Source organism: Orbicella faveolata, unplaced genomic scaffold (assembly GCF_042242905.1).
Source record: "Orbicella faveolata isolate gen_17 unplaced genomic scaffold, um_ofav_v1 contig_2, whole genome shotgun sequence".
Taxonomy (NCBI): Eukaryota; Metazoa; Cnidaria; class Anthozoa; order Scleractinia; family Merulinidae; genus Orbicella; species Orbicella faveolata.
Genome location: NW_028301547.1, coordinates 26,118,424 through 26,406,781, shown reverse-complemented (window position 1 = coordinate 26,406,781; position 288,358 = coordinate 26,118,424). Strand labels below are relative to the sequence as shown.

Sequence of the window (288,358 nt, the reverse complement as noted above, 5' to 3'; positions counted from 1 at the left end):
TTTCGGGCTTCTGATTGATACGCGCTCCATGGCGGACCAAGAAATGCACGGAAGTGGCAAGCGCCTTGTGAACAGTACAGACGGTGTCCAGCTGGAAATCGAGCGGAAAGCCGAAGGCTCAGGCAACGTTAACTGCCACGTATTCGTCATCGCCGACTCCCAGTTCAACATTATTGACAGACAACTAGAATGTGTGCAGAATTGAATATGAACATGGACCCAAACAAGATACCCTTCAACGCTCTCATCTTGGGACCGACCAATTCAGGTAAATCAAGGTTTATGGTGGACCAGATCTACGGCACTTTCCGCTTCAAGTTCGACTACACTGTGCTCATCTGCCCGACATTCGCACACAACAAGACCTACCACCGGATTGGTGAAAATGATCCAAGAATGGATGTGATAGTATGCGAGCAGCACGACGTGGAAAAGTGGTTGAAGCTAGTGAGATGGCTTTTCGAGGGCACCAACACGCTCATAATACTCGATGACTGTGCAGCCTCCAAAGATGTGAAAGGACGTACCGGCGAGCTGGTGAATCTCGCCTTTTCTGCCCGGCATATGGGCATCAGCATTTGGGTGCTGACCCAGAAGATAACCGGCATAACAGCTTCCTTCCGGGAGAACGTGGCGGCGATCGTTCTCTTTTACACCCCCTCGGCCAAGATGATTACGCCGGCGAACTCTCCCTGGATGAGTACAAAGGTCTGGTTTCAAAGTTGAAAGAGCGAAAGTTCTCTTATCTTGTGTTCTCGCTTCGCCACCCCTACGGGATAAGACATTTTGAATAAAAAAATGGAAGCTGTATATAGCCTTGCACAATGGCTGAAGAAGAGGCCGCGTTAGCAGAAGTTATGAACCTACTTCAAACCGAGCCCGAGCCGCCGAGTGGTCCAGCAGGTGGCATAGTTCCAACCGCCCCCGGACCTGACATTCCTGCTCTTCGCGAGCAGCTGGCCGTGCTGGTGTCTACAGGAAAAGCCAAAGAGGCCATCGGAGTGCAGTTAACCCACGAGTAGGTGAAGCGCCTGAGCGACAAAGAGGTCGAGAAATACACCAGACGCTACGAGACATACGTGGGCTCAGAGACAACAGAAAGTCTGATCGACAGCTTTATTTTTCTTGTATCCAAAGCTGTCGGAATGACCCTTAACATCAAAGACATCGATGCTTACCAAAAAGAGCTCCGAAACGACTACATCATAAACAAAGAGCTCTCCAATCTGGCCGGCAACCTTGCTTTGAAGTGCGGCCGGTTTCTTGCTGCGGCCAACGCGGCGCTGATCACCACGAAACATATTGATTTTAACTCGCATTTGGAGAGAAAGGGCGAAGTAAAATTGGACGAAAGTCCTCAACAGCAATCCTCAACGCCCGCTGAGTGATTGCAGAATGACCGCAGAGTAATTTCTGAGCATTATTATATTTGCTCAGCATACGCATTTGTTCCAGAATGTCTACCGAACAATCCGAAAGCGCACCTCAGGGTGAGACCCAGACAGCACCTGCCGTCGATATCACGCAGCAAGCGACAACTCCAACTGCAACTACTCGCGTAAAAAATCCCAAGCGTGTGGCTGCTGGAAAAATGGTTGCTGAAAGAACGCGGCAGGCCCGGGAACAACAGAAAAAAGCCGCTGAGGCTTATATCGCAAGCAACAAGGCAAAAGCCACCACCGCGGCTCCTGAGCCAGCCCCGACAACAGAAGGCGAAAGCCCAAAGTGCAGCGGAGAAAAAATTAGCGGCCTCAGCACCACCCAATGGCTTGCAGTTGCCAGCATAGCCGTTTCACTGGTCGGGATTTATTACAAACGTGAAGAGCTCAAGGATGCATTCGCCAAAAAAACGCCTGAGCCCGCACCTGAACCCGCGCGTGTTGAGCCAGAACCTGCTCGCGCGACACAGCCAAAACGTTTAAAAAAAATGATTTAAACTTTCGAGTGTAAAGTATATCACTATGCCAAAAGTTGACGTTCCGCAGATTCTCATCTCTTCAGCCGCAATTTTTGGTATAGGGCTGTTATGGTACGACTTCAACAAAAAGGTTTATGAAACAGTCTTCGATCTTCTCGAGGTAACACTGTGTGAAACGGCCGAAGAAAAGGCAAGAAGAATAAAAGAAATAGAGGAAGAAATAAGAAGAAAAGAAGAAGAAAAAGAAGCCTTGGAAAAGACAGATGAATTTATTTTAAACTTTTGTTTTTACTTATATCAACCGCTATCATGTCAGACAACAGGCTTGTTAAGACCATCGTGGACGCCGCTACTCTCACTGGCTTAGCCGCTGGCATCGGCTGGGCCGCAAAAAAGGTTGTAAAAGAGAATTTTACTTCTGATCCCAGCAGCAGTGCGATGAATTACGTGAAGTTCACCGCCGTCATGGCGGGCAGCATTGCGCTCAAACAGTACCTCGAGGACCAAAAAATCCTTCCCACCAGCGTCTGAAATTAATGATTTAAAAAAAGACTCTGATATATAACAACATGGCGAGCATCGCGATTATGGTTGGCGGGGCTGTGTTGAACGCCACGGCTTTTATCGGTGGAAATTATCTGGCGAGGGCGCTTGGCGGGGTGACAAAGCTGCACTTGAAGAAAAAAAGCGCCATGACAAAGCTCTCGAGGCTTACCAAGCAGCTTACGCCAAATACACTCGCGACCGAACACAACTTCTCGACTGGATTGCGACAAACGCGCAAATAAAGGCGGAGGCCAAGCAGAACTTCACCAACACCGACTATGCCTTCAAACTCTACAACCAGGCGCTTCCTGACGAACGAATGATACCCCCCAAAGAGCCCAAGTTCTCAGATTTCTATCAGCCAAGCGAGCAGCAGAAAAATGGTGAACTCATGTTCGTGGGCGCCAGGGTGCCCGCTCTGGGCTACGCAGCCTTCCGGTTCCTTTGAACTTTTTTTACTCCTTCGTATAGTGTAACGCTATGGACGCCAAACTCGCAAAGATATCCTACAGCCCCGGGGGCTACTGGAAAGGTATCGCCGCGATCAAAAAATTAGCCGAGGCCGCCAAGGTACCTGAAGAAGCCGCAAAAAAGTGGCTGATCAAGCAAGCGCTCTGGCAGATATTTCTCCCCGCGCCGAGGCAAATTCCTCGGCCGAAATTCGACGTTCCCACACCCAACGCGGTCCACCAGGCGGACCTTCTTTTTCTGCCGCACGACAAACTGCCCCGCGGGCGCAAAGTTTTCAAATACGCGCTGACCGTTGTCGACGTTGCCAGCCGCTACAAAGAGGCCGAACCCCTGACTTCGAAAAATTCTGATGAGGTCGCCCAGGCCTTTCAGAAGATTTACAAGCGCGCGCCTCTGAAATGGCCTCAAACGCTGCAGGTTGACCCCGGGTTCGAATTCATGGGCGCTGTCACACAAGAGATGGACAAGCACAAAACATATATCCGGCGTGGGCACGTTGACATTCACCGCGACCAGGCCATTGTTGAACGTTTCAACCGCACCCTGGCTGAGCGCTTGTTCGGGCACCAGTACGCCGTGGAAATGCGACTCCCTGAGGGGCCACGGTCCACTGCCTGGGTGAAAAGACTTCCAGAAGTTGTTTCGGCTTTGAACGAGGTAACAAGCCTTATCGGCAAGAAACCCGTCGTTGCCATCAAAGAAAAAGCTGTTTATGCAAGGCCGTCGACACCTTATTCAAGGCCTGTTGGAAAAAACGAAAAAATACTCCCCTCTCTTGTACAAGTTTGTTATCTCTACCAGCCCGGAGAGCTTGAAGGCGGTGTAAAAAGAGCAACAGACCCAATCTGGTCTTTGAAAGTTTACAGCATTGAAAGATCTTTTACCAAACCGGATCAACCCGTTCTCTACTTTTTGCGTGACGGTCCCAAGCACGGCTTCGTGCGTGAAGAACTGCTCATTGTCCCCCAAACACACAATTACCCCCAGAGCAACTTTGAAACTTCGGCTTCCAACTCTCTAAGTTCATCATCTGTGAATGCTGGCAATATATCCATGTTTGTGTACCCGTAAGCTTTTGTATGTATACCATCGTCACCTATCCATCGCTTCAAATCAAATGGCAAAAGCAAAATTTTGTTTAGTGTCCCTCGCTTCGAAGAATATTCATTCCATGCCATTGCTGCTTCGTACCGAAAAGCGTTTCCTTGTACTTTTCATGCGTTATTTGTTTCTTGACAACGCTCTTTTTTACGCCCTTCGCTTTTTTTATATTTTTTTCGTCTGCCTTTAAGGTAGAGTACATTTTCGGTCTCAGACACACGCACTCTGCTATGGGGGTTCCGGCACATTCGTCTTTCATTTTGCCCAATACCTTTTTGTTGGTGTTTGAGTGGAGAGGATACTCCTTCGGGTAGTCGCTCATATCATACAGATTTTTGTTCGTTTTGATGTCTTTGTAGACGTCATCCGTTTCGATCTCAAGCAGAAGGCTGTCGGTGTCTGTGTACAAGAGCTCGCACCTTGAGCCATATTGTTTTTTTAGCTCGTTGTAAAAGAAGTCATACATCAGGATCTTGCTGTTGTCAAGGATCGTCATCCCCGTGTAGACCGGCTTGTTGAGAAGCAGCTTGCTTTTTCGCATGTCGATTCCGACCAAGTCTTTTGAAAATATAACATGCCTTTAGTACAAAGGGCTGGCAACCAATTTCCTTATTTTGTCCGTCTCATTGCTGCGCACTATTTTTATGTCAACGCGGTTACGTAGGTTTTCCATGGTTTTGCCGAAAAACTGAGTTATTCATGAGCTTGTAAAAGTTCTTTTCAAAGTCGCTCTTTGCCTTTTCCTGAATTCTGTGTTCATCAGGATGTACGGCTCCATCCAGCATTCTTGTTCGAACTCTAACACTCTGCGTACGCGCTTTAGTTTCATGCCCTGCTTCAGATAAAACTGCAAGTTTCTGTAATGCACGACATAGTTCTTTTTGTCCTCAAGCGTCAGCAGCAGCTTCTTGCTGTCCGGGGGTTTCAGCTCCAGGTCTTTCATCAACCTCTTTTGGTATTCCGACATACATTCTTTTTCCACGACCTTTTTCTCCGGCGCCAGGGGATAGCTGTTGTGCTCCTCATGCAGTTCTGCTGGATATTCAAGATCAACCTCAAGAATCCAACCATTCTTTGCATTTTCTTTTTTCTTCAGGATCTCCTCCTCTGTGGGCACGACACGTTTCCATTTGAAATCTCTTTTCGGGAGGGGCTTGCTCATTGCCCATCCGTAAAGGTTGTTTGCGTCGAGATACATGATGTATTTTTTTGGCTTGCTGGGGTCATAGTCTGGTACTTGCGGGTTGTTTGCTTTGGCGTACCTCTTGCTGACCATGGAGATTCCGCCCCGCATTCCCCTTTCCACGAAGAGATGCATTTCAAGGTCTGTGAATAGCTCAAGCTCGACCCCCGTCTTTTTCAGGAACGCGTCCCAGGAGAGGCCTGGCGACGTGTAATAATGCGCCGGATCTAGTCCGTACTGCCCTTGGCAAAGGTTTTGGAAGTTCTCAAAAACATCCGCCAGCAGCGCGACATTTGTTTTCACGTAAAGATCGTGATAATCACCCAACATTTTGCATTCAAAAGCCTCCCAGACAGCCTGCGCGTGCGCGTACTCTTCGTCTGTTATGTGCTCGTCGTTCAGCTTGCTGTAAAACTTCTCTTTGTCCGGAAGCCTTGTCTCACAAAATCTTTCCCATGAGTCCATGTACTTGTAAGGGTAGATCCCTTTTTGGTAAAGCAGGTCGCTGCCTTTTTAAATCGATGTTATTTTCAATGACTCCTTCGGTGTTGCGCTAACAAGTGAATCAAGGCTTTCTTGCAAAAAGTTCAAGCTGTCGATGAAATGCAGACCTCCGACTGAAAATGTGATGTATTTCTCCATGTTGCTGGCGACGCATTTCACCTCTTTCTGCAGCTGCGACATCGCTTGCATTAAATGGTGTGCGTCGTAGCCCCTCAGGTTGTGGAATACAACTGGTATTTGGTCCGTCTTGGGATTTATTCGCAATTTCTTATTGCATTCGCTGTGCGCGGCTCAGCGGTACCTGCCCGTTATGTGGCAATGGTCCTTTACTGCGTCTCTGAAGTTTTTCTGAAGTAAAGGGTTTCCACAGTACTTACAATTTTCCTGTGATTTTGCTTCCAACTGGTCTTTTTTGTCTGTCAGTCTTTTTAGCCTTTGAACACCCCATTTCTGCTCTTTCTGTGCCATGTAAAAAAATTTTTCGTGGCCTTGGCCCCAATAACTGCATTTTTCACTGGCTTCTTCACCGGCTTCTTCAATGTTCCAAACAGGTAAAGAATCTAAGAATTCGTCTTTTATCAGACTTTTGTTACAAATGTGGCAATCAGTTGCTTTTTTGAATTTTCCCCAGTCTTCAGTCGTCATCACAATCGGATTTGGTGCGGCCAAACTCCCTTATTTTCTCCTCTTCCTGTAGAATGTCACTTAGAAATGTTCCCACCGCGTTTTCACCCCTGTAAACCTTTGACCCTGAAACTTCACCGTCGCTTCTCACAACTATGTAAGAATACCCGTATGCCTCGTGCCTTTCGGTCTTCTCTGTGTAGCTTTTTTGATTGTTCTCTGGCCCACGCTCACAGCCCGGAATCTTTCTGACTAAAGCCTCGAAGTCCGCATAAATCACGTAGGGCATCTTCATCTGTTTGTGATGGTTTTGGAAGGAAAGGGTGTTTTTCCCCTCCTCTGGCATCTCAATCCTTGTCGGCCTGCCGTTCACACCATTGCAATATTTTTTGTGACTTTCCAGCAAGTCTGCTCTTGAGAAACCAGTTAAGCACAACATACAATAGTGCTTTGCATTTCTGTTCTTGCTCTGATCGAAGAGCAAAGCGCTTTCTCTTTTTACGTAACAATAGTGCTGAATTTCCCCTGACTCAATTAACATCAAGTTTATCCGCGGCACATTCGCTTCTTTTTTGCTTATCTGGTGCACAATCACACAATTGTTTTCCCAGCCAAATACGTTTATTGCGAGGTTTGCGTTTTGTGCCTCGAGCTTTTCTATCTGTTTTACCGGTGTTGGGAAATCGATGCCTCCGTAGTTAATACCGTCGTTAACCGGATATTTGCTTAGTCTTTGCGGGTCTTTCCCGTCTTTTGGAGGGAATAAAACGGCTCTGAGTGCCCATTTCACACATTCGTTATCCCTGTTTTGCTCATCATTCCTTTTAAAAACGTGCGGTTTGTCGTCTTTAAAATAATGCTCCATGTATTGCGTTTCACCGTTTCTTTCTATTGAAAACTTTACTTTACCCAAAGCTTACTTTTACGCATTTTAACTTTTGGATTTCTTGTTCAACCAAATCAGTTATCTTTTCTTTATTTTCTCTTGCAAACATTAAAAGATCTTTATTGTTTGGATTTCTTTCGGATACATCCATTCTCCACACACGAAGCCATTCTTGGAGATATTTGGGATATTTGAAACCCGCCATATAATACGGTAAAATCTGGTTTTAACGGTTCGGGTAGGTTTATTTTTTCCTCCCTCGGTATTGGGCCGTAAAACATTTGCAGAACATCGGATGAATATCTTGCGGCAGCCATCTCGGCGTATATACTTGTGCATATAATTCTTCAATAGGAAAAAATTCTGGCGCATTTTTTGTATATAATCAGTGCAGGCATTTCTTCAAGAAAAAGTATTTGTGTGCCACATCTGCTTATATTGGTTACAGACATTACAGCTTCGCTGGACCGCTCGCGCGATTTTATTATATTGCGACACACACATGTAAGATGAGGGTTCTGGTCGCAGAGGTTCTTGTTGTCTTTTCCCCGAATCCCGCCACCCCCACCACCCGGGATTCGGGGAAAACCCACAAGAACAGCTGCGCCAGAACCCTCATCTTACATGTGTGTGTATGATAAGTGATTTTAAGCATAATTTAAGAATAGTTAGGAGGAAAACCGGTAGTAAAATAAACTATTTCAATAACGTGAAAATAGAGATAATATATCCAAAGTAACAACAGTAATAAAAGTTATCCTTCATTTAAAAGGCTACAGTATATTGAACAAATTCCTTCATGGAATATTGTAACGAGCGCGACGACACTGAACTTTCACTCCAACAGTTCAACTGCCAACGGTTTAATCAATCGGCTCAGTTCAGGCACCTTTTGTTAGCTTGTGCAATCATTACATCTGTTCAATGTAGAACCTGTTTGCAGCGTGTATTGGCCTGGACAAAACATGATATTACACATTTGTTTTATCTTTTCTTTAAATCATCTCCAAGGATTTTCATTAACACATATATTATTAACACATACATTTATACTGAATAAAGTCTGTAAATAGCTCAAGGTTGTTTTATGCAGGGCCTTTGCCAGACTTCAGAACAAGATAAGGCAAGTTTCGAGTGCCGAAGGCGCGAGCCGCTAAGGGGATCTGGGGGTATGCCCCCCCAGAAAATTTTGAAATCTAGAGGCTCAGAAATGCTCTTTTAAGCATTTTCCGTGGCGGTTTTCTTCAGAAAAGTCAATCTAAGGCAAGTGTAACCAATCCAATTTTTTTATAGGGATTATTTTCTCAATTAAACGTTTCTTCAAAAAAAAAAAAAGCCAAACTCAAGACGAGGCAATTGCCTCGTCTTGCCTCATGCTAGCTATGGCCCTGTTATGGTGCATGCTTTCCAACACACTTGCCCAACTGACGAGTTAGAAAAAAAAACACTAAAACAGCTCACAATATTAAATATATAATCCATTAACACATATCCAGGTACCTGAATCAGAGCTGATATCATATCCTCCTTTCAAAAATCTTTTTCCAGTGAACTGGATTGTATTTTCCAGAGATAAAGATTCAGCTTCAGTTGCCAACTGATCTATAAAAATAAAGAGAGACTCACTACTAAGATACTACAATTATCAGTTGAGTAAGGTGTGACGGAAGTTTGGTAACCAGGTTTTAACATTAAAATCGTGTTGGTGTCACGGGCAACTGGCACCTTTTCCAGTGTTTACTTGTCATTCTTCCCACGTACCACCCCAGGGTGGAACCATCTACCCTGGTATATTCAGAATGCGTACTTCTGCTGGTCGAGTGCTTCAAAGCCTCCCTTATGCGGGACATAGACACGAATGACTTAATATATAAACATCACCACTACATGTATATATGGGTTATTGACCAAGTGTGAGGTCAAGATGGCTGGATATTGGCCAAGTTCTTTTTTTTTTGCGAGTTTATGGATCGAGACGGAGTCGAGGTCCATAAACTCACAAAAAAAGAACGAGGCCAATATCTAGCCATCTTGGCCAAACAAGCTTGGTCAACAAAGGATTTATTATATTGCTTTCGGGGAAATTTTTCTTGTGGGACACGGCGGGTAGTCCCGAGCGGGCAAGATAGCTCCATCTTGCCCGCTCGGGTAGCCAATCACAGCGCAGGATTTGATTCATCTTGCCCGCTCGCGGAGCTAGCTATATAATAAGATAAGCAACTGCTGGCCATGTCTCCGTGCCAATATATATTGCTTAGAGAGTTTCGTATTCAGTATACATTTGGATTTCGATACAATGCCTTTGTAATAAGGGTCAAAGGTCATCTAAAATAATATTTATATATATAACTATATCATTTCGGCCCAGGTTGTTTCATCTGTTGTTTCCATCGTGTGTCATGACAAGTCGAATTGTATTTGAGGCCGCTACTTTAATTTCATAGGGTCATCACTTTTTGGAAATTTGCTGCTTGCATTATTTGCTATGAAATGTATTACTTAATTTCCACTTTCAGAGGATCGCTAATCAAAGGGTTGTGACTTTCGGAACTTTATAGTATGTCTCTTTTCCAAGAAATGAATGACAAAAAAAAATTCAAGTGAGAGAAGCTCTATTACTAGAGCTTGTGGTACACACTGTTTTTGCTGGTTTGCCAAAATGATCTACATGTACCTTCATCGTCTGATACTGAAGAACCTTTATCAGTTCCAGTTTTCAGTTTTTCCTCAACTGTTTCTGTTTGTAAATCACTTTCTTCATCCCGTTGAGATAAATTCTCGTCATCAGGGAAATGCACATGGATTGGTTGTTCCAGAGGTACAGCGACATTTCCACATTGATCTTCAAAGATAAAGGGAGACTCACTAATGAGTTGAGCATCGTGATGTAATTGATGTACATGTTATCATACAATGATGGCAAAAAGACAATACAGTACTGGACAGAAGTAAGCTAAGATAACGCGAAGCTGACAGCTTCCTTTCAGTGCTCCATTTCGCGTTAGCTTTCCCCTCCCATTCTGGAACACAATGGACCGTTCATTCCAGAATGCAGAGAACGAGTCAGATTTTTTTGTTAAACACATTCTTATATCTTCTGTACAGTAGAATCCTCACAAAATCTTGCTTGCATGGAGTTGGCAAAAACATCATAATGGGGTCTACTGTGGCCGCTGACAGAAAGAGTTTCTGTTTTTGAGCACACAATCTGCGAAAGAAATGGCCCTATATAAAGAATACTCAACCATGTAAAAAGCGGAAATTGAGGTCTTAAAAGTGATGCACCAATCTGTCAAATTTGCAGTTCTTCAATTCTTAAAAGGTACTGTATATATTACGCTAATTTATGACCCGCAAAAGCTTATTGAAATGAGTTTTTATGCACTTACAATAACATAGTCCAGTATTGATTTGTTTGATAACAATTGTTTAACAGATCCTACAAGTCTAAAACAAGTAATAATAAGTAAGTAATAATATTTGACAAGGAGCTTTTCTTTTTCTTTCCAAAATATCTTTTTATACATTCAGCAAGAAGTTCTTTATGGGAGCCAATGGTGTGTATTTGTTAACTGAGTATCGTATAGTTTCTTGTTCACGCCAATACGATATCCTGAAATTTACGATCTGTCAGTAATGTACTGTAACAATACATCATGTTTGTAACCAGTGGAAGCACAGACGATAATCAGATGCTGGCCTAAGATGTCTGCTTCAAAATAACTGGGAAGTTCCAGGCTGTGACATAGTAGACAAAGTTGTGTCCACATGTTGTAAGCTTTTAAAGGGAATCTTGGTTAAAAGCAGTATTGTAAGTAATACATCAAACACTCAAGACTGTGTTTGACCACATTTCCAAACACCAAGAAGAGGGTTGAAAATACGACGCGCAGCGGAGTATTTTTGACGAAGTTTAAGGTGTTTGGAAATGTGGTCAAACACTGTCTTGAGTGTTTGATATATCTTCTCAATCAAAAATAAACAGAGTTAAAAACGGAGAAAAAAATCGCAAAACTCTATGCTAATCAAGATCAGATATCCAAACGCTCGAAAACAATAAAACCACTCGGCCTGCGGCCTCGTGGTTTCAAATGTTTCTCGAGTTTGATGAAACCCTCGCACTCGTTTTTGAAATGGTGCTTAATAATCCAAATCAAAAGTTGGTGTTTGTAACAAACTGAGAGGTTTAAAGTTGATAATTCTTCACCCGTTATGAAAATCAAAATGGAAAGGAATGACCCTAAAGAACCTTTACTGAACGTTAAGGTCTTAAAGCCGCTAAACCACTCTTTAAAGTTGCAGTCCTTCGATTCTCTAACTAAAGACAAGATACACTGATGCTGCTTAACAGAATATTTAAAATACATTACATGAAATTTTCGCGACACGTTTATTTGGTGATTTTCAAGTGCGCATATTTCACGACACTAAAATTCTTCGATATTGCGAAAATTTTGTATTTTGAATCACTTTAACTTCACGTTTTCGAGTACATACAATTTGTTTCCTTGGCAATGTTACCAAAACATTACCTTGGATTAAGTAAACCGACTTTATGAAAGGTACAATGATGTCAAAAGTAACAAAAACTCAGCGGCGGGACTATATGTTAACAGTAACTAATGTGAATCACTTAATTTTCGCATCATGTTATGTTCGCGGCACTTATTGTTCGCAACACTTTAATTTCGTGATTTCTTAAATCGCAAAATTCGCGAAATTGACGTGTCGCGAAAATTTCATGTAATAAGGTAGAGGATACTACATCACTGCGCACATTTACAGTGCCCTCTAATCCCAAACAGTAACAGTTGTAAGTTTTACTCCAAAGTTTAACTTCCTCGGCTTATTTTAGGTGGGGCTTCATATCAAGAGAGGGTGGTTGTGCATTTGGAAGGCATTAAGATGATTTCCGCTGTACATTCGAGCAATAATGGCAAAAATAAAGTTACCAAAAAAACCCTCATAGTAAGGCAATATTTTGAATACAGTTCAGAAGAACTTATCAACACTGAAGCTCTCGAGCTGACCCCACGAGAGAAAATTAAATTTGAAGTTATCCATAATTTAATAAAAACGCACATTTCACGTCAGTTCAAAACATAATAATGAACGCTTCAAGCATCCTTACAAGGTTTGACATTAACTCTCTCGGGAATGCTTCAAAATTTAATCGTGGGGTCACTTACACAAATGAATCAAAGTGAGATGTTTCAAACAACATTCAAAAAGTTACCATGCTGAGCAGATTTTTAGTAAATAATTTTTGCACTTATTGCTCGAACTTTGAGCATAATCCGTCTTAACCAAGTCTTTCTGAATCCACGTGTTAAAATAATATATTTAGCTCTTATTAACCGAGCTTAGTCAGTCTGTGTGGGAGAATCTTAACTGAGGTCGTGAGTACAGACCGAACGCAGTGAGGTCTGTACACACGACCGAGGTCAGGATTCTCCCATACAGACCGACTAAGCTCGGTTAATAAGTTGTTTATTATATGGCAAAAAAGAACAGTTTAATTCATTAATGTAACTGGTTTGTACTAGCTGAGCTTACTTCTGCCAAAGTTTGCTCGTATTCTTTACATTTTCTTTCTCATCAGCCTTTTTGGCACTTCCATAAATAAATGTTGTTAGAAGAAAATAGTCAATATTTTTGCATTTCAGTTTGCAACTTTTTCACCACAAAACATTACCGGTCTAGATGCCAGTCTAGATGGGAAAATCTAGGCCACTTTCAATATCGATTTCAGCCAATCAAATTCGTAAATATTTGGTATTTTCCAGTCCTTCTGAGACACAGCCATATAATAAGATGTAGATATTATCACATAAAGCACTTATTAATATACTATCTAAGTATAAAGCAAGCCTTATGTCAAGGTAATGTTGACTTGAAAAGAAATTCCAGCTGTAGAAATATTTATTTATATCAGGCAGCTCGCAATAGGTAAAAGCACACATTGTGTACCTATTTTCCCCTTGCTTGAAAGATGATTTCGTCAAGAGGACAAGAAACACTTTAAAAAGGGGTCAATAGGTTAAGAAAGCATTCTCTTTACGTTGGTAATTGCATGTCGCTTACGAAATGCAATCTTTTGCAGTTCACCAGAAGTTTAGGCCTGCCATTCTCTCATTACAAGTAGCATTATTTGGTGTTCCCTTAGCATTCCATTTGTGTTCAAGAAATGGATTTCCAGTTAGATCATTTCTGTCTGTTACTGTATGTCTGTGTATTTGCAAAGCAAAACATGGCAAAGGAAACTTATTTGTGAAAAGCTGATTATATATTAGAACTTATTAGAAGCTGGTCAGTGTATAATTTACACAATGAAATATGTCATGTACCTTCATCATCTGATGCTGAATCATCACCATCATATGTGTCATCTGCTTCTGTTGGTAAAAAAGACATTTTAACCAGGAGAAGCCATTAAATTTTAAAACCTACCAGCGTCCCATATTGATTCTACATGTGGGTAAATTGAAAAAGGGCACAGTTTCAAAGTAGAGAAAGAATATAATTACGGTACCAGTATTTTTTCTGCTTCCACTATAATTTTTCAGAGTTTGAACTCTTTGTAAGAATGCTCAGTAAATTTCAAATTACAGCCGGAATTACCTCCAAATCACACACAACTAAGCAAACGTTGAAAAATTCATCCACTCCAAATAACTATCAAGTTTTTTGGTCACTGTCAAATTGAAAACGTTACCATTCCATTCACACCTGTTGAATAAGACAGTATAAAATGCATCCTTAATTTTGTCGATTTGTGGCTATAACTGATGTAAATGAATCAGTGTATTCCTCGAAAACTGATGTGAGCTGTCAAAATGCATTTCCATCATTCACCAAATTAAAGAAAAATACATGTAAGATTGACCTTAGGTTAAAATTTCTTTCCAGAAAGCCTACATTAATTCTTGCCGTATTATATTTTTCATTTATTATACGATAAGCAATTATAATGTATCACAAAAGGTTGCTTGTAAGTAATTTCACTGATTAGTACACTGACAAAACTGAAAAATGGTCTTCATAGTGAACACTTTACTATTTACTACACTTTACTATTTATCCCAGTTACGAAATTTTCAGAATTTTTGGTTTAATGGAAAGCGTCCTTAGTTTAATATTTACTGGAAATCAGAGTTCTGCCTGGGGCCCATTTCTCGAAAGCCCTGGAAACTTTTCGGGCCTGCAAAACCATTTTTAATTAATCTGTATCTAAAAACAGAGAGGTGCATATGCCTGAAACTTTTTGTATGAAGTGAACCTCACTTAATATTTAAAATTTGGAAATTACAACAGCTCTGTAATCTTAAGGTTTGATATTTTGCTACGGCTTTCTGGGTGCAAAAATTTTTGGGACCTTCAAGAAATGGGCCCCTGATCAGAGGAATTGCATGACTTACTAATTGTTGAGAATCAAAGCAGAATCAATTAATACCAAATTGGTCAGTGTAAAATGATGACTGCAGACTGCACACTGGGGGTAAAATGTAGACTGAGGGTAAAATGCAGAATGCAGACTGTGGATTTCTTAACTGAATTGGGTTACCGTTTCAATCACTGAGAGTTAACAGCAAACAGGGTAACCAAAGCGTTATTTAGGCTAACCTAAGTGATGTTCAGGCTAACCAGACTGATATTCAGGCTAACCAGACTGATATTCAGGCTAACCAGACTGATATTCAATCTAACCAGAGTAATATTCAGTCTAACCAGAGTGAAATTCAGGCTAACTGGAGTGCAGACTTTCACTGCAATTAGCCTGAATAACTCTGTTTACGGTCAAAAGTCAATAATGGAAATAACATGATATATACTTAAGGCATCTGTAGTCTGCAGTCTGCATTACATTTTTACTCTCAGTCTGCATTTTACCCACTATTTTATACTGACCGCATACCAAATGAATTTTGAACAGTAAGGTTGTCCATGGGAAAGAAGTTTTTCAGTTCCACTATTTCTCAATGGCACGGTACTGGAAACAATCGTTATCAAGAAACCTTAGGGCTTGTCTTAAAACTTACCTCCTGCTGGATCTTTCCCAAAGTACATTTTGCATGCTTTGTACTCCTCCTCTGAGATTGTGGTTTTAAGCTTCAACTCTGCTAGGCTCAGTTCTGTCAAGATCTCTTCTGTAACAAAACATCTTTGAACCACTTCACCAAGATGACCAGATGAATAATCTTCCCACAATCTCTCCAGGATCTGAAGTGAATTGCACTTCACAGTTATCAGCAAACTTCCAGTCCTAACACCTGTAATATAGAGTCGCATTTCTTTCAAGTATGCCGCAAATTCATCGTGGTCAGCCTTACACCTTGGTGGTGTAGTCTACAGATAGTTTTTAGCAATTAAAACCAAGACTTCTTCTGTTGTACAAATGCGATTGGGAGCTTGGAGAGCTTCAGCCCCTGCACCTGAAGGCTGGGTATGTCCTGTTGACACAGGCACTGCAGATGCCACCTGGTGCTCACCATCTTGAGATCCTTCTGATTCTATTGCTGAAACAGTTCTTTCCTGTGTGTTGTGTTCTGCAGGTTTTGTGGTATCCACATCAACCCTTATATTGATTGAAGCTGTTGATTTGGAGCCATATTCAAAGTCCATAGTCAGTTTAAAACTTTTATCAATCTCATCCCCATGCAGACTCCACTTGTTGTTTGGTCAGCACCAGAAATAGAGACTCTGGCCAAGCCTAATGTGAAGGTCTGTGCTGTCCAAGCATTTCAGCTGAAAGCTGATTGGCTGAGAATCAATCATAAGCAGTCTCTGTCTGCACATGCCAAAGCCCACAGACCTGGTCAGAGTCCATGTTCCTTTGCTGACCAAAGATAAGCAAGCCCTGGGGACAGGGCTGAACCTTTATTGCTTTGTTCAAATATAATTTTCTCAAGTCTTAAATTCAGCTTCTACAGAACTGCCAAGGAAAGAACTAAGTGGCCACTAATTTCACACAGCTGAAATATGATTGATCTCAAAATATTTGCTTGACATTTTATTCATCTTTTTTATTTGCACCTTTCATCTTCCTTTTGTTGTGCCTTTTTATTAATTTTCGTCATGCAGTCAAGAAATTATTTGATTTTTTGTTTTCAAATTGGTTTTTACATGTGTCTTTTACTTTTATTTTGTTGTTTTCTCAAATGTTAGTCTTTATAGTACAAGAATGGAAATTCTGTAGGTTGTATTTATTTTTGTTTAGTCTTCCCAAGTCAATAATTAACTCATTTATTAAATTTTCTCAGCTTCTGTTGAGCATTTTCTTGCGCAGCAAGAAATATTTTAATTTCCTGTTTTCTTATCAGTTTTACACATCCATTCGAGTTCTTTTTGTTGCTAGTTTTTAATATTTTGGCCCTAATCATTTATTCAACTTGAAATAAATGATATCTTGCAATCTGATCTTTTGTAGACCTGTGGTTACTGCATAACTATATGGTTTATTTTTCTGCCTACACTCACTCTAAACTATTTAAAAGAACAAAACAACAGGAAACTAGGGCTAGGTCGCATGCAATTTTATGTAGGCGTCAATGGATTAAACCTCACAAAAAAAAATACTGCCCATTAGTGTGGACATTTTATATATTACCTGCAGTGCTGGTTACTTGTGATCCATCAGTTGAAGTGGCATTAGTAGCAGGAGGCTGCTTCTCAGAAACATGGTACTCATTGCCATCAGGAACAGATTCAGATGTTTCTACAAAAAGGTGGATTGTATTCTTCACTCTTAATTAAATACAATGTTAACAATATTTTGTATATCAACACCGAGGAAAATAAGCATGTAAGAAAAGAAACAAACTGTTTAATTTGCATAAGACAAACTGGTTTTGTTGTGAATGACAACAAACTAACTCATCATGTGCCCCACAACCAATTTGCCTTGATATCTCTTAAAGTGCTACCATGACAAAATTCGAATCTTTCCTATCTCAGCCATTTTAAAACATAAACAAGTACTCTGTACAAAAAGAAAAAGACTGTTTACTATTTTCAAATATCTCTTCTTGTTCCCGAGATATTCAAGTAGTTTTAAATGAGCAAATTGGCCAAATGTTGACATCATAAACTCAACCAAATTTCAATCAAATATGATGAAGAAAATTATCTCAGCCAACAGTAATGTGTCAGAAATGTTTGACACTTTGCAGTAAGATTCTACTAGATGTGCTCTACAATTTGAGCTGAACAGTTTTGTTACCACGGCAACATACTGGGTTCTAGGACCAAGTAAAGTGGCCTTGGATTTCTGTAGTTGTATTTTTATAAGAGAGAGCTAGAACTCAAAAAGTTGAATTGTGCACTTCTCTCAGAAATTGATTACTCAATAATTAAATTACAACAGAATCCAAATTTTCCCAGCCTCCACGGGAAACAAGAATTGGTTTGAAAAATCAGGTAGTTCCAGAAATCACGGGTTAAAGAATATAAAGAATATAAAGAATTGGGAGTTAGGAAAAACTGAGTATTTGAAAAGTCGGGATTCCACTTAATATCTGTTTTGTTTTTTTTCCTTTAACAAACATTATTATGACATGGACAGATATAGGCACACTGGTATATCTGAATCTTTTCAACAAATGGAGGAAAAAATAGAATCTTCTTGAACCTCCTTATCATCCATTTGGTTTGAAATGTTTGTGATCTTTTGTTATTGAATCCACATTTTGTTGTTAATAATGTTCCAAAACCACCCTAGAAACAATAGCATGTGTGATGAAAACAGTTCATCAAGTACTCCAGGTGAGTCTGGAGTCACATGGCAAAAAAGAAATCAAAATGGCATCTTAAAATACGAATCAGGTCAGAGTTGTTTATGGCTTAGATCCCCTTGGAATTTTCCACATACAAACTAAACATTTACAGAAGTTGGTGAGATTAGAGTTGGGTAAAAGAAAGGAAAGTTAGTCCAATTAAACTGCCAGCTATTTCATTTTTATTTTAACTCCATACTTCACAATACATCACACTCAGTATTTTGCATCATAAAAAAAACTTGCTGTATTCTTGCAAAGTCTGTCATGATCTGACTTGCAGCTAACTTCCAATGTAACCTTATTTCAGCAAGTGAGCGCATTTACAGGTGTGCATGAGGCAGCTTGGCGACAGAGGAATTAAAGATCCCAGGGAGTAGGACTTATGCAAGATGGCTGCCAAGACAAACAAGCTTATCTGATGCTCACCAAGCAAAAATGCCCACAGTGCAGTGAGTTATGGTTAGACAAGCCAACTCAGCACAGGTGTATTTACACAGCCACCCTTAAAGTATCATTGTGCAGTCTCGAATTTAATCCAGTTATGGCTGGCAACAAACAAATTAACTCTAAATGTCAAGAAAACTAAGTATATGCTCATAGGGAGTAAATTCAAGTTATCCCAAATACATACACTGGTAATGATTTATAATTACAGTCAAAGTCCATGATACACCACTAGATTGGGTAAGCAAACAAAAATCTCTTGGAGTTCACATTGCTGAATCTCTCAATTGGCGCCCACACATAAATGCTACCTCAAAGAAAATTTCTGCTGGTGTTGCAATCTTAAAGTGTGTAAGCACTACTATACCATACTAGAATGAACATGTATAATACACTTGTGATGCCTTATTTCAATTACTGTAGCACTATGTGGGGCAATATCAGCAAGGAACTATTAGACAAAATTCAAAACCTGCAAAAATGGGCTGCTAGAATTCTCACCTTTTTAAATTACAAAACTCGCCCAAGTGTTTTATTGGATGAACTTGGCTGGGAAGGTTGGAAAACAAAAGATTTTTAAAAACAACTGGCCAAGATTATGTATAAAATCCATAAAAATCTTTCCCCATCGTACCCGAAGTGGATTTTTACCAACACCTCAAATGTACACACACGCAATCTTAGAAACTCTGAGATAAATTGCTATGTCCCCAGACCAAGAACTGAATATGGACAAGGAAGCCTGCACTACAGAGGATCTGGTCTGTGGAACAAGATTCCCTCAGAAATCAGACACACGTCAAGTTTAAAAGTGTTTAAAACCTCACTGAATAGGAAAGATTATTTCTAGTGCACTATAAATTAACCAAAGTTTTACTTTATAGGTTTTTATTGTATACTCACAATGTAACAATAAGTCCCTTTTCTACGATCGGAAAATACTTCTCGGGGGTGACACGCAAATTATGTCATGGTTTTCTGACGCTAAGTGGCTGAATTTGCGAACAGTTCTCAGATAAACAAAACGCCAATTGGCTGAAAATGAGAACAATTCTGGGAATGTTTGAACAGAAGGCTATGCAGCACAGGAAATCGTTCAGCGAAAATTCAATGCTCAGCCACCCTTGCAGAGCGCGATAAGATGCGAAATTTTATTATTCGGTTTGCCGTAAATATATTATTTTATGGAAGGCCACCGAGACAGAAAAACCAAGACAACAGATTTTCAGGTTACAGTCTTCCCATAAATGTAATGAACGGAGATGAGTGACATGACGTCAAAACAACACGCAACACTCATGATCTCGTAACATGACACCTCGAAAGCCCTAGTCGCGTTTCGTCATTTCGTGGTTTTGAGAAAACACGAATTATTGCTTTCTAAGCGTTAGATTTCAGCAGAATATTTACTTGCTCTGTAGTCCAAAGAATTACTGATCATCCGTCCAGGAAAATAATCAGTTTATAAAGCTGTTTCAAGCGAATATACAAGCAATATAAACGATGTCGATTGGTAGAAAACGAGAACAGTTCTCAATTCTAAAAATATCTTGACCTAAATCGCCCGCCGGTGACCTTTCAATGTATGATATGTTCTGATAAAGTAGCCATAAATCGGAAATATCGTCCAGCGTGGCGGGTTGGCGCGCGCTAAGGGTAGATTTCAGAGAAAGGAGTTTGGAGTTGCGCCGAAGAACGAATCAAAATGATTGCACCAAACGGTAAATTATCAGAAGTGACAAGGTATCCTCCAAGCTGCCGAGGAAATACTCAGAGATCGTAATGAAACAGTGGCTAAACAAGTGTGGGAAAATTATGGCGCGAATTTCAGGGAAAACGATCTCTCGCTTTCTAGATTTATGGACCCAGGAAAAAGTTAATGAAATTTGCATTTGGACGACGGATCGACACACTGTTGGTAAGTTGCCACCTTCCTTGATATGCTTGTTAGAAAAGAAAAATGGAAAAGCAGAATTTCACGTTGTATTTTCCGCACCGCAATTATGTGGACTTGTGCGGCTGAACTAGAAAGTTTTCAGTTTAATATCCCGAGTACATTTTTTGTTGTTGTTGTTGATAAGCTTAGTTAAAGAGCCACGTAAACACCATTTTTGTGGATAGTCGAAATTCGCAAAGATTCAACTCGACTATTATTGATAAAAGACCATTGTGTAAACTCATTCATGTGTGGTTAATAGATGATGACAAACAAACGTTCGAGAATAATTACTTATCGGTGATTCATGACAGATGCTTACCAGACATTTTGTTTTCGATGAAAAATTCACCCGTTCTCATTGGTGGATACTGAGAACTGTTTCTCGTTTATGAATGAATGTGATTTCATGCTCCCTTATTGGCTAAGACTGGGAACAGTTCTCAGAGCTGCAAAACATTCTCAGTTTCCAGTTGAAAAGTGCATTTTCCACTTTGACATTGCACTGTGTTACTAGTTATTTTACTTAGTTTGTTAGTTGATGTAATGTAATGTTAGTTAATGTATTCCTGTTAATATCATTAATTTATTCTTTGTAATTTTTCACACGACTCCTAGGAAGACCATTTTTATGATAAGATTTTGTGTTTTAAATTAAGATTGATTGATTGATTGACTGACTGATTGATTGATTGATTGATTGATTGATTGACTGATTGAAAATGAATGAGTTGCCATGATAACAGAATTTTTTATAACTGTAGGTGTTTTCCCTGTAGAACTATTAGCCTACCAAGTTTCAGTGGTCTGTGCTGTAAATATTGACCAAGATAGCTCTATTTATATACATGTACTTGATATAATATTGGGCTGCGTGTATGACATCATCAGTCATCTCATTTGCATATTTTACACATTTTTCAAACTTAAATATCTCCGGAACTTATGCAGATCTTTGCAAACACTGTAAATAGCATTTATATTCTTTTGTGGAATTCTGTGCAATACACTTGAAAAATCAAGAGGTAAAAATTTCATCATAGTACCACTTTAAGTGAAAGAAATACATTAGTGTGGATAGTGTATTCATTACCTCTACTTGCCACTCCAGGTGACTCAGCTTCAGTTGAAGGGGCATTATCACCAGAAGCTTGCTGCTCAGAAATCGGGACTGGGGACTCATTACGATCAGAAAAAGGTCCAGATGTTTCTACAAAAAAAGACGGAATTGCATAAAATTAGTTATTGTTGAGAATGCATTTTAATAATTAACATATAATTTGCATAACTCAGCTACTATGACATAGGCGTGCAAGGCATGCTAAAGAAATCTTTTTGAGGCTGATTAAAATAATTTTTAGACCGTCGGATATAATGTGCTCCCTCACCCAGTATACATGTACATACTCCCAGCTACCAACTCACTCACTCAGTCATAACTGTGATAAGTCCATTGCCATTAGTAAGAAGTATTTCTTTGACCAAAAAAGATAACTCAATGAAGAAAAAGACAAGGGGATTCCCAGCTGTTTGAAATATTAAGGGTACAGTCACCTAACATAATAATTATGGCCACTAGTACACAATCCTGAAATACTCTGTTAGAATGTACACAAACTGTCTCATGACTGACAATAGAGTGAATTCATATAATCTGTTATTTATATGCCAATCAGAATCAGTAAATGGTAAAGAGGAAAACAAAAAACCATGCACCAAACTGAAACTAATGGCACTTTTTATTCAATGAAAAATTCTGGCTTGAATTTCCGGGAATTTCCATTGACGAATGGAACAGCATTTTCCGGAATTTACACACACAAGTACAATCTCACAAAGGTGTATACAAATTTTCAGAAATTTTATTACCGGGAATTGTCATTCAAATTTGATTTTCCTTCCAGTATTTTTGGTTGAATGGTTCGCTTTGCGAAAATCAATAATTTCCAGATTATTTGGAAAATTTCCCAGGAAATTTCCATACCATTTTTCCCCATTTCTAAGTTTTGGAAATTTAAGGTTGAATGGAAAACTCTCCTAGTGCTCCAAATTCCTTATTGTGGACGTTTATTCAAAATAACAAGCCTTTTAAATGAGATATAAACAGTCCAATACATTCCAGCGGCAAAATGATGTTGTGCATACCCAAACTGGTCATTAGAAGAACATTACACACCTGATTAGCATATAACAAACAGGTTATATGAATTCACTTTATTAATAAATGAACACAAATAAAGAAACAGACTTTGCCTGCAGGCTAATCGAAAGTACACACAAGTGACCAAGAGTGACAATACACAACATAAGTAGCTACACCCATTAATTATTTCTACCATTCTGGCTATCCGCCTTCCAAGTTTCAGTTTAATTGACCATAGTACCACTTTAAGTGAAAGAAATACAAATAGTGTGGATATTGTATTCATTACCTGTACTTGCCACTCCAGGTGACTCAACTTCAATTGAAGGGGCATCATCAACAGAAGCTTGCTGCTCAGAAACCAGGACTGGGGACTCATTGCAATCGGAAAAAGATTCAGATGTTTCTACAAAAAAAAGATGGAATTACATAGTATGCATTAGCTATTGTTGACCCATGTAATAATTAACATATGATTTGCATAACTCAGCTACTATGACATAGACGTGCAAGGCATGCTAAAGAAATTTTTTTGAGGCTGATTAAAATAATTTTTAGACTGTCGGATATAATGTGCTCCCTCACCCAGTATATATGTACATACTCCCAGCTACCAACGATTAGAAAGGCCAACTATGCGATGAATAATGTAAATTATGCAATTCTTTTCTGAGCAATTTTAAGCTTGTTTTATAAGGTTTGAGGATAAGAAAAACACTTTTTTGCTGCCCTAAAGACATTTTGAACACAAACGATTAGCTTCTTACGCTTTGTTTTTATGTGCAGTATTATATTTCTGAACACAACAACCAACTTTTTAAAATTTATTTTGCAAGGATCATCAACAAAACCACCATTGAATTTTCAGTTTTTAAACACTTCATTCTGCTTCATAATAATATTATTCAATCCATAATTAAGCAGGCAGATCATAAACTTCTATAAAACCCCACAGTACATGTAGGTTAATTTATAACATATGCCAGTCTGTCAAACTCACATCTGATCTCATAATAGTATTGTATAACAAAACTAGCTTGAACATAACAAAACAGTCTTTCTCCCTGTAGGCAGTAGTTGATAATCAAAGGGGACTCTTCGAGTCACGACTGAAATGTTTTGGTCAAATCCAGGGGAAATTGGAGTAAACCAACTCGAGTTAGCAGGGTTCTACTGTACAAGTTGACTGCAGGAAATTTTGTCATGAACAAAATTTTCTTCATCACGTTTCAAAAATCTCACTGGTTAAAGTTTGCAAGGTGACGAAAACATACCACGACCAAACATCTACACAGATGAATGTAGCCCGTAAAACAAGCCATTTGGTTAAAAATGTCGAACCATTTCCACAATCCCGGTCAAAAGTAGTTGGGACACTTGAGTTGTATCACGTATCCCCCTTCCCCCCTAATCAACGTTGGAAAATATCGCGTTTTCCCCAACAAAAAAGGGAAAAATCACCTGATTATCAACATTGAAAGTGGGGGGAGGGGAGAACTTGGTTCGTGTCCCAACTCTTTTGTCTGGGATTGCAGCTAAACAACAAACCATATTTCCAATTGAACGTATAAACTCCATCGGGTCCGAACGTGTATATATCAGCCATTCAGATTGGGTAATCTGAACAAAGCACATGTTTGTGTTTCACCAATAGACGACTCTTTAAGAATAAGACTCACACCAGGTCCCCGACATGCAAAATAACGCCTTGCAGCTTCGAATGTTTACAAAATCGAAGGTGACAAAGGTTTCTTAGGCTTTTTCCAGGGTAAATCATCTTAAAAATGGCGTATCCATGCAGGAATTCCTAAGAAACTTGTTGATTTATGTTTTATTTTATGAATGTTGTGGGTTCTTTTGTGAATTATGCGATTTTTCGTGAATTGTGCGATCGGATGCGATTTGAGGTCGATTGTGCGAAATCGCAATATCAGGCCTGCCTAGTGCTTCAAATTCCTTATTGTGGACATTCAAAATAACAAGCCTTCTAAATGAGATATAAACAGTCCAATACATTCCAGCGGCAAAACGATGTTGTGCGTACCCAAACTGGTCAGTACAATCATTACAATATTATGCGCGTCATTAGCATATAACAAACGGGTTATACGAATTCACTCTATTATTAATAAAGCAACACAAATAAACAAACAGACCTTTGCCTGGCTAATTGAAAGTACACACAAGTGACCAAGAGTGACAATACACAACAAAAGTATCTACACCCGTTAATTATTTCCACCATTCTGGCTATCCGCCTTCCAGGTTTAAGTTTATGTTTACCGCAGTTGTTTTCTGCTAAACTGAACAGATGCAACAATTTTGACACAGTCGTGTTTGGTACTTACGTTTGACTAGATGGAGTGGAAAAAACGCGGAAGTTATGTTTCTGCATTCGTTATCTGTAAAGGTTAGGGCTCCAACAGCCAGAAATTCGTTGTTTCTACGCTTCTTCAAGATGACAGCACCATAGGGTTTACGATTCCCCTGACGAGTAAGTTCATCATACGTTGTGTAAGGACGTTCAAGGGCTTCATGAATTTGATACTGCGTTGAAACGGTCTCTGATCGTTTCAGCTCTAGCGCTATCACCGAAAACTTTCTTTGCCCAGGACCATCATCTACAAAATAACACTTTAAGTCCGCACCAGATGCGATTTCTGCGTTGGCAACTATAAATGGTCGATAATCAAAAATGCTTTCGCCTTCGTGGCATTCCTTGGATGGCTTGATGGGAATTACAACCAAGCCGGAAGTTCGGACAAAGTTGGCTGGATTGTCAGCGACGTCCTTTAACTTAATTGTTTTCAAGTCACTTGAATCCAACTTTTTAAAGTCCAAGTAATAACTTTCTATGGTACAGTCATCCCTAGGGAAGACTTTGTCGCTGGATATAAGACAGTAAAAGAAATCAAGATTTGGAGAAATCTGCAGATCCTTAACGACGAAGCCAGAACCAAGAGTTTGTGAGCGTTGATCTCCTGTAGTCCGTCTGATTCGACACACTCCTAGCTCATCTTGTTTTTCCTTTCTTTTTAACCTCTTAGATTCTGCCCTGGTTGTATTTCCTTTAAATACTGCTGCAGCCATGGTTCACCTCAGCGCTTTCAAGCGCTGTTCAAGCGCCTCAACTTCAACTCAGAGTGTTGTCGAGGAACTACCATCCCACAATGCACTTTGACAGTGGTCACGCACCCAACTAATAATTTATGACAATCTCGTTCCCAGAGTCTTCGTTCCCCTTGACCAGCGGTCGGAAAAAGAGAGCTCTGGGATCAACCCAGGAGGGAGAGGTGAACACGTCAGATTTGGCTGACCCTATGATCATGGCCATTATGACGTCACGGCGAAAGAAGCGCGCAAATGCACAAAATTTTCGAAAATGGCGTCCGTCGCCTCTCGCTGATACAACTTTTTGAGGCAGATTTCTCCGATCATTCCAGCTTCAAATGGTATTGTATTTGGATCTCAAGGAGTAACTATCATTTTTCTTTCTTGAGAGGTAAGTAGATTTTAATTATGACCGAAAAATCTCGCATAAAGTGCATTTAAAGAGTTACAGTCATCGCTCTGCGGTGGAAATATGTGGGGCAAAATTTTGACTGTTCGCCCTGTAAAATTGCGTTTTTTACGTGATCGGTAGCCAAAAGAAACGTGTAACTTGGTCACAGAATAGTTTATATGTATAGGAAAGCATTGTAATTGAAGATAATTTTGAAGAGTGAGCAGTAAAAATGATCAGTCCATTTGAGTATGAAATATCTGCGATATCGAGCTCGGAGTGTTCTTTCAGAAAACTAAAACCTTTCCACATTTTCTACAACAGGCCTAGCAAACAGAAATATTATCCACAATGACGGAAATGAGAATTTTCACAAACAAGAACTTAACTTTAATTATTTAAATAAGACTTAAAGCCTACCTACTGCACAACGTTGGTTAAAATGCAGACAGAGGATAAAAATGAAGACTGCAGACTTTTTTAGAATATTGTATTCCCATTTCCTTTATAGAGAGTTTAGTTCTCCTGTTAGCCTGAAGTATACGGCTCAGATTAGCCAGTGTATGGTTAGCTCGATCTCTCTATAAATGAAAATGGGAATATGATATTCTTAAAAAGCCTGTAGTCTACATTTTACCCATGGTTTGTAGTCTAGTCTTGTAAGACTTTTCTTTAAACATAATGACATACAAGGCCCTCTCTCCTCTGCATAGGCCTCTCTTGTGCTGCTTGACCTTAGGCTGGTAGTTCAGAGTATATTCAATTTCCCTTAGGGAACCTCTACGGAGGAGAGTACAAGGCCCCATTTATATGGTCTTGGGTACTGGAGACAACACTATCAGACCCTTCTGAGGCAACTTTATCAAGTGTTTATATGAAATGAAGTTGTCCCTCCAGGACTACTTAAGCCTTTTTTCATATTCTAATGCTCAGTTGTCCTTCTTCCTTTGACTTCCTTTCAGCCATTTGATCACTGTGGGGTTTTGTGAGTTAATTTTGATTTCTTCATACCAAGAGTTGTCCCAGGTAGGCCAGTATTTTGACGAAAACAGGTTATCAGGCCTACCCTGGTTATGTTGCTAATGGTGTGAAAGTTAACTCGTCTAGGGTCACTGGGGGGAGGGCTTTCTTTGTTACCTATGACCAAATAAGGGGCCTCACTGTCAGCTGTAATCATGTATGCTTATATAACAATGGAAATGAGCTATATAATGTTTTATAAATTATGATATTAGCTCCATGTACATTACTGCATTGTATCTGCTTGGACTTAAAAGGTGGATGGGGTTGGATCATTTAATTGTGAGAATTAGTTTTTTTAATGGTAAATACATATTGAGTTCCTGGTGCCAGATCTCATTAGGAAATCTATCTTTTAGTTTACATTTTGTGTTGAAAAGAGTTAGGGGCAAAATAAAAACCAAAGAGGGAAGGGAGGTCACGTCACGTCAACATTTATTTCAATTTTCAACTGGTGAATATTAAGGGGAGTTTTATTTGATCGTAGGTTATCATCTTCCACTACCTTTGCAAGACCATCCAAGCAGGCCCGTTTTCTGATCATATAAAGCTATCTATTTATTGTCAATGTACTGTCAATTAAACATTTAAAACCCAATCTTGTGTGGTTTTTTTTTGTTATTTGTGGAAAATGTATGCTTATCACTTGCATGATGCATTCTTTTGAAGCCAAAAATAAAGTCATCAGTGCAAAAAGCAACAGGGAACCTGGGATGGATGGAGCTGGGGAGAAATCAGGCTTGGGGTTCATGTTTAAAAGTACAACCTCTGTGACACTCTTCTCTACAATATTTCTTTGTAGGTCAGTTTAAACTTAATGTAAAATAACTGTTGAAGCTATCTTTATTTACATACGATTTACTGTGATGAAAATTAAAAGCATAAAGTATAAAGAAAAGAATTGATTATCATTTCAAACTTAGAGGCAGTAAAGCTTTCACGGTGTCTCAAAACAGATACTATTAGAAAACAAGGGGTTTGGTTACAATAAGAGATCACCTTTGTCACAACCTTCCTCAGTGTACTGAACTCTTTGTTTTGGCGATAAGTCATTTTGGCTCAACAGGTTTCTCCTGGATAAGTTAACTCTTATTGCCAATGGCTTAGCATAAGAAGTGTCCCAGTTCATATTTTCTTTCCTCTTCAATTCACTTGCTGCTTGGAACCAGATTCTCTATTTTTTAGTTCTTTACATGTAACATCCTACACAGTTTTCTTTTACAGTCTATACAGGTTTAAGTGAACTCACTGAGAAATTAGCAAAAAAAATTAAAACCCAAAGCAACAGTTTAGGATGTCTTGCTTGTCAGAAGTTCAGAAGAAGCTGCGAGACAAGAAACAGCTTTGCACTGCATGCGGACGCCCGAGGAAACAGATCCTGCTCCGATCTCATATTTGACGAACATTTTCACATGAAATGAAGCACCTTTCTGTTAAGGTCTCGTCCATGTTATTCTGAATATCATCTGTTTCATCTAGGTCTCCCATACAATGATTTTGTATCATTTTACCATCTAAAATATCCACACGTCTGCTCGGAAGCTTGCGTCAGTTGGTTGGCCTCGCAGAAGAAAATGTTATCTTCAACGGTTTTGCGGATAATTTAGGGCAGAAAAATAATTCTTTGGGGCATTATGTACTTTCCAACTCAGCATATGACTTGATAGCTTAAATATCTTTGTAAGGGAACATTTTCCATCGAATACTTTCTCATATTTCGAGGGTTTCGAGTATTGATCAGCAGGTCCTCCACGCTATCGTCTACAGAATAATGGGTTTAAACCCACTGATCATTTTTATGCATATGTTAAATGATTCGTTTTCATCACCATTCAAACGTTTTAGACCATATCAAGATCATATTTTTGTGTTCGTGTTGTTCATCGTTGGGTTCTCCAGATATCGCCCATGAAACGAGCACAAAGTTTCACTTTAAAATCACGTTTTCAATTAAGCGATCTCGAAATTTTGCGTGTTTTTGATCCTTTTGACATCTAGTTTTTGAAAACCAAAGTATTTTTGGACAAAATATTAACAGGTTATCTTATTCCTGTGGTCTGTTGATCGCTTTCTTTCAAATTCTTTGAGCAATCATCGGATGAAAAACTTTTCTGGTGTCATTATTTTAGCGGCCATTGAAACTTCACGGGCCGGCTTACGAGTGACGTCATAATGGCCAAGATCATCGAGCGCGCAATCGCATGGCTACGCAAGCGAAGTTGACCTCTCCCTCCTGGATCAACCATTTTGAAATAACCGAATTCTGCCCATCCGGTTTCACTACGCAGTCTGCATCTATGCGCGCCGGCCATGCGCGCCTGAAATGGTTGCTCCCAGAGCTCTCGTTTTCCGACCGCTGGTCAAGGGGTCAAGGGAACGGAGACTCTGGGAACGAGATTGAATTCATGACAACTACGTAATATCCAGATAACACGCGCGTTGATTGGCTGAAACAGCGTGCTTAATTCTCACATTTTGATTCGTTCTCACTATGTAGAGGACAGACGCATAGATGACATCATTATTATTAACATTTTCCCACTGTTTTTGTGGGCTTAGCATGCATAAATATATGAAAGAGCATATATTTGAACTATGGAGAAAGATATGAAGACATGATTGATCACAAAAGTTATGCACTCAACTTATGGCAGCTGTGAAATTAAGCCTGAAAATAATTCAGCCCTAAACGGGATTCGAACCCATGAACTGCGCTATTAAGCCAACTGAGAGCTGGCCCCTTTATGAGTTCGTAACATACCCGTAGATGGTGGGTGCTTTCCATTATGCCAAACCGACCGGTCAGAAACCAGTGGGGATACCCAAGGAAAATGGAATGACATTTTCCGATTTTTTATTCCTTTTCCGAATTCTCAACATAAGTGAAGAGAAATAGGGCGATGAAGCGGTTTGTCAAAATGGAACTGCAAATTTCGGTCGGAATATTCCGACCGAAATAAATGGACCACCTCCAGAGGTGATCCCGAATATTCCGGTCGGAACGAACCGAAATAGTTTTTTCTATTTGGCTTCTTACCGAAATTTCCGGAACCTTTGGCATAATGAAAAGCACCCACGGCGCGATCCATTCAACCAAAATTTCCTGAAATTTCGGTCTAAAACTGAATGGATCGGTTCCGTCCAACCGTAAAAGTTTCGAAAAAGTCAGTCCACCTTTCGAGGTGGACCACTTTTCTCGGCTGGATTGGTCCGATCGAAAATTTGAACATTCCGACTCATTCTCAATCCCAGTACCTCGCTGTTCAGTATTTTCCATATACAACATGGAAGAAAACACTTATCATTGCAGCTTTTGGATTTTTAACAGCGGATGTATCGGTGTTACTCGTACATCCATGTGCACTTACAACAGGTCTGTAGCTGCTTCGCAAGCCAAGTGTATGTTTTGACTGTTTAAAAACGGTCTATTTCCCGAGAGAATTTGGAATGTTCTTTTCGTCATTCGAAAGTGGTGTTTGAACTCATACGGCAAATAACTGGGAACGGCCTGCTCAAAATAGCCCATTATACAGGTTAAAATTACTACGCATGAAACAGCTCACACAATACCATTGATATCACCGTCGAAATCGTCATCTAGCTCTGATACGAGCAACAGTGATCCAACATCCTCTATTTTAAATTAGCGCGAAACTCATTTTATGAGTGGCATGGAACGAGACCGTCCGGCCCGTCGCGATTCATTCCCACCAAGAAATTTTTAAACCTCGGCCCGGAAATTTTGGTTGAATGGATCGCGCCCCGGTGTGTTATCGATTAGTTTGAGGACGTGATGTCACGTGACAGACCTTGGGAGCATGAGTAGTCTGAGAGGTAGATTGGGTACTAGTATTTCAAGTGATTGTTTTCGAGTAACGGCGGGCCATTGCTACATTTGTAGTACGTAGTTGTCGCTGGTTCTAGTCATATTGCGTTTACCGTAACTTATAAAGACTATTTGGTATGCAACAAAAGGGGTTGTATAATTCGATTCATCGATAGCTTTGTCAGCGGCTTTTAACGAGACTTTGCAAAAATCATGTGCGGGGGTTTCACTCGAGAAGTGTTTTTCTTCCGCGAAGAATTATTTCAAATTTCCATGTTGTCTCCTCTTTTTATACAATTACTTTACTTTTATTGCTTGAACATTTTTATTTGTAGCTCGGAGTCGGAGTCGGAGTAAACCAGTGCAAATTACAATTCTTACACAATGTAATTTGTAAAAGGTAGGATTTTACACCGATGAATTAAGTGTTTGTTTGTCCTAAGTAATTAGAAAATATAACAATATACCTAAAATACTCTGAAAGATTTATTTCTTGTAGAACACTAGATATGTGCCAATTCGAGACTAAACTAGAATTTAAGTAGAACTTGATTTTTTTCTTTTCACATAAGGTTATATAATAATAATAAATTCTTACCGGGGGCCCTCACTCCCAAACGCCCCAGGCAAGAATAAGTTATGGGAAGAAGCGAGCCCGGAGGCGGAAGGAGTGGGAGCTAGGATGAAAACAATCCTGGCTTTGATCTGCTAAGAAAAGACCGTCAAGCAGGCTCCGGCGGAGGCATCGCTGTCTACATCAACACTGAGCTAAATATTTCACATCGTACTGACCTTGAAGAAATCGACCTAGAAGTTCTCTGGTTCCAAGTCTGTCCCTTCAAATCTAAACGGCCGCTACTTATGGCAGGTATTTATCGTCCCCCTAACGCGAAGGTCGATCTTGACCATAGACTCGCCGAAAACATCGAACGCGCTTGTTCACTAAATATGGAGACAATTCTGCTAGGAGACATGAACTTGGATTACCTCCAAAAAGAGTTTAATAGCCATCGACTGACCAAGGGGTTGAAAGATTCTAAATTTACACAACTCGTATCGGCTGTTACGCGTCCCATCAGTAATGCATGCCTTGATCATATCTGGAGCAACAAACCAGACCGGATTGTAAACATCAAATGTCCGGATATTTGCATTTCTGATCACCTTCCGGTTTTGGCTGTGCGTTTGTACAACCATTATTCTCCTGACAACACAAAGAACCATAAATATATCACCTATCGGAATCTCAAATCCTTAGACCATGAAAGGTTTATCAAGACATTATATGAGACCTCATGGGACATAATCTTTGTTTTTGATGAAGTAGATGACATGGTAAATGGCTGGTATTCTCTTCTTAATGAAGCCATTGATGCAAATGCGCCGCTCAAACGAAAGCGTATCCGACACGAAACAAAACCGAAATGGTTATCACCTGAGATCCTAAAGCTGATGAAAAAACGTGATCGTCTCCTCAAAAAAGCCAAACGCTCAAACGTTCCTGATGACTGGTTAGCCTTGAGGAGCGCCAAAAACAAAGTCACCGAGGCGATTAGAACTGCCAAGAGAAATTTCTTCCATGAATCATTTAGGGAAAACCAAAACAATCCAAAGAAAATCTGGTCCGCGCTCAAGGATCTTTCTGGACAACTTAACACTAGAGGTGTGACCTATTTAGAAGAGAACAAGACCACGGGCTTAGGAAACACCACTCGACTGAGACAGCCTTAATAGACATTGTCGACCGAATGCTGTTAAATCTTGATGACAACCGGATAAATGGCGTAGTTTTCGCCGACTTCCAGAAGGCCTTCGATCTTGTTATTTATGGTCTAGAGGACAACAGCCTGGTCCTTGTGCGTTCATTCCTTCAAAACCGAACGCAGCGCACGGTTATCCGGAGTGCACAATCCTCGCCCCAGGCTTTGATGTACGGAGTACCACAGGGATCCGTACTCTCTCCTCTTCTTTTCCTAGTGCATATAAACGACCTCCCGGAGGCAGTATCGCAGCCCACTACTGTGGACATCTTCGCAGATGACACGACTCTGAGCTCACACTCACCTTACACAAATACCCCTGGACTTTGTTCCAGACTATGTCAAAGTACTGTAGAACTGGAAAAATGGACAGGCAATAACCGGTTTAAGCTGAACATGGCCAAAACAAAATCCATGTTCGTAACCGGTACTAGACTGCGTGCAAAGATGGACCACTGCGACCAGATGGAAATCCGTTCCAGCACGGGAGATGTATTGGAAACTACTACAAGCTATAAACTACTCGGAGTATATATTGACCCGGACCTTTCTTTTAATGAGCATGTTGAACATTTATGTAAGAAACTTACTAAGCGCATCGGTATCTTGAGATCAATTAGGCATTATTTACCTTTAAATGAGCGTATACTCTTCTACAATGCAACCATAAAGCCCCTTTTTCTGTATGGCGGAGCAGTCTGGAGTATAACATCTAAAGCAAATATCAGACGAGTCTTTCGACTGCAAAAGAGAGCGGCCAGGGTAATATTGGATGTTGAAACAGCAAGGGATGAACGAACTGTTGACTTATTTAACAAGTTGGACTGGTTGCCCTTCTATGAAGAAATCAATGTTAATAAGCTATGCCTTATCTTTAAATGTCTACATGGTCAATGCCCAGAATACATATCTAGTAAGTTGATACGTGTGAGTGACATATCGGTAAGATCCTCGCGTTATAGTCACATCACGCTACGATACCCTAAGAGCAACAGAGCGACAGAAGGAGGAAAAACCTTTGCTACTACATCAACTTCACTATGGAATTCCCTACCTCCTAACATAAGATCCTGTGATAGCATTAATGTTTTTAAAGAGAAATGCGTCAAGCTTATAAAGAAGGGGTATACAAATATTGAACATTTCACAATTTCTTAGTGTCCTTTAACTCTTTGTATCGCATGCACCAACAAGATTTTAGTCCATTTTATTGATGTTAGTAATTTTACCAGTTTTATACTTATTATTATTCATAGTTAGATATTTTTAAAATCATTGTGATTTATATTTTAATTGTTTAAGGGAGGGCCACGAGTTTATCAGTCAATGACTGTAAAGTGTTTTTACCCTCATTAAATAAAGTTACTTACTTACTTACTTACTTACTTACTTATTGCATCGGGGGGGAGGGAGGGGCACTGAGAGCAAAACTGGCGTACGTTTTAACGAAAAGAGAAATAAACTGAATAAAACAGACCAATTTATACTAAATCTAAGCAAAGCGCACTCTTCCAAGGGTTTACGAGGGCACGGGAGTTTTCACCTTGAATCCCAAAGGAATTTGGGGCGTTTGTGCGAGATGGCCTCAATGAGAATAGTAAAGTACTATAATATAAAATAAAATAATATAATAGTGCGATAGTAAATCTGGCAGAATTAAAGACAGAATTGAAGGCAGCATATTTCTTTTTAATCCTACTCCAAAGCTACGTTGTAAAGTAGAAAGTACTTCAAACAGACCCTCCTAAGGACAGTCAATGAGATCCTAATTGTAATTAAACTGATGCTTTGAAAACGCCTACCACAAACAAATAACTCTTCATTAAAATTCAGAGAACAAAATTTTATTTTGTTCCTTTGTCACGACTGGCTAATAAGTAATGTTAATTATTTGAAAGAGAAGAGTAATCAAGACTCCTTATCCAATGCTGTATTGGATAACAGAGCGCATTTTAATATACCACTCTGTAATATGATGTCTTGTTCCAGCTGTTTTTGTATAAATGAAATGTAAAACCTTAAATAATTCGTAAAAAAAATGTACTTGTGTGGTAGTTTGCGGAGAATGGCATCTCTTAGTCTGAATCAGTACAGAAACTTCTTTTCACTCGCTACAGTTGCTGATATTAGAACTTTTTTTGATTTGGTTGTCTTATCATGTAAGTAAATTTTTATTTAGCATTGTATTACTGCGCTTAGTGATTGGTTTAGACGTATAATTGTTTAAATTTGAGTGTGGAGAGTAAATTTGCATGTGCTTATGTATTGGTGTTGCATTACAGCGATTAGTCGTTGGTGAAGAAAACAACACTTTGTCAACCATTCAGAATTAAACTCCAAACAAATCAGGACTCGCCTACACACATTTTCCGGCCCTTTACATTAACTAAAATGTACATGAATTTGCTGTGAGGTTTGAATGGTTTGCTGGATTCTCTGTGTTCTTCATGCTTACGATAGCAACTTTGGTTTAATCTTGTGTCACATTTACCACTATCAGTCCATGGATCAAAGCTGTTAAACACACCTTTGTACCATTATCTTAATCTCAAACAATTCAATAGCTTGACTATATTTTTCCTGCTTCAAGCTAAGATGTGTGATGTCAAAGCCTGCCACAAGCCCTTAGGTAACAAACAAAGTGACTTGATAATGATATTTGTTAAAATGGCGCTGACTCAGATTTTGATTTCATTCCCTGCAATTTATTCAGGGGCCGAAGGTTTGGATAAGTATTGCATTACATAAGTGAAATGAAGGATTAATTTTATCCCTAACCAAGACTCTCTTTGCTTACCTTCATAACTGAGTCACATTTGTTTGAGGGACATATTGGGTTAGAAAGATGTGATTTATAAAGGTTAGTGTGGGAACATCGTGGCTTTGTTTTTTTGTATAGTGCAAATAAAATTGCATGGTATTGAATTTTATACAATAATTAAATGAATGCGAGCGCTCTGATGGGTCAATCAGCTCTGGTTTATTTTGCCAGTAAGCTCATGGAAATTTCGCGTGGCTTCTGAATTATGATATAAAGGCAATAGACCATAAGCTTCTATAGTTTAGAGGCATGATAAACCACTTGGGATGTTGGAAGAACACTCGAAGAATTCGTAAATCACTCGCCTGCGGCTCGTGACTTACGAATTCTTCTAGTGTTTTTCCAACATCCCGCGTGGTTTATTAGCCTATGAACCATGAAAACTTGTGGTCTATTGCTTAAATATCTTCGCTATGTTGTATTTGTTGGCTGTTTGCCCATTTCTGAGGTTGGGCTGAAGTGGTGTACAAACAAAACAAGAATCAATTCTGAAGTTAAACTTTTGCATTCCTTAATAATTCAAATATTTCTAACAATGCCTCTAAGGAGAGTTGCTTTAGAGGGACCTTTAGCTGCCTGTTGAAAGAGAGACAAGGTTGTGCTTTTCATATTTAAGAAATGAATTGAAAAATGTAAAATATACAAAAATAGTAGCTGACAATGTATAAAATTATGCACACTGTTGCTGCAAATGTTGTTTGAGATTTGCAGCGATGTGGCTAGTTGAGTTGGGTTTTTTAAAATATTGCTTCTTGTATGGTAACGTATTGTGTTCTCCCCCCATAAATAGCAAATTTTCGGAAAGCAGAATTGTGAGAATTTGCTGCAAGATAGATTTGTTTTGCTTTGATTGTTTACTTATTGTTCAAAAACTGTCACACAAAGCTACATGTAAGCTGATGTACTAGTTTAAACAACTGTAAAAATTCCAAATTATTGCAATGAAAAAAGCATATTTTTAGCGCTTTTGAACTTGTCTACATTGTCCTCATTGTGCGACTTCGTGCTGTGTAGTATTTATTAAAACGATAAATGAATTATTGCCTGAGGAGAGAGTGAACAACCGAGGAAATCAGAGTGGAAATCTGAGTGGAAATGTAGTGGACATTTGGGTGATACAGAGGAACTCCTCCTTACGGTCAGCTCGTTAATACGCTCACCTCGTTATCACGTCCAAATTTTGCCCCGACGAGACGGCCATACATTTTCATACAAGAAAACCCCGCTAATACGGCCAACGGCCACATTCTCAAATCCCAACCTGTATAATCCTTTATGATTCTTCCCCATTAATACGGCCACTCAACCAGTTAATGTTCATCTTTCCATTATTAATATTTCATGTAGTTATTCAATATTTTACAAAAAATTTTAACTGCATCCGGAGCTTATTAAAGAATTATAGTAGTTCAGAAATACATTGTGATATATTTGTGAAGACGCCACCCAATTAGACCACTCATGAAATTTGGCCTTGCCCCATTAATACGGCCAAGTTTTCATGGCCCGTTAGCGTTCAGAACCAACTTAAAGTTTTGAAAATTTAAGGTGGCTCTGGACCCTATGTACAGAATTTTTTTGACACTTTACCAGGAAAGTTGCGTCCTATCCTGCTTATCAAAACATAATATAAACAACATTTCACCATGCCGTTTTGAATTGTAAGCGCGTAAAGCTGTAATTAAGGGTGTTCTTTAAGTAGGTCATACTGTTGCAATGGTAACCTATTGTGTCACGAAAAACATAACTTGATAAAGAGTGGTTATAATGACCCATCAAAACCTAACTGCTGGAAATTGTTTTGACCCACCTTAAATCTATTCTGGCAATCAATACGAGGCACTGATTGAGTATGTACCTAATAATAGCTGTAGCAATTATGAGAGGAGGATGCCTAAACCGTACAGACCACGGAGGGCAAGCAGCGAGGCCTGGAACCGAGTTTCCATGATCGCCCCAGTTAAGAAATTTGGCCGAGCGAGACTAAGTACTGGTTTGTGATAAGTTAATAAAGATGGTGAATTTTAAGCTCGGTAATGAAATGTGAAGGTGAATTAATCAACATGACACGAGTGTGGGACAAAGAAAAAAAAATGACCTTGTTCTCCATGAATTCTCGTAGCTCAGTGGATAGAGCGCCCACCCGGTGTTCGGGAGGTTCAGGGTTCGATTCCTGTCGGGGACTCAGAATTTTTCTTTGTCCCACGCTCGTGTCCTGTTGATTAACTTCACCTTCACATAAGTACTGGTTTGTGGAAAACAAACATGGCGGACTTCCGTGAGCGGGATGCGTTTGTAAAGTTTTGTAAACGTCGCCCATATTTCATGTTCAAACATCTAAAAAAAGTTCCAGTTGCCCTACATCTAAATCTTGGACATTTTGATCGAGGCATCGGGGATAAATATTCCAAAGAAACCTGCGAGCGGGAACTCCACAGTGTGAGCTAGGTCTGATTTGCAGGCATGAATATTTCATTCGAGCATTTTTTTTGTAGCGGTGGCCTATTAACTGGATAAACTGAAATATTTCTATATTTCCGGACTCCCTGATGGTAAGGGTTGCTTTTTTTGAACAGCTTAACAGCTTCGTGACCCTTTTTGTTTGCACTGAGCTGACAGAGTTAAAGCGGGTTTCATAGTGAGTGCAGTGGGTATGGCGCTTTTCTGTTATCACGTTACTACAAGAGGTCTGTTTTAACTTCAGGCAAAGCATCTGGCATCATGTTATTTATGAAAGTGAATACTGGATAGGTCCCTCGGCAGAATTGAGAATTCATCACCATCTCTTTGGTTACAACACAATAGTTGTGTCGTTGATTGTTTTTGTTTCTTCATAATCATCCTTAGACTTTTGTTTTGATATTCTTGACTTTACGGCTTAAATAATGGGTCCAATCAGGTCGTTGAGATGGAGAGTGTGTAGGAAGTTTGACTTTACCACCTCATTTTGTTGCCCTTTCTGTAGCCTTTTCCCTGGCACTAACTTTTTATGCCACCTCTCAATCAGTTTTTAAAGGGTTCATGCTCCTCTCTTGCACTAAGACTTGTCATTTGAGACAAGTACTATTAAAGACTTCATTCATCTGACTTTATATTAGTCTTCCTTATTGTCTTATTTAGCTCTCCTTCCATTAAAAGAACAAGCCACTGATAATCAACACTTAGGCCACATTTGATATATTAACATCCTTACTCATCTTTTAGCCTTAGAGGAATAAAACAAACCTGATTCTTTGGTTACCGGTCATTTGATTAGCCCCTAGCCGGTTAGTCCCCAACCACAAGTCGATTAGCCGCTTACTCATGCATGAGAAATATACGTTTTTTTTTATTCCTGGTTGGGGGCTTATCGACTTCTGGTTGGGCTTTAAATGGTTAGGGGCCAATGGACTTGGGGCCTAAATGACTGTTACCGATCCCTGCGCTTGATGTCTTTTCTTGTTATTCTCGAAAGCCTTAATATAATGTATAGTTCCTTTTGTTGAGATTTCTAAAAACAGACAAAAAACACGTTACAACCTCAAAGATCGATCGTGAACATGTACCGTAATTGTTTGTGAAAACACGGCCTCCTTTATACTTAGACAATGTTTTGTAAACATAATTACAAACTTCCAGCCATTGAATAAAATAGTTTTGGTAGCAACTGTCAATCTAACGCGAATATTTGTCCGCGGACGTTATCTGTTCCGAGAAGCAAACAGTTTTCCGAGAACGTAGCTGGAGGAAAACTGTGAGCTTTGAGGAACAGATAATGTACAAGGACAAATATCCGAGCATATTTTCGCGCCAAATGGAGGCTATCGTGTTTATTGTCCTCCAAATATTTTTCGCAACACGCGCGAAAAATTGGGAAATATCACTCGGATAGTCCCACGTTTTAGCTGGGGAGATATTCAGTAATGTGACATGTTAAGACCAATCGCACACGAGCAAAAATATTTGATGGATTATAAATAAACAATAGCCTCCATTTGGCGCGGAAACATGCTGGGATATTTGTCCGCGGACATTATCTGTTCCAAGAAGCGAACAGTTTTCCGAGAGCGGGGCTCGAGGAAAACTGAGCTTCGAGGATAGCAGCATTCGTGATAGAACGCTAATAGAATTATACTAAAACTCGATAGAAACACGGTACATGTTTTCTAATTCTTAATTAGAATCACAATAGCTGTAAATTGATTGGATTCCTAAGAAAGCCAATTGTTTAACAGCACAAGAAGAACGTTTGAAACTCTGAACAACAGCTTTAATTCGATTTAATGCGAAGCGATCCTAACCGTCGAGTACATCTCACAGCTGACAACTGACGTATAAATTATGACATTCTTATACATTCACTGTACGTTCGGATGTATGCTATTGTAAGAGTTCCTAAGCTGCAACAGTTCACGGCTTAGGCACTTAAGCTAAAACATGGTCCTCAAGATGTTTCGGGCTCTGCGGACGTACTGTGTAGCTGGTGGAGGTACTTCCGTCGTCACTTCAACCGCAGATTGAGACGGCAACTCATAGGTTTCAGTCACAGGCTCTTGCGGCTGTGGCTGGTTACACCGCTCATGTTGAGTGTCATCGGTTGTAGCAGGAGGCTCGTTAGTCTTCCTAAGATGAACTTGTGGAAGTTCCACTTCGCAGGATCTTTCACTCAAACGATTCTTAACAACTCCTTTCGCCATTCCTTCTCTCCAACCTGCCATGGCTCAAATCTTACAGCATCGCCTTTCTCCAAACGGTCTAAGTCACGGGCGCCTCTGTTGTAATAACGAGCTTGCTGTTGCTGGCGCAGGCGAAGCTTGGTGTGGGTTGTATCTTCATCAGCTACAGACGGTTTATAAAGTAAACAAGTAGACGTGGGTAGGAGATCATACTTCTTGTTCTTCTATTAAGAAGGCGCTGAGCTGGGCTGATTTGAATTCCCGAAGGCGGTGTATTCCTGTGGTCAAGCAGAGCAAGAAAAGCATCTGTACCAGCCTTCTTGCATCTCAAGAGAATCTTCCTGGCCTCTTTCACAGCACTTTCTGCTTTGCCATTGGACTGACTATGACAGGGACTGCTTGTACGGTGATCAGAGTCCCACTCATTTGAGAATTTCAGGAAATCGTTAGAAGAAAACTGCACCCGTTGTCGGTAACTAGCTGTTCTCGTGTGCCTTGCGAAATGCGCTTTGAGCTTTCTGATTACGTACATCGACGTTGTAGGTAGTCAAGTTCAAACAAGTCATAGAAATAATCAGACGTCACTACTTTCCCTCTAACTCGAAAAGGTCAGCTAAAACGTACTGCCGGGTGGACCGGGCGTTTGGCGACTCTTGAGTGTTTCCTTGGTCTAGTTTCGCTCGTATTCTCTACAGGCTTCACATGTAGATATGTTATTCTTAATGTCCCAGTCATGCAAGGCCAATAAAGACGCTCACGTGCTCTGTTAAGCCAACCATTAACTCCCATGTGAGAGTTTTCCTGAGCAGATCACCTCTAGCAGCTTTTAGGACTACCACTCTCTCTCCTTTGAAAATAAGCCCATCTTAAACGGACATTTCGTCTCTCATGTCGAAATACGGAGAGGCAACAGGAAGCAGGGCACTCTTGTCATCAGGCCGGCCCTGCTGAATAACGGCCTTTAAGATTTGAAGGGACTCGCCCTTCTCTGTCTCACGGTGAATTTGCAAAGCCTTCCTTGAGAAAGTTCGTCACATTGATAGTTTCAAATTCCAACTCAACTTATATACGCGAGGGAAGATACGCTCTAAAGGCTTGTGGTCAGTGTGGGCAATGGTCGTTCGAGCGAACGTCTCATCATTGAACTTCTCCACTGAGAGAATAATTGCTAACATCCCCTTCTTAATTTGGGCTTAACGAGACTCAGTTATTGTCAAGGCTCTACTGGAGTAAGCAATGGGGTGCAAATTTTGCATAAGAGCTGCTCCAAGACCACCTGAATGCTGTCACACTGGATTTTAAGAACTTCAGTGGACTTGTAGTACGCCAAAACGGGTGCAGACACAATCCGATTCTTAACATCATACCAAGCTTTTTCTGCAGGTCGTCCCAGCATCATACCGCATCTTTGTGGGTAAGATCTCGGAGAGGCCTCATGACATCAGACAGATGAGGGAGAAAACGACCGGCTTAGGTAGTTAACCGTTCCATTAAGCCGATAGTATGTCGTCTCGTCCCTCTGGATGTGGCATCTCTATGATCGTCCCACTTTCTCGAGATGTAGCTTTAGACCCGCTGTGGTAAGCAGGTGTCCATGGAATGGAACTTCCTTAACTTTCAACTCTAGCTTCTGACTGTTAACCTTGATACCTTTCTGCTGACATGTGCTCATAAACCCCTCTACATTGCTGTCATGATCACCCTCATTTGTTCCATTGATCAGAACATCGTCTGCAATACACTTTACACCGGGAAGCCCATGTAATTCTTGATGGAGATGTTTCTGAAATATTTCACTCGAAACGCTGGGACCAAAAGGTTAACGGAACCAGCGATGTCACCCATATGGCGTAGCGAATGTTGTGAGCATGCTAGATTCATGATCCATCTCCAGATGCCAAAGCGCTGACGCTAAATCGACTTTAGTAAACACACGTGTATCTGTCAGGTCAGGTGACAAATCCTCCGTCGACAGCTGCAATTTGGTAATGACCCCTCTTCAAAGCGGCACTGAGAGGATTGGGATCTATGCAAACTGACTACTTGACAGCTACCACAACCTGACTGACCCACTCGGTCCGTTGGTCAACAGGAGCAATAACCTTGGTGCTTTCCAGCCTAGGAATGGACACAGGTATTTTCCGCGCTGAGAGGACAACAGACTTAGTGTCAGGATCAACTTGGAGATGTACTTTCCCAGGGAGTGTTTCACGACTCCTGTTGAAAACATCTGAGTACTTATCTATCAGGTCACTGCTCTCTACAACATTCACGAAATGTTCTTTGTGAAAATTCAACAGCTTCATCTTCTCCGTCGTATTTAAACCAAACAAAGGTGTCATGCTCTCATTAACAATGAAAAATCTGGCCTTCAACTTCTCATTGGTTCTGGGGCTCACGACCTTTTAAGCACAGGTACCAACGGGCTTCACTTTAGTGCCAATCCACATTTCACCAATGTTTGCGAACACAGATCGAGTTCCTCGTCTCGTTAGATGTTCGCACTCGACTGCAATCAATTTGGAATCGGATTGGTTGCTGTTTAACTAACATCGTCGCAAAAACAGCGCTCTCTTCTGCGGCTTGTATCCTCTCGACTCTCATGATCTCTTTAAACCCTTCTTTTCCTTTCAATATTGTAAACTGTCGTTCTCCTAGAACATTTCTTGGTAAAATGGTTCTTCTCTTTACACGTTTTGCACGTGTTACCCCACGCTGGACTCTTCTTTTTAACCTGCGAAACTTAGAGGAGATCTTCTAAGATTGCCCGTTTAACTTTCCATCTGAAGCCCTATCTAATTTTTTCTTCTTCGAATCAGTTGACTTGATGAATGCTGTCAACGGGCACGGATAACAACTTTATTTGCATTGAAGTAACTTCTTCGCTGCAACACACATCAATACATCGGTTCAAGGCGAGAACTCTCGTCCTGGGGAGCATTTTAGTGGTTTGCTCTTTCTTGATTCTCCAAAAATTGCAGGTTTTGGTCAAGGTCTTCAACCCAGCGACGAAATTGCCAACCATTTTCGTAGCGGGAAGCTTGTCCCTTTTGGTGAAACAATATCTTTCATAAGTTTCGTTTACTTCACCGATGGAATGCTTCATCTTGCCCATAACTATACGCCAGTCGTTTGAGCTCTCTCGCACGGAATAACTGAAAGATTTGATCACCTTGAGTGCTAATCGCCGAACGCATGTTTAAACATGACTGGCTGAAATTTGGGGCTTTCCTTAATTGAGAAATGACAAAATAACGATTGTACTTCTTTTTCCGCAACTTCCAGTGCTCAGCGATTTCTCCTGTGGTCTTCAAATCTAAACACTGTAGATTTCTATCGCTTTCCTATCACCCTATGTGCCACGCGGCACGAAGGGGACAGTTAGTTACCATCACGCATAGAAATCGAGAGCGAATAAGCTAACGAATAAGCTAATTGTTTTAGTATAAATCTACTAGTCGTACAAACTTTAACTAAATCCTCTTTACAGACATTTCGAAAACGCAAAGAAGCGGCCGCCAGTTCGTTAACAAGTGCACACTGCTACAACAGAATAGATAGTGAGTAGCGTAGCCAAATTTACAAGGAGCCGCTCCTGGATGAAATTATGTTATCCGACGTTACCCTTAGCTTTACACTTTCAATACCCTCCATACTCTAGATACTCTAGATACCCTTGATACCCTACACCCTAGATACCAACCATACCCTTAATATTCTAGATACCCTCGATACCCTCGATACCCACGATACTCTAGTTACTGTAGATGCCTTCGATACCCTCGATACCCTTGATACCCACAATACTCAAATTACTCTAGATACCCTTGATACCCTTGATACCCTCAATACCCTTGATACTCTCGATACCCTTGATACCTACGATACCCTTGATACTCTCGATACCCTTGATACCCTCGATACCCTTGATACCCACGACCCCTTGATACTCTTGATACCCTTGATACTCTCGATACCCTTGATACCTTTGATACTCTTGATACCCTCAATACCCTTGATACCCTTGATACCCACGATACCCTTGATACCCTCGATACCCTTGATACCCACGATACCCTTGATACCCACGATACCCTTGATACTCTCGATACCCTTGATACCCTCGATACCCTCGATACTCTCGATACCCTTGATACCCTCGATACCCTTGATACTCTCGATACCCTTGATACCCTCGATACTCTCGATACCCTTGATACTCTCGATACCCTTGATACCCTCGATACTCTTGATACCCTTGATACCCTCGATACCCTCGATACTCTCGATACCCTTGATACCCTCGATACCCTCGATACTCTCGATACCCTTGATACCCTTGATACCCACGATACTCTTGATACCCTCGATACCCTTGATACTCTTGATACCCACGATACCCTTGATACCCTCGATACCCTCGATACCCTTGATACTCTCGATACCCTTGATACCCTCGATACCCTTGATACTCTCGATACCCTTGATACTCTCGATACCCTTGATACCCTCGATACCCTCGATACTCTCGATACCCTTGATACCCTCGATACCCTTGATACCCACGATACCCTTGATACCCACGATACCCTTGATACCCACGATACCCTTCATACCGTCGATACCCTTGATACTCTCGATACCCTTGATACCCTCGATACCCTCGATACTCTCGATACCCTTGATACCCTCGATACCCTTGATACCCTCGATACCCTCGATACTCTCGATACCCACGATACTCTTGATATCCTCGATACCCTCGATACTCTCGATACCCTCGATACCCACGATACCCTCGATACCCTTGATACTCTCGATACCCTCGATACTCTCGATACCCTCGATACCCTTGATACCCACGATACCCTTGATACCCACGATACCCTTGATACCCACGATACCCTTGATACCCACGATACCCTTGATACCCTCGATACCCTTGATACCCTTGATACCCTCGATACCCTTGATACTCTCGATACCCTCGATACTCTCGATACCCACGATACTCTTGATATCCTCGATACCCTCGATACTCTCGATACCCTCGATACCCACGATACCCTTGATACCCACGATACCCTCGATACCCACGATACCCTTGATACCCTCGATACCCACGATACCCTTGATACCCTCGATACCCTTGATACCCTTGATACCCTCGATACCCTTGATACCCACGATACCCTTGATACCCACGATACCCTTGATACCCACGATACCCTCGATACCCACGATACTCTTGATACTCTCGATACCCTCAATACCCACGATACCCTTGATACCCTCGATACCCACGATACCCTTGATACCCTCGATACCCTTGATACCCTTGATACCCTCGATACCCTTGATACTCTCGATACCCTCGATACTCTCGATACCCTCGATACCCTTGATACCCACGATACCCTTGATACCCACGATACCCTTGATACCCACGATACCCTTGATACCCACGATACCCTTGATACCCTCGATACCCTTGATACCCACGATACCCTCGATACCCTTGATACTCTCGATACCCTCGATACTCTCGATACCCTCGATACCCTTGATACCCACGATACCCTTGATACCCACGATACCCTTGATACCCACGATACCCTTGATACCCTCGATACCCTTGATACCCTCGATACCCTTGATACCCTCGATACTCTTGATACCCACGATACCCTTGATACCCACGATACCCTTGATACCCTCGATACCCTTGATACCCTCGATACCCCTGATACCCACGATACCCTTGATACCCACGATACCCTTGATACCCACGATACCCTTGATACCTTCGATACCCTTGATACCCACGATACCCTTGATACCCACGATACCCTTGATACCCACGATACCCTTGATACCCACGATACCCTTGATACCCTCGATACCCTTGATACCCTCGATACCCTTGATACCCTCGATACTCTTGATACCCACGATACCCTTGATACCCACGATACCCTTGATACCCTCGATACCCTTGATACCCTCGATACCCTTGATACCCTCGATACCCTTGATACCCACGATACCCTTGATACCCACGATACCCTTGATACCCTTGATATCCTCGATACCCTTGATACCCACGATACCCTTGATACCCTCGATACCCTTGATACTCTCGATACCCACGATACTCTCGATACCCTTGATACTCTTGATACCCACGATACTCTCGATACCCTCGATACCCACGATACCCTCGATACCCTTGATATTCTCGATACCCTCGATACTCTCGATACCCTCGATACCCTTGATACCCACGATACCCTTGATACCCACGATACCCTCGATACCCTGGATACTCTCGATACCCTTGATACTCTCGATACCCTTCATACTCTCGATACCCTTGATACCCTCGATACCCTCGATACTCTCGATACCCTTCATACTCTCGATACCCTTGATACCCTCGATACCCTCGATACTCTCGATACCCTTGATACCCTTGATACCCTCGATACCCTCGATACTCTCGATACCCTTCATACTCTCGATACCCTTGATACCCTCGATACCCTCGATACTCTCGATACCCTTGATACCCACGATACTCTTGATACCCTCGATACCCTTGATACCCTCGATACCCTCGATACCCTTGATACTCTCGATACCCTTGATACTCTCGATACCCTTGATACCCTCGATACCCTCGATACTCTCGATACCCTTGATACTCTTGATACCCTTGATACCCTCGATACCCTCGATACCCTCGATACCCTTGATACTCTCGATACCCTTGATACTCTCGATACCCTTGATATCCTCGATACCCTTGATACTCTCGATACCCTTGATACTCTCGATACCCTTGATACCCTCGATACCCTCGATACTCTCGATACCCTTGATACTCTTGATACCCTTGATACCCTCGATACCCTCGATACCCTCGATACCCTTGATACTCTCGATACCCTTGATACTCTCGATACCCTTGATACCCTTGATACCCTCGATACCCTCGATACCCTTGATACTCTCGATACCCTTGATACTCTCGATACCCTTGATATCCTCGATACCCTTGATACTCTCGATACCCTTGATACTCTCGATACCCTTGATACCCTCGATACCCTCGATACTCTCGATACCCTTGATACTCTTGATACCCACGATACTCTTGATATCCTCGATACCCTCGATACTCTCGATACCCTTGATACTCTTGATACTCACGATACTCTTGATACCCTCGATACCCTCGATACTCTCGATACCCTTGATACTCTTGATACCCACGATACTCTTGATACCCTCGATACCCTCGATACTCTCGATACCCTTGATACTCTTGATACCCACGATACTCTTGATACCCTCGATACCCTCGATACTCTCGATACCCTTGATACTCTTGATACCCACGATACTCTTGATACCCTCGATACCCTCGATACTCTCGATACCCTTGATACTCTCGATACCCTTGATACCCTCGATACCCTCGATACTCTCGATACCCTTGATACTCTTGATACCCACGATACTCTTGATACCCTCGATACCCTCGATACCCTTGATACTCTCGATACCCTTGATACCCTCGATACCCTCGATACTCTCGATACCCTTGATACTCTTGATACCCACGATACTCTTGATACCCTCGATACCCTCGATACTCTCGATACCCTTGATACTCTTGATACCCACGATACTCTTGATACCCTCGATACCCTCGATACCCTCGATACTCTCGATACCCTTGATACTCTTGATACCCACGATACCCTTGATACCCTCGATACCCTCGATACTCTCGATACCCTCGATACCCTTGATACCCACGATACCCTTGATACCCACGATACCCTCGATACCCTTGATACTCTCGATACCCTTGATACTCTCGATACCCTTCATACTCTCGATACCCTTGATACCCTCGATACCCTCGATACTCTCGATACCTTTGATACTCTTGATACCCACGATACCCTTGATACCCTCGATACCCTCGATACTCTCGATACCCTCGATACCCTTGGTACCCACGATACCCTTGATACTCTCGATACCCTTGATACCCTCGATACCCTCGATACTCTCGATACCCTTGATACTCTTGATACCTTCGATACTCTACTCTATATACCCTCGATACGCTACATACTCTAGCTGCTCTAAATACCCTTGATTCCATAGATACTCTAGCAACTCTAGATATTCTATGTACTCTTTCTAGACTCTTTCGGTGTCTGTTCTTCTTCTTTCATCCCCTCTCTTTTTCTATTTCTCGCACTCTTTCTTTCTGTTTGATTTTGTTTTCTTTCCCTTTCCTTCTGTCACTCTTTCCCTCAATATATTGCTTTCTCCGTTGCTCAGTATTTCTCTCTCATTTTCTCTCCCTTTTCTTTCTCTCTAGCCTCTTTCTATCTTCTCTCTCTGTCCATAGCTTTTAATGTAATTAATAATTTTACAAATTTAATAGTAGATCCATAAAAAAACAAAGGAAAAGCAATTAACTTAAAGCAAATCCACATAACACCTATCAACCAATCACAACGCTCCTTACGAGAGCTGCTACATACCTCTTCAAGTTTCATTACTCGAAAGAAAGTCTTCAGACTCAACATATTACAGGAAAATCAAAAGTAAATGCAGTCTTTCATGAGACAGTAAATTAAGACAGAAAAAACTTTAAAAAGAAAAGCTTGTTTAATGTTAGCCTGCGAACGCAGACGTACTTCCGGCTGCCACTTGGTTCCGGCGAAAAATAACGTCTGCGAACCCGAGCCAGAAAACGATTTCTGTGACGTAGGGATTCTAAGCCAATAACAGTTTAGCTCAAATAACCCCAGAACTACTGCGCGAGGTATTCGCTGCGAGGAGCTCTCGAGTTTCATTCTATCATGGAATCTGATTGGTCAAGGAGAAACAAAAGTCATTACGTCACAGAAATCGTTCCTGGCTCGGGTTCGCAGACGTTATTTTTCGGCGGAATCAAGTGGCAGCCGGAAATACGTCTGCGTTCGCAGGCTAGTTTAATGTAAGCTCAAGTTTAAATGTACAACTCCGAACAGTTGAGAAATATTTTAAAGACTTACGTTCGGAGGCTTCGCGATATATAATGGCAGACATGAAACAGTTCGACATCGCTATTTTCCATAGAAATTGGAGAATAATCGGTCCGTGTGAAGATGGAAGGTAATGAACCTTGAAATTTCCACAGCAAAATAAAAGCTTCAGCTTCGTTTTCTTCCTGAGACGGGGTCAAACCTCTCCAGGTAACCAAGAATGCAACCACGCTCGCCAGGAAAATAGCACAAAGCTGGTCCTTCGTTGCCTTAGTCCTGATTGTCTCAGAACTGTCGTTATCGAATCGAAGGCAAATCCTGGACAAAAATGGCGGCGAAACATGTTTCGGTTTCCTCCCCTTATTTTCGCGTTAAGCGCATGCTCGTTACCGTTCTCAAATGATTGACAGATTTCTTTACTGGGGCGATCATAGAAACCAGAGAAGCGGCCAGATCGAAGGTAGCTGCCAGCCCCCCCTGGTACAGACATTTCTATGGTTGAACAGTAACTATTACGCGAGAGTACACCGTTTGAAGAAATTTTGAACCGTTCCTTTTCAAGCTTGACACTAGAACTAATTTTCGCTAGCAGTTTGTAGTTGCTACAAAAGAAGGAAACATCTACTGAAGTTAGCAAAGGTCCTCTTACAGTCACGACAAAAGCCCAGAAACTGACTACGGACTACAATGTTCTTACACAATGTTTATTTGTAAAAGATAAAATTTTACACTAATGAACCAAGTGGTCGTCTGTCCTAACAATTACAAAATATTAAAATATTCCTAAAATACTCTGAAAGTTACATTTCTTGTAGAAACCTAGATCTGATATATGCCAATTCGAAACTAAACTAGAATTTAAGTACAACTTGATTCTTAAAAAATAAGATCATATAATTGTAAATCTGTTTATAAATGAAAGAATTAAGGACATTTCATGTATTTTTAACCCTACTCCAGTGCTACCCTATTAAGCAGACAGAACTTCAAACACACCCTCCTAAGGAGAGTTAACAACATCCTATTTGTAATTCAGCTGATTCTTTGACAACGCCTACCACAAACAATTCAACTCTTCATCACAATTAAGTCAACAAAATTTTATTTCGTTCCTATGTCACTTATGCTAATAAGTAATGTTAATTATTCAAAATTTAGGTATAAAAAAACTGCGATAAAATATTTTTTAGAAACATTATAAAAAGGTGAAAAAGCTCAAAAGCTAGACTACGTTTCGACGTTTTCACAACATTATTATCAAGTCAAAAAGTTACGAAATTACAAGAGAGAAAAATAATCATGACTGTTGATCCAAAACTGTATTGGATAACAGAGCGCATTTTAACCTACCGCTCTGTAATATGAGCCTAAACTTTAACAGGAATTTTTATTTCATTGCACTCAGAGGGTGCATTTTGAGCCGACCTAACTTGAAGTAGGATTTCGCTGAGAGAAACAACTTATTTGTTTTGGTCAACTTGATGTTACAGTTAAAGTACTACTGATATAAAGTTTTCACTAAATTGTACACTAAGCATATACATACAATAGCTCGTAAAAAGCGCGCTGTGCATCGATCGCGCCAATCAAATAAAATATTGACTAATCTCCATTATTTACTGTCTACTTTAAACAAAACATTTCCCTTTCAACGACTTAAAAAATCTACAAGTTTATAATAAGCTTCTGTCTCGAGACTACAATTTGTTGGCAATAGCATGTTCGGGGACAAGTCCCCAGGGGCCTTTTTCTCGAAATCCCCGTTAACTTTTCGGGCCCGTAAAGTCACTTTTAGTCCATCTGTATCTGAAAAGGGAGAACTGTATACACCTGAAACTTCTTGTATGAAGGGAACTTCTCTTCATATTAAGAATATGTGAATAAGACAGCTCTGTAATCATAAGATTCGGGAATTTGCTATGGGTTTACGGACCCGAAAAGTTTCCGGGGCTTTCGAGAAACGGACCCCAGGCCCCTTTGACACTGGCGCCCACAGTACTCTCACCGTATTACTTGTGTGTACAGACTGTACACCTTAAATACGTTTATCTTAACTCAAGCCTTCTTCAGACACCTGCCCTTTAACTTTAGCTGTTACTTTAATGTATAACCGGCTTAAGCTTTTCAGTTTATACTTACTGTGCTCAAGTACCCTAGCTAAATGTCTTACTCCTTTATCTGTTATTTCGTCGTTCCAATAGAGGTCTAAGCTGTTTAGCTGACAGTGACTATTAGACAGGGCTTCAGCTATGTGCTTTACTCCTTCATCTCTTACCTTACAGTGGCTGAGGTCTAAGCTGTTTAGTGCACAGTTGCTGTTGGACAGGGCTTCAGCTATATGCTTTGCTCCTTCATCTGTTACCGTACAGCCGCTGAGGTTTAAGCTGTTTAGTGCACAGTTGCTGTTGGACAGGGCTTCAGCTATATGCTTTGCTCCTTCATCTGTTACCGTACAGCCGCTGAGGTGTAAGCTGTTTAGTGCACAGTTGCTGTTGGACAGGGCTTCAGCTATATGCTTCACTCCTGCATCTGTAATTTCGTAATTCTCACTGAGGTTTAAGCTGTTTAGTGCACAGTTGCTGTTGGACAGGGCTTCAGCTATATGCTTTGCTCCTTCATCTGCTACCTTACACCAGCTGAGGTCTAAGCTGTTTAGTGCACAGTTGCTGTTGGACAGGGCTTCAGCTATATGCTTTACCCCTTCATCTGTTACCTCACAGCCGCTGAGGTCTAAGCTGTTTAGTGCACAGTTGCTGTTGGACAGGGCTTCAGCTATATGCTTCACTCCTGCATCTGTAATTTCGTAATTCTCACTGAGGTTTAAGCTGTTTAGTGCACAGTTGCTGTTGGACAGGGCTTCAGCTATATGCTTTACTCCGAAATCTGTTAGATTACTCAAGACGAAGTTTAAGCCGTCTAGTTTACAATCACTCTCAGTTAGTAGTTTACACAGTACTTCTAAATCTTGGTCCTCATTAGTTGGCCACCAGCTCAATGTTCGTGACCTCAGATCACCACTCACTGCATCCTCGTCATTATTCCTTCGGTCTCTGCGAATCAGCTCATCCCAAAACAACTTCACCACTTGCCATGCACGTTCCTTGACATGAATAGTAACAAATTCCATCAACATTTCGTCATCCATAGCTTCTGTTAAGTGCTTTACGGAGAGATACTCTTGGACTGTAGAATGAAATGAAAAAGATAATAAGCTTTGACATCAAAAGGTCTGTAAAATATTATTAAAGGAATGAATTGCGATTTCATTTCATCCAAAAACAATTTGCAACGCAAGTTCAGTAAGTCAAGATAGGTCTTATATACTGTCTAAAAATTCCAATTATTGTTTAATTTTTCCTAATTTTCTCCCCAAATTATAGGCAAATTATAACAAATCAAGAAAATGAAAAGATAAATTGTAAATATCAAAATAACCTCAAAAGCAGTTGCACTTCGAAGGGAATACGAGATTTTTAATCAATGCTTGCGTAAACAAAATATGCGTGCTGTGTGACAGCAAAGGCTGTCCGATGATCAGTGCTACTCTTAATCAAAAGCAAGTTAAGGCTTGAACAATTCCCCGATATTCGGTTGTAAAATAACTCTTATCGTATTCTCAAAAAGGCAAAAATCAATAACTCTAGTCAGATAATGTCACAAAATTCGCTGAGAGATTCAAAATGCATGTGACTCAAAATGCGAGATTCGTCATTTCTCACAAATGTTGAATTTTGGGCTACTAACTCGAATTTTTGTGGACTTCAAAATTACGAGTGCCCAGAACTTTGAATTCTGATATTTTTAGCTTTGCCTCACCATATATGACTGATAACAGTCATCACTCAGTTAGAGGTCCCACTTTTATAACCAATCAGTTTGTTTGGAGGCTATGTCAGCGAAAAGGGCAAAGACGTTTCTTGGAGGATAAGGAAAAAAATCATGACTTTGCTTGTATTTGAGATAAGCAAGCCGTTTTGATTACGTGGAAAGAAAAAATTATACATAAACTCTGAAAGAATTAGGTTGTTTGATTAAATGTGCGAATTTTTAGCAAGGATAGCTCGCACCCTCTCCCCCCTCCACCAAAGATAAAAAATAAAACAAGAAATATAGATAGCGAATCTGCCAAAATATAAGCCATTGTCCTTCACTGCATATGTTGCTTGTCTTGTGAAGAAATGAAGGCAATCCATTTTCCACTAAAATTTGAATGGTCGCTTCTTACACGGATATGCTCTTAAAAAATTTGTCATAAAAATCAAAGAGAGGGTTTCACGGTTCGGCGCATGTCTGTATTATTTATTCGCCTGTGAACGCTTTTTGGCACAGGCCCAGATTCTCCTTGTTTATGAGCCAATCGTAAGCAAATTACCTAATTTCGCATGCAAATAGCCGTAAAATCATCGACCGTAGGATAAATCGTACGGGTCAACACTAAATTCAACTGTCGACAGCGTCGGTAAAATCTACTGAAATCTTCTAAGAATTTTGGTCATCTGTCGTTCTACCACGTTTAACTATAGCATGTGATTACTGATCTACATCTGAGTGGGGTTTTAAAGCGATAACATTGATAAGAACCGAACAAAAGTATTTTGATTTAGAGACATGCGCCGACCGAGAAACTCTCCCTTCAATGCTATAGCCGAACGACGTTACGACCACTCAAAGGTCATTTTCCAGTTCGGTAGAAGAATAAAATTACATGCATAAATATATGGTTAAAAACGGTAAAATATGTATAAAAGTTAAAAAAGCCTAATGCGCATGTAATTTTATTCTTCTACCGAACTTGAAAATGACCGTTGAACGGTCGAAACGTCGTTCCCTTATAGCGTTAATTTTTATCACAAAATGCTCTTTACTATCAGAAATAAAAAATAACCGTGACTTTCTTATTGCAGGGCACGTCTGAAATTATGGTTAGCACCCTAAACTCTGGATGGAGTGGTTCGGGTTCAACCACTGGCCAGGGTTGTTGTGGGGTGATCTTGGGCAAGATTCCTTATGCTCACATTGCCTCTCCAAACAGGATTATAAAATAGGCACCGCCAAATAGTTGTTATTGCAGTTGTCTTCGGTGTGACCTACAAAGGAAGCGAAGGCCAGTTCCGCTTTCTTTGACTTTTTCGCCCGTAGGGTTTTATATCCGAGGAGGCTTATAACCGGAATAAAAAAAACCGTTTCGAAACCAGCTAAAGCTGCAAATGTTCAAAATTCAAACTATGCCTCCAAGCACGAGGCTATCCGAAAACAATAATAATAAAAACATCTCTGTCAGGGGTCCATTGTGCCTCAAGAAAATCGGCGCGCAAGCAAGAAGAAAAAATTAAGAGATGATATTGCCTTTTGTCACCACATACCACCCTGCAGTGCAAAATCTCAAACAAATAGTGATGGAAAACTGGTATTTACTGCTAAATACCATTTACAAGAATTCTCCTATCATATCATACAAACGAGGAAAATTCCTGAAAGACACTCGTTAAAAAAAAAAAAGAAAAATGTAATTTGGAGGCTATCATGCGACGCGACCACAAAACCAACGATTTGAGCAGACAAAACCAATTTTTGACTGGACATTGTCCGTTGACCGGGATAACAATGGGTTGACAGGCCTACACAACTCCTATCCACGTGTAATAGCCGCTTTGAGAGTTTTGCTCGAACTAGTATATCTTTGAGGATCTGCCCCTTTTGTATTGTACGATAGGGGGATCTTTGAATATTTCGCTAAGCAATAATCCTGTTTTTAGGAGGATATTTCACCAGAGTAGAGCCGTTAGAGGTCATAGGTCTGCGTGGTTTCCGCTGTTATCCGCGTGTAATTTGTTGAGTTTGACACCTCTGTTTTTGGCCACGTGCTATTTTTTTTTTTTTTTTGGCTCATTTGATTGCAAGATATGTTTTAAGCTCTCTAAATATTAGCTCTGGAGGGACAAAGTTTGAAACATTCCGTGAGCATGTTGGTTACTTGCATTTTGTATTATTACGCCGGGCCCGGCTGTTTGATTGACTGTTGCAAGTTATGCTGCTTGTTATCACGGGTGTCATATTTATCTTTGTCCGGCTTCGCCAGAGATAGCTGTAGCTTTCCTTGTTGAAAGCTATGAGTCTGTCTTAAAGAGACGTTCTTATGCTTCTTGCATCAATTTCATCGAGCTTTTTGTCCTTCCAGTTTGTTCGTTCTGGAACTGCAAAAGTAGGTGTTCACGCGCAAGTCTGTGGACCGTTTTGCGTGTTGCTTATGATATTGTGTGGTTTTGTTCAGGCAAAAGCTCTGAATTTAGGAGTTCTTCCTATGATTGTTCATCCAGCTCCACGTTGTGGTTGTCATTGCTTTTAGTTGCGATGTTGTCAGGTTTTCTGGAGACTGTTAATAGTCCCGCTTTTGTTAGGAGGCTCGTAGCCTTGTAGATCAGGCAAGACCGCGGTTTCGATCCTTCTGGATCTCATCAGTTGCCGATAACATGGAGTGGTAGAGACCAATGCTCGCTAACACTCCGCACCTGGCATATTTTTTTGGTATTATATACTCGTTCGGCGGATCGAGAATTCTTGATTGTGATTGGTAGTTTTGCCACTAGCGAATGGTGGGCATAAAGTCTTCGATCCTATTGTACACAGCTTGACACTGTGTTTTCTATGATGGCTATAACGCTTATTTTCTCCAGCATGTGTGATTTGAAATGAAGGATAAAGCGTAAGACAGTTATGCGTTGCATTTATACGGCATATCTCCAAGTTTTGTATTATTTACCGAGCAGGCCCCGTCCTATCACGTGCGAGTACAAACTTAATCCAATCACAGCATGTGAGTCCAAGGTGTACATTAGCTACACTAAAAACAAAGGATAAACATACGAAATGCGTGCAAAATACTCTACGCAACCCTCCAAAACTTGGAGGTATGCCGTATAAATGCAACGCATAACTGTCTTACGCTTTATCCTTCATTTCAAATCACACATGCTGGAGAAAATAAGCGTTATAGCCATCATAGAAAACACAGTGTCAAGCTGTGTACAATAGGATCGAAGACTTAATGCCCACCATTCGCTAGTGGCAAAACTACCAATCACAATCAAGAATTCTCGATCCGCCAAACGAGTATATAATACCAAAAAAATATGCCAGGTGCGGAGTGTTAGCGAGCATTGGTCTCTACCACTCCATGTTATCGGCAACTGATGAGATCCAGAAGGATCGAAACCGCGGTCTTGCCTGATCTACAAGGCTACGAGCCTCCTAACAAAAGCGGGACTATTAACAGTCTCCAGAAAACCTGACAACATCGCAACTAAAAGCAATGACAACCACAACGTGGAGCTGGATGAACAATCATAGGAAGAACTCCTAAATTCAGAGCTTTTGCCTGAACAAAACCACACAATATCATAAGCAACACGCAAAACGGTCCACAGACTTGCGCGTGAACACCTACTTTTGCAGTTCCAGAACGAACAAACTGGAAGGACAAAAAGCTCGATGAAATTGATGCAAGAAGCATAAGAACGTCTCTTTAAGACAGACTCATAGCTTTCAACAAGGAAAGCTACAGCTATCTCTGGCGAAGCCGGACAAAGATAAATATGACACCCGTGATAACAAGCAGCATAACTTGCAACAGTCAATCAAACAGCCGGGCCCGGCGTAATAATACAAAATGCAAGTAACCAACATGCTCACGGAATATTTCAAACTTTGTCCCTCCAGAGCTAATATTTAGAGAGCTTAAAACATATCTTGCAATCAAATGAGCCAAAAAAAAAAAAAAAATAGCACGTGGCCAAAAACAGAGGTGTCAAACTCAACAAATTACACGCGGATAACAGCGGAAACCACGCAGACTTATGACCTCTGACGGCTCTACTCTGGTGAAATGTCCTCCTAAAAACAGGATTATTGCTTAGCGAAATATTCAAAGATCCCCCTATCGTACAATACAAAAGGGGCAGATCCTCAAAGATATACTAGTTCGAGCAAAACTCTCAAAGCGGCTATTACACGTGGATAGGAGTTGTGTAGGCCTGCCAACCCATTGTTATCACTTAAAAATTTCCTCAAACTTCATCCAGTTGGTAATCATGTTATGTATATTAGAAAAATGCAATAAAAAAAATAGTGGTCACCGTGCTCGTTTTAGCACACCTTGGATGGTCCCGACCGACGAGGTTGTCATTACTTAACCTCAGTTAGTAGAAAGGGGCACTACAAATTCTAAAAAAAGCACTTATTGGATTAATTTATTAGAGATGTTAAACAAAATAGACTCTGAACTTACATTTTAAACCATGTTAGTTAAACTGGAGGTATGATTATATTGCAAACTTAAGAATTCTCTTCGTGCGCACATACCCAGCACTGCCGGAAGACGAGTTCTTTACAGCATCAAAATCAAAATTATATTTTTAAGAAGAATTTTAACCTTTTCTTGAAATCGAGATCTATTGTATATAACCTTGTGTAATTTAAATTCATGCAGTCACCATGCTCGTTTAAGAGAAAACGAGCATAAATTTCGCTGTCGAGCTTAGCTTGAGGGAAATCTCTTACATTGTGTACGCGCGCGCGCTCATGTGCACGCGCTAATGTTGCGAAAATCGAGCGCAGTAAGGACGCGAATTCAATTTTTAGCACAATTGCTACCATGGATAGTAGAAGACTGGATTGGAAACATATATCACGTGGGTAGATTTCTCATCTCTGATTGGTTGTTTAGTGCTTCAAGATGGCGTCTGATGTTTCCATCATAGAGGAAATTTGTGACGAAAAGATGTCGAATATGTGGCGCAAGACAGCCAAAATATAGGGTTTGTTGTCCTTCATCTCTTCTTTTTCTCCGGTTCTAGTGGCAGTTCAAGTTTTGAGGTATATTTTTTCTCTTTGTTTGCTGTTTCACGGGGATGACGACCCTGCAAAGCCACAGATGAACTTTCAAGGTAAGCACTTGTTACTGCTCATTGGTATTATTTTTGGTTGTTTCTGAGAAAATCTAGTCCCAAAAAGTGAGCTCGCCAGAGCCATATTCTTTATGTTTGACGACTGTTTTGGGACTCGTATATTGAAAACGTCCTTGGTTATTTCTGTTCAAATCTACGATAGAATGATTGTATAAAGATGAAATTGTGGTTTAGGCATAATTACAACAATGTAAGAAGTAAATTTACAACCTTAAATTTCGTTTGAAAATGAAGAAATTAAGAGCGTCAAGAGGGTCAGTTGCGTGCATGGTGGGTCCAACATTACGTTGGAGAAGGTTGCACTTGATAAGGGTTTACCTCTAAAGAACCTGTGAAGCTTTTATTTACAATAATTATAGTAATGATCATAATAATAGTTATCCTTAACGATAATAAAAACTAGTTAATAAAGTAACCTAACACATACTAATAAATTGGGGACACTATAATTGACGGTAAAGTTGACAGTTTCTTGTGATAATACATTGTTCGTGGCCAGTCCTATGCAGCTCGTTTCGTCCCGGCCAAGGGACTCATCAGAGACCTTTCCGCTTGGCAAACTCATTGGGCATCGTGCTCAAAGTCTCGTTCGCTAACAAAATGATGACAGCAATCTCGCCTTATATCGCATAAGGATTCCTGACCGCACAAATTCACGAGTGAAAATTGACAATAAAGTTGACACTCACTTGTGATAATACATTGTTCGCGGCTAGTCTTACGCAGCTCGTTTCGTCCCGGCCAAGGGACTCATCAAGACCTTTCTGCTTGGCAAACTCGTTGGGCATCACACCCATAATTAAAAAGTAATTAAAAATGGGCTTTTGTAAATTGAAGAATACAACAAAAAAACACTGCAAACAGTAGCATTTGCATTAGAATGCATGTTCAAAAACAAATATCCAAAATCTTGGTGCAAATTTTTTGCTTTGTTGCTATTATTCTCCTTGGCTCTAATGTGTCCACTCCTCTGTTTTCTTTTCATTTTATGTCACTCTTGTCACAGATCCTTGTGTCAAGGATTAGCTTGATAGTCCTGTCCGTGTGTATAAAAGTTAAAATTGTACACTATTTACATTTTCAGCTGAAACGGGGAAAGTAGGAAGGAAAAGAAAATACTCTCATTGGAAGTACGTTAACAGTCAACCTACGGGCAACAGTCGAACCCAAAGCACACCAGTTTTACCTTCATGTTGCCTACCCATTAAATACCAGTTTCCACTTTGTCACCTTCCTCCTGCTGTTCTACACCAGTCTTCCCTTTACAATTACACTCAAGTTTTCTCAGTTTTGTCAGAAAGTAATGCTTTTAAAAACAGTTGGAATTTAATCAAGCACTCTGAACTTTTCCTCATGTTATGCACATTTATTACCAGAGTCAACAATGTTCCACAAAAGACCTTCATGATCATTAACTGATTAGTCTATTGTTCACTAAAGGCATTGTCACTCTTACATTGTTGTATATTGTAGCTACAATAGTGATACGTTATTTTATTGATAACTACATGTAACTGCTTGTATGTACTGTAACTTGAACTAAGGATGTTCAATAAAATGTGTCTCCATGGAAACCGTAAGTGTTCTCCACCTGTTCAGGTGTTTGGTCAGTAAATTCAAAACTATTTTATAGGACAAGAGTTTTTTCTTTAGTATACATATGTCTTTGTATCGAAAAATCAGGTGTCCCTGATGTGTTTTCTGAGAGCCTGCTTAAAACAGCCAGCCAGATAAACTGGACACTCTGCCTTCTTTATTTTTATAAATTTTTAAAAACACTCAAAGAAAGTGACATAAGGTGTTTGATAATAATACAAATGTATTAAAGGAGGATTATACAATAAAAAACTCAAATCTTAAATTTTTTGGCTTAAAGTGGGATGCAAGTGTTTCCTCAGGAAATATGAGAAGCAACAGTTGTGCTGTTAATTTGGTTTTTTGCATGCGCAAGTGCATTCTTACTGTAAAATGTTACACACCAAATAAAATTAATGACATTGCACCTTGCCTTTTTACCTACAAGAAGAAATTGATTGAAACTGTCTTCGCATCGATTAAATCCATAACAAAAATGTGAATTTATACACTGTTTAGCTTAGCTCTGAAATGCTGTTTCCTCAGGGGTCTGTATAGAAACTTTTCGCCTGAGTCCGCAATGATCTTTATCTATAATACTGAAGTTGTTTTTTAAGTATGACAGATTTCTTTCTTGTAAAACATTAAATTAAAAAGCTGGTAACTTGTAGCGAATTTTTGCGAGAGAAAATTATCGATTACTTATCGATATTAATAATGTTAATGGCGCTGGCGAATTACTCATCGATGTTAACCCTTTGAATACCAATTACGTATATTCGTAATTAATGGTCGTGCTCTTTGTGCCACTTGTGACGTCATCAATTTAAATGCCATCAGATATTCTTGATAAGCAGATAGTAGTACTAGGCTAGGCCTTTCCCTAAAATGGTCAGGTTTAGATATCGACGATACTCCGACGTTGCAAATCGAAAAACAACATTATCAGTGAGAAACAACGTTCTCAGTTTTGGTGCAAAAACGGTGGTAAAATGGTCCACTATGCCTATGATTGATCAAGGTCCATTTCTAAGCTTCGCCCATAATTAACATCCAACCTTTCACGGCAGCCAGAAAGAACATGCAATGCAAAAGGTAGCCAGAGTAAAAGGGCCGAGAAAAAAAGAACGGAAAGGGGCAACAAACAAAATTTAGAACGGTTAATGGCAAAAAAAGTCCAAATTTTGGCTTATGCGCATGCCTAGAATTGAAATATTGCTCAATTTTGTACGTAATCTTCGAAAAATCTCTCCTTTTGGTAAAAAAACAACAACAAAAAAGGTTTCTTAGCAAAACTTAGGCTTATTTAGCGTCATTGCAGCCAAAAAACCTGACTAAACGGTTAAAAACGGTATTTTTGGCGAAAATTTGGTATTCAAAGGGTTAATGGCGCTGGAGGAAATCAGAGCTTTTCTCGTGTTGTCCTTTGCGTGTAACTCAGCAGAACTTTGCGCCCAGCTGCAGTTTTTTACTTCCAATTTTCTTTCCTCTATGCTACTTTTTAGGTAGGACCACTTCCTCACCCGAAAATAGAGCAGGTTTACGAAGAGTTTTAAAAGTAAGCTTAAATTGCTGTCTTCCGATGGAAGCGCTGACGAAAAAGGGCAGGTTGACTTCAGTAAAGAAGAATTGTCGTCTTCTAAAGACTCTAAAAGTTCTGCCAAATCATCTTCGTCCCATTCCTCAAAAAAAATCTTCAATATCCATAGTTTGGTCACTTTACTGTGCAGTGTAAACAAAGTTGCTGCAAAGATGTCGCTTGCGACAGTGACGTTCACCATGTTGGAACCGGTGACGCGAGCTAGTTTCCAATCCAGTCTTCTACTATCCATGTTGCTACTTATCTCGCAATCTGATTAGCTAATTTGCCGCTGTCGATAAGAGTCCAGACAACACTGCTCGCATTAATGTGTCACGCAATGCCTTTTTCAGCTCGTGCTCTGAAAAAACATTTCCTTTGACGTTGATATTGTGGTAAAAAACAAATCAAAATGAGGTTTAGCGTGGTATGTACCCTTATCGACAACGATATGCGTCATCACAGTGGTCAAAATTTGTTGTGGACTTACTCGGCTGCGCCTCATGAGTCCACAACATTTTGACCACTGTGATGATGCATATCGTTGTCGATAAGAGTACAGACCACGCTAAACCACATTTCGATTTGTTAATTTTACAATAACTGTCTAATTTCTCGCGCGCTGATTGGCTCATTTTTATCACCACTAAGAGTACAGACGGATAAAATTTTAATTTATGCAAGCTTTTAACAGTTCAACTTTCAGCTGTCAAACTGTCAACTTTTTAACCAATGGGATTTTAGTGACTTTTTCAGTAGCCAATCAAAATGCGAGAAAAGCTATTGACAATGTTCGCGTCATTTTGAATAAAATCCTCTAATCTTTGTTTACGGCAAGTTTACGGCGTCTTTTCCCTCATTTATTCCCAGCATTTGACCATTTTGGGGTCTTGTTATCGTAAAAAACAAATTGACGTCAGTTTTTTTAAAGCGTCTGTCCTCTTATTGATGATAAATTGCGTCATAACATCGTCAAAGTGATTGTGGAACCACGAGCCGGAGGCGCAAGTTATAATCAATAAGAGGAGAGACGCATAAAAAACTGACATCAATTTGTTAAACTGAGGAATCACCTTAAAGAAACATATAATCCAGTATACTGTTAAATTAGTAAACGACAACTGCACCTTGCTCTGACGTCTTCTGCAATGCACTGCTTCTTGCCCATTTTGCATCTCCTTGGAGCTCACTACCCGAACTTGAGACGGTGTGTTGATCTCCACATTTTTCTTCTTCGGTGTCTGGTTGCTCCTCTGGAGTTGCACTTTTGAGCCTTCTTTTCATTGATATATGTTCCCAGGTGGAAGGAGGCTTGTCTAAAACACTACCACGCGTTCTTGCAAGTCCTGTAAAGAAAGCAAGGAGGTATGCTTTCAGGGCTAAGGAAAAACTACATGTACATGCACATTTACTGCTTGTATGAACAAAGGAATGGGGTATGAAAGTTAAAAAAGGTTAAGTGGATAACAAGTGAGAGGAAAAATGGGTCATGGAAAGAACGTAGGAAAACGGGCGTTCCATCAGGGTCGGAGGCTTCAATGAGCAACAGTAGTTTTGAAAACTTCCACACCGTTCTGTCTCAAAGACTGCACAGACCACAGCATCTGCACAACATTAGATTTGGGGGCTGCCCGGGGGTAACAGAGAATCATCACTAGATTTGTTTAAAATAGAAGGACGGATTAAATAACTTTAGGAAGTCATTTTAAAAAAGAATCTGAGCTAGACTGCGAAGAGCTTTTGCTCGAAAATCCGTGGGGAAAAACGCAAAACAAGTGAATGTGCAAGTGTGAAGGCGAGCGTGGCATACGAGCGGTGAAGCCGCAAACTCCGTGTAGCGCGGGCGTTGGAAGACGAGCGATACTTGCGGTTCGCGGCTTCAAATTTCAAACTCGCACGCTCACGACCGCTCACTTGTGTTGCGTTCTTCTCTGCGTTCTTCCCCACGGATTTTCGAGCAAAAAAAGAGACTGTTCACAGTCTACCACTGTCGCTTATTGTTGTCATGTTTCTTGTCCAGAATTTTGATAATACATATTTGGAGTTTTTAACTGGAGCAAACTATGAACCTCTCGATATTGTAAGCTCAAGCAGAGTGGCGACATTGCCTGATTTGTGTTTCAAAAACAGTTGCTGTAATACTATGATTATTCACCCTCAAACAAACTTTGTGAGAAGTCTCAAGACAACTGTTGGAGAAATCTTTTGAGGGCGGGTTGAAAAATATGCCAGTTTTTCGTTCCGAAATTCAAGAAACAACAAGTACTGATACAATGGAAGGGGGAAGGCTTGGTGACTGGAAACGTCAACACGTTAATGAACTGAAAAAAAAGATTTTATGGCCCAGCTCAGCCCCTAAGAGAGCTCGGTCACAGACTGAAAGAGCACATTGAGTTAACAACTAAATAAAAGAACTGCAATTCCAGACAGTGAGACCAGGCAGAAAACAAGTTTTGCAATAACTGATGTTTGATTGATGTTAAACTGAAAGAAATTGTGCTGACACCAGAACAACTGAATAATGTGGCAACGATCAGTGTTAGTCATTCAATGAAACGAGCTACTAGTAAGCAAATAAGCGTCAAAAGAAGGTAAAGCTGCCTCTGCAACTCCGGTTGCCGGGCTGCGCTACAACTGAGAAATACGTCGTGCATTATATTGGTTATAAGAATTTGGCATGGTTTGATCAGTCACAGTGACCTAAGAATGTATTGAAAGAAATAATGGCAGATGCTAAGCGGAGATATGTTTATCATTTATTATAATTATATCGGTCAGTAAGACAAGCTATAATCAAAAACAAAAACACTAGCAGACTGGGTGCCTGAGTGTTTACTGAATATAAAATAATGAGACAGTACCTTCAATGTATATGTCCATCTCGTGAGTAAAGTAAGTCAAATGATCTTGTAATTCTCTAGGTGAGCTGACATTAAACATCTTCAATCCCGTTTCGATTATCTGATACAGTGCATCTTTCCAACTTCTAAATCGGGGAACTTCTCTAGTAGAACGACTTGACTCTCTGCTAGAATGACTTGACTCTCTGCTAGATGATGATGATGCATGAGATGAAAAACCTAAAATAAAAGATCATAAACAAGGCAATTACCGTAGCATCCAAAACATTTCTTCAGCAGCAAAGTCTGTTCTGAGTCAAAACATAATCATCATCAAAGTATTCTAAATGACTGTAATAACTGCCCCTCTGCTCCTCTATCCCAGCAAACAACTTCATTTATATCAAATAATTTTAGCTCAAACAAGAAAAAGAAACCATGGCCACATTTATTAATGTGTTTTCCATAAAACTGTTAGCATTGATACTTTCCATGGAAGTTATAGCAGAGATAATTTCTTGCAAGACTATGTTGGCTTTTGCAATTCTTTTACCATGTTCTGGTTCAGTAATTCCTTCGAAAAGACATGAAGTGGCCTAATGTTTAGTGCATCAGATTCTGCATCTAGAGGTATACAAGTATATGTATGCTTCAAGCCCTGGCTGTCGTGTTTGACCAAGATGGATAGAATATATGCTGGAAACATTTGCAGTATCACACCCCTTATTTGACTTCTTGCAAAAGTGAGCATTATGAAAGCACGGTAAGTGATTTTAAGCATAATTTAAGATTATCATAGTTAGGAGGAAAACTGGTAGTAAAATGAACTATTTCAATAACGTTAAAATAGAGATAATATATCTGAAGTAACAACAGTAATAAAAGTTATCCTTGATTTAAAAGGCTACAGCATATCGACAAAATTCCTTCATGGAATACTGTAACGAGCGCAGACGACAACTTTCACCCCAACAGTTCAACTGCCAAGGGTTTAATCAATCGGCTCAGTTCAGGCACCTTTTGTTAGCTTGTGCAATCATTACATCTGTTCATTGTAGACCCTGTTTACAGGGTGTACTGGCCAGGACAAAACATGCTATTACATATTTGTTTTATCTTTTCTTTAAATGATCTCCCAGGATTTTCATTAACACAAAAAATAAACAGTACTGAATAAAGTCTCTAAATAGCTCAATAGGTGTTTTATGAGGCACGTTTACCAACACATTTGCCCGACTGACGAGTAAGAAAAAAAAAAAAACACTGAAACAGCTCACAATATTACATATATAATTCATTAACTCATATCCAGGTACCTGAATCAGGACTGATATCATCCCTTCCTTTCAAAAACCTTTTTCCAGTGAAACGGGTTGTATTTTCCACAGATAAAGATGCAGGTTCAGTTCCAAACTGATCTATAAAAATAAAGAGAGACTTTCTGCAGAGTTCCTACGATTTTTAGTTGAGTAAGGTTTGAAGGAAGTTTAGTAACCAGGTTTTTACATTAAAATCGTGTTGGTGTCACTGGCAACTGGCACCTTTTCCAGTGTTAACTTGTCGTTCTTCCCACGTACCACCCCAGGGTGGAACCATCTACCCTGGTATATTCAGAATGAAACGTACTTCTGCTGGTCGAGTGCTTCAAAGCCTCCCTTATGCGGGACATAGACACGAATGACTTAATATATAAACATCACCACTACATGTATGATAAGTAACTGCTGACCGTGTCTCTGTGCAAATATATCTTGCTTAGAGAGTTTCGCATTCAGTGAACATTTAGATATAGATACAACGCCTTTGTAATAAGGGTCAAAGGTCATCTAAAATAATATATATATAACTATATCATTTTGGCCCAGGTTGTTTTATCTGTTGTTTCCATCGTGTGTCATGACAAGTCAAATTGCATTTGAGGCCGCTACTTTAGTTTCACAAGGTCATCACTTTTTGGAAATTTGCTGCTTGCATTATTTGCTATGAAATGTATTACTTAATTTCCACTTTCAGAGGATCGCTACTCAAAGGGTTGTGACTTTCGGAACTTTATAGTATGTCTCTTTTCCAAGAAATGAATGACAAAAAAAATTCAAGTGAGAGAAGCTCTATTACTAGAGCTTGTGGTACACACTGTTTTTGCTGGTTTGCCAAAATGATCTACATGTACCTTCATCGTCTGATACTGAAGAACCTTTATCAGTTCCAGTTTTCAGTTTTTCCTCTACTGTTTCTGTTTGTAAATCACTTTCTTCATCCCGTTGAGATAAATTCTCTTCATCAGGGAAATGCACATGGATTGGTTGTTCCAGAGGTACAGCGACATTTCCACATTGATCTTCAAAGATAAAGGGAGACTCACTAATGAGTTGAGCATCGTGATGTAATTGATGTACATGTTATCATACAATGATGGCAAAAAGACAATACAGTACTGGACAGAAGTAAGCTAAGATAATGCGAAGCTGACAGCTTCCTTTCAGTGCTCCATTTCGCGTTGGCTTTCCCCTCCCATTCTGGAACACAATGGACCGTTCATTCCGGAATGTAGAGAACGAGTCAGATTTTTTTGTTAAACACATTCTTATATCTTCTGTACAGTAGAATCCCCAAGAAATCGTGCTTGCATGGAGTTGGCAAAAACCTCATAATGGGGTCTACTGTGGCCGCTAACAGAAACACTTTCTGTTTTTGAGCACAGGAAGAATACTCAACCATGTAAAATGCGGAAATTGAGGTCTTAAAAGTGATGCATTAATCCGTCAAATTTGTAGTTCTTCAATTCTTAAAAGGTACTGTATATATTACGCTAATTTATGACCCGCAAAAGCTCATTGAAATGAGATTTTATGCACTTACAATAACATAGTCCAGTATTGATTTGTTTGATAACAATTGTTTAACAGATCCTACAAGTCTAAAACACTCAAAACAAGTAAGTAATAATATTTGACAAGGAGCTTTTCTTTTTCTTTTCAAAACATCTTTTTATACACTCAGCAAGAAGTTCTTCATGGGAGCCAATGGTGTGTATTTATTAACTGAGCATTGTGTAGTTTCTTGTTCACGCCGATGCAATATCTTGAAATTTACGATGTTAGTAATGTACTGTAACAATACATCATGTTCGTAACCAGTGGAAGTACAGACGATAATCAGATGCTGGCCTAGGATGTCCGCTTCAAAATAACTAGGAAGTTCCAGGCTGTGACTATTATAGTAGACAAAGTTGTATCCACGTGTTGTGCGCTTTTAAAGGGAATCTTGGTTAAAAACAGTATTGTAAGTAATATATCAAACTCGAAAGAGCGTGTTTGACCACATTTCCAAACACCAAGAAGACGGTTGAAAATACGACGCACAGAGGAGTATTTTTGACGAAGTTTAAGGTGTTTAGAAATGTAGTCAAACACTGTCTTGAGTGCTTGATATATCTTCTCGATCGAAACTAAAACAAAGGAGAAAACGGAGAAATCGTAAAAATCTATGCTAATTAAGAACAGATATCCAAATGCTCGAAAACAATAAAACCACTCGGCCTGCGGCCTCGTGGTTTCAAATGTTTCTCGCGTATGGAAACCTGATGAAACACTTGCACTCGTTTTTGAAATAGTACTTAATAATCCAAATCAAAAGTTGGTGTTTGTGACAAACTGTGAGGTTTAAAGTCGATAATTCTTCACCCATTATGGAAAGCAATGACCCTAAAGAACATTTACTGGACGTTAAGGTCTTAAAGCTGCTAAACCATTCTTTAAAGTTGCAGTCCTTCGATTCTCTAACTAAAGACAAGATACACGTCATGATGCTTCACAGAATATTTAAAATACCACATTACATGAAATTTTCGCGACACCTTTATTTGGTGATTTTCAAGTGCGCATATTTCACGATACTAAAATTCTTCGATCTTGCGAAAATTTTGTATTGTGAATCACTTTAACTTCACGTTTTCGAGTACATGCAATTTGTTTCCTTAGCAATGTTACCAAAACATTTCCTTGGATTAAGGTCATTCCACTGAAATAGAACCTGCACTGAGATTTTTGTCAATCTTTGCCTATTGATTGTTCATATTATAGGAACTTAAATTTTGAAATAAAAATGAGGGGTCCCCATGTTTGTTAAGGAGCAAAAGCACCTTGTTTATACCCAATAAATCCTTATGATTGTAGTCACGATTGCTTGCTAAATTCACTTTTCCGACGATTGTTTTTTGTTCTACACTGAAAATTGGTCCATATTTATTTTACACAGAGAAATTTATTGCTCAATTCAAAACAACAGGAAAAAAAGATAGGTCACCATACTCGTTTGTGAGAAAATGACGATTTACCTCTATGGCGAGGTCCAGCCGTAAAGAAAAAGCCGCCATTTTTTAATGCGCGCGCCCTAATCACGCGTGAAATTATGCGCAGTAGGGATGCGCAATGCAATACTTGGGAATGACCTTAAGTTAATCGACTTTATGAAAGGTACAATGATCTCAAAAGTAACAAAAACTCAGCGGCGGGTCTATATGTTAACAGTAACTAATGTGAATCACTTAATTTTCGCATCATGTTATGTTCGCGACACTTATTGTTCGCAACACTTTAATTTCGCGATTTCTTAAATCGCAAAATTTGCGAAATTGACGTGTCGCGACAATTTCATGTAATAAGGTAGAGGATATTACATAGCTGGGCACATTTACAGTGCCCTCTAATTCCAAACAGTAACAGTTGGATAAGTTTTACTCCAAGGTTTAACTTCCTCGGCTTATTTTAGGTGGGGCTTCATATCAAGAGAGGGTGGTTGTGCATTTGGAAGGTATTAAGATGATTTCCGCTGTACATTCGAGCAATAATGGCAAAAATAAAGTTACCAAAAAAACTCTCATAGCAAGGCAATATTTTGAATACTGAGTTCAGAAGAACTTATCAAGACTGAAGCTCTCAAGCTGACCCCGCGAGAGAAAATTAAATTTAAAGTTATCCATAATTTAATAAAAACGCACATTTCACGTCAGTTCAAAACATAATAATGAACGCCTCAAGCATCCTTACAAGGTTTGACATTAACTCTCTCAAGAATGCTTCAAAATTTACTCGCGGGGTCACTTGCAGAAATGAATCAAAAAGTTACCGTGCTATGAGCAGATTTTTAGTAAATAATTTTTGCACTCATTGCTCGAACTTTGAGCATAATCCGTCTTAACAAAGTCTTTTTGAATCCATGTATTAAAATAATATATTTAGCTCTTATTAACCGAGCTTAGTCGGTCTGTAAGGGAGAATCTTAACCGAGGTCGTGAGTACAGACCGAATGCAGTGAGGTCTGTACACACGACCGAGGTCAAGATTCTCCCATATAGACCGACTTAGCTCGGTTAATAAGATGTCTACTATATGGCAAACAAGAACAGTTTAATTCATTAATGTAACTGGTTTGTACTAGCTGAGCTTACTTCTGCCAAAGTTTGCTCGTACTCTTTACTTTTTTTTCTCATCAGCCTTTTTGGCACTTCCATAAATAAATGTTGTTAGAAGAAAATATTCAATATTTTTGCATTTTAGTTTGCAACTTTTTCACCACAAAACATTACCGGTCTAGATGCCAGTCTAGATGGGAAAATCTTAGGCCGCTTTCAAGATCGATTTCAGCCAGTCAAATTCGTGAATATTTGGTATTTCCCAGTCCTTCTGAGACACAGCCATATAACATAAAACACTTATTAATGTACTATCTAAGTATAAAGCAAGCCTTATGTCAAGGTAATGTTGACTTAAAAAGAAATTCCAGCTGCAGAAATATTTATTTATATCAGGCAGCTCGCAATAGGTAAAAGCACACATTGCGTACCTATTTTCCCCCTTGCTTGAAAAATGATTTCGTCAACAGCACAAGGAACACTTTAAAAGGGGTCAATAGGTTAAGAAACCATTCTGTTTACATTAGTAATTGCATGTCGCTTACGAAATGCAATCTTTTGCAGTTCACCAGAAGTTTAGGCCTGCTATTCTCTCATTGCAAGTAGCATTATTTGGTGTTCCCTTAGCATTCCATTTGTGTTCAAGAAATGGATTTCCAGTTAGATCATTTCTGTCTGTCACTGTATGTCTGTGTATTTGCAAAGCAAAACATGGCAAAGAAATCTCATTTGTGAGAAGCTGATTATATATTAGAACTTATAAAAAAAGTTTTTCAGCTGGTAAGTGTATAATTTACACAATGAAATATGTCACGTACCTTCATCATCTGATGCTGAATCATCACTATCATATGTGTCATCTGCTTCTGTTGGTAAAAAAGACATTTTAACCAGGAGAAGCCATTAACTTTTAAAACCTACCAGCATCCCATATTGATTCTACGTGTGGGTAAATTGAAAAAGGGCACAGTTTCAAAGTAGAGAAAGAATATAATTACGGTACCAGTATTTTTTCTCCATCCACTATAATTTTTCAGAGTTTGAACTCTTTGTAAGAATGCTCAGTAAATTTCAAATTACAGCCAGAATTACCTCCAAGTCACACACAACTAAGCAAACGTTGAAAAATTCATCCACTCCAAATAACTATCAAGTTTTTTGGTAGCTCAAAAAGCATGTTACTTTCACTGTCAAATTGAAAACGTTACCATTCCATTTACACCTACATTTACACAGTATGAAATGCATCCTAAATTTTGTCCATTTGTGGCTACAATTGATGTAAATGAATCACTGTGTATCCCATGAAGACTGATGTGAGCTGTCAAAATGCATTTCCATATATCATTCACCAGATTAAAGAAAAATACATGTAAGATTGACCTTAGGTTAAAATTTCTTTCCAGAAAGCCTAGTACATTAATTCTTGCCGTATTATATTTTTCATTTATTATACGATAAGCAATTATAATGTATCACAAAAGGTTGCTTGTAAGTAATTTCACTAATTAGTACACTGACAAAACTGAAAAATGGTCTTCATAGTGAACACTTTCCGTACTATTTATCCCAGTTACGAAATTTTCAGAATTTTTGGCTTAATGGAAAGCGCCCTTAGTTTAATATATACTGGAAATCAGAGTTCTGCCTGGGGCCCATTTCTCGAAAGCCCTGGAAACTTTTCGGGCCTGCAAAACCATTTTTAATTAATCTGTATCTAAAAACAGAATGGCACATATGCCTGAAACTTTTTGTATGAAGAGAACCTCACTTAATATTTAAAATTTGGAAATTACAACAGCTCTGTAATCTTAAGGTTTGATATTTTGCTACGGCTTTCCAGGTGTAAAAACTTTTCAGGACCTTCAAGAAATGGGCCCCTGATCAGAGGAATTGCATGACTTACTGATTGTTGAGAATCAAAGCAGAATAAATTAATACCAAATTGGTCAGTGTAAAATGATGACTGCAGACTGTACACTGGAGGTAAAATGTAGACTGAGGGTAAAATGCAGAATGCAGACTGTAGACTTCTTAACTGAATCAGGTTACCGTTTCAATCACTGAGAGTTAACAGCAAACAGGGTAACCAAAAGTGTTATTTAGGCTAACCTAAGTGATGTTCAGGCTAACCGGAGTGATATTCAGGCTAACCAGACTGATATTCAGGCTAACCGGAATGATATTCAATCTAACCAGAATGATATTCAGTCTAACCAGAGTGAAGTTCAGGCTAACTCGAGTGCAGACTTTCACTGTGATTAGCCTGAATAATTCTGTTTACGGTCAACACTCAATAACGGAAATAACACGATATATACTGAAGGCATCTGTAGTCTGCAGTCTGCATTATATTTTTACCCTCAGTCTGCATTTTATCCATGGTCTGAACTCCACAGTCTCTATTTTATACTGACCGCATACCAAATCAATTTTGAACGGTAAGGATGTCCATGGAAAAAAAGTTTTTCAGTTCCACTATTTCTCAATGGCACAGTACTGGAAACAATTGTTACCAAGAAACCTCAGGGTTTGTCTTAAAACTTACCTCCTGCTGGATCTTTCCCAAAGTACATTTTGCATGCTTTGTACTCCTCCTCTGAGATTGTGGTTTTAAGCTTCAACTCTGCTAGGTTCAATTCTGTCAAGATCTCTTCTGTAACAAAACATCTTTGAACCACTTCACCAAGATGACCAGATGAATAATCTTCCCACAATCTCTCCAGGATCTGAAGTGAATTGCACTTCACTGATATCAGCAAACTTCCAGTCCTAACACCTGTAATATAGAGTCGCATTTCTTTCAAGTATGCCGCAAATTCATCACGGTCAGCCTTACACCTTGGTGGTGTAGTCTGCAGATAGTTTTTAGCAATTAAAGCCAGGACTTCTTCTGTTATGCAATTGTGATTGGGAGCTTGGAGAGCTTCAGCCCCTGCACATGAAGGTTGGGTATGTCCTGATGACACAGGCACTGCAGATGCCACCTGGAGCTCACCATCTTGAGATCCTTCTGATTCTATTGCTGAAACAGTTCTTTCCTGTGTGTTGTGTTCTGCAGGTTTTGTGGTATCCACATCAACCCTTATATTGATTGAAGCTGTTGATTTGGAGCCATATTCAAAGTCCATAGTCAGTTTAAAACTTTTATCAATCTCATTCCCATGCAGAGTCCACTTGTTGTTTGGTCAGCACCAGAAACAGAGACTCTGGCCAAGCCTAATGTGAAGGTCTGTCCTGTCCTAGCATTTCAGCTGAAAGCTGATTGGCTGAGAATCAATCATAAGCAGTCTCTGTCTGCACATGCCAAAGCCCACAGACCTGGTCAGAGTCCATGTTCTTTTGCTGACCAAAGATAAGCAAGCCCTGGGGACAGGGCTGAACCTTTATTGCTTTGTTTGTATTTTTATAAGAGAGAGCTAGAACTCAAAAAGTTGAATTGTGCACATCTCTCAGAAATTGATTACTCAATAATTAAATTACAACAGAATCCAAATTTTTCCAACCTCCACGGGAAACAAGAATTGGTTTGAAAAATCAGGTAGTTCCAGAAATCAAGGGTTAAAGAATATAAAGAATATAAAGAATTGGGAGTTAAGAAAAACTGAGTATTAGAAAAGTTGGGATTCCACTTAACATCTGTTTTTTTTTTCTCTAAAAAAACATTATTATGACATGGACAGATACAGGCACACTGGTATATCTGAATCTTTTCAACAAATGGAGGAAAACATAGAATCTTCTTGAACCTCCTTATCATCCATTTGGTTTGAAATGTTTGTGATCTTTTGTTGTTGAATCCACATTTTGTTGTTAATAATGTTCCAAAACCACCCTAGAAACAATAGCATGTGCGATGAAAACAGTTCATCAAGTACTCTAGGTGAGTCTGGAGTCACATGGCAAAAGAGAAATCAAAATGGCATCTTAAAATACGCATCAGGTCAGAGTTGTTTATGGCTTAGATCCCCTTGGAATTTTCCATATACAAACTAAACATTTACAGAAGTTGGTGAGATTAGAGTTGGGTAAAAGAAAAGAAAGTTAGTCCAATTAAACTGCTAGCTATTTTATTTTTATTTTAACTCCATATATACTTCACAATACATCACACTTAGTATTTTGCATCATAAAAAAAAACTTGCTGTATTTTTGCAAAGTCTGTCATGATCTGACTTGCAGCTAACTTCTAATGTAGCCTTATTTCAGCGAGTGAGCGCATTTATAGGTGTACATGAGGCAGCTTGGCGACAGAGGAATTAAAGATCCCAGGGAGTAGGACTTATGCAAGATGGCTGCCAAGACAAACAAGCTTATCTGATGCTCACCAAGCAAAAATGCCCACAGTGCAGTGAGTTATGGTTAGACAAGCCAACTCAGCACAGGTGTATTTACACAGCCACCCTTAAAGTATCATTGTGCAGTCTTGAATTTAATCCAGTTATGGCTGGCAACAAACAAATTAACTCTAAATGTCAAGAAAACTAAGTATATGCTCATAGGGAGTAAATTCAAGTTATCCCAAATACATACATTGGTAATGATTTATAATTACAGTCAAAGTCCATGATACACCACTAGATTGGGTAAGCAAACAAAAATCTCTTGGAGTTCACATTGCTGAATCTCTCAATTGGCGCCCACACATAAATGCTACCTCAAAGAAAATTTCTGCTGGTGTTGCAATCTTAAAGTGTGTAAGCACTACTATACCATACTAGAATGAACATGTATAATGCACTTGTGATGCCTTATTTCAATTACTGTAGCACTGTGTGGGGCAATATCAGCAAGGAACTATTAGACAAAATTCAAAACCTGCTAAAATGGGCTGCTAGAATTCTCACCTTTTTAAATTACAAAACTCGCTCAAGTGTTTTATTGGATGAACTTGGCTGGGAAGGTTGGAAAACAAAAGATTTTTAAAAAACAACTGGCCAAGATTATGTATAAAATCCATAAAAATCTTTCCCCATCGTACCTGAAGCGGATTTTTACCAACACCTCAAATGTACACACACGCAATCTTAGAAACTCTGAGATAGATTGCTATGTCCCCAGACCAAGAACTGAATATGGACAAGGAAGCCTGCACTACAGAGGATCTGGTCTGTGGAACAAGATTCCCTCAGAAATCAGACACACGTCAAGTTTAAAAGTGTTTAAAACCTCACTGAATGGGAAAGATTATTTCTAGTGCACTATAAATTAACCAAAGTTTTACTTTATAGGTTTTTATTGTATACTAGTTATTTTACTTAGTTTGTTAGTTGATGTAATGTAATGTTGGTTAATGTATTCCTGTTAATATCATTAATTTATTCTTTGTAATTTTTCACACGACTCCTAGGAAGACCATTTTTATGATAAGATTTTGTGTTTTAAATTAAGATTGATTGATTGATTGACTGACTGACTGATTGATTGATTGATTGACTGATTGAAAATGAATGAGTTGCCATGATAACAGAATGTACACAAACTGTCTCATGACTGACAATAGAGTGAATTCATATAATCTGTTATTTATATGCCAATCAGAATCAGTAAATGGTAAAAAGGAAAACAAAAAACCATGCACCAAACTGAAACTAATGGCACTTTTTATTCAATAAAAAATTCTGGCTTGAATTTCCGGGAATTTCCATTGACGAATGGAACAGCATTTTCCGGAATTTACGCACACAAGTACAATCTCACAAAGGTGTATACAAATTTTCAGAAATTTCTTACCGGGAATTGTCATTCAAATTTGATTTTCCTTCCGGTATTTTTGGTTGAATGGTTCGCTTTGCGAAAATCAATAATTTCCAGATTATTTGGAAAATTTCCCAGGAAATTTCCATACCATTTTTCCCCATTTCTAAGTTTTGGGAATTTAAGGTTGAATGGAAAACTCTCCTAGTGCTCCAAATTCCTTATTGTGGACGTTTATTCAAAATAACAAGCCTTTTAAATGAGATATAAACAGTCCAATACATTCCAGCGGCAAAACGATGTTGTGCATACCCAAACTGGTCATTACAAGAACATTACACACCTGATTAGCATATAACAAACAGGTTATACGAATTCACTTTATTAATAAATGAACACAAATAAAGAAACAGACTTTGCCTCCAGGCTAATCGAAAGTACACACAAGTGACCAAGAGTGACAATACACAACATAAGTAGCTACACCCATTAATTATTTCCCCCATTCTGGATATCCGCCTTCCAAGTTTCAGTTTAATTGACCATAGTACCACTTTAAGAGAAAGAAATACAAATAGTGTGGATATTGTATTCATTACCTGTACTTGCCACTCCAGGTGACTCATCTTCAATTGAAAGGGCATCATCAACAGAAGCTTGCTGCTCAGAAACCAGGACTGGGGACTCATTGCAATCAGAAAAAGATTCAGATGTTTCTACAAAAAAAAGATGGAATTACATAGTATGCATTAGCTATTGTTGACCCATGTAATAATTAACATATGATTTGCATAACTCAGCTACTATGACATAGACGTGCAAGGCATGCTAAAGAAATTTTTTTGAGGCTGATTAAAATAATTTTTAGACTGTTGGATATAATGTGCTCCCTCACCCAGTATATATGTACATACTCCCAGCTACCAACGATTAGAAAGGCCAACTATGCAATGAATAATGTAAATTATGCAATTTTTTTCTGAGCAATTTTAAGCTTGTTTTATAAGGTTTCAGGATAAGAAAAACACTTTTTTGCTGCCCTAAAGACATTTTGAACACAAACAAACAGTAATTATATATCTTGATCGACATTAGTTGGGATAAATAAAAAAAAATGAGGTCTTCTGCAATATCGGTGCACCACGTTAAAAGTTGAAAGGACACAGCTAACATGCCAAATGAATGATCAATAATTATTGATATTCTTGCATGCTACGATTAGCTTCTTACGCTTTGTTTTTATGTGCAGTATTATATTTCTGAACACAACAACCAACTTTTTAAAATTTATTTTGCAAGGATCATCAACAAAACCACCATTGAATTTTCAGTTTTTAAACACTTCATTCTGCTTCATAATAATATTATTCAATCCATAATTAAGCAGGCAGATCATAAACTTCTATAAAACCCCACAGTACATGTAGGTTAATTTATAACATATGCCAGTCTGCCAAACTCACATCTGATCTCATAATAGTATTGTATAACAAAACTAGCTTGAACATAACAAAACAGTCTTTCTCCCTGTAGGCAGTAGTTGATAATCAAAGGGGACTCTTCGAGTCACGACTGAAATGTTTTGGTCAAATCCAGGAGAAATTGGAGTAAACCAACTCGAGTTAGCAGGGTTCTACTGTACAAGTTGACTGCAGGAAATTTTGTCACAAACAAAATTTCTTCATCGCGTTTCAAAAATCTCACTGGTTAAAGTTTGCAAGGTGACGAAAACATACCACGACCAAACGTCTACACAGATGAATGTAGCCTGTAAAACAAGCCATTTGGTTAAAAATGTCGAACCATTTCCACAATCTCGGTCAAAAGTAGTTGGGACACTTGAGTTGTATCACGTATCCCCCTTCCCCCCTAATCAACGTTGGAAAATATCGCGTTTTCCCCAACAAAAAAGGGAAAAATCACCCGATTATCAACATTGAAAGTGGGGGGAGGGGAGAACTTGGTTCGTGTCCCAACTCTTTTGTCTGGGATTGCAGCTAAACAACAAACTATATTTCCAATTGAACGTATAAACTCCATCGGGTCCGAACGTGTATATATCAGCCATTCAGACTGGGTAATCTGAACAAAGCACATGTTTGTGTTTCACCAATAGACGACTCTTTAAGAATAAGACTCACACCAGGTCCCCGACATGCAAAATAACGCCTTGCAGCTTCGAATGTTTACAAAATCGAAGGTGAAAAAAGGTTTCTTAGGCTTTTTCCAGGGTAAATCATCTTAAAAATGGCGTATTTATGCAGGAATTCCTAAGAAACTTGTTGATTTATGTTTTATTTTATGAATGTTGTGCGTTCTTTTGTGAATTATGGGATTTTTCGTGAATTGTGCGATCGGATGCGATTTGAGGTCGATTGTGCGAAATCGCAATATCAGGCCTGCCTAGTGCTTCAAATTCCTTATTGTGGACATTCAAAATAACAAGCCTTTTAAATGAGATATAAACAGTCCAATACATTCCAGCGGCAAAACGATGTTGTGCATACCCAAACTGGTCAGTACAATCATTACAATATTATGCGCGTCATTAGCATATAACAAACGGGTTATACGAATTCACTCTGTTATTAATAAAGCAACACAAATAAACAAACAGACCTTTGCCTGGCTAATTGAAAGTACACACAAGTGACCAAGAGTGACAATACACAACAAAAGTATCTACACCCGTTAATTATTTCCACCATTCTGGCTATCCGCCATCCAGGTTTCAGTTTATGTTTACCGCAGTTGTTTTCTGCTAAACTGAACAGATGCAACAATTTTGACACAGTCGCCTTTGGTACTTACGTTTGACTAGATGGAGTGGAAAAAACGCGGAAGTTATGTTTCTGCATTCGTTATCTGTAAAGGTTAGGGCTCCAACAGCCAGAAATTCGTTGTTTCTACGCTTCTTCAAGATGACAGCACCATAGGGCTTACGATTCCCCTGATGAGTAAGTTCATCATACGTTGTGTAAGGACGTTCAAGGGCTTCATGAATTTGATACTGCGTTGAAACGGTCTCTGATCGTTTCAGCTCTAGCGCTATCACCGAAAACTTTGTTTGCCCAGGACCATCATCTACAAAATAACACTTTAAGTCCGCACCAGATGCGATTTCTGCGTTGGCAACTTTAAATGGTCGATAATCAAAAATGCTTTCGCCTTCGTGGCATTCCTTGGATGGCTTGATGGGAATTACAACCAAGCCGGAAGTTCGGACAAAGTTGGCTGGATTGTCAGCGACGTCCTTTAACTTAATTGTTTTCAAGTCACTTGAATCCAACTTTTTAAAGTCCAAGTAATAACTTTCTATGTTACAGTCATCCCTAGGGAAGACTTTGTCGCTTGATATAAGACAGTAAAAGAAATCAAGGTCTGGAAAAATCTGCAGATCCTTAACGACGAAGCCAGAACCAAGAGTTTGTGAGCGTTGATCTCCTGTAGTCCGTCTGATTCGACACACTCCCAGCTCATCTTGTTTTTCCTTTCTTTTTAACCTCTTCGATTCTGCCCTGGTTGTACTTCCTTTAAATACTGCATCCATGGCTCAACTCAGCGCTTTCAAGTGCTGTTCAAGCGCTTGAACTCAAGCGCTTCAACTCAATGTCGTACGAGGAACTACCGTCCCACAATGCACTTTGACAATGGTCACGCACCCAACTCGTACTTTATGACAATCTCGTTCCCAGAGTCTTTGTTCCCCTTGACCAGCGGTCGGAAAACGAGAGCTCTGGGAGCAACCGGAGCAGGAAGGAGAGGTCCATTCTCGTCCCCAGAGCCTCCGTTTCTTTTGGTCACGTGGTCGGAGAAACGGAGGGCTCTGGTAGCAGCCATAACCGGATGTCCGTAAATCCCGGACATCCGGTAACGCATGCGTAATTTTGGCCTGTATATCTGCTCATGCTCAGAAACTGATCCTGAGGGAGGGGAGAGAGGAATAGAGAGTATTCTTCAGATGTAAACAGATCGGAACGCTGACATGTGTTTTCACTTCGCTGAAGTCAGGTGATTTAGAGTTAAAACGAGAGTAGAAAGCGGCCTTAAATGCCGTCGCCGCTTCAAACACGATTGCCAGCGTGTGTAATATTTTACCAACGGGTTTCGCGGTGCATTTTGTGGTGGACCGTCCAGAAAAATTCAGGAATCGATAGCTGTGTTCTTGTTGTTTCTTCTCTTCATATTCGATAAAAAGGAGAAGTTTAAAGAGCGAGGTGCAGTTGTGAAAGCTTTCAAGCAAAGTAATCAGGATACGGCATGTATTACGTCTATCGATGACACGGTAAAATTTGTTTATGGACACACGGAAGCGTTTGTGGAAATCAGCCGTGGAAATTGCATCACTGACCAGAGGATTTAAATATAAGCCGTGCTGATAGATGAAGGGAAAATTTTTTAATGGTAAGAACTATTTACTTCCTGGTTATTTACATAGGTTTGTAAGCTGCAGTAGAATAAAAATCTGTTGAACTCAGGAGAGTTTTGTTGTATTGGAGTTTTGCTCATGTTTCCTTGCAAGGAATGTAATAAAGGTGCTCACTTTCATAGGATCTTTCATGTCCTCATTTTTTCAAGTAACCCCATTCTGTTCTATTTTTTTTACAAAAAAGGGTCTTACACAATCAACAGATCATTAAACTGTCAAATTAAATCAATCGATCAACTTTTATTGTGCATTATTTACAGAATTAATTTACATCAGTATTATAATTAAATAAATATGAGAAGAGAAATCTATTTTGCATATGGCTATGGAAAGAATAAAAAAATATGTGTGTGGTAACCAGGGTATAGGGTAGCAATTGGCCTTTTGAAGTGGTTACAACCATGTTAAGAAAAACGCCAAGAAAAAAATAAAAGTCCTATGGCAGTTGTTATCGAGTGGTTATATATGTGTGCTGGGGGCTTCCATAATGGCTCTGCAGCAATTTTAATTAGCTTATCTGGAACATCTAATGATGGTTTTTGTACATTCAGGCTTGAGAAAAGCCTGTAGACATTACAAAACTAGATATAGGGCTATTCCACCATTTTGTCCCCCGTCCCCCACTGCTTTTGTCGATGTAATTGTTTTTGTTCATTTTATACCTTTCAACCGGCTTATATAAAGCTTAATCTTTTGGGTGCTTTCAACAACAACAACAACACCAATTTATTTCAGTATTCCCATATGAGTACATGGTGTTACCAAAAATATAATACAGCTAAAATGATGTAACTATAACATTAGTATCTGGCATTGGTATACATGTAGAGGTTCCTGATGTGAAGAGAGTGATTCATATTGGTGTGCCTCAATGTACATTAAGGAAGATTTTTTTTTAGGAAACTGCATGAACAAAATGAATGGGAAACAATGCAATGACATTGCTCTTTTACAATTCATGTTACTTCATGGTAATAAGGCTCTTCAGCCTGTTATACAACCATGTGCAACAACAAATCTCAATGTATACTTTCTACGTCTTGTGGTTGATCAGAACATCAGCCACATAGCTTTACTATCAACAATGGTTCTTTCTCCATCTCCTTTTTTTTCAGTAGTATTTATTGAACTGCAAGAGCAACATTCCCATTTGAATTATCCATAAATGGTCATCCTTCAAGGAATTTATGTAGCACTATTATGGTCTGAAAATTAACAAAGAATAGTAAATAATGGCAGGAAATAAATTATCTTTCAAAGGCTAACAAAAAGATTATGATATTTTTGTTATGGGGATATTAATGTAACTCTGTACACCTTTAATGTTTGATTTGTTTTTAGTAGAGATAATTCCCACATTACATTTGGAAACCCACTAGTCCTGATGATTCGTTATCAGTTATACATGTATAAATAATTGTCTCTTATATTTGTTCACAGTTATTTGCATGGATGATAAATTATTGTTATTTACTGATTAATGTTATTGTGATGGAATAAAGTTTTGCTAGTTGCAGTTGCTTCCTAACTAAAATGGGGAGAGAGGAAAGGGCCTCAAATTTCAGCTATGGTTATCTATGGTTATTTACCTTTACACATCATTTCCACAAGTAAATTATAAAAAAATGATAATAAATTTGGGTGAAGGCTCTAAAGCAAACTAAACTCTTGCCTGACCACAAAAGGTTTGTTTGTGTTTTTTGGGGGGAGACTATAGGGGAGGTCTCAATAATAAAGAGAGGGGAGCTAAAAAAAAAGATATTATATATATCTATAACAGCAGAAGTTTCTTAACAGATAGTAAAAGATACATACATAACAATATGTGGAAGAAACAAACCAAACTTCATGTTCAGACCATTTGCTACAGCATCCAGGTACGTAGCAGAGTATTATAACACGGACCTTTGACTCATTTTGGCAATTTAATATCAATACATTTTGGACTGCTAGAATCTGATCTCCTTGATCTTTCAGAGAGAGAGAAACACACTCACCTTCGCATTTCCAGTGCCACATTTGCTTAGCAAGAGTGATATTTCTTCGTCTTTTCACCTGGCTCTAAGTTTCCTTTTGAGCTTTTCATAAAGGAAGACAAACGTTTCTTAAAACCCACTGCCGATTCGAACTTAATTTTATGATTTCTTGGGGTATGGTCAGCAACAAAGTAATTGTTGTATTAGCTGGTTGATTCTCCGAGTTCTAAACGTTTCTTCCCACCTTCTCCGCTGCTACAACAAAGGACGATGATTACGATCGTGAATGACATCGTTGCAGGCGACGTACTCCTTTGGTTACGTGGAAACTTTAACGATTCCTTCGGATCGATCGGGAAAGGTCACCATTTGTTTTTTCGTAAAGCGCGCCTGTGTCAACTGAGCGAAGGTGCCGCCTCCGGGCCGGAAGTAAAATGGAATGCGTAGAGCTTTGTAATTTTCATTTCTGCTGTGCATTCATTTTTTGTCAGCCAATGAAAAAATTCGAATTTTTGGGTGTGTCCAGAGCTACTCGTCAACGGCATTTTAAGACGAGTAGCACTGGGGACGAGAATGGGAGAGGTCAACTTCGCTTGCGCAGCCATGCGACTGCGCGCCCGATGATCTTGGCCATTATGACGTCACTCGTGAGCCGGCCCGTGAAGTTTCAATGGCCGCTAAAAAATGACAACAGACAAGTTTTTCATCCGATGATTGCTCAAAGAATTATTTGAAAGAAAGCGATCAACAGACCACAGGAATAAGATTACCTGTTAATATTGTGTCCAAAAATACTTTGGTGTTCAAAAACTAGGAGTCAGAAGGCACAAAAACATGCAAAATTTCGAGATCGCTCAATTAAAAACGCGATTGAAAAGTGGAGCTTTGCGGGCGGAATATGGGCGATATCTGGAGAACCCAAGAGTGAACAACACGAACACACAAACATGATCTTGATATGGTTTAAAACGTTTGAATAGTGATGAAAACGAATCATTTAACATGTGCATAAAAATGATCAGTGGGTTTAAACCCATTATTTTGTAGACGATAGCAACCATTTTGAAATAACCGAACTCTGCCCATCCAATTTCACTCCGCAGTCTGCATCAGGGCGGAAAAAAGGCCGGGCGGTGAAACGGGCAGTCCGCTCTTGGTCCAATGTGTGATGCGGAGAAAGACTGGCACGAGCGCTCCTTCCGCGCTTCCGGTGTAGACTGTTCACAGTCCCCTATTTTTCCGTGAGATCGTAGATGTCGATCATTGAGTTCGATGGGCCGCCATCTTGGTCTCTTGATGCGAGCGAAACTGGGGAAAGTACAAAATGCCAGTGGGTAGTGGCGGTTGGGCTTAATAGCGTAGGGGTGACGGGGCGGAAAAAATAGGGAACACGAGACAGAGCGAAGCTGTTACAGTCTCCCTATTTTTTCCGCCAGCCGTGCCCTCCACCACCCCTACCCACGGGCATTTTGCACTCTCTCCAGTTTCGCTCGCATCAAGAGATCAAGATGGCGGCCCGTCGAGCTCAACGATCGACATCTACGATCTCACGGAAAAATAGGGGACTGTGAACAGTCTACTTCCGGTGAGATTAATGGCTGCCAAAAAACTCCTCTCGACGAACCGGAAATCAACTTTTCTTTTTTTTTTCTTCTTTTCTTTATTTTTGAGCCACCAGTGGTGTATTTTCAAAAGCCTTTTTGATGCTTTAGACTCAAAAGTCAATACATTTATGTCTGTTGTAATGATGCTTAAGTAGTTTCGTCGTAGGCTACCCAAATTTGAGTGAAGTAAGACTGTGTCGAATGCAGGTATGTCCCGCTTACCATGACCAAGTCGTGATCCGCTGCTTCTTTCACGAGTACTCCGCCTTACTCCACTCTAAATTTTACATATGTTGCAGATCGATAGCTTTTACATAACATAGTAAAAAAAACAGCTGGATATATTTGGATATAGCAGCGTTTCAGAACTTCAAAGTTTCCCTCCTCTTGCCGCACGCTTGCAAGGATTTCCATAGAGTTTAACGCGAACGAAAACTAATAAAATTTTGCTTGTTTGAGTTTCGTCTGAATTGCAAGCAACACGTGATGTCTCACCAAGGCATAAAAACTTTCGTCTGTAAATACTGCTCAGTTTTGTTTGTGTAAAAATCCAATTAATCGCTGGTTGTCGATGAAAAGGAGCGCCCGGCGATCTGTGTTTTGTAGCTAAACATGACAAATTGACTTCAATTACGCTCTTTCGTGTAAAAACGTACATCCAACTCAAACAATGTCTCTATCTTTATATATGTTTGACTGATTTGATAAATATTTGAGAGCATGTTAGAAGTTTAGCTGGAAATGTGGGAAGACAGCAGATATTAAATCAGCAAAATTACGGTAGCACTTTTCAATTAACCCGATTAACAATTTCATCTTGTTGTTTGACTTCTCAAAACTCCTTGTCTTCTTCATTTTCGCAGTAAAAAAATTTCACTATGAAGAAACCGTGATCTTAGTAGCCTTTTAGCGTTGGCAAAAATTATCGCATCATATCAGCACAAAAGATGGGGAAAAAAGTACTTTGGCAAGATTTTATATTGAGAAATTAAAAAAACACCGACTCGGACTTGAAAGTGCACGCGCTACATTATGCAAATTAGCTACTTGTACGCGTCAGACTTTCCTGCTCGCCAAACAAGCAGAAACAATAAGAAACTGATCGAAAACAGATTTTGGTTGTGATTAAGCATTATCCTGATTGTTCTGAGAAACGTACAAATTAACCGGCGATACCAGAGTAAAGAGTTTCATAACGTTTATTCGTTAGTCAGAAGCAAAAGATTACGCGTACAACTAGCGCGAGCAGATCTTACAGCGCGAAATATGAAGTCCTGTTTTCCGGCAACCTGAAAAACTCACCTTTTCCCATTGCCTCAGAACAAAAATGCGCCAAAACCCTTCCTTCTTCATAAAGAAGGGAGTTTCGTGGAATTTCTTTAGAAATTCAAGTTCCAGTGTAAGTAAGCGGAATCTGCTCGTTTTAGTAGACCCCAGTCTACTGCATCACACCTTTTTGCTCGGACCCGGTCTATGCGCGCCGGCCATGCGCGCCTGAAATGGTTGCTCCCAGAGCTCTCGTTTTCCGACCGCTGGTCAAGGGGAACGAAGACTCTGGGAACGAAATTGAATTTATGACAACTACATAAAATCCATATAACACACGCGTTGATTGGCTGAAACAGCGTGCTTAATTCTCACTATGTAGAGGACAGACGCATAGCAAAGGTAGATGACATCATTATTATTAACATTTTCCCACTGTTTTTCTGGGCTTAGCATGCATAAATATATGAAAGATCATATATTTGAACTACGGAGAAAGATATGAAGACATGATTGATCATAAAAGTTATGCACACAACTTATGGCAGCTGTGAAATTAAGCCTGGAAATAATTCAGCCCTAAACGGGATTCGAACCCATGAACTGCGCTATCAAGCCAACTGAGAGCTGGTCACTTTGTGAGTTCGTAATATACCCGTACATGGTGGATGCTTTCCATTATGCCAAACCGACCGGTCAGAAACCAGTGGGGATACCCGAGAAAAATGGAATGACATTTTCCGATTTTTTATTCCTTTTCCGAATTCTCTACATAAGTGAAGAGAAACAGGGCGATGAACCGGTTTGTCAAAATGGAACTGCAAATTTCGGTCGGAATATTCCGACCGAAATAAATGGACCATCTCCAGAGGTGATCCCGAATATTCCGGTCGGAAGGAACCGAAAAGGCTTTTTCCATTTGGCTTCTTACCGAAATTTCCGGAACCTTTGGCATAATGAAAAGCACCCACGGCGCGATCCATTCAACCAAAATTTCCTGAAATTTCGGTCTAAAACTGAATGGATCGGTTCCGTCCAACCGTAAAAGTTCCGAAAAAGTCAGTTCACCTTTCGAGGTGGACCACTTTTCTCGGCTGGATTGGTCCGATCACAAATTTGAACATTCCGACCCATTCTCAATCCCAGTACCTCGCTGTTCGGTAGTTTCCATATACAACAGGGAGGAAAACACTTATCATTGCAGCTTTTGGATTTTTAACAGCGGATCTATCGGTGTTACTCGCACATCTATGTGCACTTACAACAGGTCTGTAGCTGCTTCGCAAGTCAAGTGTATGTTTTGACTGTTTAAAAACGGTTTATTTCCCGAGAGAATTTGGAATGTTCTTTCCGTCATTCGAAAGTGGTGTTTGAATTCATACGGCAAATATCTGGGAACGGCCTGCCCAAAATAGCCCATTATACAGCTTAAAATTACTACGCATGAAACAGCTCACACAATACCATTGATATCACCGTCGAAATTGTCATCTAGCTCTGATACGAGCAACAGTGATCCAACATCCTCTATTTTAAATTAGCGCGAAACTCATTTTACGAGTGGCATGGAACGAGACCGTCTGGAGCCGTCGCGATCCATTCCCACCAATAAATTTTCAAACCTCAGCCCGGAAATTTTGGTTGAATGGATCGCACCCGGGTGTGCTAGTTTGAGGACGTGATGTCATTTAGGGTGAGGGAGGTAGTTTCCGATTTTTCATCTCTTCAAAGACCGCGCAGCCCTGTCCACGTCCCAGTAGCTCTTGCGGGTGACGTTAAATTTACAGGGTTAACTGCAAGGCGACTTTAGGCAACTTCGACTCCTAGAAGCTGAAGTTCTTGGCGAAGCTGGTAAACTTCAGCTCTTCTCCCTGCCAATTCTGCCGCCTGGCCATTAATGATCTTCACCTCTTCTATTTTTTCAGCCCGTAGCTGCTCATTCTCAGCGCGCAGATGGCGAATACGCTGGTCGCACACCTCAAGGAGTGGCAAAGAGATAGCAGACTGCTCTACCGCAAAATGCCTCGGTCCACGTTTGTAGAGGACGTTTGGCGCCTTCTCTAACTTCGAAAACATTTTCTAAAAAACTTCTTTCTCGACGATCTCTTCTGATTACGTGAGCGAAATGGTTCTTGTCAAGTGACAATAGCGGAATGATTGTTGTCAAGTGCACGCGTCTCTATAACCATTTATCCATTAGCATTACTAGTACTCAATGACCATTCATGACAAAGAGGAAACAATGGGTCAACTAAGCGCAAATTTCAAAGATGCTCAGTTGCGCTTAAGAAAAGGTTATAGGTAGGTAACTTTTCTCTGTAGGCCGCGGAATTCGCAGAGAGATCCTTTCAGCTTAAAATCGAATTGGGGGAGTAACAGTGGTAATAGCTCAACAATTGTATTTTAAACAACACGAAAGACGCTTTTGATTTCTTATACTTTTAATGACAATTTCATCCTCCTAACAGTTTACTGATATTTCGAACATAATTGATGGTGGCGGTAACTATATACAGTAGTTCTTCGCTGCAGGTAGGCTACTTTCCTCGCAGCGGCTTTGGCTTTAATAGCACCTGGCCTATTGCCGAGCATTAAACAACCCAGAAAAAAACGCCTATTACTTCTCTTCACTTTTCAGTTTCTTATCCGATGACTGGGTTTTGCTTGTAGTTGTTTTGCGCTTTTCCATTTGTATTTTAGAAAAAAACCCTAGCCCTTTCAGCGTGCTTCTGAACGTTGACATTCGCCGGTTTGCGCGAAGAAGGGAAATACATTGAAACTTCGACAGCTCGCGCGTCATGTAACAAATTTTCCCTTCCGTACCCCCGGTAAAATTGTCATTGTTCTGAGCGAAATTTCCCTTACCCCACCCCGAAAAGGGTGATATTGTCAACATCTGGTCGTCAACGAAGATTTTGAATCTCGCGCTCGGAAATTTGCTAAGCGTCGGTTCTTTCAAACTTTTGTTCTAGAAACAAAAGAGCCTCAAAGCTGCAAACAATAAAAATGCCCACAAAAGGAAGTTAATCGCAGAGCCATTGTCTACCAAAGATTCAACATAAAGTTTGATATGCGTAACAGACCTTTAGGAGCATGAGTAGTCTGAGAGGTAGATTGGGTACTAGTATTTTGAGTGATTGTTTTCGAGTAACGGCGGGCCATTGCTACATTTGTAGTACGTAGTTGTCGCTGGTTCTAGTCATATTGCGTTTACCGCAACTTAAAGACTATTTGGTATGCAACAAAGGGGGTTGTATAATTCGATTCATCGATAGCTTTGTCAGCGGCTTTTAACGAGACTTTGCTAAAATCATGTGCGGGGGTTTCACTCGAGAAGTGTTTTTCTTCCGCGAAGAATTATTTCAAATTTCCATGTTGTCTCCTCTTTTATATAATTACTTTACTTTTATTGCTTGAACATTTTTTTTGTAGCTCGGAGTCGGAGTAAACCAGTGCAAATTACAATTCTTACACAATGTAATTTGTAAAAGGTAGGATTTTACACTGATGAATTAAGTGTTTGTTTGTCCTAAGTAATTAATTAGAAAATATTACAATATACCTAAAATACTCTGAAAGATTTATTTCTTGAAAAACAGTAGATATATGCCAGTTCGAGACTAAACTAGAATTTAAGTACAACTTGTTTTTTTTCTTTTTATATAAGGTTATATAATAGTAATAAATTCTCACCGGGGGGCCCTCACTCCCCAACGCCCCAGGCAAGAATAGGTTATGGGAAGAAGCGAGCCCGGAGGCGGAAGGAGCGGGAGCTAGGATGAAAACAGTCGTCATTGCATCGGGGAGGAGGGAGGGGCGCTGAGCGCAAAACTAGCGTACGTTTTAACGAAAAGAGAAATAAACTGAATAAAACAGACCCATTTATACTAAATCTAAGCAAAGCGCACTCTTCCAAGGGTTTACGAGTGCACGGGAGTTTTCACCTTGAATCCCAAAGGAATTTGGGGCGTTTGTGCGAGATGGCCCCAGTGAGAATAGAAAAGTACTATAATATAAAATAAAATAACATAATATTATAATAGTAAATCTGGCAGAATTAAAGACAGAATTGAATGCAGCATATTTCTTTTTAATCCTACTCCAAGGCTACGTTATAAAGTAAAAAGTACTTGAAACAGATCCTCCTAAGGACAGTCAATGAGATCCCAATTGTAATTACACTGATGCTTTGAAAACGCCTACCAGAAACAAATAACTCTTCATTAAAATTCAGAGAACAAAATTTTATTTAAAAATTTTGTTCCTTTGTCACTACTGGCTAATAAGTAATGTTATTTATTTGAAAGAGAAGAGTAATCAAGACTCCTCATCCAATACTGTATTGGATAACAGAGCGCATTTTAACGTACTACTCTGTAATATGATGTCTTTTTCCAACTGTTTTTGCATGAATGAAATGTAAATACTTAAATAATTCGTAAAAAATTTACTTGTGTGGTAGTTTGTGGTGAATGGCATCTCTTAGTCTGAATCAGTACAGAAACTTCTTTTCACTCGCTAGAATTGCTGATATTAGAACTTTTTTTAATTTGGTTGTCTTTACATGTAAGTAAATTTGCATTTAGTGTTGTTTACTGCGCTTAGTGATTGGTTTAGACGTATAATTAATTTAATTTGAGTGTGGAAAGTAAATTTGCATTTACTTATATATTGGTGTTGCATTACAGCGATTAGTGATTGGTGAAGAAAATAGCCCTTTGTCAACCATTCAGAATTAAACTCCAAACAAATCATGACTCGCCTACACACATTTTCCGGCCCTTTACGTTAACTAAAATGTACATGAATTTGTTGTGAGGTTTGAATGGTTTGCTGGATTCTCTGTGTTCTTCGTGCTTACATTAGCAACTTTGGTTTTAGTATGGCCTGGTAGCTCCCAACCATAAAATCTTGTGTCACATTTACCACTATCAGTCCATGGGTCAAAGCTGTTATATACACCTTTGTACCAATTATCTTAATCGCAAAGAATTCAATAGCTTGACTATATTTTTCCTGCTTCAAGCTAAGATGTGCGATGTCAAAGCCTGCCACCAGCCCTTAGGTAACAAACAAAGTGACTTGATAATTATATTTGTTAAAATGTTGCTGACTCAGCTTTTGATTTCATTCCTTGCAATTTATTCAGGGAATGAAGGTTTTGATAAGTATTACATTACACAAATGAAATGAAGGATTAATTTTATCCCGAACCAAGACTCTCTCTGCTTACCTTCATAATTTAGTCACATTTGTCTAAGGGACGTGTTGGGTTAGAAAGATGTGATTTATAAAGGTTAGTGTTGGAACATCGTGGCTTTGTTTTGTATAGTTCAAATAAAATTTCATCGTATTGAATTTTATATAAAAATTAAATGAATGCGCGCGCTCTGATCGGTCAATCAGCTCTGGTTTATTGTGCCAGTAAACTCATGGAAATTTCGCGTGTCTTCTGAATTATCATATAAAGCAATAGACCACAGGTTTCTATGGTTTAGAGGTATGATAAACCACTTGGGATGTTGGAAGAACACTCGAAGAATTCGTAAATCACTCGCCTGCGGCTCGTGACTTACGAATTCTTCTCGTGTTCTTCCAACATCCCAAGTGGTTTATTAGCCTATAAACCATAAAAACTTTGTGGTCTATTGCTTAAATATCTTCGCTATCTTGTATTTGTTGGCTGTTTGCCCATTTCTGAGGTTGGGCTGAAGTGGTGTACAAAGAAAGCAAGAATCAATTCTGAAGTTAAACTTTTGCATTCCCATACAAACCTTTATAATTCAAATCTTTCTAACAATGCCTCTAAGGGCTGTCTGGAATAATTTGTGCCTAGCTTCTGCACGGACCGGACTCTCAATGGGGTATGAGATAGGACACGATAGCAAGTGTAGGAGAAGTAACAGTTAAGTGTATTTATCCTCCTTCCCCGTTACAGGAGCCCATGGAGAGGCAGGGTTGTGCTTTTCATATTTAAGAAATGAGTTGAAAAATATAAAATCTACAAAAATAGTAGCTAACGATGCATAAAATTATGCACACTGTTGCTGCAAATGCTGTTTGAGATTTGCAGCGATGTGGCTAGTTGAGTTTGGTTTTTTAAAATATTGCTTCTTGTATGGTAACGTATTGTGTTCTCCCCCCATAAATAGCAAATTTTCGGAAAGCAAATTGTGAGAATTTGCTGCAAGATAGATTTGTTTTGCTTTGATTGTTTACTTATTGTTCAAAAAATGTCACACAAAGCTACATGTAAGCTGATGTACTAGTTTAAACAACTGTCAAAATTCCAAATTATTGCGATGAAAAAGCATATTTTTAGCGTTTTTGAACTTGTCTTCATTCACTTCGTGCTCTATAGTAGTTATTAAAACGATAAATGAATTATTGCCTGAGGAGAGAGTGAACAACGGAGGAAATCAGAGTGGAAATCAGCGTGGAAATCTGGGTGGAAATGTAGTGGACATTTGGGTGGTACTGAGGAACCCCGCCTTACGGTCAGCTCGTTACTACGCTCACCTCGTTATCACGTCCAAATTTTGTCCCGACGAAACGGCCATACATTTTCATACAAGAAAACCCCGCTAATACAGCCAACGGCCACATTCTCAAATCCCAACCTGTATAATCCTTTATGATTTTTCCCCATTAATACGGCCACTCAAACCAGTTAATGTTCATCTTTCCATTATTAATATTTCATGTAGTTATTCAATATTTTACAAAAATTATAACTGCATCCGGAGCTTATTAAAGAATTATAGTAGTTCAGAAATGCATTGTGATATATCTGTGAAGACGCCACTCAATTAGACCACTCATGAAATTTGACCTTGCCCCATTAATACGGCCAAGTTTTCATGGCCCGTTAGTGTTCAGAGCCAACTTAAAGTTTTGAAAATTTAAGGTGGCTCTGGACCCTATGTACAGAATTTTTTTGATACTTTACCAGGAAAGTTGCGTCTTATCCTGCTTATCAAAACATCATAATATAAACAAAATTTCACCGTGCCGTTTTGAATTGTAAGCGCGTAAAGCTGTAATTAAGGGTGTTTTTTAAGCGGGTCATACTGTTGCAATGGTAACCTATTGTGTCACGAAAAACATAACGTGATAAAGAGTGGTTATAATGGCCCATCAAAACCTAACTGCTGGAAATTGTTTTGACCCACCTTAAATCTATTCTGGCAATCAATACGAGACACTGATTGAGTATGTACCTAATAATAGCTGTAGCAAATATGAGAGGAAGATGTTACATATTAAACGAGCCTAGACCGTACAGACCTCGGAAGGCAAGCAGCGAGGCCTGGAACCGAGTTTCTATGATCGCCCCAGTTAAGAAATTTGGCCGAGCGAGACTAAGTACTGGTTTGTGATAAGTTAATAAAGATGGTGAATTTTAAGCTCGGTAATGAAATGTGAAGGTGAATTAATCAACACGACACGAGCGTGGGACAACGAAAAAAAAAATGACCTTGTTCTCCATGAGTTCTCGTAGCTCAGTGGATAGAGCGCCCGCCCGGTGTTCGGGAGGTTAAGGGTTCGATTCCTGTTGGGGACTCAGACTTTTTCTTTGTCCCACGCTCGTGTCATATCGATTAACTTCACCTTCACATAAGTACTGGTTTGTGAAAAACAAACATGGCGGACTTCCGTGAGCGGGATGCGTTTGTAAAGTTTTGTAAACGTCGCCCATATTTCACGTTCAAACATCTAAGAAAAAGTTACAGTTGCCCTACATCTAAATCTTGGACATTTTGATCGAGGCATCGGGGATAAATTTTCCAACGTAAACCTGCGAGCGGGAACTCTACAGTGTGAGCTAGGTCTGATTTGCAGGCATGAATATTTCATTCGAGCATTTTTTTGTAGCGGTGGCCTATTAACTGTATAAACTGAAATATTTCTAAATTTCCGGACTCCCCGATGGTAAGAGTTGTTTTTTTTGAACAGCTTAACAGCTTCGTGACCCTTTTTGTTTGCACTGAACTGACAGAGTTAAAGCGGGTTTCATAGTGAGTGCAGTGGGTATGGCGCTTTTCTGTTATTACGTTACTACAAGAGGTCTGTTTCAGTTTCAGGCAAAGCATCTGGCATCATATTATTTATGAAAGTGAATACTGGATAGGTCCCTCGACAGAATTGAGAATTCATCACCATCTCTTTGGTTACAACACAATAGTTCTCTCGTTGATTGTTTTTGTTTCCTCATAATCATCCTTAGACTTTTGTTTAGATATTCTTGACTTTACGGCTTAAATAATGGGTCCAATGAGGTCGTTGAGATGAAGAGTGTGCAGGAAGTTTGACTTTACCACCTCATTTTGTTGCTCTTTCTGCAGCCTTTTCCCTGGCACTAACTTTTTATGCCACCTCTCAATCAGTTTTTAAAGGGTAAATGCTCCTCTCTTGCACTAAGACTTGTCATTTGAGACAAGTACTATTAAAGACTTCATTCATCTGACTTTATATTAGTCTTCCTTATTGTCTTATTTAGCTCTCCTTCCATTACAGGAACAAGCCACTGATAATCAACACTTAGGCCACATTTGATATATTAACATCCTTACTCATCTTTTAGCCTTAGAGGAATAAAACAAACCTGATCCTTTGGTTACCGGTCATTTGATTAGCCCCTAGCCGGTTAGCCCCCAACCACAAGTCGATTAGCCCCTTACTAATGCATGAGAAATATATGTGTTTTTTTAATTCCTGGTTGGGGGCTTATCGACTTCTGGTTGGGGTTTAAATGGTTAGGGGTTAATAGACTTGGGGCCTAAATGACTGTTACCGATCCCTGCGCTTGATGTCTTTTCTTGTTATTCTCGAAAGCCTTAATATAATGTATAGTTCCTTTTGTTGAGATTTCTAAAAACAGACAAAAAACACGTTACAACCTCAAAGATCGATCGTGAACATGTACCGTAATTGTTTGTGAAAACACGGCCTCCTTTATACTTAGACAATGTTTTGTAAACATAATTACAAACTTCCAGCCATTGAATAAAATAGTTTTGGTAGCAACTGTCAATCTAACGCGAATATTTGTCCGCGGACGTTATCTGTTCCGAGAAGCAAACAGTTTTCCGAGAACGTAGCTGGAGGAAAACTGTGAGCTTTGAGGAACAGATAATGTACAAGGACAAATATCCGAGCATATTTTCGCGCCAAATGGAGGCTATCGTGTTTATTGTCCTCCAAATATTTTTCGCAACACGCGCGAAAAATTGGGAAATATCACTCGGATAGTCCCACGTTTTAGCTGGGGAGATATTCAGTAATGTGACATGTTAAGACCAATCGCACACGAGCAAAAATATTTGATGGATTATAAATAAACAATAGCCTCCATTTGGCGCGGAAACATGCTGGGATATTTGTCCGCGGACATTATCTGTTCCAAGAAGCGAACAGTTTTCCGAGAGCGGGGCTCGAGGAAAACTGAGCTTCGAGGATAGCAGCATTCGTGATAGAACGCTAATAGAATTATACTAAAACTCGATAGAAACACGGTACATGTTTTCTAATTCTTAATTAGAATCACAATAGCTGTAAATTGATTGGATTCCTAAGAAAGCCAATTGTTTAACAGCACAAGAAGAACGTTTGAAACTCTGAACAACAGCTTTAATTCGATTTAATGCGAAGCGATCCTAACCGTCGAGTACATCTCACAGCTGACAACTGACGTATAAATTATGACATTCTTATACATTCACTGTACGTTCGGATGTATGCTATTGTAAGAGTTCCTAAGCTGCAACAGTTCACGGCTTAGGCACTTAAGCTAAAACATGGTCCTCAAGATGTTTCGGGCTCTGCGGACGTACTGTGTAGCTGGTGGAGGTACTTCCGTCGTCACTTCAACCGCAGATTGAGACGGCAACTCATAGGTTTCAGTCACAGGCTCTTGCGGCTGTGGCTGGTTACACCGCTCATGTTGAGTGTCATCGGTTGTAGCAGGAGGCTCGTTGGTCTTCCTAAGATGAACTTGTGGAAGTTCCACTTCGCAGGATCTTTCACTCAAACGATTCTTAACAACTCCTTTCGCCATTCCTTCTCTCCAACCTGCCATGGCTCAAATCTTACAGCATCGCCTTTCTCCAAACGGTCTAAGTTACGGGCGCCTCTGTTGTAACAACGAGCTTGCTGTTGCTGGCGCAGGCGAAGCTTGGTGTGGGTTGTATCTTCATCAGCTACAGACGGTTTATAAAGTAAACAAGTAGACGTGGGTAGAAGATCATACTTCTTGTTCTTCTATTAAGAAGGCGCTGAGCTGGCCTGATTTGAATTCCCGAAGGCGGTGTATTCCTGTGGTCAAGCAGAGCAAGAAACGCATCTGAACCAGCCTTCTTGCATCTCAAGAGAATCTTTCTGGCCTCTTTCACAGCACTTTCTGCTTTGCCATTGGACTGACTATGACAGGGACTGCTAGTGCGGTGATCAGAGTGCCACTCATTTGAGAATTTCAGAAAATCGTCAGAAGAAAACTGCACCCGTTGTCGGTAACTAGCTGTTCTCGTGTGCCTTGCGAAATGCGCTTTGAGCTTTCTGATTACGTACACCGAGGTTGTAGGTAGTCAAGTTCAAACAAGTCACTGAAATAATCAGACGTCACCACTTTCCCTCTAACTGGAAAAGGTCAGCTAAAACCTACTGCCGGGCCGACTAGGCATTTGGTGACTCTTGAGTGTTTCCTTGGTCTAGTTTTGCTCGTATTCTCTACAGGCTTCACAAGTAGATATGTTATTCTTAATGTCCCAGTCATGCAAGGCCAATAAAGACGCTCACGTGCTCTGTCAAGCCAACCATCAACTCCCAGGTGAGGGTTTTCCGGAGCAGATCACCTCTAGCAGCTTTTAGGACTACCACTCTCTCTCCTTTGAAAATAAGCCCATCTTAAACGGACATTTCGTCTCTCATGTCGAAATACGGAGAGACAACAGGAAGCAGGGCACTCTTGTCATCAGGCCAGCCCTGCTGAATAACGGCCTTTAAGATTTGAAGGGACTCGTCCTTCTCTGTCTCACGGTGAAATTGCAAAGCCTTGCTTGAGAAAGTTCGTCACATTGATAGTTTCAAATTCCAACTCAACTTATATACGCGAGGGAAGATAAGCTCTAAAGACTTGTGGTCAGTGTGGGCAATGGTCGTTCGAGCGAACGTCTAATCATTGAACTTCTCCACTGACAAAACAATTGCTAACATCCCCTTCTCAATTTGGGCTTAACGGGACCCACTTATTGTCAAGGCTCTACTGGAGTTCGAAATGGGGTGCAAATTTTGCATAAGAGCTGCTCCAAGACCACCTGAACCTGAATGCTGTCACACTGGATTTTAAGAACTTCAGTGGACTTGTAGTACGCCAAAACGGGTGCAGACACAATCCGATTCTTAACATCATATCAAGCTTTTTCTGCAGGTCGTCCCAGCATCATACCGCATCTTTGGGGGTAAGATCTCGGAGAGGCCTCATGACATCAGACAGATGAGGGAGAAAACGACCGGCTTAGGTAGTTAACCGTTCCATTAAGCCGATAGTATGTCGTCTCGTCCCTCTGGACGTGGCATCTCTATGATCGTCCCACTTTCTCGAGATCTAGCTTTAGACCCTCTGTGGTAAGCAGGTGTCCATGGAATGGAACTTCCTTGACTTTCAACTCTAGCTTCTGACTGTTAAGCTTGATGCCTTTCTGCTGTCATGTATTCATACACCCCTCTAGATTGCTGTCATGATCACCCTCATTTGTTCCATTGATCAGAACATCGTCTGCAATACACTTTACACCGGGAAGCCCATGTAATTCTTGATGGAGATTTTTCTGAAATATTTCACTCGAAACGCTGGGACCAAAAGGTTAACGGAACCAGCGATGTCACCCATATGGCGTAGCGAATGTTGTGCGCATGCTAGATTCATGATCCATCTCCAGATGCCAAAGCGCTGACGCTAAATCGACTTTAGTAAACACACGTGTATCTGTCAGGTCAGGTGACAAATCCTCCGTCGACAACTGGAATTTGGTAATGACCCCTCTTCAAAGCGGCATTGAGAGGTTTGGGATCTATGCAAACTGACTACTTGACAGCTACCACAATCTGACTGACCCACTCGGTCGGTTGGTCAACAGGAGCATTAACCTTGATACTTTCCAGCTTAGGAACGGACACAGGTATTTTCCGCGCTGAAAGGACAACACGCCTAGTGTCAGGGTCAACTTGGAGATGTACTTTCCCAGGGAGTGTTTCATGACTCCTGTTGAAAACATCTGAGTACTTATCTATCAGGTCACTGCTCTCTACAACATTCACGAAATGTTCTTTGAGAAAATTCAACAGCTTCATCCTCTCCGTCGCATTTAAACCAAACAAAGGTGTCATGCTCTCATTAACAATGAAAAATCTGGCCTTGAACTTCTGAACATTGGTCCTGGGGCTCACGACCTTTACAGCACAGGTACCAACGGGCTTCACTTTGGTGCCAATCCACATTTCACCAATGTTTGCGAACACGGATCGAGTTCCTCGTCTCGTTAAATGTTCGCACTCGACTGCAATCAATTTGGAATCGGACTGGTTGCTGTTAAACTAACATCCTCCCAAGAATAGCCCTCTCTGCTACAGCTTGTATCCTCGCGACAGTGATCTCTTTGAGCCCTTCTTTTGCTTTCAATATTGCAAACTGTCGTTCTCCTTGAACATTTCTTGGTAAAACGGTTCTTACTCTTTGCACGTGTTACCCCACACTGGGCTCTTCTTTTTAACCCCGCAAAACTTAGAGGAGATCTTCTAAGATTGCCCGTTTAACTTTCCATCTGAAGCCCTATCTAATTTTTTCTTCTTCAAATCAGTTGACTTGATGAATGCTGTCAACGGGCACGAATAGCAACTTTATTTGCACTGAAGTAACTTCTTCGCTGCAACAGACATCAATACATCGTTTCAAGGCGAGAACTCTCGTCCTGTGATTTGCTCTTTCTTGATTCTCGCAAAAATTGCAGGTTTTAGTCAAGGTCTTTAATTCAGCGACGAAATTGTCAACCATTTCCGTTGCGGGAAGCTTGTCCCTTTTGGTGAAACAATATCTTTCATAAATCTCGTTTACTTCGCCGATGCAATGCTTCATCTTGCCCATAACTACACGGCAGTCGTTTGAGTTCTCTCGTTCGGAATAACTGAAAGATTTGATCACCTTGAGAACTCATCGCCGAACGCATGCTTAAGAGGCCCTGCGCCTAAGAAACGACCGATGATTTCCGGCTAAAAAATAAAATCGGCCGATTTTTATCTCCCAAATAGAGGTTACCGAATACTATTTAAAAATGAATTTCTTTTGTTTCAGTTTCGCTTTAAACCAAAAATATCGAGCCGCAAACTTTTTCCGTCTGATAGCAGCAAAATCAGGCCGAAAATAAGCCCCCGCAAAAGACTGTTCAGAAATTACTATCGCAACGCAAAATAATGAGAAAACTACACAGTGTTGAAGAAAAAGGCCTTTTAATGCAATATCATTCGATAAACATCAAAAAACTGCCGAAGCGATTAAAAAATAAAGTTTCAAATGTTGCATACTAAATTAGATGGAGCGTTGGAGCTGATTTTAAAATAATTATTTCTCAAAAGTCCAACGCTGTTGAAAGCAATCACAGTGATGAATTAGACATTGGAGGGATACACATCACGTTTCTGGAAAAACATTTTTCGGCCAAAGTATATTGACCTTGTACAAAGCGTTCAAAGTTACCGTGTTTACCGTTATCCTGCTACTTCGGCGAAACACTTTTCTTTTGCCAATACGGCCGTGGATAGCGTGTTAAACGCCACTTTAAACCTTGCTAGGCATTCAAAGACCATCCTGAGTAGAAGGATGTAGAATTGAAAGAGAAAGGAAGATGAAAAATACGCAGAAAAAGAAAATAACTCGAAATTATCACCTGCTAACGAAAGTTGAATCTGGAAAATGTCGTCGCGTGACAGCGGCCATTGACGTCATTTGTCAGGTCAAGTCGCAAGAGCGTTGGAAAACGAGTCTGCAATGTCCTTCGGGCGGTCAGCGGCTAGGGTTCCAGTCGTGACCCCATAACTCAGATCACGCTGCGGCCAAAACGGTGTGGCGCTTGGGGAAGTTTTTCTTTTTGAGTGACTATCATTTGTGAAAAATAACATAACATTGTTCCACTAAACGTTTTCTGGCCGGGAAAAATTGTTTCCCTATTTGTGCATTCGTTTGGATTCCGTCGCTATTTGTACAAATGACGTTTATTAACCGCGCGGCCATGGGCCGAGCGCGGTTCTAGGTTTACCCGTGGTTTATTATTAACCGCGCGGCCATGGGCCGAGCGCGGTTCTAGGTTTACCCGTGGTTTATTTTTTTTTAACCGCGCGGCCATGGGCCGAGCGCGGTTCTAACCCGTGGTTTATTAACCGCGCGGCCATGGGCCGAGCGCGGTTCTAGGTTTACCCGTGGTTTATTATTTTTTTTTGTATTTTTTTTGTCGGTGACCAGACGCAGACCTCCGCTCGGCCAAACTTTGAGTCACGCAACGTGTGATGTTTTTCCGCCAGAAGCTGTTAAAACATAAACACACGAACAATTTTACGGATATTGTTTTCTTTTTTGTGGGTAAAATATATTTTCTTTTCGCTTTATCAAAGCGTTGGATTTAAAGGGAATAATAAATACGCTGAAAAAAGGTATTACGTCAGCCATGGAATGCGCTGACGTTGCAGCTTTCACTTTCGCTACGTGACAAATAAGATCGTGTTTACTTTGCAAGTTTATTTCGGCAGAAGCGACGGTGATTAATTTATTTGTAATTTTGCGAGTATTTCTTGCGGTTTTAGGCAAATGAAGTAAATCCTTTGACTGTTTCATCGCAGCGAGTTCATAGATCGGAAAGAAAATTAAATGTTTGGAAGCCAAGCAAAGAACGTGTCAGAACGTGCAAAGATTACGTCATTGATAGGGAAATAACCACCGTACTAAAGATAGCCGTAGATAACGCAATTCTTGAATTATGTGACTCGTGTGACTTCTTTGCTAACCCTTAACTCAAGGGAAAAAAACAATTAAATTTAATCGTGACTTTAAAGAAAGAAAGCGGTTTGTAATAGTGTTCGTATCTTCATGCCCATACATATCCCGAAGAAACTTCCAGATTAAGACTATTACGTCATCGGAGATGTCACAACGGCTACGACTGATGGTGCGATAATAGAGTTTATGTTGATCAAGTGCTGTGATGTCTACAGTAATCAATGAATCATCAAAGATTGCTTTGGAATATGCACTGCGTTGCGACTGTAGTACTAAGAAAACAGTTAAATTTTAAAAGCGCGGTTATAAGATCTAACAGATCTTCTTGTTTTTTTTTTTGTCGGTGACCAGACCCAGACCCCCGCTCGGCCAAACTTTGAGTCACGCAACGTGTGATGTTTTTCCGCCAGAAGCTGTTAAAACATAAATACACGGACAATTTTACGGATATTGTTTTCTTTTTTGTGGGTGAAATATATTTTCTTTTCGTTTTATCAAGGCGTTGGATTCAAAGGGAATAATAAATACGCTGAAAAAAGGTATTACGTCAGCCATGGAATGCGCTGACGTTGCAGCTTTCACTTTCGCTACGTGACAAATAAGATCGTGTTTACTTTGCAAGTTTATTTCGGCAGAAGCGACGGTCATTACTTTGTTTGTAATTTTGCGAGTATTTCTTGCGGTTTTAGGAAAATGAAGTAAATCCTTTGACTGTTTCATCGCAGCGAGTTCATAGATCGGAAGCAAAATTAAATATTTGCAAGCCAAGCAAAGAACGTGTCAGAACGTGCAAAGATTACGTCATTGATAGGGAAATAACCACCGTACTAAAAATAGCCGTAGATAACACAATTCTTGAATTATGTGACTCGTGTGACTTCTTTGCTAACCCTTAACTCAAGGGAAAAAAACAATTAAATTTAATCGTGACTTTAAAGAAAGAAAGCGGTTTGTAATAGTGTTCGTATCTTCATGCCCATACATATCCCGAAGAAACTTCCAGATTAAGACTATTACGTCATCGGAGATGTCACAACGGCTACGACTGATGGTGCGATAATAGAGTTTGTGTTGATCAAGTGCTGTGATGTCTACAGTAATCAATGAATCATCAAAGATTGCTTTGGAATATGCACTGCGTTGCGACTGTAGTACTAAGAAAACAGTTAAATTTTAAAAGCGCGGTTATAAGATCTAACAGATCTTCTTGTTAACCGCGCGGCCATGGGCCGAGCGCAGTTCTAGGTTTACTCGCGGTTTATTATTATTTTTTTTTATTTTTTTTGTCGGTGACCAGACGCAGACCTCCGCTCGGCCAAACTTTGAGTCACGCAACGTGTGATGTTTTTCCGCCAGAAGCTGTTAAAACATAAACACACGGACAATTTTACGGATATTGTTTTCTTTTTTGTGGGTAAAATATATTTTCTTTTCGCTTTATCAAAGCGTTGGATTTAAAGGGAATAATAAATACGCTGAAAAAAGGTATTACGTCAGCCATGGAATGCGCTGACGTTGCAGCTTTCACTTTCGCTACGTGACAAATAAGATCGTGTTTACTTTGCAAGTTTATTTCCGCAGAAGCGACGGTGATTAATTTATTTGTAATTTTGCGAGTATTTCTTGCGGTTTTAGGCAAATGAAGTAAATCCTTTGACTGTTTCATCGCAGAGAGTTCATAGATCGGAAAGAAAATTAAATATTTGCAAGCCAAGCAAAGAACGTGTCAGAACGTGCAAAGATTACGTCATTGATAGGGAAATAACCACCGTACTAAAGATAGCCGTAGATAACGCAATTCTTGAATTATGTGACTCGTGTGACTTCTTTGCTAACCCTTAACTCAAGGGGAAAAACAATTAAATTTAATCGTGACTTTAAAGAAAGAAAGCGGTTTGTAATAGTGTTCGTATCTTCATGCCCATACATATCCCGAAGAAACTTCTAGATTAAGACTATTACGTCATCGGAGATGTCACAACCGCTACGCCTGATGGTGCGATAATAGAGTTTATGTTGATCAAGTGCTGTGATGTCTACAGTAATCAGTGAATCATCAAAGATTGCTTTGGAATATGCACTGCGTTGCGACTGTAGTACTGAGAAAACAGTTAAATTTTAAACGCGCGGTTATAAGATCTAACAGATCTTGTTTTTTAATCGCTTCGGCAGTTTTTTGATGTTTATCGAATGATATTGCATTAAAAGGCCTTTTTCTTCAACACTATAGTTTTCTCATTATTTTGCGTTGCGATAGTAATTTCTGAACAGTCTTTTGCGGGGGCTTATTTTCGGCCTGATTTTGCTGCTATCAGACGGAAAAAGTTTGCGGTTCGATATTTTTGGTTTAAAGCGAAACCGAAACAAAAGAAATTCATTTTTAAATAGTATTCGGTGACCTCTATTTGGGAGATAAAAATCGGCCGATTTTATTTTTTAGCCGGAAATCATCGGTCGTTTCTTAGGCGCAGGGCCTCTTAAACATGACTAGCTGATATTTGGGGCTTTCCTTAATTAAGAAATGAAAAAAAATAATGATTGTACTTCTTTTTCCGCAACTTCCAGTGCTCAGCGATTTCTCCGGTGGTCTTCAAATCCAAATACTGTAGATTTCTATCTCGTTTCTATCACCTAATGTGCCACGGGGCACGAAGGGAATAGTTAGTTACCATCACGCATAGAAATCACGAGCGAATAAGCTAATTGTTTTAGTATAAATCTAATAGTCGTTCAAACGTTATCTAAATCCTCTCTACAGACACTTCGAAAACGCAAAGAAGCGGCCGCCAGTTCGTCAACAGGTGCACACTGCTACAACAGAATAGACAGTGAGTAGCGTAGCCAACTTTACAAGGTGCTGCTCCTGGATGAAATTATGTTATCTGACGTTACCCTTAGCTTTACACTTTCAATATCCTCGATACCCTCCATACTCCATACCTTTGATACCCTCGATACCCTTAATAGTCTAGATACCTTTGATACCCTCGATACCCTTGATACCCACGATATTCTAGATACTGTAGCTACTCTAGATACCAACGATACCCTGGATACCCACGATATTCTAGATACTCTAGTTACTCTAGATACCAACCACACCCTCGATACCCTCGATGCGCTCGATACTCTTGATACTCTCGATACCCTCGATATCCTCGATACCCTTGATACCTTCGATACCTTTGATACCCTCGATACCCTTGATACCCTAGATACCCTTGATACCTTCGTTACCCTCGATACCCTTGATACCTACGATACTCTAGATAGTCTACATACCCTCGATACGCTACATACTCTAGCTGCTCCAAATACCCTTGATACCCTAGATACTCTAGCAACTCTAGATACTCTATGTACTCTTTCTAGACTCTTTCAGTGTCTGTTCTTCTTCTTTCACCCCCTCTCTTTTTCTATTTCTCGCACTCTTACTTTCTTTCTGTTTTTACGTTCCCTTTCCCTTTCCTTCTGTCTCTTTCCCTCAATATCTTTCTTTCTCCGTTGCTCTGTATTTCTCTCATTTTCTCTCCGTTTCCTGTCTCTCTTTCTATCTTCTCTCTCTCTCACTCTCTCTAGCTTTTAATGTAATTAATTATTTTAATAATTTAATAATAGACCTATAAAAAACAAAGGAAAAGCAATTAACTTAAAATAAATCCACATAACACCTATCAACCAATCACAACGTTCCTTACGAGAGCTGCTACATACCTCTTCAAGTTTCATTACTCGAAAGAAAGTCTTCAGACTCAACATATTACAGGTAAATCAAAAGTAAATGCAGTCTTTCATGAGACAGTAAATTAAGACAGAAAAAACTTTAGAAAGAAAAGCTTGTTTAATGTAAGCTCAAGTTTAAATGTACAACTCCGAACAGTTGGAAAATATTTTAAAGACTTACATTCGGAGGCTTCCCGATATATAATGGCAGACATCAAACAGTTCGACATCGCTATTTTCCATAGAAACTGGAGAAGAATAATTGGTCCGTTTGAAGATGGTAGGTAATGAACCTTGAAATTTCCACAGCAAAATAAAATCTTCAGCTTCGTTTTCTTCCTGAGACGGGGTCAAAACTCTCTAGGTAACCAAGAATGCAACCACGGTCGCCAGGAAAATAGCACAAAGCTGGTCCTTCATTCCCTTAGTCCTGATTGTCTCAGAGCTGTCGTTATCGAATCGAAGGTAAATCCTGGAAAAAATGGCGGCGTTCCATGTTTCGGTTTCCTCCCGTTATTTACGCGTTAAGCGCATGCTCGTTACCGTTCTCAAATGATTGACAGATTTCTTTACTGGGGCGATCATAGAAACCAGAAAAGCGGCCAGATCGAAGGTAGCTGCCAGCCCCCCCTGGTACAGACATTTCTATGGTTGAACAGTAACTATTACGCGAGAGTACACCGTTTGAAGAAATTTTGAACCGTACCTTTTCAAGCTTGACACTAGAACTAATTTTCGCTAGCAGTTTGTAGTTACTACAAAAGAAGCAAACATGTACTGAATTTAGCAAAGGTCCTCTTACAGTCACGACAAAAGCCCAGAAACTGACTACGGACGACAATGTTCTTACACAATGTTTATTTGTAAAAGATAAAATTTTACACTAATGAACTAAGTGGTCGTCTGTCCTAATAATTACAACATGTCAAAATATACTTAAAATACTCTGCAAGTTTCATTTTTTGTAGAAAACTAGATCTGATATATGCCAATTCGAAACTTAACTAGAATTTAAGCACAACTTGATTTTAAAACAATAAGATCATATAATTGTAAATCTGTTTATAAATGAAAGAATTAAGGACATTTCATGTATTTTTAATCCCACTCCAGTGCTACCCTATGAAGAAGAGAGAACTTCAAACAGACCCTCCTATGGAGAGTTCACAACATCCTATTTGTAATTCAGCTGATTCTTTGAGAACGTCTAACACAAACAATTCAACTCTTCATTACAATTAAGTGAACAAAATTTTATTTTGTTCCTATGTCACTTATGCTAATAAGTAATGTTAATTATTCAAAATTTAGCAATAAAAAACTGCGATAAAATATCTTTTAGAAACATTATAAAAAGGTAAAAATGCTCAAAAGCTAGACTACGTTTCGACGTTTTCACAACATCATTATCAAGTCAAAAAGTTCAGAAATTACAAGAGAGAAAAATAATCGTGACTATTGATCCAAAACTGTATTGGATAACAGAGCGCATTTTAACCTACCGCTCTGTAATATGAGCCTAAACTTTAACAGGAATTCTTATTTCATTGCACTTTCAGGGTGCATTTTGAGCCGACCTAACTTGAAGTAGGATTTCGCTGACAGAAACAACTTATTTGTTTTAATCAACTTGATGCTACACTTAAAGTACTACTGATTTTCCTCCTGCCGGAGAAACAAAGTTTTCACTAAATTGTACACTAAGCATATACATACAATATCTCGTAAAAAGCGCGCTGTGTATCGATCGTGCCAATCAAATAAAATATTGACTAATCTCCATTATTTACTGTCTACTTTAAACAAAACATTTCCCTTTCAACGACTTAAAAAATCTACAAGTTTATAATAAGCTTCTGTATCGAGACTTCAATTTGTTGGCAATAGCATGTTTGGGGACAAGTCCCCAGGGGCCCGTTTCTCGAAAGACCCGGAAACCTTTCCGGCCCGTAAAGCCATTTTTAGTCCATCTGTATCTGAAAACGGAGAAGTGTATACTCCTGAAACTTCTTGTATGTAGGGAACTTCTCTTCATATTAAGAATATGTGAATAAAACAGCTCTGTAATCATAAGGTTCGAGATTTTATTATGGGTTTACGGGCCCGAAAAGTTTCCGAGGCTTTCGAGAAACGGGCCCCAGACCCCTTTGACGCTGGCGCCTACAGTACTCTCACCGTGTTACTTGTGTGTACAGACTGTACACTTTGAATACGTTTATCTTAACTCAAGCCTTCTTCAGACACCTGCCCCTTAACTTCAGCTGTTACTACAATCTGTTTTCTGTAAAAGCTTTTCAGTTTATACTTACTGCGCTCAAGTGCCTCAGCTAAATGTCTTTTTCCTTCATCTGTTATTTCGTGATTGCTACTGAGGTCTAAGCTGTTTAGTGCACAGTTGCTGTTGGACAGGGCTTCAGCGATACGCTTTACTCCTTTATCTGTTACCTTACAGATCCTGAGGTTTAAGCTGTTTAGTGCACAGTTGCTGTTGGACAGGGCTTCAGCTATATCCTTTACTCCTTCATCTGCTACGTTACAGAAGCTGAGGTCTAAGCTGTTTAGTGCACAGTTGCTGTTGGACAGGGCTTCAGCTATATGCTTTACTCCTTTATCTGTTACGCTATTGCTACTGAGGTCTAAGCTGTTTAATGCACAGTTGCTGTTGGACAGGGCTTCAGCTATATGCTTTACTCCTTCATCTGTTACCATACAGCACCTGAGGTTTAAGCTGTTTAGTGCACAGTTGCTGTTGGACAGGGCTTCAGCTATATCCTTTACTCCTTCATCTGCTAAGATACAGAAGCTGAGGTCTAAGCTGTTTAGTGCACAGTTGCTGTTGGACAGGACTTCAGCTATATGCTTTACTCCTTTATCTGTTACCTTACACCAACTGAGGTTTAAGCTATTTAGTTTACAATCACTCTCAGTTAGTACTTTACACAGTACTTGTAAATCTTGGTCCTCATTAGTTGGCCACCAGCTCAATGTTCGTGACCTCAGATCAGCACTCACTGCATCCTCGTCATTATTCCTTCTGTCTCTGCGAATCAGCTCATCCCAAAACAACTTCACCACTTGCCATGCACGTTCCTTGACATGAATAGTAACAAATTCCCTCAACATTTTGACATCCATAGCTTCTGTTAAGTGCTTTACAGAGGGAGACTCTTGGACTGTAGAATGAAGTGAAAAAGATAATAAACTTTGACATCAAAAGGTCTGTAAAATATTAAAGGAATGAATCCACCGTAGGAAAAAAGATAGCGGCTGTACATTTTACTACAATACCTTGCGAACCTAACACAGCCTGTAAGGCACAAAGAAAGGCAAAGTTTTACAATATTTGTCCCTGTACTAAGGACACTGTGTATGCTAGGTTTGAAGATTTTATAGCTCTTCTGTACGTTTTTATGAACGTTGTTAAGGCTTTCGTGCGCTTAGAACTATGGGTAAATGTACCAGTCGCCATCTTTTTTCCTACGGAGGATTGCGATTTCATTTCATCCAAAAACAATTTGCAAAGCAAGTTCAAAAAGTCAAGATAGGTCTTATACACTGTCTCAAAATGCCAATTATTGTTTACTTTTTCCTAATTTTCGCCCTAAATTATAGGCAAATTATAATAAACCAAGAAACTGAAAAGATAAAATGTAAATAAATATCAAAATAACCTCAAAAGCAGTTGCACTTCGAAGGGAATACCAGATATTCAATCAATGTTTGCTTAAGGTGGCCGAACACAGTTTTCGCGCGCGCTTTTGCTGATGCAATTGAGCGCGCGCGCAAGGATTGCAAAGAGCGATCATTTTATTTACTCAACACCCGCACCATCTGTGCTATTTTTTCTCTATTATTGAACGCAGTGTATTGATGGCTTTAGCCTTTTATTACAAAGATACGTTAGAAAAGGTAACGACGCAAAGAAACCAGCAATTCTCAACTTTCTCTTTGTTACCGAAAGAACCCAGTTAAATGCATGCAGCGCATGCGCAGTTGCTCGAAAAATTGAGACCGATTGCTTTTGCAGAAACTTGCGGATTTCTGACGATCCAGTCGTTAGAATTTCAAGAAATTTGGCGAAAAAATAGTTCAGAAACCACGTGAATGATTTATCGCAAAAAATCTGAATTTTGACATAGGGAATTTTTAATAATACAGAACATGCGGTGAAAACGATTTACGGCGAATTACGAAAATCGCCTATGTCAAAATTTTATTAGAACAGTGTTGACAGAAGGGATTTAATGTCAATTCGTAGTGGGCAAAAGATGAAAAAAATCTAACGACTGGATTTTTTTTGAATAAACAAAAACCATTTTTTAAGCCTTGTTTTTAACCAGCCCCGTTGCCATGGCAACAGCACACACCTTAGCCAAAATGCGAGAATAAACTTTTCTGTGGTTAACCTTGACTCTTGCAAAAAACGAGCGCCAAAGCATAAATAGCTTAAAAGTAATGGTGAATTAGGCATAGGCTCTTGAAAACTGTGTTCGGCCACCTTAAACAAAATATGCGTGTTGTGTGACAGCAAAGCCTGTCCGATGATCAGTGCTACTCTTAATCGAAAGCAAGGCAAGGCTTGAACAATTCCCCGATATTCGGGTGTAAAATAACCTTTATCATATTCTCAAAAAGGCAAAAATCAATGACTCTAGTCAGATAATATCACAAAATTCGCTGAGAAATTCAAAATGCATGTGAGTCAAAATGCGAGATTCGTCATTTCTCACAAAATGTTGAATTTTCAGCTACTAACTCGTGCCCAGAACTTTGAATTCTGATATTTTTAGCTTTGCCTCACTATATATGACTGATAACAGTCATCATTCAGCTAGAGGTCCCACTTTTTATAAACAATCAGTTTGTTTGGAGGCTATGTCAGCGAAAAGGCCAAAGACGTTTCTTGGAGGAAAAAGAAAAAAATCATAACTTTGCTTGTATTTGAGATAAGCAAGCCGTTTTTGATTACGTGGAAAGAAAGAATTATGCATAAACTCTGAAAGAATTAGGTTGTTTGATTAAATTTGCGAATTTTTAGCAAGGATAGCTCGCACCCTTTCCCCTCTCCACCAAAGATAAAAAATAAAACAAGAAATATAGATAGCGAATCTGCCAAAATATAAGCCATTGTCCTTCACTGCATATGTTGCTTGTCTTGTGAAGAAATGAAGGCAATCCATTTTCCACTAAAATTTGAATGGTCGCTTCTTACACGGACATGCTCTTAAAAATTTTGTGATAAAAGTTAAAGAGAGGGTTTCACGGTTCGGCGCATGTCTGTATTATTTATTCGCCTGTAAACGTTTTTTGGCACAGGCCCAGTTTCTCATTGTTTATGAGCCAATCGTAAGCAAATTACCTAATTTCGCATGCAAATAGCCGTAAAATCATCGTAGAATAAATCGTACGGGTCAACACTAAATTCAACTGTCGACAGCGTCAGTAAAATCAACTGAAATCTTCTATGAATTTTGGTCATCTGTCATTCTACCACGTTTGACTGTAGCATGTGATTACTGATCTACATCTGAGTGGGCTTTTAAAGCGATAACATTGATAAGAAGCGAACAAAAGTATTTTGATTTAGAGACATGCGCCGAGCCGAGAAACTCTCCCTTTAATGCTATAGCCAAACGATGTTACGACCACTCAAAGGTCATTTTCAAGTTCGGTAGAACAATAAAATTACATACATAAATATATAATTAAAAACGCAAAAATATGTATAAAAGTTAAAAAAGCCTAATGCGCATGGTAAGCCTAATACGCATGTAATTTTATTCTTCTACCGAACTTGAAAATGACCGTTTAACGGTCGAAACGTCATTCCCTTATAGCATTAATTTTTATCACAAAATGCTCTTTACTCTCAGAAATAAAAAATAACCGTGACTTTCTTATTGCAGGGCACGTCTGAAATTATGGTTAGCGTCGTAAACTCTGGATTGAGTGGTTCGGGTTTAAGCACTGGTCAGGGTCATTGTGGGGTGATCTTAGGCAAGATTCTCTATGCTCACATTGCCTCTCTCCAAACAGGATTATAGAATAGGTACCGGCAAATAGCTGTTACTGCAGTTGTCTGCGGTGTGACCTACAAAGGAAGCGAAGGCCAATTCTGCTTTCTTTGACTTTTTCGCCCGGAGGGTCTTATATCCGAGGGGACTCAGTTATAACCGGAATAAAAAAAAAAAAACCGTTTCGAAACCAGCTAAAGCTGCAAATGTTCAAAATTCAAACTACGCCTCCAAGCACGAGGCTATCCGAAAACAATAATAATAAAAACATCTCTATCAGGGGTCGATTGTGCCTCAAAAAAATCGGTACGCAAACAAGAAGAAAAGAATTAAGAGAGGATATTGCCTTTTGTCGCCACATACCACCCTGCAGTGCAAAATCTCAAACAAATAGTGATGGGAAACTGGAATTTACTGCTAAATACCATTTACAAGAATCCTCCTATCATATCATACAAACGTGGAAAATTCCTGAAAGACACTCTCGACCACAAAACCAATTTTTGACTGGACATTATCTGTTGACCGGCATTAAAAAATTTCTCAAACTTCATCCAGTTGGTAATCATGTTATGTATGTTAGAAAAATGCAATAAAAAAATTAGGGGTCACCGCGCTCGTTTTAGCACACCATGGATGGTCCCGACCGACGAAGTTGTCATTACTTAACCCCAGTTAGTAGAAAGGGGCACTGGAAATTCTAAAAAAAAAAGCACTTATTGGATTAATTTATTAGAGAAGTTAAACAAAATAGACTCTGAACTAACATTTTAAACCATGTTAGTTAAACTGGAGTTATGATTATGTTGCAAACTTAAGAATTCTCTTCGTGCGCACATACCCAGCACTGCCGGAAGACGTGTTCTTTACAGCATTAAAATCAAAATATTTTTAAGCAGAATTTTAAACTTTTCTTGAAATCGAGATCTATTGTATATAACCTTGTGTAATTTACATTCATGCAGTCACCGTGCTCGTTTAAGAGAAAACGAGCATTAAATTCGATGTCGAGCTTAGCTTGAGGGAAATCTCTTACGTTGTGTACGCGCGCGCGCTCATGTGCACGCGCTAATGTCGAGAAAATCGTGCGCAGCAGGGACCCGAATCCAAGTTTTACCACAATTGCTACCATGGATAGTAGAAGACTTTATTATCCAACTCCACTTCGCAGAGTACAAATAACGCCCAAAACGAGTACAAATGTCACGCGATATTTGTACTTCAGAGGACCGGTTAGACAGGTTTTCTCGCAACGCGGAAGCGACGAATTGGATTCAAGTTACGAAAAAAATGGCGGACAATTTAAATTATTTTTCTGACGACGAAGAGTCGGAATGGCTGGCGAATATTGATCCAAGTTTATTAGATAAATAGAACGAAGAAAAGCAGTTAAACGACTGTGAAATTTAATCATTTATTGGAGAAAATAGAAACAGCAACACAACAAAGAATACGAAAACTGACCTTAACGTTTGGACTCACTGGTGCGACTCCATAAATGAGAGAAGTCCAATGGAGGATATTCCTCCCGAGGAACTGAACAGTCTCTTTACCCATTTTTTCATCAAAGTCAGAAAACTTAACGAAGAGTTCGAGCCAGGAACTTTAACTTCGTTTCAACGAAGTTTCGACCGCTATCTACGACAACACGGAAAGAATTACAACATCATTCAAGAATCGTAATCCAAGAGGACGATGGTGAATGAACTTGTTTTGAACTTAACTGTTTTACCATAAAAATTGTAATGAAATTCGTCATTTTTCAAAATTTTTGCTTGTCAAAACGAATTTCTCTTCTACGTTTTATCTTGCCAGAAATCTTTGAGTGAAAAACTTGAACTGATGTGTAATTTGGACGGTCAAAAGACGATTTTTTTCCGTTGTGAAAAGCGAAATAAATTGCGCAACTGATGGTTTGGTCGAAACCACAAAACCAGTTTGCCTTGTTCTCCTGCTGTTGACCAGTCAGTTAGCTGGATTTCCAGCGCCAATTCCGTTCCGTTTCGTATACTTCTGTCACGCATTCCCCGTAAATAAATATCGGCGAAATTCGTCCGCACGGACATAACAATTTGGCATGTTGGATAATAAATCTCTTGTAAGACGTTTTGTAGTATAGTATCGCTGAGAAGTTTTACTCGTTGTTTGTATTTTGACTCGCCCTACGGGCTCGTCAAATGCGGCACAACTCGTAAACATACTCAGCGATACTACACAACAAAACGTCTAATAAGATACATGGACTGGAAACATATATCACGTTGGTAGATTTCTCATCTCTGATTGGTTGTTCAGTGCTTCAATTTCCATCATAGTGGAAATTTGTGACGAAAAGATGTCGAATATGTGGCGAAAGACAGCCAAAATATAGGGTTTGTTGTCCTTCATCTCGTTCTTTTTCTCCGGTTCTAGTGGTAGTTCAAGTTTTGACATATTTTTTCTCTTTGTTTGCTGTTTCACGGCGATGACGACCCTGCAAAGCCACAGATGAACTTTCAAGGTAAACGTTTGTTACTGCTCATTGGTATTATTTTTAATTAAGTTGTTTCTGAGAAAATGTAGTCCCAAAAAATGAGCTCGCCAGAGCCATATTCCCTATGTTTGACGACTGTTTTGGGACTCATACATTGAAAAGGTCCTTGGTTATTTCTGTTCAAATCTACGATAGAATGATTGTATAAAGATGAAATTGTGGCTTAGGCATGTAAGAAGTAAATTGACAACCTTAAATTTCGATTGAAAATGAAGAAATTAGGAGCGTCAAGCAAGTCAGTGCATGGTGGGTCCAACATTACTTTGGAGAAGGTTGCACTTGATAAGGGTTTACCTCTAAAGAACCTGTGAAGCTTTTATTTACAATAATTATAGTAATGATCATAATAATAGTTATCCTTAACGATAATAAAAACTAGTTAATAAAGTAACCTAATACAGACTAATAAATTGGGGACACTATAATTGACAGTAAAGTTGACAGTTACTTGTGATAATACATTGTTCGTGGCCAGTCTTATGCAGCTCGTTTCGTCCCGTTTAAGGGACTCATCAGAGACCCTTCTGCTTGGCAAACTCGTTGGGCATCGCGCCCATAATTAAAAAGTAATTAATAATGGGCTTTAGTAAATTGAAAAATACAACAACAAAACACTGCAAACAGTAGCATTTGCATTAGAATGCATGTTCAAAAACAAATGTCCAAAATCTTGGTGCAAATTTTTTGCTTTGTTCCTATTATTCTCCTTGCCTCTAATGTGTCCACTCCTCTGTTTTCTTTTCATTTTATGTCACTCTTGATACAGATCCTTAAGTAGAGGATTAGCTTGATAGTCCTGTCTGTGTTTATAAAAGTTAAAATTGTACACTATTTACATTTTCAGCTGAAACGGGGAAAGTAGGAAGGAGAAGAAAATACTCTCATTGGAAGTACGTTAACAGTCAACCTACGGGCAACAGTCGAACCCAAAGCTCACCAGTTTTACCTTCATGTCGCCTACCCATTACATACCAGTTTCCACTTAGTCACCTTCCTCCTGCTGTTCTGCACCAGTCTTCCCTTTACAATTACACTCAAGTTTTCTCAGTTTTGTCAGAAAGTAATGCTTTTAAAAACAGCTGGAATTTAATCAAGCACTCTGACCTTTTCCTCACATTACGCACATTAATTACCAGAGTCAACAATGTTCCACAAAAGACCTTCATGATCATTAACTGATTAGTCTATTGTTCACTAAAGGCATTGTCACTATTACATTGTTGTATATTGTAGCTACAATAGTGGTAATATATTTTATTGATAACTACATGTGACTGCTTGTATGTACTGTAACTTGAACTAAGGATGTTCAATAACATGTGTCTTCATGGAAACCTTATGTGTTCTCGACCTGTTTAGGTGTTTGGTCAGTACATTCAAAACCATTTTATAGGACAAGAGTTTTTTCTTTAGTATGCATATGTCTTTGCATAGAAAAATCAGGTGTCCCTGATGCGTTTTCTGAGAGCCTCCTTAAAAAAAAGCAAGATCAACTGGACACTCTGCCATCTTTATCTTCATGAATTTTTAACAACACTCAAAGAAAGTAACATAGGGTGTTTGATAATAATACAAATGTATTAAAGGAGGATTGCAATAAAAAACTTAAATCTTGAATTTTTTGGCTTAAATTGGGATGCAAGTGTTTCCTCAGGAAATATGAGAAGCAACAGTTGTGCTGTTAATTTGGTTTTTTGCATTCGCAAGTGCATTCTTACTGTAAAATGTTACACACGAAATAAAAATTATATATGACATTGCACCTTGCCTTTTTACCTACAAGAAGAAATTGATTAAAACTGTCTTCACATCGATTAAATCCATAACAAAAATGTGAATTTATACACTGTTTAGCTTAGCTCTGAAATGTTGTTTCCTCAGGGGTCTGCATAGAAACTTTTCGCCCGCAATGATCTTTATCTATAATAATGAAGTTGTTTTTTACGTATGACAGATTTCTTTCTGGTAAAACATTAAAATAAAAAGCTGGTAACTTGTAGCGAATTTTTGCAAGAGAAAATTATCGATTACTTATCGATATGAATAATTTTAATGGCGCTGGAGAATTACTCATCGATGTTAACCCTTTGAATACCAATTACGCATATATGCGTAATTAATGGTCGTGCTCTTTGTGCCACTTGTGACGTCATCAATTTAAATGTCATCAGATATTCTTGAGAAGCAGATAGTAGTACTAGGCTAGGCCTTTCCCTAAAATAGTCAGGTTTAGATATCGACGACATTCCGACGTTGCAAATCGAAAAACGTTATCAGTGAAAAACAAGGTTATCAGTTTTGGTGCAAAAACGGTGGTAAAATGGTCCACTATGCCTATGATTGATCAAGGTCCATTTCTAAGCTTCGCCCGTAATTGCCATCCAACTTTTCACGGTAGCCAGAAAGAGCATGCAACGCCAAAGGTAGCCAGAGTAAAAGGGCCGAGAAAAAAAGAAAGGAAAGGGGCAACAAACAAAATTTAGAACGGTTAATGGCCAAAAAAGTCCAAATTTTGGTTTATGCGCATGGCCAGAATTGAAATATTGCTCAATTTTGTACGTAATCTTCGAAAAATCTCTCCTTTTGGTAAAAAAAAAAGGTTTCTTAGCAAAACTTAGGCTTATTTAGCATCATGGCAGCCAAAAAACCTGACTAAACGGTTAAAAACGGTATTTTTGGCGAAAATTTGGTATTCAAAGGGTTAATGGCGCTGGAGGACATCGGAGCTTTTCTCGTGCTGTCCTTTGCGTATAACTCAGCAGAACTTTGCGCTCAGCTGCATTTTTTTACTTCCAGTTTTCTTTCCACCATGTTACTTTTTAGGTACGACCACTTCCTCACCCGAAAATACAGCAGGTTTACGAAGAGTTTTAAAAGTAAGTTTAAATTGCTGTCTTCCGATGGAAGCGTTGACGAAAAAGGGCAGGTTGACTTCAGTAAAGAAGAATTGTCGTCTTCTAAAGATCTCTAAAAGTTCTCCCAAATCATCGTCCCATTCCTCAAAAAAATCTTCAATATCCATAGTTTGGTCACTTTACTGTGCAGTGTAAACAAAGTTGCTGCAAAAATGTCGCTTGCGACAGTGACGTTCACAATGTTGGAACCGGTGACGCGAGCTAGTTTCCAATCCAGTCTTCTACTATCCATGTTGCTAATAATCTCGCAATCTGATTGGCTAATTTGCTGTTGTCGACAAGAGTCCAGACAACACTGCTCGCATTAATGTGTCACGCAATGCCTTTTTCAGCTCGTGCTCTGAAAAAACATTTTCTTTGACGTTGATATTGTAGTAAAAAACAAATCGAAATGTGGTTTAGCGTGGTATGTACCCTTATCGACAACGATATGCGTCATCACAGGGGTCAAAATTTGTTGTGGACTTACTCGGCTGCGCCTCGTGAGTCCACAACATTTTGACCACTATGATGACGCATATCGTTGTCGATAAGAGTACAGACCACGCTAAACCACATTTTGATTTGTTAATTTTACAATAACTGTCTAATTTCTCGCGCGCTGATTGGCTCATTTTTATCATCAATATGAGTACAGACGGATAAAATTTTAATTTACGCAAGCTATCAACAGCTCAACTTTCACCTGTCAAACTGTCAACTTTTTAAACAATGGGATTTTAGTGACTTTTTCAGTAGCCAATCAAAAAGCGAGAAAAGCTATTGACAATGTTCGCGTCATTTTGAATAAAATTCTCTAATCTTTGTTTACGGCAAGTTTACGGCATCTTTTCCCTCATTTATTCCCGGCATTTGACCATTTTGGGGTCTTGTTATTGTAAAAAACAAATTGACGCCTTTTTTTTAAAGCGTCTGTCCTCTTATTGATGATAAATTGCGTCATAACATCGTCAAAGTGGTTGTGGAACCACGAGCCGCAGGCGCAAGTTATAATCAATAAGAGGAGAGACGCATAAAAAACTGACATCAATTTGTTAAACTGAGGAATCACCTTAAAGAAACATATAGTGCAGTATACTGTTAAATTACTAAACGACAACTGCACCTTGCTCTGACGTCTTCTGCAATGCAATGCTTCTTGCCCATTTTGCATCTCCTTGGAGCTCACTATCCGAACTTGAGATTGTGTGTTGATCTCCATTTGTACCACCTTCTTGTGAGTTTTTTTCTTCTTCGGTGTCTGGTTGCTCCTCTGGAGTTGTCCTTTTGAGCCTTCTTTTCGTTGATATATGTTCCCAGGTGAAAAAAGGCTTGTCTGAAACACTACCACTGGTTATTAGAAGCCCTGTTAAGAAAGAAAGGAGGAACGCCTTCAGAGGAAAAAGGAAAAACTACACGTACATGCACATTTACTGTTTGTATGAACAAATGTATGGAGTATGAAAGTTAAAAAAGGTTAAGTGGATAACAAGTGAGAGGAAGAATGGGTCATGGAAAGAACGTAGGAAAACGAGCGTTCTATCAGGGTCGGAGGCTTCAATAAGCAACAAAAGTTTTGAAAACTTCCACAACGTTCTGTCTCAAAGACTGCACAGACCACAGCATCTGCACAACATTAGATTTGGGGGCTGCCCGGGGGTATCAGAGAATCATCACTTGATTTGTTAAAATAGACGAACAGATTAAATAACCTTAGGAAGTCATTTTAACAAAAGTGTCTGAACTACCACTGTCGAAGACTCGCTCGAACCGTGGGGAAGAATGCACACCAAGTGAATGTGCAAGGGTGACGGCGAGCGTAGCATACGAGCGGCCAGCGGCCAGCGGCCAAGCCGCAAACCACGAGTAGCGCGGGCGTCAGAAGACAAGCAATACTTGCGGTTCGCGGCTTCGCATTTCAAGCTCGCACGTTCACGACCGCTCACTGTGTTGCGTTCTTCTCTGCGTTCTTCCCACGGATTTTCGGACAAAAAAGAGACAGTTCGCAGTCTACCACTATCGCTTCTTGCTGTCATGTCTTGTCCAAAATTTTTGATAAAATATGATTGTATTTTTTAACTGGAGCATACTGGGAATCTCTCGATATTGTCGCTCAAGCAAAGTTGCCACATTGCCTGATTTGTGTTTTACAAACATTGGTATAGTTCCTGTGAGATTATGATCATTCACCCTCAAACAAATTGTGAGAAGTATCAAGACATTTCTTGGGAAACCTTTAAGGTGGCTCCCTATAGTTTTACGATCGCACGCGCACTTAGGACGAAAGCTCAAGTAATCTGCGCGTCCTCAAAGGAAAACGTCAGTGTTTTTCGATATTTTATGACGTCAACATGAGCACAAAAAGCAAAACTGACAATGAATTTTCTCGCGTTTCCTACGGTGAAATTCCGTAAAATTTGGCAGACTGGAAATAAATATTTTACTTTAGTTGGAGCTCGTTTTTATGCGAAATCTATCTGACCAGTTTTTCTGCAGCGGTAAAAGACATAAATTTCCAAAAATCGAAAAAACTGCCGGTACAAACCCTACTTTTTTTGTGTTTAAAATTCGTATCCCGCCACATTCAATGTACCGTAAAAATTTTGGAAAATTTCACCGAAGGAAATTCAAGAAAATCACAAATAAAGCCATAAAAACGGTAAACAACGCATTTGTTTGGACATTTCAACATTAAAAGCCAAGATTTTAACAGAGATGATAGCATTCAAAACATAACACTAGCGCGCGCAACGTGATGAATGATTACTCTATGGAGCCACCTTAAGGGCGAGTTGGAAAATGTGCCAGTTTTTGAATCCTAAAGTTAAGTAAAAACGAGCACCGCTACCGAGCAAAGGGGGCAAGGCTTAGTGGCAGGCAACGCCAACAGGTTTGTGAACCGAAAGTGACGATTTATAGCACAACGCCACCCATATTGGAGAGCTCGCTCACAGGCTAAATACACTTTTGGTTGTGAAGACCACCTCAACTAACAATTAAATGTAAGAATTGCAATTCCAGAGACTGAACGAAAAACAAATTTTGCAATATAAACATCTGATGTTCGATTGAGAAAATACTTGGCTGACAACTAAACAACTCTGAATAATGTGACGATGTTACAGGTAGTCATTCAATGGAACAAGCCGAGTGTCAAAATTAGGCAAACCTCCTTCAGCACACAGGCAATACGTCCTGCAATTATACTAGTTGTAAGGATTCGGCATGGCTTGATCAGCCACAGTGAGCAGAGAATGTATTCAAAGAAATGATGGTAGATGCTAAGCTTGGAAGAAACATGAGTGATGTTTATCGGTCAGAAACGAAAGCTATAATCAAAGAAAAAAACAGTAGCAGACTGACTGATTAACATGGTAAGTGTAATTTTTTTTTCTGAATATAAAATAGTGAGTACCTGCACTGTCCATCTCGCGAGTTAGGTAGGTCAAATAATCTTGTAGTTCTTTAGGTGAGCTCATATCAAACTTCTTCAATTCCGTTTTCACTATCTGACGTATATCTTTCGTAATTCTTAATCCGGCAAGTGATGATGATCCAAAAGATGACGTCGTACCTGAAGAACGACTCGACTCCATGCCAGATGATAATGATCCAAAAGATGACTTTGCACTGGCTGAAAGACTCGACGCTGCGCTAGATGAAGATGATCGAGAAGACAAAATACCTAAAACAAAAGATCGTAAACAAGGCAATGAGCATCCAAAACATTTCTTCAACAGAAAAGTCTGTACTGAGTTAAAACATATTCATCAAAGTATTCTAAATGACTGTAATAACTGCTCCTCGACTCCACTATCCCGCCAAACGACTTAATTTATGTCAATTAATTTTAACTCAAACAAGAAAAAAAACCATGGCCACATTTATTAATGTGTTTTGCATAAAATTGTTATCATTGATACTTGCCATGGAAGTTATAGCAGAGATAATTTCTTGCAAGACTATGTTGGATTTTGCAATTTTTGTGGTCTTATGTAAGACCACTAAGTCAGAGGCGGATCTTGAGAGTCACTTTGAGGAAGAGATGACACGTGATAGACCTTCGAGAGGATAAATAGTTTGACAGATAGACTGGGTTCTAGTAATTGCGAGTCATTGTTTTCGAGTTGTTTCGTCGGCCATTGCTTCTGTCGAAGCGTTGTGGTACTGTGTAATTACAACCCTTTTACCTGTTTAGTGAAAGTGCTATTTAGGTGTTGCTGAGTGAGTGTCCTCGGGGATACGGGAGTTGTTTGCTCACACAAGCCCACGTATCCAGACTCGGCTTGTGTTTAGTGCGGATTGCATTGAAGCTAATACGCTTTCGCAAGCCCATTTTCGTTGGCTTGAAATCTGGTGCGGGTTGCACCACACAAGCTCTCACAAGCCAGTATTCTCACAAGCGAGCTTCAGGGTTGTCAAAACAAGCCGGCAACCGGCGCATTTAACTGGCTATTTCGACTGAAAACTCAGGCGCCGGCTACTCTGTATGCTAGTAGGTTAGTCCTTAGCGTGATATTGGAGAAATAAAATGGAAATAAAATTGTTCAGTTAATAATTTGTTTGGTCGATCTTTCTAAAGCATTTAAAGTCACTCTAGGGGATCCCCTGATCATTTCGGACATTCTGTGCGAATATATGACTGGATTTATGAAAACCGTGTTAAGACTTTGTACCAAAATTGAACGTAGAACAGATACTCAGAAACGGTTGTCTCATGTTATGTTCTGTTAGTGCTGTGTTAAATTCATATCATTCTGCTCACTTCCTCATAACCTGCTATACGATACTCCGTCAACAACAAACGCTTTAAGGGCCCATTAACCGATCTTTTCGAGCCGTTGCTAAGGAAAAGTTACTCTCATATAACCTCATCATTTTTAGTTAGTTAAGAGTTATTTCATGTGTTTTAACTTTTTCATGATCAGTAACACTAGTGATGACGCCATCAGGCCACGCCCATGGTCATGTGACTAATACTGAAAAAACGCAAAGGCTCCCAGGCAAATTACTTTATCAGGATTTTTTTCATTGATTTAATATTTTAATTTAAATCCTCATTACGCTATGCATAGATTTTGTTTCATTTTTGAAAGGTCAGATTTTGAGGGAATTTTAAAATATTAAAATATTCGTAATTTTCTGGGAAAAGCATGATTTTGAAAAAGGAATGCATAGCTATCTTTCCAACGTTGGCTTTAATCGAAATCCGTCGAAAAAGGCTGGATTTAATGAAAAACCGCGTTTCCTTTAGCATTTAAAGAAACCGGAAGTGCGCCCGATATATATTGGAAGTTACCCTATCAGCGCGTGCGCAATTTACACTACCAGCGCACTTCGGTAAGATCAAACAAAGCCACACGGAATTACTTTTTCTCTTTCTATTGCTCTTGTTTTTCTGTCTTTTTCTTATTTTGTCTTTGCTTGTACTTTGCATTTTGTGAAACACAAAGAAAAACATCTAAAATGTAAGTGAATTTGCAAGTTATTGAGCTGTTTTTATTTTCCGCGCTCAGGCTGACGTAAGTAACCGGAAGTGAAATTTCACCTCCTTAGCAACGCGCGCGAGCGCGCGCATAAATCGGTTAATGGGCCCTTAAGAACGAGAGAAACATACAGCTTGTTATACTTTTTGTGTAAAATGTATCCGGTAATGGCATCGCAAATTTGGAAATTTTGTAAAATCCGCAACCCCGCGCTTGCTGGTCAAATTAGCATAAAATTGTAAATTTCGTCACAACGTGTCGAAAAATCGTTGAGGCAGCGAATGTTTGTAAATCTTGTAGAGTTAAACGAAAAATCGCAAAATTTGCTAAATTTGAAACTGAAACGAAAAATCGTAAAATTGGTAAAATTTGTAGCTGCGTTCAATCCTGGACATATAAGTGAGCGTTTAATCAATCGGCTCTTAACGTTCAACTTACTTGTACACGACAAATCTACTCACAAAATCCCCCTACAAAAGGTGAATCCTCTTTATATACCACCTCATTACGAATTCATTACGTGTTAAGTGTTCGCAGTATAACCATCTTTTCATCTTACAACTAGTAATAGTTATCCCTAAAGCTGCCCCCGCTTTCTCTTATTTCTACTGAATGAAAACAATTGAACATTATTGTATGAACTAAAACTTCTATATCTTTTTTTTGTAAACTTTATCACTCATAATGTTCCTATAACTTAGGCATCTTATCATGGTTATTATCCAAACATTAAACTAACTAAGCTAAACCAACACTTTGTATTTAACCCATTCCATTCCAGACAGCCGTGAGTTTTCGTTTGAAAGGACACAAAAAAAAAAAAAGAAAAAAAAGGTTTCCTTCATGGGAGCTAATATTTCTGTTACAAAAACTTCACTCAGTAGAACTTACGAAAAAAAGATTAAAAAATTATAGAGAAACAAAATATTATGTCAAACCACTCTGCTGTTTGAATTTGATGATGAAACAAGCCATTTTTCTTGTTATAAGAGCAAACGTATCTCGAAAGCAGAACTGCAGTTGAGAAAATCATCTGCAACTTGCTGTCACGATTTTTTTCTAAGTTGGGTAGCAGGAGGAAGTACCCGGCAAAGAAAAGGCCTTTCTCTGCAATTCCCCCCTTCCCCTGCCCTATTGCTAAGAAAGGCCTGATACTCAAGTTATTAACAGAAGTATCGCGTTACTGTCACCTCTAATCTATAAATGCAAATTAGAGTCAAGTTCTTTCTCCTCAACGAAAACGCTGCAAAACATTTACATTTACCTTTGGATTCCCACCAAGTCACCCAGCCGTGACATGAGCTCTAAGTCACGTAAGATTACTCAACACAAATGAGCGATCTGAATAAACGACATCCCAAAGATAGAACTGGCAATCGGAAATATTTTAGTCACAATTGAACACGAACGAAGCGACACTCGCCTTGAATATCGACATTTACCGGTACTTCAGAATTACTTACGATACCTTCTGAGTTGTTTTCATCCCAAAATCCATCTTCAGAATCTTTGAAATCGTTTTCAATTTGTTCTATATTAAAATCTCCGCCATTTCGAAGAGAACTTACTTCATCGCAGTGTGTCTATTCGACCCCCAGCAAACTTTCAGCAATCCTTTGCGTACTTTTCGGCAATCCTTTGCGAGCCGTGTTCTCAAAAATCGAGATTTTTTCTGCTACGGCGAAATTTCCCTCCCTATGCGCGGGGACTTCTTGGGTGCCTCCTCGGGTATTAGCCCTCTGGGCCAAAACCCTGCGGGGGCAACTAGCGCGAGCATTACATTTAAATATACCAGTAACCGTCATACAATGTATATATTAGTTCTTGCATTAGCTCGTGCAATCATTACATCTGTTTTGTTACAATATTTTCATTGTAGGACCTATTAACAGGGAGTATCAGCCTGGACAAAACACGGTATTATTTGTTTTATCTTTTCTTTAAACCAACTCCCAGGATTTCCCTTTGTACACACAAAAAATAAACAGTACTATAAAAGTTTGTAAATACAGGTACATGTATTTTATGAAGTATGTTTTCCAACACACTTGCACGACTGATGAGTTTGAAAAAAAAAAGCACTAGAGCTAAAACAGTTCACAGTATCACATGTATAATTCATTAACACACATTCAGGTACCTGAATCAGAACTGATATCATCCCTTCCTTTCAAAGAAAGCCTTTTGTTAAGTGAATGGATTAGATCATAATGAAATGAAGGTACCAGTGGAGCTTCAAATCCCAACTGATCTATAAAAATAAAGAGAGACTCACTGCTGAGTTACTACGATTACCAGTTAAATAAGGTGTGACAGAAGTTTGGTAACCAGGTTTTAACGTTAAAATCGTGTCGGTGTCACGGGCAACTCGCTCCGTTTCCAGTGTTAACTTGCCCTTCTTCCCACGCACCAACCCAGTGTGGATCTATCTACCGCTGACCGTGTCTCTGTGCAAATATATATTGCTTAGAGAGTTTCTTATTCAGTAAACATTTGGATTTAGATACAATGCCTTTGTAAGAATATATCATTTTGGCCCGGGTTGTTTTATTTGGTGTTTCCATCGTTTCTCATGACAAGTCAAATTAATTGTATTTAAGGCCGCTACTTCAATTTCACAGGGTCATTACTTTTGGAAATTTGCTGCTTGCAATATTTGCTATGAGATGTATAACTTAATTTCCACTTAAAGAGGATCGCTACTCACGAGGTTGTGACTTTCGGAACTTTTTAGTATGTCTCTTTTCCAAAAGATGGGAATGACAGAGGAATTTCAACTGAGAGAAGCTCTGATTACTAGAGCTTGTAGAAGACTCTGTTTCAGCTGGTTTGCCACAATGATCTACATGTACCTTCATCCTTTGATACTGAAGAACCTTCATCAGTTCCAGTTTTCAGTTTTTCCTCGACTGTTTCTGTTTGCAAGTCATCTTCTTCATCCCGTTGAGATACTTTCTCATCGTCAGTGAAATACACATGGACTGGTTGTTCCGCAGGTACAGCGACACTTCCACATTGATCTTTAAAGATAAAGGGAGACTCACTTCTGAGTTGATAATGGTGATGTAATTGATGTTTGTTATCATAATTATAATGATGGCAAAAAGACAATACAGTGCTGGGCAGAAGTAAGCTAAGATAATGCAATGTTGAAAGCTTTCTTCCAGTGCTCTATTTCGCGTTGGCTCTCTCCTACCATGCTAATCGGAACACAATGGAATGTTCATTCCAGAAGACAAAGAACGAGTCAGAATTTTTGTTAAACACGTTCTTATCTTTTCTGTACAGTAGAATTCACGAGAAATCGTTCTTGCAAGGGGTTGGCAAAAAAAACCTCAAACATCATAATGGGGTCTACTGTGCTGCCGTTACAAAGTTCAAAAAATATATATCTTTCTCTCCTTAAAATGCACGTATTAAACACTTCTCAGTCATTATCCTGAAATTTCTGTTGTTAGTAATGTAACAATAGACGATGTTCGCAACCACTAGAAGTACAGACAATAATCGTATGATGGCCTACGATGTCTGCTTCAAAATAAATAAAGTTACAGGCAGTGCATGTATGATGGTAGACACAGTTGTGTCCATGTGTTTTAAATGGGAAAGTTGGTTAAAAAATAATATAGTAAAGTTCCAAATCATAATTTGTTGTTTGTAGCAAACTGTTTGAGTGGTTTCAAGCCAATAATTCTTCACTCGTTTTAAAGACTAGAGGTTCAGTTTCAGCTATTAATTTTTAGGAATTCAAATTTTGCACATGCCACCATGTTTATTTTTGCAAAACTTGATGGGTAATATTTATGACATCAATGTGTGGTTGGACACTTTCAAAATACAGCATAGCGTGGATTTAGAGATAAAAAGTAACATTCTTTCAGTTGTAACAAAAAATCTTTTTCTGTGGACTCCATATCAAGATCTCTGCGCTTATTTACTTTATTAAAGTAAACCTGATGGTAACCAGGTGATTTAAACTGAAAACTGAACTCTTCATATTCAAACCACTTGCAGTGATATGGACTTAAAACCCAACGACCAGTCAAGGAAACCCTTATATGTGCTTTACAGCTTAAACTGTGTAATGAAGTTATTCCGTTTTCCGACTTACTTACAACAACTGGCTAAAGTGAATCTGACCGAGTTTAAACCAGAATTCCAGAGATCAGTCCATCAACACAACGAAACAAGAAGATCTGTTAGATCTTATAACCGCGCTTTTAAAATTTAACTGTTTGCTTAGCACTACCGTCGGAACGGAGTGCACATTCCAAAGTAGTCATTGATGATTCTTTTCTTACTGTAGACATCACATCACTTGATCAACACAAACTGTATTATTGCACCATCAGTGGTAGCCATTGACAAATCTCCGATGACCTAATGGTCTTGATCTTTGTAGAACTTTCTTCGGGATATGTATGGGCATGAACGATATAAATGACACGATAATAACACTATTAACAACAGCTTTCTTTCTTAAAAGTAATGATTAAATTTAATTGGTGTTTTCCACGAGTAAAGGGCTAGTAAAGTAGTCACACAAGTCATATAATTTAATAATAAAACTCTATCCCGACCGATGTATCGATTTTGGTCACTCCAGTGACCACAGAATGAAAACGTGACAGAAAATTGGCGTTACTTTCGATTCTCACCAAATTTGGACAGTGGGATGATCTCATCATTAGCCAATTATAGGCCATCTTTCAGCTCTTTTCGTCATATCCCCCCCACGGGAGAATTTTGTCAAGTTAGCTAATTTAGTATGCAAGCCAACGCAATGGCGGTCACCGTGGACGAAATGTTTATTTGCTCAAAAATTACGGCCAAATCTTTCGGAGATAGAAGTCAAGACATTTGTAAGGATACAGAAAGTAATTTGGGACCAGTTGCTGGCTTCTAAGACTGAATTTATCCAGAAGTAAGCTGTATTTTCGTTTTCGTGCCGAAAGCCACACGATGAATTAATATTATCGGCTTTTTCTGCTGTCTTGTTCTGTTTTTTCTCTTGGTCTTTTTTGTAGTCCGCCGAGGCCAGTCTTTCGTCTAAATCAGTTGAAAAAAGTTCGAAAAAGATGTTCCCATTCAACTTTAAGCTCTCAGCCGATAATTCTGGAGTTTTTTGGCCGAAACGTCAGCTTTGTTATGTTCGTGTTTTTCGGTTGCTATGGGCGACCATGGCTTCCTTTGTTAGGTCAAGTCTAGGGAGTGAGGTCACAAAAAATTCTAATTAATTCTGGTTTTGTTCGATTTCTATGAAATTTTAACACGATAAAGCTGGATTGTTAAGGAATAGATTTACCGCCTGCCAATGTGTGGTAGCTATTAACGCTTAAGAATGGCTGACTGTTAGGATCGAGAACCGCCGGTCAACGACCCATTTGGCAAATCGCTCATATTTTGCCCAAAGATACCCTTAGGTGACCTAATTCTAAAAATCATATTTCAAGGTTCCAGCGAATTTTTATTTTTCAGAAATTCGCGAAAATTTGAAAGCACGGTCAAAGTGCGGTTTTTCGTGTAATAAAATGACCGAAATAAGGTGCGAGGACGAAGCGCTGGTAAAGTCTTAAAATAAATTCAATTGACTTCAAACTTCACATAAATGTGGAACAACCACTCTAATTTATTCCTCGTTTTAAGCTAATCTCAGAGATGTTGATATAGTGGTTTTCCGAACCATTTTAAAAACACCTATGAAGCGTGTGAAAAATAACGGCAAAATATAGGTCATGTTTAACAGCATAAAAATGCATCTGGTACCTCACTTTCCGATTATTTTACTTTACAGCCTAGAAATATCATTATTAAACATATATCATGCCAAGTTTCATGCTCGAACTCGCAGTATTTCCCTTTGAGAAAAACGAAAATCTATGTCAATGTGTAGGGCGCAAATAACACAATAATTATACACGAACAAGAGACAAATCAGTTTCAACGGCGAAAGTAAAAGGCCATCATTCATTAAAATCCCGTCAATTCACTGCTATATGGCAAGCCGTTTGTAGCAAAATTAAATCCTTGCAATATATGTTTAATCCTTTAAATAACGGTTTTATTTAAAGATAGAAAAAGGCATTCAATGCAGTGGTAAATAAAATTTTGGTTCAATTCAATCTTTTAATTTTCACAATTCAATCCAATACCTGGAATATTGATTTAATCCAATGCCTAAAATATTGATTCAATCCAATACCTAAAATATTGATTCAATCCAATACCTGGAATATTGATTCAATCCAATACCTAAAATATTGATTCAATCCAATACCTGGAATATTGATTCAATCCAATGCCTGGAATATTGATGCAATCCAATACCTCAAATATTGATTCAATCCAACACCTCAAATATTGATTCAATCCAATGCCTCAAATATTGATGCAATCTTCCTGGGCCGAGTGCGGCCAACAGGAACGAGAGTAACTGAGCACTAGAGAGCACTGAAAACATGGCGGGCGAAGGAGAACTAGGTTTAGAAGTTGAGTTTCCTAAGTTTCTTGCAGACATTTTGGATAAAACGGAAAAATTTTTTGAGAATTTTGGCTCAGAAGTTGCAGAAGCACACGCCGAAGTTCTTGATCAAACCATTAGTCTGCTTAGGTAAATGAGACATTGCTACAACCGAGACACAAGGGACACGGAAAATTTAGATTCCATTACTGCCGCTTTTGTAGATGTAAGTTAACCAATTTTTATGTGATAAACATATTTGTTTATTAAAAGCTGTGTGTGCTAGCTTTTTGTGGCAAATAACATAAACTGTGGCAAATTTTGCTACCACATTGGTCTTTGGTATTGTGCATATTTCTGCTGTCCAATCATTACTGGCACACTAAACTTTGAACTGTAAACAAAATTTTTGTTGTGCCGTGTGCACAGTCAAACATGTTTCTCACAAAAACTGTTTGTGTAAACCTGGTTTTAAGTTATTTTTGAAATAAGAACCTTTACATTTTACAAGACAGCAATCATTGAACATTGGGATGTGTTTTAAGTTTTTCAATGTTGTTGTCTCATGTTTTGCATTATTTAACCCACATGTGGTACTTCTTTCCTAAAAACGATGTTTTTCTTGATATTCTATGACAAGCATGGCACCAATTTGTTGTGAATATTATCGGGTATCCAGGGCTCAAGGCTAACACTACTGCCAACTAGCCACACATTTAAGTTTTGAATAGTAGATTTTGCACTTTCACTAGCCATTGTGACAATCATGATGGAATGGAGTACTGGTCTACTGGATGAAAACAAAATTGAGAATTATCCTGACAAAGTAAAACTGAAGAGAATAGAAACTAATGAAAACAGGGAAACTATAAGTGGATTTCATGGAAATAATTGCCTTAATAAGCATATGATAAATATTTAACTATTAAAGGGAGATAAAAGAAAGTGGCAACACTGATAAAAGTACATCAGAGTTTGAACATAAGTATATTCAAGAAAAGCAGGATTCGTGTTTGTGGGAGTGAAATTTTCTTAGTGATTATTATTAACATTTTTGATGCAACAAGAAATGTTCAAGATTGACCACTCTTATAAAAAAGTCAGTGAAGCTGTGTATGAAAAAGGCTGGCTGGTGCAAAGTTAGTTTTGGCTAGTGACATGAGTCCTGTTAGTAGCCATTATGCCAGTGCACCAAGAGGTTAGTCTTGTGTCCTGGGTACTTTTGAAAATAAGATAACAAATTAACCTTGCAACATTTTAACATCTGTTTTGATAAGCACCTGAAAAATCTACAAGGCAGAGTAGTGCACATGGCAGTTATCAAATGCCCTGATTTCTCTTCAGTTTAGTTGTGTTGCTAGAAGTTAGGCATTCTGTAATTCAAGCAGTTTCTGAGTTTTGTATATCAATGAAAAGGAAGATGAGAAAATAATTTATTTGATACAGGGTGAGGTTTTCTGTTGTGAATTGAGTTCCAAAAATACTTTAAGGGCCATAATCTCCTTTACCCAGCCCACACACATGTAGTATTATGCAATTGTCAGTTGCCCAAGTTTAACTGTCACTAGTTCTAGAGCCTCCTGGAAGATCTCTACTCCCATTTGACTTGATATTATCTTAAGGGATCTAGCCTTTCCGATACAAATGACTGCACTGAATCATGTTGTACCAGGTCAATTTCTTCAACTACAACATTGTTATCACTGCCCAATGGAGTTGGACCATCAGGATCATCACCATAGTATTCAAAATCATATGACTTTCCATTTGAAAGGGGGTTTTCAGGCTGCATCATATGATTAAGCCACATTTGGTATGGCAACCAGTTTTTTTTTCTGTTCTTACATTTTGGTGGTTGAAAGCTTCAGTGAACTGGCAAAGAGCAAGGTTTATCCTTGGTTGAAAAACTAAGTGTAAGGTGGAAAGATGCACTGAATTATCAGTGTCCAGGATTCCTGACAATTCCATACTACAAAAAGTGTAAAAGTACAAGTGGGAAGCACAACGGAAACATCCCTCCACAATCTTTCAATTCGTTGGTTGTGTTGATGGCCCTGCAGTGAAGCTGCCCCTCTCCTCTCTTCTAACCTGCTCCATTGTATCGCACACACCAACGTTTTCAACACCATGATCTACTTGTACTCTCGAAGGCCAAAATTCTCCGTCTCTCTTAACAGCATCCAGAAACAATTCACGACCTGTTGCTGCTTTATTGTTGGCACTACATTTCAAAAACATTATTCTCCGAGAAAATCCGTCTATACAGCCGAATTAGTATTTTCCATCGGATCAGAGAGTGATGTCCATCCAGATGCCAAAGCGAATTTACGCACCCCATCTCAAGACCGTATTTTGGGGATCTAAGTTTGCTAACCTTTCTCTTATTCTTCTCCATTGAACCCGTAACCCAATGAACTTAAAGAAACCTGCAATGAAATTATATCCATACTCTTGAATGATTTCGGTTCCTTATCAGGTAAGCTGTTGAAACCCCTCATATCTTCTCAGCCATACTCTGTCAATCTTCTGTGAATTGTCCATCTCCAAACTCCAATCATCTTTGTTATCGTTGTCCAGATGAATCCTAGTCCTCAAAGTTCCTCGAGCACCTCAACAGGAATTTTAAGAAATGGTCTTCCATGACTCCAACTTCTGAGTCAAAATTCTCAAAAATTATTTCCGTTTTATCCAAGATGTCTGCAAGAAACTTAGGAAACTCAACTTCTAAATCTAGTTCTCCTTCGCCCGCCATGTTTTCAGTGCTCTCTAGTGCTCAGTTACTCTCGTTCCTGTTGGCCGCACTCGGCCCAGGAAGATTGCATCAATATTTGAGGTATTGGATTGAATCAATATTTGAGGTATTGGATTGAATCAATATTTGAGGTATTGGATTGCATCAATATTCGAGGCATTGGATTGAATCAATATTTGAGGTATTGGATTGAATCAATATTCCAGGTATTGGATTGAATCAATATTTTAGGTATTGGATTGAATCAATATTCCAGGTATTGGATTGAATCAATATTTTAAGTATTGGATTGAATCGATATTTTAGGTATCGGATTGAATCAATATTCCAGGTATTGGATTGAATCGTGAAAATTAAAAGACTGAATTGAACCAAAAATTTTATTTACCATTGGATTGAATGCCTTTTTCTATCTTTAAATAAAACCGTTATTTAAAGGATTAAACATATATTGCAAGGATTTAATTTTGCTACAAACGGCTTGCCATACTGCTATCAGTAGAAACATAATGTCCACTACATAGAAACTGTTTTTAGACGTTTTCGAAACATTGCGCGTTAACTTTGTTTAATTTCCTGTCCGCCGTCATGTCTAGTCTGTCATCGCATGTATTTCCTTAATGTAATCAACACTGTGAATGGTTTTCACGACAGACGCAAGAGATTTCCTGTAACCTTGATGTTTTCGGTTCACCAAAACGCTTTAAGTTCGTTACGACACAATAATGGGTCAATTTGGAATGCTGTTTAGCATTAAGGACGTTAAAGGACTGTAAATTAATCGAGTTGAAATATCTTGAAGCAAATCAAAATCGCGCCCTTATTCTAATTTGCAATTGGCAAACAGCCGACCTCCGTTCAAGTTCAAGAAGTCGAGAGGTTAATTCGGCAATGTATTACCGGTACAACAACAAAATCAAACCGAGGTCATCAAAAGTGTAAGTTTAAAAGTGTAGTGGCAAGTCCCAAATAAATTTCGCCTATATAAAATGGAAACAAGAAGTGAAACGCTCTGCCCCGAAACAAATAAACAAAATATTAATACGACTAATTTAATCGGAAAATGTTACAGAAAACATACCTAAAAGCCGTCGATTCCCCTCAATACCACTCTACATTGCCTTAAAGAGCCCAAGCTTTCTGCTGTAAGAATCAGGGGCCTCAGGAATCTGTTTTTATCATATCGGCAACCATGCTGCGTGGCTGATATTCGAGACTCAGTAAAAGTTGTCACACAACCGTACGAGCAGCCCAGTCACGCTTTCACTGCTCTTGCGCAAATGTTCAACATTTCGCAATTTACCTAAACCGATTACAAGTTTAAAGTAGTGACAGTAGATTGAAATGCGCTTCTTAAAGCTGACCTATCCAGGAGCAATTATTTCTTGTTCTTGAATGGCTCTTAGTTGTAGCTACAGTCGGGAAGGGGGGAGGAGGGGGTACTCCTGGAAATTTCGGATATCTGTATGCCGTGGAAGATTAAGTGGCCTCCAGCTCTTAACGCCAACACTGACACACCAGATGATTCTCTAAGTATCGCAGGGATCACTAAGCTAAATAATTTTGAGTTTAGCTCCGCTGAGTCAATTACCTGTTGGCGCGCATATTGCATTGACCGTGGACAGGTGGAAAAACAGTTAAACGGGAAAAGCCTGGTGCACATTGTAATTTAGCGTTGTTCAACACGCAATCGGTCAGGTTGTAATGCTAATCGTATTTGACAGAATCTCAAGTTTTCTTTCGACACATACTGGGGTGACATACTCCTAGATGGGTGTGACCGGTAGCCATGAGTCAAGTCAGTCAACTCGCAAAGCTTAACAGAAGAGTGATAGTGAACCACTGGTGGAAGGACTGCAGATTGTCCCTACGCTTTACCCTGATAGGCCTCTGTTTTATTCTAATGAACTGATGCTGTGACAATAATACTATTTAGCTTTATGAACATGCTAATTGTCAAGGGTTTCTTTTGCAATTTAGTCAGACATCGCTCTTTCTTTATTTCTGCGGGAAACATCGTTCTCTAAAGGAGACTTCAGGTCATTTTCTAAAAAGGCACGAACACTGCGACCCCAACATCGGTGCCATTATCAACGGGTGTGACCGAGAAAGCGTCTGGTGATGCTTCCATGGATAGTAACCATGCATGGCAGGGGTGTATTAATGTCTTCAAGGCAGCTGCATTCGTGTCTTTCATAGCCTGTCCACTTTAGAGAGGCACTTGTCTCTGGAGAAATATACTCAGTCACTGGAGAGACATTCCCTTATGGACTTAGTCAAAATGTGCTACAAACCCTGCTTGGAGCAGGCGTTGGCGCGTTACTCAAAGCCACAATAGGTCACCAAGAAGCCCTTGTCGTTTCAAAAGAGGGTTGGGCTCTCAGGGCAGTCAGTGACAAGCAGCACTCGTATCTTGTGGCAAAATTCCGCACTGGTCAAACGACAGGCCGAAAGCTTGACGCCGAAATGGTGGCGCGGGAAATGCGCAGAGCCCAGGATCCTTATAATATTCGTCTTTTTCAGGTGCTAGTTTTTCGGGGCGGGGAGGATCGTTAAATTTTTGTAGAGAGGGAGAGGGAGTAGAGGAGGAAGATCCTTTAGAGGAAAAACTCATGGCCGAATCGTCTCAACCTCGTTCCCAGGGTCTCTCATCTTACCGCACCCTGGAGCGTACTCCAGTCGGGCGGTAAGATGAGAGACTCTAGGAACGAGGTTTGAATCACCCTTTTGATTTGAGTCACCCTTTCCAAATTCGCTGCAACGATTAATTTACCTTTATCGACTTAAAATTAGATGATCTAATGCATTTTGTTTCCGACACTGCGCGTAGACGCAGCGCAACAGCGCCTTAACAAACTAATCACTCTAGAACATCTGAAAACATAGATCTCCCAAACAGCTTACTTTCCTGAAAATAGTTTTTCACAAAGAACTACTTATTTATGATTTTTTTATACTGCAGAAGAAACCCTTGACCATTAGCATGTTCATAAAGCTAAATGGCATCATTGTCACAGCATCAGTTCATGAGAATAAAACAGAGGCCTATCAGGGTAAAACCTAGGGACAATCTGCAGTCCTTCCACCAGTGGTTCACTGTCACTCTTCTGTTAAGCTTTGCGAGTTGACTGACTTGACTCATGGCTACCGGTCACACCCATCTAGGAGTATGTCACCCCAGTATCTGTCGAAAAAAAACTTGAGATTCTGTCAAATACGATTAGCATTACAACCTGACCGATTGCGTGTTGAACAACGCTAAATTACAATGTGCACCAGGCTTTTCCCGTTTAACTGTTTTTCCACCTGTCCACGGTCAATGCAATATGCGCGCCAACAGGTAATTGACTCAGCGGAGCTAAACTCAAAATTATTTAGCTTAGTGATCCCTGCGATACTTAGAGAATCATCTGGTGTGTCAGTGTTGGCGTTAAGAGCTGGAGGCCACTTAATCTTCCACGGCATACAGATATCCGAAATTTCCAGGAGTACCCCCTCCTCCCCCCTTCCCGACTGTAGCTACAACTAAGAGCCATTCAAGAACAAGAAATAATTGCTCCTGGATAGGTCAGCTTTAAGAAGCGCATTTCAATCTACTGTCACTACTTTAAACTTGTAATCGGTTTAGGTAAATTGCGAAATGTTGAACATTTGCGCAAGAGCAGTGAAAGCGTGACTGGGCTGCTCGTACGGTTGTGTGACAACTTTTACTGAGTCTCGAATATCAGCCACGCAGCATGGTTGCCGATATGATAAAAACAGATTCCTGAGGCCCCTGATTCTTACAGCAGAAAGCTTGGGCTCTTTAAGGCAATGTAGAGTGGTATTGAGGGGAATCGACGGCTTTTAGGTATGTTTTCTGTAACATTTTCCGATTAAATTAGTCGTATTAATATTTTGTTTATTTGTTTCGGGGCAGAGCGTTTCACTTCTTGTTTCCATTTTATATAGGCGAAATTTATTTGGGACTTGCCACTACACTTTTAAACTTACACTTTTGATGACCTCGGTTTGATTTTGTTGTTGTACCGGTAATACATTGCCGAATTAACCTCTCGACTTCTTGAACTTGAACGGAGGTCGGCTGTTTGCCAATTGCAAATTAGAATAAGGGCGCGATTTTGATTTGCTTCAAGATATTTCAACTCGATTAATTTACAGTCCTTTAACGTCCTTAATGCTAAACAGCATTCCAAGTTGACCCATTATTGTGTCGTAACGAACTTAAAGCGTTTTGGTGAACCGAAAACATTAAGGTTACAGGAAATCTCTTGCGTCTGTCGTGAAAACCATTCACAGTGTTGATTACATTAAGGAAATACACGCGATGACAGACTAGACATGACGGCGGACAGGAAATTAAACAAAGTTAACGCTATGGCGCAATGTTTCAAAAACGTCTTAAAACAGTTTCTATGTAGTGGACATTATGTTTCTACTGATAGCAGTGAATTGACGGGATTTTAATGAATGATGGCCTTTTACTTTCGCCGTTGAAACTGATTTGTCTCTTGTTCGTGTATAATTATTGTGTTATTTGCGCCCTACACATTGACATAGATTTTCGTTTTTCTCAAAGGGAAATACTGCGAGTTCGAGCATGAAACTTGGCATGATATATGTTTAATAATGATATTTCTAGGCTGTAAAGTAAAATAATCGGAAAGTGAGGTACCAGATGCATTTTTATGCTGTTAAACATGACCTATATTTTGCCGTTATTTTTCACACACTTCATAGGTGTTTTTAAAATGGTTCGGAAAACCACTATATCAACATCTCTGAGATTAGTTTAAAACGAGGAATAAATTAGAGTGGTTGTTCCACATTTATGTGAAGTTTGAAGTCAATTGAATTTATTTTAAGACTTTACCAGCGCTTCGTCCTCGCACCTTATTTCGGTCATTTTATTACACGAAAAACCGCACTTTGACCGTGCTTTCAAATTTTCGCGAATTTCTGAAAAATAAAAATTTGCTGGAACCTTGAAATATGATTTTTAGAATTAGGTCACCTAAGGGTATCTTTGGGCAAAATATGAGCGATTTGCCAAATGGGTCGTTGACCGGCGGTTCTCGATCCTAACAGTCAGCCATTCTTAAGTGATATATCGCTTCGAAATCAGGGTTTCGAAGAGATTTTTTTGCAACGTGTGGGTTCGGCGTGATTTTGTAATCGGAGGTTTTCGTTGACCCCGAAGGAAAAAATATCCGAAAAAGGTCATTTCATCGATGATTCAAACGAATATAAATATGTATCTGTTCCGAGCGAAATTTCTGCTGAAAAAATATAATTTTTGACGAACGCTGGGTTTTTAATTTTTTTCCCGCGAAAGTCAGTATCGAAGATGAGATTTATTAATGTTTCAACAGCTTTTGGCGAGTAAACATCACAGGTTGCGTGACTCAAAATTTGGCCGAGTGAAAGCTTGGCTCTGGTCGCATACAAGACGAAAAAAAAACCACGGGTAAACCATGAACCGCGCTCGGCCCATGGCCGCGCGGTTAAACATACACTACAAGATACCATCCAAGTAAAATTACATCATGTGATCACGTGACTAACAATCAATAACTAAAGTTAATGTCAACTAAGGGGGCTCAATGACTTCAATGACTTCTGTGCTTTTCAGACAATATTCCCATTAAAGTTTCAAGGTGTTTCAATTCTAAGTTTTCCAACCAAAGGAAACTTCTTTGGAGCTCAAAATGGAAAGGAATTACCCTAAAGAACCCTTACTGGTCATTAAGGTCTTAAAGCTGATGAACCAATCTGTACAGTGCCCTCTAATTCTTGGATAAGTTTTACTCCAAGGTTCAACTTCCTCAGCTTATTCTAGGTGGGGCTTCGTATCAGTTGAGGGTGGTTGTGAATTTTGAAGGCACTAGCATCTAGAGCAAATATTTTTGGATTCATGTAAATATCATATGATGTAAATACAGTATTACAATATAATACACTTAATGTACTATCAGAGTATAAAGCAAGCCCTATGTCAAGGTAGTGTTGACTTAAAAAGAAATTCCAGCTGCAGAAATATCTATTTATATAGCATCTCACAATAGGCACAAGCACACATTGCGTGCTTATTTTCCCCCTTGCTTGGAAAAAAAAAACATTTTTTTTCATGTCATCTACCTTCATCATCTGATGCTGAATCATCATCATCATCTGTTTCATCTGCTTCTGTACGTTGGTAAAAAAAGATTGAAATTTTAACCTTGAGAAGTCACTAACTTATAAAACCTACCAGTTTCTCAAACTGATTCTACATGTGGGTAAATCGACAAAGGCACAGTTTCAAAGTACACGTAGAGAAACAATAAAATTTCCTTCTTTCAGTATACAGTAATAAGGCTGCTCTAAAGTAATTTTACTCCTTATTACACTCATGACAAAACCAAAAATGATCTTTATGATGAAAACACTTTCCGTACCATTTGTCCCGTTTTCAAAATTTTCAGAATTTAAACTCATACCAAATGAATGTTTTCGGTTCACCAAAACGCTTTAAGTTCGTTACGACACAATAATGAGTCAACTTGGAATGCTGTTTAGCATTAAGGACGTTAAAGGACTGTAAATTAATCGAGTTGAAATATCTTGAAGCAAATCAAAATCGCGCCCTTATTCTAATTTGCAATTGGCAAACAGCCGACCTCCGTTCAAGTTCAAGAAGTCGAGAGGTTAATTCGGCAATGTATTACCGGTACAACAACAAAATCAAACCGAGGTCATCAAAAGTGTAAGTTTAAAAGTGTAGTGGCAAGTCCCAAATAAATTTCGCCTATATAAAATGGAAACAAGAAGTGAAACGCTCTGCCCCGAAACAAATAAACAAAATATTAATACGACTAATTTAATCGGAAAATGTTACAGAAAACATACCTAAAAGCCGTCGATTCCCCTCAATACCACTCTACATTGCCTTAAAGAGCCCAAGCTTTCTGCTGTAAGAATCAGGGGCCTCAGGAATCTGTTTTTATCATATCGGCAACCATGCTGCGTGGCTGATATTCGAGACTCAGTAAAAGTTGTCACACAACCGTACGAGCAGCCCAGTCACGCTTTCACCGCTCTTGCGCAAATGTTCAACATTTCGCAATTTACCTAAACCGATTACAAGTTTAAAGTAGTGACAGTAGATTGAAATGCGCTTCTTAAAGCTGACCTATCCAGGAGCAATTATTTCTTGTTCTTGAATGGCTCTTAGTTGTAGCTACAGTCGGGAAGGGGGGAGGAGGGGGTACTCCTGGAAATTTCGGATATCTGTATGCCGTGGAAGATTAAGTGGCCTCCAGCTCTTAACGCCAACACTGACACACCAGATGATTCTCTAAGTATCGCAGGGATCACTAAGCTAAATAATTTTGAGTTTAGCTCCGCTGAGTCAATTACCTGTTGGCGCGCATATTGCATTGACCGTGGACAGGTGGAAAAACAGTTAAACGGGAAAAGCCTGGTGCACATTGTAATTTAGCGTTGTTCAACACGCAATCGGTCAGGTTGTAATGCTAATCGTATTTGACAGAATCTCAAGTTTTCTTTCGACACATACTGGGGTGACATACTCCTAGATGGGTGTGACCGGTAGCCATGAGTCAAGTCAGTCAACTCGCAAAGCTTAACAGAAGAGTGATAGTGAACCACTGGTGGAAGGACTGCAGATTGTCCCTACGCTTTACCCTGATAGGCCTCTGTTTTATTCTAATGAACTGATGCTGTGACAATAATACTATTTAGCTTTATGAACATGCTAATTGTCAAGGGTTTCTTTTGCAATTTAGTCAGACATCGCTCTTTCTTTATTTCTGCGGGAAACATCGTTCTCTAAAGGAGACTTCAGGTCATTTTCTAAAAAGGCACGAACACTGCGACCCCAACATCGGTGCCATTATCAACGGGTGTGACCGAGAAAGCGTCTGGTGATGCTTCCATGGATAGTAACCATGCATGGCAGGGGTGTATTAATGTCTTCAAGGCAGCTGCATTCGTGTCTTTCATAGCCTGTCCACTTTAGAGAGGCACTTGTCTCTGGAGAAATATACTCAGTCACTGGAGAGACATTCCCTTATGGACTTAGTCAAAATGTGCTACAAACCCTGCTTGGAGCAGGCGTTGGCGCGTTACTCAAAGCCACAATAGGTCACCAAGAAGCCCTTGTCGTTTCAAAAGAGGGTTGGGCTCTCAGGGCAGTCAGTGACAAGCAGCACTCGTATCTTGTGGCAAAATTCCGCACTGGTCAAACGACAGGCCGAAAGCTTGACGCCGAAATGGTGGCGCGGGAAATGCGCAGAGCCCAGGATCCTTATAATATTCGTCTTTTTCAGGTGCTAGTTTTTCGGGGCGGGGAGGATCGTTAAATTTTTGTAGAGAGGGAGAGGGAGTAGAGGAGGAAGATCCTTTAGAGGAAAAACTCATGGCCGAATCGTCTCAACCTCGTTCCCAGGGTCTCTCATCTTACCGCACCCTGGAGCGTACTCCAGTCGGGCGGTAAGATGAGAGACTCTAGGAACGAGGTTTGAATCACCCTTTTGATTTGAGTCACCCTTTCCAAATTCGCTGCAACGATTAATTTACCTTTATCGACTTAAAATTAGATGATCTAATGCATTTTGTTTCCGACACTGCGCGTAGACGCAGCGCAACAGCGCCTTAACAAACTAATCACTCTAGAACATCTGAAAACATAGATCTCCCAAACAGCTTACTTTCCTGAAAATAGTTTTTCACAAAGAACTACTTATTTATGATTTTTTTATACTGCAGAAGAAACCCTTGACCATTAGCATGTTCATAAAGCTAAATGGCATCATTGTCACAGCATCAGTTCATGAGAATAAAACAGAGGCCTATCAGGGTAAAACCTAGGGACAATCTGCAGTCCTTCCACCAGTGGTTCACTGTCACTCTTCTGTTAAGCTTTGCGAGTTGACTGACTTGACTCATGGCTACCGGTCACACCCATCTAGGAGTATGTCACCCCAGTATCTGTCGAAAAAAAACTTGAGATTCTGTCAAATACGATTAGCATTACAACCTGACCGATTGCGTGTTGAACAACGCTAAATTACAATGTGCACCAGGCTTTTCCCGTTTAACTGTTTTTCCACCTGTCCACGGTCAATGCAATATGCGCGCCAACAGGTAATTGACTCAGCGGAGCTAAACTCAAAATTATTTAGCTTAGTGATCCCTGCGATACTTAGAGAATCATCTGGTGTGTCAGTGTTGGCGTTAAGAGCTGGAGGCCACTTAATCTTCCACGGCATACAGATATCCGAAATTTCCAGGAGTACCCCCTCCTCCCCCCTTCCCGACTGTAGCTACAACTAAGAGCCATTCAAGAACAAGAAATAATTGCTCCTGGATAGGTCAGCTTTAAGAAGCGCATTTCAATCTACTGTCACTACTTTAAACTTGTAATCGGTTTAGGTAAATTGCGAAATGTTGAACATTTGCGCAAGAGCAGTGAAAGCGTGACTGGGCTGCTCGTACGGTTGTGTGACAACTTTTACTGAGTCTCGAATATCAGCCACGCAGCATGGTTGCCGATATGATAAAAACAGATTCCTGAGGCCCCTGATTCTTACAGCAGAAAGCTTGGGCTCTTTAAGGCAATGTAGAGTGGTATTGAGGGGAATCGACGGCTTTTAGGTATGTTTTCTGTAACATTTTCCGATTAAATTAGTCGTATTAATATTTTGTTTATTTGTTTCGGGGCAGAGCGTTTCACTTCTTGTTTCCATTTTATATAGGCGAAATTTATTTGGGACTTGCCACTACACTTTTAAACTTACACTTTTGATGACCTCGGTTTGATTTTGTTGTTGTACCGGTAATACATTGCCGAATTAACCTCTCGACTTCTTGAACTTGAACGGAGGTCGGCTGTTTGCCAATTGCAAATTAGAATAAGGGCGCGATTTTGATTTGCTTCAAGATATTTCAACTCGATTAATTTACAGTCCTTTAACGTCCTTAATGCTAAACAGCATTCCAAGTTGACCCATTATTGTGTCGTAACGAACTTAAAGCGTTTTGGTGAACCGAAAACATTAAGGTTACAGGAAATCTCTTGCGTCTGTCGTGAAAACCATTCACAGTGTTGATTACATTAAGGAAATACACGCGATGACAGACTAGACATGACGGCGGACAGGAAATTAAACAAAGTTAACGCTATGGCGCAATGTTTCAAAAACGTCTTAAAACAGTTTCTATGTAGTGGACATTATGTTTCTACTGATAGCAGTGAATTGACGGGATTTTAATGAATGATGGCCTTTTACTTTCGCCGTTGAAACTGATTTGTCTCTTGTTCGTGTATAATTATTGTGTTATTTGCGCCCAACACATTGACATAGATTTTCGTTTTTCTCAAAGGGAAATACTGCGAGTTCGAGCATGAAACTTGGCATGATATATGTTTAATAATGATATTTCTAGGCTGTAAAGTAAAATAATCGGAAAGTGAGGTACCAGATGCATTTTTATGCTGTTAAACATGACCTATATTTTGCCGTTATTTTTCACACGCTTCATAGGTGTTTTTAAAATGGTTCGGAAAACCACTATATCAACATCTCTGAGATTAGTTTAAAACGAGGAATAAATTAGAGTGGTTGTTCCACATTTATGTGAAGTTTGAAGTCAATTGAATTTATTTTAAGACTTTACCAGCGCTTCGTCCTCGCACCTTATTTCGGTCATTTTATTACACGAAAAACCGCACTTTGACCGTGCTTTCAAATTTTCGCGAATTTCTGAAAAATAAAAATTCGCTGGAACCTTGAAATATGATTTTTAGAATTAGGTCACCTAAGGGTATCTTTGGGCAAAATATGAGCGATTTGCCAAATGGGTCGTTGACCGGCGGTTCTCGATCCTAACAGTCAGCCATTCTTAAGTGATATATCGCTTCGAAATCAGGGTTTCGAAGAGATTTTTTTGCAACGTGTGGGTTCGGCGTGATTTTGTAATCGGAGGTTTTCGTTGACCCCGAAGGAAAAAATATCCGAAAAAGGTCATTTCATCGATGATTCAAACGAATATAAATATGTATCTGTTCCGAGCGAAATTTCTGCTGAAAAAATATAATTTTTGACGAACGCTGGGTTTTTAATTTTTTTCCCGCGAAAGTCAGTATCGAAGATGAGATTTATTAATGTTTCAACAGCTTTTGGCGAGTAAACATCACAGGTTGCGTGACTCAAAATTTGGCCGAGTGAAAGCTTGGCTCTGGTCGCATACAAGACGAAAAAAAAACCACGGGTAAACCATGAACCGCGCTCGGCCCATGGCCGCGCGGTTAAACATACACTACAAGATACCATCCAAGTAAAATTACATCATGTGATCACGTGACTAACAATCAATAACTAAAGTTAATGTCAACTAAGGGGGCTCAATGACTTCAATGACTTCTGTGCTTTTCAGACAATATTCCCATTAAAGTTTCAAGGTGTTTCAATTCTAAGTTTTCCAACCAAAGGAAACTTCTTTGGAGCTCAAAATGGAAAGGAATTACCCTAAAGAACCCTTACTGGTCATTAAGGTCTTAAAGCTGATGAACCAATCTGTACAGTGCCCTCTAATTCTTGGATAAGTTTTACTCCAAGGTTCAACTTCCTCAGCTTATTCTAGGTGGGGCTTCGTATCAGTTGAGGGTGGTTGTGAATTTTGAAGGCACTAGCATCTAGAGCAAATATTTTTGGATTCATGTAAATATCATATGATGTAAATACAGTATTACAATATAATACACTTAATGTACTATCAGAGTATAAAGCAAGCCCTATGTCAAGGTAGTGTTGACTTAAAAAGAAATTCCAGCTGCAGAAATATCTATTTATATAGCATCTCACAATAGGCACAAGCACACATTGCGTGCTTATTTTCCCCCTTGCTTGGAAAAAAAAAACATTTTTTTTCATGTCATCTACCTTCATCATCTGATGCTGAATCATCATCATCATCTGTTTCATCTGCTTCTGTACGTTGGTAAAAAAAGATTGAAATTTTAACCTTGAGAAGTCACTAACTTATAAAACCTACCAGTTTCTCAAACTGATTCTACATGTGGGTAAATCGACAAAGGCACAGTTTCAAAGTACACGTAGAGAAACAATAAAATTTCCTTCTTTCAGTATACAGTAATAAGGCTGCTCTAAAGTAATTTTACTCCTTATTACACTCATGACAAAACCAAAAATGATCTTTATGATGAAAACACTTTCTGTACCATTTGTCCCGTTTTCAAAATTTTCAGAATTTAAACTCATACCAAATGAATTTCAAACAGTAAGAATAAAGATCTCCATTAGAAAGAGTTTTTCAGCTCTGCGATTTCTCCATGACATGGTACCAGAAATGATCATTACCATGAAATTCTTGGCTTGTTTAAAACTAACCTTTGGCTGAATCTTTCCCAAGGAACATTTTGCATGCTTTATACTCCTCTTCTGAGATCGTTGTTTTAAGCTTCAACTCTGCAAGGCTCAATGCTGTCAAGATCTCTTCTGTAACAAAACATCTTTGAACCACTTCACCAAGATGACCAGACAAATAATCTCCCCACAATCTCTCCAGGATCTGGAGTGAATCACACTTCACTGTTATCAGCAAACTTCCAATACTAACACCAGCAATAGTGAGTCGCATTTCTTTCATGTATGCCAAAAAGCTATCAAAATCATCCTTACTACTCAGTTGTCTAGCCTGCAGATACTTGGCAGCAATTAAACGTAGGACTTCTCCTTCTGTAGGTGCTTGGGTAGCTGTACATAAAGGCTGGGTCTGTCCTGATGGCACAGGTACTACAGATGCTTCCTGGTGCCCACCATTTTGAGATCCCCCTGATTCTATTGTTGAAGCAGAAGTTCTAAAGGCCTGTGTGTTGAGCTCTGCTGGTTTCATGGTTTCCACATCAATTCCCAACTTCAAAGCTGTTGAATTAGTAAGAACAATTTTTAAATGTTTCCATATTCAGTTTCAGTCTTCCGTTATTTACATACATACAGTTAATGAGTTGATGAACCTGCTCACAGCTTATGCTTAAATTATCTAGACAACAGATTCTCCAGATGGACACTTCCACAAAGAGACCAGTGAGAAAAACTAGTGTAACTGTAGGTTTGCAATCATATGACTCTCCATGAAGTGCACATAACTAAGAACTGTATTAACTTTGACTATTATTAAGTACTCTATCGGCGTCGACAAAACCTGGATCGGATCGGACCGGATCACGGATCGGATCACGGACCAGATCACGGATCGGATCACGGATCAGATCACGGATCGGATCACGGATCGGATCACGGATCGGATCACGGATCGGATCAACGAAAAAAAATTCAAAATTCAAAATTCAAGATTCAAAATTCAAAATTTTGTTGAGCAAATTACACTAGAGTGACTACTGTGAGCAGAACGTTTTATTCAATTCAGGTGTGATATTCCTTTATTCTTTTATAATATAGAGCCAACTGGGAGCTGGTCACAGATGAATTTTTTTCAGGCTGTGGGGTTTTGATTGCGATGATCAATCATGTCTTCATATCTTTCTCCGCAGTTCAGATAAATGATATTTCGTATATTCGCTTGCATCAAAGGTAAACTGTCATAAAACGCGTCAGCATGGTAATAATAGGACGAACGTATGAATCGAAACACAAAAACTAAAAACACTAATAATATTAAACACCTGATGATTTCAAACAAATTCCGTTTCTGAGACAAGTCTATACTTTTACAAGATGTGAGTTTGGAATACGATATTTCGTACTGGAATAATACGAAACAGACCATTTGTATTTCAAGGAAATACGGCTGTTTTACAAAAAAAATATAGGAATAACATCGATAGTGTGAACGATAGCGCAACCCAAGAATAGACAACATTTTAGGAGTTACGTCACAATTTTTAAAGTCATTTGTAGGGTCGCAAAGAGTTGCCTTTATATGGAATAAAACCTTAAAATGATCGTGTTCTAGGATAGAAAGCACTTAAGAGGCAAGAACAAATCAAAACGGAATGAGGATCGCTAAGGATGGCAAAGATTAACGAGGACTGCAAATGACGAACTTGAAAAACTAGGCTAGTTTTTTCAAGATGCGCAAATCGTGACGTAGCTCCTTTAAAGCAAGTCATGTCCTTAAGCTTTCGTACGTAAGCTTTCTCATTAACTGTAACGCTAACTGTAACGCTCACACCTGACACGAAAAAGTAGCCGAGAATTAGCTACTGATACTAACAACAATTTCAAAAACGAGAATGGGAGGTTCACGCAAGCTTCAAGCCAACTAACGTTCAAATATAACTACATCTGCCTGTTCATTACAATTTAAATTCGTCGTAAATCAGGCGCTTCTGTGGCTTTTTAAATGACCCCTTGTCATTCTCTGTAATTAACATGTCATTGCATCAAATTCGGGATTCTTATTTTTATTTAACATATTTTAGTTTTCCACTATTATTTTTTATTTATTATTATCTTATAAACGATTTGATTTTTTTTTTTGCTTTAAAAGGTTTTTTTTTTTCTGTGATCCGATCCGTGATCCGATCCGCGATCTGATCCGTGATCCGATCCGTGATCTGGTCCGTGATCCGATCCGTGATCCGGTCCGGTCTGGTCCGGTCCGATCCAGATTTTGTCGACGCCGGTACTCTATAAAGAACTCTTAGGTCATAAGAATTCATGATCATTAAGTTCAGGACTATCTTACTACTATAACTGGATTTCAGAATTCAACTCATCCTGTAGCTAGTTAACCAGAATTCTCAATAGTCTACATACATGTACAGTTTACATTTAACATGCATGTTTGAAATTTGTATATAATTATTTCTTGTTTTTACATGTATTTACTGTACTCCAGTTCACAAGCTCCTGAAGGTCTTGTTTTTGTTCCAAACACAGAGAAATTAATACTTCTTTGGGATTTAAAATGGAAAGGAAAACCACAAACTAATGTTTAGGTGGCCTCAGAATGGAAGATCAAGGAGTACAGAATCCTCAAACCTCTCTAGTGAATAATTTTTTCTTCCTTCAAATGAGGCAAAAACATTGGTGTGCTTTCAAGTGAGTTTTGAATCAGTGTTACGTTTGAATACTGATCATGGATTTAGGGCAGCTTCCTAGACGTGAGAAAACAAAAATGGTAATGTACAGTATTACTTCGAAATTGAATTCAACTTTTGGAAGGACTGGTAAAGCCACAGCCGACAAAATGACTGCAAAATGGGTTGGCAAAAACTCAAGCATTCGCTTTAGCATGGAGAATTAATTTGAATATGCCGTTGATGCAATGAAGCACCTCTGTCAAATTTTTTTACTTTCAAATAGGTTTCTTTACCTCACCTTGGGTGAAAATTTATTGTTATTGAACTTCCTGTCACGTTTCTTTCATTTGGTTGCCTTTATTTAGAAATTTTAGGTTTTAAATGTGAACAATATTTTAGATTATTAAACTTCCACTTTGGATTTCTGCAATTAATTTACTTTTCAAATTTAATTTTCAAATTGGTTTTTACATGTGTCTTTCACCTTTATTTTCTGCTGTTTTCTCAAACATTAGTCTAGCTTTATAGTACAAGAATCAAAATTCTTTTGTATTTGGTTTCGCTTTGTCCTCCGAAGGCAATAATTAACTCATTTATGCATATTCAATTTTCTCAGCTTCTAGATCTGTTGGGCAAAGAAATAAGATGATTTCTTGTTTTCTTATCAGTTTTGTTCATCAGGTTGAGTTCTTTTTGGTTATATTCTTCAATATTTTGGCCCTTCATTTTGAAACCTGATCTTGTGTCTGTGGTTACTGTATATATTTATTTTACTTACTTTTTATATTTTATTTTATTTTATCTTATTTACCACACTACAAGAATATAATTATGAAAAAACAGGAAAAGAGAGAAAAGGACATGATTACAAGAGTGGCAAGAGGCCTAAAGGAAATGAGGAAACTTATGCTAACTAGGCCTCCTGAATTACAAAGTTACTGACATAAATTGACATTTGGGCGACAGATACAAAACAAGTTATAATCAAAAAACAAAAATTAATAAGTACTCAATATCTTCTACAAAACTAAACAGTTATAAAGGCTAGAAATAGTTATTACCAATCATTATTTACAAAATTACAATTATGATACATATGCAAAGACTATTAATAAGTTAAAGAGAAAGTACAAAATTACTCAGACCTGAATATTCCCAACAAAAGTACAGTGTATATGTATATATAAAGACAACTAATAGTTACTACAGATAAATGTCTTAAGCGTTTTTTTTTTTAAGGAAACTGTAGAGATTGGATTGACGATATCAGAATTAACAGAGTTGTAAAATTTTGCTCCTTTGTAAAAAACAGCAAACTGTTTGATATTCGTCCAACAGAAGGACAAATGAAATGCCAGAGAGTTTCTTGTATAATAGGAATGTATTTGTCTATCTAAGGTAAACTTACACACAAATTTGGAGGGTAGAATGTGGTTTTGATAGGAGTACATGAATAGATACAGTGTATATGGTTTATTTTTGTGCTTATGCTTGCTCTGAAATATTAAAAAAAAAATGCCAGAAAACTAGGGGTAGGTCGCATGCAATTTTATGCAGGCATGAATGGGTTAAACCTCACAAAAGAAATACTGTTAGTGTGGATATCGTATATATTACCTACAGTACTGGTTACTTGTGATCCATCAGTTGAAGTGGCATTATTAGCAGGAGGTTGCTGCTCAGAAACATGGTACTCATTGCCACCAGGAACAGATTCAGTTGTTTCTACAAAAAGATGGGATTGTACTCTTATTAACTCTTAATTAAATTAAGATATAATGGTTTGGTAATAATTTTTTTGTATATCAACACCAAGGAAAATAAGCAGCATGTGAGAAAAGAAACAAACTGTTTAATTGGCTTAAGACAAAATAACCTCACTATGTGCCCCCCCCCCCCCGCCACCAATTTTATTACCATATCTCTTAAAACTATGATGAAATTTGCATCTTTCCTATCACAGCCATTTTCAAACATAAACAAGTAGTCTGTACGAAAAGAAAAATACTGTTTACCATTTTCAAATATCTCTTTTTGTTTTAGAGACAAAGCTAGTACATTTAAATATGCAATTGTGCCAAACTCCCAGAAATCAATTACTCCATAATATACAGCGGAATCCCAATTTTTCGAACCTCCCAGGGAAACAAGAATTGGTTGGAAAATAGGGTAGTTCAAGAAATCAGGGTTAACTTAACGATTGTCAGATTGAGTAGAGGGAAACAAGTTTTGCTACGAACTGGGAGTTAAGAAAAATTAAGTTTTTGACAAGCCAGGATTCCACTTAATATCTGTTTTTTTTTTTAATTTTTCAAAGCCTCATGTACCTAATGACATGGACAGATATAAGCACAATATCTCAATTTTTTTCACCAGATGGAACAAAACATGGCATCCTTTTGGACCTCCCTATCATCCAATTGGTTTGAAATGTCTGTGATCTTCTGTAAGTTATTGAAGCAACATTTTGTTGTTAATGTTCCAAAACCACCCTAGAAGCAATAGCATGTGTGATGAAAACAGTGAGTCTGGAGTCACACGACAAAAGAGAAATCAAAATGGCATCTTAAAATACGGATCGGGTCAGTCAGTTGTTTATGGCTTAGATCCCCTTGGAATTTTCCACATACAAACCAAACATTGTAGAGTGTAGATCGAAGAGAGTAGCTGGTATAACGTAGAGAGTAGAGCGTAGATGGGCTTAGAGGGAGATGGTAGATCATAGAGCGTAGAGCATAGATTGAAGAGAGTAGCTGATAGAACGTATAGCGTAGAGCATAGAGCGTAGAGGGTAAACTCAATACAGAATTTTAAATTGAAAACGATTAAAACACTGTAAACTATAACAACACTTTAATGACCCTTTAATATACGTGAATGGAATATGCTACAAATTAAAATTAAATTTTACGAAATAGGCAGGTAACCATAGTAACAATACACCACTACGGTAAAAGCTATGAAGTAGGAGGTAATGTAACTTTCCCACACATAGAAGGAGACTGGTGACGAAAGCATATAGTCATCGAACTCTACAAAAATTTCTGTGCCAAATTGAGCTTCATAAAACAGGGGCCAGTTGTTATCTGATGCTCACAAAAGCAAAAATGCCCACAGTGCAGCGAGTCATGGTGAGACAAGCCAACTCAGCACAGGTGTATTTACACAGCCACCTCTGAAGTATTATTGAGCAGTCTTGAATGAAAAGTGCAGAGGTCATTAACTCATCTTTGTTTCAAGAGAAAAACAACAAATGTAACTAACAATTCTTTATTCCAATATCTTGACAAGTATTTACAGCAATGCAGTTTACTATATCTCATTTGAAAGGGCACAAAATGTATTTTCCAGAAAAAATAGTTTGAGTTTATGGAAAGTAATAAAACTTTTTAAAAATTTTAATTGGAACAATTCATCAATAAAAGGTAAAAAAAATTGAGAAAAACTAAAAAAATGCTGTAAAACCACTCTGCTGTTTGAATTTCATGATAGTCTCACTCCTTTCCGATATATATAAACAAATGCATCCCGAAAACTGAATAGCAATCGAGAAAATCTATAGTTAACTGCGTTTTTTTTCCCGAGTCATAAACAGAAAGTGCGTGTTTCGGTCACCATGGCAACCGCCCACATATGCAAGTTCGAGTCCACATTGAAATGCAACAAAACAAAGCTTTTATCGAAAGGTATTTGGCTGAACGTTTCATAAATTGACTTAATTATTGTAAATGTAAATTGGCCATTTCAAGAGTATTTAGTCGCACTCAAACAACATTTCTTTGTGTCGTGAACCCACGCGAAGAGATATGAATGTTCGTTAACCTACAATTCTCGCTTCGAATTTCAATATAATTCAGGAAATCACTCAAAAGACAACTGACCATATTCCACTGATGAATATGGCCTGCCATGATCGGCAGAACCTTTGAGAATGAAAACCAGAATAGTGTAATTTTACACTTCTGTTTTGTGTTTGAAAAGATATCCACTTTGTGCAACATGATGGAGGGTTGTTGCAAAGGTTGTCTGTCATTCAGTTGTTAAGTAAAGTTGTAACAACATACAGTTACTCTTACTTACTTGGAGAGTTCCATTTCTGATAACTTGGTCCTCCACAAGTCTGACCAGACAGGGTAGAGGGAAACCTACTGTATTCCATTGATGAAGGCCACCAGCCAGAGGAACCTTGACCAGAAGAGAAATATGTTCGCAGTCATACAACCTTGTACAGAACACAGTACATTACCTTTCTGATAACTAGTATACCTTACGTGTGTATGTGCAGCAAATGCATGTGCATACTAAACAAAGGACAATGTATGCTGTGGCAAAATTCCATTCCATACATAACTGCTCCAAGCAGTAACAATTTTGGTCACCATGGAAAATTAGAAAAAGATGGTAACTGAATTTGGTTGACTATTGTAATAAGTTTTGAACCCCTTTGGGCTTTGTCTTTGTGTCAATTTTGGTTTTGGATCAAACATGCAGTGCAGCCCATTTTTCAAAAGTCAGATTTTGGCAATGCTACTAAACCTAATCCAAGTTAAAAAAGTTGATTTCACATTGTCTGTTTGATCATTGGTTTTGACAGTTACCTCCAATAACAATAATATCACCTAAACATGCTTAATTTAAGGATTATTTTAATAGCATGACAATCTTCTATCAGTGAAGATTGCCAACTTCCTGGAGCTTTGTACTCACATTAATTTTACTACTGTTGAGACTAAGAAATAAGTTTTTCCACTCACTCCAAGGGTGACTTGTCTTATACGTTTGAACTGGAGTCTGAGGGCCTGTCTTGTGTTCCGGTAATGAAGGTGGCTTGTCATGACCAAAGGAGCCTTTGAAAACCAAAAGGAGTTATTAATTAATACTTTTAAAATTCTGCTTTGTGCCTACAATGCACTAGAGAATTTGTAATTTATTTATTAAAAAAAGAGTGCATAGCCTTTGAGGTAGAGTAACGGCAATAATGTTGCAAACAATTATTGTCTGTTATGCAATTTTGCTATGATATTGCATACTGATTATTATAATTTATTACTTCAACTCATTCCAACCGTTCCCTCTCTGATAATCATGCCTTTCATGAATCTGGATGTCCACAGCAGAAAGTAAATGAATGCATTCTACTGATCCAGATAGTAGTCAAATTAATTCTGCAATACAGAGCTTGCAAAAGAAAATTGCAGTAATACATGTATTATTTTAAAAAAAATGTTTTCCCACTCACTCTGAGGGTGACTTGTGTGATACATTTGAGCTGGAGTCTGAGGGCCTATAAGAAAAGGTGACTGATTGTATTCCAGTGATGTAGGTGGCCTGCCATGACCAGAGGAGCCTTTGAAAACCAAAAGGAGTTTATTTTAATTAATACTTTTAAAATTCTGCTCTGTGCCTACAATGTCCTAAAGAATTTTTAGAACAAGGTGCATGGCCTTTCAGGTTGAATAACTGCAATAGATTTGCCAACAATTACTGTTTGTTATGTAATTTTTCAATATTGTAGACAAATTATAATTACTTCAACTCACTCTGAGTGTCCTCTCTCATAATTGTGCCTTCCATGAATCTGACTGGCCATAGCAGAAGATAAATTACTGCATTCTACTGATCCACACATTAGTCAAATTAATTATACAATACAGACCTTACAACAGAAAATTGTAGCAATGTTATTTTTAAAAAAAATGTTTTCCCACTCACTCTGAGGGCGACTTGTCTGATAAGTTTGAGCTGGAGTCTGAGGGCCTGCAGGAAAAGGTGACTGACAGTATTTCAGGAATGAAGGTGGCCCACTATGACCAAAGGAACCTTAGAAAACAAAGAGAGAAATACTTTAAAAATACTGCTTTGTGGCTACAAATAATAACATTGTACACGTACATGCTAGATAACTGTTAACTGCAGCTTTTTCACTTGTTTGTTATGTAATCTTGCAATTGTACACATTATCATAATTACTTTGGCAACTTACGCTGAGTGTCCTCTCTCTGATAATTGTGTCTTTCAGGATTCTGACTGGCCACAGCAGGAGGTAAATCACTGCATTCTACTGATCCAGACATCCAGCCAGGGGAACCTTGGCCAAAAGAAATATTTTACAAATTCAAAAATAACATCATAAGAAACAAATTTCCAATTGACAATAATGTACAAAATTAATAAAAACATAAACCACAATGTGCACCTTACTTATAAAATTTTAAAAAAAGAATTACTATTATTACTATTACTACTATTATTATTATTGTTATTACTATTACTATTACTATTACTATTACTATTATTATTATTATTATTATTATTATGCAATTGAACTCTCTCACACAATATTTGGTTTGATTTTCTTCAAGTATTGAACTGATTGAACCCAATAGTTTAATTAAGTTCAATTGGTTTCGATTTAAAGCTCAATTATTGAACAGTTTGATTAGAAACGTTGGGCACTGGGGTACACTTTTGCATCCTGCAAAGCATTTTATGATCAGTTGTATTCAAGTTTCTGTAAAATTTACCATGTTGTTGTATTACTCCAGTAAACCTGCTTCTCTGATTTGCATTTTATTTTCGTTGTGAGTTTGGTTTAGTTGCACTGCAATAAATAACCTTTTTCATTGCCTGTAATTCTCTATGTGCAAATGCTTGTACCAGCAGGAGACATTATTCAAGCACAAAATTGTGGTAGCAATAACTTTAAATTGAAAATAACAAAAAATAAACCAATGATCTTTTAAAAGCATAGTCGTGCCTCTTTTCTATCAGGTGTACGCACAAAATAAGCCAAACATGGAATAGAAATCCTCAGGCAGGAGGGAGCTCTTTGACCTTGGAAATCTGCATGGGAGGGGGCTCTTTTACATGTAGCAGTTGTGGTAATTCTGGCAGAAGGGGATGTGGGTCAAAATATCATGTTATCTGTAGGGTGTATGAGTGGACTTTTTTGGAACAACCAACTGCAAGATTAGAGAGCTTATTTAACATCTTAACAAGTATGAAAACTATTCACCAGTTACAAGGTTCTGCATCTTTTCCACAAGAACACCACAAGGTGCCTGCCAGCTGTACTTCTCCAAATACTTTTTACGAAGTAAATCAGATTCTGCAAGTCGAACATCCCTGTCTTTTTCACGGACAGCCTTGATTTTACTGGCCCAGTGTTCAGGATCCTCTGAATCTACTACACAGTTTGAGCCATTAGGCACTTTCATGAGAGCTTCTCCAAGACCTGAGTTACTGCTTACTAGTACAGGCAGACCAGCAGATAATGCCTCAAGGGCTGTCAATCCAAAGCCCTCACTCCTTGATGGCATGATTGCCAGATCAACCTCGCAGAATAATCTAGCTAGTGTTTCTCTGCTTTCATTAAAACTGCAAACAATTAGTTGACTGTGGTCAATGTCATGCTCAAGTAGCTTTTCTGCTATTTCATTTGCTTTTCCTCTTGGTGCACACACAAACTTTAGTTGGTAGGAGTTTTCTTTCAACTCAGCAATAGCTCGAGCAGCAAGGTCATATCCCTTTAGATTAAAATCTTCACTGTCACCACTCCCAACAACTAGAACACAAAATGTTTTTCTCTCTTCAGTGGCTTGCATCACATCTAAAAATTCAGTGAAAATGCTTGGGGTAAGATCAATGACATCTTGGTGCTTCTTACTAGAGCGAAGAAAACGCCTGTAAGTATCTGCCAGCTTGGGTCCAACTGCTACAACTTGATCTGCCAACTCGCAAAGTTCTGTCTCTGTTTGCTGCATCTTCTCACCTCTGGGAATGGCATCTGCATTCCTTTTGTACATTGCAAGAGATTCAGGAGCATTGTGAACAATCTGAATCCACTTACATTGATGACTTCGCTGTATCAGTGGTATTTGTCGGCCAAGATGTACTCCATGTCCGATAACACAGTCCATGGCATGGTCGTCTGGTATGTTGATCAGCCAATCAACTGGATCAACACCTGTCATTTTCTCTGCTTTAATGAGCTGAACGTTGTGACCGGCAGCAATTCTCTTGTCATCTTCACTGCACTGAGGGAGAAACACACTAACTTGCACACTGGGGTGTTTAGCTAACTGTATTGCTAGTTCTCTGTTGACGGTTGACAAGTCTCCATCGATTGACGATCTCCATTCACTACTTAACAGAGTAACATACAATGTGCTCCTTTCTACTATCTCCTGGCCTTCCTGTGATGTGGAGGCTATGCTGGGATAGACGAACCCCTGAAACAAATGCAAATGGAATTAACATATCCATTCCATTTTAAAATTGCCTTGATAACTTCAATTAGTTTTAATTAATAACAGAACCCCACAGCCAAGAGAATTCCCACATGTCAGTTCACAAGTAGACCTCTATGCTGATGATACTACCCTTACAGCATCTGCTCACTTTAATAATTTACCTGAACTTAAACTTTCACTAAATACAATGTCCGCAAATAAAATACGTCACTGGGCCAACTCAAATAACCTCCCAATCAACGAGTCAAAGTCCAAAGTCTCAACGATCACCGGAAAGCACCTGGCATCTAAGATCAATGATGAACTTGTTGTCACAGTAGCACTCTCAAGGTATTGTGTAACCTTAAAATGATCTCTGCAGCGCAGCAACATTTGGACCATTTTAGGATTTAGCTTTTATATCTATGGACGTTTTTAATATTATTGTAATCCAACTTGTATTCATAGTATCGTTCATTTTTCATTAGATTTGCAATTTAATTTTCCGAGGGCCACAAGTCTATTAGCCTTTGGCTATTAAGTGTTAACCATCCTTTAATAAAGTCTTTGATTGATTGATTGATTGATTGATTTACTTTTATTGGCAAGCATGGAATAGAACTTGAGCATGAAAGTGACGCATTGGATGTACATACAAGTGTGGTTTTCCATTGGCTGAGGAGCGAAAGAAGTGGAAAATGTTTTTCTCACACACGGCTGGGAGTCTGGGTACAGGTGTGCAGGGGGTTTTGGGTCACGTGGCTAGTGTAAGGTTTCAGTTTTTGTTTTGCCATCTGCCATTGCCTGACGTGTGTTTAGTTCTTTCAATTTTCAGTCTGTTCGTATCGCTTGATTGCTGTGTTCTCAATTTCTTCTGTTGCTGATGGCAAAGTATAATTCTTGTATGAAATCTAGAGCAGCTAAACGGCTTGAACCCTACAACAAGAGCCCAACGAATCGTTCTTCCGGGCGAAGTGGCGATGATCGGACATGTGATCACAGTTCTCGTGGTGGGTCGAGTAGGAGTAGTCATGCACATTCTTCGTCTCTCCATGCCTCTTCAGAACCACCAGACTGGGTGAAGGAGCTTCTTAAGCAGCAGCAAGCCAATGCTACTGAATTGAAGCGCTTACAGAGTGAAATGGTGAGCTCGAAATCTCAGAACGCTCAAAAACCCCGTGCAGCAGATCCAGAGTTTCGCTTTGCCAGTAACAAGAAGCAATACCAACTAAACAAGGAAGTATTAGAAAAAACTGACAAAGCGCTGGTGACGGATGACGGCGAGGACCGTACTAAAAAGCTCACTGAAGGTAAGGATTTGCTCGTGGAAAGGAACACGCACATCTTACTTGCTGAAAAGTACGGCTGGGATACGGTCGTTTGCTATACGGAAGGCCGTTAAGGATATGGAAGGCCGTTAAGGAAAGCAAACAGTTGAGGGAGGAAAAGAAAAGAGCGGCTTCCTCCAAGGTTCAGAAGGCTAAAGGAGTTATTCCACGTGCTTTGGAAAGGAGGGTTATCCTTGAGCGCAGTAATGCAAGTTACGCGAAGCCATTAGTGGCGGGAAAACAGTCAGCCACATGACAAGCAGTCTGTCTGTTTTCGTTGCTTCAAGCCAGGACACTTTGCCAGGGAATGCCATGCTCCCAATGTCCAGAATGGGGCAGGAGCCGTTGGACAGTCCACAGGAAACTATCAACAAACAAGCCAGTGACTTCCTGATGTCCAGAATGGCCAAGATCTCTGCTGTGATGGTTCTGTGAGTGACTCTTTATATGATATAATCAGAGATGATTTATTTGTTGACATTAATCATAGTTGTGTTGTTGTCAAAGGTCGCTTGGGAGAGAACATTGCTTTCTGACAAAATATCGGTGCAAGTAATTGGTTACTGAGAGTTATTCGTGACGGTTATTGTTAGCCGTTTGTTGAGTTACCTGAGGTGAAGTTTTTTCAGAATCACAGGAGCGCGTTACGCAATGCTGAGTTTGTGTCTGCTGAAATTTACAAATTGCTGAAGTCATATGCATTGGTGGAGGTGAGTCCTACGGACCTTCTTGTGTGCAGTCCATTGGACATAGCCATGAACAGTTCAGGGAAACTTAGGTTTATTGTGGATTTACACTATTTCAATCAACATCTCCGATCATGTAAATTCAAGTACGAGGACATATGCACAGCAACTGATTTGTTCCAAAAAGGTGACTGGTTCTTCAGATTTAACTATACCAGTGGATATCACCATGTGGAAATACTTCCAGAGCATACAAAGTTCCTTGGCTGCTCTTGGATGGTTGATGGTTCCTGTAAGTTTTTGAGTTTACCATTTTCAAAGATCCAAAAAGCCCTGACGAAGCACTGGGGAAGACAAGGAATTCGTTTATTTACTTACTTAGAAGAAGGTAAGGCGTGGCAGTTTTGTGGCCAATGATGTGAAGAGCCAATGGGTGCCAGTCCAATCCGGGGAGCTGTTGGGTTATGTCCTGAATTTACATGCTGGAACTTTTCAAGTCCCCCAAAGAAGGGTAGATGCTTTTCACCAGTTGCTAAGGGATGTTATAGCTCACAAGTTTGTAGTATCTGCACGCAAAGCAGCCCAGCTCACAGGACTCCTGGCTTCCGTGAATTTTGCACTGGGTCCAGTGGTACGCCTTTGGACTAGAAGCTTATACAGGGACATCCTACAAGCTGCTTCGTGGGACAGCCCTTTCCAGTTATCTGCAGATGTCCAAGGTGAGGTTGTTTTCTGGGAGAAGAATTTTCGTAATAAAGGCTATCCGATTTGGTCTCCTAGTCCCAAGCCTGAAGTTTTGACTCACTCAGATACTAGTGATTCTGGTTGGGGCAGATTTGTTGTTCAGGTTGGGGGACAAGTGGCAGTAGGAAGTTGGTCAGTCAATGAGAGTAACAAGAGCTCCACTTTCCAGGAACTGCACGCAACTGGTCTTGTTCTGAAGTCTTTTGCTCCCCTGTTAAGAGGCAAGGAGGTTCTACACAGAACTGACAATAAGGACACTGAGATCATTCTGTCAATTGGCAGCCGCAAATCTGACCCTCACAATGAGACAGTTAATATCTATAGGCTGTGCAGGGAGTTTAACATTCGTCTAGCTGTAGAATGGATCAGCAGGGATTTGAATGGGGTTGCTGACAAGCTGTAGAAGACTGAGGATTCAAACGATTATTAGCTCAATCCTTCATGTTTTGCTTACTTGGACAAGTGTTTGGGTCCTGACACAGTCTACCGGTTTGCGAGTGAGAAGACTAGGCAGTTGGACAGGTTTTGCAGCAGATTCCTCAACCCTGGTTGTGAGACTGTTGATGCCTTCACTGTCTTGTGGGCAAGGGATTACAATTGGCTGTTTCCTCCACCATACCTGACTCCTCGTGTTTTGTGCCACAAGTCAGATGGAGGGGAGGATGGAACCCTCTTAGTTCCGGAATGGCACTCTGCACCCTGGTGGCCCCTGCTTACTACCAAGCATAGTACGTGGAGGGAGTTTGTAACAAACTCCCTCAGGATCCAACCTTATGAGGGCATCTTTATTCCAGGAGCAGCTGCCAGCTGTGTCTTTACAACAGGAGTACCACCTTTTGGACTACTGGCACTTCTGCTTTGCTTCTGTGACTCCCATGTTGGGACTTACAGGCCTGCTTGCTGCCTTATGTTACGCATTATTCTAGCAACAAGACACAGCTGCTGGTAATACCTTGGCGATCCAATCATGTCCTTGTTGGCTGGTGCCATGCATTTCATCATGTCTGCTATTGTTTGAGTGACAAGCTTGTTATAGGCACCTGTTTGTTTTTACCCAGCTGTTATGGCTCATCAGCTGTTTTGGCTCCCAAGACCTGTTATGGGCTCCAAGCTGTTATGGCTTCCTTAATCCTTCTGTTGCGAACCCAAGTTTTAGTGTGTGTACATGCATGCGGATCTACTCCTCTTTTATGGTATGTGTGCTTACTGGATTTGTCCCTGCTCTTATGGCATAATTTATCATTGTGTTGCAGCTGCACAACCCTTGATGGAGGAGGTCATCTTTCCAGCTGAATTTCATGCAGATCGTTTTGACCATCCGGAATTGCAACAGCTAGCGAAGGTGTTACCAGCTGCATTGGTTCATGATCACGCTGCTACAACAGTTGCAACTTATCTGTGCACTTATAAATCCTGGAAGTCATTGGGCAGACGTCATGATGCTGCTTTCCTGCCAGCAGATTCTGTGGTCTTCGCACTGTACGTCGTATCTCTCATTCAACAGACCCGGTTAGCGTCTTCAGTGAATTCTGCAGTGTACGGTGTGAGTTGGGTTCATAAAAAGAGTGGTTATCAGGAGCCGAGTGAGTATCTGGTAGTGAAACAAGTGGTTGATGCTGCCAGGCGAATTCTTGCCAGACCAGCTGAATGTAAAGGGCCATTGTCTTCTGTTCTGGTGCGGAAAGTGATCAGTCGCCTTGAGAAGGGTAACCTTGGTGACTTCCAGCTGGCAGTCTTGTTTTCCCTGGGTTTCTATGGTTTTCTTTGATGGGATGACTTGCATCATTTGTCACTAGACAGTTTTTATTTTGCTGATTCCCATGCAGCTATTTTTCTGGAAAAATGGAAGAATGATCAGTTCCACGAGGGGTCATGGGTTTTTACGGCTCGTTGCAGTACACCCCCTTGCCCAGTCAAAATCACTGAGAAATTCTTGAGAATTGCAAACCACTCCAAAGGCTCTCTGTTATTTCGACACATGTTGCATACCAAGAGAGGAGTTCGTCTGCGGAAAGAGGCTATGTCTTACAGTTGGGCAAAGGAGCTGATCAAGAAGGAGATTGGCAAAGAAGGTCTGGACCCCACAAAGTTTGGAATCCATAGCCTGCATTCAGGAGGAGCTTCTGCAGTAGCAGCACTCAGTGTGCCAGACAGACTCTTCCAGAGACATGGAGGTTGGAGAAGTGAGAAGGCTCAGAACAATTATATAAAGGAGTCTTTAGACTCGCTTCTACTTGTTACGAAGTCAATTTAGGATGGCTTTGGCATTGTTTTTAATTCTGTTTGTTTATGCCAACAGCTGGTGGAGCGAGAGGGCTCACAACAATTTACATAAATAATGAGTCCTAAGACACGCTTCTGCAGTGTTTTTGTTCAAAGTTAATTAAGGATGGACATTGACATTGCCTTTGTTTCTATGTTGTTTATGCCAACACCTTGTTTTCTCATGTTTAGTTACTAGACATTCCAGGAACTCTATTTCGATCATTACATGTCCACTTTTGTCATTGAAATAGTTTTTTGTGTGAGTAGAAAGTATGTTATGAGTTGAGTTTTCCTATATTCTGCACTCTTTGGGTTATACATTTGTGTGGTGTGGCTTGGCATGGCTCCCAGCCGTGTGTGAGAAGTGTGGTTTTCCAATGGCTGAGGAACAAAAGAAGCTGAAAATGTTTTTCTCACACACAGCTGGGAGTCTGGGTACAGGTGTGCGGGGGGTTTCAGATCACATGGCTTGTGCAAGGTTTCAGTTTTTGTTTTGCCATCTGCCATTGCCTGACATGCCCCACCTGCCCACCCGTGAAGTGCTTGTAGAATGTGTTAAGTTGAGGTGAAATTATTCTCTAGCCACTTTTTGTGTCACTGTAAGACAATTATGTTCTTATGTTAATAAAGGTCAGGCTGTGTGGTTCGGCTTGGCATGGCTCCCAGCGGTGTGTGAGAATCACCCTTTGCAAGGCTGTTTGTTCACTTTTGGCATTGCAAGTCAGCACAGGTGCAATAATGTGCATATTAAGTGTAGTTATTATAGTAACAGTGACAAAAAGACACCTTTTATGCTTTCAAAGGCAGTGCCAAATTGTTAGAGAAGAAAAAACCCAGGATTTCTGGAGCAAGTGGTGAATAAGTGATTGAACTCAAAGTGATTGAAGTACTGTAGCTGCTTATATGCAAATGTACAAGGTTCCAGCTAGTGAAAATCTACATGTACATGACTGTACAAATAATAAGAGAAGAAAATGATTGAAATGTTCCAAGACTACAAACTAAGGTAGTATAAATTTTATTAATGCAGAACATTTAGAGCCACACATTTTTACTGATTTAATACTATCAAAGAAATGAACCAAAAAAGTTGCAATAAAACATTCTCTTGAACCACATGCAACTGGCAAAACTAATATTATACAAGTCATGCACATGTATAGTCGCTACAGATGTACATTGCCTGTACTACACAAACTGCCAAAAACAGATCATTCAATATTTACATTTAAATATTTTCATTCTTGGCTGATGGGCATTTCTTTTGATTCTTTATCAGTTTTTCAGATTCAATAATTAAAGGCTTTCTGTTATTGAGTGTTCACGAGTGAAGAAAACTGAAAATGTCACTCAAATAAAAATTAAATTAATAATTATGATATTACCTTTGGTAGTCTTGACATCACAAGAAGCCTTTAGTCTTGAAGACTGAAAGTAAAGTAAAATAAAACTCAAAATCAAACAGTCTAACCAGGAAGATAGTCAAGAATAATTTGTAATTTTAATTTTTTAGTTTTGTACAATTATGCTACAGATATCAAAAACTTACATGTAGCAAGTCTTGTTACAAGTGTCCTTTGACACCTTGAATGGTCAAGGAAGAAATACAACAATACAGGAGCTGACTGACTCACTGAACCTTTAAGAATGTAAAAGGCCAACAGGTGGATATCAGTGGCTGCATGAAAAATGTTCTTGTAAGTATCAACAAAAGAAGTGCACATAACACAATGTGAACATGCCCCAGGCTTTTCAATTTCATGAACATATCAAGTAACTTGGTAAATATAACCGAACATTACCAAATTATTGGTACATATCTATAGTTAACAAATAGATTCCATGTTTCCATGCATATGTTCAGTAATGGATCACAGCTGACATCAAAATGTGGCAAAAACAAAAAAAGTGGCACATGAGCCAATAAGCAAGTGTGTCACAGATGTCCTTACCACATTTGAGGAAAATAAGACAAAGATAGTCCAGTTAAACTGTCTGCTATTTTTAATGTTCATTCTATTTTGTACTTTCCAATAGGACTACTAGTATTATTCTATCAATTTAGGAAACATGATCTAGTGAATTATTGGACAAGCTAGACTGGAAGAGACTGGAAAATAGGAGGATTACATGTACAAAAAAGTATTTTGGCTATGTTTAGTTAATTCTTGATCTCTGAGTTTATATTTATTTCAACTGCAAGTGGTTCATTTTCTTTGGGTTAGCCACATGTACAGTACATGTCACTTTTTTCTCAATTTCTCCCTAGTCAACATGTATAGATTAAGTACATGCACAACAGCTAAAATGATATATAAAAGATTTACAAGTCTCTTTCACCATTGTATCTGAAAAAGAGTTTAAAATTATGATACATATAATGTTCGCTCCCATAACTCGAGAAATTTTGCAAGAAAAGTTCCATATTCGCACACAAAACACAGGCACAGCAGAAAGTAGTCTTCCCTACAGAGGGTCTGTTCTCTTAAATAAATGTATGGTAAATCAGAGACAAAATGATACAATACAGCCTTAATAGCGTGCTTCAACTAAAAGAGAAACATTAAAACAATTCACTGCTGCATAAATTACAAAGCTGTGGTGATGCATAAAAAGAAACACACTGCATAACAATTACAATTTCTTCAAATGTGATTAGTGCATAAACTGCTGTATTTTGCTCTAATTCACCTGCAAAGTTGTAATTGGACAGTGTAATTGAACAGTTGGCTGTAATTGTTCAGCTGTAATCAGACAGTTAAATGAGCCAATCATTTTAAGTCCTCTCCACTAAATCCACCAATCACAACATTGATTACAATCACTATAGTAACCAATTCAAGAGGCTGACTTTGTAAAATTGTGGAGGTTTAGTTTCTGGTGACTGTTTTGAGAGAAACTTAACAGCCATTATGCAAGCTGTTCTCTATATTTTTAATTATGATATTTAAAGATGACTATTAAAAGCTCGCAATCTTTTTCAAATGAATTTTTACTTTTGTGGGAAATTGTAATTGTTATGATTAATTGGTAATAGGCCATCGGGTTGTCCAATTCAGTCTGTAATCATACTCGTGGTTAACAAAATCAGACACCTGCTTCGCTGTCGTCCGATTTTGTTAATCACTCATGTGATTACAGTTGGACTCCACTCAGTCCTATTACCATTAATAATAACTGTAAAACATAATGTGTATACTATTTGGTGGATCAGAACTTCGATAGTCAATAATTTGTTCCAAGTTTCCGTGAACATTGACATCACAAAAACAACTACCCACTGTCCTACTTATAATCTCTTCAAACTGAATCTATTAAGAAGAAAGTTGTTTAACAATGAAGCAGATCAAATTCAATACATTCTTCAAATTATTCTAAATTTTTGCCATCAGCAAAAATACTTAAGAGCAGAGTAGATGGCGACTTCCCTAACGTAAATGCAAACCGGTAGAAGGCGGCGGGATCTGTTTTGGAAAAAGCACATTCGTTGCAAAGGCGGCCATATATTAATCGCTTGAATGTTAGTGAAGGATGTTTGTGGTTAACTACAGCAGTATGAGCATGTTATGGCGCTAAGCTAAGATGCTTTTAAACTGCGAAGATGAATTAAATTAGAATTCTATTCTCTAATACGAAATCGAATTTGAAGCAGACCAAACCGTATTTATCACGGAATCGTTTGAACGTAATAACGTCAGAAGTATTCACACTGCAAACACAATAGCTTCACGTTAAACAACTGTCCACAGGAATGTGACCGGGCAAAATTAAACAACTATTAATAATAAAGAATCGTCTCTAGCGATCAAAAATCCACTCATTTTTAGCTCATATTTCTACATATGTTTCGGCAGATATCCTAAATCATTAGAACTCGTCCACAAAGATTGATAACGACCTTTTATGTTTGCCTGAAGGCTACAAACAAATCTTGGAATGTCTTTGGAACGTTTACCTGATTGATCGACAGACGAGGTATGAACTGAATTCACAGCCTGAGAAACGTTAATCACCACTGTGTTGATGAGAGGGCTGCATGATAACAAGCATGGTAAAAACATGAAATCACCCCACGATTGCAGGATATTAGTAACAGCCAAATCACTCGAGTAAAGTCTGTTCTGTTGAACGAAGCTCACTTCCTGCTTGGATTAGCTTTCCCAGAACTCCCTGGACAGCTTTCGGTTTCCAAATATGGATCCTCCTCGGTATCACATGATCCTGACAGTAATAATTGACCCAGAGCTGGACTATGGAATGTAGGACCGTGGACGTATGATAGCAATGTTACAATGTTGCTATTGCGGAGTAAAATCTATCCGATACCGCTATCTCAGGGAATGGATCACAAGATTAATTCTCTTTACTGATCATCGTACCTTTCATTTAATTTCTCCCAAAATTTGAGGCAAATCCAAATTTACTGAGAATCAAGCTGTCTCGTTCCCGGGCTCAAACGGTTGATTTTTCATTAAGATGGGGAACTATCTACAGTTGTTTGTGGATAATTTGCTGCAGACAGTCTCTGCCAAATATAAAACCCGCACTGCTGTGTTGGAAATAAGCGCACACCCGCTTACCCGTGCGATTGATGGGCAATTTGAAAATTATTAATCACTTGCCCGTTTGGCGAGTACAAGTTTTTACTACAATGCCTTCTATTATCCAATTTGACAAGAAATTCTCTACTCACATGCCAGTTTATTTGGGATGTTTTCATCTACAGATATAGTCCACATTTGACTCTAAACCACAAGTTTGTGCTTTGCGAATAGACAAAGGCAGCTTCGTATTAGTCACGTGACCGTTGCACGGTAATCAGCAAACACTAGAAAAGAACCTTTTTTCAACAACAAACTGAGTGCTGCAGCCAATAAAACCACGACTTATACTAAGCTGAAAGTGATAAGGGCCTTACTATTATTAGTCTACGGGACAGACGGTTTAGAGGACAAAGCAGTGAAGCTAAAAACCACCATAAATCGGTGTAAAAACCTCACAGGAACCAAGGAAACACACACCTAAAGCAAGGTAGTTTTATATTAATTCGGACTATTGCGTAACCTAAGTACTACTATATCTACGGAGACGCTTATTTGAGTGCTTGGGCCGCCTGTGATTGCGATCGGATGAAATGGGAATTTCTGCGAATTTCTATATTTTATTTTACCCAACCAACGAGTCGGAAATTAATAGCACCAGACGGTAATGAGACCCTGCTTCAGGACCGTCCCCTTAACAGGATAATAATAAGGTTTGTGTGCTTTTACTGTATAGGCGGTTTTGGCTTCCGATCCACTAGAAAGAACATTTTTTCAAAAAAGTAAATACTTTGGATTCAGGCATAAAAAATACTTTGAGATAATTTTGCTCTAGTTTCTGCCACGATTTGTAACCGAGAAATTTACAAAGTCTTAAGAACTATTCTGTTTCATTCTTACTCTTACTTATTTATGATTATGACTTTTCTACTTATCACCGCTAGCGTTTTCCAGAACAGCTAATTTTCTGTGTAAAAATAAATATTGAACTAAGAAATGAAAGATGCTAAGCATCTTCAACAACAACATCAAATGTGCCATACGCCAGAAGTCCAGTAAAAAAGGATAGAGCCACAATAAGCGTCTTGGAAACAGCATAATTCACAGGTTTTTCTGATGACAGCATGTTGTTTCAACTTCTGTTTTCATTCATGTTGGAAGGAAACTCATCAAATCGACACCATAGGAGAGAGAGAGAAATAGAGAAAAGCCAATCTCGACAGTATCACTGGGTATCCTTGAAAAACTACTCATCATGATAAAGCTGACCACAGGCAGACCACCCTATGTGTTCGTGGTTAATAATTGTTTATATGAAACGAACAAAATCCACATGTGTATGAGGATCATGAATAAAGCTCTGAAAATTGCATATGTAAATTACATCCCTCTCTTGTCTCACCGATCGTAAAAAGTACCCTTCAGACGGCCCAGGAAGTTGAAAAAACACCCCACATGAGTCGATTAATGTTTCGTTTAACTTCATTGGGATATTCAGACCGAGATGTAATTTACATATGCAATTTTCAGAGCTTTATTCATAACCCTCATAGATTCTGTTCGTTTTATAGAAACAATTACTAACCACGAACACATAGAGTGGTCTACCTGTGAGCTGACTTAACCTCATTAGGAACTCAACGAAACCACTTTTCAATCTGATTAGTGACGGACTTCTCTCCTGCGTTGACACAGTTTCTGCTCCCAACGGTGTCTGCTCACGGGAGGCTCAACTGCGTACACTTCGGCCCAGATTCCGTATCAGTATCAGGGATATCAAAGCATCAGAGATATATAGTGACTCTCTATTAAGGGTTACCAAAAACAATAGAGCTTGCAAAAAAATATAGTTTCTGACCAAAAGTTTTCATATCATTTGATTGTTTTGAATTCTACTCTGACTGGCGCCTGAGCTCGTGCATGCACTGAAATGCAATTGCTTCGCCGGCTTGGCGCTCGCGTTAATATTGTAGAAGAAGCGTTGACATGATGGAGGTCGGGGTAAATATTTCTTGCTAAAGGAGTGGGGAGGGGTTTAATTAAATTCTCTATGACACTGTTCACCAGAAGTAACTTATTTTATAACTTTTATAACTCACTTTTTTTTATTTTATCCTGTGCTATGCTATGCTATGCTATGCTGTGCTATGCTATGCTGTGCTGTGCTGTGCTGTGCTGTGCTGTGCTATGCTATGCTATGCTATGTTATGGTATGTTACGTTACGTTACGTTACGTTACGTTATGTTATATTATGTTATTTTATTTTATAGTTACTTAGTTCAGAGGACCAGTAAATGGAATGCTTCATTGCCGGCCCAATATACTTCAGTTATTGAATTGGACGCTGTCCCGAATGATCCCTTGCCGCCGCTATTGACGTATCTTCTGGCTGTTTTTGTGCCTTACTCAGTTTCTTACTGACTCGTGAAAAAATCCTATTCTCTTTCTTCTAATTCTCTTGTCCTTCTTTTCTTTTAAGAACGCATCGAACGTGTCACGTGAGTAAACGGGAAGCCGAATCTCAGAATTGTGCGCTGGAAGTTCACGGTGTCTTTCCCATCCGCGGTAGTGGGATTTTCTCGTAACAATTTCATTAATGTAACCTTAGCTTGCTCGCGACCGTACTGTCACGACCTCGGGCCGATATTTTTCCAGTATGGCCCTCGCGCTTGGTTATATATGTACTGACATTCCCGACGAGCAATACACCGGCTGTAAGAAGATAATGGGAGACTCAGCCTAAGGCAAACGAAACTAGTTTAATTTTCGCCTCCTTACCCCTTCCCCGTTTACGCCTGCAACGCAGGCTGGGTAACCCCCAGAGGATAGTAGCGGTTAGAGGGAGATGTGAAGCCGTGTAGAACTCGTACTAACTAAGCTAACTTTGAAGCTTGTACAGCTGCGGGATCACGTATGCGAGTGCTTTGTTCCAGTGGCAAAGCCGCGAGGCGCATGGCCAGTAGTCGTTGAATTTCCCCTTCGCGGTTTCGCTCCTAGAGTCCAAGGCTCCGCAAACTAAACAAAGCACTCGCACTTACACAGGCTACGAGCTTTGACGTGATTTTTTACGCTTAACTTGTCCCTGCCCGGACTACATTATGAACACTAAATAAATTCCACGGAGCACACAGATCCATCTTATGCCGCTTGTGATTAAGCCAAATCAGAGTTTCAAGATTTAGTGGTGTGCATGCGTTTTTATCCCTAATGTATTCGGTCGTTTACTTATTTTTGAAAGAGAAAATTTTAATTTCTTCTTTTGCTAGTTTTAAAAGAAGAGATTAATTTAGAGACAAAAACGCATGCACATTGCACTAATTCATGAGATTCGGATTCGGCTCAGTTTTACAGCCGCCTCCCAACCCTTCCGCCTGATGGGGCCTTTTCAATTTTCGATCGGGGATGGGTGGGTGGGTGAAAAATCTTAACGGGCATCGATTCCAAAGCAAATCCTAAAAACGAAATACTGTGGAGTAACAGGAAAATTCTTGTGGGAAAAAACCTGTTTTCTTTTTATCAAAATTGGTATGACGCCGGCATTACCAATAAAAGCGACATATTAAACCAAAATGAGGATTTGCAATAAAATTCAATTTGAAGGTCCCTTTCACCATATACTATGGCCTGGTTAACGCAATCCCAAAAAATTGGAAAGCTTGTCTTAAAAACCCTATTCCGAACGTCACACACGATACCACAGTCAACACCCTAAGAACCAGTTCTATTTGCTCCTCTCTTTTAAACACCATGTTCGTTCCTCCCACTACTGAAACCAAAATTCTACGCCACAGATTTACAGAAAATACCATCCAGAAGGTTTATCTTATGCCATTTGCTGTCACAAATAAAGTAAAAATAATAATGTTTCAGTATAAAGTGATTCATAACGTGCTTCCAACCCGTGTTACACTATATGGAGACGGCATTTCAGAAAGCCCCATATGCAACTTATGCAACGCAGAAGAACAAACGTTGCATCACCTGCTAATAACCTGCACACTAACAGCCGATTTCTGGATTCTGTTTCAAGACTGGTGGTACCAAAAAACAAATGAAACAATAACGTTATCCATAAGCCATATACTCTACGGCTGGCATGATAGAACAAAGCATTGGCAAGTCCTAAATTATCGTCTACTGATAGCCAAATATTGAATTTTCTGCACAAGCCTTCGCGGAGATGTTTTAGATTTTCAAAACTTTCTATCGTTCATTCCTGGAAAACTTGAAATTCTTAAAGAGATTGCGACTGCGAAAAAAGTACTTCCAAAATTTTATCACACGTGGGCCTTTTTACGTTAACTTTATAAGCTGCTGATGTTTATGGTTAATTACTATTTAATTTCATATTTATTACGTAACTGTAAGCTTGTACATATAGGGAAAAAAGAACATGTATATATTAGGTGTCACTGTAATATAATAACAATTAAGAAAAAAAAAAAAAGGATGCGAATAGTGTAAGAATAGTATTGTAATTGACAGCGGTGTAAGTAACCAGTGTTGTAAGTACCGTAAGTAAGTTATATAATTAGCCGTATGTGACATAGTGTATTGTCATTAGTGTCAGTATGTAGTATTGTAAGTAATGTATTTTATTGTACTGTTAAAAAAAAATAAAATGTCAATCAAAAAAAAAACATTCTTAGGACATGTTTTAGAGGAGAATCATTGTAGACTATTTAGATTTGAAACAGTTTTAACGTTTACAATAGTAAGTGCAGGTGACGATTGTTTTGTTCTTGTTGCATGCAAATATAACGAGATATTTTTATTTTTTAGTTACAACGGGTAAGTTGACACTCTTGTTTCTCACAAGGAAGCAAATTCAATTAGAGCTGACGAATCGTCACCACTCTTTCCTACGAGATGTTTGCTATCTTTAGTTACAAATGGTAATTGAACACTTTTGTTTTTTATATGGGAGTAAATTCAATTAGAGCTGACAAGTTATCGGCTATTGCATGTTCCCAGGATATTAAATAAAAAAAGCTTTCATTTCTGGACGGTTTTTACGTCTCTGCAGTAGCAGTTTATTTCTATTTGATGGGCATTTTATGACATTCTTTTCAGTTCGATATTTTTAAAGGTAAAAGTATTAAAACTGCTCAAATGTTCTTTGAAGACTGCGTGGCACCAAGTTAAAGTGCAATTTAATTAAATCAGACTTTCAATGTGTCAGAGAGGTTTTTTTTCTCTTTCTTTCTATTTTCGGTGAAGTAGTGTTGTTGTGTTGTGTTGTGTAAAAAGGGTAAACTTACGACTCGTATAAAATGCGAAAAGGTCTCTTAACTTGAGTATTTTTGAGCAAAAATTCCTCTTGGGGGTTGGAAGGGCTATGTGTTCGGTAAGTGAGGGAGTTATGCATGTGCACGTGTCACACCAATCACAGTGTGGGTTTTATCAAAGAACGAATCAAAGAAAAAAAATAAGATGGTATCTACATTAATCTGGAGACGTGTCAGATTACTGTAGTTTGTTCAGTCAAACATTTTATGGCTTACTATTTAGCTATCTTACCATTACCGATGCAACATCGTATGTACATCATAAATTCCCAGTTTCTTTCTTGCTGTACATCGCAACCCAAAAAACTTGTCAAATTAACCAAATCACTACTGTAAACAGCTCCATGAATGCTCCTATCTCCGAGACTTCAAAAAAAATAATAACTCTTGCACGCCTTGCGTGCCTATGTTGTGAAGCGGTGTCCTATCAACGGGATAAACTGAAGTATTTCTATATTTCCGGAATCCCTGATGGTAAGGGTTGCTTTTTTTGAACAGCTTAACAGCTTCGTAACCCTTTTTGTTTGCACTTAACTGACAGAGTTAAAGCAGGTTTCATAGTCAGTGCAGTGAGTACGGCGCTTTTCTGTTATTACGTTACCACAAGAGGTCTGTTTCAGTTTCAGGCAAAGCATCATACTATTTATGAGACCCTGTTAGGGGTAAATTCCGACAAGCGACATGGCCTTGAAACGGCGACATGAGAGCTATGAATTGGCGACGAACGACAGACTACTCCAGCGAAATAGAGAAAGCGACACCAATGAGAATGCAGTGATTGTTTTAAACGTCTGAGTCGAAGTGAAGATGCATTTCCAGAGTTTTAAATGTGTTTTCCTCTTTCACGCGCGATGTCGACAGGTCGTGAAACCCAGGCTTTCTTATATATGCTAGAACGTCCACGTCGAATAAATCGAGTTCGTCATTGCTGAGTATTTTTTTTCACTCTCAGCTGAGTGAGAAGTGCCCTAAAACGCCTAAAAACACACTTAAGGAAAAAGGAAAGAGATCTTCGAAAGTCGGCTTCATATTTTTACTAGTGGGCCACCAGTAAGAGAATATGAAGCTGTATTATCAATTAGGAAAAGAGAGACAGGGGAAAGCTGCCGAGGTCTTCTCGTCTTAAGCAGATGGTAAGGGTTACGCCAAATTCAAAGGAAGATTAAAGATAGGAGAGATTATCTGATTGAGGCCGCTGAGATTTTGAGTTAAACGGAACGGTTCTTAAACATAAAAATTGTAAAAACAGTCATAGGTTCGATTGTATTTCAGGTCCAAATACCGACTGGAAAAAGACTGAAAATAGCAATTCCAAGCGTGTAAATTTCAAAATTTCTCAGGGGGAGCATGCCCCCACATCCCTTAGGAGGTTAGCAAATTAAGCGCTCGAAAACATGCCCAAGCCCTTAGAAAGTATGCTCCCAATATGCCCCCAGCCCCTTAGTTAATTTTGAAAAATTGAAGTCGCTAAGAAGTCTTTTCCTTCATTCTGAGTCGAAATGTGATGCTTTAAAAGTAACCATAAAGTAATCACTAAACCCACTGACCGGGGAAATGCTGGCTCTGCATAAGAATTCCTACTGCTGAAAAGTGTTCGAAGCAAGTGCAAAACATACAAGGAGTTAATTATATCCAAACAGATACTTAATTTTAATTTTATATGTACTTGACTAAAACAGCAAGGAACCTTGAATGCGTGAGAAAGAATAGTTTGAGCGTGAGAGCGCAAGATTGAATTCGTTTGCGTGAGCCTCGTGCTCAATGTGTGAGACTTGAGAGCACTATGTCAGTTTGCTTTTTTTTTTAATAAACAAAGGTATTACGATGTGTTATACGTGTAGCTTCGTTTTAATCGAACAAGGTCAAATTTCCCGACACAATTCCTGTGAGGCGAAATTCCGACAGGCGACATAGGAATCTTGCGAAATGCTGACACAGCTGATGGTGAATTTCAGACAGGAGACATGGGCACCCCTCCTAACAGGGCCTCATTTATGAAAGTGAATACTGGATAGGTCCCTCGGCAGAATTGAGAATTCATCACCATCTCTTTGGTTACAACACAGTAGTTGTGTCGTTGATTGTTTTTGTTTCTTCATAATCATCCGTAGACTTTAGTTTTGATATTCTTGACTTAACGGCTTAAATAATGGGTCCAATCAAGTCGTTGAGATGGAGAGTGTGCACGAAGTTTGACTTTACCACCTCATTTTGTTGCTCTTTCTGCAGCCTTTTCCTTAGCACTAATTTTTTATGCCACCTCTCAATCAGTTTTCTGGTTGGGGTTTAAATGGTTAGGGGCTAATAGACTTGGGGGCTAAATGACTGTTACTGATCCCTGCGCTTGATGTCTTTTCTTGTTATTCTCGAAAGCCTTAAGGCCATGTGTCAAAATTGGCCTATTTCAAACGTTGTGGAGGTTCTGTTGACTCAGGTTTGCCCAAGTTAAAGTTAGTTGTCTGGATGAATGACCATTTTACCTGCCTACCTCATTACTAGCACTCAACCACGGGTAACATGGCTCATTTGCCTTTCCCCTGGGCCTATTTCATAAATTATTTCCCTCAGCAGATGAGTATATGGCAGCCCTATTCTGATATCCAGAAGTATTACAGAGCTTTCTCCCACCACATAAATAAAACTGAAGCTTATCACAAGTACAAATTATGCCAAAACAAGTGAGCACAAGCTGCTTTGTTTATTTTCACTGGTCAATAACTTGTAAACGAAATACCTCAACCTAGTAAAGGTTCACATTGAGTCTGTGTCTAGCAAATAGTCCATTTTGGACGTTCCCATACGCAGAAGCAGAAAAATGATTTCAAGTTTGCGAGTTCACATGGGTACTGAACAGTAAGGGGTAGGGGTTTCAAAACCTCTATAATTTATCATTCGCCTTTATCGCACAGCAGCCATCTTGGATTGATGTCATGTACTTTTGACACCAATGCGAGGCCAAGCGTATAAAGGTCAACTTCCGGCGATCGAGGAGACAAGGTGATCATCTGCAATCATGCCCAACAGAGATCATCGTTGCGTGCCGCAATGTCAAAATAATCGCGCTAAAAATATTCCAAATCATACGTTTCACCAATTTCCGAGTGATGAATCCATTCGAAAGCAGTGGATTGTCAAAATACGGCGAGACGTGGGCAAAAGTGTCCAGGTAAGTTCGTTAGGTTATCGATGTCATTGTTGCGCACATGTATTTACATTAATTATTATGAGTTGGTCCATCTACAGATAACAAACAGCACAAGAGTATGTTCTGTACACTTTAAGGAAAAGGATTTTAAGACAACTTTAACAGGGAAGCGTGTTCTGGAAAAGCATGCAGTTCCTAGTATTTTTTGCTGGTCAAGATCACCCAGGAAAAGAAAATCTCCGAAAAAGCGAGAACCACCTCGTGCACGAGTGCGATTATTTGATGTAAGCGTGCCATCGTCTCCTGTCACTGTCACAGGTGAATATTGTTGTCGGTATTTCTTTAAACATTCCTTGGTTAAAATCGTAAAATAATCAGAGGTATTTTTATGTTTTTCATTTTAATCCATAGCATCAACTTCTGGCCAAGCTTCTGGTGAGGAAAGTTCTATGGAGGTCCAACCGGAACTGTCATCCTCTCCTGTTGTTGTAGACTGTCCCGAGCCCATATACACTGTCACTATCACAAGTAAGTATTGTTGTCGGTATTTCTTTAAATTTCTATAAAGGCGTTTGCGAGCGACGGTATGTCCACCAGATTGCGGTGCCAAAACTCTGAAGAAATGGAAGTACTCACTGACTCAGCCATGATGTTTTAACACGCGTGGCCTCGCTTTCATGTGAAAAATGGTGACGTTGCATCCAACATGGCGGACTGTGATTAAGGCGAATTGTCTTACTAGTTGCGTTCGACGAAGTGGAACGAAAACATAATTTTTACCTGTGGCTTTTCAGAGTTGGTGGCCCTATGCACAGTTATAGGCCGAAAAAAACCACATTCCTGTAACTGACACCAAAATGGCCACCCCTCTTGATTTTTGCAGGGGCATGTCACGGCCAGTAAACTGGTACCGCTTAATGCTAAGATACGTGATAAAACATGTGGCGAACATGTGAGTATGTGAGCAGGCCATGTGAGCTCGTCTTTCGGATAGATCTTTCTTCGACTTCTTTCCATTCAGTCGCCGTACGCTTCGCTAGAATCGGTGGAAAAGTACTCTGAAGGCAAGATCCATAAGACTACTTTATTCATTAGGGGAAATACTCGAATTAGTCGCACGGAGTTTGTTTACGATAAATGACCACGCGAAAAGAGCACGCGATTGCAAATGCTAGCTTAGAACAATGTAAGTAATTTAAATATTCTATCAAACTTGAGAGTCTACAGAAACTGGCAGCGTCACGCAACGTATCAACAAATCGTGACCTCTTCACTAGTATGGACTTTGACATTATGCATATCTGTCTGTAAAACCTCGGTTGCTGCTGAAAAATGTTGATTTTAGCAATAGCCAAAGGCTGGAAGTCAGCTAGTGAAATCATTTATTTACGGTATATATGTATTAAAGTGAGAGCGTCGAACGCACTCTCATAATCTCTGATTACTACGAGTATTACTAGTATCGAGACATGCAAACTGGTAGTTATTTTCAATGTTGTTGACTGATCTGCAACTGCCTCCAAGTTCAGTACTGTAGCAGCTCTCGTAAAGTTGACTCTGATTGGTCCGCTTGCCATAGGCGGTATCAAAGGTATCTAACCAATCACGGCGCCTATCTGTTAATAGCTGTCAATCAAAGCGATCGGCTCCTTTCTTATCTGAAATAAGAAATGGCCGGCGTCGCGTCAGGGCCCTCATCATCCAAACTAGACAGCCCAGACAGTACATGGGAAAGAATATATGCGAGAAAACGAGGTAATTGAATGATATAGACTGTCCCCCGAGAGAATTCGATGGTTGGTGGCGTTACTTGAGGACAAACTTGAGCTTGACACTGACCGCAACTTTCCACTGAGCACAGATACAGTACGCAGGTGAGGGTTGTTAAAAATAAATAATATTTTGTCACATCCGGTTCGGAGAACTGACCTTTTCCGAATATGAAAACAAAAAAATTATTTGTATCCTCTATTAGGTCCTTACAGCATTACGATATTATGCTACAACTTTTCTTAAAGTACTCGGCCCGGAGATACCATAGGAATTTCCAAGGCAAGTGCAAGTCGCTGTGTACATGATGTTGCCGAGTGTCTTTGTGAGTTGGCTCAAGCCTGGATAAAATTTCCTACAGTCTCAGGCGATATTAAGTTAAATAATTAGCTCTTATTAACCAAGCAGGAGGTCTGTATGGGAGAATCTTGACCGAGGTCGTGAGTACAGACCGAACGCAGTGAGGTCTGTACCCCGGGGGGGAGAGATACTTTGGGAATTTCTGGGTGAGGATGTGCCGCTGGGACCCTGGAACCCTTAGCCTATACCAGAGCTAGTTCAGCTGAATTTTGCTAACCTATACTAGAGTAAACTCCCCAAATCCCCCATCTATCGACACTGTTGAGGCTGATTTGCGTAAATTTTAACCAGCCGATTTGATTTTTTTATATTTTTGAGTGGCAATTTCTGGTTTCCTTACTCTAGATAAACTCTTCAACCAGCCAGTCAGTTTTACGAACAATGATACCCTATTCTAGACCCAAACGCTCTGATTTATATACCCTATCCTAGAGTAAACTGCTTGAAAACCATACCCTTCACAGCGGCACATACCTATATAGCCCACATATGGCAGTGCCCCCCCCCCCCCCCCCTCTCCGGGGTCTGTACACACGACCTAGCTCGGTTAATAAGATGTTTATTATATGGCAAAGAAAAGAAAACTTTGAATTCTTTTAATGTAACTGGTTTGCTGACATTATGCTTGCAAACGGAGATGAGCTTAACTTTAATTTGCTCGTGCTCTTTACTTTTTTTTTTTTTTTTGTCATCAGGCTTTTTGGCACTTCTATAAATGATTGAGCAGAAAATAAAATAAAATGAAAATAAAATGAAATAGTTTGCTACTTTTTCAACGCAATATCGATTTCAGCCAATCAAATTCGTGAATTCGGTAGTTCCCAGTCCTTGTGAGACACAGCCATATGATAAACATAATTACAAACTTCCAGCCATTGAATAAAATAGTTTTGGTAGCAATTGTCAATCTAACGCGAATATTTGTCAGCGGACGTTATCTGTTCCCATCGAGAAGCGAACAGTTTTCCGAGAACGTAGCTGGAGGAAAACTGTGAGCTTTGAGGAACAGATAATGTACAAGGACAAATATCCGAGCATATTTTCCCCCTAAATGGAGGCTATCGTGTTTATTGTCCTCCACATATTTTTCGCAAACACGTGCGAAAAATTGGGGAATATCACTCGGATAGTCCCACGTTTTAGCTGGGAAGATATTCAGTAACGTAACATGTTAAGACCAATCGAGCAAATATATTTGATGGATTATAAATAAACTGTAGCCTCCATTTATGCTGGGATATTTGTCGGCGGACATTATCTGTTCCGAGAAGCGAACAGTTTTCCGAGAGCGTAGCTAGAGGAAAACTGAGCTTCGAGGATAGAAGCATTCGTGATAGAACGCTAATAGAATTATACTAAAACTCGATAGAAACACGGTACATGTTTTCTAATTCTTAATTAGAATCACAATAGCTGTAAATTGATTGAATTCCCAAGAAAGCCAAGTGTTTTAACAGCACAAGAAGAACGTTTGAAACTCTGAACAACAGCTTTAATTCGATTTAATGCGAAGCATAAATTATGACATTCTCATACATTCACTGCACGTTCTGATACATGCTATTGTAAGAGTTCCTAAGCTGCAATAGTTCACGGCTTAGGCACTTAGGCTAAAACATGGTCCTCAAGATGTCTCGGGCTCTGCGGACGTACTGTGTAGCTGGTGGAGGTACTTCCGTCGTCACTTCAACCGCAGATTGAGACGGCAACTCATAGGTTTCAGTCACAGGCTCTTGCGGCTGTGGCTGGTTACACTGCTCATGTTGAGTGTCATCGGTTATAGCAGGAGGCTCGTCGGTCTTCCTAAGATGAACTTGTGGAAGCTCCACTTCGTAGGATCTTTCACTCAAACGATTCTTAACAACTCCTTTCGCCATTCCTTCTTTCCAACCTGCCATGGCTCAAATCTTACAGCACCGCCTTTCTCCAAACGGTTTAAGTTACGGGCGCCTCTGTTGTAATAACGAGCTTGCTGTTGCTGGCGCAGGCGAAGCTTGGTGTGGGTTGTACCTTCATCAGCTACAGACGGTTTATAAAGTAAACAAGTAGACGTGGGTAGAAGATCATACTTCTTGTTCTTCTATTAAGAAGGCGCTGAGCTGGGCTGATTTGAATTCCCGAAGGCGGTGTATTCCTGTGGTCAAGCAGAGCAAGAAACGCATCTGAACCAGCCTTCTTGCATCTCAAGAGAACCTTCCTGGCCTCTTTCACAGCACTTTCTGCTTTGCCATTGGACTGACTATGACAGGGACAGCTAGTACGGTGATTAGAGTCCCACTCATTTGAGAATTTCAGGAAATCGTCAAAAGAAAACCGCACCCGTTGTCGGTAACTAGCCGTTCTCGTGTGCCTTGCGAAATGCGCTTTGAGCTTCCTGATTACGTACACCGACGTTGTAGGTAGTCAAGTTCAAACAAGTCACTGAAATAATCAGACGTCACCACTTTCCCTCTAACTCGAAAAGGTTGGCTAAAACGTACTGCCGGGCCGACTAGGCGTTTGGTGACTCTTGAGTGTTTCCTTGGTCTAGTTTCGCTCGTATTCTCTACAGGCTTCACATGTAGATATGTTATTCTTAATGTCCCAGTCATGCAAGACCAATAAAGACGCTCACGTGCTCTGTTAAGCCAACCATTAATTCCCAGGTGAGAGTTTTCCTGAGCAGATCACCTCTAGCAGCTTTTAGGACTACCACTCTCTCTCCTTTGAAAATAAGCCCATCTTAAACGGACATTTCGTCTCTCATGTCGAAATACGGAGAGACAACAGGAAGCAGGGCACTCTTGTCATCAGGCCAGCCCTGCTGAATAACGGCCTTTAAGATTTGAAGGGACTCGTCCTTCTCTGTCTCACGGTGAATTTGCAAAGCCTTGCTCGAGAAAGATCGTCACATTGATAGTTTCAAATTCCAACTCAACTTATATACGCGAGGGAAGATACGCTCTAAAGGCTTGTGGTCAGTGTGGGCAGTGGTCGTTCGAGCGAACGTCTAATCATTGAACTTCTCCACTGGGAAAACAATTGCTAACATCCCCCTCTCAATTTGGGCTTAACGGGACTCAGTTATTGTCAAGGCTCTACTGGAGTACGCAATGGGGTGCAAATTTTGCATAAGAGCTGCTCCAAGACCACCTGAATGCTATCACACTGGATTTTAAGAACGTCAGTGGACTTGTGGTACGCCAAAACGGGTGCAAACAAAATCCGATTCTTAACATCATACCAAGCTTTTTCTGCAGGTCGTCCCAGCATCATACCGCATCTTTGTGGGTAAGGTGTCGGAGAGGCCTCATGACATCAGACAGATGAGGGAGAAAACGACCGGCTTAGGTAGTTAACCGTTCAATTAAGCCGATAGTATGTCGTCTCGTCCCGCTGGACGTGGCATCTCTATGATCGTCCCACCTTCTCGAGATCTAGCTTTAGACCCTCTGTGGTAAGCAGGTGTCCATGGAATGGAACTTCCTTAACTTTCAACTCTAGCTTCTGACTGTTAAGCTTGATACCTTTCTGCTGATATGTGCTCATAAACCCCTCTAGATTGCTGTCATGATCACCCTCATTTGTTCCTTTGATCAGAACATCGTCTGCATTACACTTCACACCGGGAAGACCATGTAATTCTTGATGGAGATGTTTCTGAAATATTTCACTCGAAACGCTGGGACCAAAAGGTTAACGGAACCAGCGATATCACCCATATGGCGTAGCGAATGTTGTGAGCATGCTAGATTCATGATCCATCTCCAGATGCCAAAACGCTGACGCTAAATCGACTTTAGAAACTGACACACGTGCATCTGTCAGGTCAGGTGACAAATCCTCCGTCGACAACTGGAATTTGGCAATGACCCCTCTTCAAAGCGGCATTGAGAGGTTTGGGATCTATGCAAACTGACTACTTCGGTCGGTTGGTCAACAGGAGCAATAACCTTAATACTTTCCAGCCTAGGAACGGACGCAGGTATTTTCCGCGCTGAGAGGACAACAGGCTTAGAGTCAGGATCAACTTGGAGATGTACTTTCCCAGGGAGTGTTCCACGACTCCTGTTGAAAACATCTGAGTACTTATCTATCAGGTCACTGTTCTCTACAACATTCACGAAATGTTCTTTGTGAAAATTCAACAGCTTCATCTTCTCCGTCGCATTTAAACCAAACAAAGGTGTCATGCTCTCATTAACAGTGAAATATCTGGCCTTGAACTTCTCATTGGTCCTGGGGCTCACGACCTTTAAAGCACAGGTACCAACGGGCTTCCCTTTAGTGCCAATCCACATTTCACTAATGTTTGCGAACACAGATCGAGTTCCCCGTCTCGTTAGATGTTGGCACTCGACTGCAATCAATTTGGAATCGGATTGGTTGCTGTTTAACTAACATCCTCGCAAAAACAACGCTCTCTTCTGCAGCTTGTATCTTCACGACATTGATCTCTTTAAGCCCTTCTTTTGCTTTCAATATTGTACACTGTCGTCCTCCTAGCACATTTCTTGGTAAAATGGCTCTTCCTTTACACTTTTTGCACGTGTTACCCCACGCTGGGCTCTTCTTTTTAACCCGCGAAACTTAGAGGAGATCTTCTAAGATTGCCCGTTTAACTTTCCATCTGAAGCCCTGTCTAATTTTTTCTTCGTCGAATAAGTTGAATTGATGAATGCTGTCAACGGGCATGGATAGCAACTTTATTTGCATTGAAGTAACTTCATCGCTGCAACACACATCAATACATCGGTTCAAGGAGAGAACTCTCGTCCTGGGGAGCTTTTTAGTGGTTTGCTCTTTCTTGATTCTCACAAAAATTGCAAGTTTCGGTCAAGGTCTTCAACTCAGGGACGAAATTATCAACCATTTCCGTAGCGGGAAGCTTGTCCCTTTTGGTGAAACAATATCTTTCATAAATCTCGTTTACTTCGCCGATGCAATGCTTCATCTTGCCCATAACTACACGCCAGTCTTTTGAGCTCTCTCGTTCGGAAATATCCGAATACTGTAGATTTCTATCGCGTTTCTATCACCCTTTAATGTTTAATCTTTAATCTTTAATCATTATTTATACACGGTAAAAACATCAGATAGAAAAAATTACATAATAATGACTAAAAATCCAAATCCTAATATTATATTAACTTACATTACTATGCCACTTAAGAAAAATCCTGGTTTCCATGAATGCCGTGTTTAAAAATTATGGTAGAGAAGGCGTTTAAATTTGTTTAATGAACCAGACTCACTAATGTTACAGGGTAAGCTGTTCCAAAGGGTAGCGCCGCTGTAACTAAAACTATTTTTCATGTAGTTAGTTCTTGGAAAGGGGACAGCAAGTTTGTTTACCGAGTCCCTCAGAGAATAGCTTGATTCATTTCGCTTTATAAATTTAGACGTGAGATATTCCGGAACAAGACCGTTTAAAGACTTGAAAACCATTAAGGAGTTTGACGTTGAGATTTCAAGTCTTTCCAGCTGAGTTTGTGAAATAAGGAATCGACATCTACGTCATAGTTTGATGAAGTTATAACACGTGCAGCACGGTTCTGTAGTTTTTGTAGCTTTTTAGATAATGTTTTGCCACAATTACCCCGGACAAGACTGCAGTAATCAAAGTGAGGTTGAACTAGTGAGTTGTAAATATTGAGTAGGCTGGATTGAGGCACAAATGGCTTAACTCGCTTTATGGCTCCAACGGCGGAAGCGATCTTTTTACACAGTTTATCAATGTGGGAATGCCACGTTAAATTTTCATCGATATGTATTTCAAGGGATTTCACAGAGGAAACTTGTTCAATCGGAACATTATCAATGGAAAGTTCGAGTGTATCAGATAGAGTACTTAATCTTTGCCTGGAGCCGATCAGCATAAATTCAATTTTTGTAGCGTTCAAGGTAAGTTTGTTAGATACTAGCCATTTGCTTAGCTTTTCAAGGTCGTGAGATAGATTAGACTGGATCAAATGTAAATCAGAACCAGCATAAGTAATGTGGGTGTCATCAGCATACATTCTAGGTACGCTGAAAGATAAACAGTTAGGCAAATCATTAATATAAATTAGAAATAAAAGAGGGCCAAGGATCGTTCCCTGTGGCACACCACATTTAAGAGTGGTGAAGTCAGAGAGATAACCGTTAACTGAGCACCGTTGTGTGCGATTCGTCAAATACGATTTGAACCAATCAAGAGTTTTCCCTTGAATGCCATACCGATTTATTTTAGTTAGTAATATCTCATGATCAACAGTGTCGAATGCCTTTTTTAAGTCGAGGAACACTACACCATTGACGTAGCCACGATCGATATTAAACGCCCAGCTGTCAGTGGCTTCAAGAAGAGCAGTAACAGTTGAGTGTAAAGACCTGAAACCAGATTGTTGTTTAGAGATGATTTCTTCACTATTTAAGAAGTTGTATAACTGATCGTACACAATCCTCTCGAACACTTTGGCGACTACGGAAATCATTGAGATAGGTCTGTAGTTGTTTAGATCAAATGACTCGCCCTGTTTAAACAACGGAGTCACTCTGGCACATTTCTAGTCGTCAGGAAATATGCCAGACATCAGGGATTTATTAAACAGATCGCATAACGGGCCTAAGACAATATCAGCACACTCACGAATCAACCTCGATACCCTTGATACCCTTGATACTCTTGATACTCAGGATACTCTCGATACCCTTGATATCCTCGACACCCTCGATACCCTCGATACTCTCGATACTCTCGATACCCTCGATACTCTCGATAGCCTCGATACCCTCGATACTCTCGATACCCTCGATACCCTCGATACTCTCGATACCCTCGATACTCTCGATACCCTCGATGCCCTCGATACCCTCGATACTCTCGATACCCTCGATACTCTCGATACTCTCGATACCCTTGATACCCTCGATACCCTCGATACTCTCGATACCCTCGATACTCTCGATACCCTCGATACCCTCGATACTCTCGATACCCTCGATACCCTCGATACCCTTCATACCCTCGATACTCTCGATACCCTCGATGCCCTCGATACCCTCGATACTCTCGATACTCTCGATACCCTTGATACCCTCCATACCCTCGATACCCTCGATACTCTCGATACTCTCGATACCCTTGATACCCTCGATACCCTCGATACTCTCGATACCCTCGATACTCTCGATACTCTCGATACCCTCGATACCCTCGATACTCTCGATACCCTTCATACCCTCGATACTCTCGATACCCTCGACGCCCTCGATACCCTCGATACTCTCGATACTCTCGATACCCTTGATACCCTCGATACCCTCGATACTCTCGATACCCTCGATACCCTCGATACCCTTCATACCCTCGATACTCTCGATACCCTCGATGCCCTCGATACCCTCGATACTCTCGATACTCTCGATACCCTTGATACCCTCCATACCCTCGATACCCTCGATACTCTCGATACTCTCGATACCCTTGATACCCTCGATACCCTCGATACTCTCGATACCCTCGATACCCTCGATACTCTCGATACCCTCGATACCCTCGATACTCTCGATACCCTTCATACCCTCGATACTCTCGATACCCTCGATGCCCTCGATACCCTCGATACTCTCGATACTCTCGATACCCTTGATACCCTCGATACCCTCGATACTCTCGATACCCTCGATACCCTCGATACTCTCGATACTCTCGATACTCTCGATACCCTTGATACCCTCGATACTCTCGATACCCTCGATACTCTCGATACTCTCGATACCCTTGATACCCTCGATACCCTCGATACTCTCGATACCCTTCATACTCTCGATACCCTCGATACCCTCGATACTCTCGATACCCTTCATACCCTCGATACCCTCGATACTCTCGATACTCTCGATACTCTCGATACCCTCGATACTCTCGATACTCTCGATACCCTCAATACCCTCGATACTCTCGATACCCTTGATACTCTCGATACTTTCGATACCCTTGATACCCTCGATACCCTCGATACTCTCGATACCCTTCATACCCTCGATACTCTCGATACCCTCGATGCCCTCGATACCCTCGATACTCTCGATACCCTCGATACTCTCGATACCCTCGATACTCTCGATACCCTCGATACCCTCGATACTCTCGATACCCTCGATACCCTCGATACTCTCGATACTCTCGATACTCTCGATACCCTTCATACCCTCGATACTCTCGATACCCTCGATGCCCTCGATACCCTCGATACTCTCGATACCCTCGATACTCTCGATACCCTCGATACTCTCGATACCCTCGATACTCTCGATACTCTCGATACTCTCGATACCCTTCATACCCTCGATACTCTCGATACTCTCGATACTCTCGATACTCTCGATACCCTTCATACCCTCGATACTCTCGATACCCTCAATACTCTCGATACTCTCGATACCCTCGATACTCTCGATACTCTCGATACCCTTCATACCCTCGATACTCTCGATACCCTCGATACTCTCGATACTCTCGATACCCTCGATACTCTCGATACTCTCGATACCCTTGATACTCTCGATACCCTTGATACTCTCGATACTCTGGATACCCTGGATACCCTGGATACTCTCGATACCCTCGATACTCTCGATACCGTCGATACCCTCGATACTCTCGATACCCTCGATACTCTCGATACTCTCGATACTCTCGATACCCTCGATACTCTCGATACTCTCGATACCCTTCATACCCTCGATACTCTCGATACCCTCGATACTCTCGATACTCTCGATACCCTTGATACTCTCGATACTCTCGATACCCTCGATACTCTCGATACCCTCGATACTCTCGATACTCTCGATACCCTCGATACTCTCGATACCCTTGATACTCTCGATACCCTTGATACTCTCGATACTCTGGATACCCTTGATACCCTGGATACTCTCGATACCCTTGATACCCATGATACTCTCGATACCCTTGATACCCTCGATACTCTTGATACCCTGGATACCCTTGATACTCTCGATACCCTCGATACTCTCGATACCCTTGATACCCTCGATACTCTTGATACCCTCGATACCCTTGATACTGTCGATACTCTTGATACTCTCGATACCCTTGATACTCTCGATACTCTATATACCCTCGATACCCTAGCAACTCTAGATATTCTATGTACTCTTTCTAGACTCTTTCAGTGTCTGTTCTTCTTTTATCTCCTCTCTTTTTCTATTTCTCGCACTCTTTCTTTGTCTGTTTTTATGTTCTCTTTCCCTTTCCTTCTGTCACTCTTTCCCTCAATATCTTTCTTTCTCCGTTGTTCTGTATTTCTCTCTCCCATTTTCTCTCTCTTTCTCCCTTTTCTTTGCCTCTCTCTTTCTATCTTCTCTCTCTCTCTCTGTCTGTCTCTAGCCTTTAATGTTATTACTTTGGTTTTGGGTTTGGTCTTACTACGGTTTGAGATTGGCTGAGTAGTCTAATTGGTAAGTAACTGGTTTGGTTTAGGTTTTACGACACTATTGAAAACCGCTCTAAAAAACAAAGGAAAAGCAATCAACTTAAAATAAATCCACATGACACCTATCAACCAATCACAACGCTCCTTACGAGAGCTGTTACATGCTTCTTCAAGTTTCATTACTCGAAAGAAAGTCTTCAGACTCAACATATTACAGGAAAATCAAAAGTAAATGCAGTCTTTCACAACACAGTAAATTAAGACAGGAAAATCTTTAGAAAGAAAAGCTTGTTTAATGTAAGCTCAAGTTTACATGTACAACTCCGAACAGCTGGAAAATATTTTAAAGACTCACGTTCGCAGGCTTCGCGATATATAATGGCAGACATCAAACAGTTCGCCATCGCTATTTTCCATAGAAATTGGAGAAGAATAATTGGTCCGTGTGAAGATGGAAGGTAATGAGCCTTGAAATTTCCACAGCAAAATAAAAACTTCAGCTTCGTTTTCTTCCTGAGACGGGGTCAAACCTCTCCAGGTAACCAAGAATGCAACCACGGTCCCAGGAAAATAGCCCAAAGCTGGTCCTTCATTCCCTTAGTCCTGATTGTCTCAGAGCTGTCGTTAAAAATTGCCAACAGCAAATAAAAAGTTATCGAATCGAAGGCAAATCCTGAACAAAAATGGCGGCGAAGCATGTTTCGGTTTCCTCGCGTTATTTTCGCGTTAAGCGCATGCTCGTTACCGTTCTCAAATGAGTGACAGATTTCTTTACTGGGGCGATCATAGAAACCAGAAAAGCGGCCAGATCAAAAGTAGCTACCAGCCCCACCTGGTACAGACATTTCTATGGTTGAACAGTAACTATTACGCGAGAGTACACCGTTTGAAGAAATTTTCAACCGTTCCTTTTCAAGCTTGACACTAGAACTAATTTTCGCAAGCAATTTGTAGTTACTACAAAAGAAGGAAACATGGAATGAATTTAGCAACAGTCCTCTTACAGTCACGAAGAAAGCCCAGAAACTGGCTACGGACGACAATGTTCTTACACAATGTTTATTTGTGAAAGATAAAATTTTACACTAATGAACCAAGTGGTCGTCTGTCCTAATAATTACAAAATATTAAAATATACCTAAAATACTCTGAAAGTTACATTTCTTGTAGAAACCTAGATCTGATATATGCCAATTCGAAACTAAACTAGAATTTAAGTACAACTTGATTTTTAAAAAATAAGATCATATAATTGTAAATCTGTTTATAAATGAACGAATTAAGGACATTTCATGTATTTTTAACCCTACTCCAGTGCTACCCTATTAAGCAGACAGAACTTCAAACAGACCCTGCTATGGAGAGTTAACAACATCCTATTTGTAATTCAGCTGATTCTTTGACAACGCCTACCACAAACAATTCAACTCTTCATTACAATTAACTGAACAAAATTTTATTTTGTTCCTATGTCACTTATGCTAATAAGTACTGTTAATTATTCAAAATTTGGCTATAAAAAAAAGCGAGAAAATATTTTTTAGAAACATAAAAAGGTAAAAAAGCTCAAAAGCTAGACTACGTTTCGACGTTTTCAAAACATCATTATCAAGTCAAAAAGTTAAGAAATTACAAGAGAGAAAAATAATCATGACTATTGATCCAAAACTGTATTGGATAACAGAGCGCATTTTAACCTACCGCTCTGTAATATGAGCCTAATCTTTAACAGGAATTCTTGTTTCATGGCACTTTCAGGCTGCATTTTGAGCCGACCTAACTTGAAGTAGGATTTCGCTGGGAGAAACAACTTATTTGTTTTAGTCAACTTGATGCTACAGTTAGAGTACTACTGAATTTCCTCCTGCCGGAGAAACAAAGTTTTCACCAAATTGTACACTAAGCATATACATACAATATAGCTCGTAAAAAGCGCGCTGTGCATCGATCGCGCCAATCAAATAAAATATTGACTAATCTCCATTATTTACTGTCTCCTTTTAACAAAACATTTCCCTTTCAACGACTTAAAAAATCTACAAGTTTATAATAAGCTTCTGTATCGAGACTTCAATTTGTTGGCAATAGCATGTTTGGGGACAAGTCCCCCTGGGCCCGTTCAAGTTCTCGAAAGCTCCGGAAAGCCATTTTTAGTCCATCTATATCTGAAAACGGAGAACTGTATACACCTGAAACTTCTTGTATGAAGGGAACTTCTCTTCATATTCAGAATATGTGAATAAAACAGCTCTGTAATCATAAGGTTCGAGATTTTATTATGGGTTTACGGGCCCGAAAAGTTTCCGAGGCTTTCGAGAAACGGGCCCCAGACCCCTTTGACACTGGCGCCTACAGTACTCTCACCGTGTTACTTGTGTGTAGACTGTACACTTTGAATACGTTTATCTTAACTCAAGCCTTCTTCAGACACCTGCCCCTTAACTTCAGCTGTTACTTCAATCTGTAATCTGTAAAAGCTTTTCAGTTTATACTTACTGTGCTCAAGTGCCTCAGCTAAATGTCTTTTTCCTTCATATGTTATTTCGTGATTGCTACTGAGGTCTAAGCTGTTTAGTGTACAGTTGCTGTTGGACAGGGCTTCAGCTATATGTTTTACTCCTTCATCTGTTACCTTACACCACCTGAGGTCTAAGCTGCTTAGCGCACAGTTGCTGTTGGACAGGGCTTCAGCTATGTGCTTTACTCCTTCATCTGTTACGTTACAGAAGCTGAGGTCTAAGCTGTTTAGTGCACAGTTGCTGTTGGACAGGGCTTCAGCTATATGCTTTACTCCGTCATCTGTTACCACACACTGGTTGAGGTTTAAGCTGTTTAGTGCACAGTTGCTGTTGGACAGGGCTTCAGCTATATGCTTTACTCCTTCATCTGTTACCTTACAGTGCCAGAGGTTTAAGCTGTTTAGTGCACAGTTGCTGTTGGACAGGGCTTCAGCTATATGCTTTGCTCCTTCATCTGTTACCTCACAGTGCCAGAGGTTTAAGCTGTTTAGTGCACAGTTGCTGTTGGACAGGGCTTCAGCTATATGCTTTACCCCTTCATCTGTTACCTTATAAAAGCTGAGGTGTAAGTTGTCTAGTTTACAATCACTCTCAGTTAGTAGTTTACACAGTACTTCTAAATCTTGGTCCTCATTAGTTGGCCACCAGCTCAATGTTCGTGACCTCAGATCACCACTCACTGCATCCTCGTCATCATTCCTTCGGTCTCTGCGAATCAGCTCATCCCAAAACAACTTCACCACTTGCCATGCACGTTCCTTGACATGAATAGTAACAAATTCCCTCAACATTTCACCCATAGCTTCTGTTAAGTGCTTTACAGAGAGATACTCTTGGACTGTAGAATGAAGTGAAAAAGATAATAAGCTTTGACATCAAAAGGTCTGTAAAATATTATTAAAGGAATGAATTGCAATTTCATTTCATCCAAAAACAATTTGCAAAGCAAGTTCAGTAAGTCAAGATAGGTCTTATATACTGTCTAAAAATTCCAATCATTGTTTAATTTTTCCTAATTTTCCCCCCAAATTATAGGCAAATTATAACAAATCAAGAAAATGAAAAGATAAAATGTAAATATCAAAATAACCTCAAAAGCAGTTGCACTTCGAACGGAATACGAGATTTTTAATCAATGCTTGCGTAAACAAAATATGCGTACTGTGTGACAGCAAAGGCTGTCCGATGATCAGTGCTACTCTTAATCAAAAGCAAGGCAAGGCTTGAACAATTCCCCGATATTCGGTTGTAAAATAACTCTTATCGTATTCTCAAAAAGGCAAAAATCAATAACTCTAGTCAGATAATGTCACAAAATTCGCTGAGAGATTCAAAATGCATGTGACTCAAAATGCGAGATTCGTCATTTCTCACAAATGTTGAATTTTCGGCTACTAACTCGAATTTTTGTGGACTTCAAAATTACGAGTGCCCAGAACTTTGAATTCTGATATTTTTAGCTTTGCCTCACCATATATGACTGATAACAGTCATCAATCAGTTAGAGGTCCCACTTTTACAAACGATCAGTTTGTTTGGAGGCTATGTCAGCGAAAAGGGCAAAGACGTTTCTTGGAGGATAAGGAAAAAAATCATGACTTTGCTTGTATTTGAGATAAGCAAGCCGTTTTGATTACGTGGAAAGAAAAAATTATGCATAAACTCTGAAAGAATTAGGTTGTTTGATTAAATGTGCGAATTTTTAGCAAGGATAGCTCGCACCCTCTCCCCCCTCCACCAAAGATAAAAAATAAAACAAGAAATATAGATAGCGAATCTGCCAAAATATAAGCCATTGTCCTTCACTACATATGTTGCTTGTCTTGTGAAGAAATGAAGGCAATCCATTTTCCACTAAAATTTCAATGGTCGCTTCTTACACGGATATGCTCTTAAAAAATTTGTCATAAAAATCAAAGAGAGTGTTTCACGGTTCGGCGCATGTCTGTATTATTTATTCGCCTGTGAACGCTTTTTGGCACAGGCCCAGATTCTCCTTGTTTATGAGCCAATCGTAAGCAAATTACCTAATTTCGCATGCAAATAGCCGTAAAATCATCGACCGTAGGATAAATCGTACGGGTCAACACTAAATTCAACTGTCGACAGCGTCGGTAAAATCTACTGAAATCTTCTAAGAATTTTGGTCATCTGTCGTTCTACCACGTTTAACTATAGCATGTGATTACTGATCTACATCTGAGTGGGGTTTTAAAGCGCTAACATTGATAAGAAGCGAACAGAAGTATTTTGATTTAGAGACATGCGCCGACCGAGAAACTCTCCCTTCAATGCTATAGCCGAACGACGTTACGACCACTCAAAGGTCATTTTCCAGTTCGGTAGAAGAATAAAATTACACGCATAAATATATGGTTAAAAACGGTAAAATATGTATAAAAGTTAAAAAAGCCTAATGCGCATGTAATTTTATTCTTCTACCGAACTTGAAAATGACCATTGAACGGTCGAAACGTCGTTCCCTTATAGCGTTAATTTTTATCACAAAATGCTCTTTACTGTCAGAAATAAAAAATAACCGTGACTTTCTTATTGCAGGGCACGTCTGAAATTATGGTTAGCACCCTAAACTCTGGATTGAGTGGTTCGGGTTCAACCACTGGCCAGGGTTGTTGTGGGGTGATCTTGGGCAAGATTCTTTATGCTCACATTGCCTCTCCAAACAGGATTATAAACTAGGCACCGCCAAATAGTTGTTATTGCAGTTGTCTTCGGTGTGACCTACAAAGGAAGCGAAGGCCAGTTCTGCTTTCTTTGACTTTTTCGCCCGTAGGGTTTTATATCCGAGGGGGCTTATAACCGGAATACAAAAAACCGTTTCGAAACCAGCTAAAGCTGCAAATGTTCAAAATTCAAACTATGCCTCCAAGCACGAGGCTATCCGAAAACAATAATAATAAAAACATCTCTGTCAGGGGTCGATTGTGCCTCAAGAAAATCGGCACGCAAGCAAGAAGAAAAGAATTAAGAGAGGATATTGCCTTTTGTCAGCACATACCACCCTGCAGTGCAAAATCTCAAACAAATAGTGATGGAAAACTGGTATTTACTGCTAAATACCATTTACAAGAATTCTCCTATCATATCATACAAACGAGGAAAATTCCTGAGAGACACTCGTTAAAAAAAAAGAAAAATGTAATTTGGAGGCTATCATGCGACGCGACCACAAAACCAACGATTTGAGCAGACAAAACCAATTTTTGACTGGACATTGTCCGTTGACCGGCATTAAAAATTTCCTCAAACTTCATCCAGTTGGTAATCATGTTATGTATATTAGAAAAATGCAATAAAAAATAGTGGTCACCGTGCTCGTTTTAGCACAACATGGATGGTCCCGACCGACGAGGTTGTCATCACTTAACCTCAGTTAGTAGAAAGGGGCACTACAAATTCTAAAAAAAAGCACTTATTGGATTAATTTATTAGAGATGTTAAACAAAATACACTCTGAACTTACATTTTAAACCATGTTAGTTAAACTGGAGGTATGATTATATTGCAAACTTAAGAATTCTCTTCGTGCGCACATACCCAGCACTGCCGGAAGACGAGTTCTTTACAGCATCAATATCAAAATTATATTTTTAAGAAGAATTTTAACCTTTTCTTGAAATCGAGATCTATTGTATATAACCTTGTGTAATTTAAATTAATGCAGTCACCATGCTCGTTTAAGAGAAAACGAACATAAATTTCGCTGTCGAGCTTAGCTTGAGGGAAATCTCTTACATTGTGTACGCGCGCGCGCTCATGTGCACGCGCTAATGTTGCGAAAATCGAGCGCAGTAAGGACGCGAATTCAATTTTTAGCACAATTGCTACCATGGATAGTAGAAGACTGGATTGGAAACATATCACGTGGGTAGATTTCTCATCTCTGATTGGTTGTTTAGTGCTTCAAGATGGCGTCTGATGTTTCCATCACAGAGGAAATTTGTGACGAAAAGATGTCGAATATGTGGCGCAAGACAGCCAAAATATAGGGTTTGTTGTCCTTCATCTCTTCTTTTTCTCCGGTTCTAGTGGCAGTTCAAGTTTTGACGTATATTTTTTCTCTTTGTTTGCTGTTTCACGGGGATGACGACCCTGCAAAGCCACAGATGAACTTTCAAGGTAAGCACTTGTTACTGCTCATTGGTATTATTTTTGGTTGTTTCTGAGAAAATCTAGTCCCAAAAAGTGAGCTCGCCAGAGCCATATTCCCTATGTTTGACGACTGTTTTGGGACTCGTATATTGAAAACGTCCTTGGTTATTTCTGTTCAAATCTACGATAGAATGATTGTATAAAGATGAAATTGTGGTTTAGGCATAATTACAACAATGTAAGAAGTAAATTTACAACCTTAAATTTCGTTTGAAAATGAAGAAATTAAGAGCGTCAAGAGGGTCAGTTGCGTGCATGGTGGGTCCAACATTACGTTGGAGAAGGTTGCACTTGATAAGGTTTACCTCTAAAGAACCTGTGAAGCTTTTATTTACAATAATTATAGTAATGATCATAATAATAGTTATCCTTAACGATAATAAAAACTAGTTAATAAAGTAACCTAATACAGACTAATAAATTGGGGACACTATAATTGACGGTAAAGTTGACAGTTTCTTGTGATAATACATTGTTCGTGGCCAGTCCTATGCAGCTCGTTTCGTCCCGGCCAAGGGACTCATCAGAGACCTTTCCGCTTGGCAAACTCATTGGGCATCGTGCTCAAAGTCTCGTTCGCTAACAAAATGACAGCAATCTCGCCTTATATCGCATAAGGATTCCTGACCGCACAAATTCACGAGTGAAAATTGACAATAAAGTTGACACTCACTTGTGATAATACATTGTTCGCGGCTAGTCTTACGCAGCTCGTTTCGTCCCGGCCAAGGGACTCATCAAGACCTTTCTGCTTGGCAAACTCGTTGGGCATCACACCCATAATTAAAAAGTAATTAAAAATGGGCTTTTGTAAATTGAAGAATACAACAAAAAAACACTGCAAACAGTAGCATTTGCATTAGAATGCATGTTCAAAAACAAATATCCAAAATCTTGGTGCAAATTTTTTGCTTTGTTGCTATTATTCTCCTTGGCTCTAATGTGTCCACTCCTCTGTTTTCTTTTCATTTTATGTCACTCTTGTCACAGATCCTTGTGTCAAGGATTAGCTTGATAGTCCTGTCCGTGTGTATAAAAGTTAAAATTGTACACTATTTACATTTTCAGCTGAAACGGGGACAGTAGGAAGGAAAAGAAAATGCTCTCATTGGAAGTACGTTAACAGTCAACCTACGGGCAACAGTCGAACCCAAAGCACACCAGTTTTACCTTCATGTTGCCTACCCATTAAATACCAGTTTCCACTTTGTCACCTTCCTCCTGCTGTTCTACACCAGTCTTTCCTTAACAATTACACTCAAGTTTTCTCAGTTTTGTCAGAAAGTAATGCTTTTAAAAACAGTTGGAATTTAATCAAGCACTCTGAACTTTTCCTCATGTTATGCACATTTATTACCAGAGTCAACAATGTTCCACAAAAGACCTTCATGATCATTAACTGATTAGTCTATTGTTCACTAAAGGCATTGTCACTCTTACATTGTTGTATATTGTAGCTACAATAGTGATACGTTATTTTATTGATAACTACATGTAACTGCTTGTATGTACTGTAACTTGAACTAAGGATGTTCAATAAAATGTGTCTCCATGGAAACCGTAAGTGTTCTCCACCTGTTCAGGTGTTTGGTCAGTAAATTCAAAACTATTTTATAGGACAAGAGTTTTTTCTTTAGTATACATATGTCTTTGTATCGAAAAATCAGGTGTCCCTGATGTGTTTTCTGAGAGCCTGCTTAAAACAGCCAGCCAGATAAACTGGACACTCTGCCTTCTTTATTTTTCTGAAATTTTAAAAACACTCAAAGAAAGTGACATAAGGTGTTTGATAATAATACAAATGTATTAAAGGAGGATTACACAATAAAAAACTCAAATCTTAAATTTTTTGGCTTAAAGTGGGATGCAAGTGTTTCCTCAGGAAATATGAGAAGCAACAGTTGTGCTGTTAATTTGGTTTTTTGCATGCGCAAGTGCATTCTTACTGTAAAATGTTACACACCAAATAAAATTAATGACATTGCACCTTGCCTTTTTACCTACAAGAAGAAATTGATTGAAACTGTCTTCGCATCGATTAAATCCATAACAAAAATGTGAATTTATACACTGTTTAGCTTAGCTCTGAAATGCTGTTTCCTCAGGGGTCTGCTAGAAACTTTTCGCCTGAGTCCGCAATGATCTTTATCTATAATACTGAAGTTGATTTTTAAGTATGACAGATTTCTTTCTTGTAAAACATTAAATTAAAAAGCTGGTAACTTGTAGCGAATTTTAGCAAGAGAAAATTATCGATTACTTATCGATATTAATAATGTTAATGGCGCTGGAGAATTACTCATCGATGTTAACCCTTTGAATACCAATTACGCATATTCGTAATTAATGGTCGCGCTCTTTGTGCCACTTGTGACGTCATCAATTTAAATGCCATCAGATATTCTTGATAAGCAGATAGTAGTACTAGGCTAGGCCTTTCCCTAAAATGGTCAGGTTTAGATATCGACGATACTCCGACGTTGCAAATCGAAAAACAACATTATCAGTGAGAAACAACGTTCTCAGTTTTGGTGCAAAAACGGTGGTAAAATGGTCCACTATGCCTATGATTGATCAAGGTCCATTTCTAAGCTTCGCCCATAATTAACATCCAACTTTTCACGGCAGCCAGAAAGAACATGCAATGCAAAAGGTAGCCAGAGTAAAAGGGCCGGGAAAAAAAGAAAGGAAAAGGGCAACAAACAAAATTTACAACGGTTAATGGCAAAAAAAGTCCAAATTTTGGCTTATGCGCATGCCTAGAATTGAAATATATCTCAATTTTGTACGTAATCTTCGAAAAATCTCTCCTTTTGGTAAAAAACAACAACAAAAAAGGTTTCTTAGCAAAACTTAGGCTTATTTAGCGTCATTGCAGCCAAAAAACCTGACTAAACGGTTAAAAACGGTATTTTTGGCGAAAATTTGGTATTCAAAGGGTTAATGGCGCTGGAGGAAATCAGAGCTTTTCTCGTGTTGTCCTTTGCGTGTAACTCAGCAGAACTTTGCGCCCAGCTGCATTTTTTTACTTCCAATTTTCTTTCCTCTATGCTACTTTTTAGGTAGGACCACTTCCTCACCCGAAAATAGAGCAGGTTTACGAAGAGTTTTAAAAGTAAGCTTAAATTGCTGTCTTCCGATGGAAGCGCTGACGAAAAAGGGCAGGTTGACTTCAGTAAAGAAGAATTGTCGTCTTCTAAAGACTCTAAAAGTTCTGCCAAATCATCTTCGTCCCATTCCTCAAAAAAATCTTCAATATCCATTGTTTGGTCACTTTACTGTGCAGTGTAAACAAAGTTGCTGCAAAGATGTCGCTTGCGACAGTGACATTCACCATGTTGGAACCGGTGACGCGAGCTAGTTTCCAATCCAGTCTTCTACTATCCATGCTGCTACTAATCTCGCAATCTGATTGGCTAATTTGCCGCTGTCGATAAGAGTCCAGACAACACTGCTCGCATTAATGTGTCACGCAATGCCTTTTTCAGCTCGTGCTCTGAAAAAACATTTCCTTTGACGTTGATATTGTGGTAAAAAACAAATCGAAATGAGGTTTAGCGTGGTATGTACCCTTGTCGACAACGATATGCGTCATCACAGGGGTCAAAATTTGTTGTGGACTTACTCGGCTGCGCCTCATGAGTCCACAACATTTTGACCACTGTGATGATGCATATCGTTGTCGATAAGAGTACAGACCACGCTAAACCACATTTCGATTTGTTAATTTTACAATAACTGTCTAATTTTTCGCGCGCTGATTGGCTCATTTTTATCACCACTAAGAGTACAGACGGATAAAATTTTAATTTATGCAAGCTTTTAACAGTTCAACTTTCAGCTGTCAAACTGTCAACTTTTTAACCAATAGGATTTTAGTGACTTTTTCAGTAGCCAATCAAAATGCGAGAAAAGCTATTGACAATGTTCGCGTCATTTTGAATAAAATCCTGTAATCTTTGTTTACGGCAAGTTTACGGCGTCTTTTCCCTCATTTATTCCCGGCATTTGACCATTTTGGGGTCTTGTTATCGTAAAAAACAAATTGACGTCAGTTTTTTTAAAGCGTCTGTCCTCTTATTGATGATAAATTGCGTCATAACATCGTCAAAGTGATTGTGGAACCACGAGCCGCAGGCGCAAGTTATAATCAATAAGAGGAGAGACGCATAAAAAACTGACATCAGTTTGTTAAACTGAGGAATCACCTTAAAGAAACATATAATCCAGTATACTGTTAAATTAGTAAACGACAACTGCACCTTGCTCTGACGTCTTCTGCAATGCACTGCTTCTTGCCCATTTTGCATCTCCTTGGAGCTCACTACCCGAACTTGAGACGGTGTGTTGATCTCCAGTTGTGCCACCTTCTTGTGAGTATTTTTCTTCTACGGTGTCTGGTTGCTCCTCTGGAGTTGCACTTTTGAGCCTTCTTTTCATTGATATATGTTCCCAGGTGGAAGGAGGCTTGTCTAAAACACTACCACGCGTTCTTGCAAGTCCTGTAAAGAAAGCAAGGAGGTATGCTTTCAGAGCTAAGTAAAAACTACATGTACATGCACATTTACTGCTTGTATGAACAAAGGAATGGGGTATGAAGTGGATAACAAGTGAGAGGAAGAATGGGTCATGGAAAGAACGTAGGAAAACGGGCGTTCCATCAGGGTCGGAGGCTTCAATGAGCAACAGTAGTTTTGAAAACTTCCACACCGTTCTGTCTCAAAGACTGCACAGACCACAGCATCTGCACAACATTAGATTTGGGGGCTGCCCGGGGGTAACAGAGAATCATCACTAGATTTGTTTAAAATAGAAGGACGGATTAAATAAATTTTATAGGAAGTCATTTTAAAAAAGAATCTGAGCTAGACTGCGAAGAGCTTTTGCTCGAAAATCCGTGGGGAAAAACGCAAAACAAGTGAATGTGCAAGTGTGAAGGCGAGCGTGGCATACGAGCGGTGAAGCCGCAAACTCCGTGTAGCGCGGGCGTTGGAAGACGAGCGATACTTGCGGTTCGCGGCTTCAAATTTCAAACTCGCACGCTAACGGCCGCTCACTTGTGTTGCGTTCTTCTCTGCGTTCTTCCCCACGGATTTTCGAGCAAAAAAAGAGACTGTTCACAGTTTACCACTGTCGCTTATTGTTGTCATGTTTCTTGTCCAGAATTTTGATAATACATATTTGGAGTTTTTAACTGTTTTTTAACAAACTATGAACCTCTCGATATTGTAAGCTCAAGCAGAGTGGCGACATTGCCTGATTTGTGTTTCAAAAACAGTTGCTGTAATACTATGATTATTCACCCTCAAACAAACTTTGTGAGAAGTCTCAAGACAACTGTTGGAGAAATCTTTTGAGGGCGGGTTGAAAAATATGCCAGTTTTTCGTTCCGAAATTCAAGAAACAACAAGTACTGATACAATGGAAGGGGGAAGGCTTGGTGACTGGCAACGTCAACACGTTAATGAACCGAAAAAGACGATTTTAAGGCCCAGCTCAGCCCCTAAGAGAGCTCGGTCACAGACTGAAAGAGCACATTGAGTTAACAACTAAATAAAAGAACTGCAATTCCAGACAGTGAGACCAGGCAGAAAACAAGTTTTGCAATAACTGATGTTTGATTGATGTTAAACTGAAAGAAATTGTGCTGACACCAGAACAACTGAATAATGTGGCAACGATCAGTGTTAGTCATTCAATGAAACGAGCTACTAGTAAGCAAATAAGCGTCAAAAGAAGGTAAAGCTGCCTCTGCAACTCCGGTTGCCGGGCTGCGCTACAACTGAGAAATACGTCGTGCATTATATTGGTTATAAGGATTTGGCATGGTTTGATCAGTCACAGTGACCTAAGAATGTATTGAAAGAAATAATGGCAGATGCTAAGCGGAGATATGTTTATCATTACAGGGCTGTCATTATGGGCCGTAACCCGTAACACCTGTTACGGCTGAGTTCACTCGATGTTACGGGTGAAGATGTCGATTGATGGTACGAACATGCTACACTTACCTAATTTATTTTTAAACATTTACCTGTTGAAATAAACATAACTGTTTCTTGGTGTCTTGCCTCCTTGGTTCTACTATTTATATTTTATTCTGGAGATGAATTTTCAGTTTGCTTAATCGCCGTGAATTACATTTAGACACCATTTTAAGCAGCAAAACTTATTACGCAATGCGCTGCTCCTACCTTTTGAGAATTTCCGCCGACCGATGTAGTGTTGTCCAGGCTGATCGATCGTGTTTGGTCCCGCGCGTGTGTAGAGAAAGTTATGTTTTAATATGAATAAGAGAAAAGAACCCGCGTCAAAACAGCCTGAGATCGACAGATTTTTTTTCTAAATCCCAACGGACCGATGGAAATGAGGAAGCTCACAAAACAGCCGGTCGAGGCGGTCGACAAATACCAGCGATCACAGCTTCAAGTACTGCGAGTACTTCAGCCGCACGGGGGCAACCTGTAGAACCGAGTATTATGCTACAAAGAGTGGAAGAAAAATTTCCCGAGTCTAGAAATGGTAAAGCATTTCATTCTTATTACCACTGTAACGGAAAGAGATGTTCAATCCAGCTTATTTGAGCTCCTCTAACGGTAAGATAGCTTGGTAATGTAGAGATGTTATTATAATTTTTATTTCCAGTCCCGTGTTTTGCATTTGACCATAATAACGAATAATTATAACTGTTAGCAGATATCAAACCATATTGCTGATAATGGACTGTCATTTATTTTTTTATTAAACAAGGAACACTCAAGTCTGTTGGAGATATTTTGTAACTTTATTCATTTGATCTCTGTAAATTAAGGTGCATGAATTTGAAATTATGCACTGTGAAAAACAAACAGTACTAAAATAAGGACCACTTGCATAGGTTGGTGCAACAAAGATGTTATTTCACTATTTGCTGATGATGTACTATAACATATTATCACTCTCTTTCATCAGCATTTTTGATTAGGAAAGTTGCCATTTTCATGCCCTAAAAAGCAGAAAAATGCATTTCCAGGGGTTTCATGTTCAAAAAATTTCTGGGGGGCATGCCCCCAGACCTCCCTAGATGCGCAGGCCCTTTCGGGCCTTCGGAACGTGGCCGTCGGGCACGTATTTCACTGCTATGGCTGATAACTTACATGCAACGGCTGCTTCAAAACTTAATGACAGCCCTGAATAATTATATCGGTCAGTAAGACAAGCTATAATCAAAAACAAAAACACTAGCAGACTGGGTGCCTGAGTGTTTACTGAATATAAAATAATGAGACAGTACCTTCAATGTATATGTCCATCTCGTGAGTAAAGTAAGTCAAATGATCTTGTAATTCTCTAGGTGAGCTGACATTAAACATCTTCAATCCCGTTTCGATTATCTGATACAGTGCATCTTTCCAACTTCTAAATCGGGGAACTTCTCTAGTAGAACGACTTGACTCTCTGCTAGAATGACTTGACTCTCTGCTAGATGATGATGATGCATGAGATGAAAAACCTAAAATAAAAGATCATAAACAAGGCAATTACCGTAGCATCCAAAACATTTCTTCAGCAGCAAAGTCTGTTCTGAGTCAAAACATAATCATCATCAAAGTATTCTAAATGACTGTAATAACTGCCCCTCTGCTCCTCTATCCCACCAAACAACTTCATTTATCTCAAATAATTTTAGCTCAAACAAGAAAAAGAAACCATGGCCACGTTTATTAATGTGTTTTCCATAAAACTGTTAGCATTGATACTTTCCATGGAAGTTATAGCAGAGATAATTTCTTGCAAGACTATGTTGGCTTTTGCAATTCTTTTACCATGTTCTGGTTCAGTAATTCCTTCGAAAAGACATGAAGTGGCCTAATGTTTAGTGCATCAGATTCTGCATCTAGAGGTATACAAGTATATGTATGCTTCAAGCCCTGGCTGTCGTGTTTGACCAAGATGGATAGAATATATGCTGGAAACATTTGCAGTATCACACCCCTTATTTGACTTCTTGCAAAAGTGAGCATTATGAAAGCATGGTAAGTGATTTTAAGCATAATTTAAGATTATCATAGTTAGGAGGAAAACTGGTAGTAAAATGAACTATTTCAATAACGTTAAAATAGAGATAATATATCTGAAGTAACAACAGTAATAAAAGTTATCCTTGATTTAAAAGGCTACAGCATATCGACAAAATTCCTTCATGGAATACTGTAACGAGCGCAGACGACAACTTTCACCCCAACAGTTCAACTGCCAAGGGTTTAATCAATCGGCTCAGTTCAGGCACCTTTTGTTAGCTTGTGCAATCATTACATCTGTTCATTGTAGACCCTGTTTACAGGGTGTACTGGCCAGGACAAAACATGCTATTACATATTTGTTTTATCTTTTCTTTAAATGATCTCCCAGGATTTTCATTAACACAAAAAATAAACAGTACTGAATAAAGTCTCTAAATAGCTCAATAGGTGTTTTATGAGGCACGTTTACCAACACATTTGCCCGACTGACGAGTAAGAAAAAAAAAAAACACTGAAACAGCTCACAATATTACATATATAATTCATTAACTCATATCCAGGTACCTGAATCAGGACTGATATCATCCCTTCCTTTCAAAAACCTTTTTCCAGTGAAACGGGTTGTATTTTCCACAGATAAAGATGCAGGTTCAGTTCCAAACTGATCTATAAAAATAAAGAGAGACTTTCTGCAGAGTTCCTACGATTTTTAGTTGAGTAAGGTTTGAAGGAAGTTTAGTAACCAGGTTTTTACATTAAAATCGTGTTGGTGTCACTGGCAACTGGCACCTTTTCCAGTGTTAACTTGTCGTTCTTCCCACGTACCACCCCAGGGTGGAACCATCTACCCTGGTATATTCAGAATGAAACGTACTTCTGCTGGTCGAGTGCTTCAAAGCCTCCCTTATGCGGGACATAGACACGAATGACTTAATATATAAACATCACCACTACATGTATGATAAGTAACTGCTGACCGTGTCTCTAATAATAATAATAATCGATATTTAAACAGGGTGACCCCTTCAGTCGCAGGACTGGTATCAACGGGGGCCCTGTATAACGTAAAATAAAAAGAGCATGTATAAATAATATATATCTATAAAAAAAACTAACTACTTTAAAAGATACGCTGAAATGTTTAAAAAATTAAAAAGCTTAAAAAGGTAATAGCGTTCTCATAAAAATTGGATATCGAATTGAAAATGTTCTAAAAAATAACCTAAGAAAAAAAATCGGAGATAGCCTTGAAACGTTCCTTAGGTGGCAAAATCTTTATGTTCGTTGGAAGGCTATTAAATGTGCATGCACCATGATAATAAAAAGACTTTTTAGCGACATCTAAATGAAATTTGGGAAGTATAATGTCAGTGATTGACGATCTAGTGCATCTGTTAAAAACATGTTGGTTGTCGCTCTGGCAGCGTAACAGGAAATAGTCTTTAAAGTATAGAGGAACTTCTCCGACCAAGCACTTGTTAACTAACAGTGCACAGTGCTTTTCCATGGTTTTTGTAAGAGAGGGCCAGCGTAGGTTCTCGAGTATTGTTTCCGTGGCTATGTCAGGTTTAAAACCGTATACGATTTTTGCAGCTCGTCGTTGCAGGCGTTCAAGAGTCTTTCTGTTACTGCTTCCCAGAGGGCAAAAGCCCGTATCACAATAGCTTAATATCGGTAGCACCGTGGACAAATAGATCTTATTTGCTGCTTCCGTGGTTAAACAACCTCGTAATCGTGACAGGAGGCCAAGTCTGCTAGCAACTTTTGACCTTAAATAGCTTATGTGATCGTTGAAAGATAAACACTCATCTAGCAAGACTCCTAGGTACTTGAACGACTTTACTTGGTTGACTTCCTTTCCTTCCATGCAAAGCGGACTATGAGATTCAGATCTGACTAGCCTTTGCCGAGTTCCAAATATAACATACTCAGTTTTCTTTAGGTTGAGGAAAAGACCGTTTGCTGTTAACCAGTTAGAGACGTTATTGAGATCAAGGCTTAAGTTCAGCTGTAGTTGGTCAATGTTTGAAGCAGCAGCAAAAATAACGGTGTCGTCGGCATATAACATAACACTAGACAGACCAACAGCCAAAGGAAGATCGTTTATGTAAAGAATAAACAAGAGAGGCCCTAACACGGAACCTTGAGGTACTCCGCTACTGATGTTGGCGGCAGAAGAAAGGTGATTTTCAATGGACACTCTCTGAGTCCTGTTAGTGAGATAGCTCTCAAACCACGAGAGAGGCTGGTCTTGAATTCCATATCTGTACAACTTGTTTAAAAGACCGTCATGAGGAACAGTATCGAAAGCCTTTTTCAGGTCAATAAACACTGCCCCCGTCAATAGCCCTTTGTCCATATGACCACGAATTTTATCTGTAAGGAAGGTAACGGCCAACTGAGTTGAATGATTTGCGCGAAACCCCGATTGATAAGGCGAGAGAAGAGAGTTTTCTGATAGGTAGCTATGTAGCTGATGGAAGACAGCTTTCTCCAGAATTTTCGACAAGATCGGTAAAATTGATATAGGCCTGTAATTGTCCAGATCATCTTTGTTTCCAGATTTGAACAAGGGTACAACCTTTGCTTGCTTCCATTCAGACGGGACTGCACCAGTTTCAATAGAAAGATTTATCAAATGTTTTACACAGTCAGCTATCACAACTGCGCTGTCCTTTAAAAGTCTAGCAGGTAGACCATCTAGACCTGTAGCTTTCTTGAGTTTTAGACATTTAAGTTGCTTAAGCACAAACGGTTTACCCACTGCTGTGAACTCAAAATGATTCTTTGTAAACAGCTCCTCGGTTGTAGAATTAAAAACTGGTCTTGCATACCGGCATGATTCAAATAACTTGTTCACAACAGAAGTAAAGTAAGTGTCAGATTCTGCATCTAGAGGTATACAAGTATATGTATGCTTCAAGCCCTGGCTGTCGTGTTTGACCAAGATGGATAGAATATATGCTGGAAACATTTGCAGTATCACACCCCTTATTTGACTTCTTGCAAAAGTGAGCATTATGAAAGCACGGTAAGTGATTTTAAGCACAATTTAAGATTATCATAGTTAGGAGGAAAACTGGTAGTAAAATGAACTGTTTCAATAACGTTAAAATAGAGATAATATATCTGAAGTAACAACAGTAATAAAAGTTATCCTTGATTTAAAAGGCTACAGCATATCGACAAAATTCCTTCATGGAATACTGTAACGAGCGCGGACGACAACTTTCACCCCAACAGTTCAACTGCCAAGGGTTTAATCAATCGGCTCAGTTCAGGCACCTTTTGTTAGCTTGTGCAATCATTACATCTGTTCATTGTAGACCCTGTTTACAGGGTGTACTGGCCTGGACAAAACATGCTATTACATATTTGTTTTATCTTTTCTTTAAATGATCTCCCAGGATTTTCATTAACACAAAAAATAAACAGTACTGAATAAAGTCTCTAAATAGCTCAATAGGTGTGCAAATATATATTGCTTAGAGAGTTTCGCATTCAGTGAACATTTAGATATAGATACAACGCCTTTGTAATAAGGGTCAAAGGTCATCTAAAATAATATATATATGACTATATCATTTTGGCCCAGGTTGTTTTATCTGTTGTTTCCATCGTGTGTCATGACAAGTCAAATTGCATTTGAGGCCGCTACTTTAATTTCACAGGGTCATCACTTTTTGGAAATTTGCTGCTTGCATTATTTGCTATGAAATGTATTACTTAATTTCCACTTTCAGAGGATCGCTACTCAAAGGGTTGTGACTTTCGGAACTTTATAGTATGTCTCTTTTCCAAGAAATGAATGACAAAAAAAATTCAAGTGAGAGAAGCTCTATTACTAGAGCTTGTGGTACACACTGTTTTTGCTGGTTTGCCAAAATGATCTACATGTACCTTCATCGTCTGATACTGAAGAACCTTCATCAGTTCCAGTTTTCAGTTTTTCCTCGACTGTTTCTGTCTGTAAATCACTTTCTTCATCCCGTTGAGATAAATTCTCTTCATCAGGGAAATGCACATGGATTGGTTGTTCCAGAGGTACAGCGACATTACCACATTGATCTTCAAAGATAAAGGGAGGCTCACTACTGAGTTGAGCATCGTGATGTAACTGATGTACATGTTATCATATAATGATGGCAAAAAGACAATACAGTACTGGACAGAAGTAAACTAAGATAATGCGAAGCTGAAAGCTTCCTTTCAGCGCTCCATTTCGCGTTGGCTTTCCCCTCCCATTCTGGAACACAATGGAACGTTCATTCCAGAATGCAGAGAACGAGTCAGATTTTTTTTGTTAAACACATTCTTATATCTTCTGTACAGTAGAATCCTCAAGAAATCTTGCTTGCATGGAGTTGGCAAAAATATCATAATGGGGTCTACTGTGGCCGCTGACAGAAACAGTTTCTGTTTTTGAGCACAAAATCTGAGAAAGAAATGGCCCTATATAAAGAATACTCAACCATGTAAAACGCGGAAATTGAGGTCTTAAAAGTGATGCACCAATCTGTCAAGTTTGCAGTTCTTCAATTCTTAAAAGGTACTGTATATATTACGCTAATTTGTGACCCGCAAAAGCTCATTGAAATGAGTTTTTATGCACTTACAATAACCTAGTCCAGTATTGATTTGTTTGATAACAATTGTTTAACAGATCCTACAAGTCTAAAACACTCAAAACAACTAATAATAAGTAAGTAATAATACTTGACAAGGAGCTTTTCTTTTTCTTTTCAAAATATCGTTGTATACACTCAGCAAGAAGTTCTTTATGGGAGCCAATGGTGTGTATTTGTTAACTGAGCATTGTGTAGTTTCTTGTTCACGCCAATACAATATCCTGAAATTTACGATGTTAGTATTGTACTGTAACAATACATCATGTTTGTAATCAGTGGAAGCACAGAGGATAATCAGATGCTGGCCTAGGATGTCTGCTTCAAAGTAACTGGGAAGTTCCAGGCTGTGACTATTATAGTAGACAAAGTTGTGTCCACGTGTTGTGCACTTTTAGAGGGAATCTTGGTTAAAACAGTATTGTAAGTAATATATCAAACACGAAAGAGCGTGTTTGACCACATTTCCAAACATCAAGAAGAGGGTTGAAAATACGAAGCACAGCGGAGTATTTTTGACGAAGTTTAAGGTGTTTGGAAATGTAGTCAAACATTGTCTTGAGTGTTTGATATATCTTCTCGATCGAAACTAAAACAAAGGAGAAAACGGAGAAATCGTAAAAATCTATGCTAATTAAGAACAGATATCCAAATGCTCAAAAACAATAAAACCACGAGGCCGTAGGCCGAGTGGTTTCAAATGTTTCTCGCGCATGGAAACCTGATGAAACTCTCGCACTCGTTTTTGAAATAGTACTTAATAATCCAAGTCAAAAGTTGGTGTTTGTGAGAAACTGTGAGGTTTAAAGTCGATAATTCTTCACCCGTTATGAAAATCAAAATGGAAAGGAATGACCCTAAAGAACCTTTACTAGACGTTAAGGTCTTAAAGCTGCTAAACCGTTCTTTAAAGTTGCAGTCCTTCGATTCTCTAACTAAAGGCAAGATACACGTGATGCTGCCTAACAGAATATTTAAAATACCACATTACATGAAATTTTCGTGACACGTTTATTTGATGATTTTCACGTGCGCATATTTCACGACACTAAAATTCTTCGATATTGCGAAAATTTTGTATTTTGAGTCACTTTAACTTCACGTTTTCGAGTACATGCAATTTGTTTCCTTGGCAATGTTACCAGAACATTTCCTTGGATTAAGGTCATTCCACTGAAATAGAACCTGCACTGAGATTTTTGTCAATCTTTGCCTATTGATTGTTTATATTATAGAAACTTAAATTTTGAAATAAAAATGAGGGGTCCCCATGTTCGTTTAGGAGCAACAGCACCTTGTTTATACCCAATAAATCCTTATGATTGTAGTCACGATTGCTTGCTAAATTCACTTTTCCGATGATTGTTTTTTGTTCTACACTGAAAATTGGTCCATATTTATTTTACACAGAGAAATTTATTGCTCAATTCAAAACAACAGGAAAAAAAGATAGGTCACCATACTCGTTTGTGAGAAAATGACGATTTACCTCTGTGGCGAGGTCCAGCTGTAAAGAAAAAGCCGCCATTTTTTAATGCGCGCGCGCTAATCACGCAGTAGGGATTCGCAATGCAATACTGGGGAATGACCTTAAGTTAACTGACTTTATGAAAGGTACAATGATCTCAAAAGTAACAAAAACTCAGCGGCGGGTCTATATGTTAACAGTAACTAATGTGAATCACTTAATTTTCGCATCATGTTATGTTCGTGACACTTATTGTTCGCAACACTTTAATTCCGCAATTTCTTAAATCGCAAAATTCGCGAAATTGACGTGTTGCGAAAATTTCATGTAATAAGGTTGAGGATATTACATAGCTGCGCACATTTACAGTGCCCTCTAATTCCAAACAGTAACAGTTGGATAAGTTTTACTCCAAGGTTTAACTTCCTCGGCTTATTTTAGGTGGGGCTTCATATCAAGAGAGGGTGGTTGTGCATTTGGAAGGCATTAAGATGATTTCCGCCGTACATTCGAGCAATAATGGCAAAAATAAAGTTACTAAAAAACCCTCATAGCAAGGCAATATTTTGAATACAGTTCACAAGAACTTATCAAGACTGAAGCTCTCAAGCTGACCCCGCGAGAGAAAATTAAATTTGAAGTTATCCATAATTTAATAAAAATGCACATTTCACGTCAGTTCAAAACATAATAATGAACGCCTCAAGCATCCTTACAAGGTTTGACATTAACTCTCTCAAGAATGCTTCAAAATTTAATCGCGGGGTCACTTGCAGAAATGAATCAAAAAGTTACCGTGCTATAAGCAGATTTTTAGTAAATAATTTCTGCACTTATTGCTCGAACTTTGAGCATAATCCGTCTTAACAAAGTCTTTTTGAATCCATGTATTAAAATAATATATTTAGCTCTTATTAACCGAGCTTAGTCGGTCTGTAAGGGAGAATCTTAACCGAGGTCGTGAGTACAGACCGAATGCAGTGAGGTCTGTACACACGACCCAGGTCAAGATTCTCCCATATAGACCGACTCAGCTCGGTTAATAAGATGTCTATTATATGGCAAACAAGAACAGTTTAATTCATTAATGTAACTGATTTAAACTAGCTGAGCTTACTTCTGCCAAAGTTTGCTCGTACTCTTTACTTTTTTTTCTCATCAGCCTTTTTGGCACTTCCATAAATAAATGTTGTTAGGAGAAAATGGTCAATATTTTTGCATTTTAGTTTGCAACTTTTTCACCACAAAACATTACCGGTCTAGATGCCGGTCTAGATGGGAAAATCTAGGCCGCTTTCAATATCGATTTCAGCCAGTCAAATTCGTGAATATTCGGTATTTCCCAGTCCTTCTGAGACACAGCCATATAACATAAAACACTTATTAATGTACTATCTAAGTATAAAGCAAGCCTTATGTCAAGGCAATGTTGACTTAAAAAGAAATTCCAGCTGCAGAAATATTTATTTATATCAGGCAGCTCGCAATAGGTAAAAGCACACATTGCGTACCTATTTTCCCCCTTGCTTGAAAAATGATTTCGTCAACAGCACAAGGAACACTTTAAAAGGGGTCAATAGGTTAAGAAACCATTCTGTTTATATTAGTAATTGCATGTCGCTTACGAAATGCAATCTTTTGCAGTTCACCAGAAGTTTAGGCCTGCTATTGTCTCGTTGCAAGTAGCATTATTTGGTGTTCCCTTAGCATTCCATTTGTGTTCAAGAAATGGATTTCCAGTTAGATCATTTCTGTCTGTCACTGTATGTCTGTGTATTTGCAAAGCAAAACATGGCAAAGAAATCTCATTTGTGAGAAGCTGATTATATATTAGAACTTGTAAAAAAAGTTTTTCAGCTGGTAAGTGTATAATTTACACAATGAAATATGTCACGTACCTTCATCATCTGATGCTGAATCATCACTATCATATGTGTCATCTGCTTCTGTTGGTAAAAAAGACATTTTAACCAGGAGAAGCCATTAACTTTTAAAACCTACCAGCATCCCATATTGATTCTACGTGTGGGTAAATTGAAAAAGGGCACAGTTTCAAAGTAGAGAAAGAATATAATTACGGTACCAGTATTTTTTCTCCATCCACTATAATTTTTCAGAGTTTGAACTCTTTGTAAGAATGCTCAGTAAATTTCAAATTACAGCCAGAATTACCTCCAAATCACACACAACTAAGCAAACGTTGAAAAATTCATCCACTCCAAATAACTATCAAGTTTTTTGGTAGCTTAAAAAGCATGTTACTTTCACTGTCAAATTGAAAACGTTACCATTCCATTTACACCTGTTAAATAAGACAGTATGAAATGCATCATTAATTTTGTCCATTTGTGGCTACAATTGATGTAAATGAATCACTGTGTATCCCATGAAGACTGATGTAAGCTGTCAAAATGCATTTCCTTATATCATTCACCATATTAAAGAAAAATACATGTAAGATTGACCTTAGGTTAAAATTTCTTTCCAGAAAGCCTACATTAATTCTTGCCGTATTATATTTTTCATTTATTATACGATAAGCAATTACAATGTATCACAAAAGGTTGCTTGTAAGTAATTTCACTAATTAGTACCCTGACAAAACTGAAAAATGGTCTTCATAGTGAACACTTTCCGTACTATTTATCCCAGTTACGAAATTTTCAGAATTTTTGGTTTAATGGAAAGCGCCCTTAGTTTAATATATACTGGAAATCAGAGTTCTGCCTGGGGCCCATTTCTCGAAAGCCCTGGAAACTTTTCGGGCCTGCAAAACCATTTTTAATTAATCTGTATCTAAAAACAGAGACGTGCATATGCCTGAAACTTTTTGTATGAAGAGAACCTCACTAAACACTTAAAATTTGGAAATTACAAACAGCTCTGTAATCTTAAGGTTTGATATTTTGCTACGGCTTTCCGGGTGCAAAAACTTTTCAGGACCTTCAAGAAATGGGCCCCTGATCAGAGGAATTGCATGACTTACTGATTGTTGAGAATCAAAGCAGAATAAATTAATACCAAATTGGTCAGTGTAAAATGATGACTGCAGACTGCACACTGGGGGTAAAATGTAGACTGAGGGTAAAATGCAGAATGCAGACGGTGGATTTCTTAACTGAATCGGGTTACCGTTTCAATCACTGAGAGTTAACAGCAAACAGGGTAACCAAAGCGTTATTTAGGCTAACCTAAGTGATGTTCAGGCTAACCAGACTGATATTCAGGCTAACCAGACTGATATTCAATCTAACCAGAGTAATATTCAGTCTAACAAGAGTGAAATTCAGGCTAACTGGAGTGCAGACTTTCACTGCAATTAGCCTGAATAATTCTGTTTACGGTCAAAAGTCTATAATGGAAATAACACGATATATACTTAAGGCATCTGTAGTCTGCAGTCTGCATTAAATTTTTACCCTCAGTCTGCATTTTACCCACTATTTTCTACTGACCGCATACCAAATGAATTTTGAACGGTAAGGTTGTCCATGGGAAAAAAGTTTTTCAGTTCCACTATTTCTCAATGGCACGGTACCGGAAACAATCGTTACCAAGAAACCTTAGGGCTTGTCTTAAAACTTACCTCCTGCTGGATCTTTCCCAAAGTACAATTTGCATGCTTTGTACTCCTCCTCTGAGATTGTGGTTTTAAGCTTCAACTCTGCTAGGCTCAGTTCTGTCAAGATCTCTTCTGTAACAAAACTTCTTTGAACCACTTCACCAAGATGACCAGATGAATAATCTTCCCACAATCTCTCCAGGATCTGAAGTGAATTGCACTTCACAGTTATCAGCAAACTTCCAGTCCTAACACCTGTAATATAGAGTCGCATTTCTTTCAAGTATGCCGCAAATTCATCGTGGTCAGCCTTACACCTTGGTGGTGTAGTCTGCAGATAGTTTTTAGCAATTAAAACCAAGACTTCTTCTGTTGTACAAATGCGATTGGGAGCTTGGAGAGCTTCAGCCCCTGCACCTGAAGGCTGGGTATGTCCTGTTGACACAGGCACTGCAGATGCCACCTGGTGCTCACCATCTTGAGATCCTTCTGATTCTATTGCTGAAACAGTTCTTCCCTGTGTGTTGTGTTCTGCAGGTTTTGTGGTATCCACATCAACCCTTATGTTGATTGAAGCTGTTGATTTGGAGCCATATTCAAAGTCCATAGTCAGTTTAAAACTTTTATCAATCTCATCCCCATGCAGAGTCCACTTGTTGTTTGGTCAGCACCAGAAATAGAGACTCTGGCCAAGCCTAATGTGAAGGTCTGTCCTGTCCTAGCATTTCAGCTGAAAGCTGATTGGCTGAGAATCAATCATAAGCAGTCTCTGTCTGCACATGCCAAAGCCCACAGACCTGGTTAGAGTCCATGTTCCTTTGCTGACCAAAGATAAGCAAGCCCTGGGGACAGGGCTGAACCTTTATTGCTTTGTTCAAATATAATTTTTTCAAGTCTTAAATTCAGCTTCTACAGAACTGCCAAGGAAAGAACTAAGTGGCCACTAATTTCACACACCTGAAATATAATTGATCTCAAAATATTTGCTTGACATTTTATTCATCTTTTTTATTTGCACCTTTCATCTTCCTTTTGTTGTGCTTTTTTATTAATTTTCGTCATGCAGTCAAGAAATTACTTGATTTTTTTGTTTTCAAATTGGTTTTTACATGTGTCTTTTACTTTTATTTTCTGTTGTTTTCTCAAATGTTAGTCTTTACAGTACAAGAATGGAAATTCTGTAGGTTGTATTTATTTTTGTTTAGTCTTGTAAAGTCAATAATTAACTCATTTATTAAATTTTCTCAGCTTTTGTTGAGCATTTTGTCGCGCAGCAAGAAATATTTTAATTTCCTGTTTTCTTATCAGTTTTACACATTCATTCGAGTTCTTTTTGTTGCTAGTTTTTAATATTTTGGCCCTAATCATTTATTCAACTTGAAATAAATGATATCTTGCAACATGATCTTTTGTAGACCTGTGGTTACTGCATAACTATATGGTTTATTTTTGTGCTTATGCTCACTCTAAACTATTTAAAAGAACAAAACAACAGGAAACTATGGCTAGGTCGCATGCAATTTTATGTAGGCGTCAATGGATTAAACTTCACGAAAAAAATACTGCCTGTTAGTGTGGACATTTTATATATTACCTGCAGTGCTGGTTACTTGTGATCCATCAGTTGAAGTGGCATTATTAGCAGGAGGCTGCTGCTCAGAAACATGGTACTCATTGCCATCAGGAACAGATTCAGATGTTTCTACAAAAAGGTGGATTGTATTCTTCACTCTTAATTAAACACAATGTTAACAATATTTTGTATATCAACACCAAGGAAAATAAACATGTGAGAAAAGAAACAAACTGTTTAATTTGCATGAGACAATCTGGTTTTGTTGTGAATGACAACAAACTAACTCACCATGTGCCCCACAACCAATTTGCCTTGATATCGCTTAAAGTGCTACCATGACAAAATTCGAATCTTTCCTATCTCAGCCATTTTAAAACATAAACAAGTACTCTGTACAAAAAGAAAAAGACTGTTTACTATTTTCAAATATCTCTTCTTGTTCCCGAGATATTCAAGTATTTTTAAATGAGCAAATTGGCCAAATGTTGACATCATAAACTCAACCAAATTTCAATCAAATATGATGAAGAAAATTATCTCAGCAATAATAATGTGTCAGAAATGTTTGATACTTTGCAGTAAGATTCTACTAGATGTGCTCTACAATTTGAGCTGAACAGTTTTGTTACCACGGCAACATACTGGGTTCCAGGACCAAGTAAAGTGGCCTTGGATTTCTGTAGTTGTATTTTTATAAGAGAGAGCTAGAACTCAAAAAGTTGAATTGTGCACTTCTCTCAGAAATTGGTTACTCAATAATTAAATTACAACAGAATCCAAATTTTTCCAACCTCCACGGGAAACAAGAATTGGTTTGAAAAATCAGGTAGTTCCAGAAATCAAGGGTTAAAGAATATAAAGAATATAAAGAATTGGCAGTTAAGAAAAACTGAGTATTAGAAAAGTTGGGATTCCACTTAACATCTGTTTTTTTTTTCTCTAAAAAAACATTATTATGACATGGACAGATACAGGCACTTGGTATATCTGAATTTTTTCAACAAATGGAGGAAAACATAGAATCTTTTTGAACCTCCTTATCATCCACTTGGTTTGAAATGTTTGTGATCTTTTGTTATTGAATCCACATTTTGTTGTTAATAATGTTCCAAAACCACCCAAGAAACAATAGCATGTGTGATGAAAACAGTTCATCAAGTACTCTAGGTGAGTCTGGAGTCACATGGCAAAAGAGAAATCAAAATGGCATCTTAAAATACGTGTCAGGTCAGAGTTGTTTATGGCTTAGATCCCCTTGGAATTTTCCATATACAAACTAAACATTTACAGAAGTTGGTGAGATTAGAGTTGGGTAAAAGAAAAGAAAGTTAGTCCAATTAAACTGCTAGCTATTTTATTTTTATTTTAACTCCATATATATTTCACAATACATCACACTCAGTATTTTGCATCATAAAAAAAAACTTGCTGTATTTTTGCAAAGTCTGTCATGATCTGACTTGCAGCTAACTTCTAATGTAGCCTTATTTCAGCGAGTGAGCGCATTTATAGGTGTACATGAGGCAGCTTGGCAACAGAGGAATTAAAGATCCCAGGGAGTAGGACTTATGCAAGATGGCTGCCAAGACAAACAAGTTTATCTGATGCTCACCAAGCAAAAATGCCCACAGTGCAGTGAGTTATGGTTAGACAAGCCAACTCAGCACAGGTGTATTTACACAGCCACCCTTAAAGTATTATTGTGCAGTCTTGAATTCAATCCAGTTATGGCTGGCAACAAACAAATTAACTCTAAATGTCAAGAAAACTAAGTATATGCTCATAGGAAGTAAATTCAAGATATCCCAAATACATACATTGGTAATGATTTATAATTACAGTCAAAGTCCATGATACACCACTAGATTGGGTAAGCAAACAAAAATCTCTTGGAGTTCACATTGCTGAATCTCTCAATTGGCGCCCACACATAAATGCTACCTCAAAGAAAATTTCCGCTGGTGTTGCAATCTTAACATGTGTAAGCAGTACTATACCATACTAGAATGAACATGTATAATGCACTTGTGATGCCTTATTTCAATTACTGTAGCACTGTGTGGGGCAATATCAGCAAGGAACTATTAGACAAAATTCAAAACCTGCAAAAATGGGCTGCTAGAATTCTCACCTTTTTAAATTACGAAACTCGCTCAAGTGTTTTGTTGAATGAACTTGGCTGGGAAGGTTGGAAAACAAAAGATTTTTAAAAACAACTGGCCAAGATTATGTATAAAATCCATAAAAATCTTTCCCCATCGTACCTGAAGCGGATTTTTACCAACACCTCAAATGTACACACACGCAATCTTAGAAACTCTGAGATAAATTGCTATGTCCCCAGACCAAGAGCTGAGTATGGACAAGGAAGCCTGCACTACAGAGGATCTGGTCTGTGGAACAAGATTCCCTCGGAAATCAGACACACGTCAAGTTTAAAAGTGTTTAAAATCTCACTGAATGGGAAAGATTATTTCTAGTGCACTATAAATTAACCAAAGTCTTACTTTATAGGTTTTTATTGTATACTAGTTATTTTACTTAGTTCATTAGTTGATGTAATGTAATGTTGGTTAATGTATTCCTGTTAATATCGTTAATTTATTCTTTGTAATTTTTCACGACTCCTAGGAAGACCACTTTTATGATAAGATTTTGTGTTTTAAAGTAAGATTGATTGATTGATTGACTGACTGACTGACTGATTGATTGATTGATTGATTCATTGATTGACTGATTGAAAATGAATGAGTTGCCATGATAACAGTATTTTTTATAGCTGTAGGCGTTTTCCCTGTAGAACTATTAGCCTACCAAGTTTCAGTGGTCTGTGCTGTAAATATTGACCAAGATAGCTCTATTTATATCCATGTACTTGATATAATATTGGGCTGAGTGTATGACATCATCAGTCATCTCATTTGCATATTTTACACATTTTTCCAACTTAAACATCTCCGGAACTTATGCTGATCTTTGCAAACACTGTAAATGGCATTTATCTTCTTTTGTGGAATTCTGTGCAATACACTTGAAAAATCAAGAGGTAAAAATTTCATCATAGTACCACTTTAAGTGAAAGAAATACATTAGTGTGGATAGTGTATTCATTACCTCTACTTGCCACTCCAGGTGATTCAGCTTCAGTAGAAGGGGTATTATCAACAGAAGCTTGCTGCGCAGAAATTGGGACTGGGGACTCATTACAATCAGAAAAAGGTCCAGATGTTTCTACAAAAAAAGACGGAATTGCATAAAATTAGTTATTGTTGAAAATGTATTTTAATAATTAACATATAATTTGTATAACTCAGCTACTATGACATAGGGGTGCAAGGCATGCTAAAGAAATCTTTTTGAGGCTGATTAAAATAATTTTTAGACCATCCGATATAATGTGCTCCCTCACACAGTATACCTGTACATACTCCCAGCTACCAACTCACTCACTCAGTCATAACTGTAATAAGTCCACTGCCATTAGTAAGAAGTTTTTCTTTGACCAAAAAAGATAACTCAATGAAGTGAAAGAAAAGGGGATTCCCAGCTATTTGAAATATTAAGGGTACAGTCACCCAACATAATAATTATGGCCACTAGTACACAATCCTGAAATACTCTGTTAGAATGTACACAAACTGTCTCATGACTGCCAATAGAGTGAATTCATATAAACTGTTATTTATATGCCAATCAGAATCAGTAAATGGTAAAAAGGAAAACAAAAAAGCATGCACCAAACTGAAACTAATGGCACTTTTTATTCAATGAAAACTTCTGGCTTGAATTTCCGAAAATTTCCATTGACGAATGGAACAGCATTTTCCGGAATTTACGCACACAAGTACAATCTCACAAAGGTGTATACAAATTTTCAGAAATTTCTTACCGGGAATTGTCATTCAAATTTGATTTTCCTTTCGGTATTTTTGGTTGAATGGTTCGCTTTGCAAAAATCAATAATTTCCAGATTATTTGGAAAATTTCCCTGGAAATTTCCATACCATTTTTCCCCATTTCTAAGTTTTGGGAATTTAAGGTTGAATGGAAAACTCTCCTAGTGCTCCAAATTCCTTATTGTGGATGCTTATTCAAAATAACAAGCCTTTTAAATGAGATATAAACACTCCAATACATTCCAGCGGCAAAACGATGTTGTGCGTACCCAAACTGGTCATTAGAAGAACATTACACACCTCATTAGCATATAACAAACAGGTTATACGAATTCACTTTATTAATAAATGAACACAAATAAAGAAACAGACTTTGCCTGTAGGCTAATCGAAAGTACACACAAGTGATCAAGAGTGACAATACACAACATAAGTAGCTACACCCATTAATTATTTCCACCATTCTGGCTATCCACCTTCCAAGTTTCAGTTTAATTGATCATAGTACCACTTTAAGTGAAAGAAATACAAATAGTGTGGATATTGTATTCATTACCTGTACTTGCCACTCCAGGTGACTCAACTTCAATTGAAGGGACATCATCAACAGAAGCTTGCTGCTCAGAAACCAGGACTGGGGACTCATTGCGATCAGAAAAAGATTCAGATGTTTCTACAAAAAAAGATGGAATTACATAGTATGCATTAGCTATTGTTGACCCATGTAATAATTAACATATGATTTGCATAACTCAGCTACTATGACATAGGCGTGCAAGGCATGCTAAAGAAATTTTTTCGAGGCGGATTAAAATAATTTTCAGACTGTCGGATATAATGTGCTCCCTCACCCAGTATACATGTACATACTCCCAGCTACCAACCCACTCACTCAGTCATAACTGTGATAAGTCCATTGCCATTAGTAAGAAGTTTTTCTTTGACCAAAAACGATAACTCAATGAAGTGAAAGACAAGGGGATTCCCAGCTGTTTGAAATATTAAGGGTGCAGTCACCTAACATAATAATTACAGCCACTAGTACACAATCGGGAAATACTCTGTTAGAATGTACACAAACTGTCTCATGACTGACAATAGAGTGAATTCATATAAACTGTTTTTTATATGCCAATGAGAAAATCAGTAAATGGTAGTGAGGAAAACAATTAAAAAAGCATGCACCAAACTGAAACTAATGGCACTTTTTATTCGGTGAAAAATTCTGGTTTGAATTTCCGTAAATTTCCATTGGTGAATGGAACAGCATTTTCCAGAATTTACGCAAACAACAACAACCCCACAAAGGTGTATCCAAATTTTCGGAAATTTATTACTGGGAATTGTCGTTCAAATTTGATTTTCCTTGCGGTATTTTTGGTTGAATGGTTTGCTTCACAAAAATTCAATAATTTCCGGATTATTTGGAAAACTTCCTGGAAAATTGCCATACCATTTTCCCCCATTTCTAAATTTTGGAAATTTAAGGTTGAATGGAAAACTCTCCTAGTCAGGCCTTCTGGTAGGGTGTGATAAAAAAATGCAAATTATGCAAAATTTGCAGGGCAGATTATGTGATTAGAAAGGCCAATTATGCGATGAATAACGTAAATTATGCAATTTTTTTCTGAGCAATTTTAAGCTTGTTTTATAAGGTTTCAGGATAAGAAAAACACTTTTTTGCTGCCCTAAAGACATTTTGAACACAAACGAACAGTAATTATGCATCTTGATCGACATTAGTTGGGATAAATAAAAAAAAGAGGTCTTCTGCAATATCAGTGCACCACGTTAAAAGTTGAAAGGACACAACTAACATGCTAAATGAATGATCAATAATTATTGATATTCTTGCATGCTACGATTTGCTTCTTACGCTCTGTTTTTACGTGCAGTATTATATTTCTGAACACAACAACCAACTTTTTAAAATTTATTTTGCAAGGATCATCAACAAAACCACCATTGAATTTTCAGTTTTTAAACACTTCATCCTGCTTCATAATAATATTATTCAATCCATAATTAAGCAGGCAGATCATAAACTTCTATAAAACCCCACAGTACATGTAGGTTAATTTATAACATATGCCAGTCTGTCAAACTCACATCTGATCTCATAATAGTATTGTATTACAAAACTAGCTTGAACATAACAAAACATTCTTCCTCCCTGTAGACAGTAGTTGATAATCAAAGGGGACTCTTCGAGTCACGGCTGAAATTTTTTGGTCAAATCCAGGGGAAATTGGAGTAAACGGACTCGAGTTAGCAGGGTTCTACTGTACAAGTTGACTGCGGGAAATTTTGTCACGAAAAAGATTTTCTTCAACACGTTTCGAAAATCTCACTGGTTAAAGTTTGCAAGGCACGACCAAACGTCTACACAGATGAATGTAGTCCGTAAAACAAGCCATTTGGTTAAAAATGTCGAACCATTTCCAGCTAAACAACAAACCATACTTCCAACTGAACGTATAAACTCCATCGAGTCCGAATGTGTATTTATAATAAAGTTTCCATATAACACGCGCTCTGATTGGCTGAAAGAGCGTGCTTTCTCAGAGAACAGAGCACGGGCTGATGACGGTAAGTTGGCTTTCAAGTTTTTGCTTTGGAATTTTGACAAATTTGACCCAAATATTAAACATCCCCTGTGATTCAGACAAACGCAATGGAAACGAGCTATTTGTCTGTAGTAAATATGGCTCACAGAGACCATTGTTAGGAACAGTAGTGTTAAAACTGTACTAAAATAACAAGTTTTGCTAGATTCCCGCCGACAAAACACGTAGCGAAATAAACAAATTCTCAACCTAAACAGTGCTTCGATAAAAGACATTATATTTGTTACGAAGGCAGAAATTATACTAAGAAGTAAAACAACGACAGAAAACAACAACTGAACTGTCTCTGTTGACGATGAAAAGCTTTATTTTTGTAAAAATGCTCAATTGCTCAAACAACACTTACATGTAGTGTAGTAATGCTCGTTCTCCGGTCATCTCTGCGAAGTGAACCGACGAGTGATCAGTGCAAAACTTGCTCTGATATTCTCTTCTGTGCTCGGAGTAGAACCAGTGGGAGCCGTTTAGTCTTTCTAACTTTTACGCTAGCTCGGGCAATCTTGCTGCATGCGGCTACAAGCCGTAAATAACTGTAGCTCCGTTCAAATTCAACTCGGCATTTTGCATTTTCATCCGCAAGCTTTGAGCTCCGCGTTTCGTAATTTCCACTGGAAAAGTGCACGTTTTCATGGGCCACAATACGGCCGGATTCCTCTGGACTATAAACCTTCACCTGCCTTTAAATCCGTATTTAAAATTTAACTTAAAAGCGAACTTCGAAGGCATCGTTCTACTCTCGAAAGCCGCTGAAACTACTCGAAACTGAAAGCTTAGCTAATGTCCAGTTTGTGATTGACAGCTGTCGCTTCGTTAGCCAATCAAATTATTTGAACAATTCTAACAAGCGTGCTTTATCAGAGAACAGTTCACGGCTGACGCCACTTTTCCTCGTTTGGAAAATAAAGTTTGGTTTGAAAATTCAGCCAAATGCGTGGGGAAATTATCGGATTCTTTATCATAAAACAAATAAAGAAGCCTCGACTGTGCTCTGTTCTGTTGTAAAGCACTTAGGAAGCGGTAGAGCACTCAAGAAGTAGGGAAAAACACTCGACTTCGTCTCGTGTTTTCCCCTACACTTCTTTCGTGCTCTACCGCTTCCTGCGTGCTTTACCATAGAACAGAGCACAGTCGAGGCTTCTTTATTTGTTAAATATCAGCCATTCAGATTGGGTAATCTGAACAAAGCACATGTTTGTGTTTCACCAATAGACGACTCTTTAAGAATAAGACTCGTACCAGGTCCCCGACATGCAAAATAACGCCTTGGAGCTTCGAATGTTTACAAAATCGAAGCTGACAAAGGTTTCTTAGGCTTTTCCAGGGTAAATCATCTTTAAAATGGCGTATTTATGCAGGAATTCCTAAGAAACTTGTTGATTTATGTTTTATTTTATGAATGTTGTGCGTTCTTTTGTGAATTATGCGATTTTTCGTGAAATGTGCGATCGGATGCGATTTGAGGTCGATTGTGCGAAATCGCAAAATCAGAAGGCCTGCCTAGTGCTTCAAATTCCTTATTGTGGACATTTATTCAAAATAACAAGCCCTTTAAATGAGATACAAACAGTCCAATACATTCCAGCGGCAAAACGATGTTGTGCGTACCCAAACTGGTCAGTACAATCATTACAATATTCTGCGCGTCATTAGCATATAACAAACGGGTTATACGAATTCACTCTATTATTAATAAAGCAACGCAAATAAACAAACAGACCTTTGCCTGGCTAATTGAAAGTACACACAAGTGACCGAGAGTGACAATACACAACAAAAGTAGCTACACCCGTTAATTATTTCCACCATTCTGGCTATCCGCCTTCCAGGTTTCAGTTTATGTTTACCGCAGTTGTTTTCTGCTAAACTGAACAGATGCAACAATTTTGACACAGTCGCCTTTGGTACTTACGTTTGACTAGATGGAGTGGAAAAAACGCGGAAGTTATGTTTCTGCATTCGTTATCTGTAAAGGTTAGGGCTCCAACAGCCAGAAATTTGTTGTTTCTACGCTTCTTCAAGATGACAGCACCATAGGGCTTACGATTCCCCTGACGAGTAAGTTCATCATACGTTGTGTAAGGACGTTCAAGGGCTTCATGAATTTGATACTGCGTTGAAACGGTCTCTGATCGTTTCAGCTCTAGCGCTATCACCGAAAACTTTGCTTGCCCAGGACCATCATCTACAAAATAACACTTTAGGTCCGCACCAGATGCGATTTCTGCGTTGGCAACTTTAAATGGTCGATAATCAAAAATGCTTTCGCCTTCGTGGCATTCCTCGGATGGGTTGATGGGAATTACAACCAAGCCGGAAGTTCGGACAAAGTTGGCTGGATTGTCAGCGACGTCCTTTAACTTAATTGTTTTCAAGTCACTTGAATTAAAGTTAAATTAAAGTCCAAGTAATAACTTTCTATGGTACAGTCATCCCTAGGGAAGACTTTGTCGCTTGATATAAGACAGTAAAAGAAATCAAGATTTGGAGAAATCTGCAGATCCTTAACGACGAAGCCAGAACCAAGAGTTTGTGAGCGTTGATCTCCTGTAGTCCGTCTGATTCGACACACTCCTAGCTCATCTTGTTTTTCCTTTCTTTTTAACTTCTTAGATTCTGCCCTGGTTGTAGTTCCTTTAAATACTATTGCAGCCATGGTTCACCTCAGCGCTTTCAAGCGCTGTTCAAGCGCCTCAACTTCAACTCAGAGTGTTGTAGGAGGAGCTACCATCCCACAATGCACTTTGACAGTGGTCACGCACCCAACTAATAATTTTATTTATGACAATCTCGTTCCCAGAGTCTTCGTTCCCCTTGACCAGCGGTCGGAAAACGAGAGCTCTGGGATCAACCATTTTGAAATAACCGAATTCTGCCCATCCGGTTTCACTACGCAGTCTGCATCTATGCGCGTCGGCCATGCGCGCCTGAAATGGTTGCTCCCAGAGCTCTCGTTTTCCGACCGCTGGTCAAGGGGAACGGAGACTCTGAGAACGAGATTGAATTTATGACAACTACGTAATATCCAGATAACACGCGCGTTGATTGGCTGAAACGGCGTGCTTAATTCTCACATTTTGATTGGTTCTCACTATGTAGAGGACAGACGCATAGGTGACATCATTATTATTAACATTTTCCCACTGTTTTTGTGGGCTTAGCATGCGTAAATATATGAAAGAGTATATATTTGAACTACGGAGAAAGATATGAAGACATGATTGATCATAAAAGTTATGCACTCAACTTATGGCAGCTGTGAAATTAAGCCTGAAAATAATTCAGCCCTAAACGGGATTCGAACCCATGAACTGCGCTATTAAGCCAACTAAGAGCTAGTCACTTTGTGAGTTCGTAATATACCCGTACATGGTGGGTGCTTTCCATTATGCCAAACCGACCGGTCAGAAACCAGTGGGGATACCCAAGGAAAATGGAATGACATTTTCCGATTTTTTATTCCTTTTCCGAATTCTCAACATGAGTGATGAGAAATAGGGCGATGAACCGGTTTGTCAAAATGGAACTGCAAATTTCGGTCGGAATATTCCGACCGAAATAAATGGACCACCTCCAGAGTTGATCCCGAACATTCCGGTCGGAACGAACCGAAATAGTTTTTTCTATTTGGCTTCTTACCGAAATTTCCGGAACCTTTGGCATAATGAAAAGCACCCACGGCGCGCTCTATTCAACCAAAATTTCCTAAAATTTCGGTCTAAAACTGAATGGATCAGTTCCGTCCAACCGTAAAAGTTTCGAAAAAGTCAGTCCACCTTTCGAGGTGGACCACTTTTCTCGGCTGGATTGGTCCGATCGAAAATTTGAACATTCCGACTCATTCTCAATCCCAGTACCTCGCTGTTCAGTATTTTCCATATACAACATGGGGGAAAACACTTGTCATTGCAGCTTTTGGATTTTTAACAGCGGATCTGTCGGTGTTACTCGTACATCCATGTGCACTTACAACAGGTCTGTAGCTGCTTCGTAAGCCAAGTGTATGTTTTGACTGTTTAAAAACGGTCTATTTCCCGAGAGAATTTGGAATGTTCTTTTCGTCATTCGAAAGTGGTGTTTGAACTCATACGGCAAATAACTGGGAACGGCCTGCTCAAAATAGCCCATTATACAGGTTAAAATTACTACGCATGAAACAGCTCACACAATACCATTGATATCACCGTCGAAATCGTCATCTAGCTCTGATACGAGCAACAGTGATCCAACATCCTCTATTTTAAATTAGCGCGAAACTCATTTTACGAGTGGCATGGAACGAGACCGTCCGGCCCGTCGCGATTCATTCCCACCAAGAAATTTTAAAACCTCAGCCCGGAAATTTTGGTTGAATGGATCGCGCCCCGGTGTGTTGTCGATTAGTTTGAGGACGTGATGTCACGTGACAGACCTTTGGGAGCATGAGTAGTCTGAGAGGTAGATTGGGTACTAGTATTTCAAGTGATTGTTTTCGAGTAACGGCGGGCCATTGCTACATTTGTAGTACGTAGTTGTCGCTGGTTCTAGTCATATTGCGTTTACCGTAACTTATAAAGACTATCTGGTATGCAACAAAGGGGGTTGTGTAATTGGATTCATCGATAGCTTTGTCAGCGGCTTTTAACGAGACTTTGCAAAAATCATGTGCGGGGGTTTCACTCGAGAAGTGTTTTTCTTCCGCAAAGAATTATTTCAAATTTCCATGTTGTCTCCTTTTTTTATATAATTACTTTACTTTTATTGCTTGAACATTTTTATTTGTAGCTCGGAGTCGGAGTCGGAGTAAACCAGTGCAAATTACAATTCTTATACAATGTAATTTGTAAAAGGTAGGATTTTACACCGATGAATTAAATGTTTGTTTGTCCTAAGTAATTAGAAAATATAGCAATATACCTAAAATACTCTGAAAGATTTATTTCTTGTAGAACACTAGATATGTGTCAATTCGAGACTAAACTAGAATTTAAGTACAACTTGATTTTTTTCTTTTCACATAAGGTTATATAATAATAATAATAAATTCTCACCGGGGGCCCTCACTCCCAAACGCCCCAGGCAAGAATAAGTTACGGGAAGAAGCGAGCCCGGAGGCGGAAGGAGCGGGAGCTAGGATGAAAACAATCGTCATTGCATCGGGGAGGAGGGAGGAGCGCTGAGCGCAAAACTGGGGTACGTCTTAACGAAAACAGAAATAAACTGAATAAAACAGACCCATTTATACTAAATCTAAGCAAAGCGCACTCTTCCAAGGGTTTACGAGTGCACGGGAGTTTTCACCTTGAATCCCAAAGGAATTTGGGGCGTTTGTGCGAGATGGCCCCAATGAGAATAGTAAAGTACTATAATATAAAATAATATAATATAATAGTACGATAGTAAATCTGGCAGAATTAAAGACAATTGAAGGCAGCATATTTCTTTTTAATCCTACTCCAAGGCTACGTTGTAAAGTAGAAAGTACTTCAAACAGACCCTCCTAAGGACAGTCAATGAGATCCTAATTGTAATTAAACTGATGCTTTGAAAACGCCTACCACAAACAAATAACTCTTCATTAAAATTCAGAGAACAAAATTTTATTTTGTTCCTTTGTCACTACTGGCTAATGAGTAATGTTAATTATTTGAAAGAGAAGAGTAATCAAGACTCCTCATCCAATACTGTATTGGATAACAGAGCGCATTTTAACGTACCACTCTGTAATATGATGTCTTTTTCCAACTGTTTTTGCATAAATGAAATGTAAATACTTAAATAATTCGTAAAACAATGTACTTGTGTGGCGGTCTGTGGAGAATGGCATCTCTTAGTCTGAATCAGTACAGAAACTTCTTTTCACTCGCTAGAATTGCTGATATTAGAACTTTTTTTTAATTTGGTTGTCTTTACATGTAAGTAAATTTGCATTTAGTATTGTTTCACGGCGCTTAGTGATTGGTTTAGACGTACACTTGTTTTAATTTGAGTGTGGAAAGTAAATTTGCATTTGCTTATATATTGGAGTTGCATTACAGCGATTAGTGATTGGTGAAGAAACTAGCACTTTGTCAACCATACAGAATTAAACTCCAAACAAAGCATGACTCTCCTACACACGTTTTCCAGCTCCTTACGTTAACGAAAATGTACATGAATTTGTTGTGAGGTTTGAATGGTTTGCTGGATTCTCTGTGTTCTTCGTGCTTATGATAGCAACTTTGGTTTTAGTATGGCCTGGTAGCTCCCGACCATAAAATCTTGTGTCGCATTTACCACTATCAGTCCATGGATCAAAGCTGTTATATATACCTTTGTACCAATTATCTTAATCTCAAAGAATTCATTAGCTTGACTATATTTTTCTTGCTTCAAGCTAAGATGTGCGATGTCAAAGCCTGCTAGCAGCCTTTAGGTAACAAAGTGACTTGATAATTATATTTGTTAAAATGGTGCTGACTCAGCTTTTGATTTCATTCCTTGTAATTTAATCAGGGGCCGAAGATTTTGATAAGTATTGCATTACGCAAGTGAAATGAAGGTTTAATTTTATCCCTAACCAAGACTCTCTGCTTACCTTCATAATGAGTCACAATTGTTTAAGGGACATATTGAGTTACAAAGATGTGATTTATAAAGGTTGGTGTGGAACATCGTGGCTTTGTTTTCTATAGTGCAAACAAAATTGACAATAAAAAATTGCGACATAACATTTCTCAAAAGCATTCTAAGATTTAAAAAGTTAAAAAGCTGAATTAAAATCGACGACGTTTCGACGTTACAGTAACGTCAATCAAGTCGAAACGTCGACGATTTTAATTCAGCTTTTTAGCTTTTTAAATCTTAGAATGTTTTTAAGAAATGTTCTGTCGCAATTTTTTTATTGTCAAATGTTTTTCTAAGTCACTTCTTTTCCGCAAATAAAATTGTATCGTATCGCTATGTTGTATTTGTTGGCTGTTTGCCCATTTCTGAGGTTGGGCTGAAGTGGTGTACAAAGAAAGCAAAAATCAATTCTGAAGTTAAACTTTTGCATTCCCATGCAAACCTTTATAATTCAAATATTTCTAACAATGCCTCTAAGGAGAGTTGCATTAGAGGGACGTTAGGCTGCCTGTTGAAAGTATTTAGAGAGCTTCATCGTTCGAGCTGTGATTGTCAATATAATTTTAAGTTTTCTGGGGTGAAAGCTGTTTTAAATGAGCATTTGAATTTACAGAGCTGTCTAAAATAATTTGTGCCTAGCTTCTGCACGGGCCGGGCTCTCAATGAGGTATGAGATGGGACCACGATAGCAAGTGTAGGAGAAGTAACAGTTACGTGTATTTATCCTCTTTCCCCATTACAGGAGCCCGTGGAGAGGCAAGGTTATGCTTTTTATATTTAAGAAACGAAATGAAAAATATAAAGTCAACAAAGATGATAGCTAACAATGTATAAAATTATGCACACTGTTGCTGTAAATGTTGTTTGAGATTTGCAGCGATGTGGCTAGTTGAGTTGGGTTTTTTTAAAATATTGCTTCTTGTATGGTAACGTATTGTGTTCTCCCCCCATAAGTAGCAAATTTTCGGAAAGCAAATTGTGAGAATTTGCTGCAAGATAGATTTGTTTTGCTTTGAATGTTTACTTATTGTTCAAAAAATGTTATACAAAGCTACATGTAAGCTGATGTACTAGTAAAAATTCCAAATTATTGCAATGAAAAAAGCATATTTTTAGCGCTTTTGAACTTGTCTACATTGTCCTCATTGTGCGACTTCGTGCTGTGTAGTATTTATTAAAACGATAAATGAATTATTGCCTGAGGAGAGAGTGAACAACCGAGGAAATCAGAGTGGAAATCTGGGTGGAAATGTAGTGGACATTTGGGTGATACAGAGGAACTCCTCCTTACGGTCAGCTCGTTAATACGCTCACCTCGTTATCACGTCCAAATTTTGCCCCGACGAGACGGCCATACATTTTCATACAAGAAAACCCCGCTAATACGGCCAACGGCCACATTCTCAAATCCCAACCTGTTTTTCCTCATTAATACGGCCACTCAAACCAGTAAATGTTCATCTTTCCATTGTTAATATTTCATGTAGTTATTCAATATTTTACAAAAATTATAACTGCATCCGGAGCTTATTAAAGAATTATAGTAGTTCAGAAATGCATTGTGATATATCTGTGAAGACGCCACTCAATTAGACCACTCATGAAATTTGGCCTTGCCCCGTTAATACGGCCAAGTTTTCATGGCCCGTTAGCGTTCATAGCCAACTTACAATTTTGAAAATTTAAGGCGGCTCTGAGCGGTTTTCAATTGAGTGTCGTAAAACCAAAACCAAACCCGTTACTTACCAATTAGACTACTCAGCCAACCTCAAACCAGAACCAAAACCAAAGTAATTGTCTAATAGACCAATTTCGATATATTAAAATTCAGGCTAAAACAATAGACTTCAGTACGAGGCTCTGGGGAATAACTACAGAGTTTGTGGGGTTTATTCCCCAGAGCCTCGTGCTGAGGTCTATTGTGTTAGGCCGAATTTTAATATATCGAAATTGGTCTATTACTTTCGATATTCATATGAAAACCGCTCTAATGACCCATCAAAACCTAACTGCTGGAAATCGTTTTGAGCCACCTTAAATCTATTCTGGCAATCAATACGAGACACTGATTGAGTATGTACCTAATAATAGCTGTAGCAAATATGAGAGGAGGATGTTACATATTAAACGGGATGTTTTCTGTTAAAAAGCATAGAACGTACAGACCAGGGGAGGGGGGGGGGGGGGGGGGGGGCAAGCAGCGAGGCCTAGAACCGAGTTTCTATGATCGCCCCAGTTAAGAAATTTGGCCGAGCGAGACTAAGTACTGGTTTGTGATAAGTTAATAAAGATGGTGAATTTTAAGCTCGGTAATGAAATGTGAAGGTGAATCAATCAACATGACACGAGCGTGAGACAAAGAGAAAAAAAAATGACCTTGTTCTCCATGAGTTCTCGTAGCTCAGTGGATAGAGCGCCCGCCCGGTGTTTGGGAGGTCATGGGTTCGATTCCTGTCGGGGACTCAGAATTTTTCTTTGCCCCACGCTCGTGTCATGTTGATTAATTCACCTTCACATAAGTACTGGTTTGTGGAAAACAAACATGGCGGACCTCCGTGAGCGGGATGCGTTTGTAAAGTTTTGTAAACGTCGCGCATATTTCGCGTTCAAACATCCAAGAAAAAGATCCAGTTGCCCTACATCTAAATCTTGGACATTTTGATCGAGGCATCGGGGATAAATATTACAACGTAAACCTGCGAGCGGGAACTCCACAGTGTGAGCTAGATCTGATTTGCAGGCATGAATATTTCATTCGAGCATTTTTTGTAGCGGTGGCCTATCAACGGGATAAACTGAAGTATTTCTATATTTCCGGACTCCCTGATGGTAAGGGTTGCTTTTTTTGAACAGCTTAACAGCTTCGTGACCCTTTTTGTTTGCACTTAACTGACAGAGTTACGTTAAAGCGGGTTTCATAGTGAGTGCAGTGGGTACGGCGCTTTTCTGTTATTACGTTACTACAAGAGGTCTGTTTCAGTTTCAGGCAAAGCATCTGGCATCATATTATTTATGAAAATGAATACTGGGTAGGTCCCTCGGCAGAATTGAGAATTCATCACCATCTCTTTGGTTACAACACAATAGTTGTGTCGTTGATTGTTTTTGTTTCTTCATAATCATCCTTAGACTTTTGTTTTGATATTCTTGACTTTACGGCTTAAATAATGGGTCCAATCAGGTCGTTGAGATGGAGAGTGTGCAGGAATTTTGACTTTACCACCTCGTAATTTTTTATGCCACCTCTCAATCAGTTTTCAAAGGGTTCGTGCTCCTCTCTTGCACTAAGACTTGTCATTTGAGACTCACTCACTCTTTCACTGCCCATTGTGCCCACTGGCACGTAGGGCAGCAACAAAGTTCTTCCACTTCTGTCTGTCTTTGGCCAGCTGTTGGATCTCGGTCCAGCTCTGATTTAAGCCCCTCAATTCTGTCTCTACAGAACGAGGCCATGTATTCTTAGGCCTGCCACGCTTGGGCCTGCCTTTTGGAGTCCAGTATAGTGCTGTCTTTGTGATGGATTCATTATCCTTTCGAATGACATGGCCAATCCACCTCCAGCGTCGTTGCATAATAATAGTACCCATGTCCTCCTGTTTGCACCACGAAAGCAGATCCTTGTTGGAAATGGTCTGAGGCCAGAAGATGCGAAGTATTTTTCGCAGACTCTTGGTGTGAAAGGTTGACAGCTTTCACAGATCACTTTCTAACATTCGCCAACATTCTGTCCCAACTTTTCTGAAAGTACTCGGCCCGGAGTTACCATGGGAATTTCCAAGGCAAGTGCAAGTCGCTACGTACATGATGTTGCCGAGTGTCTCAGTGAGTTGGCTCAAGTCTGGATAAAACTTCCTACAGTCCCAGGCGATATTAAGTTAAATAAATGTAATGTATAGTTACTTTTGTTGAGATTTCTAAAAACAAAGACAAAAAACGCGTTACAACCTCAAAGATCGATCGTGAACATGTACCGTCATTGCTTGTGAAAACACGGCCTCCTTTATACTTAGACAATGTTTTGTAAACATAATTACAAACTTCCAGCCATTGAATAAAATAGTTTTGGTAGCAACTGTCAATCTAACGCGAATATTTGTCCGCGGACCTTTTCTGTTCCGAGAAGCGAACAGTTTTCCGAGAACGTAGCTGGAGGAAAACTGTGAGCTTTGAGGAACAGATAATGTACAAGGACAAATATCCGAGCATATTTTCGCGCCAAATGGAGGCTATCGTGTTTATTGTCCTCCAAATATTTTTCGCAACACGCGCAGTTTTGAAAATTGGGGAATATCACTCGGATAGTCCCACGTTTTAGCTGGGGAGATATTCAGTAACGTGACATGTTAAGGCCAATCGCACACGAGCAAAAATATTTGATGGATTATAAATAAACATTAGCCTCCATTTGGCGCGGAAATATGCTGGGATATTTGTCCGCGGGCATTATCTGTTCTGAGAAGCGAACAGTTTTCCGAGAGCGTAGCTAGAGGAAAACTGAGCTTCGAGGATAGAAGCATTCGTGATAGAACGCTAAAAGAATTATTCTAAAACTCGATAGAAACACGGTACAAGTTTTCTAATTCTTAATAAGAATCACAATAGCTGTAAATTGATTGGATTCCCAAGAAAGCCAAGTGTTTAACAGCACAAGAAAAACGTTTAAAACTCTGAGCAACAGCTTTAATTCGATTTAATGCGAAGCGAACCTAACCGTCGAGTATATCTCACAGCTGACAACTGACGCATAAATTATCACATTCCTATACATTCACTGCACGTTCTGATACATGCTATTGTAAGAGTTCCTAAGCTGCAACAGTTCACGGCTTAGGCACTTAGGCTAAAACATGGTCCTCAAGATGTTTCGGGCTCTGCGGACGTACTGTGTAGCTGGTGGAGGTACTTCCGTCGTCACTTCAACCGCAGATTGAGACGGCAACTCATAGGTTTCAGTCACAGGCTCTTGCGGCTGTGGCTGGTTACACTGCTCATGATTAGTGTCATCGGTTGTAGCAGGAGGTTCGCTGGTCTTCCCAAGATGAACTTGTGGAAGCTCCACTTCGTAGGATCTTTCAGTCAAACGATTCTTAACAACTCCTTTCGCCATTCATTCTTTCCAACCTGCCATGGCTCAAATCTTACAGCATCGCCTTTCTTCGAACGTTCTAAGTTACGGGTGCCTCTGTTGTAATAACGAGTTTGCTGTTGCTCGCGCAGGCGAAGCTTGGTGTGGGTTGTATCTTCATCAGCTACGGACAGTTTATAAAGTAAACAAGTAGACGTGGGTAGAAGATCATACTTCTTGTTCTTCTATTAAGAAGGCGCTGAGCTGGGCTGATTTGAATTCCCGAAGGCGGTGTATTCCTGTGGTCAAGCAGATCAAGAAAAGCATCTGTACCAGCCTTCTTGTATCTCAGGAGAATCTTCCTGGCCTCTTTCACAGCACTTTCTGCTTTGCCATTGGACTGACTACGACAGGGACTGCTAGTGCGGTGATCAAAGTCCCACTCATTTGAGAATTTCAGGAAATCGTTAGAAGAAAACTGCACCCGTTGTCGGTAACTAGCTGTTCTCGTGTGCCTTGCGAAATGCGCTTTGAGCTTCCTGATTACGTACACCGACGTTGTAGGTAGTCAAGTTCAAACAAGTCACTGAAATAATCAGACGTCACCACTTTCCCTCTAACTCGAAAAGGTTGGCTAAAACCTACTGCCAGGCCGACTAGGCGTTTGGTGACTAGGCTTTGGTAAATTGTGTTAGCATAATGTTAAGCATAATTTAGCAAAACGAGCATTATTTTAAGCTTTTATTTCACTTTAGCACTGCTAGCATAATCCGCGTTTTCACGCGTTGAAAACAAAAAAAAAACCATCATAGTTCTAGAATAATTCAGTTTGTATTTTATTTCTGTATTGTTTTTGGAAAATATTGAGGTCTGGCCCATGGTCAAATATGGTCCGGCAGACTCCAGGGCACCCTTTGCATATCTGAGAGACCGAGACTCTCCTCAGGACACCACGCTTATGGCTCGGCGGCTCGGCCCCTCAGACCTCAGATCAGCACTTCCTGTGCCGTACCGAGAGCTTCAATGTCTAGAGAACATATTCCTAAAAGTAATACCGCAAAGTACAAGGAAAGAGGTAACTCAGATCCAAAGAACATGAGTCCTCGAAGAATTCCCAGGGGAAAAGACTGTAAGACTGGAAGGTGGACTATATGAATGTTCATTAAAGTCAAAATTGATAGAGTTAAGCTACTGGTGATCTTTATTTTCCTTAAAATATAAGTAGCATAATTTTGGTGACAGAAAGCATAATTTTCAGAAAGTAGCATAATTTTGGCATAATTTCTAAAAATATGAGCACAGCTAAGAGCATAATATGCTTTTTTTTTCGGGCACTATCTACCAAAGCCTAAGACTCTTGAGTGTTTCCTTGGTCTAGTTTCGCTCGTATTCTCTACAGGCTTCACATGTAGATATGTTATTCTTAATGTCCCAGTCATGCAACCCCAATAAAGACACTCACGTGCCCTGTCAAGCCAACCATTAACTCCCGGCCAGGTGAGAGTTTTCCTGAGCAGATCACCTCTAACAGCTTTTAGGACTACCACTCTTTCTCCTTTGAAAATAAGCCCATCTTAAACGGCCATTTCGTCTCTCATGTCAAAATACGGAGAGACAACAGGAAGCAGGGCACTCTTGTCATCAGGCCAGCCCTGCTGAATAACGGCCTTTAAGATTTGAAGGGACTCGTCCTCCTCTGTCTCACGGTGAAATTGCAAAGCCTTGCTTGAGAAAGTTCGTCACATTGATAGTTTCAAATTCCAACTCAACTTATATACGCGAGGGAAGATACGCTCTAAAGACTTGTGGTCAGTGTGGGCAATGGTCGTTCGAGCGAAAGTCTAATGAACTTCTCCAATGAGAAAACAATTGCTAACATCCCCTTCTCAATTTGGGCTTAACGGGACTCAGTTATTGTTAAGGCTCTACTGGAGTACGCAATAGGGTGCCCATTTTGCATAAGAGCTGCTCCAAGACCACCTGAATGCTATCACACTGAATTTTAAGAACTTCAGTGGACCTGTAGTACGCCAAAACGGGTGCAAACACAATCCGATTCTTAGCATCATAGCAAGCTTTTTCTGCAGGTCGTCCCAGAGAGGCCTCGGAGAGGCCTCATGACAGATGATGGAGAAAACGACCGGCTGAGGTAGTTAACCGTTCCGTTAAGCCGATAGTATGTCGTCTCGTCCCTCTGGACGTAGCAACTCTATGATCGTCCCACTTTCTCGAGATCTAGCTTTAGACCCTCTGTGGTAAGCAGGTGTCCATGGAATGGAACTTCCTTAACTTTCAACTCTAGTTTCTGACTGTTAAGCTTGATACCTTTCTGCTGACATATGCTCATAAACCCCTCTACATTGCTGTCATGATCACCCTCATTTGTTCCATTGATCAGAACATCGTCTGCAATACACTTTACACCGGGAAGACCATGTAATTCTTGATGGAGATGTTTCTAAAATATTTCACTCGAAATGCTGGGACCAAATGGTCAACGAAACCAGCGATATCACCCATATGGCGTAGCGAATGTTGTGAGCATGCTAGATTCAGGATCCATCTCCATATGCCAAAACGTTGACGCTAAATCGATTTTAGTAACTGACACACGTGCATCTGTCAGGGCAGGTGACAAATCCTCCGTCTACAACTGGAATTTGGCAATGACCCCTCTCCAAAGCGACATTGAGAGCTTTGGGATCTACGCAAACTAACTACTTGACAGCTACCAAAATCTGACTAACCCACTCGGTCGGTTGGTCAACAGGAGCAATGACCTTGATACTTTACAGCACAGGTACCAACAGGCTTCACTTTGGTGCCAATCCACATTTCACTAATGTTTGCGAACACGGATCGAGTTCCTCGTCTCGTTAGATGTTCGCACTCGACTGCAATCAATTTGGAATCGGATTGGTTGCTGTTTAACTGACATCCTCGTAGAAACAGCGCTCTCTTCTACAGCTTGTATCCTCACGACACTGATCTCTTTAAGCCCTTCTTTTGCTTTCAATATTTTAAACTGTCGTTCTCCTAGAACATTTCTTGGTAAAATGGTTCTTCTCTTTACACTTTTTCCACGTGTTACCCCACGCTGGGCTCTTCTTTTTAACTCGCGAAACTTAGAGGAGATCTTCTAAGATTGCCCGTTTAACTTTCCATCTGAAGCCCTATCTAATTTTTTCTTCTTCGAATCAGTTGACTTGATGAATGCTGTCAACGGGCACGGATAGCAACTTTATTTGCATTGAAGTAACTTCTTCGCTGCAACAGACATCAATATATCGGTTCAAGGCGAGACCTCTCGTCCTGAGGAGCTTTTTAGTGGTTTGCTCTTTCTTGATTCTCCCAAAAATTGCAGGTTTTGGTCAAGGTCTTCAACTCAGCGACGAAATTGTCAAGCATTTCCGTAGCGGGAAGCTTGTCCCTTTTGGTGAAACAGTATCTTTCATAAATTTCGTTTATTTCGCCGATGCAATGCTTCATCTTGCCCATAACTACACGCCAGCCGTTTGAGCTCTCTCGCACGGAATAACTCAAAGATTTAATCACCTTGAGTGCTCATCGCCGAACGCATGCTTGAACATGACTGGCTGATATTTGGGGCTTTCCTTAATTGAGAAATGACAAAATAATGATTGTACTTCTTTTTTCGCAACTTCCAGTGCTCAGCGATTTCTCCTGTGATTTCTCCTTCAAATCTAAATACTGCAGATTTCTATCGCGTTTCTATTACCCCATGTGCCACGTGGCACGAAGGGGACAGTTAGTTACCATCACGCATAGAAATCGAGAGCGAATAAGCTAACGAATAGGCTATTTGTTTTAGCATAAATCTACTTGTCGTTCAAACTTTAACTAAATCCTCTTTACAGACATTTCGAAAACGTAAAGAAGCGGCCGCCAGTTCGTTAACAAGTGCACACTACTACAACAGAATAGATAGGGAATAGCGTAGCCAAACTTACAAGGAGCCGCTCCTGGATGAAATTATGTTATCTGACGTTACCCTTTGCTTAACACTTTCAATACCCTCGATACCCTCCATACTCTAGATACTCCCGATACCCTTGATACCCTTGATACCCTTGATACCCTTGATACTCTCGATACCCTTGATGCCCTTGATACCCTTGATACCCTTGATACCCTTAATACTCTCTATACCCTTGATACCCTTGATACCCTTGATACCCTTGATACTCTCGATACCCTTGATGCCCTTGATACCCTTGATACCCTTGATACTCTCGATACCCTTGATGCCCTTGATACCCTTAATACCCTTGATACCCTTAATACTCTCTATACCCTTGATACCCTTGATACCCTTGATACCCTTGATACTCTCGATACCCTTGATACCCTCGATACCCTCGATACCCTTGATACCCACGATACCCTTGATACTCTCGATACCCTTGATACGCTCGATACCCTTGATACTCTCGATACCCTCGATACCCTTTATACTCTCGATACCCTTGATACTCTCGATACCCTTGATACCCTTGATACCCTCGATACCCTCGATACCCTTGATACCCTTGAAACTCTCGATACCCTTGATACCCTTTATACTCTCGATACCCTTGATACCCTCGATACCCTTTATACTCTCGATACCCTTGATACCCTCGATACCCTTGATACTCTCGATACCCTTGATACCCTTGATACCCTCGATACCCTTGATACTCTCGATACCCTCGATACCCTTTATATTCTCGATACCCTTGATACCCTCGATACCCTTGACTCTCGATACCCTTGATACCCTTGATACCCTTGATACTCTCGATACCCTCGATACCCTTTATACTCTCGATACCCTTGATACCCTCGATACCCTTGATACTCTCGATACCCTTGATACCCTCGATACCCTTGATACCCTTGATACTCTCGATACCCTTGATACTCTCGATTCTCTTGATACTCTCGATACCCTTGATACCCTCGATACCCTTGATACCCTTGATACTCTCGATACCCTTGATACTCTCGATTCTCTTGATACTCTCGATACCCTTGACACTCCTAGTCTAGCAACTCTAGATATTCTATGCATTCTTTCTAGACTCTTTCAGTGTCTGTTCTTCTTCTTTCATCGCCTCTCTTTTTCTATTTGTCGCACTCTTTCTTTGTCTGTCTGTTTTTCTGTTCTCTTTGCCTTTCCTTCTGTCACTCTTTTCCTCAATATCTTTTTTTCTCCGTTGCTCTGTATTTCTCTGTCTCATTTTCTCTCCCTTTTCTTTGTCTCTCTCTTTGTCTGTCTAGCTTCTAATGTAATTAATAATTTTAATAATTTAATAATAGATCTATAGAGCGGTTTCCAATTGAGTGTCGAAAGTAATTGTCTAATTACTATGGTTTTGGTTTTGGTTTTACTACAGTTTGAGATTGGCTGAGTAGTCTAATTGGTAAGTAACTGGTTTGGCTTTGGTTTTACGACACTTAACTGAAAACCGCTCTAAAGAGCAATGGAAAAGCAATCAACTTAAAATAAATCCACATAACACCTATCAACCAATCACAACGCTCCTTGTGATAGCTGCTACATGCCTCTTCAAGTTTCATTACTCGAAAGAAAGTCTTCAGACTCAACCTATTACAGGAAAATCAAAAGTAAATGCAGTCTTTCATCAGACGGTAAATTAAGACAGAAAAAACTTTAGAAAGGAAAGCTTGTTTAATGTAAGCTCAAGTTTAAATGTATAACTCCGAACAGTTGGGAAATATTTTAAAGACTTGCGTTCGGAGGCTTCGCGATGTATAATGGCAGACATGAAACAGTTCGACACCGCTATTTTCAATAGAAATTGGAGAAGAATAATTGGTCCGTGTGAAGATGGAAGGTAATGAACCTTGAAATTTCCACGGCAAAATAAAAACTTCAGCTTCGTTTTTTTCCTGAGACGGGTCAAACCTCTCCAGGCCAGGCAACCAAGAATGCAACCACGCTCGCCAGGAAAATAGCACAAAGCTGGTCCTTCATTCTCTTAGTCCTGATTGTCTCAGAGCTGTCGTTAAAAATTGCCAACGGCAAATAAAAAGTTATCGAATCGAAGGCAAATCCTGGACAAAAATGGCGGCGAAACATATTTCGGTTTCCTCGCGTTATTTTCGCGTTAAGTGCATGCTCGTTACCGTTCACTGGAAAAGTTGAAAATTTACATGGACATGTCAATTTTAATTTACAGCATGTAAATATTGATTTACATTCTTTGTAAATTACAATTTACATGTTAGGGTTTTGTAAAATAAATTTACAGGAAATTTACAGCTTTTAGTACAGCATGTAAATGTTCTGTAAATAGTGATTTACATTGTCTTTGTCGACAATGATCATTTGAAGAACATGTAAAAACCTGTAAAATATTTTACGCACTTTTACAGTATCTGCCTTTGTAAAAAACATGTAAATTGCTTTGCTAAACCATGTAAGAAACATGTAAATAAATCAAGCGAATGCTGTAAAAAGTCTGGAAATGTTATGTTTGTAACCCTGTAAAAACCATGTAAATGAAAAAAGGGGGCCTGTAAGAAAGATGTAAAAACCATGTAAATGAAAAAAGGCGGCCGGCAAGAAACATGTAAAAACCATGTAAATGAAAAAAGGGGGCCTGTAAGAAACATGTAAAAACCATGTAAATGAAAAAAGGGGGCCTGTAAGAAACATGTAAAAACCATGTCAATGAAAAAAGGGGGCCTGTAAGAAACATGTAAAAACCATGTCAATGAAAAAAGGGGGCCTGTAAGAAACATGTAAAAACCATGTCAATGAAAAAAGGGGGCCTGTAAGAAACATGTAAAAACCATGTCAATGAAAAAAGGGGGCCTGTAAGAAACATGTAAAAACCATGTCAATGAAAAAAGGGGGCCTGTAAGAAACATGTAAAAACAATGTAAATGAAAGAAAGGGAGCCTGTAAGAAACATGTAAAAACCATGTAAATGGAAAACCTAGAAGTTGCACGGGTGCAGTGGGGGACTGTAAATAGCCTGTTAAAAACATGTAAATTAAAAAGGGGGACCTTGCAAAGGCTGTGAAAACAATTTAAATGAGCTAATGGGGGCTTTTCGAAAAACTGTTAAAACCACGTTAATGTAAAATGGAGACTCTTAGAAAAAAAAGATCTAAATTTAAGAGAAGGCCTGCCTAAACCCTGCAAAAACCATGTAACGGAAAAGTGGGCTTATTTAATATAACTCTGGTGTAATGGTTCAACCAACGGAGACTGTTGAAATGATGTAAATTCCAAGTTACCGACAGGTTCGCTATCCTCTTGTAAACGGTTGGTTGGATTTTGCAAAGAAATAAATGAAAAGTTACCCCGGCCAGGTTAAACTTGGGGGACGGGGGGGGGGGGGGGGAGAGAGGAAGGGTTGTCTCGGGTAACCGAGAACATATAAATGGGACCTTTTAAAGGCGCGCAAAGTTAAAACGTAACACCGCCCTAAAGCTCCGTAAACCTACCGTGAAGCCTCCATTAAGGTGCCTTTTACGTTGAAGCATTTGAACTTCTCTAAAATCCAAGCGTGTGCTATAGTGTGCTTTAAATTGAAGTTGGGTTAGAGGGTATGCACCAAACTAAATCGCTGCATTGATCGACACCGCACGAAGCTGTCTTCTTGTGAACTTTCCGCGCATCCACAACGACAAAATAAAACTAGAATTGTTACTGCACATGCAGGCGTCCCAAGCTTACGCCTCTAGAAAAGGGAAAAATTGATTCTCGGACACGTACGTATTTATTCATGAAGGACCATGAAAGCGTCACGTGTTGTGTGAGTTCAAGACGGAAAGAGCCCCGGTGACCGAGTTTGAACTGACGCGAGTTAGGTTAGGCAGGGAACCATAAGGGACACGGCCGGCCCAACGACCGTTTTCTCTCGAATGCTTTGAAACGCTGTTTTAGGCTATCTGGTGTACTTTCAAAGCTCTGTAGGTTAATTTTAGGTAGCGCAAAAAAAAAAAAATATCTGTTCGGTTATTCTAGAGGAGCTTGTGTATCTCGTACTTATTAGGGCTTTTTTGTCCATTTCCCGAAAACGTTAGGACTTATCGCCTTTCCGAAAATGATAGCTGACTTTTTTTCGGTACCCAAAATGACATTTTGTTTTTTTGTTTTGTTTTGGTTGTTTTTTGTGATTTCTACCGTTCTGTGCTTTCATTGCCGTCACTGTTATCCCAGTCCCTTTATAAGAGCATACCAGCCTTGTGAGTGCCCGATCTCCAACAAACAGGAATCAGCGGTCTTCATGTTAGGTACCAGGTCCTCTCGGTTCTCCCGCCATGTTCGGCAGTTCGTTGGAACTTGCATCGAACTCAAGCTCTGTTTCAGCGGGCCAAAATCCACTCTACCTTCGCTTCGTCATCGTGCACGGTTTCAAGGCAAAGTTTTCCGTTACCCAGAAGCTGAAGATAGCGATTACAGGCAACAGCAACAACAGGTAAGCAAGTTTTGCATAAATTGAACGAGTAGAGTAAAGTAACGTCAAGATACGTATACATTTCGTTTTGTCTTTGGTTGTGAATGTGTCATTATCAAGGAGAAGTTACATTGCTTGTGGAATCGACCTTGTTGATGTTTACCTGCTGTGCATAAAGGGTTTTATTATCTGTTCTTATCTGTTCTCGATAACCGAGTAAGAGCATGCGACATTTGTTATTGGCTTATATGCACCTTATGATTTCTTCTGATGCATTCTCTTGTAAGGTTATGTTGCCCTCTGATGTGAATGCTAGTGAGCTAAAATGTAATGTGCCATCTTCAGCAGAGAAATTTCTCTTATGCTAGTGTAAGTATTCTGAAGTTACTCAAGTGTCTACAGTTGTACCTACATGCAAGTTACAATATGCTACACAACTGTACATGGACATTGCACCCACTGGTGCTGATAGTAAGTTAAATGTTGTGAAATTTTCTTTCACAAAAAAAACACTACGATACTTTATAAAGAGGTATACATGTACCTCAAACTGTCATGAAAACTACACAGGACTTGAAAAAAAAGGGAAGAGTAACTTGCTCAGGCAGGAAAATCTACTTGTCTTGGACGACACAGTATAGTCAATCGATTATTTCATAACAATCAATAGGAATTAGTCAGTGATATCAGAAATCAATAAAAGGATTCATCATGAGTAATCGATTGTGATCAAATTTTCAATAAGCATTATCAATTTTGCTGATACTAGCTTATCTTTTAAGCAACATTTAATAAGAAGGAAATGAACAAAAGATATAAAGTGAAATATGAAATCATGAATACAATTGCATACAAACATAACATTGTATCTTGTAAACAGAATATTTTGCTGGCATACATGTATCGGGGACTATGTTTTAGGGGTCTTTGGTAGTGCCTTTGAAATCTACATAAAAAAGTTACAATCAAACATTGTGTTGAGGGACACAATTTTTCTACAGTTTATGTGAACTAACAAAGAGAGGCCAACTTTCAATTGATTCTCTAATGACTGATAAATTTGGTAAAATCAAATTGATAACTTGAAACTTCTCTAGCATGTGAGTATGAATTTCTTTCAGTTGATTGATAGCACTGATAACACTTACATTAATTTCAATTTATTGATTTATATCAATTTATGGATCAATTTCAATCGATTGCCTTACCCTGGGATGACCAGACAGCATTTTAGAGACCTGTTACAGCTGTACATTTTACTTGTATGAAAGTGGGCTCTTACCAAATACATGCAGGTTTCATGTGTCATGCATCTGTTCATTCATCTGTAGCAGGGCAGGAAAAAAAATTGTAAGTCACTTGCCCAGTGGGCCAGTCAATTTCAGTTTTCGCTTGCCCCCATTTAAATATTAGTTGCCAGTGTGGTGGCCAGTAAGGAAATCAAAGGACAAATGCGAATGAAGTACGCTTGGATTCCTAACTAATTCTTGCTTTCAACCTAATAATTAACTAATCTTTAGGTCTTAAGTTTTGAAATGGAATGACTGGAAATTATCGTTTATCAAGCTGGCATTTTTAGTCAGACTCACAAGACTACTGAGGCTACATTATAATTTCACTTGCCCACTGGGCCACTGAACTTCTATTTTCACTTGCCCAAGAGCAAAATTTACTTGGCTGAGTAAATCAGATCTGGTTTTTTCCTGCCCTGAGTAGATCACAGATAACACCAAAATGTGGTAAAAACAAAAAATATTCACATAAGCCATTACCAGAGTGTGTCACAGAATCTGTGAATTTTTCAGGCGTGTGTCACTGATGTTCTTACCACATTTTGATGTCTTCTGCGATCTATTACTGAACAGATGCGCGACAACGTAGAATCTATCTGCTTCGTAATACATAACAAAGAAACAAAAACAAACATTTATGACATCAGCTGTACCTTTGTCCACCAATAGAGCATAAGTACATGTAAGAAACAATCAAATTGTGCCTGCAAATAACTTGACTTATTATTTAAACATTGTTTGATAGGAGTTTGATTTATTGTGCATGAATATTACAATGTAGAAGATAGTGAACATTGAATATTTACTGCCACACATTTTGAGTTTAGTTCTTCTTCATCCTCTGACATTCAGTGCCTTCCAATCAGAGATGCAAAGTTTTTGTCACACAGTAGCTACAGATGTAGATTAAGATCTGTTTGATTGATGAATATTCAGGGCTCAAAATAATGGCCAGTCAACGGGCAATGTCTGGCCAGAATGGTCACTTGACTGGCCAAAAACTTCACTCGCCAGTCATGTTGACCAGTCATGTCATGTTGAGACGGTCACGTTGTTCATTCTTGAATAAACAATCAAATCCCCAACTGTAAATCTGAGAGTTTTTAATCTCTTTTCTATTATGACCTCTAATGAAAACATACACCAATGCATACATGTATCTGTTCGAACGGCTAAAGACCATTCGCTTGCTGTTTATCATGCGTTCAAGATCGATAGGAATGCCATTCGAGTGACTGGGGTTAATATTAAGCCAATTTTTAAACGGTCTAGCAGTGACTGGAACAAATAAACTATATTTGTGGGTTTAATTTGGCTCACATTACATGTACTTGATTTTTGCATAAATATCCTGACCGGTCAGAAACGAGACGTGACCAAGCTAAAATTACTTTGGCCAGTCAACATGACCAGCTACAGTCTGATTTCAAAGGTCACAGTATAAATTGGAATGACAAGAAACAAAATAATAACTCCAATGTAAAATTCAGTGATTGATATCATACACAGAATTTGCTGATTCATACTCAGACATAACTTATCTTATTTAACGAAATGTTTTATGTTACTTGTAGGATGAAGTAAAATTGAGAGTGGTCAATACATGCATATTCCTTGGCATTGATGCTTGATCAGGAAAAAATCAGCCACTGAGAAGTCTACAGTACTTATGACTCTATAAGGGGTCCAAGGCTCATTTCTTGAAGGCCCTGGAAACTTTTCGGGCCCACAAAGCCATCTTTAATTGAGCTGTGTCTAAAAACTAAGAGCTGTATATGCCTGAAACTTCTTGTGTGAAGGAAACCTCTGTTCATATTGAGAATAAGCAATTAAAACAGCTCTGTAAGCATAAGATTTCAGATTTTGGTATGGCTTTCTGGGTGCGAAAACTTTTTGGGACCTTCGAGAAATGGGTCCCTGGTACATTACAGTCTAACATGGTGACCTTCAACACTTTGATATGCTCTGGCAGCTTTCTGGCATAAATTCAACCACTTTAAACATTATTTTTTAATGCTTTGAAGTATCACTTACACTGTACCTGTGTTAGTGAATTAGCATCAAATTTAAATATCTTAGATTACTAGGTTGATACTTATTGTTCAATACAGCAGCTATAAGATTTCATCATAAAAAGAAAAGGCTATGTTTACATACATGTAGTACCATGATGTGTTATGGAAACTATGGTACTAGATAGGCCTTTCAATTTCAACAGGCCCCTATGAATTTTTTTTTTACAGTACAGTTTTTTATCACAAAAAGAAAAAGTAAAATTTTGAATATTGTTTACAGTGAATGTTTTGTCAGGGGTCCAAAATGTTTGTACTGTTTGGATTCCGTACAGTTTTGGAAAAAGAAGGAAACTGTGACTTTGAAAACATAGCCTAAAAGATGTCAGAAGCCTTGTTTTATGTTATGCAATGTAGTATTCCTTTGGCATGAATGTTTTTATGATGAATTTAAAATGTCAATTTCTATCTTGTGGTAAATGTTTTTTCTCCCTATTTTCTGTTATTTCAAACAGAAGAACAATTCACTCTATGAAAAAAGTTGATCAATACTTCACACTTACATTGCAGTAATTTTCATAATAAGGTAAAAGTAAAGTCTGCATACGAGCCACGTGGCCCAACAGGCTGGAGCTTATCCCGCTTTCTGTAGCAGGAAGCGACTAGGACTATTTCTACTCCCCCTGGATGAGATGCCAGTCCATTGCAGGGTTACCCAACCATTAAATTCGCTGCTACCCACTTATACACCTGGGTGGAGAGACACTGAGAGTAAAGTGTGTTGCCCAACAACACAACAGAATGTACCCGCCTAGAGCTTGAACCCGGATCGCTCGATCAGGAGTTGAGCGCACTACATGTAACTACGAGGCCATCGTGCCTCCCCCATTTTTCATTGTTAAGGCTAATATAATCCTACATTAATTACTTAGTAAGAAAAAACAGTTTATTCATTCATTTTATGACAAAGGTATTATTACGTTACATTTGACTTTGTGGATTTAGTATATATTTAAGAGAGGTATCCATTCGCAAACAATTTTAATTTAGTAATACACCTAAATTGCAAAATTTTTACTAGTTGTAGCTGACAACAGTATAGTTCTTCATCATTTTATTATTTATGAATTAAATAGAGCTGAATATGACATGGTTTCCCACAATCTTGAAAAGGTCTTGAATTTTAGTAGCCTTCTTGAAAAGTGCTTGAATTCAGTTAAAGGAGCTCAGTCATGGTATTTTAAAATATTTTGGCCATGCACAAAATTACATTTAAGTCGTCTTGTTATGAATAGATAGAAAAGAAAACATGTTTTATTTGTTGCAATGTATACACTGTAAACCTTATTCATGGCATATAAAAACTATTTGAATTTTACTGAGTTTTTTCTGATTGCAATAAATTTCTGATTCTGTATAAATTTGCATATTTTCTACTATTATAATTAAGGTCAACAGATTTGATTACAATAAAACAGTACATTCCATGCATTTTTCCTCAAGTGATTATTTACACATCATTTATTGCACAGGGTTTCTGCCTCCCTTTTTCGATTTTCATGTTATTTACAGGCTCCCTTTTTCCATTTCCAGGTTATTTACAGGCTCCCTTTTTCAATTTACAGGTTATTTGCAGGCTCCCTTTTTCAATTTACAGGTTATTTACAGGCTCCCCTTTTCAGTTTACATGTTATTTACAGGTTCCCTTTTTCGATTTCCATGTTATTTACAGGCTCCCTTTTTCCATTTACATGCTATTTACAGGCTCCCTTTTTCGATTTCCATGTTATTTACAGGCTCCCTTTTTCCATTTACATGTTATTTACAGGCTCTCTTTTTCGATTTCCATGTTATTTACAGGCTCCCTTTTTCCATTTACATGTTATTTACAGGCTCTCTTTTTCGATTTCCATGTTATTTACAGGCTCCCTTTTTCCATTTACATGTTATTTACAGGCTCCCTTTTTCCATTTACATGTTATTTACAGGCTCCCTTTTTCCATTTACATGTTATTTACAGGTTCCCTTCTTCGATTTACATGTTATTTACAGGCTCCCTTTTTCGATTTACATGTTATTTACAGGCTCCCTTTTTTGATTTACATGTTATTTACAGGCTCCCTTTTTCGATTTACATGTTCTTTATGGACTCCTTTTTTGATTTCCATGTTATTTACAGACTCCCTTTTTTGATTTACACGTTATTTACAGGCTCCCTTTTTCGATTTACATGTTATTTACAGGCTCCCTTCTTCGATTTACATGTTATTTACAGGCTCCTGTTTTCATTTTCCATGTTATTTATAGCCTCCCTTTTTTTATTTACATGTTGTTTACAGCCTCCCCTTTTTTATTTACATGTTATTTACAGTATTATGGCACCCTCCCTGCATTAAATTTACATGTTATTTACGGGTTTCCAGGTTGAATCACAAGAAATTTACAGGCTATTTACAGTATTTGCACGAACAGTTTACATGTTATTTACATGATCTTAGCCCTTTGCTTTGAAACATTTACAGTGTTTTCTTCATCATTTACATGTTTCACTTAAAATATTTACATGTTATTTACATGAAACCTCCAAAACCTGTAAAAGGGGAAAAATCATGTAAATTATTCTTTACAGTCTTTTTGATTATTTACATGTTAATTACACGTTATTTACATACTCTGTAAATTTTCAACTTTTCCAGTGGTTCTCAAATGATTGACAGATTTCTTTACTGGGGCGATCATAGAAACCAGAGAAGCGGCCAGATCGAAGGTAGCTGCCAGTCCCCCCTGGTACAGACACTTCTAGGGTTGAACAGTAACTATTACGCGAGAGTACACCGTTTGAAGAAATTTTCAACCGTTCCTTTTCAAGCTTGACACTAGAACTAATTTTCGCTACCAGTTTGTAGTTACTACAAAAGAAGGAAACATGGAATGAAGTCAGCAACAGTCCTGTTACAGTCACGACAAAAGCCCAGAAACGACTACGGACGACAATGTTCTTACACAATGTTTATTTGTAAAAGGTAAAATTTTACACTAATGAACTAACTGGTCGTCTGTCCTAAATAATTACAAAATATTAAAATATTCCTAAAATACTCTGAAAGTTACATTTCTAGTAGAAAACTAGATCTGATATATGCCAATTCGAAACTCAACTAGAATTTAAGTACAACTTGATTTTAAAAAAATAAGATTATATAATTGTAAATCTGTTTATAAATGAAAGAATTAAGGACATTTCATGTATTTTTTATCCTACTCCAGTGCTACGATATGAAGAAGACAGAACTTCAAACAGACCCTGCTATGGAGAGTTAACATGCTATTTGTAATTCAGCTGATTCTTTGAGAACGCCTACCACAAACAATTCAACTCTTCATTACAATTAAGTGAACAAAATTTTATTTTGTTCCTATGTCTCTTATGCTAATAAGTAATGTTAATTATTCAAAATTTAGCTATAAAAGACTGCGATGAAATATTTTTTAGAAACATTATAAAAAGGTAAAAAAGCTAAAAAGCTAGACTACGTTTCGACGTTTTCACAACATCATTATCAAGTCAAAAAGTTAAGAAATTACAAGAGAGAAAAATAATTGTGACTATTGATCCAAAACTGTATTGGATAACAGAGCGCATTTTAACCTACCGCTCTGTAATATGAGCCTAATCTTTAACAGGAATTCTTGTTTCATTGCATTCTCAGGGTACATTTTGAGCCGACCTAACTTGAAGTAGGATTTCGCTGGGAGAAACAACTTATTTGTTTTAGTCAACTTGATGCTACAGTTAAAGTACTACTGAATTTCCTCCTGCCGGAGAAACAAAGTTTTCACCAAATTGTACACTAAGCATATACATACAATATAGCTCGTAAAAAGCGCGCTGTGCATCGATCGCGCCAATCAAATAAAATATTGGTTAACCTTCATTAGTTACTGTCTACTTTTAACAAAACATTTCTCTTTCAACGACTTAAAAAATCTACAAGTTTATAACAAGCTTCTGTCTCGAGACTACAATTTGTTAGCAATAGCATGTTTGGGGACAAGTCCCCCTGGGCCCGTTCAAGTTCTCGAAAGCTCCGGAAAGCCATTTTTAGCCCATCTATATCTGAAGACGGAGAACTGTATACACCTGAAACATCTTGTATGAAGGGAACTTCTCTTCATATTAAGGATATGTGAATAAGACAGCTCTGTAATCATAAGGTTCGAGATTTTGCTATGGGTTTACGGACCCGAAGTTTCCGGGGCTTTCGAGAAACGGACCCCAGGCCCCTTTGACACTGGCGCCTACAGTACTCTCACCGTATTACTTGTGTGTACAGACTGTACACTTTAAATACGTTTATCTTAACTCAAGCCTTCTTCAGACACCTGCCCTTTAACTTTAGCTTTTACTATAATCTCTAACCGGGTTAAGGTTATCAGTTTATACTTACTGTGCTCAAGTGCCTCAGCTAAATGTCTTTTTCCTTCATCTGTTATTTCGTGATTGCCACTGAGGTGTAAGCCGTTTAGTGCACAGTTGCTGTTGGACAGGGCTTCAGCTATATGCTTTACCCCTTCATCTGTTACCTGACAGTACCCGAGGTGTAAGCTGTTTAGTGCACAGTTGCTGTTGGACAGGGCTTCAGCTATATGCTTTACCCCTTCATCTGTTACCTCACAGTCCCCGAGGTGTAAGCTGTTTAGTGCACAGTTGCTGTTGGACAGGGCTTCAGCTATATGCTTTGCTCCTTCATCTGTTACCTTCCAGCTGAGTTGTAAGCTGTTTAGTGCACAGTTGCTGTTAGACAGGGCTTCAGCTATATGCTTTGCTCCTTCATCTGTTACCCTACACAAGCTTAGGTCTAAGCTGTTTAGTGCACAGTTGCTGTTGGACAGGGCTTCAGCTATATGCTTTACCCCTTCATCTGTTACCTCAAAGCCGCTGAGGTCTAAGCTGTTTAGTGCACAGTTGCTGTTGGACAGGGCTTCAGCTATATGCTTTACCCCTTCATCTGTTACCTTAAAGTACATGAGGTGTAAGCTGTTTAGTGCACAGTTGCTGTTGGACAGGGCTTCAGCTATATGCTTTACCCCTTCATCTGTTACCTCAAAGCCGCTGAGGTCTAAGCTGTTTAGTGCACAGTTGCTGTTGGACAGGGCTTCAGCTATATGCTTTACCCCTTCATCTGTTACCTTACAGCAGTTGAGGTATAAGGTGTTTAGTGCACAGTTGCTGTTGGACAGGGCTTCAGCTATATGCTTTGCTCCTTCAGCTGTTACCTTCCAGGACCTGAGTTGTAAGCTGTTTAGTGCACAGTTGCTGTTAGACAGGGCTTCAGCTATATGCTTTACCCCTTCATCTGTTACCTCAAAGCCGCTGAGGTCTAAGCTGTTTAGTGCACAGTTGCTGTTGGACAGGGCTTCAGCTATATGCTTTACCCCTTCATCTGTTACCTCAAAGCCGCTGAGGTCTAAGCTGTTTAGTGCACAGTTGCTGTTGGACAGGGCTTCAGCTATATGCTTCACTCCTGCATCTGTAATTTCGTAATTCTCACTGAGGTTTAAGCTGTTTAGTGCACAGTTGCTGTTGGACAGGGCTTCAGCTATATGCTTTACTCCTTCATCTGTTACCTTATAAAAGCTGAGGTTTAAGTTGTCTAGTTTACAATCACTCTCAGTCAGTAGTTTACACAGTACTTCTAAATCTTGGTCCTCATTAGTTGGCCACCAGCTCAATATTCGTGACCTCAGATCAAAACTCACTGCATCCTCGTCATTATTCCTTCGGTCTCTGCGAATCAGCTCATCCCAAAACAACTTCACCACTTGCCATGCACGTTCCTTGACATGAATAGTAACAAATTCCCTCAACATTTCGTCATCCATAGCTTCTGTTAAGTGCTTTACAGAGAGATACTCTTGGACTGTAGAATGAAGTGAAAAAGATAATAAGCTTTGACGTCAAAAGGTCTGTAAAATATTATTAAAGGAATGAATTGCGATGTCATTTCATCCAAAAACAATTTGCAAAGCAAGTTCAGTAAGTCAATATAGGTCTTATATATTGTCTAAAAATTCCAATTATTGTTTAATTTTTCCTAATTTTCTTCCCAAATTATAGGCAAATTATAACAAATCAAGAAAATGAAAAGATAAAATGTAAATATCAAAATAACCTCAAAAGCAGTTGCACTTCGAAGGGAATACGAGATTTTTAATCAATGCTTGCGTAAACAAAATATGCGTGCTGTGTGACAGCAAAGGCTGTCTGATGATCAGTGCTACTCTTAATCAAAAGCAAGTTAAGGCTTGAACAATTCCCCGATATTCGGTTGTAAAATAACTCTTATCGTATTCTCAAAAAGGCAAAAATCAATAACTCTAGTCAGATAATGTCACAAAATTCGCTGAGAGATTCAAAATGCATGTGACTCAAAATGCGAGATTCGTCATTTCTCACAAATGTCGAATTTTGGGCTACTAACTCGAATTTTTCTGGACTTCAAAATTGCGAGTGCCCAGAACTTTGAATTCTGATATTTTTAGCTTTGCCTCACCATATATGACTGATAACAGTCATCACTCAGTTAGAGGTCCCACTTTTATAAACAATCAGTTTGTTTGGAGGCTATGTCAGCGAAAAGGGCAAAGACGTTTCTTGGAGGATAAGGAAAAAAATCATGACTTTGCTTGTATTTGAGATAAACAAGCCGTTTTGATTACGTGGAAAGAAAAAATTATGCATAAACTCTGAAAGAATTAGGTTGTTTGATTAAATGTGCGAATTTTTAGCAAGGATAGCTCGCACCCTCTCCCCCCTCCACCAAAGATAAAAAATAAAACAAGAAATATAGATAGCGAATCTGCCAAAATATAAGCCATTGTCCTTCACTGCATATGTTGCTTGTCTTGTGAAGAAATGAAGGCAATCCATTTTCCACTAAAATTTGAATGGTCGCTTCTTACACGGACATGCTCTTAAAAATTTTGTGATAAAAGTTAAAGAGAGGGTTTCACGGTTCGGCGCATGTCTGTATCATTTATTCGCCTGTGAACGCTTTTTGGCACAGGCCCAGATTCTCCTTGTTTATGAGCCAATCGTAAGCAAATTACCTAATTTCGCATGCAAATAGCCGTAAAATCATCGACCGTAGGATAAATCGTACGGGTCAACACTAAATTCAACTGTCGACAGCGTCGGTAAAATCTACTGAAATCTTCTAAGAATTTTGGTCATCTGTCGTTCGACCACGTTTAACTATAGCATGTGATTACTGATCTACATCTGAGTGGGGTTTTAAAGCGATAACATTGATAAGAAGCGAACAAAAGTATTTTGATTTAGAGACATGCATCGAACCGAGAAACTCTCCCTTCAATGCTATAGCCGAACGACGTTACGACCACTCAAAGGTCATTTTCCAGTTCGGTAGAAGAATACAATTACATGCATAAATATATGGTTAAAAGCGGTAAAATATGTATAAAAGTTAAAAAAGCCTAATGCGCATGTAATTTTATTCTTCTACCGAACTTGAAAATGACCGTTGAACGGTCGAAACGTCGTTCCCTTATAGCGTTAATTTTTTATCACAAAATGCTCTTTACTGTCAGAAATAAAAAATAACCGTGACTTTCTTATTGCAAGGCACGTCTGAAATTATGGTTAGCACCCTAAACTCTGGATTGAGTGGTTCGGGTTCAACCACCGGCCAGGGTTGTTGTGGGGTGATCTTGGGCAAGATTCTTTATGCTCACATTGCCTCTCCAAACAGGATTATAAAATAGGCACCGCCAAATAGTTGTTATTGCAGTTGTCTTCGGTGTGACCTACAAAGGAAGCGAAGGCCAGTTCTGCTTTCTTTGACTTTTTCGCCCGTAGGGTTTTATATCCGAGGAGGCTTATAACCGGAATAAAAAAAACCGTTTCGAAACCAGCTAAAGCTGCAAATGTTCAAAATTCAAACTATGCCTCCAAGCACGAGGCTATCCGAAAACAATAATAATAAAAACATCTCTGCCAGGGGTCCATTGTGCCTCAAGAAAATCGGCACGCAAGCAAGAAGAAAAAATTAAGAGATGATATTGCCTTGTCACCACATACCGCCCTGCAGTGCAAAATCTCAAACAAATAGTGATGGAAAACTGGTATTTACTGCTAAATACCATTTACAAGAATTCTCCTATCATATCATACAAACGAGGAAAATTCTTGAAAGACACTCGTTAAAAAAAAAAAAGAAAAATGTAATTGGGAGGCTATCATGCGACGCGACCACAAAACCAACGATTTGAGCAGACAAAACCAATTTTTGACTGGACATTGTCCGTTGACCGGCATTAAAAATTTTATCAAACTTCATCCAGTTGGTAATCATGTTATGTATATTAGAAAAATGCAATAAAAAAATAGTGGTCACCGTGCTCGTTTTAGCACACCTTGGATGGTCTCGACCGATGAGGTTGTCATTACTTAACCTCAGTTAGTAGAAAGGGGCACTACAAATTCTAAAAAAAGCACTTATTGGATTAATTTACTAGAGAAGTTAAACAAAATAGACTCTGAACTTACATTTTAAACCATGTTAGTTAAACTGGAGTTATGATTATATTGCAAACTTAAGAATTCTCTTCGTGCGCACATACCCAGCAATGCCGGAAGACGAGTTCTTTACAGCATCAAAATCAAAATTATATTTTTAAGCAGAATTTTAAACTTTTCTTGAAATCGAGATCTATTGTATATAACCTTATGTAATGTAAATTCATGCAGTCACCGTGCTCGTTTAAGAGAAAACGAGCATAAATTTCGCTGTCGAGCTTAGCTTGAGGGAAATCTCTTACATTGTGTACGCGCGCGCTCATGTGCACGCGCTGTTGCGAAAATCGAGCGCAGTAAGGACGCGAATTCAATTTTTAGCACAATTGCTACCATGGATAGTAGAAGACTGGATTGGAAACATATATCACGTGGGTAGATTTCTCATCTCTGATTAGTTGTTTAGTGCTTCAAGATGGCGTCTGATGTTTCCATCATAGTGGAAATTTGTGACGAAAAGATGTCGAATATATGGCGTAAGACAGCCAAAATATAGGGTTTGTTGTCCTTCATCTCTTCTTTTTCTCCGGTTCTAGTGGCAGTTCAAGTTTTGACGTATATTTTTTCTCTTTGTTTGCTGTTTCACGGGGATGACGACCCTGCAAAGCTACAGATGAACTTTCAAGGTAAGCACTTGTTACTGCTCATTGGTATTATTTTTGGTTGTTTCTGAGAAAATCTAGTCCCAAAAAGTGAGCTCGCCAGAGCCATATTCCCTATGTTTGACGACTGTTTTGGGACTCGTATATTGAAAACGTCCTTGGTTATTTCTGTTCAAATCTACGATAGAATGATTGTATAAAGATGAAATTGTGGCTTAGGCATAATTACAACAATGTAAGAAGTAAATTTACAACCTTAACTTTCGTTTGAAAATGAAGAAATTAAGAGCGTCAAGAGGGTCAGTTGCGTGCATGGTGGGTCCAACATTACTTTGGAGAAGGTTGCACTTGATAAGGGTTTACCTCTAAAGAACCTGTGAAGTTTTTATTTACAATAATTATAGTAATGATCATAATAATAGTTATCCTTAACGATAATAAAAACTAGTTAATAAAGTAACCTAATACAGACTAATAAATTGGGGACACTACAATTGACGGTAAAGTTGACAGTTTCTTGTGATAATACATTGTTCGTGGCCAGTCCTATGCAGCTCGTTTCGTCCCGGCCAAGGGACTCATCAGAGACCTTTCTGCTTGGCAAACTCATTGGGCATCGTGCTCAAAGCCTCGTTCGCTAACAAAATGATGACAGCAATCTCGCCTTATATCGCATAAGGATTCCTGACCGCACAAATTCACCAGTGAAAATTGACAATAAAGTTGACACTCACTTGTGATAATACACTGTTCGTGGCTAGTCTTACGCAACTTGTTTCGTCCCGGCCAAGGGACTCATCAAGACCTTTCTGCTTGGCAAACTCGTTGGGCATCACACCCACAATTAAAAAGTAATGAAAAATGGGCTTTTGTAAATTGAAGAATACAACAAAAAAAACACTGCAAACAGTAGCATTTGCATTAGACTGCATGTTCAAAAACAAATATCCAAAATCTTGGTGCAAATTTTTTGCTTTGTTGCTATTATTCTCCTTGGCTCTAATGGTCACTTGACTGGCCAAAAACTTCACTCGCCAGTCATGTTGACCAGTCATGTCATGTTGAGACGGTCACGTTGTTCATTCTTGAATAAACAATCAAATCCCCAACTGTAAATCTGAGAGTTTTTAATCTCTTTTCTATTATGACCTCTAATGAAAACATACACCAATGCATACATGTATCTGTTCGAACGGCTAAAGACCATTCGCTTGCTGTTTATCATGCGTTCAAGATCGATAGGAATGCCATTCGAGTGACTGGGGTTAATATTAAGCCAATTTTTAAACGGTCTAGCAGTGACTGGAACAAATAAACTATATTTGTGGGTTTAATTTGGCTCACATTACATGTACTTGATTTTTGCATAAATATCCTGACCGGTCAGAAACGAGACGTGACCAAGCTAAAATTACTTTGGCCAGTCAACATGACCAGCTACAGTCTGATTTCAAAGGTCACAGTATAAATTGGAATGACAAGAAACAAAATAATAACTCCAATGTAAAATTCAGTGATTGATATCATACACAGAATTTGCTGATTCATACTCAGACATAACTTATCTTATTTAACGAAATGTTTTATGTTACTTGTAGGATGAAGTAAAATTGAGAGTGGTCAATACATGCATATTCCTTGGCATTGATGCTTGATCAGGAAAAAATCAGCCACTGAGAAGTCTACAGTACTTATGACTCTATAAGGGGTCCAAGGCTCATTTCTTGAAGGCCCTGGAAACTTTTCGGGCCCACAAAGCCATCTTTAATTGAGCTGTGTCTAAAAACTAAGAGCTGTATATGCCTGAAACTTCTTGTGTGAAGGAAACCTCTGTTCATATTGAGAATAAGCAATTAAAACAGCTCTGTAAGCATAAGATTTCAGATTTTGGTATGGCTTTCTGGGTGCGAAAACTTTTTGGGACCTTCGAGAAATGGGTCCCTGGTACATTACAGTCTAACATGGTGACCTTCAACACTTTGATATGCTCTGGCAGCTTTCTGGCATAAATTCAACCACTTTAAACATTATTTTTTAATGCTTTGAAGTATCACTTACACTGTACCTGTGTTAGTGAATTAGCATCAAATTTAAATATCTTAGATTACTAGGTTGATACTTATTGTTCAATACAGCAGCTATAAGATTTCATCATAAAAAGAAAAGGCTATGTTTACATACATGTAGTACCATGATGTGTTATGGGAACTATGGTACTAGATAGGCCTTTCAATTTCAACAGGCCCCTATGAATTTTTTTTTTACAGTACAGTTTTTTATCACAAAAAGAAAAAGTAAAATTTTGAATATTGTTTACAGTGAATGTTTTGTCAGGGGTCCAAAATGTTTGTACTGTTTGGATTCCGTACAGTTTTGGAAAAAGAAGGAAACTGTGACTTTGAAAACATAGCCTAAAAGATGTCAGAAGCCTTGTTTTATGTTATGCAATGTAGTATTCCTTTGGCATGAATGTTTTTATGATGAATTTAAAATGTCAATTTCTATCTTGTGGTAAATGTTTTTTCTCCCTATTTTCTGTTATTTCAAACAGAAGAACAATTCACTCTATGAAAAAAGTTGATCAATACTTCACACTTACATTGCAGTAATTTTCATAATAAGGTAAAAGTAAAGTCTGCATACGAGCCACGTGGCCCAACAGGCTGGAGCTTATCCCGCTTTCTGTAGCAGGAAGCGACTAGGACTATTTCTACTCCCCCTGGATGAGATGCCAGTCCATTGCAGGGTTACCCAACCATTAAATTCGCTGCTACCCACTTATACACCTGGGTGGAGAGACACTGAGAGTAAAGTGTGTTGCCCAACAACACAACAGAATGTACCCGCCTAGAGCTTGAACCCGGATCGCTCGATCAGGAGTTGAGCGCACTACATGTAACTACGAGGCCATCGTGCCTCCCCCATTTTTCATTGTTAAGGCTAATTTAATCCTACATTAATTACTTAGTAAGAAAAAACAGTTTATTCATTCATTTTATGACAAAGGTATTATTACGTTACATTTGACTTTGTGGATTTAGTATATATTTAAGAGAGGTATCCATTCGCAAACAATTTTAATTTAGTAATACACCTAAATTGCAAAATTTTTACTAGTTGTAGCTGACAACAGTATAGTTCTTCATCATTTTATTATTTATGAATTAAATAGAGCTGAATATGACATGGTTTCCCACAATCTTGAAAAGGTCTTGAATTTTAGTAGCCTTCTTGAAAAGTGCTTGAATTCAGTTAAAGGAGCTCAGTCATGGTATTTTAAAATATTTTGGCCATGCACAAAATTACATTTAAGTCGTCTTGTTATGAATAGATAGAAAAGAAAACATGTTTTATTTGTTGCAATGTATACACTGTAAACCTTATTCATGGCATATAAAAACTATTTGAATTTTACTGAGTTTTTTCTGATTGCAATAAATTTCTGATTCTGTATAAATTTGCATATTTTCTACTATTATAATTAAGGTCAACAGATTTGATTACAATAAAACAGTACATTCCATGCATTTTTCCTCAAGTGATTATTTACACATCATTTATTGCACAGGGTTTCTGCCTCCCTTTTTCGATTTTCATGTTATTTACAGGCTCCCTTTTTCCATTTCCAGGTTATTTACAGGCTCCCTTTTTCAATTTACAGGTTATTTGCAGGCTCCCTTTTTCAATTTACAGGTTATTTACAGGCTCCCCTTTTCAGTTTACATGTTATTTACAGGTTCCCTTTTTCGATTTCCATGTTATTTACAGGCTCCCTTTTTCCATTTACATGCTATTTACAGGCTCCCTTTTTCGATTTCCATGTTATTTACAGGCTCCCTTTTTCCATTTACATGTTATTTACAGGCTCTCTTTTTCGATTTCCATGTTATTTACAGGCTCCCTTTTTCCATTTACATGTTATTTACAGGCTCTCTTTTTCGATTTCCATGTTATTTACAGGCTCCCTTTTTCCATTTACATGTTATTTACAGGCTCCCTTTTTCCATTTACATGTTATTTACAGGCTCCCTTTTTCCATTTACATGTTATTTACAGGTTCCCTTCTTCGATTTACATGTTATTTACAGGCTCCCTTTTTCGATTTACATGTTATTTACAGGCTCCCTTTTTTGATTTACATGTTATTTACAGGCTCCCTTTTTCGATTTACATGTTCTTTATGGACTCCTTTTTTGATTTCCATGTTATTTACAGACTCCCTTTTTTGATTTACACGTTATTTACAGGCTCCCTTTTTCGATTTACATGTTATTTACAGGCTCCCTTCTTCGATTTACATGTTATTTACAGGCTCCTGTTTTCATTTTCCATGTTATTTATAGCCTCCCTTTTTTTATTTACATGTTGTTTACAGCCTCCCCTTTTTTATTTACATGTTATTTACAGTATTATGGCACCCTCCCTGCATTAAATTTACATGTTATTTACGGGTTTCCAGGTTGAATCACAAGAAATTTACAGGCTATTTACAGTATTTGCACGAACAGTTTACATGTTATTTACATGATCTTAGCCCTTTGCTTTGAAACATTTACAGTGTTTTCTTCATCATTTACATGTTTCACTTAAAATATTTACATGTTATTTACATGAAACCTCCAAAACCTGTAAAAGGGGAAAAATCATGTAAATTATTCTTTACAGTCTTTTTGATTATTTACATGTTAATTACACGTTATTTACATACTCTGTAAATTTTCAACTTTTCCAGTGGTTCTCAAATGATTGACAGATTTCTTTACTGGGGCGATCATAGAAACCAGAGAAGCGGCCAGATCGAAGGTAGCTGCCAGTCCCCCCTGGTACAGACACTTCTAGGGTTGAACAGTAACTATTACGCGAGAGTACACCGTTTGAAGAAATTTTCAACCGTTCCTTTTCAAGCTTGACACTAGAACTAATTTTCGCTACCAGTTTGTAGTTACTACAAAAGAAGGAAACATGGAATGAAGTCAGCAACAGTCCTGTTACAGTCACGACAAAAGCCCAGAAACGACTACGGACGACAATGTTCTTACACAATGTTTATTTGTAAAAGGTAAAATTTTACACTAATGAACTAACTGGTCGTCTGTCCTAAATAATTACAAAATATTAAAATATTCCTAAAATACTCTGAAAGTTACATTTCTAGTAGAAAACTAGATCTGATATATGCCAATTCGAAACTCAACTAGAATTTAAGTACAACTTGATTTTAAAAAAATAAGATTATATAATTGTAAATCTGTTTATAAATGAAAGAATTAAGGACATTTCATGTATTTTTTATCCTACTCCAGTGCTACGATATGAAGAAGACAGAACTTCAAACAGACCCTGCTATGGAGAGTTAACATGCTATTTGTAATTCAGCTGATTCTTTGAGAACGCCTACCACAAACAATTCAACTCTTCATTACAATTAAGTGAACAAAATTTTATTTTGTTCCTATGTCTCTTATGCTAATAAGTAATGTTAATTATTCAAAATTTAGCTATAAAAGACTGCGATGAAATATTTTTTAGAAACATTATAAAAAGGTAAAAAAGCTAAAAAGCTAGACTACGTTTCGACGTTTTCACAACATCATTATCAAGTCAAAAAGTTAAGAAATTACAAGAGAGAAAAATAATTGTGACTATTGATCCAAAACTGTATTGGATAACAGAGCGCATTTTAACCTACCGCTCTGTAATATGAGCCTAATCTTTAACAGGAATTCTTGTTTCATTGCATTCTCAGGGTACATTTTGAGCCGACCTAACTTGAAGTAGGATTTCGCTGGGAGAAACAACTTATTTGTTTTAGTCAACTTGATGCTACAGTTAAAGTACTACTGAATTTCCTCCTGCCGGAGAAACAAAGTTTTCACCAAATTGTACACTAAGCATATACATACAATATAGCTCGTAAAAAGCGCGCTGTGCATCGATCGCGCCAATCAAATAAAATATTGGTTAACCTTCATTATTTACTGTCTACTTTTAACAAAACATTTCTCTTTCAACGACTTAAAAAATCTACAAGTTTATAACAAGCTTCTGTCTCGAGACTACAATTTGTTAGCAATAGCATGTTTGGGGACAAGTCCCCCTGGGCCCGTTCAAGTTCTCGAAAGCTCCGGAAAGCCATTTTTAGCCCATCTATATCTGAAGACGGAGAACTGTATACACCTGAAACATCTTGTATGAAGGGAACTTCTCTTCATATTAAGGATATGTGAATAAGACAGCTCTGTAATCATAAGGTTCGAGATTTTGCTATGGGTTTACGGACCCGAAGTTTCCGGGGCTTTCGAGAAACGGACCCCAGGCCCCTTTGACACTGGCGCCTACAGTACTCTCACCGTATTACTTGTGTGTACAGACTGTACACTTTAAATACGTTTATCTTAACTCAAGCCTTCTTCAGACACCTGCCCTTTAACTTTAGCTTTTACTATAATCTCTAACCGGGTTAAGGTTATCAGTTTATACTTACTGTGCTCAAGTGCCTCAGCTAAATGTCTTTTTCCTTCATCTGTTATTTCGTGATTGCCACTGAGGTGTAAGCCGTTTAGTGCACAGTTGCTGTTGGACAGGGCTTCAGCTATATGCTTTACCCCTTCATCTGTTACCTGACAGTACCCGAGGTGTAAGCTGTTTAGTGCACAGTTGCTGTTGGACAGGGCTTCAGCTATATGCTTTACCCCTTCATCTGTTACCTCACAGTCCCCGAGGTGTAAGCTGTTTAGTGCACAGTTGCTGTTGGACAGGGCTTCAGCTATATGCTTTGCTCCTTCATCTGTTACCTTCCAGCTGAGTTGTAAGCTGTTTAGTGCACAGTTGCTGTTAGACAGGGCTTCAGCTATATGCTTTGCTCCTTCATCTGTTACCCTACACAAGCTTAGGTCTAAGCTGTTTAGTGCACAGTTGCTGTTGGACAGGGCTTCAGCTATATGCTTTACCCCTTCATCTGTTACCTCAAAGCCGCTGAGGTCTAAGCTGTTTAGTGCACAGTTGCTGTTGGACAGGGCTTCAGCTATATGCTTTACCCCTTCATCTGTTACCTTAAAGTACATGAGGTGTAAGCTGTTTAGTGCACAGTTGCTGTTGGACAGGGCTTCAGCTATATGCTTTACCCCTTCATCTGTTACCTCAAAGCCGCTGAGGTCTAAGCTGTTTAGTGCACAGTTGCTGTTGGACAGGGCTTCAGCTATATGCTTTACCCCTTCATCTGTTACCTTACAGCAGTTGAGGTATAAGGTGTTTAGTGCACAGTTGCTGTTGGACAGGGCTTCAGCTATATGCTTTGCTCCTTCAGCTGTTACCTTCCAGGACCTGAGTTGTAAGCTGTTTAGTGCACAGTTGCTGTTAGACAGGGCTTCAGCTATATGCTTTACCCCTTCATCTGTTACCTCAAAGCCGCTGAGGTCTAAGCTGTTTAGTGCACAGTTGCTGTTGGACAGGGCTTCAGCTATATGCTTTACCCCTTCATCTGTTACCTCAAAGCCGCTGAGGTCTAAGCTGTTTAGTGCACAGTTGCTGTTGGACAGGGCTTCAGCTATATGCTTCACTCCTGCATCTGTAATTTCGTAATTCTCACTGAGGTTTAAGCTGTTTAGTGCACAGTTGCTGTTGGACAGGGCTTCAGCTATATGCTTTACTCCTTCATCTGTTACCTTATAAAAGCTGAGGTTTAAGTTGTCTAGTTTACAATCACTCTCAGTCAGTAGTTTACACAGTACTTCTAAATCTTGGTCCTCATTAGTTGGCCACCAGCTCAATATTCGTGACCTCAGATCAAAACTCACTGCATCCTCGTCATTATTCCTTCGGTCTCTGCGAATCAGCTCATCCCAAAACAACTTCACCACTTGCCATGCACGTTCCTTGACATGAATAGTAACAAATTCCCTCAACATTTCGTCATCCATAGCTTCTGTTAAGTGCTTTACAGAGAGATACTCTTGGACTGTAGAATGAAGTGAAAAAGATAATAAGCTTTGACGTCAAAAGGTCTGTAAAATATTATTAAAGGAATGAATTGCGATGTCATTTCATCCAAAAACAATTTGCAAAGCAAGTTCAGTAAGTCAATATAGGTCTTATATATTGTCTAAAAATTCCAATTATTGTTTAATTTTTCCTAATTTTCTTCCCAAATTATAGGCAAATTATAACAAATCAAGAAAATGAAAAGATAAAATGTAAATATCAAAATAACCTCAAAAGCAGTTGCACTTCGAAGGGAATACGAGATTTTTAATCAATGCTTGCGTAAACAAAATATGCGTGCTGTGTGACAGCAAAGGCTGTCTGATGATCAGTGCTACTCTTAATCAAAAGCAAGTTAAGGCTTGAACAATTCCCCGATATTCGGTTGTAAAATAACTCTTATCGTATTCTCAAAAAGGCAAAAATCAATAACTCTAGTCAGATAATGTCACAAAATTCGCTGAGAGATTCAAAATGCATGTGACTCAAAATGCGAGATTCGTCATTTCTCACAAATGTCGAATTTTGGGCTACTAACTCGAATTTTTCTGGACTTCAAAATTGCGAGTGCCCAGAACTTTGAATTCTGATATTTTTAGCTTTGCCTCACCATATATGACTGATAACAGTCATCACTCAGTTAGAGGTCCCACTTTTATAAACAATCAGTTTGTTTGGAGGCTATGTCAGCGAAAAGGGCAAAGACGTTTCTTGGAGGATAAGGAAAAAAATCATGACTTTGCTTGTATTTGAGATAAACAAGCCGTTTTGATTACGTGGAAAGAAAAAATTATGCATAAACTCTGAAAGAATTAGGTTGTTTGATTAAATGTGCGAATTTTTAGCAAGGATAGCTCGCACCCTCTCCCCCCTCCACCAAAGATAAAAAATAAAACAAGAAATATAGATAGCGAATCTGCCAAAATATAAGCCATTGTCCTTCACTGCATATGTTGCTTGTCTTGTGAAGAAATGAAGGCAATCCATTTTCCACTAAAATTTGAATGGTCGCTTCTTACACGGACATGCTCTTAAAAATTTTGTGATAAAAGTTAAAGAGAGGGTTTCACGGTTCGGCGCATGTCTGTATCATTTATTCGCCTGTGAACGCTTTTTGGCACAGGCCCAGATTCTCCTTGTTTATGAGCCAATCGTAAGCAAATTACCTAATTTCGCATGCAAATAGCCGTAAAATCATCGACCGTAGGATAAATCGTACGGGTCAACACTAAATTCAACTGTCGACAGCGTCGGTAAAATCTACTGAAATCTTCTAAGAATTTTGGTCATCTGTCGTTCGACCACGTTTAACTATAGCATGTGATTACTGATCTACATCTGAGTGGGGTTTTAAAGCGATAACATTGATAAGAAGCGAACAAAAGTATTTTGATTTAGAGACATGCATCGAACCGAGAAACTCTCCCTTCAATGCTATAGCCGAACGACGTTACGACCACTCAAAGGTCATTTTCCAGTTCGGTAGAAGAATACAATTACATGCATAAATATATGGTTAAAAGCGGTAAAATATGTATAAAAGTTAAAAAAGCCTAATGCGCATGTAATTTTATTCTTCTACCGAACTTGAAAATGACCGTTGAACGGTCGAAACGTCGTTCCCTTATAGCGTTAATTTTTTATCACAAAATGCTCTTTACTGTCAGAAATAAAAAATAACCGTGACTTTCTTATTGCAAGGCACGTCTGAAATTATGGTTAGCACCCTAAACTCTGGATTGAGTGGTTCGGGTTCAACCACCGGCCAGGGTTGTTGTGGGGTGATCTTGGGCAAGATTCTTTATGCTCACATTGCCTCTCCAAACAGGATTATAAAATAGGCACCCAACGACCGAATCTTTCCAAAGACGTCAGAAGTGTCGTAAATGGATTTCTCTATGTTCTAGAAGGCTTTTTAGTTAATTTGGAGATGCCCTAAAAAATATTTATCTGTTCGGATTTTTAAGGGGAACTTTCGTCGTTTCGAAAATTCTAGGGTCCTTTTTTGAGTCATCCGAAAGTTTTAGCTATCCTGATGGATCTTGTCGAAAGTTCGAGGACATTGAGAGACCATATTTTCACTAGAAAATTTTAGGGGAAGTTTTTCGTTATACGTGTGCCTATCGAAATTTCGCGAAAATACTAGGCAATATAAATGTTTATCCGAATATTATAGGCGTTAAACCTATTCATCCGAAAACGTTAGGGGGTGTAAATTATACGACAGGATCGAGTACGCGGTCGTGGCCCTAAATTTGACCGCTAATTAGAAAAAGAAAGACATGTTTTTTATTTTAACCCAAAAAAGTGACGCAAGACTCACCCTTTCTTGTTTGACCTTTGATTTCATACACTGAAGCCCTTTGAAAACTCCTTTGACAAGCCCTTAGACATTTCAGTGACATTTGAAATGTCAAGTTACGTTGTCTAGGGTCTATGGATACATTATGGGCACAATGCTGTAGTCGAAGCATCGAGCATAATGCCAGCATAATGGGCATCTGTTCAGCATAAAGAGAATAATAATAATAATAATAATAATAATAATACTAATAATAATAATAATAATAATAAGGAAAAAAATTCAATAACTGTAATGAGAAATGTTCACTTTCAAGTGCTTTTAGTAAGGATTTAGCATATTCAAAAGCTTGGTTGCTTTTTTCAAAGCCATAAACTGATCGAAGTATCCTTATCGATGGAGGGTTCCATAGAAATAAGACATTTGACACTTTGATCGAGCGCTTTTGGGCATTACTTCAGATTACTTGTTGTTTATTGCTTGTAAAGTCGTAACTGATGCAATAAAATGTTGTGTTTCTGACTTATGGAGGTGTGTTTTGTCTGCGGGGATGGAAAATGTCATCATATATAACCAAGATCAGTTGAGCATAATGCTACCTCTCGAGCATAATTTTTAGGCATAATGCTGTTGTTTTGTGGGTGACGCTCAAAACATGTCAAAAGCATAATGCCCAGAATTTTCAAGCATGTGTCTCCAGCTAACGTTGTCACTCGACACAATTCCTCTCTAACTATTAGCTGTTCACTTGAATGAACTGAAAACTTCGCTAATCCCCCCTCGTTCATTTGACGCATACTGAAAAATCTTTCGTGAGTAGGCTGATTCAATGATCGGGGGAACTCCCTAACATAGTCTATACAGGTAAGTGCGGCCCCAAAGGGTTGGGTTTTCAGCCATTTTGGTCATAAATAGGGCATCGATTGTGGCCATTTTGGTCATAAATACAGTATGGTTTTTGCACTCTAGTCTTCAACTGGGTATGTTTTTTGTATAAACTAGTTTTTCTGGTCATAAATAGGCGATGGAAAATCGCCGATTTTGGTCATAAATAGGGTAGCGTAAACTTCCGAAAGTAACGACCCTCGTTACTTTCGGGAAGCAAGAAACATTATTTAAAGTTGGTACGCATGAGCTCTTTTTTACGGAATAAAAAACCGGAAAGGGAGGGGGGGGTGGGTTCGCTACTTTGGGAGGGGTCGCTGGGTTGAGCTCGCTACTTTCGGGATTTAATAACGGTCACAAATTTTGACTTTACTTTTGGGGGATCGCTACTTTCGGGGGCTCGTTACTTTCGAAAGTTTACGGTAAGGGTTTTGGGAAGCAAACCGCACATCCCCACCCAATTTTTCTTGGAGTACCCCCCCGGGATTTGATGTCGGGCCAAATTGAGTTTCCTTTGAGTCTGTCGTTGTTCCGATGTGTTTCTGGTGTTTTCTATCACTGCCACAGCTCAGGCAGCTGGACAGTGTCTGAGTGTACTGGGTTTTCCAGGAAACTGAGAGGAGGTCTGCTTGAAAATTTCGTTTAAACTTTCGTTTATCTGATTGTTCGGTCTTGCACGGCTTCTTTGTTAGCCCGGGTTGAATCACCGTAGAGAGCGCTGAAAATAAACACTTTACACCAAGTCTGCAATAGCGTCTGGTATGATTCGTATTTACCCTGGACGCTAGAAGTTTTTCTTACACGGTTTCTGGTGTTGGTCATGTCTCTAGTTATGTCTGTATTGTAACCTGCACGTCTCAGTGACGTCTTACAAAGAATACGCGGCCTTACGGACGGACAGATTGTCGTTCTCGACATAGGCTCGATTACCAGCCGCTGTTCGGGAAAAGAGCCCGCGCTCCTCCCCCGAACTCACGGTTGGACTCGTGGACTTGGCATTGTTAATTTCAACCAATAAGAAATCTGCCTGCCTGAATCGAGCAGGCTGCATAAATTAGCTTTCTCGCAGTAGCAAAGGAATTGTTCGATATGAAGTGCGATCGCATTAGGGGGATATTTAACCAAATACCGTCAACTGATGAAATCTTACCTGATCTAAACCATAGTAGCATATAGAACACGAAAAATAGTCAACAGACTTATACGTTAGAATCTATATTTGAATCATGTGGTACCAGAATATGAGATAACGAACAAAGTAAACAAAGGGAGGAATAAACGCAAACATCGATTTCAAGAAACAAAACACCCAGTCAAATTGATGTGTACCTTAGTCTTCTTGAAGAGAAACAACACCAGTCTCTGGCGAAGCCAGACAAAATTAAATTTTTAAATGAGCCAAAGCAAACCGAACAAGTAAAACATAAACATGGTGTCAACACCATTTACACCAACATATGTGTGACCTTTGACATGACAGTTGCTACAGTATAGTCAAACCGTTCTGCTCTACTTTAAAAAAAAAAAGAAAAAAAAAAAAAACCCTTCTATAGAACACAGCATGTAAAGCCCTTCCGCAACAATAATGTGAAAAAAACGCCACAAATTTTACGAGCCGTAGGCGTCATGTGTGCCTGCCTATGATTGTCATCAGATGACATTTCCGGCCACCTGAAGCGTCGCAAGAATTACATTATTTTGAGACGTCACAGACATGCTTTGCCGCTCACGCGTCCAGCCGTCTCTTCTCGGGGAGGAACGTAGACCGGACTCGAGAAAGCGGCGGAAATCGAGCCTATTCTCGACAGTGAAAAGCGCTAAAAGAGAGATTCAGTTGTTGAGCATTTCCAGATACAAGGCTGTAATATCCACCATTACACACAACAGTAGCTTCAAATAAACGGCACGACAGCGAAGACTTCGAATTAGGAACCTTTTTCACGGGAGTATAACGTAGGTTTTAGTCCCGCAGAAACCATGAATTCGAACCAAAGCAGATCTGTCATGTCACGCGAATGTATCATCAGTGTCATGTCTTCACGTGCCGGTCCATGTGATCACAGTGGGCGATGCTCGCTGTGATTGGTTTAAATGTAACCTAATAAAATTGATCAAAGTTCAACGAGAACAGTGAATGAAACCGTTCTGTATCAGAGGTTTTCCGGGCTTTTTCTCGCGACTTCGCCGATCGTGGCTACGGCCTCCGGCAGCCCAAGCGAAGCGAAGTATTTTCGTTTGCCTCGCGCGAGTAAAAACCTCTGGTACCCAGGGAACGTCGAGCCTGACCCGGGCCAGCCTTTATACAGATCAAAAACTGAAAACATGGGCTAGAAAGATGACAAACAAACAAACAACAAAAAAATTGAAAGTATAACAGGTATAACGGATGGTGGTAGGTCCTGATGGAACCCAAAGAAAAGTGAAACAAATGGTTATTTGACTGAAAGTTCCAACCATGAGCTTTTAGGCCACTGTTTACATCTAAGAATTGACGAAATTTCAACCCTTCTCGCCGGGTCAACCCGAGTCTCGACAAGGGTTACCCGGCAAGGGGGGCTGACCCGGCTTGACTACTGCTTTCATGTAAACGCTGATAAAAATTTGACTGTAAAAGGGTTGCCCGCCGCGGCGATTCAACCGGAGGAAAAACCACCCGGGGTCGTGTAGAGGGCCTTACACGGAAATTTCGTAGAATGGTGGAAAGATAACTTCAAAATATCTAGATGCACGTTTGAATATTGTCCGAGTGATTGGTCCGGATTTGGCAAACAAGGATTAACCAATGTCTTTGTGTTTTGCCATGACTCGTACGTAAATTGAAAACAAATGTTGCCGGAAAACGTGATAGAATGAGACCGACGCAATCTGGACACCACGGGATGTGAAATAATATGCGACCGCAAGCGGATGTATCTGTCATCTCGACCTCGATTACCGACTTAAACCATGCCTGATCACATGGTAAAATCGAACTTTTACCTCTGTTATCTTTCTGTTATCTTGAGCGGCGCTCGCACACACACAATGTTTACCAGTAAAAAATCAAGTAAAGCTTAAATATCCATCTTGTAAATGTTGTAAATTAATTCTGGCTGGAAACGCGATTACTGTGAACTGAGGTGTGCAACTTGATCCTCTGACTGCGTAGAGAACCTTTTTTTGTTTGAAAAATGAGAATTAGTTGTTTATTAAAATTTTACTTACCTGCAAACAATAGTGGTCTGTTCTGCTGTCATTTTTAGTGAAATTAGATCGTTGTTCTTATCCTTTGACGCTCCCTTTCCCACGTTGAGTTGTATCCGTTGATCTGGTCGCGGAAAATTATCATAGCTGTCATATTCTGCCTAGATACATCTGGTCATCTGGAAATTACGTTTCTCGGTACGTAGAGTCTGTTCACATTTTGCAATTTTTTGCTCGACGCTGCAGCGTCAAAATATTTTGTAATTAACATCGTTCTGATCGTTCCCCTATGTTTAGTGTATACTTTGTGTCCAACGGTGGGAAGCGCGGTCAGGATTTGCCGACCCGTTGTTGGAGCGTTTGCTGCCTGAGGTTGAGGTAAGAACTACTTCGAGTTGTAAATAAATGAGCCTATAAATTATTATATTTAATATTGCCAACGTTAAGCAAAGTCCGCGGGAAAAGCCGGCACTGTTTTTCAAACCGTATTCGCAATTATTGTATTTCAAACGCACCCGAACTGCCGAAAGTATAGCTTCATTGAGCTGGTCAAAGGCAAGACCACAAAAGGGTCTAAAATGTTTTCGAACTTGGAAGGGCTTTCGAAGTTGTCTCTTTATCTACTGTGATCTTACTTCCAAGTGCAATTTCTGTCACGACCACTGAGTAAAATCAAATCCTGGTACTGGTACTTTCAATGCGAACATGAACTATGCAGACTATGGAAACACATCTGCCTTTTCTAACAAAACGAGATAGTGTAATGATTGTTGATTATTTTTTCCCCGGCGTATTGTTCCATCAGTTTCTTTACTGTCCGATTGTGTTCTTTATAGAACCGAAAGCTGATTCCCTGTTATTGCCTTTTGGTATAGCCGAAACGTTGCCCGGGAATAGGTGTTAACCAACACTCTACTGTCCCACTCTACTTCGACTGATCTAAAGGCACGGTGCCAATTCAAGAAACAATTCTGATCTAACAACGGCCAGGCAGGATTCTTCTCATATGTGTTATATCTTTATTCGGGCTTATTTGTGCCTTTGTGGAAGTTATGGTTTTTACGGATCTAATAACTGTACTTTGCGATTTAGAAGGAAAAATACATCAGGGCATGCCTTGTCACATGCCAGAAAAGAGCTGAAGGTAATCATGTTAAACTCAAAAATCGTCATTATTTTTTCTCACGGGTTTCCGTTTGTTAATGCGCGTTTTTTCGCACATTTGGTTTTGGTGGACAATGTATTTTGCATCCCTGAGTTGTTACCGGAAATGGAGACCCAGTTTCGACGATGGTACGGAAAGTGAACAAAACCCGAATTCGAATTTTCGTACTCAGTAGTCAGGAACATTTACTTCAATAGGACCCATCCGAACTAGGCTGAATAAATTCGTTCGGCTTTGCTGAAAATTATGAAAAGTCTTATTGCAACCAATTTTCAATTTGGTCAACGTCTCCGCCATTTTAAAATCCAAAATTATTTGATGACCACAAGATGTCAATCACGCAAGAACGTGGACAACTTCTGTAAATTCACCGTCCGCTCTTGAAAAGTGAAATTATCAATGACAGATATTACTGGTCACATTGACCATAAACTGATAACGTGAACATTTTAGGACCTGGAACTGGCCTCTCAGAAGAAATGACCGCTTAGAAGAGGGTGACCATTAAACTGCAAGTTCACGCACTAAACTAAAACAGAATCATCGTACAAGACAAAAAGGCTATGGCTGGGGTTTTCCTACGAAAGTCCGAGTATTAAATTTTCTCTGTACCTTGACTAATGCTGACATAATAATAATATTAATAATAATAATAATGATAATGATAATGATAATGATAATGATAATGGTAATGGTAATGATAATGATACTGATAATGATAATAAAAAGGAACTTGCATCTTACATGTATAGGGTAAAAATTCAGAAATAATAATAATAATAATAATAATAATAATAATACCTCATATTATATTTTGCCTCAATCACAGGCCCAAATCCTAGGGGATGGTTCTGAATCATGTTTTCCAAGGTGAGTAGCACAATAAAAATTTGAGATAAGACTACTGTTGTGATCTTTTGGTCAGTGCATTTCCTGGATAATGTCACTTTTCATGTCAAGTATTCATGACAAAGATGATAACCGTAACTTAAAATAAGAGAGATTCACATGATGAACACAAAAGCACCTTTTTAATAAGCAAAAATTATTACAAAAGCTTACTACCACCAAGTGACCAGTAAGTTCCCGTATCACTTGTCATGATTACGATGTATACCATTACCGCTTGTAATTTCTCATGGTGAAAACAAAATGTCTCAAGCAGCTCTTTGATTGGTACCAATGATCTGAAATTCCTACCACCAAGTGACCAGTAAGTTCCCGTATCACTTTTCATGATAAAGATGTATACCGTTACTTTGAAGTTCACTTGGTGAAGACAAAATGTCTCAAGTAGCTTTTTGATTAACGAAACTGACTTATGAAATTAAAGACAAAATATCACAAGTAGCTTTTTCATTGGCACCGAATGATTATGAGAAATTACTACCACCAAGTGACCAGTAAGTTCCCATATCACTTTTCATGATAAAGATGTATACCGTTACTTTAAAGTTCACTTGGTGAAGACAAAATGTCTCAAGTGGTTTTTTGATTGACACCCTATGATTATGAGAAATTACTACCACCAAGTGACCAGCAAGTTCCCGTATCACTATTCATGATCAAGATGTATACCGTTACTTTGAAGTTCACTTGGTGAAGACGAAATATCATAAGTAGCTTTTTCATTGGCAAAAACGATTAGAAATTACTACCACCAAGTGACCAGTAAGTTCCCGTATCACTTTCCATGATAAAGATGTATACCGTTACTTTAAAGTTCACTTGGTGAAGACAAAATGTCTCAAGCAGTTTTTTGATTGGCACCAAATGATTATGAGAAATTACTACCACCAAGTGACCAGTAAGTTCCCGTATCACTTTCCATGGTAAAGATGTATACCGTTACTTTAAAGTTGACTTGGTGAAGACAAAATGTCTCAAGCAGTTTTTTGATTGGCACCAAATGATTATGAGAAATTACTACCACCAAGTGACCAGTAAGTTCCCGTATCACTTTCCATGGTAAAGATGTATACCGTTACTTTAAAGTTCACTTGGTGAAGACAAAATGTCTCAAGCAGTGTTTTGATTGGCACCAAATGATTATGAGAAATTACTACCACCAAGTGACCGGTAAGTTCCCGTATCACTTTTCATGATAAAGATGTATACCGTTACTTTAAAGTTGACTTGGTGAAGACAAAATGTCTCAAGCAGTTTTTTGATTGGCACCAAATGATTATGAGAAATTACTACCACCAAGTGACCAGTAAGTTCCCGTATCACTTTCCATGGTAAAGATGTATACCGTTACTTTAAAGTTGACTTGGTGAAGACAAAATGTCTCAAGCAGTTTTTTGATTGGCAGCAAATGATTATGAGAAATTACTACCACCAAGTGACCGGTAAGTTCCCGTATCACTTTCCATGGTAAAGATGTATACCGTTACTTTAAAGTTGACTTGGTGAAGACAAAATGTCTCAAGCAGTTTTTTGATTGGCACCAAATGATTATGAGAAATTACTACCACCAAGTGACCAGTAAGTTCCCGTATCACTTTCCATGGTAAAGATGTATACCGCTACTTTAAAGTTGACTTGGTGAAGACAAAATGTCTCAAGCAGTTTTTTGATTGGCACCAAATGATTATGAGAAATTACTACCACCAAGTGACCGGTAAGTTCCCATATCACTTTTCATGATAAAGATGTATACCGTTACTTTAAAGTTGACTTGGTGAAGACAAAATGTCTCAAGCAGTTTTTTGATTGGCACCAAATGATTATGAGAAATTACTACCACCAAGTGACCAGTAAGTTCCTGTATCACTTTTCATGGTAAAGATGTATACCGTTACTTTAAAGTTGACTTGGTGAAGACAAAATGTCTCAAGCAGTTTTTTGATTGGCACCAAATGATTATGAGAAATTACTACCACCAAGTGACCAGTAAGTTCCCGTATCACTTTCCATGGTAAAGATGTATACCGTTACTTTAAAGTTGACTTGGTGAAGACAAAATGTCTCAAGCAGTTTTTTGATTGGCACCAAATGATTATGAGAAATTACTACCACCAAGTGACCAGTAAGTTCCCGTATCACTTTTCATGATAAAGATGTATACCGTTACTTTGAAGGTCACTTGGTGAAGATAAAGTGTTTCAAGTAGCTTTTTGATTGGTGAAACTGACTTATGAAATTACTACCACTAAGTGACCACTAAGTTCCCGTATCACTTTTCATGGTAAAGATGTATACCGTTACTTTAAAGTTCACTTGGTGAAGACAAAATATCATAAGTAGCTTTTTAATTGGCAGAAATGATTAGAAATTACTGCCACCAAGTGACCAGTAAGTTCCTGTATCACTTTTCATGATGAAGATGTATGCCATTACTTTGAAGTTCAGTTGGTGAAGACAAAATGTCTCTAGTAGCTTTTTGATTGGCGAAACTGACTTATGAAACTTCTACCACCAAGTGACCAGTAAGTTTCCCTATCACTTTCCGTGATAAAAATGTATACTGTTACTTTGAAGTTCACATGTTGAACTCGACAAAATGTCAGAAGCAGCCTTATAATCGGCACAAATGATTAGAAGTTGCCACTACCAAGTGATCAGTACCTTCCCATGAGTGACTGTTCTTGATAAGGGACAAAACTAGCAGACCAGTCAGTTCCCAGAAAGTTTCTGGCCTCTATGAAATGAAGTAGTAAATTACTGTTACTTTGAGTTTGAAATGTTGCTTCCCAGAAAACAGTTTGTGCTGCAATGTGTTGTTTTGTGCTTATTGCAAATTGTTATGTTGTCCATCTGGTTGCCATAAAAAGGTATGTCTCTATAAAGTCACATAGCTGTTCATATGTGTACATGTAGGTGTAAAGGACTGCATATTATACCGGCCTTAGTACTAAAAATATATCTAATACCATGACATATAATTAATTGAAACTCTATTGCAGTTGATACTGAATTACCCAACCTAATTACAAAATGTACATACAAGGAGGACATGTATCATTTTACCACGACTGCTATTAATCTCACAATCTGATTAGGTAATTTGCTGTTGTCACGCAATGCCTTCTTCAGCTTGCACTCTGAAAAAAAACATTTTTTTTGACATTGATTTGTTGTGGACTCACTTGGCTGCGCCTCTTGAGTCCACAACATTTTGATCACTGTGATGACGTTATCGTTGTTGATAAGAGCGCAGACCACGATAAACCACATTCAATTTCTTAAATTTATAATAATTAATGAGAATAAAAATGAAAACAACAATGATAATAGTACTCTTAAAGATAATAATGATAATAGTAAATGCAAACTGTACCGAAATGAAAGGTATACAGTGGAGTTACATGTACTAGGGAAACAACTTTTGGTTTGAGTCATTGGGGGTTTGAGAAATGAGGAATTCACTCTTGTTTTTATCTAGGTTTTTTGTAAATCTAATCCATAGGAGAGCTTGTATTGTACTGCACTGGTTATTAATTCATGTGCTATGTTAAAACCATTTGTATGGTCCCAGACAATGCTAATGTTATCAATGAAAATGACCAAGGAGTATAAACAATTCAATCAATCAATCAAGCACTCTCAATCAGTCAATTAAATCAATCAATAGCATAAGTTTAATTTTGACACTGACAGTGTGTTTCAGCAGCATGGTTGTTCAGAAACATAGGAAAATCGGAAACTTGTTATTGCAAAAAATAGGAAAATTAGGAACTTTCTTTGAAAAAATAGGAAAATCAATGCTATTTTGATGGACTAAGATAGTTTCCCTGCAACCCATCAGCTATGTCAGTCTGCCACTTTAGTCAGTGATGCAACAGTTTGGCATAAGGACATGTATGGATAACTAATATATTTTCCATGGTTTAATGTACAATGTTATTATCTGTTGACTCTAACACAAGTCACCTGAACTACATTAATAAATGTAGTAGATAAAAGAGGTGTAGAAGAAAATCATTGCAAAAATATGTTTCAAACAGTAAGTCTAACTTATGGAAAGAAATCCAGTAAGCAACAGAGAACAAAGAATGAATTACTGTCACTAACAGTTTTGTTGATTAATTTTATATCATCAAAGTCATGACACCGATTGTTTAATTATAAGTCGACATGTACATCTGAAACACCCAGTAAGGCTTAAATCTATTTTTAATTTTGTAACACATGCTTGACCAAAAAAAGGAAAAATAGGAGGTTTCACTTCAACAAAATAGAAGAAATAGGAAACTGGTCAAAAAATAAGGGGAAAAAATAGGAACTGGACATGCTGCACTGATTTAGGCTAGTCAATTAATGATCAATCAATAATTAACACTAAACTTGTCCCAGAAATTATTGATATCATTTAGTGTATGAATGGTCCCAAAAACACACACTATTTATCACAGGGCTTGAAAAAAGTGCCGTCCGTTTGTCCGGGACTAGTAGATTTTCCTCCTGGGCAAGTAACTTTTCGTTGTCACTTAATTATCTGATCGCCAAGGACCCAGGTCTTGGTTAATGAGGTCTAATAATACCTGGTGTAACAAAACCTTGCAATGAAGTCATATATAGTATAAAGGAAAAAAAAAGTCAAGCCAGTTTCACATATATCTGCCATTAATATATACATTGCTGTATGTGTAGGCTTTCATTGAAAGAACTTCACCATTTTTTACTCAAAATCTAGCCCTCCAATTATAATACATGTAGCTCATAAAGTGAGTCTTTTGGTTTAAAACTACTACATCAATGCAGATGATTTAAATCTTTCTTGTAAAGAGTCAGGAGAGCACACTTTCGGGTAAAAGTGATGAAACATCATTTCATGAAATATCATCTCAATTTATTTATGTATGCTACTTTGTAAGCTGCAGAAACAAAGCAGCTTAAAAAAATTTCAGGATTGAATTGAATTCCAAGGCAACCCATGACCACTGTAATTCTTCCACTTGCTCTACCAACTGAATTGTTGACTGAAGTCAGTTTTATGCCACAAAAACAAGACAGTCTAAACAAAAACACCTTTATAACAATTATCTTGATACTTTTAAAATTTTAATTAATTTGTGGCATGCCCATATTGTTCTGATGCAAGAAATGTAGCTTTTATATTTCTGATGCCACCCTTAGTTGAAGTCTCATGGGGTGGGCAAGAAAAGAGTGGTTTTCTGCCCATCTGATTATTTCATTTACTTGTTAGTTATTTCTTCACAGTTGTTTTCTGTGAATAGCCAATGACACAATATATAATTAGGTCATAAAGTTTAAGGATAAAACCCTTACTGAGAAAAATATAGACAAAGTAATTCTATGCTTAAAAGGAACTTGTAACAAATTAACCAAATGTTGTCTCTTGCACACTGACTAACTTCAATTTCTACACCATAAGTATAAGCTATCTACTATATTTGTATCTGAATCTTTTAGTGGTCATTTGCTTAATTTTCTTTGTCTGTTTACAGCAATATCCTACTGATTTGGTGGCATACAGAAAATTTTTCCGTAAACCAGAGCCAAGCTATATATTCCTACCCAAATCTTCAAAAAAGTTGAGGAAAAGAAACAAGTCCCCAGCAAGTTGTATACCCTCAAACCATAAAAATGGAAAGGTAAATTATCATGTCAGCAAACTATCATGAAGGCATTGTTTTTGTAAATGCTCAAATACCTTCTTCTCCAGGGGTTTATTTAGAAAATGACATTCCGTACCACTGTTACTTATTCAAGAGGAGGGTTTTTTTTACGTGCTTCAGAGTGAATTAACCAACACTTAATTATTTTAGCAACCAAGGAAACACCTTATGTTTTGAAGACATTGGTGGAAAATTAAGGGTAAACTTTCGATAGTTATGAAAAAACTCGAGGAAGGCCGTAATTTATTGATAGTATTCTGCAGATTTGATATTTTAAGTCCGAATAATCTTGGTCACATTGTTTCCTTTTGCAGTCACATTTTCCAATTCTTCTCTGAAAAAAAGTGTTGTGCATAAGTTACCATGTTTGACATGTGATGTAAAGCATAATTAATTTAATTTGTATCTGGTCATAGGCTAAAGCCCATGTAAGCAGAAAGAAATGCAAGAGATTACCTCCATCTGACACATATGGGAGCACACTAGACTTTGATTCTCCTGTATTAGATTCATTTTCTGAAGATGATTCTCATCCTGTCGATAAGTAAGTGTACAAGTCAAACAGTCTTTTTCATGTTTGTGGAGGCAGTCTGGCTGCGTGGTTAGAGCACTGGAATTGAAATCCGTAGGTCCCGGGTTCAAATCCTGCTCTGACCACTAGCTGATGTTGTTCTCGGTGGCTCCGAGTTCAATTCTCGGCTACACTTGTAAATTATAGCCAACTGGTATGACTCCCACCAGCTGGGATTCTCAACCTAGTTATGTTTATTTCAATATTTATTTATCATTGATTGTTTACATATTGGTCCTGAAAAGCCCCAATGGGGAGTGGCCAATTAAGTGTACATTTTTTCTATATATTATTTTTTTCTGGGCTCATAACGGCTTTAACCTGCAACCAGCTGGTAACATATTTCACCTTCCCATCTACTTTTTCTTTTCAGTCATTTCATGTAAATGATTAAATAAATCCCATGAAGGCAGGGATACATTGGCCAGGATAAAACCCTGGATAATGTCAAAAAAAATTGTTGTACATTCAATGGAATGCTTAGCTAGCATTGGTTTATTCAGTATAATTATTCCCTGGAACTACAGTGTACATTTCTCAGATGTATCTTGAGTCTGAGGTTATTTTATATGTGTTCATGTAGTGATTGAGGAAAAAAACAAATTGTGCCAGATTCGCAATGCGGTGGGCAAGCATGCAGGTTCACAGGGCCACACAAGTGAGAATCTTTCAAGGATCCTCGAGCATCTTAACCAAGATCCTCAAAGATCTGGTCAAGAACATTATCTTTAAGGATCTTAAGCAAGTGTTAAAAAGTTATAATAGTTGTAAGATCCTAAAAGATCCTGTAAAGTTTTTCAGCAGGACAACAGGCTGTTTGAACAACAAATTAGTTCCCATATTGTGATAAACCAGCAAAGAGGTATCCACTGTACTATTATAACAGGGTACTGCTAAATGGGTTCCTTAGCTTACATACAGTTTGTTTTTGTTTATTAATAGGATGACATTTATAGTGTTTCATACCCAGTATACAATAAAAATGTGTCTACCAAGCCATACAAGTGTTGAGCAACTTCAATTAAAACTGTATACCCTAACAGAGATTCCACCCCGGAACCAGAGACTGTTTTATCAGGACACACTGGTAGGTCAATAACCAAATAGCCACTGTGGGTACCCAGCCATGACTGGCCATAGACCTCTGAGTGATGACTTGAGAAATTCCCCAAGGATGGGACATAGTAACTGAGCATTCACTCAGGACAAAATAAGCAGTGTAATTCTCTTCTAATAGCTGTGACAACAATTTCAAAATCATGTTGTAGAGCAAATCTAAAGACCATAATTGTTTTACCACACAATAGTGATCTATTTTAAGTAAGGGAAAAAACTGCCCTTTGAATTCATTCTACTTCAATTTCCTTACAGATTACATCTGCTCATAACCTAGCAGACTTCAAATGTGATGTCATGTCCTTAGCACTGGTAAAGGGTCCTGTCTTTGGAGGAGGTAATATTCAAATGTGTACCAAAATAAACTACTAGCATCTAAGAAAATGTTATTTTTTTGAAGGACAAGTTAAAGTAATATTTGGTTGCAAAATTAATTTTTTTCATTATACTGGGGTAAATTCATTTGCTCATTTTGTCACTTAACCTCATCATGCTCTTAGCAGAACCAATGCTGACTTCCACACATGTTGTACTCACTGCACAATAAACCACTACTGTTGGTATTGATTATTGTTGGTTAAGTTGAATAAGAAACTCACAACTCAAATTTGGTTTTAATAAACTGATACCTTAAAAAAACTGATCAATTTTTTTTTCTAGGTAAAGAAACAGAAAACCAATTTTCTCTAGAAGCCCTAACCGAGTGGTTGTGCAGCAGTTATGAGGAGACAGACAAATCCTGGTACATTTCTAAAGACAACCTTTTCAGAGAAGCCATCGACTACTTCAAGGTTTCAGACACTGCATCCAATAAAAGAATTTTTTTTGAGATAATAGGCCGCAATATCTTTGGAAAGATCCCAGAGTTCATGACAGTTAATCTTAAATCGAAGAAACAAATAAGAGGGCTGCAGAAAAGAGGGGTGCGACCAGGTAGTAATGCTGCACAATCAGCAAGAGACCGCAATTCAACAGAAATGAAATGTGAAATTAAAAATGATAGCAGAGAAGGTGAAAATGAAAGGAATGTCAACAGTGGAGTGGTCAGTGAAGATATTGAAGGTGTAACAATTGACACTGAGGTAGAGAAAACTGGTGGAAATAAAGAAGACAAGATAGGAAGAGAAGATGAAAATGAAAGGAATGTCAACAGTGAAGCAGTCAGTGAAGATATTGAAGGTGTAGTGACTGACTCTGAGATAGACCAAACTGGTGGAAACAAAGAAAACAAGATAGGAAGAGAAGATGAAAATGAAAGGAATGTCAACAGTGGAGCAGTCAGTGAAGATATTGAAGGTGTAATGACTGACATTGAGATTGAGCAAACTGGTGAAAACAAAAAAGACAAGATAAGAAGAGAAGATGCAAATGAAAGGAATGCCCATGGTGGAGCAGTCAGTGAAGATACTAAAGGTGTAACAATTGACACTGAGAAAGAGCAAACTGGTGGAAACAAAGAAGAGAAGTTAGGAGTAGAAGATGCAAATGAAAGGAATGCTTGTGGTGGAGCAGTCAGTGAAGATACTAAAGGTGTAACAATTGACACTGAGAAAGAGCAAACTGGTGGAAACAAAGAAGAGACGTTAGGAGTAGAAGATGAAGAAGAAAGGAATGTCCATGGTGGTGCAGTCAGTGACTATATTAAAGGTGTAATTATTGACACTGAGATAGAGCAAACTGGTGGAAACAAAGAAAAGGAAGAGAAGATGCAAATGACAAATAACAAGAATGTCAAAGGTAGAGAGAGAAGAAGAGAAGATGCAAATGAAAGGAATGCCCATGGTGGAGCAGTCAGTGGAGATATTGAAGGTGTAATGACTGACACTGAGATAGAGCAAACTGGTGGAAACAAAGAAGAGAAGTTAGGAGTAGAAGATGAAAATGAAAGGAATGCTCGTGGTGGAGGAGTCAGTGAAGATATTGAAGATGTAACAATCGACACAGAGAAAGAGCAAACTGGTGGATACAAAGAAGACAAAATAGGAAGAGAAGATGCAAATATAAGGAATGTCAACGGTGGAGCAGTTAGTGAAGATACTGAAGGTGCCATGACTGACACTGAGATAGAGCAAACTGGTGGAAACAAAGAAGAGAAGATAGGAGTAGAAGATGAAAATGAAAGGAATGCTGGTGGTGTAGCAGTCAGTGTAGATATTGAACATGTAACAATTGACACTGAGAAAGAGCAAACTGGTGGATACAAAGGAGACAAAATAGGAAGAGAAGATGCAAATATAAGGAATGTCAACGGTGGAGCAGTTAGTGAAGATATTGAAGGTGTCATGACTGACACTGCGATAGAGCAAACTGGTGGAAACAAAGAAGAGAAGATAGGAGTAGAAGATGAAGAACAAAGGAATGTCCATGGTGGAGCGGTCAGTGACGATATTGTAGGTGTAACAATTGACACTGAGATAGAGCAAACTGGTGGAAACAAAGAAGACAAGATAGGAAGAGAAGATGAAAAAGAAAGGAATGTCAACAGCAAAGCCGTCAGTGAAGATATTGAAGGTGTAACAATTGACACTGAGAAAGAGCAAACTTGGTGGGACCTGAATGCAATGAAAATGAAATGTGATGGCGACCTTGATTCAGATGATATGGATCAGGCAGATGAAGTAACACTAAAACACACATGTACTATTGCTAGTGCTGAGGATATGTTTTGTAACAAGGTAATGCTGTCAAGTAGACAGTGGAACAATGCAAATGTCAAGGATCTAAAGCCTCAAGAGTTAGATTGCCAGAATTTTAAACAGTACTTGTCTTTTTCCGTTCCTAAACCACTGCCACGAGTAAACAGTGAAGAAAGGATGGCGATTTACCAGTCATCTGGTTACTCAACCAGCCACTCAAACAACTGTCTGAGGGCATTCCTGATCAAGGCCTTCCCACCAGTTCAGGTGTGCAACGCTGCAGCAAAAGATTTTAGCAGCTTAACTTTCCCTAGTGATGTCCTGCCACAGTTCACTGGTACATGCTACAGCTCCATTAGGAATCGAACCAGATTCTCTATACAATGTGTGGTGTGCCCTCTCTACCAAGAAAGATGTACCAGACAAGGTGTTTTCTCAAAAGTGTCTAGTTGTGGAGGTAAAGATCTAGATGGAATCTCGCAGGCCATGATACACCATAAGCTCCGTCTGCACCAGTCGGCATTAGCATACTTCAGTGGCTCTTCTGCAACAGTCACAATGGTGGAATCGAACGTCAATAGGGATGTTCGCCAAACACAACAGAGAACTATTTTCCAGGCCCTAAAACTGAATGAGTCCAACACTACAAGTAAGGTTGCACATTGTCTTGGCTTCTTCGAAAATCAAGAAATAGTGGAATCCTACAAAGACAGTTCTGGTATAAGACGGATGACAGCCAAAACATTGTTTCAACGAGAAAGGAGTAAAGGAAAGTTCCAGTGCTTCCACAAGGTTGGACATGAAAAATGTTTAACATGGGCAGGATGGAAAGAGATACATCCAGAGGAAGCCGCAAAGTTGACTGAGAGTAGATCAAGCAGGGCAGCATATGTAACAGTTAACAGGAAAGTTAATTATGATGGAAAAAGCATCCAAGTCAAAGCAGCAATCAAGAGTTTAGACCCTCCATGTTCTGGTAAACCTAGCAGAAACATCAATCACCCATTCACTTGTGATAACTGTTACAACCTTCAGCATTATCTGTTGGATCTACACAAGAAAAGGTCTCAAGCAAAACTGACACAGAAGGGAGAAGGAAGAGTAGGAAAAAGAGGTTTTCGCCTTGATTATGCAACACAGACTGAGTTAAAGGAAAAACTGCATACAATAACTTCAGAGAAGAGGAATTTGGAGAAAACAGTCGTAACAAGGATGCAGCAAAGAGATGTGCTGAGCTGGGAGGAGATGCTGCATAACAGTTGCAAGCATGGTTATCAAGAGAAACTGATTGTTGACTTACTTGCATTGTTTAGAGAGGATATAGACGTAAAAAAACCCGTGCAAGTCACAGTTCTCACCAACCTCGTGGGAAAACTTAAAGGAAATGTCAATCACAAATACATACCACTCATAAAAATGATTGCCAAGTTACACAAAACACGACTTGGGGAGACCAACTACGATCTAATGAGTGTAAGTATGTAATCTGCAATACAGCAAAAACGCCTGTATTTAAAAATAAACATGTTGATTAAGAATCTAAGCCAAGATTTGCCTTCTAGACCCATTGTACATTGAGAACCTCTTTTAGCCTAAAAGTTTGGTGTAGAAGCTTCTATGTGGTTTTGGGGTTTTGAATATCATGAATATACCAATGAATTAGGAATATGGCACGGTTATTATAAATGACATTTTTTTCATTCCTCAGAGCAACACTGATTTCCTGAAACAGAAGTTTGTATATTATGGCTACAATGAAAACCTCATGTTAATTTTATTTTTCCTCTCTTCTTCAGAGTATGTTTGGCCTTCCTTGTAGCACTACCTGTGACAGTTACATGCTCAAAGAAAAACTTCAGCCAGGCTTTAATCTTCCTGTCATTAAACATGCAGCTCAACTATACAATGGTGCACCAGTGATTGAAGCTAGTGATGAAGCAAGGGCTCTTAGGTAAGATCTGTATACCTGTTACATATACAGCAGCCTTTCAAATAGCATTGTCATGCAATAGCACATTGTTGAATAGACATGTATTAAAAACTGGATCATTGGATAATGCAATTCTTTCGCTGGCTTAGCCATCATGAGTTCTATGTTAATGAATTTAACCTTAATGGAAGCTCACAAAAACATCACAATTGACCACATCAGATTCTGTATTTAATATCTTGCCAAGTATTTACAGTATTGCAGATTTAATATCACATCTCTTAATCATTTGAAAGGGCAAAAAGGTAGTTTCCAGAAAAAAATAGGCTGGCTCCATGGAAACTAATATTAAATTTACAGAATTTTAATCAGCAGAACTTGGTAAAAATAAAAAGTAAAAATTTGAGAGAAACAAAAAATACTGTTAAACTCTGCTGTTCGAATTTGTTGCAGAAAGAAACATTTCTCATGTATATATGAGCAGACGCATCCTAAAAACAAAACAGAAATCGAGAAAACCTAGAATTAACAATAATTTTTTGCGAGACGTTAACAGAAAGATTGCGTTTCAGTCACCATGGCAACTGCACAAATGTGCAAATTGCAGTCTGGAACGAACGCTGCAAAGCAAACCTTTTATCCAAAGTTTCTGAGCTCTACGCTTCGTAAGTTGGCTTAATACACATAAGCCTTAAGTTTCATTCAAGAATTAAGTGAGATTCTAAAAGTAACCAAAACTCGGCAGGATTGTAGATTACCGGGCCACTCATCTGCATCTTATTGAATTTGAATGGTTCCTTTTGTTTCTGTATGCTTCGTTCTTAAAGGCAGTGAGACATGTGTAATTAAGTGGCCCGGTATTGTAAAATCGCTCCAAACTGGCGATCCGAGGAGTATTTAGTCGAATTTGGACACACGTCTTCACATCGAGAACGCGTGTAAAACGACACGTGGGAACGTTTACCCATAATTCCTGCTCCGAATTTCAAGATAATTCTGGAACTTACTTCCTTAATTATTTACGATACCTCCTGCGTTATTTTCCTCCCCAAAAACCATCTTCAGAATCTCTTAGATTCGTTGTGGTGTCTCCGCCATTACGAAAGGGCTTGACGATAGAAGAATGGTCATGTATACCATATTCAAGTGTCTTGGATCAAAATCAGCCAGTGATTGGGTCATTGATTATACTCCATCCGATTCATGTAGTACAAATTTGATAGAAATCGGAATTAACGCGATTTTTTGGCAAGGTATTTTCCTATGGAGCACTGGTGACCTCCCGATCACAGAGCGAACAGTAGTGGCAAACGAAACTAATAGCGTCGGAACGTTCCTCGAACGAATATAGTCAAAAGAATTAGTCTCGAAGTGTCCTTCTTTGAAAAAGCTTAGATTTTGGTGACCAGATTTGTCTGAGTGAGCAGGGAACAGGGCGCAGTAGTGAGAGCGCTCGCCTCCTACAATTTGGCCCGGGTTCGATTCCGGCCCGGTACCATATCTGGATTGAGTTTGTTGTTGGTTCTCGCCTTGCTCCGAGGGTTTTCCTCCGGGTTTTCCGGTTTTCCTCCTCCACGAAATCATCACTACAAATTCCATTTGGACCAGGATAGAGGGCCCGCATGAAAACCAACTAAGGCTGATGTGGTTACCTCTCTAAATATTGCAGTTTAGAGGCGAACATTTTATAGAAGAAGGTCGCCAAAAGGCGATCTCTGAAAACCTTGAGCTTGCAGCGCTGTGATAGAATTGAAAATCTGAATAGAACAAGTGCCCCAGTGACCACTGCTGACCTGTTTCCCGCAGGGATAACTAATACATTGATTCGACACATTGATGCATTTGATTCGTTGGTCGTTGTCTCACCAGGGGACCCTCGTCACCGTAAATGTCTAATTACTGATTAAGCACAAACTCCTTGTATGCCTAAGTCACTGAATATACCATAATTGTGTAGACCACATATATCAGCTAGTAAAATATGTTTCCTTGTAATGCAGATTCCTCCAGGCAGTCCAGAATGAAAGTGGGGATGTTACGTTAATCGGAAAATGCTGGAATGCTGATGTTGACAAATGGGACAATGATGTTCTTAGAATTCCAAAGAAAGATGAGAGCAAAGGTACGATTATAGCTATGTCAGTAAGTTTCTTTTGCTCCTGAGTCGCCCTGGAACACTTGGCCCAGATTAAGGGTGTTTTGCGGAAGGGAAATCCAAGATTGTATTCTTAAATCCAAAAACGGATATTGAGTCTCTTTACAAACAGGTTAATCCAGGATCGCTCGTCTAATGGTGCATCAAAGGAACCGAAGAATCCACTCCGCGCGAGGATTCTTTGTTTGCTTTGATGGGCGGTGCAAATGGCGGCTGTGGTCTGAGAACCCTGTGATATTATATTCTGGATGGCGACTCGTTCCAGCAAAAACACGATAAAATATATAATAAACAAATATAACATAAACAATTTCTTATCATTTTATGCCAGTGGCAGATCTAGGGGAGGGGCCCGGGGGGCCCGCCTCTCCCTTATTTGGGGTAAAAAAGGAAGAAATCACAGAACAAAGAAAAGCCAGCAGGGCAATCAAAACAATACCGGGCCCCCCTCTTAGCTTAAGGTCTGGATCCGCCGCTGTATGCTACAGTACGTTCACTGACTTCTAGAGAGCAATTGCGAAATCGGTAAAAGCACAGCAATGATGAATCCTTTTTCAAGCAAAATAAAGTCGTGTAATAAAATGTGGGTATAGGAGCTCTCCAGGTATGGCCACTTATACAGGTAACCGTATCGAAGACAGGCAATATGGGACTAAAAAAGGGTGACCGCAACTGCTTAACAGAGGTGACCGGTCAATACAGGTAGCAAGACACAACGTTTCTTTGAGCGGAAATTCTGGGCTATGATAGATGAAAGTAGACTCTTGAACACTTTCTCTACCTATTTAAAATATTATTTAGTCGTCTTTTGAAAGCAGTATTTTTCTATTCTCCTTGACAGTGCCTCTTTAAAAGATGCAACATTTCAAAAATTCCCTACTGAACTTTCGCTGTTAGGAGCAAGGTTCTAGGTGTCATATTGAAGTTCTCTGATGATTATGGACTTTTTATTTGAAGGTGATGAAGATGACTTTGCGTCCCTTAAGAGAATGGTGGATGAAATCATTGCAAGCCGACAGTTAGCTTCTAAAGTTGCTATACACAATTTGTGTAACCTAACAGGTCAAGTATCTCAGCCTCTAGTATATCTTATGTGGCCAACACCAAACAGCGGTTACGGTGGCTCCCATCTTCTGAAAATTTGGAGAAAGGTTATACAACACTGTGCAGCAAATAATGTTAACCTTGTTGGACACTCTGTTGACTCGGCTGGTTTTTCTCTCTCAGCATCTGTGCAGCTCATGACACCAACAGAATCTGCAGTTGCTGAGGGTATTAACTATTTAGGCCTTGATGTTCCAGATGAAAAATTTGTTGCCCCATACTTTTGGAAGCTGCCTAGTATTGCGTATGGAGACTATGACCATTTAAGGAGAACATTTCTGCGTGTACTGAAATATAGCACTCGAAATCTCACATTCTACAAAGATGCACGTGGAAGTGCTGTAGCCACAATCAATCACCTTCATGAACTGATGCATATATGTAAAGAAAAAGGTCAGAGTGTTCCATTCTCAGCAAACGATCCTAATAAGTTTTTTTGACCAACGACCAGACACGGCCAATAGAATCTTTACACTAAAGGTTGTCGATATGCTTCATAAATATGTCAAGGGCTCGGAAGGAACTTGCCTCTATATTACTGCTGTACATTTTTTAACTGAACCTTTCTTCAATGCGAGCTATGGTTCTCCAGAAGAAATCCAAAAGGCTCTCTCAACAGGAATTACAATCTTGCGACTTTGGAAAAGATACCTTGAAATCAAGAAAATGAAGCTCCACTCCCAAAAAAATGCAGCTAAAATCAAAGAAAGGCGAGGAAACTTCATTACATATGGAGCCTACACAACATCTGAACTACTCTTCTCTGCTGGCTGCCAACACTCCTTGGCAATGTTCTTACACTTCAAGCATCTTGGACCTGAAGTATGTTCGCCACATCGATCCGGAACAATTACCACAGAGAAGATCATTGGACAGTTGCAGGGCAAAACCAATCAACTCCAGTCACTAGATACCTCGCCAACATATGCTGATATGATCAGTAAGACGAAAGATCTGGCATTCATCAACGAAGCTCTGTCTGAGTTATCATCATATGAAGGAATACGAATCCCTGCCACAAGCAATAGGAAATTGTCCCACTTCCAAGTCCGCAAAGGGAATGATACTCCATACCAGTACCCATGTACCTATAAAGAGTTTTTAGAAAGACAGCGTTCTATGCATAGAGCTGGCGTTAAACAGGCACAGGATGTTATAAGAAAATTCTTACCAGATGAGTTCGAGACTACCCTAACAGTAAATGGTTGTTGGACAATGCCTTACAGATTTACCAAGCCTGCTGAGATCGTTATAGTATCAGACCAACCGCCGTCTTATGATAAATTGGAAGTTTTTCTTGACATAAATAGGCCGAACAGTGTAGAAAACGAAGTAGTGATGGAGAGCCTACTTATAGAAAACGAGGAAGACGAGTTTATGAGACAACCCTCCCAACTTGATGAAGTCGACGATGAGCAGCAAATGACTGCAGATAAAACAGAGGAATTGGAGTCAGATGATGATGAGGACCTAGATTCAGAACAACCTAGCGAGAGGAAATCTAAATGGTACATTGAAAGGAATGGTTCTCCGATTCATATAAAGAAAGCTTTGAAGTTGCTGATCCCAAGAGAGTTTATCTCGAAAGAACGAAGCCGCAGACATTGGGTTACTAATTCCCTCCACACTTCTCTCAAACCCATTGACCCATCTCACGATGTAATTCAGTTCAGGGACGTGGCAGTTGCAGACAAAGATGACTACTTCATTCTTCATATTTTGTCTATCTTATCTGAAGATGGAAAAGAACTAGTCAGCACCAGTTCTAAATGCAGACACACCGTCAGAGGCATAATCTACCGAGATGTAGAAAGTAACCAGTATGGTTTTGTGAGCTCTGTTTTTGTCTCTCGATGGTTGCCAGTCAGTAAAGTACTAATGGAAGTAGTGCTTGAGACCGACAGTGATGGCATAGCAAAGTTATCTGAAAAGAGCCAACTCGACCTGGAGACTGGGCTTGCAAATTACAACCGTAGTGAAACAGGCATTGATCAAATTGCTGAGTGTGCTGACGACAACAAATTTTACGAGGTTGAAAAAATAATTGACGTCCGTCTAAATAGACAGTACCACTCCGAGGAGTACAAAGTGCGTTTCAAAGGATATAGCTCTGAGGACGACATGTGGCTTCCAAGTTCTTCTTTCCGAGAGCCTGTTCAGTTTCAGACTGTTTCAAAGAGAGGGAGAGCGCGGAAACATAGAACCAAAGATGAAGGCGAAGTTGAAGTCCAGCAACGGAAGAAGATGAAGAGTTCAAATGTTACGACAGCCAATAATCCAAATTCAGAGAGTCATGAAAGAATAAAGAAAGATGTGCCTACTGGTAAGATTCCATTACCAAGAAAGAAAACTCCCCTCACCAAGACAGGTAAAAAGAGGAAATCTACCAAAAAGAAAGACGGAAAAAACTTCAGAAAGTCCCTTCGCAGCCAGTCTCTGCCAGAATGCAATTCCAGTGGAAGCGACCTGGAAACCCATTTTGCTCCGCAAACCAAGAGGAAATGTAAACGAAAGACTCCAAGTGAAAAACCTGGCAGTAAATTAGGTGAAAGCGTAAATGTTATTTTGGAGAAAAGACAGTCATACGCTGGTGATGATCATGGAGATGATATTGACCCATCAACCACCCACAGCAGTCGCGGCTCTTGGTCTGATAACGGAAAAAGCGATGGAGACCAATTACAAGTGTGCAGAGGCTCCTTTCACCAGTCTTGGCATGAGGACTTCCAGTGTCCTGGACAGCAGTGTTCATCGATAACCCTTACCTCTTTGCTATATACTACAGTTAAACCTGTAGAGTCCTGGAAAGCAAGTGATCTTGACCAAGTCCTACTCACAGGAGACAAAGTACATTTCAACCAGCTTTGCTACATTGGAAAATCCGCAAGCGGTGGACTTAAGTTAGCTCTTGATGAACTTCCTAAAGACTTGCAATGTTTCCGTTTTCAGTTTTTTACAGAGAGAGAAATAGTAGGTGGGACAATTGATAAAAGGGACACTACCTCAGACGATGATGACTTCGCTAGATTAGAGGACATCTTTGAAAAATGTCAAAAAGAGAAAGCAACTGGATTATTGTTACGAATTTTAGACTACACTATTGCCTGTGCACCAAGCTATTCCACATGGCATGTAATAGATTCTCATGCAAGAAATTCGAGAGGAATGGTAGATGAAAAGGGGTCTTCAGTGGTGCTTAAATTCGACAACTTCAATGCCCTTATCTATTACATAAGATCCTTCGTTGAGGCTGCAACCTCTCAAAGAAGTCTCACCATAGATGATCTAACATTTGAAGCACTCGTCTTGAACATCAAAGAACGAAAGTCAGCAGAAAGTGACGATGTCCTCATTCTTCCTGTGTCCAGTCTGTTATCGTATCAAACCAGCTTTGGAAGTGTAGATGTGCACAGTTGCTTTACAGTGTGCCTCGAGAAAGACCAAGAAATGAATGATGAAGTTCTGGATTTTTATTTGCTCCACGCCGCTGAAAATCAGCTACATTGCGATTTAAAGAAGATGTTATATCTATATAATTCCTGTTTCTATAAGAAATTATCGCAATTCAACCCACAGGCGTTAATGAAATGGACAAAAAATACAGACATTTTCTCCAAGAAGTATCTAGTAATTCCCGTGTGTAATAGTCGCCATTGGATTTTGGTAATCGTCAGGATAGATTCCAGCATCAGGCTGATGATACTCGATTCCCTACACAAGGAGCAAAAAACTGTTGAACGTAGGATAGTTAGATACCTTAAAGACGTGTGGTCAGCTAGACCACCACAAGGTGGAAAAAAGACCCTGGAGGTGGAAGAGGTCAGCTATCCTACAGTCCCTCAACAGCCAAACGACAAAGACTGTGGTTTATACGTAATGAAATGTTTCGAACAGTTCTTGGAATTTGTCAACAGAGACTTGCAGTGGTCTACATGGAAGCCAAACTTCTCCCACCGAGACATTCTCTCCCTCCGTAAGATAGTTAAAAATACTATTATGGATGAAGTATCCAGTAAGTGAAAAAGAGTTTGAATAATTAAGCAATAGGCCACACTCTATTTAAACAATAGAATGTTCCTGTAGTTGCCCGAGAAGCGAAGAAAGTGTGAAGGTCGAAGGGTATTTGTGATTTTTTAAGTGGCAGCGATAAGCAGCAAGTTGTAGTATTATTTATACGAAACTACTGGGGCCTTTGATTTGACGGACCAAATCTGCCTAAACTAAGAATCATAAGTTACTGTTTTCAGTTAGATTTCGTAACGACTTTAAATTAAGAAATGTGCGTATATGTTCTGTTCTTATTAATTCCTAGAAGACAAAAGTTGAGTTGTTTTGTAGGCACTTTGCGGTAACTGGTATATCTTTTAGAGTGATAACTAGCATCACTACAACTTTAAGGGCCCATTAACTTATCTTTTTAAGCCGTTGCTGAGGAAAATTTATTTTCTTATAACCTTGTCATTTGTACATAGTTCAGGGTTATTTCATGTACTTTATCTTAACCATCATCAGTTACACAAGTGTTGAAGTCATCAGGCCACGCGCATGGTCATGTGACTCAATCTGAAAAAATGTAAAGTCACTCAAGCATATTACCTCGTGGGGATTTATACCTTGATTCAGTATTCTAACCTAAATCTATATTACGCTATGCATAGATTTTGCTTCATTTCTAAAAGGTCAGATTTTGAGAGAATTTCAAAATATTGAAAACTTCGTAATTTACGGGAAAAAAAGTATGATTTTTTTGTTTCCAACGTTGGCTTAATTCGTAACTCGTCAAAAAGAGCTGTTTTTAATGGAAACAGCATTTCCCTTAGCATTTAAAGTCCCCACGATATCTATCGGAAGTTACTCTATCAGCGCGTACGCAGTCTACACTACCAGCAGCTCGATAAGGTCAAACGAAGCTCACGAAAGCCCCACGGAGGTGATTAAGATTTCTCTTTTGTGCTTGTTTTTCTGTTTTTCGTTTAGTTTGTTTTGGTTTGTACTTTGTCACTTTGTTACTTTGAATTGTGTTAAACACTAAGAAAAAAAATATATAAATGTCACCGAATGTGAAAGCTTTTGAATTGTTCAAATTTTCCGTGCTTAGGCTGACCTTAGCAAATCGGTTAATGGGCCCTTACAACATCAGGATACTACTAGTCAGACTATTGCTAACCCCATGGAATACGCTCAGGTCCATTGGTTTTATCCGCGTTGTCTTATAACCTGGTGTAAACACTATTGTTGTACCCTTAGCAGTTTTTAGGGTTAGAAAGTACGGTTCAACCCCTCTTAAACAGCCCCTCTCGGGGAAAATAGGGGTTCTACTGTATGTTTAATTAGCCTTCAATCATTAAAATCTAGCATTTTCATCCAGACATAAAATAGTGCATACTATATATACACACTATATTTTGGACCTCTGTGTGTTCTCATTGCACACGTTAGGGTTTTCCTGCTATTTTTCAGATCCAATACATATTATATATATACCTTAATACCTTGTTGTAATTTTAATTTTTCGTATAAATTCAAGTCGTATATTGCTGTATAGTTAGTTCTCAAAAACCCACTTGGGAGAAATGAATAAATAGCATTGTATGGCTAAATTGTCTATTTTAGCTCAAAACTTGACCACCAACGATAACTGGTCGAAAAACCACCAGTCTTCGTCGAAAACTTGGACGGAAATCTGTGAACAAACAATTTAAACGAGAAACTACAAAATTGCGCACCTTTTGACAAATTCAAGTAAAATTAATCAACTACCCTTTGAACTGTTCTTTTCACATATACTTGAACTTTTGTCATTTGCATTACAATGTAATCCACCTTGAAGTTGAGCCGAAAACCGCTAAATTGGCCGAATTTCCCGTGTTTCTATGCGTGGTTTTATTTACGAAAGCACTATTGACTGCTGTAAGTCAGTTTCACAGTGCCCTATAAAGGACACGTCTTTCAATTTTATCGCGCGATAAAATAACGTCGCCGCGCCATTATCGCCCGAGAAGTAATAGTAATTGGACCGAGTGGAGTGCAATTCAGGGAGTAATCGCGCGAGTAATTTCAAAATCTGACGAGCGCGAAGCGCGATGCCGATTTGAAATTACGAGCACGATTACTCCCTGAATTGTACGACACGAGGTCCAATTACTAATTAATCGTATCTATAAGAAATTTTGGGATTAAAAATGTCTTTTTGAGAAATTCCTTTGAGCGAAAACGTCTGTACGCTTTTCAGAAATTTTGAGAACTGTAAGAAACAGTGCGAAGGAAGCCATTAAATTGTGCGTAATTTACGCGCGAGTCACGTGGGTGTCCAATTACAGGTATCCAGCGACAAAAGTTCAAATTGGATACCTGTAATTGGACACCCACGTGATCGCGCGCGGATTACGTGACAAATAGGCGCGCTGAAAACCAATCACGATCGAGATTTTTGTTATAGATAAGATAAACTAAAAAGTTAAAGCGCGAAAAAATGGGAATAGAAGCTTGCGCAAGTTAAAATCAGGACACACGCTGACATGACGGCTAACTGGCTTCCACAAACTCTGAAACTGGAGCAAGCTAGACAGCCATCTGTTTATTGAACAAGCTAATGAAATCCCGGTCTTCAATCAAATTCAGGGCTTAAAAAAATGAAGGTTTTTGGAGAGCTGACAAATAATAGGTGTAAACAGGGTCAAACAAACGAAGCAGAGATGAATCCTGCATATATGGCTTTCTTTAACGTGGCGAGGAAGGAGAAGTGATAATACATAATAGGCACGCACTGCTGGCATTTAGAAAGAAGCAAAGCTGAAAACATAGGCTTTTCTTTATATTTCCGTTCTGATCTCACATTTGGTGACGAAACACTGCATATACTGTACAAGGACAAACACCTTTTCTTGTAGGTTTACGAGCGTTTCTGAACCGATCAAGGGATTGTTGTTGGCGTAGGAATCTTTTTACGGTCAAAACCGAATAATTTGATCGTTTTAGATGCTCTGACCACAAAAATAACTTCTCCAATAATCTGATAAGTAGGCTAATGCCGAGCTCAATCACCTCAATTGCCTTTATCTTTCATTAGGTTCACGTACATTCCTGATTACCTCTAATGCTCACCGAAACTTTTAGCAGCTTTTGGAATAATTAAGCCAAACGAAAATTTTAGAGAACAAACAAAACCGTCCGAAAATTATGGGACATGATAAAAGTGAGCACATCAATTCCGAAAATTCTAGGGAAACTTTATGGTTTTCCGAAAAAATTTGAGAAGTCTAGAGCGTCGCTGGGAAAAAAATTTCGAAATTCTTAGGCAACCTTCCATCCGAACAGATATTTTACCGAAATATTCCGTTGATTCGGTCGTTGGGCACCCAACGGAATATTTCGGTAAAATATCTGTTCGGATGGAAGGTTGCCTAAGAATTTCGAAATTTTTTTCCCAGCGACGCTCTAGACTTCTCAAATTTTTTCGGAAAACCATAAAGTTTCCCTAGAATTTTCGGAATTGATGTGCTCACTTTTATCATGTCCCATAATTTTCGGACGGTTTTGTTTGTTCTCTAAAATTTTCGTTTGGCTTAATTATTCCAAAAGCTGCTAAAAGTTTCGGTGAGCATTAGAGGTAATCAGGAATGTACGTGAACCTAATGAAAGATAAAGGCAATTGAGGTGATTGAGCTCGGCATTAGCCTACTTATCAGATTATTGGAGAAGTTATTTTTGTGGTCAGAGCATCTAAAACGATCAAATTATTAGGTTTTGACCGTAAAAAGATTCCTACGCCAACAACAATCCCTTGATCGGTTCAGAAACGCTCGTAAACCTACAAGAAAAGGTGTTTGTCCTTGTACAGTATATGCAGTGTTTCGTCACCAAATGTGAGATCAGAACGGAAATATAAAGAAAAGCCTATGTTTTCAGCTTTGCTTCTTTCTAAATGCCAGCAGTGCGTGCCTATTATGTATTATCACTTCTCCTTCCTCGCCACGTTAAAGAAAGCCATATATGCAGGATTCATCTCTGCTTCGTTTGTTTGACCCTGTTTACACCTATTATTTGTCAGCTCTTCAAAAACCTTCATTTTTTTAAGCCCTGAATTTGATTGAAGACCGGGATTTCATTAGCTTGTTCAATAAACAGATGGCTGTCTAGCTTGCTCCAGTTTCAGAGTTTGTGGAAGCCAGTTAGCCGTCATGTCAGCGTGTGTCCTGATTTTAACTTGCGCAAGCTTCTATTCCCATTTTTTCGCGCTTTAACTTTTTAGTTTATCGTATCTATAACAAAAATCTCGATCGTGATTGGTTTTCAGCGCGCCTATTTGTCACGTAATCCGCGCGCGATCACGTGGGTGTCCAATTACAGGTATCCAATTTGAACTTTTGTCGCTAGATACCTGTAATTGGACACCCACGTGACTCGCGCGTAAATTACGCGCAATTTAATGGCTTCCTTCGCACTGTTTCTTACAGTTCTCAAAATTTCTGAAAAGCGTACAGACGTTTTCGCTCAAAAGAATTTCTCAAAAAGACATTTTTAATCCCAAAATTTCTTATAGATACGATTAATTAGTAATTGGACCTCGTGTCGTACAATTCAGGGAGTAATCGTGCTCGTAATTTCAAATCGGCATCGCGCTTCGCGCTCGTCAGATTTTGAAATTACTCGCGCGATTACTCCCTGAATTGCACTCCACTCGGTCCAATTACTATTACTTCTCGGGCGATAATGGCGCGGCGACGTTATTTTATCGCGCGATAAAATTGAAAGACGTGTCCTTTATAGGGCACTGTGAAACTGACTTACAGCAGTCAATAGTGCTTTCGTAAATAAAACCACGCATAGAAACGCGGGAAATTCGGCCAATTTAGCGGTTTTCGGCTCAACTTCAAGGTGGATTACATTGTAATGCAAATGACAAAAGTTCAAGTATATGTGAAAAGAACAGTTCAAAGGGTAGTTGATTAATTTTACTTGAATTTGTCAAAAGGTGCGCAATTTTGTAGTTTCTCGTTTAAATTGTTTGTTCACAGATTTCCATCCAAGTTTTCGACGAAGACTGGTGGTTTTTCGACCAGTTATCGTTGGTGGTCAAGTTTTGAGCTAAAATAGACAATTTAGCCATACAATGCTATTTATTCATTTCTCCCAAGTGGGTTTTTGAGAACTAACTATACAGCAATATACGACTTGAATTTATACGAAAAATTAAAATTACAACAAGGTATTAAGGTATATATATAATATGTATTGGATCTGAAAAATAGCAGGAAAACCCTAACGTGTGCAATGAGAACACACAGAGGTCCAAAATATAGTGTGTATATATAGTATGCACTATTTTATGTCTGGATGAAAATGCTAGATTTTAATGATTGAAGGCTAATTAAACATACAGTAGAACCCCTATTTTCCCCGAGAGGGGCTGTTTAAGAGGGGTTGAACCGTACTTTCTAACCCT

At 39.1% G+C, this 288,358-nt stretch overlaps 11 protein-coding genes, 4 long non-coding RNA genes and 1 pseudogene across 18 annotated transcripts in view; 7 read left to right on the top strand and 9 right to left on the bottom strand.

Annotated features, from left to right (window-relative positions):
• Positions 1-25,768, bottom strand: part of LOC110066318 (uncharacterized) — a 45,168-nt gene extending 19,400 nt beyond the window's left edge. Inside the window, exons 1-8 of one of the 2 annotated variants that reach the window (XM_089290540.1) lie at positions 24,880-25,768; positions 22,821-22,937; positions 21,482-21,598; positions 16,841-16,948; positions 15,273-15,503; positions 13,581-13,628; positions 9,908-10,075; positions 8,734-8,835 (exon numbers count right to left, since the gene is read on the bottom strand). In XM_089290540.1, the coding sequence (XP_089146666.1) occupies positions 8,734-8,835; positions 9,908-10,075; positions 13,581-13,628; positions 15,273-15,503; positions 16,841-16,948; positions 21,482-21,598; positions 22,821-22,937; positions 24,880-25,621 (1,633 nt within the window). In that variant the 5' untranslated portion in view covers positions 25,622-25,768. The remainder of the gene's footprint in view (positions 1-8,733; positions 8,836-9,907; positions 10,076-13,580; positions 13,629-15,272; positions 15,504-16,840; positions 16,949-21,481; positions 21,599-22,820; positions 22,938-24,879) is intronic. The other variant, XM_089290539.1, reaches the window with a different exon arrangement.
• On the top strand, positions 1,369-1,936 carry LOC149112623 (uncharacterized). Its single transcript, XM_089290544.1, has one exon. The coding sequence runs from the start codon at positions 1,457-1,459 to the stop codon at positions 1,934-1,936; it is 480 nt and encodes a 159-aa protein (XP_089146670.1). The 5' UTR covers positions 1,369-1,456.
• A 40-nt stretch (positions 25,769-25,808) lies between the features above and the next one.
• On the top strand, positions 25,809-27,651 carry LOC149112622 (uncharacterized). The gene is made up of 3 exons (XR_016207528.1): positions 25,809-26,033; positions 26,996-27,059; positions 27,541-27,651. It is a non-coding gene; the product is annotated as an uncharacterized LOC149112622 (long non-coding RNA).
• A 22,207-nt stretch (positions 27,652-49,858) lies between these two features.
• LOC110049244 (uncharacterized) lies at positions 49,859-161,901 on the bottom strand. Of its 2 annotated transcripts, XM_089290535.1 has the most exons (19): positions 161,692-161,901; positions 159,286-159,375; positions 159,122-159,164; positions 151,498-152,713; positions 150,466-150,570; positions 150,195-150,302; positions 149,722-149,829; positions 149,237-149,329; positions 148,563-148,667; positions 146,100-146,207; positions 141,826-142,359; positions 135,551-135,598; positions 123,053-123,220; positions 122,341-122,451; positions 66,296-66,463; positions 65,442-65,543; positions 64,147-64,365; positions 62,413-62,631; positions 49,859-52,351 (listed from the first exon to the last, which is right to left on the bottom strand). In XM_089290535.1, exons 3-19 carry the CDS (start codon positions 159,137-159,139, stop codon positions 51,219-51,221), a joined length of 4,563 nt encoding a protein of 1,520 aa, XP_089146661.1. In that variant the 5' UTR covers positions 159,140-159,164; positions 159,286-159,375; positions 161,692-161,901; the 3' UTR covers positions 49,859-51,218. The 2 variants fall into 2 exon arrangements, with proteins under 2 accessions (XP_089146661.1, XP_089146662.1); XM_089290536.1 differs by lacking the exons at positions 49,859-52,351; positions 62,413-62,631; positions 64,147-64,365; positions 65,442-65,543; positions 66,296-66,463 and adding exons at positions 104,117-106,446; positions 115,841-116,080; positions 118,130-118,399.
• On the bottom strand, positions 69,744-78,971 carry LOC149112621 (uncharacterized). Its single transcript, XM_089288812.1, has 5 exons — positions 78,047-78,971; positions 75,835-75,951; positions 72,087-72,638; positions 70,357-70,404; positions 69,744-69,853 (listed from the first exon to the last, which is right to left on the bottom strand). Exons 1-5 carry the CDS (start codon positions 78,783-78,785, stop codon positions 69,744-69,746), a joined length of 1,566 nt encoding a protein of 521 aa, XP_089144938.1. The 5' UTR covers positions 78,786-78,971.
• Positions 79,885-82,184, bottom strand: LOC149112620 (uncharacterized). The gene is made up of 2 exons (XR_016207529.1): positions 81,662-82,184; positions 79,885-80,869 (listed from the first exon to the last, which is right to left on the bottom strand). It is a non-coding gene; the product is annotated as an uncharacterized LOC149112620 (long non-coding RNA).
• On the top strand, positions 152,922-157,725 carry LOC110060834 (uncharacterized; annotated as a pseudogene).
• An 8,678-nt stretch (positions 161,902-170,579) lies between the features above and the next one.
• On the top strand, positions 170,580-171,329 carry LOC149112619 (THAP domain-containing protein 1-like). The gene is made up of 4 exons (XM_089290543.1): positions 170,580-170,732; positions 170,810-171,029; positions 171,123-171,253; positions 171,294-171,329. Exons 1-4 carry the CDS (start codon positions 170,580-170,582, stop codon positions 171,327-171,329), a joined length of 540 nt encoding a protein of 179 aa, XP_089146669.1.
• Positions 171,330-183,311: 11,982 nt separating this feature from the next.
• Positions 183,312-226,404, bottom strand: LOC149112618 (uncharacterized). The gene is made up of 13 exons (XM_089289351.1): positions 226,181-226,404; positions 216,625-217,091; positions 212,645-212,761; positions 211,307-211,423; positions 208,211-208,318; positions 206,641-207,192; positions 204,953-205,000; positions 200,862-201,029; positions 198,544-199,853; positions 197,526-197,661; positions 196,232-196,450; positions 193,221-193,460; positions 183,312-185,623 (listed from the first exon to the last, which is right to left on the bottom strand). Exons 1-13 carry the CDS (start codon positions 226,402-226,404, stop codon positions 184,674-184,676), a joined length of 4,656 nt encoding a protein of 1,551 aa, XP_089145477.1. The 3' UTR covers positions 183,312-184,673.
• Positions 226,405-234,487: 8,083 nt separating this feature from the next.
• LOC149112617 (uncharacterized) lies at positions 234,488-238,458 on the top strand. 2 transcript variants are annotated; one of them, XR_016207526.1, is made up of 3 exons: positions 234,488-234,821; positions 235,088-235,169; positions 237,667-238,458. It is a non-coding gene; the product is annotated as an uncharacterized LOC149112617 (long non-coding RNA). The 2 variants fall into 2 exon arrangements; XR_016207527.1 differs by lacking the exon at positions 235,088-235,169 and having other exon boundaries at positions 234,489-234,821.
• Positions 238,459-242,049: 3,591 nt separating this feature from the next.
• On the bottom strand, positions 242,050-245,483 carry LOC149112616 (uncharacterized). Its single transcript, XM_089290541.1, has one exon. The coding sequence runs from the start codon at positions 243,985-243,987 to the stop codon at positions 242,464-242,466; it is 1,524 nt and encodes a 507-aa protein (XP_089146667.1). The 5' UTR covers positions 243,988-245,483; the 3' UTR covers positions 242,050-242,463.
• A 6,851-nt stretch (positions 245,484-252,334) lies between these two features.
• The window catches only part of LOC149112609 (uncharacterized), a 199,089-nt gene continuing 163,065 nt past the window's right edge, over positions 252,335-288,358 (bottom strand). The window contains exon 16 of the mRNA XM_089290534.1: positions 252,335-255,259. Within this exon, the coding sequence (XP_089146660.1) occupies positions 253,698-255,259 (1,562 nt within the window). The 3' untranslated portion in view covers positions 252,335-253,697. The remainder of the gene's footprint in view (positions 255,260-288,358) is intronic.
• LOC149112614 (uncharacterized) lies at positions 260,398-279,459 on the top strand. The gene is made up of 11 exons (XM_089290533.1): positions 260,398-261,850; positions 261,950-262,030; positions 263,647-263,687; positions 269,231-269,377; positions 269,818-269,945; positions 270,915-271,059; positions 271,344-271,425; positions 271,749-275,197; positions 275,521-275,675; positions 277,655-277,776; positions 278,767-279,459. Exons 3-11 carry the CDS (start codon positions 263,676-263,678, stop codon positions 279,351-279,353), a joined length of 4,827 nt encoding a protein of 1,608 aa, XP_089146659.1. The 5' UTR covers positions 260,398-261,850; positions 261,950-262,030; positions 263,647-263,675; the 3' UTR covers positions 279,354-279,459.
• Positions 275,864-277,659, bottom strand: LOC149112615 (uncharacterized). The gene is made up of 2 exons (XR_016207531.1): positions 276,662-277,659; positions 275,864-276,145 (listed from the first exon to the last, which is right to left on the bottom strand). It is a non-coding gene; the product is annotated as an uncharacterized LOC149112615 (long non-coding RNA).
• LOC149112613 (uncharacterized) lies at positions 279,403-284,513 on the top strand. The gene has a single exon (XM_089290538.1). It carries the CDS (start codon positions 279,403-279,405, stop codon positions 282,931-282,933), a length of 3,531 nt encoding a protein of 1,176 aa, XP_089146664.1. The 3' UTR covers positions 282,934-284,513.
• The window catches only part of LOC149112612 (uncharacterized), a 5,111-nt gene continuing 4,766 nt past the window's right edge, over positions 288,014-288,358 (bottom strand). The window contains exon 1 of the mRNA XM_089290537.1: positions 288,014-288,358. This exon is cut by the window's right edge and continues 4,766 nt beyond it. The gene's annotated coding sequence lies outside the window, so the exon portion shown is untranslated.

What these genes read in the sequence shown, in the direction of transcription:
- LOC149112623 (XM_089290544.1), top strand. Translation starts at nt 1,457, where the DNA reads ATGTCTACCGAACAATCCGAAAGCGCACCTCAGGGTGAGACCCAGACA.
- LOC149112621 (XM_089288812.1), bottom strand. Translation starts at nt 78,785, where the DNA reads ATGGATGCAGTATTTAAAGGAAGTACAACCAGGGCAGAATCGAAGAGG. An exon ending in TGGGAAAGATCCAGCAGGAG is followed by an intron (nt 70,405 to 72,086) that starts GTAAGTTTTAAG and finishes TTTTACCAACAG; the next exon opens with AAGCAGATGACACATATGAT. An exon ending in TTCAGCATCAGATGATGAAG is followed by an intron (nt 69,854 to 70,356) that starts GTACGTGACATA and finishes CTTTATACTTAG; the next exon opens with ATAGTACATTAATAAGTGTT.
- LOC110049244 (XM_089290535.1), bottom strand. An exon ending in TCAGACAAGTCGCCCTCAGA is followed by an intron (nt 149,830 to 150,194) that starts GTGAGTGGGAAA and finishes TGGTTTTCAAAG; the next exon opens with GCTCCTCTGGTCATGGCAGG. An exon ending in TTCAGTATCAGACGATGAAG is followed by an intron (nt 65,544 to 66,295) that starts GTACATGTAGAT and finishes TTATTTTTATAG; the next exon opens with ATCAGTTTGGAACTGAACCT.
- LOC149112619 (XM_089290543.1), top strand. Translation starts at nt 170,580, where the DNA reads ATGCCCAACAGAGATCATCGTTGCGTGCCGCAATGTCAAAATAATCGC. An exon ending in ACGTGGGCAAAAGTGTCCAG is followed by an intron (nt 170,733 to 170,809) that starts GTAAGTTCGTTA and finishes GTCCATCTACAG; the next exon opens with ATAACAAACAGCACAAGAGT. An exon ending in TCACAAGTAAGTATTGTTGT is followed by an intron (nt 171,254 to 171,293) that starts CGGTATTTCTTT and finishes GTTTGCGAGCGA; the next exon opens with CGGTATGTCCACCAGATTGC.
- LOC149112618 (XM_089289351.1), bottom strand. Translation starts at nt 226,404, where the DNA reads ATGGCGAAAGGAGTTGTTAAGAATCGTTTGACTGAAAGATCCTACGAA. An exon ending in ACAAGTAACCAGCACTGCAG is followed by an intron (nt 207,193 to 208,210) that starts GTAATATATAAA and finishes CCAAATCAACAG; the next exon opens with CTTCAATCAACATAAGGGTT. An exon ending in TGATATCAGTCCTGATTCAG is followed by an intron (nt 196,451 to 197,525) that starts GTACCTGGATAT and finishes CTTTTATTTTAG; the next exon opens with GTTTTTCATCTCATGCATCA.
- LOC149112616 (XM_089290541.1), bottom strand. Translation starts at nt 243,987, where the DNA reads ATGGATGACGAAATGTTGAGGGAATTTGTTACTATTCATGTCAAGGAA.
- LOC149112614 (XM_089290533.1), top strand. An exon ending in TGTTTTATCAGGACACACTG is followed by an intron (nt 271,060 to 271,343) that starts GTAGGTCAATAA and finishes ATTTCCTTACAG; the next exon opens with ATTACATCTGCTCATAACCT. An exon ending in CCAACTACGATCTAATGAGT is followed by an intron (nt 275,198 to 275,520) that starts GTAAGTATGTAA and finishes TCTCTTCTTCAG; the next exon opens with AGTATGTTTGGCCTTCCTTG.
- LOC149112613 (XM_089290538.1), top strand. Translation starts at nt 279,403, where the DNA reads ATGCTTCATAAATATGTCAAGGGCTCGGAAGGAACTTGCCTCTATATT.